General features: G+C 37.8%; 3 protein-coding genes across 17 annotated transcripts; 1 reads left to right on the top strand and 2 right to left on the bottom strand.

The window, feature by feature from the left end:
* Window positions 1–89,206: 89,206 nt before the first annotated feature.
* Window positions 89,207–151,905, bottom strand: PTH2R (parathyroid hormone 2 receptor). 2 transcript variants are annotated; one of them, XM_037523948.2, is made up of 13 exons: window positions 151,695–151,905; window positions 121,245–121,347; window positions 113,436–113,546; window positions 113,205–113,326; window positions 108,902–108,999; window positions 107,231–107,420; window positions 105,955–106,108; window positions 100,400–100,460; window positions 97,812–97,878; window positions 95,346–95,440; window positions 93,305–93,443; window positions 91,922–91,963; window positions 89,207–90,682 (listed from the first exon to the last, which is right to left on the bottom strand). In XM_037523948.2, the coding sequence occupies exons 1-13, from the start codon at window positions 151,767–151,769 to the stop codon at window positions 90,317–90,319; spliced, it is 1,623 nt and encodes a 540-aa protein (XP_037379845.1). In that variant the 5' UTR covers window positions 151,770–151,905; the 3' UTR covers window positions 89,207–90,316. The 2 variants fall into 2 exon arrangements, with proteins under 2 accessions (XP_037379845.1, XP_037379844.1); XM_037523947.2 differs by having other exon boundaries at window positions 108,875–108,999; window positions 151,695–151,803.
* A 3,639-nt stretch (window positions 151,906–155,544) lies between these two features.
* PIKFYVE (phosphoinositide kinase, FYVE-type zinc finger containing) lies at window positions 155,545–262,245 on the bottom strand. 13 transcript variants are annotated; one of them, XR_008553644.1, is made up of 45 exons: window positions 262,087–262,208; window positions 257,949–258,129; window positions 255,443–255,595; window positions 252,414–252,532; window positions 251,594–251,765; window positions 246,499–246,706; window positions 244,060–244,149; window positions 239,118–239,256; window positions 237,516–237,673; window positions 235,894–236,005; window positions 234,794–234,941; window positions 234,097–234,264; window positions 227,769–227,828; window positions 226,056–226,185; window positions 225,483–225,663; window positions 224,401–224,475; window positions 222,240–222,347; window positions 216,934–217,074; window positions 216,180–216,306; window positions 214,780–215,936; window positions 213,092–213,192; window positions 211,873–211,944; window positions 210,845–211,016; window positions 210,402–210,580; window positions 208,447–208,560; window positions 207,460–207,568; window positions 207,201–207,355; window positions 205,854–205,944; window positions 203,339–203,399; window positions 202,360–202,497; window positions 201,402–201,522; window positions 200,024–200,119; window positions 195,776–195,859; window positions 194,805–194,908; window positions 194,327–194,491; window positions 192,799–192,858; window positions 191,849–192,025; window positions 190,634–190,737; window positions 189,897–190,025; window positions 188,421–188,682; window positions 187,610–187,684; window positions 187,088–187,183; window positions 183,893–184,021; window positions 181,150–181,265; window positions 155,591–155,626 (listed from the first exon to the last, which is right to left on the bottom strand). XR_008553644.1 is itself a non-coding variant. In XM_054700029.1 (44 exons), exons 2-44 carry the CDS (start codon window positions 258,118–258,120, stop codon window positions 181,236–181,238), a joined length of 6,360 nt encoding a protein of 2,119 aa, XP_054556004.1. In that variant the 5' UTR covers window positions 258,121–258,129; window positions 262,087–262,208; the 3' UTR covers window positions 181,211–181,235. The 13 variants fall into 13 exon arrangements, 8 of the variants coding, with proteins under 8 accessions (XP_054556007.1, XP_054556004.1, XP_054556003.1 ...); XR_008553643.1 differs by lacking the exon at window positions 155,591–155,626 and adding an exon at window positions 173,092–173,281 and having other exon boundaries at window positions 262,087–262,245; XR_008553645.1 differs by lacking the exon at window positions 155,591–155,626 and adding an exon at window positions 173,092–173,281 and having other exon boundaries at window positions 234,812–234,941; window positions 262,087–262,209.
* Window positions 262,246–267,342: 5,097 nt separating this feature from the next.
* IDH1 (isocitrate dehydrogenase (NADP(+)) 1) lies at window positions 267,343–285,050 on the top strand. Of its 2 annotated transcripts, XM_037523944.2 has the most exons (11): window positions 267,343–267,480; window positions 268,549–268,622; window positions 269,563–269,667; window positions 270,776–270,913; window positions 273,652–273,943; window positions 275,764–275,869; window positions 277,181–277,358; window positions 278,246–278,397; window positions 280,626–280,766; window positions 281,458–281,620; window positions 282,909–285,050. In XM_037523944.2, the coding sequence occupies exons 4-11, from the start codon at window positions 270,792–270,794 to the stop codon at window positions 282,997–282,999; spliced, it is 1,245 nt and encodes a 414-aa protein (XP_037379841.1). In that variant the 5' UTR covers window positions 267,343–267,480; window positions 268,549–268,622; window positions 269,563–269,667; window positions 270,776–270,791; the 3' UTR covers window positions 283,000–285,050. The 2 variants fall into 2 exon arrangements, with proteins under 2 accessions (XP_037379841.1, XP_037379840.1); XM_037523943.2 differs by lacking the exon at window positions 269,563–269,667 and having other exon boundaries at window positions 282,909–285,049.
* The last annotated feature ends 3,308 nt before the right edge of the window (window positions 285,051–288,358 follow it).

Below are 288,358 nucleotides of genomic sequence, written 5' to 3'. Positions count from 1 at the left end.
GAGGGGACCAAAGTTTAGAGAGGACCAAAGTTTTAGAAGAACAAAGTCTATGAAAATAACTTATTCACTCTACATAACAAGCATATTTTACAATTACGCCGACCACATTAGAAAAGGGACCTGAGAAATTCTAACTATATTGAAAAAATAAATTACCAAACATAATTCAGAATTTAAAATATCTTAGTCATCAGCCTATTCACGAAACAAACCTCCATCAGTCATTTAAAAAAGCAAAGACTCTTATTTTACCAGTAAATGCACATTTTTCTGCCAAGTATTTCCATTATAAATTTAAAAAGTAGAATTCAAAAATGAAACATATAAAAAATAGCTAAGTCATGGAGGAAAAGCATCCGTAGAATACACAACATTCAGATCAAAAGTTTATATTTTCCCCTGAGTGTGGTTGTCCCAAGAACTTTAGCAGAAAAAAAAAAAAATGTGTGAAACTTATTTAGTAAGCACATCTCAAAAAATATCTCCTAACTGCTCAGTTATAATAATTTATTTTAAGTACTGAAATGAACATGGCAACAAAAAACTATGAACCAGAGACACTTTTTGGGGGGTGGGGGGCGGGAGGGGAAGGGTTGGGGTCAGAATGGGGCGTTTGCAATTGTATGGGGGAATATAAAAATAAAATTTAATATTTAAAAAAAAAAATAAAAAAATAAAACTGAAAAAAAAAATAAATAAATCTCATTCTAAAATTACACAAAAAAAAAAAAAAATGAACATGGAAAAAACTGACTGCTACTCTTTGAAAGGGGTCTCTGAAATTATGGGTACCATCAAGTGATGAAGGAGTGGGGTATTTCCATTCCACCACTCACAAAATACTTTACTTTTTTAGTTCATGACCTGAGACAAGACCCTAATAGGTAAAGATTGTGAATTTTTTTTTTTAAGATTTATTTTTATTTATTTATACAAGCACTGGGTACAGTCAGAAGCGCGGGAGGGTGAGAGAATTCACCAGAGCCAGAGCGGGGAGCAGAGCAGGCAGAAGGACCGAAGTACACTGCTGAGGGGAGCTGCGGGCTGAGGAGAGGTCTGCGCGCCATGTGGGACCCTCCTCCGGTGGCCGGGAGCAGCCGGGAATCGAACCAGTGCTGCAGAGGCCGCGGGCAGCTTCGCAACCCAGCGCTCAACCACTGCGCCACCGGGGAGGCCCGGATTGTGAATTTTCTTCTACTTTGTATTTGAATGCATTCTTGTTTAAAGGAGCAACTGGAAAACACTTGCTATAGACTGAATTTTGTCCTCCACTCCCGACCCCTTGCCTTCATTCATGCGTTAAAGTATTAAAGTACTCACCCCAAAGTGGTGGCATTTGTAGATGGCACTTTTGGGAGATAATTAGGTTTAGGTGAGGTCTTAAGAGTAAGGCCCTCATGACAGGATTGTGCTTACAAGAAGAGACATCACTGAGCTTGCTCATTCCCTGCCACATGGGGACACAGCAGAAGGGAGCTTTCTGCAAGAGTCCGCCACCAGAACCAAGCATCCTATCATCCTGATTTGGACTGCACACACTTAAACAGCGAGTTAATATATTTCCATCGTTTAAGTCATTCAATCTGTGTAGGAAACTTGAGATAAGTCAACTTTAAAACAAAGTGTTTAGCCATGTTAATTTAGTCTGGTGGTAGATAACCTCTGCTCTCTATTTTATAGTCCAGACATTCTGTCTATATCCAGTCTCCCTGGGTTTTCCTCTCTGTCTGCTATGGTATTATCAAACAGTGCTGAATTTCTTCTCCTGTCCAACTTCTTTCACTTTTCAAAAATCATTTGATGGTTCCTGTTAAGATTGCAGCCAATGACAGATTGATCCCCGTACACTAGGGAGTTCCTTTATGCTACAAAGAAATCGGCCAAAATCACTCAGTAGGTGAAGTGAGAGGGTAGAAAGAAGTAAGGATGAGTATAAGTAATGAGAGAGAGAGAGAGAGAGAGAGAGAGAGAGAGAGAGAATAGAAGAAAACTAACAAGAATATGGATAATTGTCATTCTTTTCATTCCAAGAACCAAGGCACCCATGAATTTGATCAGTCCCAGGTAAGACTGAATGTCTCAGTCGAAAGGTCTTGTGTATACACTATTTCCAGCTAACCTATTGCTGGATGAATTTATAGAAAGAAAAATTACATGCACAGGAATACACGGTGATTAGAGAAAGGACCAGCACTCAAGTCTGGGGAAATATTTGAGGAATTTGGGAACTCTCTGTTTCTATAAACAAAATGACATAAAAAGGGAAACATTATGACTAATGCATGCAAAGCATAACTTGATTTTGGTGCATAAACAGGGCCTTTGGGTATCCTTCCCTGGACTTTATTTGGAGTCAGTACTAAATAAGTTAGGAGTCACAGAGCCTCCTCTCTTCACTTAGTCCTCTCGAGCATCATTCCTGGGGAGAAAGCCCCAGAAAGCAGAATGTTTACATCAGCAAGAGACTTGCAAGACAAGTCACCTTAGATACAGTTTCATTATCCAGACACTCTAGGACTTATTACTCCATTCTTCTCTTTGATATTTTTAATACCTGGAAGAACAGAGTTTGCAGGCTACTTTGTTCTTCTACTATGTTACTTAAAAGTTTATATCATCTGTAAGGCTATTAGGAAACTTTATTCAGAAGCACTGAGCACTTTATTGAACTGTTGAATTACACATGTACCAAGCTTCAATTGCTTACCCATAAAGGACAAAGCAGTTTCTAACAGGAGTGACAGTAGCATGGGGAGTTCATCTACTACCTGTCCAGATTATCCACAGTATTGCATTTTTATCACTTAGAAATGAGAGTATTCTATATGTTAATGAACAATCATTCAACCTGAAGTGGTCTGGGCCCAAGGCATACCTTTCTTCCTTTTTCCTTTAATAGTTTCTTGATATGGAGCTGGGGTTCAACCCAACCTTATTGACTTACAACCCCTTATTGAAAATGGCAACTAGTGCAAAGGGCAAAATTCTTTTTTTTTTTTAAAGATTTATTTATTTATGCATGCAAGAACTGGGGTGTAAGCCAGAAGTGTAGGGGGTGAGAGGATTCACCAGAGAGAGAGTGGGGAACAGAACAGGCAGATTGAATGAAATACACTGCTGAGGGGAGCAGCAGGCAAGATAGGAGAGGTCTGCTGCTCCATGTGGGTTGCATCCTGGCAGGCCAGAATTTGAATTCATACTGCAGACGCTGGTGATAGCGTGATAGCGCTATCTTTAACCCCTGGGCCATCAGGGAGGCCCCAAAGGGCAAAATTCTTTTTTTTTTAAAGATTTATTAATTTATGCATACAAGAACTGGGGTACAGGGGGTGAGAGGATTCACTAGAGACAGAGCGGGGAACAGAACAGGCAGACTGACTAAAATACACTGCTGAGGGGAGCAGCGGGCAAGTCAGAAGAGGTCTGCCGTGCCCTGTGGGTAGCTCCCTGGACAGCTGGGGATTGAACTAGTGTTGCAGAGGCTGTGGATAACTTCATAGTGCTGTGCTTAACCCCTTGCACCACCAGGGAGGCCCCCCAAATTCTTAAGAATTCCTATAGTTATTTGTTTTTCCTTCCTCACTCATTTCATTGTCAACTTTCACATATACAGCACTATTAGCTGAGTCAACTTTAGAATGTTTTCTTCCAAGTTTTCCTTTCTGAGAAGGATCTGAAGATCGGTGATTGAAACTGTTGCTCACCTTCCTGCACTCCTAAAGCGCTATGTCCTTGCCTGAGCACAAGCTGGTCAGACAGTCTGCTTTCTGCCTGGACTTGATGTGCATCTGCAATGAAGCCAAAACATCTTTTAATCATATAACATCCAGCTGTCTCAAACCTCACTAAATTCTTACTATTTTTCATTGAAATTCAAATGTTTTCACCCTGCATGTAACATGCCTGCATTTTTAATACATTATTGCAAAGTAATAAATAATGAAATGCCAAAACAACCATCAGGATGCAAAATTTTTCATAAATTTCAAATTTCCCAAATGGCTATTACTCAGCTCCCTTATGTGGAGAGTGCTAATTTATTTAATCATAGATTAGTGGAACACTGATATAGAAATAGTTGCTTAGAAAAACGAATGCTGTGATGGGGCATCTTGAGCCATTTTATTGAACTACTGCTGAACTGTAACCACTGAGCACAAATGGCTGAACGGTTAAGAATAAGGCAATTTTTTTTTAAAGATTTATTTATTTATTTATACAAGCACTGGGTACAGTCAGAAGTGCGGGAGGGTGAGAGAATTCACCAGGGCCAGAGGGAAGAGCAAAGCAGGCAGACTGACAAGATACACTGCTGAGGGGAGCAGCAGGCGGCAGGAGAGGTCTGTGCACCATGTGGGACCCTCGCCCCGCGGCCGGGGATTGAACCGGCGCTGCAGAGGCTGTGGGCAGCTTCACAACCCAGTGCTCAACCGCTGCACCACTGGGGAGGCCCAAGAATAAGGCAATTTTCATCAGTGGCTACAGTGCATGGGGAGGTCACCGAAAATACAACAATATCTTCCTACATTATTCATAGTGTGACATTATCAACCCATAGAGATGGGAGCAGTCTGTGTGCTAACCAAGAATTATTTGGCCACCTGGACCCACTCTTTTCTACCTTTTGTTTCCCTACTCTGTTGCTATTGGTAATTTTTCATATAATATTTACTCAAGATACAGAAGTGCATACGTTACACAAGAAGGATAACCGCTGCCTGGGTGTCATACCTAAGCCAAGGATGTGCTACAGGAGCTGTCCATTTGTCATTTAGAATGCAACAATTTTAGTGCAAAAAATACCCACCACTGATTTTCAAGGGTTCATTAACTGCTGCTTTCTAGGGAATTAGGGGCACCATCCAGCAACAGTTGATGTGTGCTTTGGAAAATGACTTCTGTGTCTTTGCCTCCTCTCCTCTTTCCAGATGGGAATGTCTCACACATAACCTATTCTATCACCACAAGCATTTCAGAGGTCCATAATCTGACTCTCAGTTAGAGCATATAACTTCACCTTTTGCTGGAATTAAGCTCCATGATGGCAGGGACATCTGTCATTTTTTCAAGTTTTTCTAATATACCTTGAGGACCTAGAACAGTGCTTAACACATAGTAGGTGTTCAACAAACACTTGCTAAATAAATTAATAAATGTTGAAAAAGACTAAAACTCACCAAGAGATTTAGGACTTCAAGGTAGATGCAGCACCCACATTAGACTTTGAGGGGGCCTCTCTAATGGAAGATACTTACAGGTCTAGAAGATGAATAGATATTAAGTTGTCTTCTCATTTCTAATCCCCACTCCTCTTTGCTAAGTACCTACCTTAACGCCACACCATCCCAGACTCCCTTGGAGGGGGGAGTCAGTTAAATTGCTGAGCTATGGACTATGTATATTTTAGCTTTAATAAATATTGTCAAACAGTTTTCCAAAACGGTTAAACAATTTATAGTTTTTCCAAACAAGTATGAGTTTTAGTTGTTCCATATTCCTACTAGCAGTTGATATTTTTGGCTTCTCGTTTACAAAAAATTCTAGCCAATCTGGTGGATAGGCAATGCTATACAGTATAATGATTTTAATTTGTATTTTCTTGGTCACTAAAGAGATTGATAGGACTGCAATGTTGAGTATCACCTTTTTTTCATTACTTCCATAAATATTTTGTTTTTTTTTTCCTATGGGGTTTTCTGAATCCATATTGGTACAAATACCCCAATGCTTAGATAAATGAATAAGGACAAAGGGACAAATCTTATAGAAGAATTCTAAATATTGGTGATCCACTCATATTTGCCTTGTTACATTTTTAATGGAATGCTAATAATTGGCTTCATAGTAATTAATGATACTAATATTATTAACACAACTTGAAGAACAATTAAAAGAGCCTTATAAAAATTATATCTTAGTAACATGTCCCAGTTTTTGGATTGCTTTTGACAAACAAAAGTAATATCTTTCCATTAATGGGTATGCCATAACTCCTTAGAAACTGTCATAAAAACTAGTTGATTATCTGGAATGTAAATTAGATATGTTTCAAAAAATGAATGTTACCCACAACAGCAAATAATGTCTTGATTTTAAAAACAAATACCACAAAGGTGAGATCTTCTTCTCACATATTCTTATCTTCTTATCACATCTTAAGGAGGCACAAGCTATCAACATGACTAATGACTACTAATGTTTACCTTTTATCTCCTGACCAAGCTAATGTTTGCATTTTTTTTTTTTAAAGATTTACTTATTTATTTACACAAGCACTGGGTACAGTCAGAAGCACAGGAGGGTGAGAGAATTTACCAGAGCCCGAGTGGGGAACAGAACAGGCAGAGTGACAAAATACACTGCTGAAGGGAGGAGCGGGCGCGGCAGGAGAGGTCTGCGCACCATGTGGGACCCTCGTGGGTGGCCGGGGATCGAACCGGTGCTACAGAGGCTGCGGACAGCTTCACAGCCCAGTGCTCAGCTGCTGTGCCACCAGGGGAGGCCCTGTTTGTCATTTTTCCACTGTAAAATTATTTTTTTTCTCTTCCTGTACTGTAGCTTTTTGGAAACAAGTCACAAGGTCTAGCCTGCACTCAAGATGTTCAGAGGACTAAATTCTACCTCCATAAATAAATATTGTCAATGTAAATTATTTGGAATTCTTCTGAAAAGAAGATGTCTATTTTCTCCCATTTATTTAGGTAGTCATTTATGTATTTATGCCAATATGGCTTATGCATGTCTATTTTATACTTTGAGTTATGATCCAGTATTATTTATTTGTTACAAATTGTTCCATTTTAGTCATTGGATGCTCTGATGTCCCTTTGACATGGCCTTATCTTTTTGGGTTTTATCAACTCCCTTATTTTATGGCCCTACTAGAATTTCATTTATGCTGCTTTTAGTGACTTTTTCATTTGTAACTAGTTATTATAGAAGATCCAAATCTATGATAGAAATTTTCATTGGCATAACATTTTCATTTGTAGTTAGTTATTATAAAAAATCAAAGTCTATGACAGCAATTTTCATTGGACTTTAATTTTCACATGCTAGACACAGAGAATAATCTCATCAATACTTTCACTTATCTTTCTTATAATATTATAAGTAATAAGTAAGTGTAACAAGATTCTAAAATGGCTTATTATGTAAGGTTATTAAGTGTTTCTATAGGTCTTTAAACAAAAAACTGAGGATTTTTAGTAACTATATATAGGTTGCTTTACTAATGGAATGGTGACACCTACAGGTTCTATTTTACATTAACTGAAAGGTCTTGAAGAGTGCTCACATAATTTTGAAGTGACATGTATCCCAGCTCAGATTCTCTGATGAAGAAGGAGCACAGAGAAAGAAACCCTAACTTATCAATCATTTGAAGACATGAATCTCATATTGTGAAGAATCAGCATTCTCCACAATGAGAGGAAATCATAAAAAAAAAAAAACCAGAGGTAAAGTAATTCAGTGATCACATAAAAATATTACATTCACTAAAAACCAATGTGAGACAGTAGTAACTGATATTAACCCAAGGAACAAATTTAAAGTGTGCACATAATCTCATCTTTTAAAAAGTAAGAACATGTAAGACTATATAATTGGCACTTAAAGACACTGAAGTAGAATATGCTCAAGATATCAATAGCTTGGAAACCAAGAAATCACAGAAGCAATTGTACTGCTACAATGTTCAGATACATTAAAGATCTTTACTCAATAGCCAGTAGCTATGACAAGAGGAAACCATCAGCCCAAAGAACTAATAGAGAAAAATAACATGGATATCCAAAGGCAATGAAAAATGCATTAAAATAAATATAATACATGGAGATGTAACTCATGGAGACAATAACACCTTTAAAAAACACAAATGCTTTTATAGATTTGTGAAACCATGTATCTTATAAAATGGTGAAGGTGGATTTATATAAACTTATCAATTGTTCGATATTTCCACTTCTGTATTTATAAATTGTCATACATATTAACAACCTGAGATGATACCAAAGTTCCATTCAAGACTTTGATAAAGTGACTAGAGTAAACCATCCTTAGAGGACAACTAGAAAAAGGTTTGAAAGAGGGCCTCCCCGGTGGCGCAGCAGTTGAGCGCTGGGTTGCGAAGCTGCCCGCAGCCTCTGCAGCGCCGGTTCGATCCCCGGCTGCTCCCCGGCCACAGGAGGAGGGTCCCACATGGCAAGCAGATCTCTCCTGCCGCCTGCTGCTCCTCTGAGCAGTGTACTTCTTCACTCTGCCTGTTCTACTCTCCACTCTGGCTCTGGTGAATTCTCTTACCCTCCTGTGCTTCTGACTGTACCCAGTGCTTAAATAAATAAATAAAATCTTTAAAAAAAAAAAAGGGTTTGAAAGAGTTGCTGAGGTAACAACTTTGAATGACAAAAATCACACAGATAAAGGTACCTGCATGAAGAGGTTGAGCTGACATTTTGAGGTGACAATACACCTTTTGTTAATTTATGATGGTTTCAGATCAAGAGGCACAGGATATAGTAAATGATTCAGGTAATTTCTACTCTAAGTCTTACTATCCTTCATACTCCAATTTCTCTCTTTTCAGATAGACACTTCTGTATTATCTACTAGTTTTTGTGAGGAGCAATATTAGAGAATCACTCTGCTGTCACTTGATTGTGACAATTTGGTGATTTCTAAATCTGGGCAAGGTCAGCAGATTAAATGGAAGCCAAGAAAAAAGTTCAGGTAAGCAGGATAAATTTTCAAGCAACCTCATAGTCCTCAGGAGACAAGAACAAGAATTCAGAAACAGGGCCTCCCCGGTGGCGCAGCGGTTGAGCGCTGGGTTGTGAAGCTGCCCGCAGCCTCTGTAGCGCCGGTTCGATCCCCAGCTGCTCCCCCGCCACCGGAGGAGGGTCCCACATGGCGCGCAGACCTCTCCTGCCGCCCGCTGCTCCCCTCAGCAGTGTACTTCGGTCCTTCTGCCTACTCTGCTCCCCGCTCTGGCTCTGGTGAATTCTCTCACCCTCCCGGGCTTCTGACTGTACCCAGTGCTTGTATAAACAAACAAACAAACAAATAAATAAATAAAACATGCCTCTATTAAAAATAAATTAAAAAAAAATCAGAAACATGGGAGAGTACGGGCGAGTAACCCTATGATACCCCTAGAACCTGGAATCCTTAGAGAGAAGGAGATGAGCAACAAACTCTTATGTGGAAAAATCCCTGTCAAAACTCTCACTCAAGTTGGAGTCTGATGTGCCCTTGATTAGATTAAAGGGACATCCACCTTCATTTTATCTCCCTAGTGCAGAAGAAAGTTAATATTATCCATCATTTCTAAAATACTTACTAAACAATATGTGATTTTTAATTCATAATTATGCCAGTGGGTCATAGAAATAAATGTGAGGAAATAATACAGAAAATACAAATAATAAAGAATATAAATGATTTTGATATTGGGGAAAGCATAATAAAATTTGCATAAAACTGATTTCCATGTTAAAAATCACAGAAAATTATGGGGAAATAAGAATTAAATTTGTAAGTATTTAACCAAGATAAGGTTCAGCAAAATAAAAATAAAATGGAAATTAGATCATTAAAAGATACCTTTATTAAAAACTTTATAGATGTAAAGGAAAATTAAACATAATAGGAAAGAAGCAAAGTTAACTGGAATACAGGTTGGTAGAAAAATATTTAGATGAAGATTAGAAAAAACTAAAAAAAAGAAAGAAATAGCATGCTTTCCTGAAAATGGGAAACAGTGAAAATGTCGATCACCCATGTAATTGTAGTTCCAGAAGGAAAGGAGTTAGAGAGGGTTGAGAAGAAATAATATTAGAAGACATAATGGTTAAAAAATATTTTAATCAAGTTATATAGGTTCAAGAGCCTTATGAACTTCAGTGGTTGAATGTATACATATTTAAGCACATGCTATTTAAACTGAGGATAATATAAGGTAATATATAAGAGTAGAAAATAAAACACATCACTTTCAAGGAAGCACTAACATTTAGAGTTGACTTCTTTTTTTTTTAAGATTTATTTATTTATTTAGACAAGCACTCAACCCAGCGCTCAACTGCTGCACCACCAGGGAGGCCCTAGAGTTGACTTCTTAATGAAAAAGATGTAACTCAAAGGACAACGGTATGATGTCTGTTAATGCTAAACTAAAATAAATCATCACCTCTATTTCAATCTTCAGTGACAATGAGCTGAAAATTACAGGAAAATTGGTAAGATTTCAGACAAATAAAATTTGAGGAAATTACTAGTAATACTAGAGGGAAAGTTTCAAGAGAAAGGAAGAAAGTCCTATACTGATCCTATAAAAAGATAGAAGAATGAAAAGAGAAAATATGAAGATATATATAAAAATATAAAATAACTGAATCAATGAAAATTGATACATTATTGCATAATGTAAAATATAGGAGAGATTAAGTGTGCAAAATAATATAACAAGAACTAAGTGGTGATGATTAAAGTATTATGTATTCTACATATTCTTCCTAGTGCAGATGAATATTTATATCCAGGTCTATAATTTTATATGTATACTGAAGACTGAGGCTGACACTTTATCCTTTCAAAACATTGCTTCTGAGTGACAATTCAACTATCCTTGTAAGAGAGCAGTCTGGCAGGTCCTACATACAACAAGAGTGAATACACCATTGTTATGGGCTTTCTCCCATATCTACTTCATTAAGAACTGGATCCCTAGATCATGTCTATGTTATATAGTAGATTTGATACCCTATGCTCCTGGATAGTCATTTAGATAGGCCTGTGGGAAAAAAAAGGTAAACTCACACCTAGAATAGGTACCTATTTTTGTGAAAATTAACCCACTGGCCCTTCTAGGAAGAAAGGCAAAATGCTTTCAACTAACTCTCAAGTGGCCAGCTTGCTGTCTTCAGAAAGAAAGCTATATTAGGGACTTGGTGTTGGCCTCTGAGATTGGCAAACTGGATATTTCAGAAGTAGCAATAATTAGATTGATTTGGTAAATGATAGTACATGCTTTGGAGCACATGCCAATGTCTTTTGCTGTTGTATCTTAGTATATGCACCTATCATGTGAGTTCTGAAGAACCTGAAGAAAAAGCCTGGCAAGAATTCCTTGCTTTTAATCATTCAGTCCCTCTCTTTTCAGAACTTCAGCCAGTTCATTCACCACTATCATAAATCCATTTGTAATCTCACCCTGTGCCCCTTCTCCTTATAAAATAAATGTCCGGGTGCATCACTCGAACCTTTAACCATCAGGAAGATTTTCACTCAATTGTGTTTCAATGTCATGTTTGAATGGGATTGTCACATTCATTTTTAAACTAATTCATGTTTTCCATTTTCCTACAGGTGTGCATATGGAACACCACTCCATGCAATTGTAGGCATGAGCTAAAAGAGTACTATTACACAATTGGAGACATCCGGGTCAGTACTGCCTGCAGGAGAGTAATGTAATATGTCTTCCCCAAGATTAAATTATTATTTTGCTAGGGCCTCCCTGGTGACGCAAGGGGTTAAGACGCAACTTATGAAACTAACCGCAGCCACAGTAAACACGAGTTCGATCCCTGGCCAGGCAGCAACCCACATGGTGCAGCAGACCTCTCCTGACTTGCCTGCTGCTCCCCTCAGCAGTGTATTTCAGTGGATCTGCCTGTTCTGTTCCCCACTCTGTCTCTGGTGAATCCTCTCACCACCACACCCACACCTCTGGCCTGTACCCCAGTTCTTATATTCATAAAAATAAAATAAATCTTTAAAAAATTATTTTGCTGTAGTTAATGGCATTTCTACTGCATAACAAAGCAATTTGCAGTCTCATGGTTCAATTTTAAATTATATAGAATTATTTTAAATTATATAGAAATTTAAAATTTTATATTATATAGAATTTTAAATTATATAGAATTATCAAAGTTGTATTTTTTATTGAAAAATCTAAATGGGCCTCTGTAGTCTAATTATGTATATATACTCATATCACTAATTTTGTTGCTTAAGATCCAGGCAAGTCTCCAGAAATAAGTGTAATTATTAAATTTATGTTTCCATTTGATGTCATCATTTTAAATCCTGCAATTAATTGTCTTTTGTTAATTAAGTTCCCCTCATTTTCACTTCAAAGATATTTTCATGAGTTTTTGAAGCTACAATACCAGAAATGTTTTTTGTAACATTTACCTGCAAAGAATTTTTATGTAGCAATTTCTTTGAAAGTTCTTTTTTAAATGGTAGCATAAGATCACTAAAGCTGATTCAAATTTCAAGTTCAGCATTATAACTTTGAAATATAAAAATGTAATTGAAAATGGATGAAATATCATCAATGTTCTACTATTAGCAATCATGAGGAAAAATATCAGTTTTACTAATGAGTTAATGGTGATAACCAAGTAACAATGTTAAACAAAATGTCACATGGAAACATTTCAATTAAATGATTGAAAAATTCAAAATGAAATTTTTCCAGAGGTGTTATCCAAATAAGGGAAGAAAGACAAAATTGGAAGCAAAACTTTTGAAGTGCCCACTTGGTGTCAGATAGGGATATGTCTTTCACATTTTATTTATTAACCTTCACAATAATAAAATTAATTATTACAACTCTACTTTACAGATGAATAAATAAGGGCTCAGGTAATTTTAGCAACTTATGTAAATCACAGAAATAAACAAATATATCTAGGTCTTTTTTCTTTTATTGTATTATTCTTCTATTGAGGTAACATTGATTTACAACACTGTTTGATTCAAAGCTAAAAGTTCACACCTCTTCAGATGTATGTTTTCACACCACACCAGTCACCAAGGCACCCATAATCCTCCCATAGTCCACAGGGCCTCATCTCTCCTCTGGTACTCACCCCCATCCTCCCTTTCTGGTAGCTTCAACTCTATAGTCATATTTCTAGAATTTGTTTTGGTTTACTTTTATCTTCTCTGTTGTTGTATTTCTCTATACCCCAGATATGAGTGAAATCATCCAGTATTATCTTTCTCCTTCTGATTTATTTTGCCTAGAATCACCCCTTCCAGTTCCAACCATGTTCTCACAAATGTAAGATTTCACCTGTTATGAATACAGTAGATTAAGAAAAGTAACTTCAACAAATAGTGGTGGGAAACCTGGAGAGCCATTTGCAAAGAATGAAACTAGACTACTATCTCACACCACATAAAAGAATTAACTCAAAATATATTTAAGACTTAGATGTAAGACGTAAAATCATACAAAAGCAAAACAAAACATAGAAGCAAACGTAGGCAAAATACAATATTAGTTTCAGTGATGTGTCTGGGCACTCAACTCCAACAGCAAGGGAAACAAAAGAAAAAATAAACAAATGAGACCACATCAAACTAAAAAGTTTCTGTACAACAAAAGAAACTGCCGCGGACCAGCACAGCAGTAGACGATGAGGCCATCTCAGGGTTGAGAGACTGCGCAGGGTGGTCAGGGATTCGGCTAAAGAAATGACAAACAGACACACTTCAAGAGAGAGTGTAAATCTGAGTGCGCTTTATTTTTGTTAGTGGCCAGTATATATGTTTTTTCTAAAGGCATAGGATCGGTGAACATCAAAGAAATCAGCTTGCTCATAGGTTTAGCTTATTATTGACAGGGCAATGATTTATGTCCAAAATACATCTGGACCTAGCCACATTCCTAAGTAGACAGGCTATTAACTCTTTCTTATATTTTTGTTGTACTAATTACTACTACTACTACTTACTCATGTTTATTCATAATTAATTGTCATGGGTGAATTTATATTATAATGCAGTTAATATCAAAGGTACTAAAGTCAAGCATATAATAGAAAGATTATTAAACTAACAATTCTATTATAACACAGTGTTTAGTAATGTTTCATTTGCATTAGCCTAATTATTAAATTACGTATGTTTTTTAATTAGCAATCAATGACCAGAAAAAGGAAAGATTTTAGAAAGATAGTTGTAGCAGAATAAAGTTTGTGGGCCTTGAGAAAGCGAGATAAGGTTCCAGGTGGTCAGCATTTCTTTTAGCTTCTGGTGGTCATTATCTCTTGGCAGGCATTCGGCTTCTCTGCATCTTAGGGAGTTTGCTGTTCTCCCCCTGCGCGCATGGTTCCTTGCCCACGCCGGACCTCAGGGACCATGGCAACAGCCATTAGCCCTGAAGGTCACTGCAGGGGGGGCGTGCAGCAAGAAACCATCATCAAAATGAAGACACCTTACCAAGTAGAAGAAATATTTACACATCATACATCTGATAAGGGACTAATATCCAAGACCTACAAAGAACTCAGATAAATCAATAATAAGAAATAAATAATCCAATCAAAAATGGGCAAAGGAGCTAAATATACACTTCTCCAAAGAAGATATACAGATAGCCAGCAGGCACATGAAAAAATGTTCAACATCACTTATTTTCAGGGAAATGCAAATCAAAACCACAATGAGTTACCACCTCACACCTGTGAGAATTACTCTATCAAAAAGTTCTGAACCATCAAGCATTGGCAAAGATGTGGAGAAAAGGAAACCCTACTACAGTTAATGGAAATGTAGATTGATCCAGAGGTTTATGGAAAACTGTGTGAGGTTACTTAAAATATTGAAATCTGATCTACCATATTATCCAGCAATTCTACTCCTAGGAATCTACCCAAAGAATGCAAAAATACTAACTCAAAGGATATATGCATTCCTATGTTCATTACAGCACTATTTACAGTAGCCATCTTTAAGTGCCCAAGGACAGATGATTGTATTAAATTAAGATGATATACTTACACAAACACTTGAATTTGTCCTTTTGCTTTGTTAATGATTTTCAGTGTAACAATTATCTTCCCAGTGGGTAATGCTATTTTTCCCCCCTCAGGTTTATTATCTAGAGAAAGGCATGGGCTGAAGACTGATTAAATCACTATTTATCTTACTCCAAGATGTCTTAGATTATTTGAAACCTGCCAATGAATCTTTGAATCTCTACAGTGTACATTTGTTTTGTTTTTCCTTTGACTCCTTACAATATGGCAATCATTTCAAGGGAAAAAGATGCATGCAAATTCTCTACTTGTTTTCATATGAGTTGCATTGCCATTAAAGTCCTCAGAAACGATGTCACTTACAAAATGTTGTGTGGTAATGATGTTTTTGAATTACAATGATCACACTTGGGAATGTTAGGAGAAATTTTATAATATGTAGCTTTCTTTTTTTTTTTTCCTAGTGTCTGTAGTTATATTACTTGAATCACTATGTATTAATGGACCAAGAACTTGGTTTGCTTGCATACCTAATCTCTTATCCTAGCAAAACCACAATGAAAGATGAGTTATTCTCCCTTCTTTATCTTCAAGTAAACTGAGGTACCAAGAATTTTCAAGAACTGTGAATTAGAGAGCTGAGATTCTTACTCAAATGTTGGTGAACCCAATCCTGTGGTTGTACTAACTCATCATAACTCTCTTAAAAAAAGATATTCCAGAGTCTTAAAAATAAAACAAAAATCACTTATAAGCCACCTCAGTATGAAATAAATGGCACTATTCAGAATATATTTTCTTTTGGAATGATTACTACTGTGTATATTTAGCTTATTCTATTGAAATATTTTGTTGTTGAATGTGCCTTCCCATTTCCTAGTGTGCTTAAATCATGAAACAAAGCCTTTGCTTTTTTAACAAAAATCTTTTACTAGGTTTCTGTGAGTGAAAAATACTCATTTCTAAGGGAATTCTTACAAGAAAATGATAAAAAATGATAAAAGCATGATAGGCTATATTATATAAGGCGAACATAAGTTGCTTTTCAGAAAAAAAAATGTATTTTTCTAATTTAGCTAACAGAATATTGTAATTGGTTATCCTACTGAACATATACTTGGAATCTCACCTATGGGGAATTTTTATTTTTCATAAAGATATAGTGAATACACATAAAAGGAAGTGTATGCTTTGACTAATATCAATAGAAAGTGTAGGATTTTATTACTTATTGAAGAGAAATCTACAACACTTGAGAGCTGACAAATTATGAGAATAAATATACTGGTGGTCCTGAAAGATTTTTTCACCAGTTCATCAATAAATGGTATTTCAGTATAGAATGGCTCATGAATTTGACTGTTTTTCTTTTTTATTTCAAGCTCCAACTTCCCCATAATAGCTGGATAAAATCCCAGCAGAATAACTGAGAACCAATGACCCTGGAATGTAGAGTGGGTGTTACTTCTATTTGACAAGACACTTATGTTGTTAGGGTACTGAAACAGAAATAACTTTCTGAAAAAAAAAAAAATCTTCTTAATATAGAAATAGTATTTTGAAGAAATGAACATCTGTCAACTGCATGAATCAAAAAAGGAAATTCACCAAACTCTAAATAGTCAAGGTCCTTTAATAAAACTATCATATAAATTAGAAAGTAAGTCCACAACTTGGAAATTATAAATATTACAATGACAATCTATAAAAATCCTAAAATTAATTGATCATGACTTCCAACATTTTTCATATATTCTAATGTTCCAATAATTTGTGAACTGATAATGAAACTGTCAGAAATATTTCTAACATATACACTCATGGTTTTGGGGTTGTTGAAGTCATATTTGCTAAAGATTTTGAAATGCACCAATGGTGAAAATCAGAAAAAGAGTTTACATCTCATCTAATGTGCAGGAGGAAAAATCAGTTCTACCAAGGAACAATAAAAATCAAACACTCCTGAGCCACGTTAATAGTTAAATGCAATTAATCTAAAATAATAATATTGGATATCTACTGACAGAGCTCCAGTCAATCTTTAAAACCAGAAATGGATATCTGCTCTATAAAATCAGTTTTACCTGAGTGATTGAATTTTTTCCATTTTACTTTGAGTTTTTGACTTTACAGATGATGATTGTCCCAATAACTGGGACTCCATTAGTCGTTGAAAGCAAAAATCTACAAACATGTACATTACCAAAATGAAAGGTGCATTTTTTCCATTAAAGGATCTGGCAAAGACTGATGGTGGTTGTAGGAACACATCACATATGGAAATTGGAAGATAGTTTAAAATAATTCAAAGAGCAGTGCTCCTATTTATTAGAAACTAACATGATAAAGGTACTGTGCTAAATAATGTGAGATGCCAAAAATCGCAAGCTCTGCCACCAAGTGGAACACTGATCTGAAGAGAGAATTCAGATACATGTTTCTCTTTTATATTCCTACTGCCTGATTGTCTTTGTGGGTTGGGGAGCAAATACAAAAATGATGGTTAAAATTTCCCTCAAAATAAATTTACATATTGTAAATTTGCTTTTCCTGATTCATGTAAAAACATAAAATATTAAATGCACAAAAACAAGCTTTGCAAAAAAATTTGCTTCCTAATTACTTAGACCTCTCCAATGACAATCATCCTTATCTCCCTAATTTTATTTAAATTATAAAAAATTCATTAAAATAACAACAGCTGTTTCTATTAAGATTATAACTATTGTGAGAGAATATGTGCTATAAAAATCCTTCCTCCCTTGCTCAGGATGGCATATAAACACTAATTATCTATCTGTCAGGGAGTATCAGTTTTTTTTATATATATGTATATACATATATGAAATTTAATTTCTGATTCCTATGATAGCTTTCCTTACCTAATTGTTCTAGCTAGGACTTTTGGTGTATGTTGACTAGTTGAGGTAAAAGTGGACAGCCTTTTCCTGTACTTGATCTCAGAGGAAAAGCTCTCATTTTTTTTACCACTGAGTATGTTAGCGGTGGTTTTGTCATATATAGTTTTTATCTTGTTATGTCCCTTCCATCCTATATTTTGACTATTTATTATAAATGGATGTTGACTCTTACTAAATGCTTGCTCTATGCAATAGTTTTGCTTAAAAGTAGAAAAATTGCTCATAAAAGAATTTTCTTTGCATGTGTAGGAGGGTAAAATAAAATTGAACCAGCTTTATTTTGATTCATGTACGTCTGAATGTGCTGAATCAGTTGGTAAAGCAAGCTAGGTGATTATGTATTTATAGCAAGAGCTAAAGACTTCCTGGAAAAGAACTCATCCCTAAGGGGGAAGTAGCTAGCCCAGGAGGAAGACTGACTTTATTTGTCAGAGATGAGCAAGATGGATTGAACTGTTATCAGATTCATGTATCCTAACAGTGGAGAAAACAAGGCATCTGCGCAGTCTGGGAAAAATCTCTTCTGCTCACTTCCATTTCCTTGGGAAAGTAGGAAGTGAAGGCATCATCTGAGATGGGGTTGAGATGCAGGAGAAACGAAAAGAGAGGGGAAGGTAAGAAATAGTCATTGAGGGGAGAGAGGGAATGGATATAAATTGGAAACATGTAGTTTGATTCACTAAGGACTTAACTTGAGGTTAGTGATGATAATGAGAAGTGACCCTGCAGGGAGCTTCCTCCTTCGAACTCCAAGTTCCGCTGTAGCCCTGTTAATGGAGGAGGGGAAGAAGAAGGAAGGGCTCTGTCAAGGCGCAGGGGAAAATTCTCCCACTTCTCTGGATTCTTCTTGAGCGGTTTGAATAATCAAAGCAACATCAGATGTGTTGGCAGAAAGACAAAATCAATTTAGTAGCATGTACATGGGGAACAAGAGAGATTATGAGGATTCGCCTTCAGCTGGCGAGAAAAGGATTTAAAATGATTTTAAGGAATAGAGTAGAGGCCTGGAACACCCTGGAGAAAGGTGTACTTCAAGTTCCTTTCCAGAGGAGGAAGTGACTTCTCAGATGGAGTATTTCTACAATATCCTGCACCTGTATTAAACCCCCAATCTTCAGTCTTCTACATAGTTAAGGGAGTGGTGATTACTTCTTCTGTTAGAGGAAGTTTCAAGGAAGGTCCTTAATTGATTGTATTGATAGCTCAAAATAATCTGCAAGCCAGAGTGGGATGTTCTGAGGCCAGTTCTGAGGATCTTAGGGATCCCTGTTCTGATAACCTTGGTGTGGCCCTGTCGAGCACCTTCAAGGTGATCCAGAAGCATTTGGAAAAGGTGCCCCTCTTCACACCCATTTGGATCCCATGGCAGGGAATTCCATTTGCAGACACTGATTCAACTCCTACAGATGTCGTGACCAAAGTAGTTACTGGTTGGTCTTGATATGGTTATCATTTCTCCAGCCCTCACATCTGGATTCTAGGTAAGAAGAAAGAAAAAGGAACAGAGCATAAATGTCAAGAAGTAAAGGAAATAAGGTAATTGGCAAAAAAGAAAAATCTTAAGGGTCCTTCAATGAAGTAAATGGACTTTTCAAAAAATATCTCCTAACATCCTGAGTTAGATTTTTACCGAGACAGGAAATTTTTCCGGATTGACCATCTTATAATAACCTGCTTCTAAGAGATAGGGGAGAGAGAGTGGTGACATAGGGTTGATGGTCTCCAAAAATGGAGAGTTGCTGTGGTTTATCAGGCTAGAAAGAGCAATAGCCAACCAAAGAATAGCAGCCTGGGGAGGACACTGGGGACACTGACCTCCCCTCTTCCTAGCAGATTCTAATGTTGTGGACACAGAGCATCAGATTTTCCCTTCTGTACCTGGGAACAAGGCGAACATGACTTCTGAAAACAGGCTGGGAAAGTGTGTGGTCAAGGGGCCATAAACACTAAATGCTTTTTGTGTTTGTCACCAGGTTGTAGGATAGGCCTCCCCAAAATTGTTCAAATAGGCTTTTCCCCAGATGTTCAGAGCAGATTTTCTTCATTATGGCACCTTGGCATGTGAAGTGAACATCATGTGAGGCCCTATGGGCTTCTAGAGAAACTATAACCATTACCTAGAAAAATGAAAATTGTGTTATTATTTAGGGGTAGGATTATCTATAGAAATGTTGTCTTTATCTGAAAAAGCCATCTTTATTTGCTGAGCAGACATGAAGTCATCCTCTCGTTATCATATATAGCCCCCTCTTCTCTCCTTGATGTCCCAGGTCTCTATCCCAATCCTTAGCTCGGAAAATAAACCCTCAATATGTCCTATTTACTCTAGTACTTGCAGCCATGCCAATTTTCCAAACACATGCAAATAAATTTGTTCTTTTTCTCCCAGTAATTTTCGATGTTAACTTTCTTGTTAGATTAGTCCAGGAAGATCAGAGGGGTGGGAGGATTCTCCCAGTGTCCCTATAAAGTAAAAGCTCATCCAAATGTGAGGGTTTGTGTCACTTGAAAACCTATGAGCAATCCCATGGATTAGGAGAGATCCCAGAACAGAAAAAATGAACTCCGATAAATAACTTTAAACACAATTAGGTGGGAAAATACAACAAGAGCAAACCTATCAATTATGACTCTATACAACCACAGGATAATTTTGAGGAGTGACAGGACTATAATACAATAAACACATACAGAATCCACTTCAAAAGAAGCAGCCTCTATGCAATGAGGGAAATTTGCCATAAATATGCCAGATGGAGAAAACTTAAGAGAACATGAAAACTATAACAAAAGAGATCAGGTAATTAAACAACAGAATGAGATGGAGTGAAATTGTAGACACAAAAGAAAAAAAGCAAATTTGTGTATTTTTAAAAGGACTGAGTCAAAAGGTAGAACTTATCGAAGGCTGCATACAAGTGCTGCATTTAAAGCCCTGGAAGAATGGAAGTTAAAGAATGCAAGAATATGCCAGGAAATGCTAAGGAAACAAAGCCCAGTCATCATAGGAATGTCAGGCAAGGCTGAACTCAAGGGGGAAAATTGTTGAATGAGTAAAAGGGAAAAGTCATTGAAAATGATAAAAAGAATTATTCATAACAACAATACACCAGTCAGAGATATTAGTGGATAAAAGAAGAATTTGCCATAGTAAATGTCAAAATAAATCTCAGAAATAATAAGGAACCAGAACTCTCCTTTACGAAGCTCTAACAGAGGAAGTGGAAAAGATTTATGAAAGAAATAGAAAATCTGCATTAATATGATCATTCTGGCTAATCTAACCTGAACACACAGAATATACCCTCTTTTGAAGGATTCATGGAAAAAAAAAATGATGATCTGCAAGGTTAAAAGAAAATGAAGTAACTGAATTCAAATGTAGAAATATGACATATTACATCCTCAGGTATCAATGCAATAAAATGATTAAAATATTTTAAGAATCACTAGAAACAAATTCAAATTTTAAAAAGTAATCTCTGAACATTAGAATCAATAAGAAACAAAATGTGTAGAGTTTCTATGACCTATACTAGAAACTACTTATAACTGATAGTCTTAAACCTTTGATTGATAAATAATAAATACATGAATTAACTATTAATCTCCAATACTTAGAAAATGAAACTATGAAAGTGGTCATTTACAATCATTTGAATAATTTTAGCACCCATTCATAATCAAAGCTCTCAGCAAACTTGAATAAAAGGGAACATTTTTAGCTTGATCATGACTATCTTTTTAAAATCTACAGCTCATATCATATAAACAAGGATCAAGGCAAGCATTTCCATTGTAAGCTTCCTATTCAATATCATAGTTGTTATTAGTGCAAAGGAGCAAGAAAAAAAAGCATCAAAATGAAAAAAAATTGTCTTTTTTCCAAATTGTCTTTTTTCCAAAGGTGCAATGAAAATCCCATGGAATTTGTAAAACTGTCTCTAGAATTACTAAGTGAGTTTAACAAGGTCATAGATTATAAGGTTGATGTACAAAAATCAAATGTATGTCAATATATTTGCAAGGCATACTTGAAAACAGAATTTTGTTAACTACCATTTACAATAGTCCAATAAGTCCATTTAGTACTAATGAGATGCATAAGACCTGTAAGTTAAAAACTACAAAACACAGATTCAAGAAATTGAAAAGCTAAAGCTTATTGTAGAGATAGACGTCAAATTAGCATCAAATAAGGAAAAAAGTACATAAAATTATGAATTGAAAAGATAAATAAAACTACCATTGCTTACAGATATTTGGATGAAACAGAAAAATCTAAAAAAATGTAAAACATTATCTCTGTGAAAGGAAACAAGAGAGATCAAGATAAACCATACAGTGGTAATAACATATTTTTAATATATTCTACCAAGAAAATATTTATGCATGGAATTTATATTACATCCCTTCAAATCATTAAGAGACAATCAGATAAAATAAGCAAAACACATGAAGCAGTCTTTCACCACAGAAGAGATAAATGGCCAAGAATTATATGAAAATGTATTCAAACTCATTTACTAGTAAGGATAATGCATATGAAAACCTACAAAGCTACCACTATGTACTAACTAGAACAGTTGAAGTTGAAAAGAATGACAACACCAGGTATGTACAACAATACGCTGTACAAACCATACAGTGGTAATAACATATTTTTAATATATTCTACCAAGGGGGTTGCACTTAGTTTGGTCAGAATGTAAATTGTTTCAAATGTTGGCAAAAATGTTTAGCAATATCTACTAAATCTGAATATATGTAATTATAATTTGTACTCCTAGGTATGTATTCAAAAGAAATGCCTATTTATGTTCACAAAAAAAATGTACAAAAAATATTCATAGCAGCATAATTTGTAATAGTCAAAATCTGGAGAATGAATTCTCTAGAAGCAGAGAAAGCAAAGGATGATACCGTTTTGGTTGCATATCATTTGCGCAAAAAAATGTTCTTTGGGATAAAAATCTATAAAGGAAACATGATAAAGAAGCACAAGAGGTTAAGCTTGTTACCCACATTAAGTTTATTCCATCCAGGCTAGCTTCTCAGGACTTTGTTAGTCATGGTATCTTGGGAAACTTAAAAGGAGAGGGGATATGGGTAACTATAGCTCTCACTAATGCAGTTGGTCCAGAAAACAGTAACATTCTTCTCCTCCCTTGTTACTACCCACTCCAGATTCCTCTCCTGTAAGTTAGCTCTTCTGCTGATCCCAGGACCTTGCTTACAAGGTGGTCACACTTTGCTCCTTGATTAATCTGATCCCTCAATTACTATGCTCTTACCAGGTTATGGGGATTGTATTTGCATGTTTATGGTTAAAATAACATAGATTATAAAAAACACTCCAGTGGGTCACCTGTATGCCAACATGTTCCTTCCTGTCCCATCAAATATAAAGAGGCACTAAAGGATCCAGAAAGCAAAATAAGTAATTGTAATGCAAAAATCTCTCCTCTGTCATCAGCACTTCACCCCATCCCAGGTCTGTTGGCTGAGCAAATAACAGGGATGTTGGAATACAAGAGGAGTTTCTGCAGAGGTGGAGTTTGAAGGTGTCGAAGATGGTGCTGAAATCTGGCTTGAAGGTGCTGTCCAGCTGCTATTGGTTCTCTAGAAAATTAGAGGGACCCCATCAAGGTTCAGTCCTCCAAAGATGGATGATACCTAGCAGATGATAGTATCTCTGGAGGAGCATTAATGAGATTTCTCTGGTAATATGTGTGGGGTGGGCAATCTTAGACTAGAGACAGGAGCCAATTGGAGTTGTCAGGTTGTAAAAACTTTCCTGGGAGTGACAGCAACAAGAAGCAAAATGGTAAAAAAAATAGTGTCTCTTCCCCCTTCTCATGTCTTCGAATCCCTTTTAATAATTCTAATTAGTAGATTCAAGCTGGGAACCATCTGGCAAAATAAAAATGTGGGTTTTAGTGTCCCAGATGCAACATCACACAGCAAAGTTTAGAGAGCGATAGGTTGAGATGGAGAGTCATAAATTTAATGACAAACACCGGGTTTGGCTGTGTGTGGATTTGATCAATGGATCGTGGGTGGAAGCAACAGTGGCACAGTAACCTGCAGAGATGTAGCATTTTTCTGCTTATTCTCATGTACTTCTACCATCTGTCACAAGAAGTTGCCCTGGGTTGGAAGAGAATGAGGAGACACACGAAGCAGACATGGTCTAACGCACATTCTGGAGCCAAGCCTGGCCAAATCAATCCAACAACTCCTTTGGATCCACAAACCTATCAGTAAGAAGAATAAATCTCCTGTGCATATAAAACACTGACATTTTGTGTTGAGTCAGGCAGCACTACACTGATAAAGAAACAGGAGTCGTGAAGCAGGCTGCATAATGCAGGATGCTGCTGAAGAGCAAGATTTTGGCTGTTTTTATTGATAGAATAATCATACAGCCTCAGTTACACGGGGTAGGAGGACAAGGAGAAAAAGATGGATGAAGCTAACAAATGTCATCTAGGGCTTGGGGCGACATAAGTCTGCTGACCAGATAATTGTTATCAGCTTGATGACCAAGTGTTGTAATCAAAACCACATCCCAGACCACACCCACCATGGTTCTAATCTTACCAACAATTCTTTGCACTGATCAGCTTCTGGGGTCCTTTGTTATACATTGGTCCTCGGCACCCGAGGCATTCCCAGTCATACCTCTTGATGCATACCCTTCCCAGGGGGATCAAGCTTTCTGCTGATGATTGATTTGAAAGGCCCCTTGTAAGGTTTGGCTCATATGGCTGACTGACCAGTTCTGAAGGGCAATTCTAACCTTATATAGGAATGCAGAACTGCAGGTAACCATAATGGTGGCCAAACAGGCCGCATAAGTTTAGCAGACCCACAATTTTGTGATCTGTTACACTTCAAAATTCAACTAATATGTTGACTTTCATGCCTATAAAATGGTTTTAGATACCACTTATTTGTAGGCTAAGATAGACATTCGCTGAAATAATGTGATATAAGGGGGGGGCAGACATTATAGATATAGAGTGAGTGGCTCACAATATTCTAGTAAGCCTTATTCAATTTATATGAGTGGGGTGTTGGGCCAGCTCACTGTTTCTATTTTTAATTGTGAAAAAATACACAAAACATGTCATTTATCACTATCATTTTAAATGTACAATTCAGTAGTGTTAAAACACATTCACAAGGCCATGAAACCATCACCACAACCCACCTTCAGAAACATTTTTATCTTGAAACATTAAAACTACATACACTGAGTGATGACCCTCCTTTTCCCTCATCCCTAGTGCCTAGACTTTTCCCTCACCCCTAATGCCTAGAAATCACTGTTCTGTTTGTCCCTATGATATTGATTTCTCTACATATCTTTATATAAGTGGAATCAGTCTTTGTCTTTCTGTGACTGACTTATTTCACTTAGTATAATGCCCTAAAGTTTCATTCGTTTTTTGAAAAAGATTTATTTATTTATGCATATAAGAGCTGGGGTACAGGCCAGAGATGCGGGGGCTGGGGGTGAAAGGATTCACCAGAGATAGAGTTGGGAGCAAAACAGACAGATCCACTGAAATACACTGCTGAGGGGAGAAGCGGACTGGCCAGGGATTGAACTTGTGCTGCAATGGCTGCTGATAGCTTCATTGTGCTGCATCTTAACCCCTTGCACCACCAGGGAGGCCCCTCAAGTTTCATTCATGTCGTGGCATATGTCAGAATTTCCTTTAATTTCATGGCTAAATTATATATATGTGTGTACACGTATATGTATATTAATTACTTAATATATATGATTAATATATAAAATTCTTTTAGGTATGTACACAGAATTGTAACTCTATTTTTAATTTTTTGAGGAAATGCCGAAGTGATTTCCACAGCAGTTGCATCATTTTACATTCCCACCAATAACACCCAAGATTTGAATGGCCCCACATCCTCACCGATGCTTGTTAGTTTGCTTTTTGATAATAGTGCTGAGTAGGGGAAATTTCCCCCTTCCTTTGTTGGTTCTTCTGTATGGTCTAATAATGAGATTAACACAAGACAGAGTAACAGGACCCCCAAAATGTTAATTTCATGCATATGGAGGTGCTATTAATATGGGACCAGTAGAAATGAGCAGGGCATTTATATCCTTTTCAGACAAAGAATAAGTGAGAGGAAAAGAAAGTTTATAGATTAGCAAAAATGAAACAAAGTTTCTCATACATCCTTCTTTGGTATAAATTCCCTTTCTCTAGTGATAAGAATGACTTCAATCCACAGGAAGAATACTTTTTCACCTGGGGAATTCATTTGCTTTTAAGGACAGAACAGCTTTACAGTGTTCATTTTGCACTGGCTGTTTCTTAATTAACTTTAGCTCATAATGATGTGTATGTGGAGGTGGCATATTTTGGGGCAGTCTGCTCTGAACCTTATATGTAGTCATTGATCAGTTCATCCTAGTCGTTACAGTTCTAATTTGCATTTCCCTAACAATCAGTCCCCTTGCACATCATTTCATAAGCTTATTCACCATTTGTATATCTTCTTTGGAGAAATGTCTATTCAAATCCTTTGCCCATTATTCACCGCTTCCTTCTGAGAGGGAAACATGAAAGATTCTAAAAGCAGTTTAAAGTAAATAGGAAATCCACTTACATGAAGTTGGATGTTTTATCCTTGTACTTTAAGTTACTTAACCTTTCTCGACCTCACCATCTCTTTTCTCAGAAGCAGTTTTCCTATTTGCAATTAGTATGCAGTTACACAAAGTGTTACAAACTCTAAAACATGGCATATAGAAGGATTTATTCTACTACACACAGCTCCAAAATGTAGACTTCATAACAAGAAGAAAATATTTGAAGAAAGATCTGTGCTCACTTTTAGCCAATGTACCTGTGGTTGTCACTAATTTATCAAACCATTACTTCCCAAAGTAGTTTTCTACTCAGATGGTCTTTTCTTCTTCAGGGCAGAGATATTTAATACCTTTTTGTTAGCAGTTGCCTCTTCATTTCCAACACTGACCCCACAGCTGTATTATTTTACCAGGTTCAGCATGGATAGTAATTTTCTAAAGTGTTCCCTTTTCTTGCATTTGACATGGAGCTAACCTGCCACATCTCTGTTCAGTTGTTAATATTTAAAAAACAAACCTCTGGAGTAGGAAAAAGAAAACTTTATATTATGGGATTAAAAACACTTTCTATCTTTCACCTTTTGTTCAAAACTGACACTAAATAATATTATCCATAAATAAAATGAGGGCTTTCTGATGCTTAAATGATGTTTCATGAATATGAAACACATTCTTCCATTGCTATCATAGACTAGTGATTAGGGACAAATAAACAACTAATCCTTGCATAATCATCCCAATATTTGGTGCTTATATTTTGCATAAAAGAGTTGACCAGGTTTTACAAAATCATGTGCAGTTTTGTTCTGTATCAGCTTAAGCATGAATCTGTCAATAACTTTATGAGAGGTCAAGACATTGCATGTTATATAAAAAGACCAAAAAGGGAATTATGTGTAAAGGGTTTAATGTGTGGCAAAGACAAAGAAAATCTACACATACACTCTTTATACCTCACTTCTCTCATCAGTAAAAGAACTAATGTTAACTAATCAGCAATGGCACCTTCCATGTAACAGGCATGGCTCTCAGCGTTTCGTCCATGAGGGTTCATATGGACCAGAGCACAGCTTCACCTCATGCTGCTGCCCTCTCTGACATGGGCAGTCTCCCATCTGGGCTTCAAGTATGACAGGTCATATCCTGTTGATTGTTTCTATCAAAAATATCTGTTTGGACCAAGCTCTTCTCACTGCTACATCTGTAATATGGAATCATAACCCCTTAACTCAAGACCCTGAAATGTCATTAGAGAATCTCAGCTCCATACGCAGGTAAGAACAATGAAGAAGATAGTCTAAAAGCAGTGCCAAGGTTTTTCATTGATATGACAGGAAGAAGGGATGACAATAGGATACCCAAAGGGAAGAAATAGGGAGTCTAGCATAGATGAATTATTTCCAAAAGGATTCTTATGGTGAGATTAAAGAAGAAAGCTAATTCAAATTATAGCTAGTCAAGACCTATCAGCCAATTGGAAGAAAAAGAAAAATCAAAGTACAAGTTCTTGAGTCTAGGGCCTTGGAAATGCAATTTTGAGGAAGGGAGACAGTTTAAGCAAATAAATTTTGCTGTTGGCAGGTATGGATATTTCTGTATCCATATATATATATAGATATATCTATATCGTTATATTTAGTGGCATATAAATAGCTATAGATATAAATGAGTGATATGATATCACTTTCTATAAACATTTGATAATTCAAAGTATCTTATTCCCCAAACACACTAAATAGGAAACCAAACCCAAACAAAGAGGATTCAGTTTTCAGGCACAGATTCTTGATACTTGATAGAGAGATAGGAAATTATTTCAATTTTATAAAATGTAGATATACAATTGTATGTGTGTGAATTTAATTAATCTTGCAATACTATTGATCAAAAAAATACTATTTCAGGTAAGATTTTCATCAGAAGAATATGGATGGCAGAATAAGTTAGATTTAGTCTCTAATGAGTAATCTCTGTAGGAAAACTCTGCTAGCTTTCTTAAAGGAATAATTCAAAAAAATTTCCCATTTCCTTAGGACACAATCTGACAAAAGTTAAATATAAGAATTTCTCTTGGTCCTCCCTTGGTGGCACAGGTGGTTGAGCGCAGCGCTGTGAAGTTGTCCGCAGCCTCTGCAGCGCTGGTTCGATCCCAGCCGGCCAGTGAGGGTCCCACATGGCATGATAGACCTCTCCTGTCTTGCCTGCTGCTCCCCTCATCAGTGTATTTCATCAGTCTGCCTGTTCTGTTCCCTGCTCTGTCTCTGGTGAATCCTCTCACCCTCCCATGCATCTGGCCTGCATCCTGGTTCTTGTATAAATAAAAATCTTAAAAAAAAAAAAAAAAGAATTTCTCTTAATTCAATTGAAAATAAATTAAAATTTATATCTAACTTTACTTTTGTCAAAATTTTCCCAAGTAGATTGACTTAATATGTTTTTTCTCCCTCCTGACAAAGTCAAATGGTATAATCATAAACTAGACATATGGAATTATAACCCCCTTGAAAAAATACCTTTAGTTAAGATACATAAGTGACATTTGGGAATTCATTAATACTTATTGATGTTTATTTTTTTAAAGCATTTTCTTTTTAGGTTCAAAGTGCAAAGATGAAAATTTGATGCAGACACAATAAAAAGTCAAGCAAGTCAAATAAATAAAATGATAGATTTTTACATCGAGAAATATATATATTATATAATATATATATATATATATAGCGATCTTTCTATTTCATTTATTTTATCTTAGTGGTAATGATAAAATGTAAGGCACAACTCTGGATAATACTTGTTAATTTATCCTATGCTAAATGAAGGTGACAGCTGTTTCCAACTCAGGTGGTAAATGAACAGCAAAGACTTTCTGAGCTCATTCCCACCTCAGAGTCTTTGCTATTCTGCAGAATAATTGGATTGAGTTATGGTTTAGATGCATCTATTGAATAACTGCCACAAGAAAAAAGTTTAGAACATCAAATGCATCAAAGTAAAGTATATTTTATGGCTGCTTTCTAATCAAATGGAGAAATGAATGAAAAAAAGCCCACATACTTTAATAAATAAGCTTACTTTAGTTTCCAACAGTATAGATGGGCACTTGAGGGAAATTCCTAGGTAGTGATGCATGGAGAGAGTACAGATTGTTGGTCCTCTTCCCATTCATTTCCCAAAACTGTAGTTGGGAGAACAAAAAAAAAAATTAACTTTCACCAAAAAAACTAGACCTGGGAAAAATATAATATATATATTTTAATATGATATATAAAAATAATATATATATAAATAATTGCGGTGTCTGTTCAGAATGAGTCACAAATCATGACTTTTTACCCACTTTTGAAATTTGTCTAAACACATGTTAGAGACTCAATTGTGTTCCTTTAAAAATTCATACATTGAAGTTCTAAGTTTCATTATCTCAATTTCATGTTGGGACAAAGGGTTTTCAAAGAAGTAACTAAGTTAAAACTTTATCATTTGCATGAGTACTAATCCAATATGATTACCACAATGGTCATTATAGGAAGAGAAAATCTGGACATAAACACAGAGAAAATATAAAGACAATGTAAATATCCAAGAAGAAAGTTGTAATCTATACACCAAGGAAAAAGAGCAGATCCTTCCTTCATGACTCTCAGAAGGAACCACCCTGTAGACACTTTGATCTTGAACTTCTAATCCCCTAACTGACAAATTTCTTTTCAGTTTTTTAAACCACCTGGTCCTGTGGTACTTGCTATGAGAAGATCTAATAAACTATATAGTATATAGTATATAACTACTAAAATTCATTAAACTGTACACTTTAAATGTGCAAATTTGACTGTATATAGATTATACCAAATAAAGCTGTGGGGAAACAATCTTACAACCATTAAAAAAAGAATAATGATAAACACAGCTGTATTCTTGAAGGTTTTGGTATGAGCTCAACCTCTCACATCCAACTGTCCAGAACAAAGTGACCACTGTGTTTCTACCTCTCTCAGGGAGGAAAGAATGTGAAGAAATAATACAGATGATAAGGTAAGAGCTGGACTTGCTGGAGAAGCTGGACATGCAGGCCCTCTATTCTATGAGTTCCAAGTATTATCAATTCAAGGGACCAAATCAGTGATTCACCTAAAAAACCTAATAAATCGTGACTTTTCATGAATATAAAGGTAGTTTGTTTTCTAAATCTGAAAAAAAAATTCCAGGAGACATAACAAGCAATTTCTTTAGGATAAGCTGAGGGCATTAAAATGAGCCATTTTCTGATACAAGTCAGGCAATGTCATTTTAGCTCAAATTGCTGCAGTTTATGCCTACATTTAAGTGGAAAAAAATCCATTGATCCCTAATGAATAGCTTTTCTGTGAAGGGCAAAGCAGTACCAAGAAGATCCTGGGGAGCTTTCTCCAAACAACATATCAAATGCACAAAACAATAGTAATGGAGCAACTACCACATGGATTTGTAATTTGATTTGCTTTCTGAAAGATTTCTGTATGATTATGCTCTTTCTTTTAGGAAGTAAAAGTCATGTCATTTTTAGTAGACAGCAGCTGGAAAACATATCATTGATTTAGCATAGTATTTCCTGTTATATGTCCTATACTAAAACAAGAACATGGTCAAATTTGTGGGTCTTAGTGGCTAGAAGTTCAAATGAGGGTCAATGTAAGGTATTCTCCTCGGTCCATGAGGATGCAATTATTAGCATTGCAAGCATAACGGAGGACCACAGTCGTGGTTGTTTTACTTTGTTTTTTCCCCCCTCTTAATTCTTTTGAAAAGAACAAAAGATCTCCAAGAGTATAAACCACACCAGCTTCTCAAACCCAGGAGAACAAATCACCCCCGTGATGAGAAAAAGGGATAATGTTTTGTACAAAGCTCAGTGAGAAAGCTCTTAAACAAATGACTGCAACCTTACATAGATATTGACGAAAAACAACCAAAGAAACTGAGAAGAATCTAGAAAACTTTGCTCTGAAAGTTGCAGAAGCAGAGGCAGGGCAGTGCACATAAGCCTATCAGGTCAGAGGGTGAGCAAGAGGAGAAGCATCCAAAAAGATGAGAAAAAGGCCTGGAAGCGACATTTTCCAGGTCAGAGAACTCTAGGCTAGGTTCACGAACCCAACCTTTTGGCCAGAAGCATCCAGGCAGTTAACGAAATGCAAAATCAGAAATGTCAAATGTCAAAAGTGTTTCCCCAAATGCTTTTCTGATTTTTATAATTGATGTGTAAGGAGACAAGAATCAATAAAGTGATTTTGAAGAGGGCAGGACACAATCTTGGGAAAACTTGCCATATGGTAGACAGGTTGTTAGAGTTAATTTAAGACATGGGCACACTGACATTTGAGATGTTTCTGCAGATCTGAAAAGACAGAAAGCCAGTGTTACCAGTTCCTGGTGTTTGAGGCAGAAAATTTCTGTATAGTTTTCGCTTCATTGATAGTTCAGAAAATGTTATCATCTGTATCAGTAGGAACTATTGAAAATCATTAAGTAAAATTACTCTTCGGAGACTACTACTCTCACACCAGTGGATCCCAAAGTGTTTCAAAGGAGTTACCAGGTTTAGTGAAAAATTTGTAGGGCTTACCAACAAAAAAAATGTGATTGTCATAAATATATTTCATTTCTCTTGGAGCCCCAAACCTCCAGATGCTGACCACCCCCCCACAAGGAAGTACCCATACAACAATTTTGGAAACTTTCAACAGTTCAAATAATTTCTGAAATTTTCTTTTCATTATTTGGCTCTTTATGAAAGAAAGTGGAGATGCTAGTCCTTATAAGACTGTTTTCACTGTGCTCTTGAAGTCATAGTGGAATCAGTGTGAGAACAGGAGGGAGGGGGATGAAAGAATGAATGAGGAAAAAGAGACTAAAATTTGGTGAGTAAAATGGAAAAGTTGTCTCGTATTTTCATCACATGGAAGTTTTCCTTTATTTCCTCTTCTGATTTTTCTCTATCTTATAAATCAAGCACAGGCATTTCGTACAGCCTGATGGGTTCAACAGAGCCTGGGAGACCAATTTAACTTGCCAAGTGAGTGCGTCTATGAGTCACCTGAACTGCATAGTAAAAACTGCTGATAAGGCACAAAAACATTTATTTTCAGGGTCTTACTTTTTAGACTTTTCAGGAAAAAAAATGTATGTTCATCTCCAGTTTTGCTTCTTTTTCCAGGAAAGAAATACTGAATGTTTTATAAAATATGGATGAATCACAAGTAGATTTTCTCTGAACACTGACAGCAGACCTCTGTGGATGTCTTCCTGACAGGTGAGATAGTCTTTGTCATACCCTCCAACAGGAAACAGCTTGGGTCTATGACTGTGGTTGCCACTGTGTGGTCTCTGGAACAGCCCCATTGACATCACCGGGGATTTTGTTAGAAATGCACATTCTCAGTTCTACCCACAGACCTAGTGAGTCAGAAATTCCAGGCGTGAGGTTCATTGGTATGTGTTTTAACAAGCTCCCTCAAGTTTAAGAACCCCTGGTCTCTACTAAAGAGAATATATTGCTATCCTATACAATTCAAACAGAAGCCATTAATTTTTTATAATCAGTGTGTTTAGAGTTTGCTTTAAACTGTACATTTGGTGTCACAGGCTACACTTGCTCTTCTGAAATATTTCATTAATAAGACTTGAGAGGACCTCCCTGGTGGCGCAAGGGGTTAAGATGCAAACTATGAAGCTATCCAAAACCACTGCAGCACGAGTTCAATGCCCAGTCAGCCAGGGAGCCACCCACATGGAGCAGCAGACCTCTCCTGACTCGCCCGCTGTTCCCCTCAGCAGTGTATTTCATTCAGTCTACCTGTTCTGTTCCCCTCTCTGTCTCTGGTGAATTCTTTCACTGCCCACACCTCAGTTTTGTATGCATAAATAAATAAATCTTTAAAAAAAAGAAAAAAGACTTGAGAATTTTTCAGAGTTAAAAAGCATCAAGTACCAGGCTGTTTTCTGTGGCATGTTCAAACTTATTTGGAGGAGGAGAGAATTGTTCTCTCAAAGGCAGCTTTGACTGAGAAAAGATTTTGGACACAGTTACAGTTTCACTAATCTTCTTCTTCTTCTTCTTTTACTAATCTTCTTCAGATGAAAGAAACTTTCTCAAGAAGAGCCTAAACATTTCTTTGCTCTTAGTGTCCTGCTTTTGAAGGTGCTCAAATCAGACCACCCCAACATTCTCAGAGTTGGTCTCCTCAAGATGCCCAGCTCTGCTGCTCTTGTGTGCAGATTACTTTGAAATGAGGACAATGAAGACTCTAGAAGATTACAGACTAGGCCTCGCCTTTCCTTTTGCTCTTTCTCTAATCCAGGACAAGGTGGTCTCCATTCCCTGAGCTGCTGCCTTTCTCCTAATCAAGGAGGAAGTGATTGCCACTCCCTAGATCCCTCTCTTAGTATTAGCTCCCTGGCCCCCTCCTTGACATCCTGGCCCTTCCTTAGTTCAGGACTTTAATCCTTCTCTCCCCAAAGGATGGCGGGATGTGCATAATCACTGTCACCTCCCTTATATGCATGTCATTAAGTTGATTTTTTTTTCTTTGCTGCCCAACCTGATGCTGTTTTGATTACTCCTCCAGTCTGAAGGGTGGGGGATTTTCCTACATGATACTTTAAATGGCTTTTAAACACAAAGACCTGCTGAGTCAGAGACTTTGTTGTAAGGGCTTCAAGAAAGGAATCGTCAGAAACATCCACAGATGATTCTGTTGAACACACATTTCATGAACTATATATGTACTTGAAAAATTCCATCTTTGCCATCCTTTGGGAGGTGAGTATTTATAACAGAAGCCATCTGGTCTACCATAGCCTCTTAAGAGCGTATCTAACCATCTTTAAATAAATAAACCCCTGCTGTTACAGTGCCTGGAGAATAGCACTTGGATGAGGCAGCCCAGCCAAAGATGCAGCGAAGGAACCTAATCTTGAGGAAAAGATGCAGCATCTGGACGAGCTAAGCATATCTTGAGAGCAAATATTTCCCATTTATTGAGCACCTACCATATGCCAGGGGCAGGATTTATACCATCTTAATATATATTATCTTCAATATTTCAACATCCCTAAAAGATAGCTACCATTAGCCCCATTTTTAGGCAAGGAAAGAGATACTGAAAAGGAAAGCAATCTGCCTAGCACTGCAAAATTAGTAATTAGAAGAGCTGGAGTGAAGTCACATCTCTCTTTAGTTCCTCTGCTCTTTCTGTGCCACTGCACTCAAGGGCAGGCGGGCAGGCATTGGGCATTTGAAACAGTTTCACAGTGCTCCAGCAAAACAGCCCCACAAGCAGAAAATGAAATTCAGAGACAACTGGCATGGAGGACAGAAGACAGCACAAGTTGGATGCAACTAAAACAGAAGGAAAATGAAAACTAAGATTATTTTAAAGTAAGTTAGTATTCATTGAAACTTGTACTACACGGTAGGCTCTATTCCTTTTTCTTTTTTTTTTTTTAAGATTTATTTATTTATTTATACAAGCGCTTGGTACAGTCAGAAGTGCGGGAGGGTGACAGAATTCACCAGAACCAGAGCGGGGAACAGAACAGGCAGACTGACAAAATACACTGCTGAGGGGAGCAGCGGGCAGCAGAAGAGGTCTGTGTGCCATGTGGGACCATTGCCTGCGGCCGAGGATCGAACCGGCGCTACAGAGGCTGCGGGCAGCACTCAACTGCTGCGCCACCAGCGGAGGCCCTATTCCATTTTTAAAGACAGGTTAAATAACTCATGCCAGGTCACTGGGATTTGACTCTGGAGTCTGAGTCCAGGGAATGTATTCTCAATCATCACAGAAATTAGCATACATGATAATGATGATATTCCCATATAGTCAGCCAGTAAAATTATAAACATGTAGTCTCTACTGACTAATGTGTATAGAAAATACATACCAATTCAAAAATATTAAATAATTAGCTTATCCCACTGTATGCTATTTAATTACAAATTATTTAACATGCTTGGGTAGTTTTACAAGTGGCTATATTAGCTATCTCTTTCTGGGAACCAAATTAACCAAAACTCAGTGTCTTTTAAGAACAAACATTTATCCTCTCATAGTTTCAGTGGATCAGGAAACTGGACTTGGTTCATTGGGGTGTCTGACTCAGGGCCTCTCAGGAGGCTGCAATCACCATGTTGGCCAGGGGTTGGGTCACCTCAGGCTTGAGATTCAAGGAGAATCTGCTGTCAGGCTCACTCACGTGACTGTTACCCAGAGATATTCGTTTCTTGTTATTTGTGCCTCTTCATAGGAATGCTCAAACAGGGCTGCTTTCCCTGAAGGGGCTCGCGAGGAGGGGAGGGGTTAAGGAAAGGGGGCAGGAGGATTCTTTTTATAATATAATTTTTTATTGAATCACATTGCATCATAAGATTATGTAAGTTTCAGGTGTGCATCATTATAAATCAACTGTGTAAATACTACATTAAGTTCCCCGCTTAAGGTTCAGTTCTATCCTTTACCATGAAATTGACCCCTTTTACTATTTTACTATCCCCTTCCTCTTCAAGACCATGATCTTTTTGTGATCTGGTCACAGAAGTGCCAGAGACAATACTTTTGCCATTTTCTATTTGTTAGAAGAACATCCTTAGGTCCAGCCCACCCTCAAAGGGAGGACACTACCCCACAAAGCCTGACCGCCGGTGGGCGTGGGGCTGGGGGAGTCATTGGGGGTCATGTTAGAGACTGCCTGTCATAAGCATAGATAGGTTTTATTATTTCTAGCCCCTTTTGAACATCTTTCTTTAAATTGTATTAGGGCATTTCCCAAAATGAAATAATATAAGCAAAGTAAATTATAAACATGTAGGCCATGCCAACAAATATGTGTGGAAAACATTACACACCAATTCAATAATATTAACTAATTAGTTTATTCAATTGATGCTACATAAGCATAAAACATTTAACATACTATCATGTATTATGTTTAAAGGCTATATTAGTTTTGAAAGGTTTGAAACTTTGAAAAGTTTCAAAAATCTTGGAAATAAAAGTTAAAATACATCAATAAATGATATAAAGCTCTCTATAGTTGAGATGTAGTTCACATGTGTTATTTCATTTGAGACTTGGAAAAGTTTAATTCCAAGTCTGGCACCAATATTTTTTTTTTTGAAAGTCATGACGCTTCTCTTGTTACTTATTATGGGGACACATACAAAGAAGGAAAATATAAAATTTCCCAGATTGTCCCAGCACTGAGCCCAGGATCTATCATAATAGAGAGAAATAAAAGATAAAGAGAGGGGCCTCCCCTGGTGGCGCAGCGGTTGAGTGCTGGGCTGCCAAGCTGCCTGCAGCCTCTGCAGCGCCTGTTCATCCCGGTCGCTGTGCAAGGGTCCCACATGGCGCGCAGACCTCTCCTGCCACCCGCTACTCCCCTCAGCAGTGTATTTCGTCAGTCTGCCTGTTCTGCTCTCAGCTCTGTCTCTGGTGAATTCTCTCACCCTCCCGCGCTTCTGACTGTACCCAGTGCTTGTATAAATAAATAAATAAATCTTTAAAAAAAAAAAAAAAGATAAGAAGAGGCTTAATGGAGTAGGTGGGAAAGAAAGCTAATTTGGGAGAATAGGCCTATTTATGAACGTTGATCAGCCTAGTGGAGACTTCTTAGTTCTTGGAATCACAGAACTAAAGGTAAGTTGAGAGATGAGACTGGAGAGCTTGTTCTTACCTTCATTTTTTACTATAAAAGTAATATGCATTCATTGCAAAACATTCAATTTTTAAATATATAAAAAACATAAAAATTGCATAGTTACATAGGCTAGAGATAGAAGTTATTAATATTTTCTAAGGCTCTTCATAGAAATATTTATGCGTGTATCTAAAAAGGAAAAGTATGCGAAGTATTTGATATTTAGGTGAAGGCAACAGTCGAGGTAGAAGGGTATTTCAATAGAAGACTATACCAAAAAAAAGTCTCTAATGATGAAAAGCTTATCATTTTTAATTACTCAGAACTGGGCATGAAATAAGACAAACTTTCATTTAATAATGTATGTAATTTTTGAAACAAGTATTTAGGATTATTTCTGGGAATAAATACATCAAAACTGAAGTGTATATTTATATTCACCTGAACATCTAATTCTTTATAAAAAGAAATGTTGAATGTGTTTTGAAAAAATTATTCATAGCCCCATAATAAAGAAAATCATGTGCCTGCTAAGTTCTGTTCTTAATGAACAGGGATGCAGGGCCACTAAGAAGAAGATGAAATGGAGAAAACAGTTACTATACTTCTTTGAACATTATCCCAAATGTTCTACTCTAATATGAAGGATAGCTTTAAATTTCAAAATTAAAATTACTTTTCCTCACTTTTCTGCCAAGTTTGAAAACGAGGAAAACTACTAGCTTTGAACATTTCTTTCTTTTTTTCTTCCTAAGTTTTATTTATTTATGCATACAAGAGCTGGGGTGCAGGCCAGGGGTGCGGGGAGTGAGAGGATTCACCAGAGACAAAGTGGGGAACAGAACAGGCAAACTGAAATACACTGCTGGGGGAGCAGTGGATGAGACAGGAAAGGTCTGCTGAGCCATGTGGGTAGCTCCCTGGCCAGGGATCGAACTAATGCAGCAGAGGCTGCAGATAGCTTCATAGTGCTGCGTTTAACCTCTTGAGCCACTAGGGAGGCCCTTTCTTTCTTTTTTTTTTTTTTAAGATTTATTATTTTATTTATGCATACAAGAACTGGGATGTAGGCCAGAGGTGCAGGGGGTGAGAGGATCCACCAGAGACAGTGGGGAGTAGAACAGGCAGATATACTGAAATACACTGCTGAGAGGAACACCAGGTGAGACAGGAGAGGTCTGCTGCACCATGGGGGATAGCTCCCTGGCTGGGGATCCAATTCATGCTGCAGTGGCTGACAATAGCTTGATAGTGCTGAGACTTAACCCCTGTGCCACCTTAGCCCCTGAGGCCCCTTTCATTCTTTTATAGGTTTTATTTTTATTTTTTTTTTAATTTTTTTTTTTTTAAATAGAGGCATGTTTTATTTATTTATTTATTTATTTATTTGTGTGTTTGTTTATACATGCACTGGGTACAGTCAGAAGCGCGGGAGGGTGAGAGAATTCACCAGAGCCAGAGCAGGGAGCAGAGCAGGCAGAAGGACCGAAGTACACTGCTGAGGGGAGCAGCGGGCGGCAGGAGAGGTCTGCGCGCCATGTGGGACCCTCCTCCGGTGGCCGGGGAGCAGCCGGGGATCGAACCGGCGCTGCAGAGGCCGCGGGCAGCTTCGCAACCCAGCGCTCAACCGCTGCGCCACCGGGGAAGCCCTCTTTTATAGGTTTTAATTCCTAGAGCACTTCCCAGAAATCTTCCTGAACACAAATCTTCATCTCAGAGTCTGCTTCCAAAGGAACCCACTCTGTTACAATGATGAAAAACAAAACTGACTTTTCACTTTCTCTATCTTTAGGTTGACTTTTTAAATAGATTTCACTGGAGACCTTAGAAGGTGGAAAAGCTGAATGACAAGTTCTTGGTTCCTGAAGGATGCCCTGAAGCCTGGACCTGCCCATCAATTAATATTGGACCAAGATACAGCCAGATTTGCCTTGTTTTTGTGAAGCAACTGAGAATAGTGATTATGTGTTAAAATAGCTAGTCCACAGAGATTAATAAAGAAAATGGACTGTGGATTCTATGATGATTAAATACTAAGTAGGTATTTTTATTCTACCTCAAAACTGGAGTGTTTCCCTCCATTCTTCATGGGAAAAAACAAGTATTTGGCTTTGTCAGGTGGTCTTGCCTCTCCATCCTTGCTTTTAGTTTTTTAGTTGCATACTGATAATCCTTAAAGATGCTATCCAAGTTTATTTAAAGAAATACATGCAGGTAACAAGACAACCCTTTCCTTTGGAAATCTGAAGTGATCAAATAAATTTTTAATGGACCACTGATACACAAATCATGTGCAAAAGTGGAACCCATTGTCTCAACCTTAGATTTGGAAGTAACTCTAAATGTATTACAGTCTGGATAGGTAAGATAAGTTGAAATACAAGTAAACTGTGCTAATACCACAAGCTAATGTTTTTCCGTTAAAATGATGACTTGGATAAATGACTCTGTCACTAAGAAGATGTCAAAAATACAATTCAGTGTAAATCATACAAGACAAATTAGAACACACTGTGATTTTTTTTAAAGGGGAAGTCAAACGGTTTAGCTAAAGAGTAAAGAGTTACACACGGGATGTGCCTTTTGTTAATGCATTCAAAGAAGGTGCTCAGATATACTTTAAAGAGTAATTAAACTCTATTAAGATCTCTAAGTTGTTGGAGATTTACAAATTTATTGGTATTAATAGATGACATGAGACTTCTGGGCCTGAGTCAAAGAACGGTTTATTGTTCATAGCAATAATAGAAGCCAAATTATCAGCATTTTTTTTGCACTCATTCCTTTAGCCTAATTCCCTCACAGCAAAATGAAAAGGGCCAGACAGCAGCTGCATGTACAATGGTTTGAATTGTGGAAGAGGAGCCTAGAGCATAGCAACCAGACTGTTGAAAATGGGCAGAAAATTTGCCTGTTCTATGCTCCAAAGGGGGATACTCTCCTTATTTTCCAAGGCTGTAATCAAATCTTCTCTTGGCTCCAGGGGGAGAAACTACATCATCCAAGCTGTTCACTCTACAAACAACCTTGAAACATCCTTTGCAACAAAAGACCATCAGCGCAACTGTTCAAAAGTCACACAGAAACCCAAAAAATCTGTGCAGAATTGTCTCTCAAAACCCCTGAGAAAACCTTTTCCATGTTTGCAAATTATACAACATATGGACAGAAAACTTACATTTTTTTTTAAATAGAGGCATGTTTTTATTTATTTATTTGTTTGTTTGTTTTGTTTATACATGCACTGGGTACAGTCAGAAGCGCAGGAGGGTGAGAGAATTCACTAGAACCAGAGTGGGGAGCAGAGCAGGCAGAAGGACCGAAGTACACTGCTGAGGGGAGCAGCGGGCGGCAGGAGAGGTCTGCGCGCCATGTGGGACCCTCCTCCGGTGGCCGGGGAGCAGCCGGGGATCGAACTGGCGCCGCAGAGGCCACGGGCAGCTTCACAACCCAGCACTCAACCACCACACCACCGGGGAGGCCCAGAAAACTTACATTTTATGTAATCTGTATTTTCACATGCTTACAAATAGAGAAATGTATAAAGAATAAAGTATCAGTGTTTTATTTTTTATATTATGTTTAACATCAACTAGAATTACCCTTTGATTTTATAATATCTTGAGCCTTTTTAGAGAACAGAACGTATTCCTGGAGAGCTATAAAGATGAACAATATCTTAAAATTTCCTTATTTTTTTCTTTAATTTCCTTTTTGCTAATCCAGTCTCCTTTGCAAGTCTACACTCATATCCTACCTCTATGCAGAGCATTTACCTTTCTGTTTTCTCTCCCTTTATTACTGACTGATTCAACCATGTATGTGTGTTGTGCCTGGATAAGAATTTCACCTGTCATGGTGAATACACAATTAGGCCCTTTCAGTGTCTTTCCTCTATTACTTTCCCCCTTTATTCACCCCTGAAGTCACAGTTACAGTTTAATGGACCAGAAAACATCTGATGATAGCATAGGACCTCTGGACTCCTGGATTCCTGTGACTATTTCTGAAGTTTCTTTCATTTGTCTTCCTCTGGGGAACTGACACTCTAAGATTAATGGGCTGACCTAATTGAGGCCACTAATGAGCTACTCTTCTCTCTTGAAAGAACATTGTGTACAATTCCTATATTTATAAAGTATAGCATTTGGGAGGTTTATTTTTCTAGATTCTTTGCTAGCATTGAGACTCCTGAGAATTATTAAAGGATGACACAGATGTCATCTTCCTAACCTCTATACGCATTTGAATTTGAAACTCACTATTTAAAAGACAATAATACTGGTTTTAAATCGGTTATACCCAGTAGTTCCAGACTGAACTGGTTTTATATGGACAAAATCGGTTTGAACCAGTCAGAACCAGCTTGCAATGGTTGTATCTGTCAGAATCAGTTTGTACTGATTTTATATGGTCAGAATCAGTTTGATCCAATTTTCTCCAGGCACAGCTGGTTTTCTCCAGTTAGAAACAGGTTGAAGCAGTTTTCTCTATGCAGAATTGGTTTGAACAGGTTTTATCTGGACAGAATTGATTTTATCCAATCAAAACCTGTCTGAGTCAGTTTTATAGGATAAGAACAGGTTTGAACTGGTTTAAACCAGTTTCCTGTGGTCAGATCTGTTTTAAACCAGTTTTATCTGGTCAGAATTGGCTGGAATGGTTTTTAATTGTTAGAACCAATTTGAATCAGTTTTATCCAATTGAGATACATCATTAATGAAAATATATATCAAATAAAAAAACCAAATACGTGGATACAAAGATTTTATGGCTTGAGAATCTTATATGTTTTACTTGATAAATCAAATATAGACAATTGCCTGGTAGCCATAACATTAGGAATTGGGAAAGATACAAGCCAGGGTGAGTTATGATTCTGTCATTTTAATAGTGTGTAACCTAAGAGGAGACAAAAGATACAGAAAGGAGTAAAAATTTATGCTGCAAATAAGACAAAATGAAATAGATGCTAGAGAAAGAAAATATGTATCAAAGGTAATAGCTAAAGTGCTTAGTTACCAACAGTGAAGGAATTAAAAGTATCTCTATGCTCGAGAGAGGGCTTGGGCTGGGGGTGATTAGAGAAAGCTCTTAACTCAATTATGTATGGTAGCTGCTTATCCATCAATGTTGAGAAGGTATTTATATCAGGTGAGAAGATATTGATGGAAATAAAACTACTTCATTATTTTGGAAGACTATAAAAATGATGGTCTTCATTTAGTCTTTTTTTCCAGTCATTAAAAAATGTCCAGTATTTAAATAGGAACCTGAGTATCTTTAGCAGTTATTGCCACTTTTTCATTAAAAAAAAGAAACTAGAAATTATTCAAATATAATATACATCAGAATATATATATATATATATATATGCTAACTCATACAGATAGAATAGTTTTAGAAATTCAATATTTGATAAAATTAACATGTGTAAAGGCAGGAACTGGATACAGTGCAGGTTTTCTGATCCCATGCAGACCGGGTAAAGGAGGAATCAGAGTCCTCAGTGGTTTTTTGCAGGTCTTTTATTGGGGTTCACCAGGCATATGGCAGGCAGGGGTGCCTGCCAGCCTCCCAGCCCCCAGCAAGTCTTTACTCTATCTGGGCTCTCTGGCGTTCTCTGCTGCTTCTCGGCTTCTCTTTCGGCTTCTGCTTCGGCTTCTACTGCTGCTGCTGGCGTCCCCGTGACACCACCCTTAAAAGCAGTCTTAGCTGAATCCCATCTACCTATGCCCACACCCTATTCCAGGTGCCCGCCATCAGGCATGCATTCAGGACAAGGATCCATCATCTGTCCTGATGGCGGGAGGGCAGAAAAGCCTGATACTTTCTTTACCCTACACATTGTTAATTTTAAAAAAATTAATTAAAAAAAATTAACATTGTTAATTTTTTAAAAATTAACATTGTTAATTTTTTAAAAATTAACATTGTTAATTTTTTAAAAATTAACATTAAAAATTAACATTACATTTCTCCAATGCTTGCTAGACCCAGCATTGGAGAAATGGGAGAGCTCATGATTAATATTCTTAGATTTTTAAGTTTTTTAAATGTATGAAACAGTAATTTTGATCCAAGAAATGTTTTAGTGAGACAGTCAATGTGACTCAACACTTGCAGGTGTTAACTCTTTCTTTGCCAAAGATGTCTTTGATATTCTAAAGAAAATGTTGCTTTCTTTCTCTTTTTCAATATCTCTAAGTTCATGTACACAATATTTTCATAAATTTGGTATGTCCATTTTTTTCCCCTATGAAGCCACTGTCATAGATGCATATTGACTATTTTGTCAGCAGTCCTCTCGTCTGCTTCACAATGTGAAGGATAGTGTGTGTTCAAGGTCCCAGACACCTTGGTTAGATTGGTTAGAGACATTTGTGCTGTGAAACTAAATAGCAACATATAAGCCTCTGTGCAAAGTTAAACACTGATGTGACAGTGTGATTCCTACATGCATGCACTGCCCTCTACAGTGGTCTCTGGGAAATTCCCTTAGAATCAGGGCTGCTACTTTTGGGGTAATATGCCTATCACCATACCCATTCTGTAGTTTTGCAAGGACTGTGACTTCTTTCCATCAAGAGGTCCTTGCAAGCAGTGGATACAATTTCTAATTCCATTTGGATTTTGTTTCTAATATCCTGGAGTCTAGTGGTTCACAATTGGCCATTCAAAATGAAATATATATATATATATATATATATATATATATATATATATATATATATATATCTGCACCAAACTTTCTTCAGGTCTGTCTAGTTTCCTTCATAATGCATTTATATTTAAAAATTATGTTTTATAAACAAAATTTTGCACAGCAAATAGATTTCACTTAATTTCCAATTGCAGGATTGAGTCCCAATATGGTTGGAGAGCACTGCTGGGAGAGCTCCTGCATATCTTTGAACTCTTAAATGTAATTTAAAAGAAGCCAAACTTTTACATCTCATTATAGCAGATCTCTAAACAGTTGGTAGGAGTGACCTACAAACAAGTGTCTATGCTCGTCTCACAGTTTAAGAGATGCTTAGGGGGAGAAATAAAGTAGTATCTGCCATGGATTAATTGAAAGTCTTTGCCAACCTGAATTTTTCTAAAAGTGTTTTTGTTTTTAAAAATGACTCATTCATAGTCACTTTGTGAGACTGAACTTATTATTCTGTACTTGAAAGAAATTAAATGTCTGTGAGAACTTCCTGCCACTAGGGGGGCTTCAGTGATCTTCAGGAATGGTTTCTTTACACCCACTTCCACTTAGTGAAATCCTCACAGCATTGCCAACAAACACAAGCAAAGAAACAAAAATAATATGTTTTACATTAATTGAAAAGGACACCTGAACCCCTATGTTTATAATAGCACTATTTACAATAGGTAAGCTATGGAAATAACCCAAATGCTCAAAAATAGATGACTGGATCAAGAAGATTTGGTACATATACACCATGGAATATTACTCAGTGATCAAAAAAAGATAAGCTCATGCCATTTGCAGCAACATGGATGAAGCTGGAAGGGATCAGGCTCAGTGAAATAAGTCAGAAAGAAAAAGAAAAATACTGGATGGTCTCACTCACAGCAGGAATTTAGAAAACCTAAATAAGGGATCAGGAAAAAGACTAATAAAGTAAAAATCAAAATCAATAGGCAACTATAAACCAGAGACACACTGAAGCGGGGGGAGGAGAAGGGCGTAGGATCAAAACAGGGGTGGTAGGAATTTTACAGGACTATAATCAAGATGAAAATGCATACATTGTACAAAAATGAAAAATGCTGTAAAAATATATAAAATAAAATTTAAAAAATAGTATGTTTTAGCTTTAAATAGCTGGTAAAAGTAATAGAGACATATAAAGGATATTTCACTAATAAAGAATAAATTATTTTGAATTATAAATGGATATTTTCTAATCTACCTTTATTTTCTATGAGAAAAGAGTCCTAACAGATCATCGTAGTTATTTTCAAAGAAAAGTAATAATTAGTATTTAGGCATAAACCTCATCTTTCTTTCAAGATTATCTTTTCAAATACTACATTACATCACATCTCTTTAAACAAGTCATCCAGGTAGGATAATTGAGATAGAATACTGCAGAGGATGTTGACAAGTAAGCTGACATTCTAAAGGAGTTTTCCTAATGAATTTATTAGTGTGTAGGCATTTTAGTCATCAAAAATATTTTAACTTCTTAACATATGAAATATATAAGGAGATAGACAGATAGGCATATGAAGTAGCAATCATCAATGGAATTCCCTCACATCACTACCTAGGTTTAAAACTTGCATTAGCATGAGGATGAATATTTAAATATTATAGAATAATATTACAGAATAAAACATGTCATAGACTAAAACATTTTCTTTCACCTACAAAAAGAAGGAAAACATCACCAGTATTTTAGAGATTTTTACTGCTTGGTGTGCATGTACAAAGTTTTATTTGATTGCTATTTCTGGATCATAGATTATTCATATTTTCAACTTTTCTAGAGAAGCCAAACTTATGCTATGGTTGTACCAGGAACTAATTTGCATCTATGCTGCGGAAGAACGTTTTGGTGCCTGTCTGCACATCAGAATTTAAAATTTTTGTAAAATGGTGGGTGATTTTTTTCTGCATTTCTCTAATCATTAGAAAAGTTAAGCAATCTTTCCATATGTTTATTATTCATTTGGATTTCTTTTTCTCTGAATGACTTGTTCAAGTCTTAGTCTATATTTCTTATCTTTATCTTTTTATTGTCACTTTGAATTGATTTTATCATGGATATTTTTGGTCTTGTACATCTACTGTTATCTTTATTCCCCGCACCATTTTAAATGTTATCTTTTTGAAAATGTATTTTCTAACTCTTCATTGCTGGTTATAGAAATATGCCATGTGCAACAAATTTTCAGATATGGCTTTTGTGTCCAACTGCTTTTTAAAACTCTTTTGATTTCCAATATTATATCTTCAAATTCTTTGAATTCTGTTTTATGTATAGAATCATCTTATCTGAAAATGATAATTTTGTTATTTTCTTTTTAATCTTTATGCTTTTTTTTAACCTTCACCTATGGCTGAGATTACCAGTACATTGTTGAGAAGAAGTGGAATTTCACGAAAGGAAAGCTTTCAATGTTTCACCATTGAATTTTGTTCTTTTTTTTGGTAGATCTCTTCATATTTGTGAATTTCTTTTCTTCTTCTAGTTTTTTAAGTGTTTTTACCATGAAGGAATGTTAGTTTAATTAAATGTTTTTTGCAGGGCCTCCCTGGTGGCGCAGCAGTTGAGCACTGGGTTGTGAGGCTGCCCGCAGCCTCTGCAGCGCTGGTTCAATCTCAGGCCACCGGGCGAGGGTCCCACATGGCACGCAGACCTCTCCTGCCGCCCGCTGCTCCCCTCAGCAGTGTACTTCGGTCCTTCTGCCTGTTCTGCTCCCCGCTCTGGCTGTGGTGAATTCTCTCACCCTCCCACACTTCTGACTGTACCCAGTGCTTGTATAAATACATAAATAAATCTTTTAAAAAAAAAGTTTTTTGCATCTAGTAAAATGGTCATGTCCATTTATCTGTTTCAACAGAAAGTGTACTAGCTGTGCAATATAAACCTACTTTGAATTTCTAGAATAAACCCTCTTCATGATGGCATATATCACTCAGTGCTGGATCCTGTTTTAAATTGTTTGTTTAGAGTGTTTGTATCTTTATTCTTAAATGATAGCAAATTCTAGTATCCCTTCCTCATTCTTATGTGTCAAATTTGGATGTCAAGGTTTTGTAGGCTAATAATTTAGACAGTAAATCCTCCTTTTTCTATTCTTTGGAAGAGATTATATAAAAATAATTTCTTTCTTGAATGTTTGGTAACATAATTGATTCCCATCATGGGTGGGGTAAAATTATTCCAAGGATTTGGATTTTTACCTAGCATTCAACAGATTTCTTGTGAATTTGTCAACTCACTTAAAATGACAGTTTTAAGTTTTTAACTTTAAACACTGAATATTTTTTAATGTTAAGTAGCAGGAGTTCATAATATTAACTGTGCCATATTTGCAACAACAGAAATTTCTAAATTTAGTTTAAAGTGTGTTTTGGACATTGTAGTATCTCTACTGGAACACCCATAAGTAGCTGGAGATTGTTGGGTTCTACAGAACAGGTTGTCATTGACTCGGAAATCATTTTTGCAGAGAAACTAATTGATATCATGTACAGTAACCAGATTTTTTTTTTTTTTTTGCGTTCAACATAATGCAAAGAAGAATAGAAAGTTTTTACTATCTTACTATGTGAGAAATTAGCTGAGGATCTAATGAAGACTTTGGAGGATTAATGAGAGATATTCAAAGACAGTCATAGCAATATAACATGACATTGCACTCACCCTGTGTCAGTCCTGGCACGGTATAGGTCATGGCAGGCAAGAAGGCTTCTGCCCTGCAGAGGGAGAGAGTTGGTGAAAAGACGTGCCTGCATAGGCACAGGTGGGCAGACGGAGTGCTACTCACATATACATATGTAGTGCTTATCCTTATGTAGAAAATGTTTTAAGTTCTTTACATATGCAAATTCATGTAAGACTCACAACCCCACTTTACTAACCATATAGAATTAGTAGTTAGAAACCCCATAGAGTTAGTAAGGTAATGTAGACTAATAAAATAGACTCCCTGGGATTTCTCACTGGCAAGTCTAACACTAAAAGTCATGCCATTAACTCCTGATCTACACTGCCTCTAAAGGCTTCATTGAACAAACTTTGGAAGTTATGTTTGGAGAACTACAAATATACTGAAGGAACTTTCGGCTTCATGTCAATATAAACATATTTTTTTTATTTCAATAAAAGAGCACCCATCAAAAGTTACCAGGAGTAAATTAATCCATTACTAATGAGGGGCAAAAATGACTCTATACCAGACTAAGAATGTGACTTCCTTGGCCTTCTACCTTCATCATTAGAAAATGGGAGGAGGTCCAAGCACTAAGTTTCAATATCATCAACAGAATTCAATTCACAACTAAGACACTTGGCATAAGCTCAACTTTCTCCTGGAAGTCAATACAGTCATTTTTGGTTCCTCTTTCAAAGCATGTTTAAACTCTGGCCATCTCTTGACACTTATGCCACGAGGTCTGAGACATATCATCTCTTGGATGATTGCAGTTGTTTCTAGCTGGTCTCCTTGGTTCTGCTCATTCAGTCCATTATCAGTACAACCAATAGCATAATCTGATCCTTCTAAAATAGAAGTCAAATCATATCACCTCTCTGCCTAAATTTGTCCATTTCACTCAGAACAAAAAGTTCTTACAATTGCCTTTAAAGCCCCTTGTTCCCTATTAGCTACCTGACTCTTTCTCTTACCACTTTCTACCTTATATACTCCAGCCTCAATGTTCTCTTTGCTGTACCTCCAACAAAACAGGCACATGTTACTTTAGGGCCTTTTTTTTTTTGAAGGATTATTGTGGTTTTATTCACAACAGGCAAAAGTTAGAAATATTCCAAAGACTGAAAACTTAAACTGTAGTATGTATACAATGAAATACTACTCAGCAAGAAAAAAGGAGTGAGCTATTGTCATGTACAGCATCTGAAAAATCTTCAGAGATTGTACTGCATAAAGAAAGCCAATTATATCAATATAAACTGTTGTATACTACTGACTTCATTTATATAATGTTCTTGGAATAACAAAAATTATAGACTGTTCTCCCCTCCAGACTCTTCCCTCAAGTAAAGTCCTGGTGACCAACACTTTGCCCTCATAAGGGTTTGATCAGATGTCCCCTCAGTGAAGCCTGCCCTGACTACTCCATTCAAATCTGCAGTTGACTCCCTCCATTCTATCCCTGAGGACTTCAGATCACTTTCTCCTACTGTTTACTTTCATTTTTTTCTATAGCATTAATTGTAACCAGAAGACCAGCATCACCACCAAATGCCAATCAAGTAGAGACAGGAATTGAACCTTTAAGGAGCACTTTATTCAGACAGCTGGCAAGCTGGAAGATGGGGTGAGGAGTTAACACCCTAAAGAAACTGCCTTAACATTTCATTTCCAGCTGGCTTTTTAAAATGAGTTGAACAAAGATAGTTCAACAGTAAGCTGGCCTTCACTGTTCTAGGAGCTTGTGATGTCTAGCCCAGGAGCTCCTATTTGCCCTCCTGGACACCTGGCCTCAGGCACATCCCAGTGTGCTGAGGCTGGTCTTCAGATAGCAGTGGCTCCCTGAAATCCCAGATGTATCCTTGGGCTGGAAAATTAACTCTGAGCAGACAGACCATAAGCAATGTATGTGTATAGATTTCCCACTATACCATGCATAGTGTCTTACCCAATCTCCTCCCCCTTCCTAGCCCCTATCACAATCACCTTTAATATTCTATGTAATAAGCCCGTTTGTTTTGCTTTGTATTGCCTATTTTCTATCAGAAAGTGATTATCAAGCATAAGAAGATTGTCTTTGTTCCAAATAAATGGGTCAGTGCCCTGCTTATTGCAGGCCACTCAAAATAAAATATTGTGGTTGACAATTGACTGAATTGGTGGAGAAAGTAGCTATTATACTATTTATTTCCATTACTTCATATTGCTTGTGGACACTTCACTTTTTAGAATTTCTCGTAACCAAGAACAATGTTCTAACTCATTAAGGAATTTATAATCATTGTTTTATCTCTTGTGTAGAGAAATCAGTCACATGTTTCAGGTGGAAGCTATTTAAGAGCAAGGCAATGTTATTAGAGAAGCATTTCAGATACTAGAGAACTATAGTGGAACTTGAAAAATAGATATTCACAAAGGGTTATATATTAGCAATGAGTTGTTTCATTTCTTTAGTAGATTAGATAGGTTAATCACTTTGAGACCCATCAAAATGATGGAAGGCTTTTCAAACACATTTCTACCCCCAAACCCCAAACCTCCAGGAACAATACTTTCTGTTAATGTGATTTTCAATTGAGGGAACAGTTAATTTGTTTGTTAAAATGAGAGGTAATCTGGAAATTATCAGCAAAGCTAACAGATTTGCTTTTTAGTGCTATTCCATATATAAACACAAGACAATACAACTGCTCCAGTTGTGTATTCTTATTGATACCTGATTTTACATCTTCCTTTGTGGTGAAATATTTTTTTTTTAATCTTGAAGGTAATTTCTAAGCTTAAATGGCTCAAATGTCTCATTCTGTAGGGAGGAAACCAGGGTGTTTATATGAATTACCTGGGGTCATTGAGTTAATTAACAGCAGAACTCCTACTCATTTTCTTCCCCAATATGCTTGGCAAAATAACACTAATTTTGTTCTCAGCATTTTATATGATAAAATTTTTGTATTTAATTTGGATGCTAATTTAACTTTATCCTAAATTAAGTAATTTTATTTTCCTTTTTCAATCATATAGGCTCCTATTTTTGAGGAGTTTGCTTTCCATAAATACAACTATTTAGCATATAAGAGAATCAAGGGTTAATTAATTGGCACACATTTTCCTTCAGCTTCAGAAATACTTTGATGTTCTTGATGATGTCTGTGCCACAGGATGTTTCCTCTCGAGATATGAATGCAGAGAATTCAAAGAGGTGTTCTGAGGGATAAGATTTCACTTCCACTGAAATTCTTGTTTACTTATTCCTCTTGGGACTGATAAACTTAAGGACCAATTTTGTTCAAATGAGTATGATGATATCAAAATAACAATAACAAGCACCCTCAAAATCTATAACCACTAATCCTTTTCCCTGGAGTTGTTTTTATTTTTTTTATTTCTATTGATATAAAATGAAGTAATATAATGGAAATGTGTTACACTTTAGTCCTTTGGTTAAAATACTTCAACAATTACAAAATAAAAGGAAAACTCAAATCCTTTAAATTTTTCTTCTTTCTCTCCCCTTTCTCCCCTCAGCCTTAATAGCAGAAATTTTTTAGTGAATTTATGCTCATAACAGATGCAATATGTTTTCAAAGATGAGAAATCCATATGATCAAATGCTCTGATTCTGACACGTGCTTTGCAGTATCTTGCAAATAGAGACTTTGTTTTTATTTTCATCTCTTTCAATATGCTGACAGAAGGGCAAGACATTTTTTGATATGATATATTTTAAAATAGTTATGATAAACTCAAGCATGAGTTTAATGGCTAATCCACTGATAGGTCTTAGTTTCCCAAAGAGATTCAGGGGTAAATGCTAGAGATGGGTGGAGTTTATAGACAGAGGCTCCTGGTGATCTACAGACAATAAATTGACTTAAAAATAATTAAGTGGAAAATCTGTTGAAATAAACATGGAAAAGATGCTATACAATCCAGTAATAGTTAAGCATCTCAATAGCCAGAAAGTCATATATTCAACTGCAAATGTTAAGAAAGCTCAATGTTGCTTTCATACCTACCATTGCTTTGGCAGTCTGCTCATTGGACTCATTCACCTCCCCAAACAAGTCAGATAACATAATGTCCTGTTAGAGACTCCTCAGATCTGCTAGAATATTTAATGTTTTGGGACCAGAAGGATGCTTAACAAACTGGGAACACAAATGTTTCCAGTGCTATTGGTTGTATAACATGTTATAGACCTTTGCCCAGTTCTCAGAAAAAAACATTTCCATTCCAAATATGTGATGACAACCGGACACTGCTCCTCAACCCCAACAATAAGGGACTCAAAGGGAGAGGTATTTTCCCCTTAAATATATGACACTTATGATATTTTCCAGCAATGTGTATGGTTGGATATAGTCATCAAGTTGTTGGATGAGAGTAACTTTATGAAACTCAAGATAAGAGAAATAGGGTTATTTCAGGAAATCTATGTGCAACTTATTTGCATCTTAAGGACATTCAGGATAAAATCTGAACTTCTGAATGTGTGGGGTCTTAATAAAGAGTAGCTATTTATATATGTTTTAAGCAAAATGGTGATATAGCAAAGGCAAAGGAAAAAGGCTAGTCAAAAAGGCAACTATTTTTTTCATCAGCTGCTGATTTCTAAAATTCAGTTCAAGTAGTTTATTTGACAAGATCCAAGCATAGAAAGTTGGAGAATGTTTACTCTGAATACACAATTATTTTCTTCCTGTAACATGTGCCCTTAGGGACTTCTTGTTAGATTTGCTGATTGAAGGCACTCTCCCTCATCCAAGTAAACTGGAATTTTGATCAGAATTTTTTGAATGCTGCTGAATTGTTTACAACACTTGAGATGTAAATAGCTTACCTCTCAGAGACTTGACATTACCTTCTGACAAAACTAGACAGTAGAGTATATGTTCTATTTCTATTCATTCATTTTCATTTTTTAGTTTTGTCATTAAAAAATAGTCTATTTTTTCTCTTTATAGTGAAAAATTTGAAACAAGTAAAAAAAAAAAAATTCATGATGAACTAAAACCAAGCTGAAACAATTTTCAACACCTAGGCATTTTGTTTCACATAACAGGGTGTCTTGAGGCCCATACTCAACATGCCATTGTGTGGATGCACTATATTCTATCAACAATGAACTGTCGAGGGTCTCCCTGGTGGCCCAGGGGTTAAAGTCTCAGTGCTATCAAGCTATCCCTGGCCACTGTAGCACAAGTTTGATCCCCAGCCAGGTTGCTAACCCATAAGGCACAGGAGACCTCTCCTGTCTCGCCCGCTGCTCCCCTCAGCAGTGTATTTCAGTCAACCTGCCTGTTCTGCTCCCCACTCTGTCTCTGGTGAATCCTCTCACCCCCCCACACCTCTGGCCTACATCCCAGTTCTTGTATGCATAAATAAAAATAAATCTTTTAAAAAATTGACTATCAATGAACTATGATAGTAAACTAAAAATTGACTATCAATGTTTCCTATGTTTTGCTAGAAAACAATAGTGTGCCAATGAATAGTTTTACATACATGACTTTTTCATGTTTTCTTTTTTTTTAAGATTTTTTTGTTTGTTTGTTTATTTATTTATTTATTTATTTATACAAGCACTGGGCACAGTCAGAAGCGAGGGAAGGTGAGAGAATTCACCAGAGCCAGAGCAGGTAGCAGAACAGGCAGACTGACGAAGTGCACTGCTGAGGGGAGCAGCAGGCAGCAGGAGAGGTCTGCGCGCCATGTGGGACCCTCGCTGGCGGCAGAGGATGGAACCAGTGCTGCAGAGGCTGCGAGCAGCTTCACAACCCAGAGCTCAACTGCTGAGCCACCAGGGAGGCCCTTTTTCATGTTTTCTTTGGAACAGATGCTGAGATTTGGGATTTCTTCGCCAAAGGGTAGAAGCAGCAATTGTTTTACTAGGTGTGGTCCATTATTTGCAAATATAACCTCAACTATTGTCTTATCTATAGTTACACACCCTTGCCTTGTGACTCTGCAATTCTTCCCATTAACAAAATGTGTTTATTTCCCTACTTGTTGAATCCATACTAGCCTTGAAACTTGCTTTGACAGTGGAATGTGGGGGAGGCGTTCTTGGGCAACTCTCATCCCCAGCCTTGAAACACTGTCCACACTTCTGCTCACACTCATGGAATTATTACCTACACCAAGTGAGCTATTCATTCAAGACTGCTGAAGGATGAATGACCTCCTAGGGAAGAGCCCACTCCCTGCTCTTCTCAGCCTGTGCCCCAGCTGCATGAGGTGGCCCGGTCATGACGAACAAAGCTGATCTCAGCTGACCAGATGAATGAGCCCGACCAAGATTAGAAATGCTGAGTGCAGCCCAAATTCCTAACCCACAGACTAAGCTGTTGAAAAATCTTCTATCACCACCTTGGTAACATTATTCCTCCATCACAGTGGATTTCTATTTTAAATTCATCTATCATAGGGCAGGAAATGTTCCCAAGGTACAATAACCTCGGGGCTTATCATCCACTTTTAAAATTTCCCTATGCTAGCCCTGTTCTTTTTTTTTTTTAACCCCAGAGACATGATATGCTGATCACGGGGAAAAGGGAAGTAAATAAGCAAATAAGTCAAATCTGCAGGGAGAGAATGAGAACATATCATCTGACTGAAATATAGTCTGATCTGAGAAATAAAATTCTGGGTTATTTTATCTTTTTAGCTACAGCTACCACTGCCAGACAGTATTCTGCAAAATGAAACAAGTGCTGATGTGAAATATGAACATCCGTTTTAGGGTTCAGGAATAAGCAGTGAAGAAATGACTGTGTGTCAAGCAAAAAGCAATGACCTCTTTCAAGATAAAAAGGGTGAACACCAAGGAGCTGGTGATCATTCAATATTCATCCTAAAAATATCATCTCATCAGGGACTGTCAAATTCTGTCCCAGTGACTTATCTTGGAATTATTAAGGTGATGGGGAAGAAATGGCAAGTTGAAGAGTTTGGGAATGGGGCACCTTCGATGCAAGAAGCAGACTTTCTGTCTGATGTGTTTCTGCTCACTTCATCCAAGGATCCAAGTGAGAAAAGACAATCAATTGTGAGAAAATGGTTTAGCCATCATAAAATCAGATTTTAATGACAATAAATACAGTAGTTTTTATCTTTCTTAGTCTTTCTTCATTAAGTAACATTGCAAGATTATTTAAGCTCTAGTTTGCATTAAAAATGAACGTCTGTATAATACTACATCAAGCTCACCACTGAAAGTCCAATTCTATCTTCACCATACAATGAACCATTTTTAGCTGACTTACCCACCCCACCTCTTTCCCTTTAGCTCTGCTAACCACTTATTTGGTCTTGCAGTCCAAAAGTTTACTTTTATCTAGTTCATTTGTTTCTATGCAATAATTTTTAAAACATACATAGTTTATTGTGTATGTAGTTTAATTTGTTCAAATCATATTTTCCGTCTTTTCCAGGAAAAATAGTGCCTGTGTATAATCCAGTCTTTGCATGTTCTAAGACTTAAATCACAGCTAAATAAGTTGGTAATTTCTTTTATAACGTATTTGAAATTGAAATTCAGGTTTTTTCATGAGTGCTTAGCCCTGACACTTTATGCATGTTATCAAATAAAACCTTGATGTGAAAAAACATGCCATTGTAGGACCAGTTGTTGTCAGTCTTTCCATTATTCACTCTACCTCCCTCTCTGACTCTGCGATTACTGTGTGTTAAGAAATACATGATAGAGGGGCTCCGCTGGTGGCACAGTGGTTGAGCGGTGGACTGCGAAGCTGCCCGCAGCCTCTGCAGCGCAGGTTCAATCCCCAGCCCCGGGGCGAGAGTCTCACATGGCGTGACAGACCTCTCTTGCCGCACCCGCTGCTCCCCTCAGCAGTGTGTTTCATCAGTCTGCCTGTTCTGTTCCCCACTCTGTCTCTGGTGAATCCTCTCACCTTCCTGTGGATCTGGACTGTATCCCATTTCTTGTATAAATAAATAAATAAATCTTAAAAAAGGAAATACATGCTAGAGAAATGGATAGGTAGGTAGGTAGGTAGGTAGGTAGGTAGATAGATAGATAGATAGATAGATAGATAGGAGAGACAAAAAGGTTTTAAATAATCAATTCATAGCATTGTGGATGTCTGGCATATTCAAAATCTATAGGGTAAGCATGCAAGCTTTAAATTCAGACAAGAGTTGATATAGTCTTGAACAGGAAATCTGAAAGGCAGGCCAGAAGACTGAAAATTCAATCAGGATTTCTATTTTGCAGTCTTGAGGCAGAATTCCTTATTTGGGAAAATGCATTCATTGCACTTAAGTCTAACTGATTGGATGAGGTCATACACATTACAGGAGGTAATTTACTTTTTGTAATGTTGATTGATTGAAATTTTTAATCACACATAAAAGCTATCTTCACAACATCTGGACTGGTATCCAAACACTAGGTACACCATAGCCTAGTCAAATCAACCCATAAAATGAACCATCACAGTACCTACATGGCTCAAGGAAATTGATCTCATCACCAACTCAAGGTTGGATCCTGATTTTTCCAACCCAATTTTAGTTATTCCATCTGATTTTCCTTTGGCTGCCTGAGAAGCCAGTTATAAACACACAAACACAGAAAATGTGAAATTTTCCTGTTAGGGCTTATTTGCTCAGAAATAGTATATATAATGGGCATGTTGCCCAACTGAGCTAAAGTGAACTCCTAGGGAATTTTAAAGAGATGAGGCCAATATTTCATTGAACTATACCAGAACCACCTTATCTCTGACTTTCTGTTATATAATGAATATCTTCATTATTTAAGATTGAGTTGTATCTTTCACATGCAGTCAAAAGCAACCTAACATAGGAAAACACTAATATCTCTCTCAGTTGCAAGGGAGACCTTCTTGGGTTTAGGTCAATAATTATATCCAGGGCCTCCCCGGTGGCGCAGCGGTTGAGCGCTGGGTTGCGAAGCTGCCCGCGGCCTCTGCGGCGCCGGTTCGATCCCCGGCTGCTCCCCGGCCACCGGAGGAGGATCCCACATGGTGCGCAGACCTCTCCTGCCACCCGCTGCTCCCCTCAGCAGTGTACTTCAGCCCTTCTGCCTGCTCTGCTCCCCGCTCTGGCTCTGGTGAATTCTCTCACCCTCCCGCGCTTCTGACTGTACCCAGTGCATGTATAAACAAAACAAACAAATATAATAAATAAATAAATAAAAACATGCCTCTATTAAAAAAAAATAATAATAATAATTATATCCAAACTTTGGCTACAGTGAGAAGGTCAGAGTTGAATATATGACCAGGTGCAGACATCATGGTTAACAGCAATCTCATCTAAATTTTAAACTTTGGGGAATGTGTAATTTCTGTTTATTTCCCAGTGGGTATAAATGAAGAATCACATGATTCTAGGTTCTGCTGACAGCTGTCTTGGGACTGTGATGGAGAACTAACCCCTAGCAGTTGTGCGATATCCATGCAGACCTCCTGCCACAGGAGCGTGACAGGTGGACAGAGGCCTCATGTGCTGCATTTTGAAATTCATCACTGGACTTGTGTCAAGGTCTGCTTACCAAGGTCCTGCTCCCTGTCAAGGACTGAGCTGCCAGGGGACATAACTCCTTTGTTGGCTTACTTTACCTCAAAGATGCCCCTAAAACTTTATTGAGTCTGTCCTACACTGCACAGATGTCTACTTCATTTCTACTAATTCTGCTTCTCCCTTCCTTCCTCCCCACTCCCTGCCCTCCCCCTTCCTCTCTCTGCCTCTTTGTCTCTTTCCCTCCTTCACTGCATTGAGGTCTGATGGCTCTTCAGAGGTGCTCAGCTTCCTTCCTTTTATCATTCATGCAGCCACTGCCCCCTACAATGTCCTTGCACATCTAATCACATCTTAGCATCAGCTTCCAAGAAAATCCAGATTCTGCCAGAACAGAGCCAAGAAATTGAGAGAAAGAAACTAAAAATCTTGGGTAAAGACTTAACTAAAGTTATCTCTAACCTTGGACTGTTGAGTTACATAAGCCAGTAAATCCCACTTTTTCCCTCTTAAGCTAATTTAGATTAAATGTCCTGTATCTTGCAAGTGAAAAGCCTTTTATATGACAATTTCTCTTAACTACTGTATTTCCATGTGATCTCCATGGTATGTATGATCAAGATCTTGATGGCTACTAGGTTTTGAATGAAGTCAAACACATTTCAAGACTTATAAAGACATGATTTAAAACCAAGTTCCATCAGGATGTTGCTGAGTCCTTGCATTATCTGCAAATTTCACCAACAGACTGTTAGACAACAACTTTGTTTTCGTAGTCCTATGAGGAAGGAAGGTGAAACAGTCACTTAAAGAATATTAACATGGGACAGTAGCCTGGGGAGGTATCTTGACAGACAGGAACCAAAAACTGAATTAGAAAGAGAAATTCAAAACAACAAGCATTGGAAAACCACCAGGAAGAGACAAGTGGCACCCTTACAAGCCTGAAAAACACAAAGGGCTTGTGCTTCCCATTTGTACATGACATGAATCTTGGGTTTTTTAATTTGAATATTAAGGGAAAAGGAGAACCAGAATTCTGGAAGGTTTGGAGACTATTGGACTATATAAGTAAATACTTACTTATGGCTGATAAAAAGATAATAGATCCCAACAAAAGTGGCTGATGATGTACAGACTATTTCTTATGCTTCCTTTCCTGTTATTAATTTGTATAGAAGAGAAAGAGTACATAATCAATATTCAAGTAATATTTACATTATTGACGATTTAGACATGAAAAGCACCAGATTTATTAAAAGAGATTTTAAACTTGTTCTATGAGGTATTCCAGATTAGTATAGATCAACAGGTGCTTTGGTGAAGGGAGCCCTATGGTACTAAAGTATGGAGTGGGGAGACCCTCTACTCCTCAGATACAAACAATGATGATTTAGACTAACACTACCTCAGCTTAAAAAAATTGATCCATGAAATATATAATATATATATATATATGAGTTATAGTACAGAGCCTCTGTGTTTTAGAGTATTGCCTTAAACTTACCTCATTTGATGTTTTCTTTAAAGTCCAATTTTCTCAGACAACATTTAAACTGGAAAAGGTAGACTATATAAAACTTCAGATCTTCAGCAACTAAAAAAATGCAGTTTTGTATAGTGAACAAGTGGAAGAATAAAGGACTTTTTTAGCCTTTGTTTAAAGATAGGAAGTATAGCAAGAGGGGTGTGCTATTAAGAACAATAACATGTATATTTTGACCCCAGATCTTTGGATAATACACTATAAAGATGACAGCTCATTCAACCCAGAGAAAATAGAATGATTCTTCATGCCAGTTTTTAATTTAAAAATGTCTTTCTTGCTCTTTTCTGAAAGAATGATTTCTTGGAAATAGATAAAGCAGTTGGATAACAGCCAGTTTTTCCCTGGCTTCACTCATTGATATTAAAATTATTTTTGGGTTTTTGAATTCAAGAAATACTGATCAGAACTAAAAGGACAAAAAGCCAGAGTGTGCTCAAAACAGACAATAGAAGCTCAAGATAGAAGGAATCTTTCTGGAGCGATTCCTTGTTCATTTACAGTCATTTCAACCTGTCCTTATAGTTTTTAATAGCTCAATTCCAAACAAGTTCTTTAGTGTCCTCTCTTTTCTGCAGAGGAAATGAAACATTTTAGGTAAAATAAAGAAAAATGCTTTGTGTGGTCTTCATCTAAGAGCTAGACCACATTGATTTCTCATCTTAGACATTCTCATTTTCTTATATTTCCATTTTCTCACCCCTTAAGGCACAGAGTTCTCTAAGTTTTCTGCCTCTTGCTGGTATATGGTAGGGATTTTATTTTATTTTTTTAAAATAAATTTTATTTTTATATTCCCCATACAATTGCAACCCCCTTATTTTGACCTCAATCCCTCCCCTGCCCGCCCCCCACCCTCCATAGAGTATCTCTGGTTCATAGTATTTTGTTGATTTTGATTTTCACTTTCTTATAGTTATTCATTTTCCTGGTCTCTTATTTAAGTTTTCTAGATTCCTGCTATGAGTGAGACCATCCGGCATTTTTCTTTTTCTTTCTGGCTTATTTCGCTGAGCATGATCCCTTCCAGTGCCATCCATGTTGCTGCAGATTGCATGTGTTTATCTTTTTTGAATGCTGAGTAATATTCCATGGTGTATATGTACCACATCTTCTTGATCCAGTCATCTATTTTTGGGCATTTGGGTTGTTTCCAAGGCTTAGCTATTGTAAACAGTGCTGCTATAAACATAGGGGTGCAGGTGCTCTTGGGAATTACTGTTTCTGTGTCTTTTGGGTAAATACCTAGGAGTGGAATTGCTGGATCATATGGAAGCTCTATGTTTAGTAGGTCTAGAAATCTCCACACAGCTCTCCATAGTGGTTGGAGCAGTTTGTACTCCCATATGGTAGGGATTTAAAAAAAAAAAAAACACAACTGCTATTCAAGATGACAATCTTTGCCCCATTATATCATGACTTCCTCTGTCTCTTCCTCTTCTCATCCTACTACAAATTGAAAATTATCCAAGTCTGATATTTTGATGTCCTTTATTTCTCCTATTAGATCCTAGGGGAAATTGGGGTTGAGGGGGAGGAAGAGAGCACAATGGATTCTGGTGGAGGACTATGGGTGCTTTGGTGTTGGAAAAACTATGGTGACCACACCTGAGAAGAGAAATCCTATATTGTGAAAAAACAAACAGGGACATAAAATAATGATGTCATTTATAAAAAAAAATAGATCTTAGCACATCTGTGCTAAATAAGGTGCAGTGATATTTCAGGACCATAGTTAATTTTTATTAAAACGTGCTAAAAAGAAGTATATGATATAATTTATTTTGCAATTTATCTTACTAGTGTGTAATTATGGGAGAAGGCATAGAAATTAGGTCATCAAAAAAAAGGCTAGACACTCAGGTTTTAGAAAACAATGCTGCAAGTAGTTTTTTAATTTTTTTTAAAGATTATCTTGACTATCTGCTATACATATATCTCAGCCAATTTGACGCTAATATTAAGTCCTTTTGGTAACTGAAGAAAGAATAATACATGTTCTCCTTCCTCAATAATCTTTCTGCCATATTTTAATAAAAGTAAGTGTCAGAGCAAAGTCTGGCAGATTTATGAGCATTTATCAGCAGAAGACACAAAACAGTTGCACAATCTATTATTTTATGCTCAGACACAAAGAAATCTCCATCCATACCATTCAACAAGCCCACCACTGGAGAATCTCATTCTAAGTCATATGCAATAATTCCTTGATGGATCATCCAACTTTCTCTTTCTCTCCCTTTCCCTTTCCCTCTCCCTCTGTCTATCTCTCTCTCTTCCATAGGAGAACTGGGCATAGGCCAGAGGTGCATGTTGAGGGGGGGCATGAAAGGATTCACCAGAGACAGAGTAGGGAACAGAAGAACAGGCAGATTGACTGATATACACTGCTCAGAGGAGCAGCAGGTGAGACAGGAGATGTCTGCTGTACCATGTGGATTAGCTCCCTGGCTGGGGATCGAACTCAGGCTGCAGCAGTGATAGTGCTGAGACTTAACCCTTAGGCCACCATGGAGGCTCCAAATTCTTACGGAACAGGCAATAAGCAAAACACAGGCTATACATACCCAATAAATCTCTAAGATCTACAACACTATGCTGCAAGAGGTAAGCAGTATCAGTGGACTCTGGTACCACATCATGAAAGGTGATGGTGTCTGTACGACTGTTTTTAGTTCACCACATATCAAAACTTCACTCATTTCACCAGTGAAGAATTATTTCTAATATTCTTTATCTTAATTAGTAAATCCTTTGTAGTTGATCAGTATGATACTTATGGAACAAATGAAAGCACAGTTAGCATTTAAGAATTACTAATTACAGGTCTTTCAAAGACTACTATCAAGCTATCCAGTATATGCATATACATATATACAAGATTACATATTAAAGTTAAAATACTTAACCAATTCCATTACACCATTCAAATGCAGTATTTTAAAGTAAATTATCACATAAACGATATAACAGTCTCAAGCTATAATCTGATTACCTTGAAGATAGCAACTGCTTTATGAATGATTTACTGTCCTCTCTGTGATTAAGCACTGTGCTAACAAATGAATTACAAACTACTACTGATTCAACATTTACTTGACAGTGGAAAAAGAATGAGGTAGAAGCACATGAAAAACATGAATATAGTGATTTGACTGGAGAAAGATTCAGAGCACTCGAGACCCACAACACAGTTTCTCATTGGAGCATTTTCTCATGTGTTCACTAAGTCTCTTTTGCTATGGTGGTGGACTAGGGTGAGTTAGTGGTGGGTAGACTAGCTGATCTTGGAATTTAAATACCTGATGGGAATATCCAAATAGTATCTCAATTAAAAATAAATAAATTTTTTAAAAGTCTCTCTTGGCAGTAAACATAGCCCAAGTGAGTCTCCTTTTAATTTTATATTATTTTATTTATATGTTGCTTTAAATGTCTGCTTTTTTTTTTTTACCATTCACTGCTTTAAATAATTTTTGAAATAAAGAATGAAATTAAAACTGATTTTGTGTGAGGTATCCTACAGTCAGAAACAATATATTTGTTTCCCCTAATTGAAAGAGCTGAGCTAGTTCAACTGCTATCATTACCATTTAGAATGTTCTTCCCCCTTTATTTTGGCAAACTGTGTACTTCTCTCAACTTAGAGTCTCCATGAACTTTTTTCAAATTAATACTTCTCAAATATTTTGCTCTTCTACTCTTGAGTCCTTACTGCTGTGTTCCATACTGTTATCTTCTGACTTCTTCAATAAATAAATTCCTCAATAAGATGCAAATGTATGACCCTGGTTTTTCATTTTATTAAAACAACTATCCATGCAAAAAAAAAAAAAATGGGATTGAATGGTACTATCTAAATGTTGCTTTTGGGATTTTCACCAAAATATTTAAAACCACCCTCATATTCATCAAAGCTCACATTATGCATACTGATTGAGTGTTACACGGGTTGCATAATTTTACCATCAAAATATAAGGAATACTTTGGCCTTATTCTCTTTGGAGAAGCTTAAGTTTGTAAGTGTTGAATGATTTTCCTAAATCATTGTAAATGATGGGCCTTGATTCTAAGTAGTTTTATTGCAAAATCCATACTCAGCAACACTGGACACAACATCCCTAAGCAAACAGAGTTTGGTCCTTGGAAACTATGATTTGTTTCTTAAATGAAGAAAATATCCAAAGGCACCAAATATACCTCAAGGAATACTTAGAAAGCACGATATTAAATGCACTGGAGAGAATGCCCATGATGAGCCCTCTCTAAAGTGTTATGTAACTATCGTTAAATTGCTTAACATTTAAGTTACATTAAATTTATCTGTTAAATGAAGTAGCTGACCTAGAGCAATTATAAACCTTTCTATAACTGAAAGTCTACAGATGTTTTAAAGATCCAACTTAAATATAAGAAGTGAAAACAATTCCTCAATGATTATCAATAACTACATAGATTTAACAAACTTGTAAGTCAAGCTATTTCAGAAATTTAATATATATTTTTTGCATGATATCAAACTCTGATGTGATTTTTCAATCATATTTGTGATTTTTATTGCTTAGTTTCTCACATTTTCTCCTGCATCACTAAAATAATCTTTTCTTTCTCCTTGCTTTCATTTTAGTTGAAGGACAAATAAAATAAAGCTCAAATTGAAAGCGCATAAATATTTGTCTTTTAGAACGCTGGTGTCTGAAAATAAGATAATTCTTCCCTTGAATTTCTCTCACTTGGTAAGCTGTCAAAAATATGGTTTCCCTCAGAATTCTTTGTCACACTGATAAAGGCTTTGATAAATTTAAATATACATACATCATGTATTAGAAAAGACAGAAACAACACCATATCTCAATCTATAGAATAACGGATTCCCATTCTGAAAAGAAGCATTTCAGTTTTCATCAAAAGATTAATATTTTAGTTATAAACTACAAATAAGTACATTATTCTTTCTATCTAAATTGTTTTTTTCTATTTGAAATGATTGTAACTATAGCCATAATAAATTAGCTTCATATAAAATCAACCTAAGTTTTAACCAATAATATGTCCAGAAAAACCTATATTTGGGGTAAATTCCTATTTAAACTTTTACCAGACATTCCTGATTAAAGAAATTTTCCCCAACAAAGATGTAGTGATTGTATTTTTTAAATAGTGCTAAATTTTTTCTTGTATTAATTCTAGATGTGTGTAAGACTTTATTTCAGGAATCATATTCAAAGACCTGATACATATTGTCTAAATGATGATACTATTTGAAATGCAACTGAGTAGTTAGTACCCGAGCTCAGCAGACAGTTGACATGCTCTATTTCACTGATATCATCAAGGAATGGTTTTTATCAAATACTTAGATGGTGGTATTCTGAGAGTTGACTGAATGTTTGTTTCCTTGAAACTTTTGTGTTGAAATCCTAACCTCCAATGTCATGGTATTAGGATAAGGGGTCTTTAGAAAGTAATTAGGTCATGAAGTTAGAACCCTCATAAATAGGCATAGCACCCTAATACAATGAAACAGAAGAGAGAGAATTCCCTCCCTTCCTCTCTCCCCTCTCCTTCTGTCCCACCAGGGAGACTACCCTATGCAGTACCAGATGTGCTGGCACCTTGATCTTGGATTTCCCAGCCTCTCAAACTATGAGAAATAGATGTTTTGAAGATATGGTATTTTGTTATAGCACCCAAACAGAGAGGGGTCTGATACACTTATTACATCTTCACAGTAGTGACAAACTAGCAAGAGGGTTAAAAATAAAAAAGACAAGCATTTTGAAGATATGATCAAGAAGACAAAAGGTTCCTGCTCAACTAAAGAAAGCAAAACACACATATGAATCTGGTTTCAAAGAGCTAAAGGTAATAAATGGCAAGTAATGCATAATTGAAACTTCCTATTGAAATAATAATACATTATAAGTTCATATTATATATGAAATACTCTTGTATTTCATTCCTGACACTGGTTGATTCTTATTTGAAGGTGAGATTCTGCAGGTGTTACATTAAGGTCATCAATGAAGGTCCAAATCTATTCTTCATCCTATCACTGTCCCTTTCTGCCTAATTTACCCACTTGACTTTCCCCTTTCCTTCTGGTATCCACTAATTACTCTTAAGGTTCAAGTTTAGTTCATCTGTTTACTTTCTCTATAGACCACATGTGAGTACAATCATATAGTGTTTGTCCTTTTCTGTCAGGCTTATTTCACGAAGTATGATTCCCTCTAGGTTCATCTGCAAATGGCAGGATTTCATCTTTTTTGTGGGTGAATAGTATTCCTGTGTGTGTCTGTGTCTCTGTGTCTCTGTGTCTCTGTGTGTGTGGGAGGGTTGGTGGGTGAAAGAGAGAGAGAGAGAGAGATTCATATTTTCCTCAATCAATGGGAACTTAGGTTATTTTCAGTTCATAGCTATTGTAAATAATGCTGCAACAAACTTGGGGATGCATGTATCGCTTTAAATTAATGTTTTTTGCCTTTTTTGGGTAAATACCCAAAAGTGAGATAACTAGGTGATATGGGATTTCTATTTTCAGAAATTTTTGAGGAAAGTCCACCCTGCTTCCCAAAATGTCTTTCCATAATAGCCAGTTTCCATTCCCATAATAATATATCCGAGTTTCCTTCTGTCCACATTCTCTCCAACATTTTATCTATTGACTAATAACCATCCTCACAGGTACAAGATGGTATCTCATTGCTGCTTTAATTTGTATTTCTCTAATAAGAGGTTATAAACACCTTTTCATGTACCTATTACCCATCATTATGGCTTCCTTCAGAGAAATTCCTACTCAGATCCCCTACCCATTTGTAATCAGGTTAATAATCAAGGTTGTGATAATCAGGGGACTTTAGGAATGTCTTTTTCCTTGTGCTGGCATCCTCTGGCCCTTGTCTTCAGCCAGGGAAGTCTGTGAAAAACATACCTTCAGGGAAATAGTAAAATTTGCCCTACAACATAGTTATCTCATCTAGGTTTTATTTATGGTCAAGAAGCTTGTACACAAGGTGGCCTATGACTGGAGAACTGGGCCAACAGGGGAAATTTATACCATGTTCTCATATAAGCAGGAGATGTGGAAATTGAACCCCAGCAGTTTAAGCAACATAGCTACTATGACCAAGAGTGAAAACCTGCTTGTGACCTTTTTTTTCATTTGCTGTATAACTTTAGTGCAAAAAATATAAAAATTAGTATTCAAATCATAAAAATATTGCAAATATACAAAGACACAAAAAGAACAGAGGTTTCAATGTGTGTTTTTTCTAAGATTCTTTAAACAGTGACACATTTCATCCAAATTAAGATAATTAAACCATGGAAGCACATTCATTTGCTCTTACCTGTTTATATTTCAGTTACCAGTAATTATTCTTTTGAAAGGTGTTGCATTGTCAAAAAAAGAAGGAATTTGGGGAAGAATGGGAGAAATAATAACAGTCAGGTCTGATATTTACATTCTGAAATCATATCATGTGGAAAATTAATACTTTGTGGTAAATACAAACCTTCCTGCGATCATGAAACTACAGGCAGTGACCAGGGGCTCAGCAGATTTGTAGAGTTCACAGCTAATTTATTCCATTTAACTTTTGATTATAGCATTTACCTAGTTAAGTGGGATCCAATTAAGGAATGAATCATAATGCCTCTAGGGACAGTTGTCTAAGTGCCAGAGTTCCCTGCGACCAAGTGGGACTTCACTGGCACTCCAGGGCGCTGACAAGAGAGGAGCCAACAAAAGCCTCACAACAGCACACGACTCACGAGCATTTCAGAATTCTTTCCCTAATGACCAAAGACTTATTTGGGCACTGCTGTTTTACTCATTAACTATTAGCAGCTGTCAAGAGTTCTTCCTACCAAACTAATAATACCTTGAGGTCTAGAGGTTCTGTGTGGGATGCCAGGGAAAAGAAAGCCTTCAAATTTTGCTCTTATAGAGTCCTCTGGAGATACTCTTGTATTTCATTCCTGACACTGGTTGATTCTTATTTGAAGGGGAGATTCTGCATTAGAGTTGATGCCTGGCAATTATCTCTGCAAAGCAGTGACAACTGTGAGAATTCTGTCTGTTCAGTTTCTAACACGCCTCATCCTGTAAGGAGAGTCCTATGCTGCCCTTGTCGCAGGCTTTTGAAATGCAAAGTATGGGAAAGATAGAAAAAGACAGGCTGTGGAGCGCAGAGAACAGAAAGGGAGAAAAATGCAGGGCAGTTCCCAGGCATGGAGAAGGAAGGAGTTTGACTAAGTTCATACTCAGCAATAATATACTGGTTGTTGCCAGAGGCAGCGGGGAGGAAAGAGCAAAATGGGTAAGTTGTGATAAAAAGGTTATAACCTTTTTTCTATAAAATAAATATGCAATAGAGGTATAATGTATAGCATGGTAACTATACTTAATTGTGTATTTGAAAATTGCTAAGAGATTAGCTTCTAGATGTTACCACAAAAAAAAATTTTATAACCACATAGGGTGATAGATGTTAACCAGACTTATTGTAGGGCTCATTCCACAATAAATACAAATATTAAACCATCATATTGTATAATTAAAACTAATATGTGTAAATAAATATATATAATTATATAGGCCAATTGCCCTTCATTCAAAATGTTTTAAGATTTTTTTTAGTAAAATAAGTTTAATAGAATAAAATAAGAAGCGGTTTTGAAAAATTGAAGTGTGCATCATTAATCAACTTCTGAATATACCACATCAAGGTCACCATGAAAAGTCCAATTCCTTCACCATACAATTGACATCTTCTACCATTTACCCACCTCTCCCCACCCCCCACCCTCTGATAACCACTACTTTGGTCTTAGAGTCTAAAAGTCTATTTTCTTATTTAGCTCATTCATTCATATTGTTTCATTACATACAACATAAGCAAAATCATGCAGTATTTTTCTTTATCTAATTAAGCATCATACCCTCTACGTTCACCTGTGCTATTGCATATGGCACAATCTCATTGTTTTATAGCACATTAGTGTTCCACTGTGTCTATATACCACATCTTCTTTATTTGATCATCTGATGATGGGCACTTAGGTTGTTTCCAAATCTTGGCTATTGGAAATAGTGCTGCAATGAATGTGAGCGTTCATCTATCTTTTTGAATTAGTGTTTTTGTATTGCACCCAGAAGTGGAATAAGTGGGTTGTATGGATTTTCCATTTTTAATTATTGAATGTGGGTCCATACACATTTTCTAATATTTTGGCTTTTCTAGTATTGACCAGACAATTCAGCTTTGCCTGAAAAGTTCCCAGGGCAGAGACAGGATGCTACTTTTTCCTGCCCAGGAGCAAATATCTTTTCTTTGCTTTCTTCATCTACAGTAATATAAATATGGATGAGCCAAATTTCTACAAAATAAAATGGATGTATCCTGTTTTGAAATTGTCTTTTTTTTATTTTCAGTCAGTAAGTACCCTAAACATCTTTCATGTTAACACACAGAATCAACCCATTCTGGTTAATGACTAAATAGAATTTCATTCAAATTTAGGTGGCCAGTCTCCTATTGTTGAACATTTTGCTCCTCTGCATGTTCTTATTAGGGAGATAATGTTCCAGCAAACAGCTCTGCACCAATATTCTATGCATAGGCGCCTATAAATTCTCGGTGTTCAAATACCAAGATCGGTTAGCTGTGATACTTTCAGTCACAAATAAGTGTCACATACAAAACTATATTAATTACTCACCTGTCTAATAAAAGAAATCTGGAGGTGGTTCTGGATTATTTTAGTGGCTCCGCTATAGCAAGGTCCTGGATGTATGTTTCGACAGTTGCCCTTTCTTCTCAGGATGCACGCTGGCTGCAGCTAAAATGTCTCCTGCATGCATGGCACTCTCCCGAGCCATGCATTTCCTTTTTTCAGTAAAGAAAGTTGGTTTCTGAAAGTTCCCAGCAGGCATGCTCTCAAGTTTCTTTGGGGAGAACTAGTTCTCCTGGCCAACAGCACCTGTCAGAGAAGCTCGGAAACGCGTTGGGAAGCAGACTTGACTTGGGAGTGCTGGCGGGCGCCGCCATCACATAGGGGCACGCCTGTGGCATTCACCACGAGGCCCTGGGAGCGTCACTCACCTCCTGGGCATCACAAATTTCCAGTCAAGGCCATGGATACTGTCTAAGAGGGCTACTGTAGGGTAAAGAAAATATCAGGCTTTTCTGCCCTTCCGCCATCAGGATAGATGATGGATCCTTGTCCTGAATGCATGCCTGATGGCGGGCACCTGGAATAGGGTGTGGGCATAGGTAGATGGGATTCAGCTGAGCTAAGACTGTGCTTTTAAGGGCGGCGTCACGGGGGGACGCGAGCAGCCCCAGCCAGCAGCAGCAGAACCTGAAGGAGAAGCCGAAGCAGAAGCAGAGAACGCCAGAGAGCCCGGATAGAGTGAAGACTTGCTGGGGGCTGGGAGGCTGGCAGGCCTCCCAGCCCCCCAGCCAGCACCCCTGCCTGCCATATGCCTGGTGAACCCCAAATAAAAAACCTGCAAAACTACTGAGGACACTGACTCCTCCTTTACCCGATCTGCATGGGATCAGAAAACCTGCACTGTGCCCAGTCCTGCCCTTACAATTGGCGTATGTCGGCAAGATCCATGCAGACGGGTATTGGAGCCCTCCGAAGACCTGGAGGGACTAAGGAGAACAGACTTTGCCTGTGACGACGCTGGAGGCACCATGGCGGTATAGAAGATGGATACGTCCACGAGCTACAGGATGAGACCTGGCGTGAAGGAGACGCCCGAAAGGACCAGCCAACGACACCGGAAAGGACCAGCCAACGACACCGGATAGGACCAGCCAACGACACCGGAAAGGACCAGCCAATGACCCCTGAGGCAGCAGGCCATTGCTGAAGCAGGGAGAGGCCAATGGACTGATAGACTGATGAACTGATGATTTTGGACTGACAATCCCGCCAGAAGGCGGAGGACCTTAGCAGGTTGTTTATTTTTTGAGAATCTGGGGGTGGCCAGTGGGCCTAGATGGCCAAAAGCAGCCTGTGTATGCCCAGTGGCCAGGTGGAGGAGAAAAGCCAACTGAGAAAGCAAAAGCTGGTACTGATGATAAGTTGAGAAGCCCTGAGCGGCTGTTAAGCAGCCTGGGTATGCTGAAGAACTGTGAGTCTCGTAAAATCACCTGTGGGTGATGCCCTGCTCATTCTTGAGCGAGGGTGAGGAGCTGAGGAACCTGTCCTTGGGGGACGGGTGGGGAATGTGGCTTGGGGTGGAGCCCAAGCCGAATGCAGAGTTTGGATCCCCTACCCATGTGATTGTGCAGTGGATTGGCTTGAGTGCAGGGGTCTGTGAGTCGCATGGGTGGCCATGAAGGCCGAGTGTTGGAGCGACTGCAGACAGAAACCCTGAGGGTTGGCGATTACCCCCAACAGAATAAAATTGTCAATCCCAGAGCTAGTGCATCCTGGGGGTGGATGCTGTGTGTGCCTTGTAGCCGAGACTACAGCCAGAGAAGGCCAGGAAGCCTGACGGCTCCTGGTGTGTTATAGCAGATGCCGTGTGTGATTTCCCCTCCCTCGTATGAGCAGTGCCTTCGGCAGCAGATTTGGTGGCTCATCTGCTGGTACCAATAATTGTCTTTTGCACTTGGTTGGTGCCCTGCCTGGACTTATTTGTGTTCTGTTGTATTTTGTTATGTTGTATTTTGTTATTTGATGTATTTGCTTTTGTGGGCCATGGCTGCATTGTTTGTTTGCTTAGAAAATTGTGTATATATGTATAGACTGTATGGCAGAAAACCCTGAGGGGGTGGACTGTAGGGTAAAGAAAATATCAGGCTTTTCTGCCCTTCCGCCATCAGGATAGATGATGGATCCTTGTCCTGAATGCATGCCTGATGGCGGGCACCTGGAATAGGGTGTGGGCATAGGTAGATGGGATTCAGCTGAGCTAAGACTGTGCTTTTAAGGGCGGCGTCACGGGGGGACGCGAGCAGCCCCAGCCAGCAGCAGCAGAACCTGAAGGAGAAGCCGAAGCAGAAGCAGAGAACGCCAGAGAGCCCGGATAGAGTGAAGACTTGCTGGGGGCTGGGAGGCTGGCAGGCCTCCCAGCCCCCCAGCCAGCACCCCTGCCTGCCATATGCCTGGTGAACCCCAAATAAAAAACCTGCAAAACTACTGAGGACACTGACTCCTCCTTTACCCGATCTGCATGGGATCAGAAAACCTGCACTGTGCCCAGTCCTGCCCTTACAGCTACCTTTTCCATCTTCATAAAGTCTTCATATGAGTTAGTAGTAGTCTCAAGGCAGTTTCTGCTGTAAAGGGATCATTCCCAACTTCCATCCAAAAATATTATAAACCTACTGTAGAGGCAGGAAGGGATGGAGCAGGGTCTCTATGATCCTATGCAGACAGGTAAAGGATAGTCCTGGAGCCCTCCGTGGCCTTTTTAGGCTTTTATTGCCATTTTACCAGATACAAGGCAGGAAGGGGTGCCTGGGGGCTGGGAGGCTGTCTCCCAGCCCCGGAGGAAATCTTCGCTCTTCCGGGGTGCTCTGGCTTTCTCTCCCCAGAGCTAATTGTCTCTCTCTCTCTTCTGCTTCCCTTACGTTCTGCTCTCTCGCTGGTTTTCCCTCCTCATAGTTCCTTTCCTCTGGCGTCTAGTGATGCCACCCTTATAGGCCCAGTCTCAGCCCAGGTGTACCCACCTATGCATGCCCACACCCTACTCCAGGTGCCCGCCATCAGGCATGCATTCAGGACCGCAGGGATCCATCATCTATCCCAATGGCGGGAGGGCAGAAAATCCTGACAATTATTTCCCCTACACCTACCCACTAGACGAAAAGCTGGGAGAATGCTACTTTCCACTCAGCATTAGCAAGCTAATATATGAAAAAAAGTTATTGCTTTAATTCTCATACTTTATTATTCCTGAGATGTGTGTTTTCTTCCATTAATTGGATCTGTGTAGTTCTGCTGTGGTTTGCCAGTTTACATATTCTGATCCTCTGCTCTTTTGATTTTGATTTCAGAGTTTCTGACCCGCCAGGGACCTCATTTATCCTGATTCCTGTCTCCAGCTACTTTGCTCAAGATTCCATGACATTTATGTTTTTTAAAGTGCAAGTTGCCTTGAAAAATAAACTTTATCTTACTCAGAAAGAGGAAACTACTTGGTCATTGGTGGAATGAAACAGAGTTTCTAGTAAAGAAGTGAAGTTAGGAGGAAAGTGGAACTATGCAAGGGAAGCAGCTTGATGTCTTTGGACAAGTCACAGAACACTATAGAGCTGGTGGCTTATGAACAACAGGATTCTATTTCTCAAATTTTGGAGACTGTGAAGTCCAAGATTAAGGTGCCTGCAGATTCTGTGTCTGATTGAGATCCCATAGATCTTAGTTTCCTTTTGTGGTTGGCAGAATTTTAAGATGGCCCCTGTCTTTGTCCATTCAACTGCTATATTACTGCTGCAGACTGAGTAGCTTATAAACAACAAAATGCATTGCTTACCGTCCTGGGGTCCTGAAGTCCAAGATAAGGGTGTCAGCAGGGTTGGATGGTGGCCCTGTTCTAGGTCTAGATTTATCCCTGCGTCCTCACAACATGGAAGAGCTAAGGAATCTCCCTGGATTTTCCTTATACAGGCCCAGATTCCATTCAGAAGAGTTCCAATCTCCAGACCTAAGCACCTCCCAATGGCCCACCTCCCACAAATCTCACCTTTGGGGCTTCGGATTTCAGGATATGAGTTTGGAGGAGGAATGCACTCATTCCATAGCAGCCTCTCGGTTCCCACCCAGCTCTGTACTCACTCTGCATAATCCTCTCCCTCAGCTCTGCACAGAACCTAAGAACATGATGGGATTTCTCTGCTATGACTAGGTGACTAATCGGCTAACTTCCTGTGAATCAACTGGGAAATTATCCTGCTGAGTAGGCCTGGTCTAATGAGAGGGGCCTTTCACAAAAGGTGAAGTGATGGAATTTGCTCCTGTTTATCTCGAAAAGGAAATATATTTGACTGAATTCTATAGCTGTAAGAAATATATTCTGCCATTTGAGCATGGCAGAGACAGCACAACCTCCAGGTAAAAACCCAACCCCAGGCAGTACCTTGACTGAAGCCTTGTGGGGACACCTGAAGCAGATGATGCAGCTAAACCATGACTGTATTCCTGATCCTCTAAAATCATATCACTCATGGGTGAGGCTCGAAGGCGCTAAATTTGTGGTAATGTTATGCAGCTGTAGGAATCTAACACACATGTCAAATTTAAATGGTAAACCTGGTAAGTGAAGCAGCCTAAAATAGTTGAAATTTTTTAAAGGTTATGGCTTCATGAAGAAAAACAATTATAATTGTAACAAAACTAAGCTTAGATCAACTATTAGATAGCAGTCAATACTTTTTTTTTTAAAGATTTATTTATACAAGCACTGGGTACAGTCAGAAACACGGGAGGTGAGAGAATTCACCAGAGCCAGAGCGGGGAGCAGAGCAGAGCAGGCAAAAGGACCAAGGTACACTGCTGAGGGGAGCAGCGGGCGGCAGGAGAGGTCTGTGCGCCATGTGGGACCATTGCCCGGCAGCTGGGGATCAAACCGGCGCTGCAGAGGCTGCGGGCAGCTTCGCAACCCAGCGTTCAACTGCTGCGACACCGGGAAGGCCCCCTCAATACATTTTCCAATCATTGATTAGGCAAAATGAAAATATTGGTGACTTTGAGTTAAAGTGTTTAGTCTTTTCATTCCTATAGCAGAAAAATAATTAAACAATTAGAAAGTTATACTTAATGCCTGTAAGGGCAGGAAGGGCCACTGAGCAGATTTTCTGATCTAGCAGACCAGGTAAATGAGGAGTCCTGGAGTCCTCAGTGGCTTTTGTAGGCTTCTGTTGGGATTACCAGGTACACGGAAGGCAGGGGCACTGGGGGGCCGGGAGGCTGGCAGGCCTCCTAGCCCGCAGCAAGTCTTCACTCTATCTGGGCTCTCCAGCCTTCTCTTTGTTCTCTCTGCTTCTTTTCTCTCTCTGTTCTGCTTCTCCGCTTCTCTGCTTCTGCTGGCATCCCCATGATGCCGCCCTTAAAAGCCCAGTCTTAGGCCAGGTGAAACCCATCTTCATATGCCCGCACCCTATTCCTGGTGCCCGCCATCAGGCATGCATTCAGGACCGCAGGGTTCCGTCATCTATCCTAATGGCGGGAGGGCAGAAGAGCCTGATACTTTTACCTTACCCTACAATGCCTCTAATAAATCAGGTAGTAATAAACTCATTTCTAATGAATTTGAAACATTATAGATTTGATTGAATATTAAGTAACTAGATAAATGTCTTCCATTAACTTGTGAAACAGGTTGGCAGGGGAGATGCTTTATTCCAGGACAAAAACACTAGCCAATTTTGTTGTTAGTAATTCTCTTTGAGTAGAATTTGTTTGGATTCTTACCCAGTGGAAAGCCATTACTAAATGACAGACTTGCCAGATTGAATGAATTATAATCCTACCTCTGATTTAAAGATTGTAATTTGACCAGTCCACTTCTTAAACAGTCTATTTTGAATCACGTATAATTATGCACAATGTGGTTCACATGACAGAGATTACGCTATGTAAAAGCTTTCACTAAAGACAAGGCTTCAGTTACATCAACAAGGAAATTTAATCTGACAGACCGCAGACTCTAGCTCATGACATAGTCAAAGGTGTTATTAATGGCCCAGGGCTCACATTTCTTAAAACGGTTCTACGAAATGACTCTTGATGAATCTCTTCAATTTAAGACAAAGTAGGAATGACAAAAACATTAGGGGAAATACTAGTTATATAATAAATCTAGGACTCTAACTTTTTTATTTAAAGTTTCCCTTTTTGATCTCCTCTATGCTATTGATGGGAATATAATTTGGTGCTCACATTATGGAAAACATTATGCAGATTCCTCAAAAAAATAAAAATAGAAATTCTATACAATCCAGTTACTCTACTGCTGGCCATTTACCAAAACAAAAAAGCAAAAGCACTCATTCACAGGGACTCACTGCACACTAACAATAGTGTCACTTCCATCAGCCACATCCATGACATTGATGGTGACTGTAGGATAACTGAAGATGATCAGGTTTTTACATCATTGGCCTCTGTGACTATCACCTGCAGCCTTGATCTTGTTAACATAGAAAGTGCATGGGTCCAGGGCATGAGTGCCAGAGTATGAACAACTGAGCACAGGTATGTGCACACGTGCAAGTGTGCACCCCATCCTCTTTGTAGTCCTTCTACCAGTGTCCCCCCTTTGTCAAGTTTGTCTTTGAACTCTTCAGAAGATGTATCATTTGAAAGGTGTAGTCTCAAAACAAATGCCCCACTGTCCTGACTCTGCCACGCTGGCAACACAGGCCAACTCTGTATAGTGAAGGGGCAGGCAATGACAACACTGGAACAACAGCAGAGAGAGAGACAGCAGAATCCAGCATCTTGCCTCCAACCTGTCTACTGATTACTGTTCTGGAAGCCTTGGCCCCCTGCTGCAGTCATCTCTCTTCCATTCATTTCTATCACCTCAAGGATTCCTTAGTGATTCTCGTCTTTGCTGATATCTAGAATATATGTCTCTTTTACTGCTACAGCTTCTTTGGTATTGGTTTTAGGATAGAGGAGACAGAAGCCATGTGAGGCAGAAGAACCATCTTGTGGCTCTGTTTTGTGAAGAACCTGCTTCTTCAGACTATCCATGGCCTAACAAGCCTTATGAGTTTGGCTGTGGGTTTGCCCACTGGCCTCAGGTTACATGACTTTGCCTGCACTGACATGATTTGGGGAAATTAAGTTCTGACTTCTAACTTTAGATGGTAATTCTAGTTAGTGCTATATAAGGTAATCACAAAATGGTCATTGGGCATAAAGTCAGTGATTGACAGAAGTCTATCACTCTGATAAAATATCCTAAGGCAAAGCTAACTGTTGTTTTAGCTCAAAACCAAAAAATTTTTCCCAAAGAACTTTAAAAAACATTTTTGTAGGGAGAAAAGGATACAAATAATATATTTTCTATCTAGAATGAAATACTTTTTATAAGGAAACTCTACTCATCCCTACAATGGACTACCATTTAGACAGCATTTTGAAAATGCTAAAAGATGTCTCTCTTTTTTTTTTTTTTGCATAGAAGAACTGGGGTATAGACCAGAGGTGCAGTGCCTGCGTGGATTCACCAGAGACAGAATGGAGAGCAGAACAGGCAGACCTACTGAAATATGCTGCTGAAGGGAACAGCAGGCGAGACGGGAAAGGTCTGCTGCACCTGTAGGTTAGCTCTCTGATCACTTGACCAGGGATTGAACTCATGCCGCAGTGGCTGGGGATAGCTTGATAGCACCGAGACTTTAATCCTTAGGCCACCAGGGAGGCTTCAAAGATGTCACATCTATTGAAGGAAGAATCAACACACCCAATTAAAAATTAAAACATTAGTGTTATTAATCACAAATTCTTTTGTGATTTATTTTAATTTATTTTACCCTTCTGTTGTCACTCGTCCATTTCTCAATTATTTCCCAAATTACTTATTCTTTAAAAATAAGGTATAATGCCAACAGATAAGTGGTAAGAACTAAATAAAGCAGAGAATTCTGTAATCATTTTTGTCTCCTGGTGTTTCCTTTAATCCCTCATTAACACAACTAAGTGTTTGGAGAATGTTAATATTTTCCAGCATTACTATGCCTTACAGTTTATGTGGTCTGCCATAAAAATAAGTCATTGCATTGTCTTTCCTATATGGGGCAACCCACTTTCCATCCCTTTAATCTCCAGTTTCCTGCTTCTGTTCAGTTTAAACCACCTGTTTTTCATCTTTACAGACTCACAAATGTTTTCTAAAATATTCTTTACTGAGGTAAGCACTCTCAGAAGAAGGACTCGCTGAATGATTCCATTTATCCATTCTCAAGTAAAAAGAGTCCTCTCTAGAGTCAGTATTTTAGAAAAGCCAGTGCATCTCAGTTCCTCTCATCATCAATTTATGAGCTTAAAGACATTCTATTTTTTAAATGTGAGTCTAAAGGGCATCTTGACTTATATAGGTCTCATATCTACTTACCCACTTGTCACTTATTTGGGGCAGGTCTGCTGAACATTTTCCACAATTTCCTGATTCAGCTGTCAGAAACTGTAATATTTGATCACTGCACATCTGGAAATTTAGTTACTTTCCATATGTCAAAGAATAAAAAATTGTAGATGACAGTTTAAAAAAGCAAGAGACAACGTGGCCAGGAGAGGAAAAGTTTGTACAATTTGTTCAGGATGAGTGTACAAGTGTGAACTCCTACCACAGCAGTCTTTGCTTGCCTGGTCTGGAGAACCCCAACCAAGAAGCAGCTGGTGGACTGTACCGGAGATGGTAATCCTTCAAAGGGACACAGTGATTTAGAGTATTTGGCTGATGGTCATCCAGGGAGAAAACAGTGATTGCCCCTTCTTGGTCATAGAAGAGGAGATTGGGAGAGAAAGAAGATCATTGTGAGGACAGTCTATGTATATAGATTTACTTTGGCCTAGAATTATGGCTGAGTTTCAGGATAATGTAACAATTTCAAGTTATTCAAATTGTGATCTAGAATAGCCCCTAATAAACATTTCTCAAGATCCTGAAGGAGAATATAGGTAGAGAAAATGTGGGGAGGAAAAGTGATAATGGATTAGATCCCTCAGTTACTGCAGAAAGCAACATCATAAGAAATATTCACAAGAAACTGAGAACCTTGTTTTGGGCCATGGAACCAGGCGTTTTATACAGGCAGGGGGTAAGGAAAGTCATTCTCTTCCACTCAATATATTGACTGTAGGAGCATAGCATAAGGAGGTCAATAACCTTAGCAATGAGAGGAAGCTAGTGCGGCAGTTATCAGGAAACACACATGAGCCATTCAGTGTTTATTGGGAAAAAAGGACAGCTCTAGGTGGTCACGAAGCAGGTGCCATTCGATAGCACAAGACAGACCTTCCAAGGTCTCTCAATGGCAAAGGGTAGTGTTAAGGAGCAGGGCAGAAGTCAAATGACTAACGTTCTGATGATATTGTCAGTTTCTGCTGGGCTGAGCACTGATTTATGTTTAATCATTCCTTCTACTTTCCTTATTTGTACCCTCTGCTTGAGATGGAATCACTGGGTAACTTTTGAAATGTGACATTGAGGATGGGTTTTGTTCTAAAATCCAAGGACATTAGTGTAGAGAACTTACCCCTGGCCTGGAATCTGTGCTTTACACAGCACAATAATGAGAGTCTTACCAAACTCAGAGACATCCACCATGAGAAAAATGTAATATGCCACAAAATATGCAACTTCAGGGCCTCCCCGGTGGCGCAGCGGTTGAGCGCAGGCTTGCAAAGCTGCCCGCAGCTTCTGCAGCGCAGGTTTGATCCCCGGCTGCTCCCCGGCCACCGGAGGAGGGTCTCACATGGCGCGCAGACCTCTCCTGCCGCCCGCTGCTCCCCTCAGCAGTGTACTTCAGTCCTTCTGCCTGCTCTGCTCCCCTCTCTGGCTCTGGTGAATTCTCTCACCCTCCCGTGCTTCTGACTGTACCCAGTGCTTGTATAAATAAATAAATCTTTAAAAAACAAACAAACAAAAAAACTACATTTAAAAAAATAAATAAATAAATCCCTGAATTTTAAAAAAAAAATATGCAACTTCAGAGATGCTGAAATAGAATAATATTTTAATGATGTGATGCTACAATTATATTTAATAAGAATTCCATTATTTTCCGTTGGGAAAGGGAAAAGAAAAAAATAAAAAAGTGACCTACTTTATCCATTGCGAAGATAATCTATTAAGTAGGGAAAAATAGGTAGTTGCAACATCACTCCAAAGAAACTGAGAATAACATTGTAATTAAGTGCAGTAAGGAAGAGATCCTTTTGAACTTAGTCACAGACTCTCCCTCTGACATGTTAACCTCTCCATATTGACATAACATTTGGTTAAGAACTGCTTATAATGAAGTAAGCCATCAGATTGAAGTCCATTCCAATTAATCTTGCTTGAGAATATTTCAAATAGCATTAGGTACAGAGATTATAGTATACTCGATAACAATGACAAGAAAAGAGAAAAAGAAAGGTGCCAATCAGTAGTTATTAGCCAGGTCTCTAATTCTCTATTCATACAGAAATATAGAAAATCCCCCAATTCAGGCAAAATAAGTTAAGGATGTAGGAAGTCAGATGGTGTCTAAGAGCACTAAAATCAGTAGTCCAGTTCTCCTGCCATAAGCCCTAAGATGTCCTCAGCCCTTTTTTTCTTGGATCTGAGACACCAAATACATGAGTTAAATGTTACTGCTCATTTGGAGGGACAACATGGCAAGATGAAGACATGACACATTCAATAAATTATTCCTGATGTGGACTATTTTGTTAGTGAAAACCATAAAGATTCCAGGACTGTTACCTCAAAAAACATATTGCATAGTGTGAAACTTTCTCTGCACTCTTAGAGTGATTCATTTCCCTTTCCTTTTTATTCTTGCCTGAATAAAAAAAAAACCCACAGAGGACTTTGAATCAAATTACAAATGAAATAATTGAATCATTTAATGAGAAATTACTTTTGTGGCATGAAAACACACTGGTCTTGAGGGTATCGTGTGCTCAAGAGGTAAATTTCATGAGCTATATTGTCTGGCTTACATTTTTAGAGAATAAAAAATAGCTGCATCTTGTCTTTATTAAAAAATATATTAAAAATATATAGAATAAAAGGAAAACAAAGATACTATAAAAAGTCATTTCTAAAAATTCGCTGATGGAGATGATAGTTTTAATTTAATTTCCAAATTGGCCCACTGACTGGCCATAATTTGCCCTACTTAACTGCACTGCAGTGTGGATGAATGAACTTCAATAATTCCCTTTATAAAAAGCTAAAACTACTTACTAGGGGAAAGCCCTCATCTATAAAACATCCTTCAAACATGGCATTGCTGTAATAAACCTGAAATTCATGGAGTCTTTTGAAGAATGTGATAGTCATATAAAATTTTGGTTAGTGAAGCAGAGAATGGAAACACTCCAAAATCAGAGTGGCTGCTTTTAGGAACAATGTTTTTACATACATTGCTCTAAAATTCTGAAACCAAAACAGATTTTCGTGCAAAGAAAAGGGACATTTTCTGGGCACTAAGTCTGATGATTCCACGTTCCTCAAAGAAAAGAACATTTCTTCTCTGCTTGCCTGTATCCAGTCAATCATTCCAAAGTTTAATGTTGCTAAATTCAAGTTTCAAAAGAATCTACTTTGACAAGTCAATATGTCATGCTAACACAAAATGTAATTTAAGAAATATAAAATAGGTAAATATAAGTTTCAGCCCTACTCAAGGTATCTGTAAACATGCCATAATTATTCAAATTCTTTTAATGGTCACCAGAAAAGGCCACACTTTTCTTGTTTCTTTTGGGGATGAATCCAATTAAAACTTTACCTTTCCAGTTTTATATAATTTTAACTTCATTATAATGAAAATAATTAGTAATAAAAACAGCAATGAAAATCAAGAGAAGCATTCCACAATGTCACATTTGCTCGTATAGTGACATAGATTATCTTTGATCAACACAAAGTAAGACATTAAGTAATGGGGTCTTTTAATTATTGTAGTTGTAGAGCAAATAATTAATGTCTGTGTATATTTGCAATTTTATCCAACGCAAATAACATCTGAAAAATTCAGGTGCTTTTTAATAAGAAAGGTCAATGGAAGAAAGAAAAATTTTTATTTCAATGTCTTTGAGAGCAAAACATAGAATATCTTCTACTAATGAAATATCAATATCTTTGGGGCATTTTAATTACAGACAAAAAAACTTCTTTTTGTAAAAAGTTATAGTGTCTCACATACTGCAGGGAAAGAGGAGGGAGAGGGACCAGAGGGAGGGAGGGAGGAGCACAGGGGACTGTGGTGATGGTGCACAGGTGCCTTGGGGAAGGAGATTCTATGGGGACTCAATCTGAGGGGGTAGGGGGAAGCAAATATTGTTTAAAAAATTTAAAAATCATAAATGTTAAAATAAAAAGAATAATTTTTTTTTTAAAAAGTTAGAGTGTCTCAATTCTTCAAAATATATTTTACTGGGGGAAAGACTAAGGGTAACCCAGAACAATCTCTAGATTGGTAAACAAGAGACAGATTTTATTCCTGTCTTGGCTGCATACAAAATGTGTTTTTGAATAAGTTGTGTCTTAAGTTGGGCTACCCCAGAAGCAAAGCCTGAGAAAAGAATCTGAGAGTGAATAGCTTATTAGAGATGATTTTGTTAGGGGGAAAGGATGTTCTGAGCTAATCCCATACAGGCTTTGTGGACCCTGCCCCCACTCCAGACCAAAGTCATCAAGACACTGGGAAAGACAAATCCCGTCACCACCAAAGGGAAGGTGGCTGGGACCTGAGGGTGGAGTTAAGCAGCCAGGTTGGGTATAAAAAACCAAACATGTGGGCCTTGGGGTCTCTCACTCTGTCACTCGCCTCCTGGCTTCACGACTACTTTCCTCAATGTTACTATCCCCGCCCCACTAGCTCTTATATCCAGATGTTCATTCTATTGATCCCCCTGAGCATTGTTTCTGGGGCAATTCTGTCTCCATGTTGATACCGGAATTGTCAGGCCTAGTCTCCCAGCCAGGAACAGATCCCAGGCTGCAGGGGCAGCGCTGAGTCCCAGCCACTAGACCCCCACGGGTTCGTGTCTCATGAAGCCACAGCAGAAACTTCACAGACACTCAGGCAAGCAAGCGAGAAGAGGCAGGTTTGTTCAGAGAAAGAAAAAGTTTATTGAGGAGAAAAAGAACAGAAATAAAGTGGGACTTCCAGGCCATGAAGCCAGGCCTGGGAGGGACAAGGAAGCCAAAGTGGAGTCCTGTCTCAGGGAATATATACCTTCTTTCCCTCATTATTCTAAAGCTCCACCAGTCTCTTTATGATTGGTTAGTTCTCGGCTGTTTCACTTAATTTGCTACTGAGTAGGGGATCTTCACATTCCTTATCTAACGGGTTTGTCTTTCCCCATTTGTTGCATCTTTATCTTTATGGCCCAGTCCTCTAGATGGGCATCCCTGCATAGAAGTTAAACAGCTGCCCTTTTAAGTTGTCCATAAATTAAACCACTCTCTATTTCTCCAATCTCTGCCTCCCTTTACCACCTGAAGGAAACCAAGGCCAGCGATAACAATGTTGTCCTTGGTCCTGGGATGTTTGTTTTTCCAGGTGGAATTAGTTACATTCCTCTTGCTGTCCTTATCTCTGAAGCCTTCCTTAATTCTCCGAGGTCCCCTCCTGCAGTGTCCCTAACACTGCCTAATTCCTAGCTTGCCCTGTGTCTCCATGTGAAGTGCAGGTTTTGAAATTCTGGGATGAGTTATGCATCTTTCCTTCCACTTTGAAACCAACTTTGCCATTTCTCCTCTCACCCTGTAGAAGATGACTCAGGAAATTAAGCCAAGACAGGTAATAATGCCAATTAAATCCCTAAATAGTCTTGTCACACCAGAGAAAGAGTAAGTGAAAGAGGCAGGGAGGGGAGATAGAGACAGAGAAAGACAGAAATAGAGATGGGGAAGGGAGGAAAAGGGAAAGAAGAGTAAGGGCGAGAGCCTACGGCCTCCTTGATTTCATCTTCCTATCAAAACTAAAATCAGGGTTTCCCTACTGAGATCCTCACATTGGTTTTATTTTCTCTAGAGAATTCTTTTTCCAAGTTCTTTTTTCTGAACAACCATCTCCCATGGAATTTAATCAACAAGTTTGAATTAAATCATATATATTTTTTTAAATGTTCTCGTGTACTTATAATCCTATATGGCCATGTTGGAAGAGACAACCTATGAAGATACGTGATGTCCTCTTTGCAAAAAATTATTCAAAAAGGAAGAGTCACAGAAATTCAAATTTCTAAGACACAATATATTTTTTAAATCTGATCTTTAGTAATCCAGAAATTATTGATATATTTTAGACATTCACTCTAGAGATATAAGCTGTCCAAAGTCTTTTTCATCAAAAGCAAAAATTCAGCTAACACACCAGAAAATTTCCCTCTGCTTCTTACGTGAGGGGATTAAGTCTATTTAGAATTAGTGTAGCAACAGTTTGTTCTTTGGTGATAACAGCATTATTTCAACTACTTTTATTTTCTCTGACATAAGATGTTGATGAGTTTGATAAGAAATAACTCTCGTGGGGAAGAATTAAATTTTCTGTTGCTAAGGAGATAGCAACCACATCTCAGATGGCAGAGAACATTTAGAAACTCAGTAAATGCTTCCCAAGCATAGCTTTTGACAGTTTTGAGGATTACATCCTCCAGAGCAGATTTTACAGTGGATCAGCAACACTCTCAAACTCTTTACACTAGCCTTGAAGAAAACAAGGAATGCAGCAATTGAGAAGAGTTCTAACATCTGTTTCCAAAAATGAGCAGGATCAAAAATATGATTCAATCTCAGGCTTCCAGAAGCTACAAGACCTGAAAGAGAGGCTAATCATAACTGTGTGTTAAAATATGTGGTGTGTTGAGAATTGAAGGACTTCCAGTATTCCTTGTCGTTTAATGTTTCCAGAATGAGTGAGGATTTGCTGTACTGGGCTTCCCATTTTAAACAATCCCCTTGGATTTCATCTGGTTTTTATAGTGTTTCCCAACCATCAATATTTCTCTCCTGGAATGTACTGGTTGGCTCCCCCCAACCCACCCCATCACATCCATAGGAAGAGGTCCATCTCTCCTTTCTTGGGTTGCTTTCAGCTTTGTTTCCCTATGTTCAGCTCCTGTCTAGAAAAGAGCAAATTCAAGCAATTAACCCCATTTTATAAATGACAAAATAAGCTTGAAAAGGGCAAGTCATTTTTCTAGTGATTTTCTTATTTTTCCCTTTGTAACTGCAGATAATTTTTAAATAATCAACATACTGAATCCACAGATAATATGTCTTCCCACTGGAGCAATATTAGCCTCAAGCAAATGAAAACTGACTCCTAGGAAGCTTCTGTTTTGCACCTATTATGCATTATTGATGGAGACTAAGAGTAGAAAATTTAGAAATACGTTTTCACTCTGTTTTAATTTGTAGAAAGCATTTCTAAAACATCAGTTTTCAAACTGTTTAGTGTCAGGGCTCATTTACACTCATATATTGAAAGCCCAAAAGAGCTTAGGTTTGTATTAGTAATATCCATCAATATTTGCCATGTTAGAAATTAATAGTGTAGCCTTTAAAAATATTTACAAATCTATTGTAGAATAGCAATAGAATATACGTTACAGATAGTAACATAATAGTAAACATTTTATAAAAATGACTATATTTTTTAAAAAATAGTGAGAATATATCACATTTTCTTAAAATCTAATGTCCAGTTTAATAGAACACAGTTGGATTTTCACATCTGCTTTTGCATCCGCTGTTATGATGTGTCATTTTGAAGTGAATGAAGAAAATACAGCCTCACTCAAATACACAATTAGAAAAAGAACCTCATGCACTCTGAAAAAGGGGTGTGGAACATTCCAATAGTCCTGAGGATGCAACTTGAAAACAGCTGCCCTGAGGCAGACAACCTGAAATGGTTTTTAAACTTTAGGTATACAAATGTTACTTCATGTAACAAAATAAAAACGTTTTCTGTACCTGTGGTTCTGACTACCCATTTAAAATCCTTGCTTTTGGAGCAAATTGCTTTATTGACAGGAAAATTAGAGGGCTCTATATTGTCCATGTTGTAGTGTTAATTGTGTAATTCTTGCTCTTTTAGTAAAATGCCTGTTGAGAGTAGCATGGCCACAACATATGCTTTCCAGTTCATTAACTCTCACAAAAATGGAAGCAACTTTGTTGCATCCTCTTGAAGAGAAATTGAAGAGGAGAAAAGTGTACAGAAATACAACAACCCGCAGGAGAAAGAAATACAATCTTACATTGAGTTAATGTACTTGTTAGGGAAAGTGGGTTTGGGAATATACTAAAATATTGTAGTAGGTTGTTGCTGCAATATGAATATTCCCAATCCTCATGATATGATAATTTCTTGTTTATAATGTTATTTTTGCTAGATATGTCATTCCTAAGCATTTTCTAGTTGATTTGCAGTGAGGAAAAAAATCAAAATATGGACATATGCTTTAAAAAATGAGCATTAAAGGCCTGAATTCATGTACCTTAATTTCATGCAAGACTTTCCATTTTCCCTCAGACATTAAAATCACTTTCTGTCAAGAAATAGAAAAATACCGGATGGTCTCACTCATAGCAGGAATCTAGAAAACTTAAATAAGGGACCAGGAAAATGAATAACTATAAGAAAGTGAAAATCAAAATCAACAAAAAACTATGAACCAGAGACACTCTATGGAGGGTGTGGGGCGGCGAGGGGAGGGATTGGGGTCAAAATAAGGGGGTTGCAATTGTATGGGGAATATAAATATAAAATTTATTTTAAAAAATCACTTTCTGTCTTGATTCATCAAACATTTTACATATGTACATCATTTTAAAATGTAGGCTTTGAAAAGATGAAAAATACATTAGTCTTTCTTCTTTTTTACAATAAAATATTACTAAGAAGAGTAACACCATAATACAAACAGCTTTATTTATACATGTGATGATATATACACATAAAACTTGGTCTTATTAATCCACCTGCAAAACACTAAGCTTTTATTTACCAAGGACCACACGAAGTGCTGATTGAGGTGTTATTCAAAGTGAAAACAAAGATAAAGAAAGCCGAGCTTCTTTTCACCCATTGAACCCGATGTTAAATATACCACTTGACTTCAAAATCCATCTTGATGGCCCCATGTTCTAGAAAGTCATATCAGAGGTTTTCTCAGTGAACTTTCTAAAGGAAATAATTTTTTCTATATATTGGCACAAAAGAATAGATGTGCTGTGAAACCACACAAACCTGGGAAATCTCACAGTTCTTGTGTCCTCACAGACTCACAGAGCAACAACGGGGTTTACTTACAAAGCAGAAATAAGGAAATTGGGAGAAAGGAGAGGGCTACTAAGACCACAGATGGTCATGTGTCCTACTCCAGATAAAGTCCAGTGGTCCAAAGCGAAAGCTGCTCATAGGAGATGCTCTTCCTTTGATGAGATTTGGGAGCTGCTTTCACGTTGATAAGCTGTGGACAAGAGTCCAACTTTCTGGCAGCTGGAGGTAATCATGGGTGGCACTGCTGAGGCTGTATTGCAGCAGCCAGTGGCACCTATCCAGAGGTCTAGCTGACAGCACCAGAGGCTACAGCAATCGGAAGAGATGCTGGTTGTACCAGAGGATCAGAAGCGGTGGGCAGCCCTTAGAGTTGGCGGGGCATAGGTTAGCAGTGCCAGTCAGCGCTGGTCAAAAGGCAGAAATATGGAGAATGGAGCAGCATTAGACAGCAGAGGAGGTGCCAGAGGATCAGGCACCATTGCACAGGCCAGTGGCATCAACCAGCAGATGCTATGGAAGCAGAGCCAGAGGCAGGAAGTGTACTCAAGCAGTCAGGCAGCAGCAACTGAAGAGTCAAAGCAACAGGTTGGAGAAGGCAGGAACAGAAAATCTTGACGATCTGAAGCAAAGGTCTTGATGAGTCAGGGAGGTCTGAGTGTGAATCTACTGCCCCAGTTCATGTCCCTTTCAGGGTGCCCAGATCTCATACCTGACTGATTCATTTTCAAAACTGATACCATTTCAACAACTTGATTGGAGCCATTGCAAGCTCAAACCTGACTGGCACGTTTTCAAAACTGCTCTGGTTTCCAAACCCAAATCCCAGAGGTGCGTGAAAACCTGCCCTGTGCTGACATTGGCTGCCAAACCCAGCTGGTACCTGACGTGGTGGTGGGCACTGAGGCCCCACAGCAGAACAAGGCACACCCTGCTGCACCCCCAGTGCAGGAGCTATGGGACTCCTGTTTCAACTGTTTCAGTAGAAAAGGCATTAATTATGTATACTAGTATCACATACATTAAAATTATTACTTATTTTTATCAATATTGTAATTAAGCTTTATTAATTTTTTATTTAAGGCAAACAACTATTCCTGATAAAGCATTTATTATTCATCTATGGTACACTTGGGTAATCTGAAAACTAGACAAATCGAGTACATGGAATCAAGGCAAATACTTGAAATGTCAAGCGCACCTGTGTGCTCGCCCACTGGCCAATACAGCCACGTGTCCTTGGTTCCCCAGACTTCTGCCCAGGAATCCTTGCTCTGAGCTACTGGAAGACACTTTATTCCACCCATACTTCCTTACCAGTAACAAAAGTTGGGGCAGGATGTGGAAATACTTTCCTTGGAGTCATGCTATAACCTAGAACAAAGCTTAACATTAAAATATACTGCCAAATTTGGTATGTTCTCAAATTGTTTTCTGAATATTTTTACACAGATTTCAGATGGAAACGTTGAATCCTGGCCCACCTGTTTGAAAACAAGACTACTTTGCAAGTGCATGTGGGGCATTGGCCAGCTTTCTCGAAGGCTGAATTAGAACAAGTCCTATGATTCTCAGGCCTTTATAACAGCCACTAAAATGAAGGGAGCCCCTTTATTTTCGGGTTTAATTCCTGTTAAACAAAGGATCAGCAATTATGGCAAATCAGTTATCAATATGGTCATTACTTACCAGTAACATATGGATAATATAATAAACTTTAAATCCTGTGAGGTCACAATGTGGACATCCATTTAATTACGTTTCGTTAAGGATATGGTGAGGACTAATATGTGTAAAAGCATTAAGCAGGTGCTTTCATAAGAGCTATTATTGTTTACAAATCAAAAATATTTGATTTGAGCTATGGATATGATCCAGTGGTACTTGTATAAACACTGATGTGAAAGAAGGAAATATTTTGCCTCAGTGGCAACTCATTTAAGTCTTGAGTTTTTATGTCTAGTGTGGAACTCTAAACCCACTGGGATCCAGTAAGGACTAATTAAAGCAAGACAAAAAATATTGCTTTCCCTTTCAATAAAGACAAGCTTTCTAAGATTTTCTGCATTCTTCTCATTGGTCACATCTCTTACATTTAAATACATTTCATATTTTACCTTTATTCAGGCCTCTATTTCACCAAGGTCTCATTACTGTCTGGAATGGACAACATGAAAAGAAGTAACTGACCAGTTCTCATTATATCCTCATCATTCTGAAATCTTAATCAAATTCCATCTCTCTTATTTAGGGATAATGACTCATTTTTATGGATTCTTAATGCCACTGTGTATAAAAGTGCATATATATTAAGTATTTGGCTTTAATAACCTTTCTATAGTTTAATAGCATTTCTCAACAAGCCATTAATTTAACATTAGGCACATTATCCTATGGGGACATTTCATTTCCCAATATAGTGTTATTCTAAGATGTTCTAGATGTTTCAGAGTCTTAAATCTATGCAGAAATTTTAAATCTAATCACAGTTAATATGGAAATAGTCTTCTAGATGTGACCAGCTCTTAAATTTAGTTTGAATGCCTGTCTAAGTTAAGTAACCTTTCTTTGGTTAGTTTTCAATTTTTAATTTTTAATAAAAATCACTTATACTTACTGTATTTATGCAATTGACACTGAATTTGGTAAATTATAATTTCATTACTATGCCCATAACTTTTCTACCAATTTCATTCAATAGCATACAAATATACATACAACTATACCTACACACAACAATAAAGTAAAAATGAGGAAAAGGGAAATGATTTCTATGTTTCTTTTGTATCTGAGTTTATTTCTTCCTAATTTAAAGTCATAGCTTCTACTCATTCCTATAGCAATTATGTGTTCTTTTATATTACTCATGAACAAGTACATGGACTTTGAATATGAGCCATCATTAGATATGAAGAGTAAAGTGATGTTCTTTAAGATATCCTAGAACTTCTTAAACACCCAGGTTCTGAACTAATATTACAGTAATACTCAAATTTAATGCATGATGTACTTATTCTAACATAAACTATACATCACTGACATATCAATAAAAAGTTCTATATTTACTGAAGCATCCTTTCCATGTTATACCAGTTTGAAAATGTGAGATGTTCTGGTAACCAATTGCAATGGAATTGGAGTAATTGCTTCTTGTGCCCCTCAAACTAAGCTGAACAGGGGGGTGCCTGCCTTTTGCCAGCTTAAGTTGGCACTTTCCTGAGGTAAAGATATCTACTGTTATACTCTGAGGAGGTCAGGGTAAGCACACTTTGGTCTTTGATCAGGATTTGCTGCATGTCTGGAGGGAAAAAAGGCTAAATAATATAGCTTCGTGCATGAATTTGTCCTTTATTTAGCCATTGAAATCAATAACCCAAATTGCTACAGAACACCCAAAATAAAATGTGGTTTTGGAAGAGATTAGGAGTCTAAGTAGAGCTGAATGTTAAATGTTAACAGCATTAAACAAAAAATCAGTGAACAGTAAGAATGTTTGCCATTTTGCATTCTGCAACGTTTATAGATACTGCCATTGCTTTAAGTGGCTTTAATAATAGTGAATAAATGAAAACCTGTACAAAAGCTATTTTTAAATGCCATAGAGATGAGTAAAGTTGTTGAAAGTCATATTTGCAACAACTCTTGGACAAATTTTCCATGGTCTCATGGGGCAGCTTAAGAACAGGATGTAGATGTTTATATTTCTAGTTAGATTTTTTTTTTTTGGTGAAATTAAAAGAAGAATTTAGATTCAAGTTATTTTTATACTGATAGCCATGAAATATTGGGAGATAAAAATGCTTTTATAAAAGGTTATAATCATGTTTTTTTTTTCATCCCTGTAATTATTGTTAATTCTTTCATCAAAATGGTTGATAAAATTTCAAGTTTAGTAAAGTACCAGAGCTCTATGCTGATCTCTGTGGGTTTGGAGAAGGGTCATTTGGTTGGTGCCCAAAGGATAAAGTGAGATGTTGAGTGAAAATTGTAAAAAGTGACCAAGTGTGTTTTCAAAACAAACATTTAATTTAGCCCACATGCAATCTAAAATACAACAATAGAACAAAGAAGGGGAGAAGCTAAGATGTAATGAGATCTACTAGTGATATAATCACAATCAAATGTTTGCAAATTCAAGGTCATTGGTTGAGAAACGCTGTGACAGGTCAAGCTTTACAAAGAAGAAGAGTGAAGGAAGACCTGTCATTTAGCTGGTTACAGAGGTGATATTCAAAAGGTGGAATATGGGCAATCTTGAGTAATTTTCTTTGTTCCCAGAAAGAAACAAGCTTAACTCTCACTAATTTATTATTATATCAAAAATCCAGCCAACTTACTTTGCAGTGCATACTCGTTCTTATATCTTTAGTCTTTCAACATTTTCAGGCCCTAATTGCTCCTATGCAAAAGGAAAACACAATGCTAGAAGCCATTCAAATGAAAAAAAGGAGTATGTTCATTGATTAAAAGGAAAAATGGCATATACTAAATGATCTCTATCATACTTAGTGATATTTATGAATGCCAGAATCAAACAATTTTAAAACATTTTGTACCCAAAAGCAGCAAAAAAAAAACAAAACCGCAACAGCAACAACAACAAAAAAAAAAAAACCCAGCAAGTAGCACACATGGTTTAGGAGAGAAATTGATGCCCAAATAAGGTAACAAACTACTCATTGACACCTCTTTTTTGTCTATCTAGTATGTATTTATAGCCATCAATTCAGGGAGCCTGAAAACTTTTGTGAAGTAAAATTTAGCCCTGAATTTTCAGCTCTGGGACTCAATAGAGGAATACCACCAGCTTCTTCCATGCAACCATATGCACCAGCTCTTCAAAACCGCAGATGCTGATTCAGAGAACATCTTCTATTTCTCCTTTGTTTCCTTCAGGGTATGAATGAAAGTCCAACGACTTGGAACACTCCTCCATTGGAATACCCTCCCCCTGCTGCCCGGTACTTTCCTTGGTCTCCTCGTGGATCGAGTGTGGCAGGCAGTCCTGCTCCGAGTTACTCCAGACGTAGCCGGGCAGAGTCACATGGCTGTCGGGCTGGCGGCTGGCGGTCTTGGTCGCCTTGCTGGAGATGAGCACCACGCTGGTGCTATGGGTCACGGTGGTGAGCACTGAGCCGTACCTGTGGCCGCCGCACGGGGGTGCATTTTTCCAGTCAATGGAGAGATTCAACCGACTCCACAACTTCTTCATCTCAGACTGAACCTAAGTCGAAAGAACCAGAATGTGGATCAGAAACTGGCAGGGAGATCCTGCAGCCTAGTTAGACAATGTTTGCCCTGGTTTCAATGATAGTCCTAATTACTGAGGCTCAGTTTGGTTGCCGGGAACTAACTCTATATATACTCTCTCTACCCCTCAAAGGTGTTATTACTGGAGATGAGCAGACTGAGACTTGAAATAAAGGGGCTTGTCCAGGTTAGTATTTTAGTAGAAGTTGAAATGCAATCAATAGAAATATCTGATTGTGCAAGAGGAAAAAGAGGACTCCACTGGAAGGAGAAAGAGATATAGTGCCATTGTGGATGAGAAGTGGCTGGAAGACACTCAACTTGAAATGTAACCACCAGGCTATCCGTGTGCAGACACACTGAAGCAGTAAAGGCAGGAAAGGACTGTGGAGTGAGAAGCAAGCACTGCAAATGCATCCCTAATTGGGGGGGGGGGCGGGGGCGGGAGGGAACTCTTGTTTCCAGTCTACTGCTATTGCCACTTTCCCTAAGGGGGCTTCTTTGCAAGCTCAATGGGAAGCAGCAGAAACCTGTTAAGCTGATGCCACCCAAGGAACAGTAGAGTTATTTCTTTCCAGCCAACTCTTCAATGAACTGACATTGTCCCATTACCCTTTTATGGTTTAAAACATGTCCAAATGTTCAAGTGGAAGGGGGATATGGGGTTAGTGGAATGGGTGGAGGGGATCAGTTGAATGGTGGTAGGTGGCAATTAGAGCTTTGGTGGTGGACATGTGTGGTGTATACAGATGTTGAGGTGTGACGCTGTATACCTGAAATGGATACAGTATGGTAAATCAATGTTACCTCAATTTTTTTTAATGTATGCTGATAGATTTGTCCCAGGGAAACATATTTAAGCTCCTTTTAGAACTTGAAATTGAATATACATTTAAGCATTCAATGGAATACAAAGTCCACTGTATTAACAACCTCCATTATCAACCTGCACGCCAACCAGGCGTATTTTGATATCAGGGTTTGCACCAGGATTGACATTGAAAAGGGTGAGAGGAAGAAGACCTTTGCTTATTTACATTAATTAATCTTGCTTTGTCAAAATTACTTGTGATTAAAATACCTCCCTTCACCTTGCCCATTCTGCCATATAACTCCTGATGATTCTAAAGAGATTAAGATCACATCATGAGGGCCATTTACTAGCTTATTCAGAGCTAGACCTGCTGTAAGTCTGAGGTTCCTTCAAACCCACCTCTCCATTGCAGTAGCAGTAGATGATAGACACAAAGAAACCCTGGGGAACGACAACAAAAATTGTTAGTGGCTTGACAAAGCATGAAGATCACAACACTAAAGTCTCTTGTGTCAAGTCAAGATGTACAAGTTGAAAACTTATGTGAAAATATTCCAAATATCCTCTCTTGCTGTTTCTAAATCCATAAGTTTATATTAACAATTGTCTGAGATCTATCCTGATGTCAGTTTAACCAAACAAGTAATTCCAAAATATATAAAGAATGATTTCTATTATATTAGATTCATTTATGTTGTCACTCAAAGATCAAGGAATATCTCCTAGTTGGTAAGTGATATTTATACACAGTGAATGTTGGAAACTCTACACATAGAATATTATACAGTGAAAACACAAAGAAATTTTTTCTTCATTCAAAAATATTGCAAGCTGCTCAGCATGACAGGGATATAAGATGTAAACAATTCAGACAAGGTCCCTGTTCTCTTGGAGATTACAGTCTGGAAGAAAAGACAGATGGATAAATATAAACAATAGCCACAAGAAAAAAATGTCAGATAATAAGGTGTATGCTGGTAATATACGTGAAGTAAAAGAAAATAAAGGAGGAAATAGACTAGATGGGAAATTCAATGAAGACTCTGAAAAGGTGGTATTTAAGCCGATCTGAGTGACAAGAAGCCAGTCATCTAAGCAATAGCAGGGGAAGTGTTCCAAGCATGGGAATAGCAAGTACGAAGCCCTGGAGCAGCAGTGAGCAGCATGATGTGAGGCCAGAAGCAGGTGGGACCCCTGCCCTGTAGGGTTTTATACTGAGGGTGACAGGAAGCCTCTGGATACTTTTAGCAGAGAAGTGAAATGATTATATCTGTTTTTATGATTCTTCAGACTATGTATAGAGACTAGATTTAAGGTGACAGGAGATGACAGTAAATGAGTAAACAGTAAGGAGAATAAGGGGGTGTCCACACTAACCTATGTGAGGGATGATGGTTATTGCACTTTCAGACAAGAAAAGTGTAGAAGCAGTTCTTCCCTTTTTTTGTATACCTTTCCCTTTGTTTCATCTTCTTGCCTTCTCCTTTTTTTGCTTTCATTTATTTTTCTAAGTGTGCGGGTGCATGCACAGGCACACAGCCCTTCTCGGCAGGTGTTACATTACAACAATATGCACTCCTGTCCCCCACATAGGAAATTGTCTGTGAGAAATAGCTCCTCCTGTGGTCAAAGTTACCTGGCCTTGCTGGATGGAAAAGCACAGGCACCTGAGCAGACTGCTTCTTCGTGGCTATTGGAAGCCAGAGAGGACAGAGAAAGAGGTAGCAAAGAAGGAAAAAGGAAAAATACAAGAACCACAAAATTCTAGCTGCTGCTACCTACCTGAAAAGAATTGAAAAAGAGCTCACAGTGCATCCGGATTTCCCATCCAAGCCCAGAGAAGGAGTGGGGCAGGCACACAAACACAATATAATGCACCCCAAAGACCAGCACCAACACCAGTGTTGATTTGGCAAGTTTCCTGAAAGAGAAGAGCAAGCCTTTCACCAATCCACTTAGAGAGCATTTTGAGAGCTATTTTGCTGCAAATTGCATGAGTTTATCTTTTTTGATTGCTGAATAATATTCCATTGTGTATATGTACCACATCTTCCAGATCCAGTCATCTATTTTTGAGCATTTGGGTTGTTTCCATAGTTTAGCTATTGTAAACAGTGCTGCTATAAACATAGGGGTGCAGGAGCTGGAAGGGCTCATGCTCAGCAAAATAAGCCAGAAAGAAAAAGAAAAATACCAGATAGTCTCACTCATAGCAGGAATTTAGAAAATCTGAATAAGGGACCAGGAAAAAGACTAATTATAACAAAGAAAAAATCAAAATCAAAAAGCAACAATAATCTAGAAACACACTACGGGTGGCAGAGGAGGGATTAGGGTCAAAATAAGGGGGGTGGGAATTGTATGGGGACTATAACCAAAATGAAGATGCATACTTTGTGCAAAAATGAAAAATGATGTAAGAATTATATAAAATTAAATTAAATTAAATTAAAAAGATATTTTGCTGGGAAAAAATTAAACTTAGCAGAGCTAACAGGGGCTCTTACTGAACTCTTTGGATCCCACAGTTTCTCTAAATCAGTTTCTCTCTCTCTCTCTCTCTCCCTCTACTTCTCCCTCTTCCCCTCTTCTTTTTCTCCCCCTTCCTCCCTTCCATCCATCCTTCCTTCATACTTTCTTTCTATTTAACTGAGGTAATATTGGGGCACCCCATCAGGTATCACCACCTTAGTGCATCCACCACTGACTCGCCCACACTCCACCACCATGGACCACTGTGCTCCTCCCCCTTTGTCCCCGCCTCCCCACCTGCAAATTTCTTTTCTTTGCTTCCACTTCCTATCATTTTTATACTAAATCAGATAGCTTGTTCTCACTTCCCATGAATATTTTCCCCTAAATCTCTAGTCTCACTTCTACTCTCTTGCTTAAAGGACACATTTTTTCAAAAAATTGTGATATGCCCTTTTTTGCCCCTGACCTAAGTCTTCTTTAACATCTTTGTTTGAGGCTTAAAGAAGCATCAGTTAACAGCTGGCTGATCCCCTGATAATGATCCTGATAATCATCAACAATTTGCCCTTTTCTTCAGGAAAAACTGAATAATGGACATCCCTCAATCAGTACATTTGTAAGTTCTAACAAATTTATATTTGGAAGGTGCAATTTGATTAAAAAATGGAAACAGGGGCCTCCCCGGTGGCGCAGCAGTTGAGTGCTGGGTTGCAAAGCTGCCCGCAGCTTCTGCAGTGCTGGTTCGATTCCTGGCTGTTCCCCGGCCGCAGGGGGAGGGTCCCACATGGCGAGCAGACCTCTCCTGCTGCCCGCTGCTCCCCTCAGCAGTGTGCTTCAGTCCTTCTGCCTGCTCTGCTCCCCGCTCTGGCTCTGGTGAATTCTCTCACCCTCCCGCGCTTCTGACTGTGCCCAGTGCTTGTATAAATAAATAAATAAATGAATCTTTGGGGAAATAAAATAAAATAAAATGAAAATTAAAAATGGAAACAATACAGAAAACCCATTTTATTCATTTTTTTTCAATTATGACATATTTTAAGAATGTAGATAAAATTGTCTTCCACAATCATCAGCATGAGCCCTTATGGTAGATCACAAAGTTTATGGGAAAATCCCAATTTGCTGAGGACAAATTAAAAAAATGCTTATGCACATTCTGAAGGTTTTGACTACTATATATTTCAAATATGTGTGTATATATGTTTTTCCAATAAATCATGCAATTTAAACAACAATATACATTTATACATTTAATCTTAGAGACATTTCAGATAATTGATATCTAATATTTACTCTAAACAGTAATCACCAAAATAGTTTAGCATATGGCTAGCTGTTCTGAAATTACCTGTATTGCTTTCTTGTGTCATGTCCAACTGCATTGGTCTCCCAAATTTTGGTAGCCAAAACCCTAACTGTATTCAGAAACAGAATAAAATTCAGCTGAAAGAGAAGGTAATATTACAAAGAATTAGTTAATCATTAAGATGTTTACAAAAATTTACATAAATTAAATGTCTTTGTAATCAAATAATAAATGTTACACATTCCATAAATATTAATGAAAGAATCTGAGGTAAAATATTAGATAGTAATCCTTGATTTTGTCTCATGAGAACACAAAGATATAAAATATTTCAACAGTACTAAAAACTAAAAATATCAGAGGATGATCTGCCAGAATACACAGGGAATTCCCAAACAAAATTTAAATGAACTTCTATGGCGGACTGGAAAGATAAAAGGTAATCATTATTATATAAATGTAACCAAGTGCTTTTTTTGAAATTAATTCTCAGTTTCTGTCTCTATTTTAGGAAGAAAAATAATAGTGTTGGTGTATGACATGAAAAATATCAAATGAAGTATGTAAGAAATTTTTCAAAGGCAAGTAAGATTTTGTGTAAGAAAAAGCCCTTAGAATGTAAACTGGTGCAGTCACTTTAGAAAACAGTGTAAAGAGTCCTCAAAAAATTAAGAAAGAAAGACTATATAACCCATCTATTTCACTTCTGGATATATACCCAAAGAATATGAAAACACTAATTTAAAAAGATGTACGTACCCTAGGTCATTCAGTATTATTTACGATAGCCAAGATTTGGAAAGAATCTAAATACCCATAGACAGAATAGTAGATAAAGAAGGTTATGGTACATATATACAATGAAATACTATTCACCTAAAAAACAAAATGAAGGGCCTCCCCGCTGGCGCAATGGTTGAGCGCTGGGTTGTGAGGCTGCCCGCAGCCTCTGCAGCGCCGGTTCGATTCCCAGCTGGTTCGATTCCCAGCCGGTTCGATTGCTGGCCAACGGCTGAGGGTCCCACATGGTGCGCAGACCTCTCCTGCCGCCCGCTGCTCCCCTCAGCAGTGTACTTCGTCAGTCTGCCTGTTCTGCTCCCCGCTCTGGCTCTGGTAAATTCTCTCACCCTCCCGCGCTTCTGACTGTACCCAGTGCTTGTATAAATAAATAAATAAATCTTAAAAAAAAAAAAATTTGAAAAAAAAAAAAAAAAAAAAAACAAAATGAAATCTTGCCATTTGCAACAACATGGTTGGAATTCGTGGGGATTACACTAGGTTGAAATAAGTCAAATTGAGAAAGACAAAAACCATATGATTTCACACATATGTGAAATATAAAGAAACAAAACAAAATAACAAAGCCAAAAATACCAAACTCTTACATACAGAGAACAGATTGGTGGTTGCCAGAAAAGGGGGTTCACTGGATGGTAGGTGAAACAGGTAAAGGGGATTAGTTACATGGTGGTAGAAGAAAACTAAAATGTTGATGGCTATCATGATGTAGTATATATAGATATTATGCTATACACCTAAAACCCATATAATGCTATAAACCAACGTTATTTCAACAAAAATGTTAGGGAAAGGATGGGGGGAGGGGAGGGCAGGAGAGCGAGGGAGAAAGGCCCTTAGCATAGGCAATTATATTGAATTTGAAATATGATAGATGTGGGTACCACTGGAGACAAGTTCTGGCTTTAATGGGCATTGGGAGGGAAGATCAAGAAAAGGCATAAGCCTTTGTATGTCTGAGGGGCTCAAGAATCAGCAAAGTGACCCACAATAAAGAAAAAGAAAAGGTCTCCAGGTCTGGGATCATAGGAGTAAAAGCCTGAACCCCTTCATTCAGGGACCCAATCTGGGTTCCATTTGCAGTCAGGAAATGGTAGTGTTTAGGATCAATGCAAATAGGTATTGCTAAAGGTGAGCTTGTGTCAACGTCATAGCAACAACTTGAGAGAATCTATCAAGTGCTTCGAAATTCACCTTGTTACATAAAATAGATTCCTTTATTGTTCTCATTTTTTAACTCCTTGTGGAAAGTGCCAAATAAATGCCTTAGGCATTGCTTCATAATGAATCTACTCTCGGTTCTTCTCAGTAATTTCTCTGTTCTGCTCATGCCCTCCTTCCTCCTCCGTCTGACCTACAAGGTGATCAGAATGTTAAAGGGGAAATATAAAGAGTAAAAGGGGGCAGAGAACTTCTAGGAGCTTCCAACTGCTTAAACATATAAGTATTTGTAAACATTTAGAAGCCCCAGAGTTGTCCCCAGCGCTGGCTGATGAAGGGGAAGTTATGTGTTTTCTGCTTGGGACTCGGTGTCCGCCATGACTAAGGGTCTGATTCCCGTCCCAGACGCTCACATAATTCTTGCTGTAATGTAAGGCTTTCCTAAACCTTTGTAGAACAAAGTGACACACAAACCTTCTGTAGGTTGTAGCAGCAGTTTAATTATTATCCTTAAAAAAAAAAAAAACCCTATACAGGCTTTCAACTCACCCCTATAGCTGCCAAGATGGGGGCTTGATAAATCCATTTGATGTCTCCAGCACTAAGTTCCCAGCATCTTAGACAAGAAAAACAACTTTCATGAATAAATTGGCAAAAGAAACAGGCAGTGAGACAAAGCAGCATTTTAAGTTTTATGAAAAACTCCAGCCCCAAGCTTTTAAGAAACAAATACATCCCCCCAAAAAAATTTTCATAAAATGCCCAAACCAGTGGGAAAAAAAAAGTATAATTGGTCCTAGTATCCATAATATCAGCTAACATTTGAGGATAAGCCCAGAATTATGAATATTAGTGAATACATTTTATAGTAACGTGAAACAAAACAATTATTTCCAGAACCACACAAAAAAATTATACTCTTCTAAATGTGGTATGATGGATGCCTTATTTTTATTAACTCTGGAATGAATCATAATAATTAAAACTTGTTGATAAAGAAAAAGTCCTGTCACTGCATAAATTACAGCAATCTATTTTATAACTTCAGTTCTAGTATACTGACAATAATGCAAATCATTTCATTTTGCAAATCATTCCTTTTTGCAAATCATTCTTATCCACAGAAATGTGGTAAAAATTTGACAATAATGCAAATGTTTTTTGTTGATAGAAATGCAACAGAATACAGACAGCAAATGATTCTTATTCATAGAAATGAAAATTAGGTGTGTTTGGTGGAATGTTACTGTTAGTACCCCATAAATATTGACCAGTTTTTGCATGTATTTTTAAATTTCTTTTAATGTTCATTTTACTAAATATAAACATGGAATTCATTTATTTATTCTTTGAACCAGTTATAACATTTTACTAGTTTCTTCATCAATTAATGAGCTAAAAAATCTTTGACAGGCAATCATTTCGTATTTGCATAAGACTCATAAATCGTATCCTTAACTTTAAAAAAATAGTCTTCAGTACCACAATAAACACATTATATAATTTACCTGTTTGTTGTATATTTTCTACTTCCTTCCCATCCCTAAAGAATTTAAGTACTACATGGGCAGTAATATTGTTCTTTCTCAAAAAGATTCAGAGAAAATCAGATTTCTAATTTTAAAAGGCCAGATCAGAAAAAATTATATCTCCATTCTTCCTTGACTAAGGAGTTTATCTGTCTTTGAGATGCTCCAGGTCTGCCCCCTTCACCTGCCTTTGGACATGGCACTAAACATAAATCAGATTACACTCACATTATTTACATTAATTCAATTGTTTTAGAGCACAATTTAATGTCAGATGTAGTTTTCAAAATATATGAGTTATGGATTCTTTGCCTCAAAAACAATAAATGTATTTCTTAATTTTTCAGTGAAAGGACTTATGACTAGTAATGGTTTATGACTTCATTTATGATTATTAAGAAAGAAAGCATGATAATTAATTATCTAATTTGTATAAAATATATTGTAAATATGTTTGCTTTCTTTCTTCATTCAGGGCCTGGAATAGCTGTTGAATGGATGAATGAGTCAAAACCAAAATTTTCCTCCAGGCCAACAGAAAGATTTTGAAGAATGTAAACTTATCTCTCTGGATCTCATTTTCATTCCTCTCAAAAATGAAGGCACTGGACCAGAAAATACCTTAGGCCCCACCAAATCTAAATTATACAGTTACACATCTCAGGACATCATTCTTATAGCATTATATAGAATCACTTTACTGACACAACAACTTCTTCCCAAAGAAATCAAGTAGCAGACATAGCAAGTTTTCCAGCATCACATAGAAACACAGCAATAATGATAGCCATGTAGATAACACTGGCCCTCAACTGCTAACAAATTCTGAGCATAGAGATAAAGCCAAGTAAAAATGCAAAGCCAATAAGTTCTAGAACTGAGAGAAGGTAATAAATGATCAGAAGCCAGTAGTAGGAAAGCAGACCTAAAAATGATCTGTGGAATTCAGAATTTGGAGAACAGTGAAAGTTTCCTTATAGAGTGCAGGTGTTCCCCAAATCCCCAAAGTGCTTTTTTTTTTTTTTTTTAATTTCATAGCACTCAAAATGATGTCTGAAGAAAATAACTAGCAGGTCAAGCAAACGTGTAGGCGCAAGTTAAAGAAAGGCTCCCAGGAGCTAACAAAGGGGAACTGGTGTCATGAAATACACACAATCTGTGCATAATACAGTGTGTTCTCTTAACATAAAATAAAACCCCTGCAACTCCCTGAGACAGCAAGTTATGTGGCTTTGGCACAGACCATAAAAAGGGCTGGGGGTGGGAACAGGGTAATGTGGTCCTTACACCTGCTTGCATCATACCCTGAGTGTGTTAACTTACCCAACTCTTTCCTCTTGCTTCTTATGTTTGAAATTCATTTCATAAACCATGGAGTTCAAGCACCATATTCTGATGCATGAGATTTTCTGTTCTATGACCTGTGGGATGGCGACTATCTTGCCAGATAGAGCTTTTTTTAAGTGACATTACATCAAGGTAATTTCCCATATGACATCCCTAAAAGGCAGTGTCATTGAGAACAGCAGCAACGGTGAAAATACACAGGAAATCTGAACCATGAAAAAAAATCTTGGGCTCTCTCTCAACCTCTGCTTTCTCACCCACCTTGCGTCAGCCAGAGTTGCGCGTGCCACAGCCCAGCCTGCAACAAACACTGCTGGGAACCCTGCAATCAGAAAAGGATTCAGAGGCCATCTTTCTTTTAAGGTAAAGGGATTTTTTTCCCTATACTAACCACACACAAATATATACTAAAAAAGTTGAGAAAGAAAAACAGACATGAAGAATGTTGATATGTAAATATAAGAAAAGTCCGTTTAATTTTCATCGTGTCCATTGGAGAAATGTACCAGGTATACACACGTTATTTGTTGCCCAAAGTCTGAAGATGCAGGTTGGCCTGATTTCCATTTGAGGGATGGAAGCTCAGGCCATATTCGAGGGGACTGAAGCTTGTGGGGCCAGAAGCAGCAATGGCTGTTACATTCCACTGTGACTCTTGCACACCAACAGCCAACATGCTCTCAAAAAGGAGTGAAGCAACAAGAGGACTCATGCGGATGTACGGGGGAGCTATCGTTTTTAAAAAACAGAACATTTTTTTATTTTAAAGTGAAGGGAGAGTGAGGCTATACTGCAACTTATAAAATCTGGAAATTTTGATCAATTTTGGTTTGATATTTTTTGTTCATATTGACTTAAGACAGACATACTTGCATGCATTAACATGTTAGCAAAGGATAGCCACTGTGTTAGTTTGATGGTTTAAATGTGATATTTGTCCTTCTTAAATGTTAAACACCTGTGATCTTCCAATAGCCAATCTATTACACTAACATTCCGCTAGTCCTTGGTCCCCAATAAAGGCTAACTGTTCAGATCATGCGATAGTTAATAGGCTGTGAAATTACTCACACATAAAAATCACAGACCATAACTTTTATGAAACATTACAATTGAAGACAAAAGGACTTAACAGATAACTTTTCATTATGTGGATTTATGAAAGAGACTTAAGAAAAGGGAAGAGAAATCACAATGAAAGTGCTACAGAGGTTAGAAAATACCTAACAAAGGAGGAAAAAACATTTTAGAACTTTTTTATTAAATACAATATTAAATTCTGTACCTTTAAAATAATACATTTTTAATATATTCTTTCTTAGCAAAAAATGAATAAGATTCAGATGATTGAAACTTCAGGGAAAAAATTGAAAATAAAATGATATCCGGCAATAATTTCTTTGGTCTCCTTATTGATCATCTAACTGAATTTAACCTAATCCTGACAGTGTGACTATTTAATTATTATATTCTGATTTTATTTAATGTTTGTATATAACTTCTTTAAATTTGTTTGAATTCTACATTCCAGGAAATTCTTGTCAAAATAGATCAACCCAATTCTGGTTATTTCATAGCTTCAGTTTGCATATTGTATTCATTTATCTCTCTCTTTCTACCTATCCATCCACCCAAACATACATCAATTAAACATCAACTAAGTATCTATTTATCTATCAAGGGTTGTTCTACTCTCAGAAGATAAAAAAAAAAAAAAAAAAGGAACAGCTAAAAAATATCCATGTTTTCCTGAAATATATTCTGGTGAGGGAAGCAAAATTAATTGCAAAACTTCAGTTATCAATTAGCACTATGAAGAAAACACAAAATTACTAGAAATGGAGAGAATCCGGCTCCTTCTGGCAGGACAGTTCAGAGAGGTCTGGCATAGAGCCCTTTGCTCTTGTGCTGTCTCGGCCATCTTTAAAGAGTGTCTGTTTGCCTTTGATAAAAATGTTCACATTTTCTCATTTACAGATCTTTATCTTCTGCTTCCTTTATAATCTCCTGATCAGACAATTTCCTGAATGATGTTCTACACACATTGATTAATGGCACTTGAGTTGAAATTATGTTTTTGATGATAATTGTAACAAATACATCAGTCACCATGTCTTACTGAAATTGCTTTTCTCATTTTCTTGGAAAGATGACAAGACTAACATAGATTCAACTGTGGAAGAATGAAGAATAGAAATATTTTGGGGGGTTCTTTAAGGATTGTTGATCACCAATCATAGTATTATTACTATGATTGTATTTAATTGAGAACTCACAAGGACATGAGAAAAGTTTGCAATTTAGATGTTATTTTAAATTTAAATTTAAGTAAATTTGAATTTTACTTAATATATGCATTTACCTTGAGGGTTGAGCACTTTTCATAAAATATATCAGTACTGATAAGTGACTTAGAAAATTTCTGGTCTCAGCATAAGTAAGTTTGGGTTCTCTTTTGGCTCCATTACCACTCTCTCTTGAAATAAGAGTTTGAATTAGCTAACAGTGGCAAAAAAATTTTTTAACAATTAAACCCATTCTTGAATTAAAAACTAATGCAGTAGCCCATGCATTAAACAGAGATGTTCCAAAGAAAGGGGATAGGGTCTCCTTGTCTTAGTCTGTGTAGTTTTTATCTTGTTTTGGACATCCCAAAGTCTTCAGAGAACATTTACCCCTGCCTTACCCTCTTCTTGCCTTACCCTCCTCGTACTATAAAGTCATAGCTCAATTATAAAGTGACAACTGATACTAAAAAATAGAGACCATGATGACATGGATCCCCGGATTTGCTGCAGACATACAAAATCTTACTGACCAGAAATAGTATTTCCTTTGAAATGCAATCTCTGTGACTGTTCAGACATGAAGCTCCAGGCTATGCCTCCAGTTCCTAGTCTGTTGGTGTCAGGTTGCTAGAATTCAGTATCTATCAGCTGCCATTTCATTATTTAAGGAGGCTTAAAGAATGGAGGCTTTAAGCCTCCTTTACCTATATGATTTTCACAGAATCTTCTCAACTCTCTTAGGATCCTAAAGTCAATACTAAATGAGTACACCTCTCTTTCAGGAAAACTGCAGACCCTTTGAATGTCTTCTGTTGTTACAAAGGGGAGTGTCTATTTATGAAACTTTAGAATAGCTACCTTCTCCTGAGATAGAATTACTAGAGGATGCTAACAGAAAACTTTAAAAAAAATCTAATTGAATTATTCCAGAATTACACTAGAACAGAGTAAGGCACTATAAAACTGGATAAGTCTGAAGCAGAAGAGCTACAATGGAAAAGAAAATATCTTTACTGAATTAAATATTGTCAAATATAGAAGCTGTAGAAAATCAAATTGATGTAGAGGCGGTGGAATCTTGAAGCCAAGTGAGCCCATAGAGTTAAATATGTAAAATTATTTTAGAGGTAAATGTAAAGTTAACTATAACTTATTTTATTTTAAACAAGTAATAATCTATATAGTTTTAAATGATTAGAAGTAAAATCCCAAATTAAATTTTTAAAATCTGGAAAAGTCATAAGCAGAGAGAACCAAGTTCCTTATTTTTTATAAAATAGAGTCAATATACACAGGGGTTTTTTAATGACTCTAGTGGCTTAAATAAATTTTAATCTTAAGAGAATTAATAATGGTATTAAATCAAGGGAAGGGAGAAATAATTTTTCTAGATTTTTAAATTTTGCTTTAAGTCAATAATAAAGATTTCTCATTATATAAAGATTATTGACTATCATAATTCCAACAACAAATTTTATAAATTACATATTTTGAATATAAGACACATGATCAAAAAAAGCAAACAAAATAATCTCTAGGGGGAGACTTGTGTGGGAGGACTTTAACCCATACCTCTATATTTCAATTCTATTTACTGCTAAATGGATAACCAAAAATGTTTGCTGGACTGAGATCATTTTATGCAGAAATAACAAAGCTGGAAGTATTGTGTCTTCTCCTGGTTATTTTTTTAGAGAACACAGGATGTGAAAGTTTGGTAAAAGGGATATGGTCAGATAGTATAATCCAAATAGGTGTTTTTATATAATAATTTGTATATATGACATCTCATGTTGAAAATTAAGGATGGTTGCTAATACAGAGGTAAATTCAATAAGGATAAAGAAATACAACTGATATCTTTTAAGTGCATAATTAAATATGTAGAAAAAAATGTGTAGATGAAGGTACAGAATGGAACAAAATATAAAGTGAGAAGACAATTTATGAAAAAATTGAGGCAGGTATAGGAAACCTAATCAACTTTAATCAACTAGTTGATTAAAAAATAAGAACCATAGTCATCATAAGTATTTGTCTTTCTTCCTCTGTATATTCTGTTTTACAATCAAGATGTGTAAAAGGTCTTTTTTAAATATTTGCCTTCAATTTAGTAAAGGTCAGATGCAGTTTCTTATCCTCTTTATATTAAAATTCCTTTCCCTTCCAGTTTATTGTTAAGAATCAGCAACATCAATGTAAACAATATCACTACAAATAATTATCACTACAATGTGAACAATATAGTTCTTGGAATTTCCCCAGCTGCAGAGAGCTTCTTCAAGTTATAATGATTGGGTCTAATTGAATAACAAAGTATCCAAGTAACTTCTCTTTTCTAATGAAGACAGTGACATCATTGAAAGAATGAAATTAGATTCACCATGAATTATTCTAGCAAAGGATGCTGCTAAGTAGTTGTATGGTTTAGAAAAACTGCTGAGGAAATTTCCAAAACACCCTAAAAAATGTATCTTTTATTTTCAGTAAACTACTGGTCAACAATAAGGGAGTGACTTAAAGCAGAAAAGCTGTATTTAGAAATAAAACTTTATTCATGACAATTAGTATTTCATAATAAATGAAGTGTTATAGTAAATTGACTCTTAGTCTTCTTATAGGTTAACAACTAGCTGCAGGAAATTTAATATTTCTTTGCCTTTTCAAATAGTAAAACAATATTAAAGCAAAGCAAGCAAAGGACTATTCTTACTTTAGAGGGGGGAAAATCCTTCCAATTTAATCTTGAGTCACACAATTTCTTGCCTATGCTGAGCACCTTATAATTTGGATATTGAAAAAGCAATTGAGATCTGCAACTAATTGTGAGACTTCTTAATTTTAACTACATATGAATTCCAGTTACCTTTAAATTAACAACAAACAGCATTCTGTTTTTACGTCATGTCAAGTTAGTGTGTAGTTCAGTTACCCTCTTAGTACTGATAAGGCATTTTTGTATTGTGAGCTGAATATTCCCTTTTTTTAATTACTTATGTTCAAAATAATTTGGATTGCTTCCTTCCAAAATAAGTCTGCACAATGAGTGTAATTTGCATTGCTAAATGCAGTCAAGATGGTGCTATGAATTTCTTCCTGGCATTCTATCACACAACCTAGAAATACAAATCAAAGATACATCTTTATAGCTCAGAAATTAAAAAATCAAAATTTTTAGGGTGAAATAATTGCTAAATCTAGACATTGACATACGACATGAACTGAGCAGTTTTAAATGTTTAGAGCTACATTGTTAGCTTAAATTTCCACTAAAAAAAAACTCTCAAGAATCTGGCTTGGGAATACTAGCTGTGATTTTTGTCATAGAAAGTTTGTTGCTGCTGGGAGGATTATAGACTTGGCTCTTAATAGTTTTTCTCAGTGAACAATGAAAGAGAAAGAAGGGAGGATAATGATAAGATGGGAAAGGATTATTTCTGGAAAATGGCTGAAAGCGTGCTAATGATAGACATGACAGAAAGCCCTAAAATTCAAAATCCAGTTGAAAAGGAGACATAAGTGCCTTACCCCAGCCTATCAAGGTGAAGCCCCACAGGTATTTGGTGTCAGAAAAGAAAGCCACAAAGATTAGACTATGGAGGTAGAGTCCTTCCACCAAGATCCAATAGTAGTTTGTAGCCAAGAAGTAAATAAACATCACAACTGCAATCTTGCACCCAATCTGTTGCAAATCAACCAGAATTGCATATTAGAACTCTTGATTGTACTAGACGCCACCATTAGACCACCAAAAAGCAGTTTTCTACTTCTTTTTTTATTATCAATATAATAATATTGATATTATATTGCAAAGAGGAAGGCCAAGGTGATTGAAACAGACCAGAACAAAGTTAAAGTAAGATTTTTTTCCCTAAAAAAATCACTTTTCCTTAAATGTACTGTTTATGAAAATAATACATAATCACCAGAGAAAATTAAAAAAGTACAGAAAAACATAAAGAAGAAACATCCACCATTCTACCATGAATTTATTTGATTCTGGCCTTTCTTATGAGCTAAAATTCAATGGCCTCAAACAACAAATATTTAATGCATCTTATAAATTCATAGATTTTTTAAGTGAGTCTACTGATCTGGATCAGTCTCAGATAATCTTGGCTAGGGCTCACTCCTAGAGGTCTACTCTCAACCAGTACATTATTACTCCTACTTCATTCCATTGAGTAAAACAAGTCACAAAGCCAGTCTAGAATCAGAATTCAGCAGGGACGACAAAGTCACACAGAGCAAAGATACAGATAAGACATTAATTCACACCATCAAGACAATCTATTGCATCTATTTCCAGATATGTTGTTTCAATAATGCTAACATTTCTAATTAAGCATCTGGTAATTGTATTCACAAAATAACTCCAGGACATTTAAGAGCAGAGTCAAGTACCATGGAATATTATATTGGAACAAGTCTTTAAGTATACAATGAAAGAATTAAATACCATGGACTCATAAAGCCATGCTCCTGGTTTTGCAGGTGGCAAGCCATGACAGCTGCTATAGTCTATACATGAGATACCATGCTAATCATATGAAGTTTCCATTCCAAAATATTGTTCAGGAAAAAACCAAGCACTTTAACAACCTAAGATCCTGAGTGATTAAACATGACAATTGAAGACAGAAAATTGAGGTAGTAAACATTACTTTACAAATTCATTACCTATTTCAACTAGTTCAGTGAAATAAGTCAAAACAAGATAGTACATAATTAGGGAACTATAAAAATGTGCTTATTTGTAATCTCATACAAATCAGTGAAGAGAGAAAACGGTGAAAATACTCACATATTGTGATTTATCCACAGAAGGCACTTCTATGGTGTTCTGCAGCTCATCCTGTATGACCAGAGACTGCAGCTCCTTCACTCCAATGTGAGCATGGGTCACTCTGTCCTTGACAAAGATGCTTACAGCTCTCAGCATGAAAGACACAAATAAATGCATGTGGATATAATTCCTAGTGCAATGCAATCGCCTGTGGAATGAAAATATTTGCTATTTCAATTTGGAAAGAAATTAGAAATGAGGAAATACATAAATGAGCCCAAATTCCTCCCCCACAAAAAAAAAAGGAAATAAAGTACACTTAATTAAGCAAAGACAGAAACTCGCTATTATATATTTCCAACAGAAAACAACAGGGAGAATTAAATATTAAAAATGTAGGTGAAGTGACGGCAGTATCATGGTGACATTAAGATGCTTTCTTCAACTCTTCCTTTAAATCTACAACTAATAGATCAATTTTAAATCAACAAGGACTTGTTCATCCAGAGAAATCCAGGTATCCCACCAGCTCACACTCCACTCTACAATGCATGTGATCTTGCACTGATTTCTCCATTTAAACATCCTTCAAAGACTCTTTATTGTTCTTAGGCTAAAGTTCAAATTCCATATATAACCTTCTGAACCACTGACCTCCAGCCTCATACCCATCACTTATCTCACCAAAATTCTGAATCCTGAAACAGTCTCTCCTTTTTTTAGTCTAAACTTTGATTTGGAACGCTCTTTCTCCAGTCTCTCCTTTTGCTTAAATCTTATTTATAATCATACAGCATTTGAGATTTTTTAGTTCATTTAAGAGATTTCCCCTCATAGCTCTCCTGTGTATTTTGCCCCCCCACACCAAATCACTACACACAACCTGAATCCTAGCACTTTTCAAGTTGTATTTCAATTGTTTTCTCAGCTATTAGTATCACAAACCAGTTGCATCATGAGCATGAATATCCTATACATGTTGTACAGGAGTTTGTCCCCAATTATATTTTGTGTGGTGTTGATTGAGATTAAATTGAATTGAACTGGACAAAAGTTTAACCGGATTAAAAAAAAAAAACAACAAAAGCAATAAGTACTATTCCTTTATATATGATTTCAGATCATTTGAGAGTTACTTAAAATTTATTTCTGTCCAATGGCACCAAAATAATTTGAGAAAGGTGAAATAAGCCACTGCATCATAAAAATGTTTATAACTCATATAACTTGACTCACTATCACTTTGGAAACAAATGCATTGCTCTATTACCTCATGGCTTCATACTGCTTCAATGTTTTAAATAACAAAAGTAATCCTCAATTTCTGATGAAAAATAAATTGCTGAAGTCAGATGACATAACAAGAGGCTAAATTCAAAAACTTGTGTTTAGGAAAAGATAAACATTTGGGGCACAGATCTTGGGACTCAAGGTCTTCAATGGATAGGAAACAGAACATGTTCCTTAATGGAAATAGTCACCTGAAGTAACCAATGATGAGACTCAGCCACCTGAGGTGACCAATGATGAGACTCACCCACTGTGGTAAGCAGTGATACGACTTTACCCACATGAGGTAACCAATGATGAGACTTCACCCACCTGAAGTAACCAATGATGAGACTCACCAACCTGAGGTAACCAGTGATAAGACTCACTCACCTGAGGTAAGTGATGAGACTCACCCACCTGAAGTAACCAATGATGAGAATAGCCACAGCCAGGGAACCAAAAGAGATGGAGTACCCAATAGTGTACATGACATAGAGGCGTTCAAAGAATTGTTGCTGAAAGGAGAAGCAATTTAATCAGAAAAGCACATTTGAATAAATAAGTTGAGGCAGATAAACTTAGAAAATCATGCTTTTACCTGTTTAAAAATAGGCAATGTGTAATTACATTCATATGATATAGATTATTCATTCTGGCCTTCCTTTTATTTCCTAAATTAAGTCAGGGTTAAGATGGAATGAAAATATTTGGTTTTTCTGTTGTTTAAGTGAAGCCAAACTTAAATGTTGCAATATTTGCTTCATGTACTTTCATCTTAAATAACTGGAATTATATGTCTAACATGATATTTGGAGTAAAAAATAAAACATGTGCTACAGGACTATTTTAAGAGGAAACTTGTAAAAAGGATATGTTATTTCGGGAATATTGTTTCTAGTTCTCTTTAACTCTCTTACTGAACTGTAATTTACATAAAAGAAAATGTGCAGGTCTTAAAAGTTTAGTTTGATAAGATGTGACAAACTAGTTCATTGTGTCCCTTACTACTCAAAAAAACACCCACCATCCACCCCCAAGTAACTACTGTTCCGATTTCTGTCATCACAATAGCTTTTCTGTTCATCTATTTCACGCACTTCTGGATTGTTTTTAGACTTCTTAGCTTATATAGAATATATTCTTCTCCTCAACAGTTTTTTGATATTCACCAGTAGTGTTATGTGAAATGCAAAGATAGTGAGGTCCCCTGTACCCTTCATCCAGAATCCTCCAATGATTATTACAGCTTTCTTAATTTACTAAAATGTCAAAACCAGTAATTGGATATTGGTACAAGTTGTGTGTTTATAGTTCATGTCACCTTGGCCCATATGTAGATTTTTGCAGTCAAGATACAGAACTATTTCATGCCACAAAAATCCCCCTTGTGCTGCCCCTTTATAGTCACATCAACTTTCCTCATCCCACATCCCTAAAACATGGCAACCATTAATCTATTTCCCATTTCTATTATTTAATTATTTCATAAATATTTTATGAATGGAATAATACAGTATAGAACCTTTAACATTAGGTTTTTTTCATTTGGAGTAAACCATTCAAGATGTTACACCTAACAAGTTTGTTCTTTTTTATTGCTGAATAGTATTTCACCATATGGATGTAACTTCTGTATGTCATTCTATTTTAAGTGAGTTTCAAACTATGTAGATAATTTAATTAGGTAATTTTTTAAAGTAACTTTCTAATCTCTGCTACTACTTGGTATATGTAAACGATTGCTTTTAATATAATATTGATATGTTAAGGTGAAGCCCATCATATAATATTTTATTTTTTGTTATTCTATGTTGTCCGAGCCCGCGGACTGTTCAACGAGGTTCTCGAGGGGAGAGCAGCGACCTGAAGAACAGGGGTACACCACGGAGGGAGACACGTGCACTCTTCGTTCAGCTATCGCAGGTCTCGTTTACTTTCGGTTTTGGCGGGGCTTTATAGCTGGGGACCGGAAGCGGAAGAAGCAGGCCAAAGCCGTCATGCGCACTGGGCCAAAAGAAGCTAATCCCGGAAGGGCACATGCCCTTATTTGGTGCGCCGGAGGTCGTCATGCGCACTGGGCCGAAAGAAGCACAGCCAATCACAGAAAGGGGGAGTATCCTGATGCCACGAGGTAAGGCGCCAACACTATGTCTCATTTGTTTTGTCTCTTTTGCCATTTGGTGAGTTACTTGAACATTTTCAGGATTTCAATTTGATGTATCTTTTTGTATAGTGCTGGGATTATAGGGATTATATAGTTTAATGTGGAAACTTTCATTATTGAATTTTCACATTTTTTCATTTCTAATTAAGCACTGAAAGCTATAAATCTCTCCCCAAACTTGCTTTACCTATTTCTCAGAATTTTTGATATATTGGGCTTTCAGACTTATTTAGACTGAACTTCCATTATAGTTCATGTAATTTTTCTGTTTATAAAGTATTAAAACTTTTTATAGAAGATATTTGGATAATGTGTAATATACAAAAGAGAGGAGAAAAAAATTCTCAAGTTCCCACAAACCAAAAAAAAAACACTGCGTTCATTTTATGCATTTCTTTTCATTCAATGTCTGTACATCATTTCCTATTGTTTTGAGCATCTGAGCTTCTAATTGACATGTACATTTAAACCTGATTTATTATCAATTAACTCTCTTCAAAAATATATATGTATCTATGAGCTTATTTGAAAAATTCTTCCTTGAAAATGTAGGATTATTCACTATAATAACTAATGGTAAATGAACATTTTCCCCTTTCAGATCCCCCCTTCTGAATCCTTATGCTTGAATCATAGAAGTAAAATTCCAAGATCAAAGGCTATGACCCCTTTGAATTTTTTAATACATATTGCTAAATTGCTTAACAAAAGCACAAATAGCCTTTAGATATGAGATATATTGTAATTCCTACTACTGTTTAAATATCATACTCTAAAAATTTAATAACCTTGTGACCTGTCATAAGAGTTTTTTCTTTTCATTAAAATTGTCTCATTTTGTCAAGCCAATAATATAAAAAGTATTTAAAGAGTAAAATAATAGATGATTTAAAAAATCTTTCTTATTTTTTATAAAGATATGATATTTATTCCAAATATACACTATTGTTTTTATATTTGTGTTTCTTATATAAAATCTCATAACCATTAATAATTAATATCTCATAAATAAGTAATATCATTTTGCCCTACAGGAGATACCCAGTTTTCTTATTAGAGGATATTTACTTTTCACAAGTTTTCCCAAATTATTGCTTAAGGGCTAAAAATAACAGAAAATACTTTTTATATTTTTGATTAAAATGTATTTATGCTGACAAAATCTTCAAATTGTTCAGATAACTTGTAAATCATTTTCACATAAGATATCTTAGTTATCTTAGCACCCTTAGCTATTTTTATTTTTTGAAAACACAGTAATCACAAAGAATGGGTATGATGTTAGAGTTCAGTGTAAATGAAACTATGATTAAATTTAAGAGCTATTAAAAACTGTGAAAGACTTGCATCACTTAATGTGCAAATAAATTCAACAGAGATTACATTAAATTTGGTTAGTGTTTATTTCTGTCAATGGAATTGAAATTATTTTGAAGCGTTTTATATTAATTCATTATTAGCTTTAATTCTGTTGCACAATTCACAACAATCTCCTCACATTGGCTAATTTTATCTAAGATGCTTGTCACCAAAATATAAAGTTGAAAGGTTTTCAGCAACAACTAAAGAGCTCACTAAGTGCTTTGTGGCTGAAAAGAAGAAAATTTTTAAAAGGAAATAATGACTAGTAATGTAAAATCAAACAAAGAAATCAACAAACCACTTCTCCCCCCAATGTTCTCCCTCACCCTGTCAAAAAAATCGTAAGCATAAAGAAAACTGTCTAATGTTTACATGAGTTTATATATGATTAATTGTTATCAGGGTCCTCATAAGAATCATGTATGTATCCATTTATCCTGTTTATTCCTAGCATCATATGCTTAGATTATCATGCCATTCCCTCACCAGATCTGAGTAATAATGTAAGTTTAAGCATGACTATTAAACCACCATGTATTAATGAAAAGTGACTTTCTAGAAGTTTTCAAAGTTTACATATGATTACTGGAAACAGCTCTGATAAGGAATTTGGAGGTCAGAGCTCTGCTTTCAACCCTGCCATCAGCAAGCTTTATCACTTTAATCTCAGATTCTGAGCTAACTCACATGTATAAGATTAGGTAATACTCTGAAAGACCTACACAATGTCCTTTACTCTTCTTTAATTCTACAATGTTAATTTTTCATATACTGATGAATTCACTGGCAAATCCTATGGGATGGAAAATACAACTCTAAAACATAAAGCTCCTCTAGGGATAGAGTAAGATGTAGACATCCACAGGTAACCAAGGAGAAACCACGAGTCATGTTGCTGATACCTCTTTAGATGTCTCTACATAATATAGCATAACATATCATAATATACACACATTTATAAGTTTATGAGCATATATCTCAGCCAGTTCACGAGGACTTAAAGAAAATACCAGAATTTTTCAGGTCCTATATGTTTCCTTAACCAAAAATCAGAAAATATTCCAAACTTGTTTTTATATTTTATGATATTTGTGTCATAATATACAAGAGTTTTTTATATATAATGGTTGACAATTGTGAATTTCATAAAAACATTATGCTATTTTTCCCAAAGGTCTCACAAATACAAAATACCTTTCCTATGTTGATATCTGGCTGCAGAAAGCGAAGGCAGTCTGAATAATTAGCCCATGTTTTATTTAAACTGTGCATAAAATCCCACGTTCCATTGGGATTACAGTGTCGAAAAGCAACTCCTGTAACAACATGAAGAAAACACTGAGATTGCTCAGTTTTCGTAGAGTCCATTACAAAATAAACAGTAAATGTTTGACCCAAATTAATCATTTCAGAAAAATTCAATACCTTTATGATTGAAGTCATAGATATAAGGAGGGCATGGGACAGCTGATATTTTCCCAACTGTTCCTCTGGGCCAACAAATGAGTCCATCCCATTCTGGGAAACAATTTCCCTCTGAGAAGAACAAATTTTAAATGCAAATAAACAAAAATACAAGTGGAGCCAGAGAGTCAATGTATTAAAAAATACAAATTTTCAGGTCACTACCCATGGTAATATAAAACAAATTTTAGATATCAGAAGTTAATTTTAAAATTACTTTTAGAAATAAGAGTTGGATGGATAAGATACAAATGTCCCAAAATTCACTCACTTAATCTCATCAAACACTCAGCAATAGGAATATTTGATTTGCATAAATTAAAAATAATTTAGTGATTCCAATATATTTGAATTAGAGCAATTATTATATAAGAAACATTGGAATTCACTGTGAACAGCTTGTCTAGTAAAATTTTTCCAACTATCACAATTTTTTTTCATTTCTTACTCTAGAATTTTTTTAATTGCTGCAAAAAAAACATGGCACATGACATAGGATTTCATAGGTAAGTTCCGAGGTTTGGATTTACCTTTTTATTTTTTTTAATTAATTTTTTTTAAGATTTATTTACTTTTATATAAGAACCGGGGTGCAGGCCAGATGCATGGGAGGATGAGAGGATTCACCGAAGACAGAGCCAGGAACAGAACAGGCAGACAGACTGCTGAGGGGAACAGCGGGCAAGACAGGAGAGATCTGCTCACTATGTGGATTGCTCCAAGGCCAGCAGGGATTGAACCCGAGCTGCGGACACCTGTCTGCGCTGTGGAGGCTGCGGACACCTCCACAGTGCGGTGCTCAACCGCCTGCACCACCAGGGAGGCCCCTGGGTTTGCTTTTTTACCAACAGTTTTAATAATTTCTTTGAGTCCAACATTCATCTCAAACAAAATTCTCATAAATTCTATTGTCCTTAAGATGTATCCAGAACTCTCACTTCTCACAACCACGATGGTCCAAGTCACTCATCTCCAGCCTAAATTACTGCAGTTGTCTCCAGCTGAACTTCCTGATTCCAGTCTTGCTCCCCCTTCAGTAATTCCTCTCACAATGGGCCAGAATCTTGCCAAAACTTGCCATCTGCCTCTGAGCAAAAGCCAAGTCTTTACAAAGACGGAAGGCCCTACAAAATCTTCCCTCTCCCTGACCTCAGCTCCTGCTAAGGTCTTCCTTATTCTTCCTTGAATTCAATGCCATTCCCCCGGATAGTTCAAGGCTTAGTTACTGGTCTCCTATAGACTTTTACTCAAATATCAACTTTTGAGTTAAACTTTCTCTAATTAAAATTATACCCCCACAATTCTCTCTAATCCTATTCCCTTTCCTGCTATATTTTTAACCTAAGCTCTCGTCACCTTTCAGTGCAGTGCTATTCTATCATTATTTTCTTAAGCCACAGGGCTTAAGGACACTAAGGATGGGGAATTATGTCTGTTTATTTTCATTCCTTATCCATGTCCATGGACGAGAACCCAACACTTGACAGTGATTTAACAAAAATTCAGTCAACATCTGTGCTCTTCAAGACTTCTTTCCCTTAACTACTTCCTGAACTTTCAAGAAAAGAGACTATCAGCCATGTCATACTCCAACTTCCCAAAAGGAAACTTTTTCTTTAATTTAGTCTATGTATTGGTATTGGAACAAGAACAGACATACAGACCAATGGAATCGAATAGAAAATCCAGAAATAAACCCACAGATTTATGGTCAACTAATCTTTGACAAAGGAGCAAAGACTATGCATTGGAGCAAAGAAAGTTTGTTCAATAAATGGTGCTGGGAAAACTGGGTCGCTACATGCAAAAGAATGAAGCTTGACCACTACCTCACACCATACACAAAAATCAACTCAAAATGGATTAAAGAACTAGACATAAGACCTGAAACCATAACATACATAGAAGGAAATATAGGCGAAACACTACGGGATTTGCACATCAAAGACATCTTTACAGACACATCACCCAAAGCAGTGATAGTGAAGACAAAGATAAACAGCTGGGACTACATCAAATTAAAGAGCTTCTGCACAGCAAAAGAGACAATAACAAAAACAAAGAGAAACCCCACCAACTGGGAGAACATTTTTGCACCCAACACTAATGATAAAGGACTGATCACAAAAATCTGCAAAGAGCTGATGAGACTCAGCAACAACAAGGAAAATAATCCAGTCAAAAAATGGGCAGAAGAGCTAAAAAGAAACTTCTCTGAAGAGGAAATGCAAATGGCCAACAGACATATGAAAAAATGTTCAACATCACTTGTAATCAGGGAAATGCAAATCAAAACTACCATGAGATACCATCTCACACCAGTGAGAATGGCACATATTAAAAAAACTAGCAACAACAAATGTTGGCGAGGATGAGGAGAAAAAGGAACTCTTCTGCACTGTTGGTGGGAGTGCAAACTGGTCCAACCACTATGGAGAGCTGTGTGGAGATTTCTGGACCTACTAAACATAGAGCTTCCATATGATCCAGCAATTCCACTCCTAGGTATTTACCCAAAGGACACAGAAACATCCATTCCAAAGAGCACCTGCACCCCTATGTTTATAGCAGCACTGTTTACAATAGCTAAGCTTTGGAAACAACCCAAATGCCCAAAAATAGATGACTGGATCAAGAAGATGTGGTACATATATACCATGGAATATTACTCAGCATTCAAAAAAGATAAACACATGCAATTTGCAGCAACATGGATGGCGCTGGAAGGGATCATGCTCAGCGAAATAAGCCAAAAAGAAAAAGAAAAATACCGGATGGTCTCACTCATAGCAGGAATCTAGAAAACTTAAATAAGGGACCAGGAAAATGAATATAAGAAAGTGAAAATCAAAATCAACAAAAAACTATGAACCAGAGACACTTTTTGGGGGGTGGGGGGCGGGAGGGGAAGGATTGGGGTCAGAATGGGGCGTTTGCAATTGTATGGGGGAATATAAAAATAAAATTTAATATTAAAAAAATAAATAAAAATAAAAAAAAAATTATAAAAACAGAAAAAAAAAAAGAAAAACAGGCAGCACATGGATTTGGCCCTCAGGTCATTTATTTAATGTAGGTCACTTATCTCACAGATTTGCTAAACCTAATTATAAGCCAGTAAGCTTTGGATGGCTTGTTATGCAGCACAAGCTAACTAACACCTTGATCAACAGAAATTCATTAATATTAAGGAAGATCAACTCTGTAATTAGAATTTCATCATAAGTGAAATCAGCAATATATTATTCCAATTAAAATCTTCCACAAAAATACCAAGTGTTCATTACTGAATAGAATAGGAAATGCTTGAATTTCTACAATTCAAATTTATTTCTGATGCAAGTGATTGCTTGGAATTTTGGATATATTACTGAAATTACATAATATACAAATTATGCTATACATAAATATAATGTTATCTTTCATAACTTAATAAATATAACTGAAATTTTATTCCTCTACCTCTCACTTGGTCCTCTGTCTCCTAGACAGGTATGCACACATATGCACACACACACAGCTAAAATAAAATTACTACTGAAGTAGGCTTTAAAAAGCACAGCTGCTATGCAAAATTATAAATCCATTGATCAAAGGAATGTTAAGGGAATTTAAAATAAGGCACACAAAAGTTACAGATATTTTATTCTGTATGTTATATGTATTATTTAATACAAAGTGTCAATAGGATCCTTCATGTGATATGTCAGTTGGAAAAAAAAAAAATTTAGTCTATGTATAACATTATTAGTTTCAGGTGTAAAACATTATAATTCAATTTATATATATTACAAAATGATCACTGCAAGTCTAGTTAACATGCATCACCGTGAAGTTACAAATTTTTTTCTTGTGATGTAAACTGTTATGATCTACTCTCTTGGCAACTTTCAAGCATTTACAATACAAAATTACTAACTCTAGTAGCCATGCTAAGCACTATAGCTCCATGATTTATTTATTTGGAAGCTGAGAATTGGTACTTTTCAACACCCATCTTCCATTTCACCCACTCACCAGCCTCCCACCTCTGGCAACCACCAATCTGTCCGTTGTATCCATGAGCTCAAGGTTTTTGTTTATTTAAATTCCATATGTAAAGGACATTATATGGTATTTGTTATTGTCTGACTTAGCACAATGCCCTGAAGGTCTGTCCATATTGTCAGAAAAGGCATGATTTCCTTTTTTATGACTGAATAATATTCCACTAATAATATTCCATATATGTGAAGAAAATATATATGTACATATACATGTACACATATATTCTCTTTATACATCCATCAATAGATTCTTAGGTTGCTTCCATGTCTTGGCTATTATAAATGACTGCAATGAATATGGGGGTACATATATCTTTTCAAGTTAGTGTTTTTATTTTCTTCAGATACTCATACATGGAGTTGATGGAGCAAATGGCAGTTATACTTTTAGTTTTGAGAAACCCCCCATACTGTTTTCCATGTGACAGCACCAATTTACATTCCCACAAGCAGTACACAAGTGTTCCTTCATCTTCACATCCTCACCCACTTGTTATTTTTTTTTGTCTTTTTAAAAAGACGTTACTTTTTTCTCCAGTCCCCCAGTTTTGTTTTGTTTTGTTTTTGAGGTAGTATTGGTTCATAACACTGCATGATTCATGATTCAGATATAGTTTCACGCCTCTTTGGATCTAAGTAACCACACCCCACCCACAATCAAGGCACCCATAGTCTGAGACCATTAACCACTGGGCATCCTACTCTTTGCTCTCTACTTGCCTCCTCTCCTATCTGGTAGCCTCCAGTGCTACAATCAAATTTCTAGAATTTTTCATTTGGTTTGTTTGATCATTTGTTTATCTAAATCCCACATATGAGTGAAACCATCAGCAATTATTTTTCTTCTTCTGACATCACTTATCTTAATCCCTTTCAATACCATTCATGTTGCTGCATATGGCAAAAGTTCATTTTTTATAGCTGCATAGCATTCCACTGTGTATCTGTACCACATCTTCTTAACCCACTCCTCTATGATTAGGCACTAAGGTTGTTTCCAAAACTTAGCTATTGTAACTACAACTGCAATGAATATAGGAGTGCTTATATCCCAGGTTTCTTTCTGGGCTCTGTGCAAGAATCCATTTTCTTACTCATTCTAGCTGTTCACAGAATTCAGTTCCTTGCAGTTGTAAGACCAAGATCCTCATTTCCTTGCTGGCTGGCAGTTGGGGGTTATTCCCAACTTCTAGAAACCACTTGCATTCCTTAGCAGGTGGTTCCCTTTGTCCATTTTCTTTTTTTTTTTTTTAAAGATTTATTTATTTATTTATACAAGCACTGGGTACAGTCAGAAGCATGGGAGGGTGAGAGAATTCACCAGAGCCAGAGCGGGGAGCAGAACAGGCAGAAGGACCGAAGTACACTGCTGAGGGGAGCAGCGGGCGGCAGGAGAGGTCTGCGTGCCCTGTGGGACCCTCCTCTGGTGGCCAGGGAGCAGCTGGGGATCAAACTGGTGCCACGGAGGCTGCGGGCAGCTTCACAACCCAGCGCTCAACCACTGCGCCACCGGGGAGGCCCTCCCTTTGTCCATTTTCAAGATCAACAAGACAGATCAAGTCCTTCTCAAATTTCAAGTCTCTCCTTTTCTCTAAGTGACTCTTCTGCCTTTCTCTCCTATTTTTAAGTGCCCATTTGATTGTCCAGGATAATATCCTTATGTCAAGGCTCATAGCTTGAATGCGCATAGCATCAGCATTGTTCCTTTGCAATGTAATATATCAAACACAGCATAACTCCAGATATTAGGTTGTGGACATCTTTGTGGAGTCAATTACTCTGTTACCACAGTACTATCCAATAGAACTCACTCACATTTCTAGTTACCAATTACAGTAACTGTACTGAAGGTTTTGTTCTAACTAATGTTCATGACATCAAGTTGTTTGTTCCGTTTTAAACAGAATCAGCAAACAGGACCTCATACAAACACTAAATTCTACAGAAAAGAATTCAGCATAAACCTGAAATTGGCTTCCAAGTACCCACCTTATCACATGGAAACAAATAATTGATACGCTTCAAGGGTTACGCATGCAATAAGAAAAGAAAATGTCTTCCCTCACCCACACTGTTTTATAAAAGAGAACATTTTCTTGGAAATGCATTCACTTTATTCATATAATGAAAGCCTGAATTTACATACCACAAGCTACCCAGGAACTCATCCCACTGGCTTCAGCTGCTGGTACACAATTTCACCCGCTTCTTTCCACCATTCCCTACCTTTTGTTTGTTTTCTTTTTAATTTAAACTGAATAAGATTAATCAATCTCTCCCATCAACTTGGCCCTCCGCATCCTTCTTTATCTTGATATTGTTCCATAGGAATTCCTATGTAGTCACTATCTTGAACTAGCAAGGCATCCTTTTCATCTGGATGACCTAATCCTTTACCAGATATCTACTGCACAATCTATGTAATTTGAACCTGGCCACACATTTTTGTTTTCCTGTGACTAGCTGTTACTCTAATATAAAAGCTGTCATGTCATCTGGAATTTTTCCTACGAGTCACATGACAGAACGTGGTCTTCATACCAGTTTTTATATGATCAGCTTGTTCTATAATTACATAGTTTAAAAACTGCTTTGGAGAAAAATCTGCTGATTTTTTTCCTCATGCTATAAAAAGAACAAGTTTTTTTAATAACTTAAAAGATACCACCTCACATACATGAATACACACAGATACACCCCCAAATTTTCAGAAAACCAATACTCCCTCCAAAAATGTTTCTACAGATCATATTTATCTCTCTGGTAACTCTTTGTTAAAGACAACAATAAATAGCCACAAAAGGTTGAAAATGTTAGGGAAGCCATGACCGCACACAGATTGTAATTAACATCCTATCTTTGATCATCATTTCACATTCTGTGTGAGTAAATACTTTCATTATTTTGCAAAAAATTAATTGCTAATGACTCATCTATCTCCCTTCATAAATTAACACCATGCATTACATTCCTTGTAATCTTTTGTGTGTAACAGGACAAACTAATTATTAGCAAGCTTGTCAAAGCATGGATACAACAATATAAAATTTGGAGAAAATAACTTTGTCTCTTTTAGGTTCTACAGTGACTCCTAATACAGTGTAACCTGACGTTTGTGAAGTAAAATCAGCATAGATTAAGGCAAACCAGCATGCATGTGAAGTCTCTACAAGCAAAACAGATCCCAGCCTCCCCAGTTGCACAAAGGAGTGAGACTCAGCACTATCAAGCTATAGGCAGCCACTGTGGCATGAGTTCGATCCCCAGCCAGGGAGCTAGCCCACATGACACAGCAGACTTCTTTTGTTTCACCTGCTGCTCCCTCAGCAGTGTATTTCAGTCAATCCACCTGTTCTGCTCCCCACTCTGCCACTGATGAATCCTCTCACCCCCCACACCTCTTGCCTTCACCCCAGTTCTTGTATGCATAAATAAATAAAAATAAATCTTTTTTTAAAAAGTAAGACGGATCCCAAAGAGAGGCCTGAAGAAGAGGCTGATGGACACACGCCAAACACACAAATCAGGCAAGTCACTCCTACAGGAAATGAAAAGTCAGCAGGTTAAGGAAATAAAAAGAGCGATTTGCTATGTGCCCATTCATATGGAAACATGGTATGACTGATGAGCAAATCCTTAGCACTTAATGAGAAGGGATATGCGCAGTCTTTGTGAAGGCTGGGGTGGGAGCACCAAGGAGACACAATATTTGTAGTATCTCTACCTCCTTCCTGGAGCTGAGCTGTGATGTTGAGTTCACACTGCACTTTAGCTTTCAGCACAAGGACGATCTGCTCCTCTATAGTAATGATGCCATCAGAATCCATCTGCAGAAATGAACAAAATAGAAAGAGAGGAAAACATTCCCATTGTCTTTATTTAAATTTCATCATTCTACCTACTAATGTCATTGAAAATTAGTTTTGATATCGAGTTATCCAAAATAGTCCTTTATCTGAAAACATTTCAAAATCCACCAATGTATAAGATTTTAGAATAATCATAACTTTTCTATAGTCTAAAGGAAAAAACCCATACCATAAAGTTTTAATATGTTAGGTAATTATATTAACTATAACATAATTAGAAAAAATAATTAAAAAATGAAATTCTCCTGAAATGATAGGAAGATGCAATATTTGATTATGTTATAATACATCAGTTATACACATAAAAAGATAATATATTGAAAGACTAAATTGAACTCTACTGGAAAATTACCAGTGAAACCTTGGACAAATCACTGGACACCTTTGAGTTTTTATTTACTCATTTATGAAACGAAAGCATTACCTCAAATGGTCTCTATTTATCTTTTTGCCCTTTTTTTACATATTTATTGAGATATTGACATATAAATGTGTGCACATTTGTAAGTTTAAAGTGTACAAGTTGATGCTTGCATCTATCATCTATGATATGCATATGTATTATGAAATGACTACCCTAATAAGGTTTCTTAACATTTCTATACCCTCACCTATCATTCTTTGACACAGTGATGGTTTTTATCCAACTAGTAATGCAAAAAAAATTTCATTATTGGAAAACTTTAATTTCAATGAGATATATTTTAGATATGATTAAATATTCATAAGTGTTTGTTCAAAGTATAGTGTTTTGACCATCTAGATGATACCTATGTAAAATGTAGATTCTTAGGCTGTGCACTAGACCTAGCTAATTAGAATGCAGATTCAGCTAATTAAGAGAAAAGTGGTAATCTTCATGTATCACAGGAGCCTCTGTGATCTTACATTTACTTTAATGGGTTTGAGAACCAACATATTTAAAGGTACAAGATAATGTAAAAATCATTCCATTAGTCCAGGGTCGATCAAAAAAGCAGAACTACTAAGAGATTAAGAGACATTTTAGAGAAGAGACAGAGATGATAGAAGTAAAAGAAAGTATTTGTTAGAGAGATTTGACCTTAAACAATTGTGGTAACACTGTCCCTGGAAGATTTTTTTTCTTCTCTTTCTTTCTATCTTTTTTTGGGGGGAGGAGGGACTGGTGATATAACTGGAAATACACAGGTCAGATAGCGAAAAAAAGAATATGAGTATAAAGTCAGGAAGAGTAAAAACAAGCTAGAATAATGTGCAAGAGTAGAAACCATAAGAACACACTGGAATCCATGCTAATTCTCAGTACCTCTAATCTTGATAATGTGAATATCCAGCAGAAAGAAGATACCCTTCATCATGGACCTAACTACATTTGACCCAGGAATTAGAGAAATTTCAAAAAGACCCAGGGGTAGTTTACTGGCCTGTGCTGGTCTCCACAGTGAGAGGAGATAGGAGATAGATCTGCAATAACATGTATGAAATACAAAGATACCTACCCTGATCTTCTGAGGGTAAAAAAAAAAATGGCTGCTACCTCACATAAGCCCTTCAATGCTCACGAAAAAATTGTCTCTTGTGGCCCACACTATCTAGAAACATAAAGGGAAGGGAGTCTGGGAAATAAGGTTTAACATAGTGAAGTTGACACATTACAAAGTTACCGAAAATCCACTTCCTTTAACATGGAACCTAAATACATCTCTTTAACTACTCTAAATTTCAAAAAATAAATCAACAACAAAACCATCCATTCAATATGACACAATGCATTTAGAAGAGTCATCCCAGAAAAACAGAATTTTAAGGAAGAAAAAAATTGTATTTGTCATCTCCAGTTATATAAGCCAAACTCTGTGGCTTAAAACAATAGACATTACTAGTCTCATAGCTTGAGATGGACATAGCTGAGTGGTTCTGGCTCAGTGTTTCCAATGATGTTATAATCAAGACTTCAGTCTTACTGCGGTCACTGAAAGATTTTACTGGAACTAGAGGATCCACTTCCATAATGGCCCATACACATGCCTGGAATCCAGTACCTAGACTGGTCTCAGTACCTTGGTGGATGATGGGAGGAAGCCTCAGTTCCTCACCACATGGTTCTCTGTATATGGGTGTTTGATGTCTTTACAACATGGTAACTGGCCTTCACTGAGTGAGCAAGAGAGGAAGCAAGGAAGAAGCCCTGATGCCTTTTATGATCTAGTCTCAGATGTTATTCATGATCATGCTAAAAGCAAGTCACCAACTTTCACTGCAGGGAATAGAAATTAATCTCTACCTCTAAAAGAAGGTATCAAAATATTGTAAATATATTTTTAAAGAACCACAGTTTTTTGCCTGTGGTCATCTATTTACTAGAAAGAAAATACTTGGCGTTGTGTTTTCAGTACATTTATTAACAATTTTAGTGCTTAGGACTTTGTTTTTCTATTTTCTGTTTGGAATTCAAAGATTCTTAAATCAAATGAAAAGATAAAACCTATCAGTTTACCTAAGTGACAGACCCCCAACAATACAATAGTTTGCAAATCCCAAATCTTTCATTTCAGACTGCAAGTACCTTATTCCCTAGAATCATGCTTTTAAGGTGAGTCTTTTTACTGTGTGCATATGACATTATGGACCAAACATTATAAATAGAAAGATGTTTATGATTTTGATGATAGGAAGTGTACTTAGAGATTATTGTAATATGATTGATTATAGATGATGCCTAATATAATAGACTGGCATATTAAACCAAAGTAGAAAATGCAGAAAGAATAGCTATCATGAGTTTTAATATCAAATAATTGCTATTCCTGAAAAATTATTAATCATTTCCTCAATACATTTATATGTAACATACTTATATATAGTTTGGATATTTCTGGATAATGTACGGAACTTAATGTCCACACTTACTTTAATGATTCTTATAAAATGCAAGAATAATCAAAAACTAATTTGGGAGAGTTGAAATATACACCATAATTTAGCTATTAAGCAAACACAAATCAGATTCTGAGTACTACCTAATTACAGTAAAATTGAGCTATAAAAATCTCACATATAAAGTGGGAGCAGATGAGTCATCCAAGTGGGCAAGGCAGGAGGATTTTACTTCTTCCCATTTCTTCTCTAGAAATGGTCAGGCACCTTTCAAGTTTCCTCACCCCTGGCTTGTTTTTTCAATTGAATAGTTACTTATTTTTTACTTCAGTCCTGGAAAACAGTGGGTACCTGTGACCAAGCTTCAGAACTATAAATTTGATTCAGAAAAATTTCACTTAAAATTGTTAAACATGAATACTTCATTCTTGTTTCCTTTTGTGAAGATGTAAGCTTTTTACTGGGATAAACTTTTGGGAAACAGTTATATAAACAACAGCATCTAAAGATATTTTGTTCTAGAATATATGAACAGTTTAAATTTCTGACATTCCGGGGATCCAGTTGATCCCAGTGGTGTGAATTGTAACCCCCTCATTGGTATGTTGAATCTTTAATCCCCAATGTGATTACATCTGGAGGAAAAAAGTCCCTAAGGAGGTTAATTAAGGTTGAATGAGGTCATCAGGGTGGACCCTCATTGAACTGATGTCTTCTTATCATAAGAGGAAGTGATATCAGGAGTGTTTGTGCTCAGCGGAAGTGGCATTTTTCCTCAGAGGCCCTGTTTTCACAGAGAAGATAGCTGTCAGCAAACCACAGAGAGAGCCTCAGAAGAAATGTGCTAATTCATGATCTATTAAATTGATCTGAAGTCATTTCTGTGACAGTAAGAAAGTATTTAACGACTTCTAACATGCTTTCTCTTTCCTCCTTTGCTATCGATACAATTGTTCTACCATACAAGACCATTAAAAGCATCATGTAATTAAAACAGAAGAGAGGTTCTCCTACTCAGAGTCTATCACCCCAAAGGCAATAACTGCATCCAAAATAACCGGTACATTTAGAAAAATAGATGTTAGTAATTTTTCCTGGGCAAACGATCATTTACCATTTCAGATAAAATGTTTTATTTCTATCTGTCATTTATCTTATGACTAAGAGAAGCCCTAATTTGACAATGTCTATTTTATTGAAAATATCTAAAAATTCCTATCAATAAAATTGTTAGTGCCATAATATGGCAAATCTTCATAATTATAATATTCACATTTATTCCACTTTCAAGTGAAAAATAATCCATATATTAGATGTATGTTTAAAAACATGCATTCCATTCTGATGGAGTAGATGTACTTTCTTCTAGTCCTCCCAGTAAGTAATATAAAAAACTCATAACATTATACATAAAATGAATATATGATGATCCTGCAAGGTAGAGAGCAGAAAGCAGACCAGTTAGAGATGTCAGCTCCCAGAGAATACAGTGGTATATTCTGTGGGTTCGTTTCTTTCTTTGTTTACCTTTTCATATTCTCAACTTAGAATGAGCCAGCAGATGTGAAATGAGTTTCCAAACTACCCAATATTAAGCATCTGAGAAGTCTGCTGTGAGGAGAGGAAAGCTGAGAATTTGATTTGAATAGGGTCTTGCCGTTATGGGAGAAGATGTGATTTCAAATATTACTGAGATAACGAAGGAGGTTGATGTGGCTTCCATTCTATAAGAGTGGTTCCCTACATGATTGATACTGTGAGATTCATTTTATCTTTTTTTTTAAGTTATACAGGAAGAAGCTGAAGCCCAGCCTCTAGATGCTATGGAAGAGACAGATTTGTTTTTCCAGATTTTGAAAAATAGAATGGCATTGTAACTAAAAACATGGGCATTGATATCAAGTAGACCTGGATGTGAATATGTGATTTTTTTTTATGTATTCTTAGTAAACAATAACTTTAGGAGACTTTCTTCACTTCTCACAAGCTGAGTCATGTCATCTGTAAAACTGGAAAATATTTGTTTCAAATTTAATTTATGCATTAAGTCAATGAGATAATGTATATGAAATATGTATAAACATACTTTGTTGGAATTCTCTTTGGAAAATATGCAAATAAAATTACAGGTGAATAGTGGAAATTTATACTTAACTTTGTAGGGATCTGTCAATACAGTTGTTCAATGGTTCTAGAAATGTATGAAACGTCAAATTACTCTGCATCCTCTCTAGACTACATCCTGCTAGACTTTTTAACATAGTCATTTTAGAAAATACAAGCTTGTATTATTGTGGTTTTAATGGACAATTTGTGTGTTTAATGGACATTCTTATCTGTCATAATTGTTCAGTCTTTTGCCAGTATTTTAATTAGCTTTGTCGTTTACTTGTCTTTACATATTAGTACTATGTACTGGTCACACAAAATTATAACTCAGTTTCATATTTGTTGTAGATTATACCTTTCTCTTTGATATTTTTTAAATATTGGATTTAACACTGTACAATTATAACATTTAACATTCTTTCTGATTACATTCAAGGGTATGTTCTTAATTAGTCCTTTAATGTTAACTTTTCTAAAGAATGAGGAAATTACATGTTTACCTTCTCAAGTTTTACCATTACCCAAATCATCTGAGCTAATATGTATATGTTCACAAATTTTCCATGCTTATCAAATACATGCTTCAATTTATTAATTTAAAATTCACAATGTTACATTCTTTTGCATATCTTGCAAGAATAGGTCTTTTTAATTTATATTTTGCATTGAAATGTTAAGATTTATGTTTGAATTATTTCATTGCCAGTTCTTAACCTTTTTTCCAAAAATTTTCCATTTCTGTTGCCTTCATGCATTCTGCGCATAGACATTTATTCATAATGTCTCTGCCTGAAAACACTAAAGGTATTTCTCCATGGTTTTCAACCTTTTTGGAATAAAGCAGAAGACTAAGACTAACATAAAGGGGTATTTTGCTCTTTCAAATAAACTTTTTATTCTCTCTGGGGGGATTACAATTCTGCTATTTTACAATTCTCTACAAGGAACTGATTGGCTTATTTAAATTATTTTTCCCCCAAGATATGGTTAGACCTCCTGGTCTCTGGAGATATCTACATGTGTTTCTATATATTTGTACTTATTTCTGCTGTACATACCTTTTATAGCTAGTTGAGCAAGTGTCCCTCAATTTTGAAATTTTTCCATGTTTATTATTACAGATGAAGTTTTAGTCAAATTAGAAAAAAATACTGTTGGTATATTGATTGAAACTACACTAAGTGATGAACAATTATATGCCAACCAATTCGAGAACTTGAAAGAAGTGGATGAATTCCTAGAAATATATAACCTACCAAGTCTGAATCAGGAAGAAAAAGAAAATCTGAATAGGCCAATTACTCATAAAGAAACTGAATCTATAATAATTAAAAAAAAAGTCTCAACAAGCAAATGATCAAGATCATATTACCTCACTGGTGAATTCTATCATGTAAAGAAATATTAATACAAATCATTCTCAAAGTCTTCCCAAAAACAGAAGAGGAGGGAACACTTAAAAATTCATTTTTCAGGTCAGAATTACTTTTATAACAAAACTAGACAAGGCCAATACAAGAAAAGAAAATTACAGGCCAATATCCCTGATGAATATCCATGTAAAAATCCTCAATAAAGTATTAGCAAACAGAATTCAACAACACATTAAAAGAATCATTTTCCAGGGATGCAAGAATTGTTGAAAATATGCAAATCAATAAATGTGAAGCATTACATTAACAAGATTAAGGATAAAAGTCATATGATCATCTCAATAGATGCAGAAAAAGCATTTGACAAAATTCAACATACATTATTCATGATAAAAATTCTAAACAAAATGATTTGGGTAAACCCCATAAAAAAGACTACTTATAGCAAACCCACAGCTAGCAATATACCCAATGGTGAAAACAGAAAAGTTTTTCCTCTAAGATCAAAAACAGAAGAATGCACACTATTGCCACTTTTATTCAACACAGTACTGGAAGTCCTAGACAGAGGAATTAAGTCCAAAAAAAAAGAAATAAAAGACATCTAAATCAGAAAGGAAGAAGTAAATCTGTCATTATTTAAAGATAACACACTATGTGTAGAAAACTCTAAAACCAGAAAACTGAATTAATAAATTCAATAAAGTTACAGGATTATATAATCAATATATGAAAATCTGTTATTTTTCTTTTTTTTTAATTTTTTTTTAAGATTTATTTATTTATACAAACACCAGGTACAGTCAGAAGTGCGGGAGAGCGAGAGAATTCACCAGAGCCAGAGCGGGGAGCAGAACAGGCAGAAGGACCAAAGTGCACTGCTGAGAGGAGCAGCAGGTGGCAGGAGAGGTCTACGTGCCATATGGGACCCTCGCCTGGTGGCCTGAGATCGAACCGGCGCTACAGAGGCTGCGGGCAGCTTCGCAACCCAGCACTCAACTGCTGCGCCACCCGGGAGGCCCTGTTATTTTTCTATATACAAACAAGAAAATAATATCCTTTATAATTTTATCAAAAAGCATAAAATACCCAGCAATAAATTTAACCATGGGGATTACGATCTTTACACTGAAAATTAGAAGACATTTGATGAAAGAAATTGAAGAAGACACAAAGGCACAATAGTCTATACTCATGGATTGAAAAAAACAGTATTGTTAAACTACCACCCAAAGCAATCTAAAGATTCAATATAATGCCTATCAAAATTCCAGTGACATTATTCACAGAAATAGAATAAACAATCCTAAAATTTGTATGAAACCACAAAAGACCCTGAAAGCCAAAGCAATTATTCAAAAGAATAAAGCAGGAGGCGTCATACTTTCTGATTCAAACTATATTACAAAGCTATAGTAAGCAAAACAACATGGCATTGACATAAAAAACAGACATATTAATCAATGGAGCAGAAGAAAAAGCTCAGGAGTAAACTCACATACATATGGTCTATTAATTTATGACAAGGGTGTCCTGAATATGCAGTGAGGAAAGGATAGACTCTTCAATAAATGGTGCTGGGAAAACTGGTGCTGGGAAACTGGAAACTAGACCACTATCTTCCACCATACACAAGATTTACTCAAAATGGATTACAGTTTTGAATGAAAGATTTGAAATAATATAACTACTAGAACAAAAGATAGGGAAGTAGGTCCTTGACATCAATCATGACAATGATTTTTTTGGACATGATATAAAAAGCAAAGGTAACAAAAGAGTGTGACTCCCTCAAACTAAAAAAGTTTTGTACAGTGAAAGAAACTACCAAAAAAATGCTATGTTATCTGTATATATGTGTTTATATTTTATATGAGCAAATGAGCTATACAGAAAGGAATAAGGGCATATACTACCTAAATGAGATTAGGGATGATTAGTGGTGAAAAGGAAAAACACATGTAAAATTTTTTTAAAAAGATAGAAAAATGGGAAAAATTGCATTGCATGTTGAATGAAAATGTAATATATAAAATTAGATTTATACCTTAACTAAAAGTATGAAATATAGGCATCTTTTGTCTTGGACTCCTATTAGGTTTACATACATATATCAAAAATGTTCTTTCTAAAAGCCAAAGCTATGTTGATAGTCTGAAGAGGTCTAAACTCCTAGTATATTAGAGATCTAATATATCTTCTACATTGATTTCTAATATATCTTCCAAGGTAGAAGTGCTCTTTGATCTCTAATATATCTTCTACTTCTTACAGAGGAAGAAATGAGACTCAGAGTTTTGCCACTTATCTACAGCAACCCAGCTCAAGAGAGCAAGGCATGCACAAAAGCCAGTACAATGTTCTCACACATGATTGCCTCTGCCAGTCAAGCTCCTTCTGCAGAAGTGCTGCTGTATGGTGGAGCTCATTTCATGTGGAAATGAAAGCAGACAACAATCAGCACTAGCAAAACACTGGTGACCTAAAAACAAATACTGTAATCACCTCACTTATATGTGGAAACAACAAAAGTACAACTCACAGAAGCAGAGAATGGTTGCCAGGGTTTTGGGGGGTAGAGAAAATGGGAAAATGTTGGTCAAAATTACAAAGTTTCAGTAACAGAATGAATAAGTTCTAAGAATTTAATATACAGTACAGTGAGTAAAGTTAACAAAACTCTATAGACACTTTTTTGGGGGGGGTGTATATTTGATATTTGTTTAGCGAGTAGACCTTAAGTGTTCTCACACACACAAATAGCAGCCATGAGAGGTGATGGATGTGTTAGCTTGATTGTCATAGTTACCTCATAATGCATACATATATTAAGTCATCACATTGCATGCACTTAAAAAAAAACCATGTTGCACAAAAGCAATAGATAGATAGATAGATAGATAGATAGATAGATAGATAGATAGATAAATAGATAAAACTTTTACCAATTCACTCCCTTTAAAAAAAAATGCACTGACTGTTATGGGACATAACAAATCATGAAGAAGATCATTTCTTTCAGGCAACTGGTAACAAAAACTGGAAAATACAAGAAATTCGGCTCCAGGCCAAACTGCTAACATTCCATCCATTTGTAACCAGTGTCACCACCCCAGGCAATACATCTGTCATGAAGCACAGCTGTGAGATCCCGGGAAAGTGTAGTGACTGAGAAAAATAATGTGGTTGATATCTATCAGCAATGAGAAGGCTGATTTAGGGCAAACACCATGAAGTACAATCACCATTAAAAACAAGGTCAACCAGGGCCTCCCCGGTGGCGCAGTGGTTGAGCGCTGGGTTGCGAAGCTGCCCGCAGCCTCTGCAGCGCCGGTTCAATCCCAGGCTGCTCCCCGGCCACCAGAGGAGGGTCCCACAAGGCGCGCAGACCTCTCCTGCCGCCCGCTGCTCCCCTCACTCTGGTGAATTCCCTCACCCTCCCGCGCTTCTGACTGTACCGAGTGCTTGTATGTATGTACGTATGTATAAATAAATAAATAAATAAAATATAAAAAAAAAAAGGTCAACCCAAACGACATCAAAATAAAACCCTAGAAATCTGGCTGCACAACTGGGGCTACCAGAAGAGAGGATGGGGGGGCAGCAGTAGGGGGAGGGGACCAGTGGACTGTGGTAGAGGATTATGGGTAGTTTGGTGGCATGGGGTGGTAACATACATCTGACAAGGCATGAATGTATCCCCCTAAATCACATATATTGGCGTAAACCAATGCCTTGACAATTAAAAAAAAAAAAAGAAAAAAAAATAAGATAAAAAAAACTATAAGGTAAAATTTCACATAGTAGAAACTCACTAGTTATAGCAATTATGCCTGTATACTAAGAAAATTAAGGGGAATTACTGCAAAAATTTGTAAAATAACAATTTTCTATGGTCTCTCAAAGAACAGCAAAAACTACCCTCATTTCTGATTTAAAGATATGGCCATCTAACAGACAAGGGCCAGCTTTCCAGTGAGAGAGGTGGCCAAGGTAGAAGTGCTCTTAAATAGTTGAGTGAGTAACGGGGAAAAAGGTCAGCAAAATGTAAGATATAAGGAGCACACCAGTCATCGATTTGAGAGTAATAAAGTTGCCCTAAATGAATAAAGTGTACAGCCTACACGGTCTTAATGGAGGTAGAGCAAAATATAACCCAGTGAGAGCCAAAATAAAAAAAATTAAAAGGAAAAGGGAGGGCGGAGCAACATGGCGGCGAGGAGACGCTGCGAGTAAGATCTCCCATTAAAAAAAGTTAATAGGGAGGAAAAGCGGCAGGTCCCAGTGAGAACTGGGACACGGAATATAAACGGACGACTCCAGCAAACTGCCCGAAGAAGAAAGTTGCCATAAAAGAGGACGAGAAGGGAGGGAAGCGCAGAACCCTGCTCCCCTCCCCCGCCCACAAAGTCGGCACTCTCCGACCCGCAGAGAGGAGGGAAACAACAAACCAAAACGGCCAACAAGAAAAACGGACACAGCAAGCGGGACTGTGAGTGGAAAGGAACTATTGCAGCCACCACACCCCGTGAACGGGAGCTGAGGCGAACCCTGCAGGATCCGCCGCGGAGGTGAGCTCCAGGCGCCATTAAAGAGAGCCCCGCCCCCCAGGAGGAGACCAGCACCAGCACACAGCCCCGGCCGCCCGGTAAGCTTGCGCGGAAAGTGGCGCGGATCCAGACCGGATCGCAGCTGCCCAGGTCCCCGCGCCTGCGACCTAGGCTTGCGGGGAGACGGCGGAGGCCCTCCCTGAGTGAGCAGGAACAAGGCGCCCAGGCAGGGGAGCGGGATTCAAAAGGCGCCATTCCCGCGCCACTGATCTGGGCTACAGCCCGCGTCCTGGAACTGAGGGCTTTGGAACTGAGACCCGGGGCACGAAATTAGGGGCGTGGGTTCCCCACGACGGTGGGGCACAAGGCAGACACAGCACCCCAAAGCCGTTGAGGTGTACCCTACCATCCCCGCTCTGCTCCCTGTCCCACGGGGTGGAAAATCAGCTCCCCAAGGGCTCCAGGAGAGATCTCTGGCGCCACCTAGCGACTTGACTCCAGCACAGGCTACTGAAGGAGCTAGTGGCCAGCTGGGGAGTTAGCCCACACCTGGCTCCTTCCGAACAAGTAGTCTGAGCCCACAGGGAGAGCGAGCACCCACAGCCGGGGCAGACCAGGCGCGCAGAAGAGTGTGCCTGAGACCAGACGCGCAGGGAGTGTGTCCCACATCACCATTTTAGAACAGGGACATTTCTTCAGTAAAGACTACCTGCAGAAGGCTTCCTCAGGAGCCAGAGGTGAGCGGGGGAAGTTCGCCCACACCAGACCCCCTCTGGCCTGCAGTCCAAGCCCAGAGGGGAGCAGGAACCCACCGCCGGGGCAGACCAGGCGCACAGGGGAGTGTGTCCCCACATCGGCATTTTAGAACAGGGACCTTTCTCCATTAAAGGCTGCTTGAAACTGACAGATGACTCCTGGAAGAACCAGAGGGGAACAGAGAAGCCCACCCAAGATGCCGGCCAGTCCCAACAACACAGTGTCCCAACGCATACGGCAAATTAGAAAACAGACAGTAGGGAGGAGAAGAACCACACGCAACCTAGCAACTCTCCAGAGAAAAAGCACACCACAAAAAGAAAGCCAGCCCCCAGATTGCAAAGACAATAACTTGGAAGAATTTCTGAGCCTTCCAGAAAGAGAATTTAAAATTGCCGTGATTAAAAAACTGACAGAAGTCATAAAGGAAAACAATGATAAGGGAAAAATAATCAACGATCAGAAGAATGCAATTGAGTCCCTAGAGAGGGAAAACAATGGTCAGAAGAAAGAAATTGAGTCCCTAAAGAGGGAAGTAAAAGAAATGCAGGAGATCAAAGAATTAATGGAAGAACTAAAGAATTCTGGGAAAAGCAATGAAAGCAGAATAGATGAAATGGAAGAACGAATAAGTAATCTTGAAGACACAGAAATAAAAAGAACCAAAACAGAAAAGGAAAGAGAAGTACGAAGGAAAAAGAACGAAGAAAGACTTCGGGAACTATCTGACTCCATGAGGAAAGGAAATATAAGAGTTATAGGAATACCAGAAGGAGAGGAGAGAGATGTAGGAACAGAGAAAATATTCAAAGAGATAATTGAAGAGAACTTCCCAAATGTGAAGAAGGAGCTGAAAATTGATATACAAGAAGCAAGAAGAACACCAAACTTCCACGACGAAAGGAAAAATACAGCAAGACACATAATAGTAAAGCTCCCAAGAATCCAGGACAAGGAAAAAATAATGAAGCTGGCAAGAGGGAAGAAACAGATAACATTCAAAGGAAAACCAATCAGGCTGACATCAGACTTCTCCGAAGAAACACTACGGGCAAGGAGAGAGTGGAGGGACATAGTCAACAGACTCCAAGAAAACAGATGCCAACCAAGAATACTCTATCCCGCAAAGCTCTCCTTCCTCTTTGAAGAAAGAATATGGACCTTCCCAGACAAACAGAAACTCCGGAATTTCATTGCAACTAAACCCCCACTCCAAAAAATACTACAAGGAGTCCTAAAGCCAGAACCTGAGAGGGACGAATAACAATGAAAGAAGGCCAAAAAAAAAAAAAGTTATTAAAAGAATAAATAAATAAAATCAAAGGAAAGACAAACACAATGGCAAATACAGATGTTAACATATCAATATTAACTCTAAATGTAAATGGACTAAACTCTTCAATAAAAAGACACAGAGTGGCAGCCTGGATTAAGAAACAAAACCCAACCTTTTGCTGTCTCCAGGAAACACATTTAGCTACAAAAGATAAAAATAGGCTCAAAGTTAAAGGATGGAAAACAATCCTACAAGCAAATGGACCAAAAAAGAAAGCAGGAACAGCTATACTTATATCAGATAAAACAGACTTCAAACTCAAAAAGATAAAAAGAGACCCCAATGGTCACTACATTATGATCAAGGGGACAATACTTCAAGAAGAAATAACACTCATTAACATATACTCACCAAACGAAGGAGCACCAAAATATATCAGACAACTGTTGTCCTCTCTGAAAACAGACATCAGAGAAAACACATACGTAGTGGGAGACTTCAACACACCACTATCAACAATGGATAGATCAACAAGACAAAAAATAAGTAAAGAAACCAAAGCTCTAAATAAGGACCTAGAGCAATTAGGCTTAACAGACATCTATAGAACACTAAACCCCAAAAAAACGGAGTACACATTTTTCTCAAGCGCACACGGATCATTCTCCAGGATCGATCACATACTGGGGCACAAGACAAACATCAACAGATACACCAAGATTGAAATCATATCAACCATCTTTTCTGACCATGAAGGCATCAAACTAGAAATAAACCATAAAAAGAAGGCAAGGAACTTTCCTACCTCATGGAGATTAAAACCACACTACTGGAAGACCATTGGACTAATGAGGAGATCAAAGAAGAAATTAAAAAATTTTTTGAATTGAACGACAAGGAGGACACTAAAATCCTAAATGTATGGGATGCAGCAAAAGCAGTAATAAGAGGAAAATATATAGCAATAGAAGCTCACATCAAGAAACAAGAAAGAACGCAAAGAAACAACCTCATCTCGAAGCTCAAAGATCTAGAAAAAGAACAACAAAAAAACCCCAAAACCAGTAGAAGAAAAGAAATAATAAAAACCAAAGCAGAAATAAATGAAATTGAAACTAAAAAAACAATCCAAAAGATCAATGAAACCAAGAGCTGGTTTTTTGAAAAAATCAATAAAATAGACAAACCCCTAGCCAGGCTCACAAAGGAAAAAAGGGAGAAAGCACAAATAAACAGGATCATCAATGAAAGAGGAGAAATCACAACGGACACAGCAGAAATCAAAAGAATAATCAGTAACTACTATGAACAGTTATATGGAAACAAGTTTAACAATCTAGAGGAGATGGACAAATTCCTACAACTCTACAATCACCCAAAGCTAGATAAAGAAGAAATAGAACACCTAAACAGACCAATTACAATTAGCGAAATTGAAATGGTAATAAAAAACCTCCCCAAAAACAAAAGCCCAGGACCTGATGGATTTACAAATGAATTCTACCAAACATTCAGAGACGAATTAGTGCCTATCCTTCACAAACTCTTCCAAAAAATTGAGAAGGAAGGGACAATACCAAACACGTTTTATGAAGCCAACATTACACTAATACCAAAACCGAACAAGGACAACACAAAAAAGGAAAACTACAGGCCAATCTCCCTAATGAACACTGATGCAAAAATCCTCAATAAAATTTTAGCTATCAGAATCCAACAATGTATCCATAAGATAATTCACCACGACCAAGTTGGATTCATTCCAGGGGCACAAGGATGGTTTAACATCCGAAAATCAATCAACGTTATCCAACACATCAACAAAAAGAAATATAAAAACCATATGATAATATCAATAGATGCTGAGAAAGCTTTCGACAAAGTGCAACACCCATTCATGATAAAAGCCCTTGAAATTCTTGGGATACAAGGAACATACCTCAACATCATAAAGGCCATCTATGACAAGCCAACAGCCAGTATCATTCTCAATGGTGAAAAGCTGAAAGCAATTCCATTAAGATCTGGAACAAGACAAGGATGTCCACTCTCACCATTGCTTTTCAATATAATACTGGAAGTCCTAGCCAGGACAATAAGACAAGAGAAAGACATCCAAGGAATCCAAATAGGAAAAGAAGAAGTCAAACTATCACTATTTGCAGACGATATGATATTATACATAGAGAACCCCAAAAACTCCACAGAAAAGCTAATTCAACTCATCAATCAGTTCAGTAAAGTGGCAGGATACAAAATCAACACGCAAAAGTCAGTAGCCTTCCTATACACAAACAATAAATCTGAAGAAGAAGAAATCAAAAAGACCATCCCTTTTGTTATTGAAACAAAAAAAATCAAATATTTGGGAATAAATCTAACAAAAGAGGTAAAGGACCTATACAAAGAAAACTATAAAACACTGTTAAAAGAAATAGAAGAAGACACAAAGAAATGGAGAGACGTCCCCTGCTCATGGAGTGGAAGAATAAACATTATTAAAATGGCCATCCTACCAAAAGCAATATACAGATTCAATGCTATTCCAATCAAAATTTCAATGTCATTCTTCAAAGAAATAGAACAATTATTGATGAAATTCATATGGAATCACCAAAAACCCCGAATAGCCAAAGCTCTCCTGAAAAAAAAAGAAGGGAATGGAGGCATCAGACTCCCAGACTTCAAACTATACTACAAAGCCATAATCATCAAAACTGCATGGTATTGGAACAAGAACAGACATACAGACCAATGGAATCGAATAGAAAATCCAGAAATAAACCCACAGATTTATGGTCAACTAATCTTTGACAAAGGAGCAAAGAATATGCATTGGAGCAAAGAAAGTTTGTTCAATAAATGGTGCTGGGAAAACTGGGTCGCTACATGCAAAAGAATGAAGCTTGACCACCACCTCACACCATACACAAAAATCAACTCAAAATGGATTAAAGAACTAGACATAAGACCTGAAACCATAAAATATATAGAAGGAAATATAGGCGAAACACTACGTGATTTGCACATCAAAGACATCTTTACAGACACATCACCCAAAGCAGTGATAGTGAAGGCAAAGATAAACAGCTGGGACTACATCAAATTAAAGAGCTTTTGCACAGCAAAAGAGACAATAACAAAAACAAAGAGAAACCCCACCAACTGGGAGAACATTTTTGCACCCAACACTAATGATAAAGGACTGATCACAAAAATCTGCAAAGAGCTGATGAGACTCAACAACAACAAAGAAAATAATCCAGTCAAAAAATGGGCAGAAGAGCTTAAAAGAAACTTCTCTGAAGAGGAAATGCAAATGGCCAACAGGCATATGAAAAAATGTTCAACATCACTTGTCATCAGGGAAATGCAAATCAAAACTACCATGAGATACCATCTTACACCAGTGAGAATGGCACATATTAAAAAAACTAGCAACAACAAATGTTGGCGAGGGTGTGGAGAAAAAGGAACTCTTCTGCACTGTTGGTGGGAGTGCAAACTGGTCCAACCACTGTGGAAAGCTGTATGGAGATTTCTGGACCTACTAAACATAGAGCTTCCATATGATCCAGCAATTCCACTCCTAGGTATTTACCCAAAGGACACAGAAACATCCATTCCAAAGAACACCTGCACCCCTATGTTTATAGCAGCACTGTTTACAATAGCTAAGCTTTGGAAACAACCCAAATGCCCAAAAATAGATGACTGGATCAAGAAGATGTGGTACATATATACCATGGAATATTACTCAGCATTCAAAAAAGATAAACACATGCAATTTGCAGCAACATGGATGGCGCTGGAAGGGATCATGCTCAGCGAAATAAGCCAAAAAGAAAAAGAAAAATACCGGATGGTCTCACTCATAGCAGGAATCTAGAAAACTTAAATAAGGGACCAGGAAAATGAATAACTGTAAGAAAGTGAAAATCAAAATCAACAAAAACTATGAACCAGAGACACTTTTAGGGGGGCGGGGGTGGGAGGGGAGGGATTGGGGTCAGAATGGGGGGGCTGCAATTGTATGGGGAATATAACAATAAAATTTATTAAAAAAAAAAAAAAAAAAAAAAAAAATTAAAAGGAGCGGACATCACTGGAGAGAGATCAGTGTAATTTTGGGACACAATCTTCTGGACAGAAGAGTGGGGGTAAGATTAAAGAGGCAACAACTCAGCACGAAGGTGATTTCCCCTCATAAAGGACCCATCATCATTCAAAGGTTGTTTTAAACATTAATTCAAATTTAGAAACCTTTCTAAAAATGATGAACATGGTTTGCTTGAAAACATGGGCATGTGGATCATTATATTTTTATTTCCAGTGATTTTTCACAGAGAGGCCCTTCAAGGACTTGCTGAATTGAATTATCATAAATAGAAGGTTAAGGGTTTGGGGTGGTTGCTGTTGATGATTAGTTAGGCCAGGTATTCTATTTTTTTTTAAAGATTTATTTTTCATTTAAATAAGAGCTGGGTACAGGCCAGATGCGCAGGAGGGTGAGAGGACTCACCAGAGACAGAGCGGGAACAGAACAGGCAGACTGACAAAATACACTGCTGAGGGGAGTAGTGGGCAAGATAGGAGAGGTCTGCTCACCATGTGGGTTGCTCCAAGGCCGGCAGGGATGGAATCGGCACTGCAGAGGCTATGGACATACTCACAGCACTGCACTCAACAGCCTGCGCCACCAGGGAGGCCTGGTATTCTATTTTTTAACAGCTTTATTGAATTATCATTGACATACAAAGGACAACTCAATGAGTATAATGAGCTGGCTTGGACTTATGCAAACACTTATGATACCATCACCACAATCAAGAGAATGGATGTTTCCAACATCTCCCAAAGTTACTAAGATTTTTTTTTTTTAAGCACACACTAGCACATGGTTAATTACAAGCTTGAGCCCTATAGCAGCCTTTAGAACTTAGTCTTCCAGCATAGCTGGAACTTGAATGGGAAAATGTTGTTCAATAGATAAGATCTTCGTTTTCCCTTATCTGTGTAAGTAAATTGTGAACCATATTTTATTTCCAAGGTAAAATTTTGCCAACTGCACATTTAACTAACAGAAGGGAATTTCTTGGCATATGTATCTGTATATGTGTAGGGTAAAGAAAATATCAGGCTTTTCTGCCCTTCCGCCATTAGGATAGATGATGGATCCTTGTCCTGAATGCATGCCTGATGGCGGGCACCTGGAATAGGGTGTGGGCATAGGTAGATGGGATTCAGCTGAGCTAAGACTGTGCTTTTAAGGGCGGCGTCACGGGGGGACGCCAGCAGCCCCAGCCAGCAGCAGCAGAACCTGAAGGAGAAGCCGACGCAGAAGCAGAGAACGCCAGAGAGCCCAGATAGAGTAAAGATTTGCTGGGGGCTGGGAGGCCTGCCAGCCTCCCAGCCCCCCAGCCAGCACCCCTGCCTGCCATATGCCTGGTGAACCCCAATAAAGGACCTGCAAAACTACTGAGGACTCTGACTCCTCCTTTACCCGGTCTGCATGGGATCAGAAAACCTGCACCTGTGCCCGTTCCTGCCCTTACAATTGGCGTAAGTCGGCAAGATCCATGCAGACGGGTGTTGGAGCCCTCCGAAGACCTGGAGGGACTAAGGAGAACAGACTGTTTGCCTGTGATGATGCTGGAGGCGCCATAGCGGCACATAAGGTGGACAACGCCCACGAGCTACAGGACGAGACCTGGCGTGAAGGAGACGCCCAAAAGGACCAGCCAATGACACCGGAAAGGACCAGCCACCAACACCGGAAAGGACCAGCCAATGACCCCTGAGGCAGCAGGCCATTGCTGACGCAGGGAGAGGCCAATGGACATGGACTGATAAACCTGGACTGACAATCCTGCCAGAAGGCGGAGGAACTTGGCAGGTTATGTTTTTTTTTGAGAATCTGGGGGTGGCCAGTGGGCCTAGATGGCCAAAAGCAGCCTGTGCATGCCCAGCAGCCAGGTGGAGGAGAAAAGCCAACTAAGAAAGCAAAAGCTGGTACTGATGATAAGTTGAGAAGCCCTGAGTGGCCGTTAAGCAGCCTGGGTATGCTGAAGACCTGTGAGTCTCGTAAAATCACCTGTGGGTGATGCCCTGCTCATTCTTGAGTGAGGGTGAGGAGCTGAGGAACCTGTCCTTGGGGGACGGGTGGGGAACGTGGCTTGGGGTGGAGCCCAAGCCGCATGTAGATTTTTGATCCCCGACCCATGTGCTTGTGCAGTGGGTTGGCCTGAGTGCAGGGGTCTGTGAGTTGCATGGGTGGCCATGAAGGCCGAGTGTTGGAGCGACTGCAGACAGAAACCCTGAGGGTTGGCGATTACCCCCAACAGAATAAAATTGCCAATCCCAGAGCGAGTGCATCCTGGGGGTGGATGCGGTGTGTGCCTTGTAGCCGAGACTACAGCCAGAGAAGGCCAGGAAGCCTGACGGCTCCTGGTGTGATATAGTAGATGCCGTGAGTGATTCCCCTCCCTCGTAGGAGCAGTGCCTTCGGCAGCAGATTTGGTGGCTCGTCTGCTGGTACCAATAATTGTCTTTTGCACTAGGTTGGTGCCCTGCCTGGACTTAATTGTGTTCTGTTGTATTTTGTTATATTGTATTTTGTTATATTTGATGTATTTGCTTTTATGGGCCATGGCTGCATTGTTTGTTTGCTTAGAAAATTGTGTATATATGTATAGACTGTATGGCAGAAAACCCTGAGGGGGTGGACTGTAGGGTAAAGAAAATATCAGGCTTTTCTGCCCTTCCGCCATTAGGATAGATGATGGATCCTTGTCCTGAATGCATGCCTGATGGCGGGCACCTGGAATAGGGTGTGGGCATAGGTAGATGGGATTCAGCTGAGCTAAGACTGTGCTTTTAAGGGCGGCGTCACGGGGGGACGCCAGCAGCCCCAGCCAGCAGCAGCAGAACCTGAAGGAGAAGCCGACGCAGAAGCAGAGAACGCCAGAGAGCCCAGATAGAGTAAAGATTTGCTGGGGGCTGGGAGGCCTGCCAGCCTCCCAGCCCCCCAGCCAGCACCCCTGCCTGCCATATGCCTGGTGAACCCCAATAAAGGACCTGCAAAACTACTGAGGACTCTGACTCCTCCTTTACCCGGTCTGCATGGGATCAGAAAACCTGCACTGTGGTCCAGTCCTGCCCCTTACAATATGTAACCCACCTGATGAGAACTCAAGAGAATGTAAGATATAAAATTCACAAGAGCAGGGATTTTTGGTTTTTCCCTACAATGTATCTTTATTCCATCACTTGTCCTTACTCGCCATACAATTGATGCAGAATGAAATGGATCTCAGAGAGACAACAAAAATGTCCCTATAAGCTTGTTGTGAGGATTAAACAAAATAATGCAGAGTCCTTGATAAGAGCCTTATATAGTGGACACTGAATAAAGGTTAAACCTTGTTACTGCTAATAGCACCAAGCCTATACTTTAATCTTCTAATCATATGACCAAAATAAACTTGGTGAAGCAAAAACAGAAAAAGTTGACCATAAGAAAACACTGGCAGATATCAGGCAGGCTTCTCCCATCTCTACTTAAGGCTCTGTCATGGACACTTACAACAGGGACATAAAAAAGACAGATTGACTTGCAACCATCCCAGGCCAGGTAAGTTCACCGTTGGTTCTAGCAATTTGAAAGAGAATTTTGGAGACCTTGGCATTATTTTCACAGGTTTTAATGGAAAGCCAGCAAGGAACAGAAACCTGAGCCCCTTCCCAAGGGTGACACCACCCCTTTATCCCCTCCCTCCCAGGCACAGGTGTGCACACTTGCACACCACATGCGCACACACCCATGCTCAGGTGTCCATAATTAGGTAAGCATGCCCGGCACCCAGGCACCTTCTACTTTAACAAGATCAAGGCTGAAGGTGATAACCACAGAAGCCAATGGCATAAAAAGCCTGATCAACTTCATTTACCCTACACAGATCAGTTAGGGAAAAGACACTGCACCAAGGGAGACAAAGTCCAGAGCAGAGGCAAAGCACTCATCTTTGCATTATTTGGCACTCTCTCCTCCTCTAGAGTAGAAGCTTCCTTGAACTCAGATCCATGTCTTAATCACTATAACATCCTGCACAATAAACATAATTAGTAGCCCAATGCAATTTCATGGAATTGAAAATGAGAAAACCTAGAGAAGAATTTTTGTTGGAAGGTACCTCCTCATGTTCATAAAAGCCTTTAGCCATTCATCTACTCACTCTGTATGCATTGTTAACCTAGCAGTGAAGCGTTGGGCATATTTAACCTGTTGAGATATACCAAGAAGGAGACACTGTCAACAGACACTGTGGCAGAAGAGAGAAAAGAAAGCTGAGCCATAATCTAGCCCGCAGGTAGGTACAACATGGTTCTCAGGAACTTGGCACGCAATTCCCATGAGTGGTAAAACTGCAACAGAATCACAAACAAAATGGCATTACTAATTATTACCAATCTGGTATGAATCAGAAGTATGGTGTGTCTCTCAAAGGAATTTTAAAATGCTTGTTTGCGGCTACAAGAAAGCCCCAAGAGTCTATTCAAGGTTTCTTCTAGCTTTTAGGTATCTTTAAGCTCAATCAATCAACATGAAAATTGTGCTTAAGTTTTGCCTTAATGACTACAAAAAGCTTCTGGCTGCTGTGTCTTACAGACTTTATTCATTTAGGAAATAAGATCCCAGAACATGTGCTGAGAGAAGTTCCGCTTTAGGACTCCATATACACATGAGTGTTTTTCTCAAGGCAGAATCTCTTGTGGTGTAGGCAGAAGGATATGCAAGTTTAAACATATCTTGTGCCCACAAAACTGGCTTATAAATGTATTGTTTTCTCTGCTCTCAGAAAAATGTATTTTTGAAAAAACTAAAAAACTTTTTCTCATAGAAAATAGAATTAGCCTTATTATATAAGTAAGGAAAGTGACAACTAGTATAAATTATTCTGTTAGGAAACTTCAGCCATTTTGTAAGTCAATATAAATGGTTTCATAAAGAAGAGGCAGAAGTTTACATTTAGAAACTTTAATTATACATATAAATCCATTCTAATTTTATCACATAAATATTTGACTAAATATTAAGCAATATTTTTGTTTGTTTGCTAGGTAGTTTAATTTTTATCAATCTGTACCTTATTGTTAAGAAAATAATTTTACTTATTTGCTAATTCAAGTAGCAATGTATAATAATAGCCCTTTTACCTAGGTCCTCAAACACTTACCAAAATTTAATGAGCATTTACTGGATACCACATATGGCAGAATAAAGATTAAGAATCAGTTCTTGCCCTCAGATATCCAATATCTGTGGCAGGACTTCAATACAACTACTCTGGCATATTTTTAAAAGACATAACATATTTGTTATGACTTTTAAAACAATCATACATGTTATCATTCAAAACTTCTATACTAGCTTTGAATAAATGACTTAAAATAATTAGCATCATTTATAAACATCAATTATAACATTATATTTATAAATCATTTATAAACTGGGAGTTCTAGTTAATGTGGTTATAAAAAAGCTAAAACAAGCAATAGTTACAGACTTTGGGAAAAGGTTTTAATGTTAAGAAATAAGCTTAGGGCCTCCCCGGTGGCGCAGCAGCGGTTGAGCGTTGGGTTGCGAAGCTGCCCACAGCCTCTGCAGCGCCAGTTCGATCCCTGGCTGCTACCCGGCCACCAGAGGAGGGTCCCACATGGCCCACATGGCGCACAGACCTCTCCTGCCGCCCGCTGCTCCCCTCAGCAGTGTACTTCGGTCCTTCTGCCTGCTCTGCTCCCTGCTCTGGCTCTGGTGAATTCTCTCACCCTCCTGCGCTTCTGACTGTACCCAGTGCTTGTATAAATAAATCTTTAAAAAAAAAAATACTCTCTTAAAAAAAAAAAGAAATAAGCTTAGAGGTATGACTTAATTAATAAAAATAATAGATTCTCAGTATTGACCCCTGAGGGGTTCATATACTTCCATAAACCAACATAATGAACTTGGCATTAGATCATTCCCATTTTTCAACTGAAGAAACTAAGTTGAGATGGTAAGTAATAGTTTTAGGGTAGGAAACATAGATTCCCAATTCACTTCTGGTGTCAAAGCCCATAAATATTAGCATTTTGTACAGTTTCCTCCTCCTTCCAAAAGCTCTGACTTACTTTCCTTGGGAGGTTATAAAATTCTTTCAGTGGGATAACTGCCAAGCTCACCAATTCACCTGTTTGGCATCTACTAAAACAAGCGAGCTCTGCAAACAGGGGACCCTCTTAGAGACATGGTTGACCAGCGGTGCTCTCCTCCATTCCTCTTAGTGCACAGAGGCAGGTTTTATTGCTGCATTGGTACCCTGGGCAGCCTCCTCTGCCCCTTGGAATAGAATGACCTTTCAAAATTAAACTGGAGTAAGAGATTAGAGACTTGAGTTCCACATGGGATCAAAGGGGCAGAATTTTCTTGATGAAACACAAATGAACTTATTCAAATATTTATGAAAAATCTACTACCCAAAGGCACCATGCTAATTATCACAGGGGGTTCCACATTGTCCCTTTCCCCTTGTGAATTTACAATTCGGGGATAATCTTACAGAAAACCAGTCTGCATACCTTTTTGCAAATAATGTAGCCAGTCCTTTTAATTCTATATAAGCTCATTGAGAGTATTATTCACACATGTGGATTCAAGTTCTTCCTATAAAGTGATGCTGCTAAATCCAGAACTTTCCTTTAGCTCCAAACGCAATAGCCAGAGGCTCAGCTTATCTAAAAATTTACCTCATCATACCTGCACATATCACTTTCCTTCAGCTGAATGTACCTTCTGTCTCATGAATCTGCCTCTTTGCAGCTCCACTGCTACAAGACATGCCTGTGATAATCAGCACTGCTGCACCTGTCTTCTTATTAGCTGCCTTCAGAATGACTTCTTTAAAGGAGAAGATAGTAATCAAGTACTTAAATTAATGCAAATTTATAACACCCATCAGTACTAGAAACAAAATGTCCAACTACTATCAGAATGGAGTTGGGTTCTGAATGACAAACTATCTGCATCAGAAGTAACTTGTTTCAGGCAAAGGACCAGGCTCGAGGGGTGAGCAAGTATGCGCGCGCGTGTGCATGCACACGCACACACACACCCCCCATTGGAAAGCATTCAGTGGTTCCCAATCATATTTCAGAATACGATAGTCCCCCCTTATCATCAGAGGACAGAATCCAAGACCCCCAATGGATGCCTGAATCAATGCATAGCACCAAGCCCTATTGTTTTTGCCAATATATAAAACACAATTTAATTTATAAATTGTACACAGTAAGATATTAACAAGAACAAAACATAGAATAATTATAAAAATACACCATGATAAAAGTTATGGAAATACAGTCTCTCATTCTCTCTCAAAATGTCTTATTGTCCATAATATTTTCAGGCCACAGCTGACCACAGGAGACTAAAGCCACAGACAGTGAACCTCCAGGTGAGGGAGACCTACTAGAATCGCAACCTAATAATCAGTCCATTTAAAACCTTTTACTAATTGCTAATAGAAGACAAAAGAGCTGACATTTTCACTATCAGACATCATAAGACTTTATTTGCTCACGCACTTTTATACTCTCACACTCTATGAGGTTAATGCCATATTGCCCCATTTGAGCAGAGGAAAAAGATTCACAGAGGTGAAATGAACTGCCTAAAATCACAGTGCAGTTAAAAGATTTAAAAAATAACTTGGAGAAAAGGCAAAAATCAAAATAGAGGGGAAGGAAAAACTTGGATTTGAAAAGATGACAAAAACAATTAGGGCTCAAGACAGGAAAATAAATGGAACATGTGAATATTAGTTGAAAATATTTTACTCACAATGAATTGAAGTTCTGGGGAAATGCAACTTTCTCTCTTTCTCACACCCGGCTCCCTTCCATCTTGCTGCTTCTGACCCACCCCCAACACCCCCCCACCCCTCCACCCCCCCACCCCCGGTGAAGAAACAATCCACAATTACTACAATAACCAAAAAGTTCACCCCCTTAGGGATTCAAGGCTTCCTTATCATTTTTAAAAAAGATTTATTTATTGGGCCTCCCCTGGTGGTGCAGCGGTTGAGCGCTGGGTTACAAAGCTGCCCGCAGCCCCTGCAGCGCCGGTTTGGTCCCTGGTGGCTAGGCGAGGGTCCCACATGGCGCGCAGACCTCTCCTGCCGCCCGCTGCTCCCCTCAGCAGTGTACTTCGGTCCTTCTGCCTGCTCTGCTCCCCGCTCTGGCTCTGGTGAATTCTCTCACCCTCCCGCGCTTCTGACTGTACCCAGTGCTTGTATAAATAAATAAATAAATCTTTTTTTAAAAAAAGGATTTATCTATTTATGCACACAAGAGCTGGGGTACAGGCCAGAGATGTCTGGGGGGTGAGAAGATTCACCAGAGACAAAGTGGGGAGCAGAACAGGCAGACTGACTGAAATACACTGCTAAGGGGAGCAGCAGGCGAGACAGGAGAGGTCTGGTGCACCATGTGGGTTGCTCCCTGGCCGGCCTGGGATCGAACTCTTGCTGCAGAGGCTGCTGATTGCTTCTTAGTGCGGTGCTTAACCCCTTGCGCCACCAGGGAGGTCCCCCTATCATTTTTTTTAAGATTTATTTTTACTTATTTTTGCAAATAAGAACTGGGGTATAGACCAGAGGTGCAGGGGGTAAGAGGATTCACCAGAGACAAGGGATCGAACTCAGGCTACAGCGGTGATAGCATGATAGCAATGAGACTTACCTCTGGGTCTCCAGAGAGACCCTCAAGGCTTCCCTATAACTAGAGGACAAATGGAAACCATCCTGGCTGACTAAAGACAAGGAGGAGAACAAACCAACCATGGGGTCCTTAACTACAAGAATGCTTGTGGACATAAGCACATTGCAGGCGATAACCAACAGTCAAGTCAGTTTGATATTGCTAAGGGCAGTGTCCTAACTTACCATCTGGAGAAGCTGTGTCCTAGTTATATACCCTTGTTCTTAAAGCTACCAATGACTTCTGGGAGTTCCATCTATTATCACCAAAATTTGCAATAAACTGGAGAATGAGACACAGAGTGCAGGCTTACCTGCTCTATTTATGATTATATCTCCCCCCTTATCACTATACCCACTGCTACTTCTCCTTACTCCAAAATGCAACCATTCATGTGAAATATATATATGCACATACATCTTTTATCTGAATATGTTTATACAATATGTTGATGTTTTATGAGTATATATTTCAAGGTATATAAATGGCATTACATCTTGTTGTTTCTGTGCCATATCTTATACTGTTTTAAAGATTTTTTTTTATTTATTAAAAACTTTCCTCTTTATTTATTTATTTTTTAAAGATTTATTTATTCATTTATACAAGCACTGGGTACAGGCAGAAGCGCGGGAGGGTGAGAGAATTCACCAGAGCCAGAGCGGGGAGCAGAACAGGCAGAGTGACGAACTACACTGTTGAGGGGAGCAGCGGGCGGCAGGAGAGGTCCATGCACCATGTGGGACCCTCGCCCGGTGGCTGGGGATGGAACGGCTGCGGGCAGCTTCCCAACCCAGCGCTCAACCACTGCGCCACCGGGGAGGCCCTGTTTTAAAGATTTTAATTCATGTTGCTTAGTGTTCTCTAAGTCCCTTGTTTTTTAACATTGCATAGTACCCCATTATGAACACCCAGATTGTCCTCAACTCTCAAACACATCACAGAATTAACTGTAATAATCATGTGGATGTGTGTGGGAAATTCCTGGGGATATACCCAGGAGTGGATATTGCTGAGACCGAGGGTGGATGGACACATAATTTAGCTAATCAGTGCCCACTTGATCTCTAGAATGAGAGCACCAGTCTAGGGGGCAGTTTTCAGGCATCGAAGCCAGAGTATGAACCAGGGCTGCCCGGCTTGTCAGCTGGGTGACTTGAGTATATTACATAACATCTCTTTTCATTCTCATTTGTAAAGTGTGAACAATTCCAGCAAATATCTCATAAAGTTACTATGAGACTAATGAGGCAAAAATAAATGAAACTAGTAATGTACTTTGCACAGTATTTGGTACTCAGTAAGTAAATATATAATCACTGATTATCATTTTTCCCCACCCAGGAAGAGGTTTCTGATTTCTCAGTAGACTCTGAAACTTCACACCGGCAGGTCTGTCGAGCTCATCTTCCTTCCACATGGAGCCTGAGCACGGAGATTTAGTCAAGTCATGCCCAGAAGGCCTCGTGCTATAAGAGGCAGAAAGTGAATGCAGCCACCTGCTGGTATCTGCTCACACCCCGCACTGTGTGGCACTTCTGTACTTATACTCGCTGTGTCATGAGCTTCTGGGATGCCACGCGATAGATTTACACTCACTTCCCTGCACACACTGTCTCAGAGTCACACTGAGCATAAAGGGGAGTGACTCACATGCCAGCCAATTCTCAAGTCCAGCAAAACCAACACTATTTCTTGATAACTGTAAGCAGCCATGGAAGGAGCAGTACTGAGCTAGAGCTTCCAGAAAGGACCAACCTTTCATAATGTTTGAAGTTGGCTAATGGCCTTTAGCTGCAGGACTTTCAAACACTGGTCTCAGCTTTGGGGCCAAGTCTATGATCTTACAAACAACCCCTGGGCCCACGACTGAGCTCAGCAGGAGTACAAGGACCTGGTCATTTCATCATCACCTGGACATTTCATCCTCTGATGGGCAACCTTTGCCCCAGAGCTCTTCATGGGTTGGCCAAGACTTTGTCAGATTTGCATCCTGGTCTGAAGATCTCCCTGTCCAATCCTGCTTCCTCACACTTTTTTTTTTATCTTTCATAGACATTATCCCTCAATAAACCTTTTGCACTTCTAACTCCATCTCGGAATCTGTTTCCAAAAGAACCCACTGACAGAGCAAAGAAAACATTACACATATTTACACAGTGGTCTTCATTACCATGTGAAACTGGTAATAAAGATGCATTTTGAAGATGCATTGCTGGACTCAACCTTGATGCATGAGCACATGGGATTTGAACTGTGCATTGAGACCAAAACTTGCTGAGAACTTTAAAATAATTGGTGAGTACAAGCCTACGCTATCTCTTTTGTGATATTGTCTTTAATGTGTCCTACCCAATCCGCCAACCTGGAAACCCAAAGGCACTCTCAGAGCTGGCGGCGCGCTGCAAGCTGGCGGAGAGCCAAAAAGGGAATCCCCCCAAAGCCCATGTGTCTGGTTTTATACCAAACCTGGCTGCTTAACCCCACCCTCAGGTTCCAGCAACCTTCCCTTTGGTGGTGATGGGATTTGTAGTTCCCAGTGTCTTTTGGCTTTGGTCTGGAGTGGGGGTGGAGTCCACAAAGCCTGTATGGAACTAGCTTTAGGACATCCTTTCCCCCTAACAATATGATCCACTGTTTGCTGAATATTAAACATTTATTCTACACAAACTAATTCTGCTTGGATGCATTCCCCCTGTTCTATCAATATGCCCTTAGGTTTTTTTAATATATGTATTAACTGGGAATGAAGATGAAACTGAAGGTGTGTCAGTGTGTGAATAGAACCTTCAGATTTTGTTAAAAATGCTAAAAATTATAATCTATTATTATAAACTATCATTTTTACAATTCTTAATTTATAAACGTAAATGGAAATCAGTTTAAAGCAACCAGAGGTGATTTTGCCTCCCAATGGACTTTTGGCAATATCTGGAAACATTTTTGTTTGTCTCAGGGGGTACTACCGGCATCTAGTGGAAGGAGAACCGGAATGTTGCTAAATATTCCTCAATGTACAAGAGAGTCCCCCAAACAAAGAATTATCTGGCCCAAAATATCAATAGTACTGATATTGATAAACCTTGGTTTGAAATAGAAAAGTGGGCATTGTCCTGATTGTTTTATTGAAAGCTAAAAGTAAAAGAAATAGTCTGCCCATAATCCCATAGTGATTATTTTTTCTTAATTGTACTAAACAGAATCTCCTCATTTTCTTAGATAAAGTCATCGAAAACAATGACTAAAATAAATAGCTAGCATGCATTTGTCCCTTTCAGATGGAAACTATGTTTCTAAGCTTATTATCCAAATATCTTAGGAGAGAGAAATGTTGGTATTTCTGAGATGGCAGAGTCCTATTAATGCCATGAAATGTAGCAACAAATTCTTGAGTTAGTTTTATTCATTCTTGTTCTTTTTGTTAACTTGGTGAAAATTTTCAGGTTTGAGCATACCCTACTTTTAAGCATCCATTGCTAATCTTCTTAGTCAATGTTTAGTACACCTATTGTTTGACTTTTTTAACAGAACAAATTTACATAAAATATCCTAGTCCTCTTTCTTTTCTATTAACATGGTTATGTGGTTAAAAAACAAATACACTTTCAGGACAACTGAAATTTAAAATGGCCATCTAAAAGCTAAGAACACGGCATTAAGTTTAGCTAGAAGTACATTAATCAACGCCTTCATTTTCTCAAGGTGAAAGAAATTAAAACAAAACAAAACTTGGGTTTCATTTGGCAGTCCTGGTGCGCCCCCTACCGAAAAAGCGGATTAACATAGATTCGGTTTAAATTCACAGGGCTCTTCAGCTGCATTAAACCCATCACTACATGCATCTCTTTCTAGCACATTTGAAAAGCTAAATGTCATCAGAACATTTTATTTGACTAAAAAAAAGTCCAGATGAATTGTAACTACACATGAGAGGTACTCCATTGTGAAAGATCTCCCAGAAAATCACTAAACGATATCAAAAATACAAAGGGACAACTATTATTCTTAACATTAACAACTGAGCTTGATTTAACATAATATTTTTTTCCACCTAGTCGTTTTGCTTTAATGATACATGGTTCTGTACCTGGCAGAGGCAACTAACCTTTCAGACCATGTTCACATCACCACCAATCCCGTAAGCTGAAGTTCTCAAAAGTGACAGTTAATTGTTGGCAGATAAACATAATTTGGATTGATTAAACGGGGACCAAAGAGTCTAAGCATAAGAAAAGTTCCCTCACCTCCCAGTCTTGTCCTCCTGATCCTGAACCTGTTGTTAATAAATATCCCCTTACTTTGCAGTTGCTAAGCTGCTGATCTGAACAGTGCCAGCCCAGGACATCACTCACCTAAAAATCAGATCTTTGCAGCCCAATTAGTGACTGTCAAACCCTGCTGGGGGTGTGTGCGTGTGCGTGCGTGTTTGTGAGGTTGCGTGTGTGTGTGTGTGAGTGTGTGTGTGAGCGTGAGAGAGAGAGAGAGAATGTATCAGCATGAGAGCCCGCGTGAGCCTCACTCTCCTCCCCAACGCAGAGTCCGAGCCCGCGGTCCGGGAAGCAGGTGCCGCGGGACGCAGGATCTTACCTGGGCTCCAGCGAGGAGGCAGCAGCCGAGCAGCAGCCACCCCCAGACCTGGAGCGGCGCCCCCAGCGCGACCATGCCCGGCGGACCAGCCTGAGTGAGAAGCAGGGACTTTTCCAGGAGCGCAGGAGAAGCTCCGGTCTCGCAACTTGGCCGGCGCGGCACAAACTTGTGCCCCGGAGCGCGGCGCAGGTGGGGTGGCCAGGCCTGGGGCCGCCGGGCGGGAGACTCAGAGCTGAGTCCTGCAGCGCCGCGACTCGCGGTCTGCTCCGGTGTCGCGTCCCGCCCTTGACTCACCGCCCCTTTCCGCGTGCGGCGGGGCGGGGCGGCCCCCGCGCCCCGCGATCTCCGCGCGCCCCACCTGGAGGCAGGAGCGACCGGTCTCCCGAGGCGCGCGCTGCCGTCCTCACCGGCGCTCGGCCCCGCGCCGAGGAATCCAGACGGCTACTGCCGGAGCCAGAGTCACATCGGCTCCGCGTCCCTGCACTGTGTCCTTGTTCCAACGTCCAGTCTTCACGCCCTGGTCCTTGGGGAGGGCCCCAAATTTCCCTCCTGCCCCGTCGTACCCGGTCACCAGCCACGGGAGGCAGTGGGCGGGGGTCAGTGTGGCCGGAGGCTTCCGAAGCCAGGCGCGTGCTGCACCTGTGGCTGCGCGAAAGTTCTGGTTTTCACCCAACCACTAGAAGAGGCAGGGATGTTTTCGACTCCAGGAGAATGCGCCGGTCAAATATTTTGGGTATCATTTTGTGGGGCCAGGCATTAAAGAAAGACAACTAATATTCTTTAACGCGTTTGTGTGTGTGTGTGTGTGTGTGTGTGTGTGTGTGTGTGTGTGTGTGTGTGTCTAGACACCTTCGTTTGGGGCGCAGTCGGCTCCTTTATTTTTCTTAGAAGCATCATCATCAGGATGCCAGAGGCCTTACTTTATAGATACTGAGTTCAAGAATATTCAGTCTCCTAGGGTGTAATACAGCTGGGGAGGAATTATGCCCACAGATGAAGCATGATAATTCCCTCATGTCTTGACCATAAGGGTCCTCTGACATTTGGCACAATTAGCTTTCATTTCAGTGCCAAAAGAAAACTGGATTTGCTTTTAAAATGTACACATTGTTGATGACTGGCCAGCTCTGTAACTACAGAAAGGGATGTCTTTTTATTTCTACATCTACATGTCTGAAAATGTTCATGCCTATCTCTATTTTAATAGCATTGTTTATATCATATATAGATTTTGTAAAGTTGCATGTGATTTTTAGAAGTAGCAAGATCTAAGTTATACAACATATGCAGAGGTGCGCTTCTGTGAAGTTACCAAGTAAATTCATTTTCTACTTATTCTATCAGAGATTTAAGATTTTGTGGGGTGTTGTTGCTATTTGTGCTCTTTTTCAAAATATAACTGTTTAGTCACTATTATCTAATATCTTCAATTAATTAAATTATTTAGATATTACTTCTTATATTACCTTACTCATACAAGAAAATAATAGTTAAGTAGTTAATAATAATGGTAATACTAATAGTAATAGCAATAATACTGATAAATAGTATTTATTAAGCAATTTATTACATTGTGGTTACCTTTCTAAGTACTGTACAAAAAAATTAATCCTTACTTTAACCCTGTGAGATAGACATCATTATTTTCTATATTCATACATCAGGAAATAAACACTTGTACATTTGGCCCAGGCCTAGACAATCAATTATTGAAGTACTGCTGGTTGATGATTTGTCCTCCTATTTGTGCAATAAGAGTATTATAATATTTTCATGCTCCTTAGGCCCCACAAACACCAGACTCACTTTTCTAGCCAGTTTTTCATTTCTTTGTTGCTTCTCCCAAAACTTGAGAAAAAATTGCTGTGCATCACAGCAATCATTCTGAACCGGGAGCAATTTTGTGCCCCACAGGACATCTGGCAGTATCTGCAGACATCTTGATTGTGTCACCTTCGTGCCTCAGATTCATGATAGTGACAGGCTAGCAGTGCTGCGAAGCCTCATCAAGTCACAGGACAGTTTCTCCCAACAGAGACATATCCGTCCCCAAAGGTCAACAGTAAGGAACCCTGCAGTAGAGCTAAAAGGATACTGTAATTGTTTGCTGCTTCTTAACTAGATATTCAACAAAATAAGAGATGCCCATATGCCAGAATTTTTGTAAAACTTACACGATTTTGTAGACTTAGACTGTTCAAGTCACATAAATAGGTGTAAATCTGCAGGCTCTAGATTTATATATTCAAAGACAGGAAGATATTCAACTATTGAAAATGAAAACTATTACAAATAACTGTAACTTGGGACACCTGCCATAAGATATACAATATATAATTGCTTATATTACAGGTAAACTTGGAATCATTATTTACTTAAAAAAAAAACCTTCGTGCAAAATTGATGGAATGACTTGCCCACCAAAGCTCTTTGCAAATGATATCTTGTCAGTCCTTAAAATCTATGAAAAGGGACTCCCTGGTGGCGCAAGTGATTAAGACGAAAACTATGAAGCCATCTGCAGCCACTGCAGCACGAGTTCGACCCCCAGCCAGAGAGCTACACACATGGTGCAGCAGACCTCTTCTGACTCACCCGCTGCTCTTCTCAGCAGTGTATTTCAGTCAATCTGCTTGTTCTGTTCCCCACTCTGGTGAATCCTCTCACCCCCACACACACACCTCTGGCCTGTACCCCAGTTCTTGTATGCATAAATAAATCTTTAAAAAAAATCTATGAAAGACAGGTGACAGTTCTGCTCAAATTTATTCACAAATGAACAGAAACTTGAAGAGAAAGGAATTCAAAACCAAATAAATGCTAGCCCCAAGGAAATTCAGTAGTTGTTTCTGGCAACATTTTGTTTGTGCTATTATTGTTCATCAGTCTTTTGTCTTTTATAGATCCACTATGTTACAGACTGTTCACCTGCATCAGAATTAGTCCATGCTTGTTAAAACTCACACTATTAGGCTTTGCCACCGACCTACTTAGTCCCATTCTCTAGGGAGTTCAGCAGTGCTCATCTTTAATAAGCTCCTGGGTAACGCTTATACAAGAAAAAGATTGAGTTTTAAACTTTTACCTGATCATACACATAGCTGGCGTGGGCTTCACAGGCCCTTGTAAGGTCTAATAGACCAATTTTTCTCTTCCTTGGAAAGTGCATTATCCTGTGGAACAAAGGGGCAGAGATGGCAGGACAACAGTCACCTCGTTTATAGGGAAGAGACATGGGAACTCGAATGAACACACCACTAGCCTGACTTCCTCACTCCTGCAAATAGCTCAATTTTATTACAACAGTTCTTCCCACTCTGAGTAGAGATATCATTCCTTTTTTTAATTGTGTGTTTCTTTCTTTGCATCTGTTGGGGAAGAATGCAGGATCTGAAGTTCCACTTTGCTCTGGCTCCCGACTCCTGGTTGAACTCTTGAACAGCCTTCTGTCTCTAGAGGCTAATTTGGAGGACTTTATTCTGGAAGCAAAGATTTTTGCACCAGCTGCTCTGAGTTTGAGCATAAAGCAGTTAAACTGCTAAAATCAATTAAATAATTTGATTAATTAATCATCGAGGTAATCTCGATGATTTTCTCTAAATCCATCCAAGCTTTTTGACCCCAAGCTTGGGGATGGTGGTTGCTGCGAATGCCTGTGTGTGTGTGTGTGTGTGTGTGTGTGTGTGTGTGTGTGCCTGTCAGTATGTGTGTCTGCGTGTTTGTTTAGTTGTATCTACTTTAACATTTCAGAAATATCTCAAAAATTTCAGTCGTTCAATCTCATTCTTTGATGTTTTCCAGTATGAGAGAGTTTGATTCTTTAAAGAAATGAAGTATACATTTTCTCTCACTTCGGTGGGATCAAAATGGGAGGGAGAGTCTGGTGATGGTTCAGGGGTGTCTTAGTGGTGATAATTTTATGGGGACAACACCTGAGAAGAGAAATCAAACATTGGAAAAAAATGAACAATGATGTAAAAATAAATAAATAAATAGATAGATAGATAGATAAAAGAATCTTATCCGTGTAGCAGAGATGACAGACCTCACTATTGTTTTAATTTTAATTTTTGGTTTATTAATAAGGGTGGCTATTTTGTGTCTTTATAGGCCAACTTTTTCACTTTTTAAATCTCCTCTTCTTGCCTTTTGAGGGAAGAAACGAAATGACACAGAGCCTAAAGCCAAACAGTAGGGGTTGACTTCTGATAGCCGCTTCCTAGCATGTAGCTCTGGGCAAGTTATGTGAGGACTTTTCTTTCTTACAATTTTCTCAACTTAAAAATGAAGAAAATAAGAGCGCTCCCTTTAAAAGTTGGTTGGTAAAGTTAAAAAAATCAGGCATAAAACATTAAGAACAATGTCTTATTGTTCCAGTAAAAATGCTCAGTGTTAGCTAGTATGATCTGTTTTGCTTATTATCATTAATGATGTAAGTCTGTGAACCTAGTCTTTGAGTGGGCAAAAGACAGTGGTGAGTTTGAATATTTCCTGTTTATGTAGAAAAGCACCACCTGTATTTATATTATTAAATTTTTCTCTGGTATAAATTCCAAAATAATTTTCCAACTTCATTTTTGGCCTAATTTGCACATTTAAATACTTTTAATGTTTAATCAATACAGGTGTTTTTTAAAACTTTTATATATGTAAATCTATCCATCTTTTCTTTTATAGTTTCTACTTCTCTTTTAGACCAAGAAAAAAAATGCATTCTAAAATTAGAATTTCTTTTCACCAGATCTTTTTCTAGTTCTTTTCATTTTATATTTAACATTTTAAAGTTTCAACTTTTTTTCAAATGGCCACTTAACAGTTCACCTATGTACCTAACCAGTTAATACACATCATTTATTAAAGAACCCAATTTTTTAAATAATGGGGCAGATATTTTGAAGGTAGGTAGAAGATGTAAGTTTGCAGCTGTTTTATTTTTTTTAAAGATTTATTTATTTATGGGGTACAAGCCAGAAGTGTGGGGGGTGAGAGGATTCACCAGAGACAGAGTGAGGAACAGAACAGGCAGACTGACTGAAATACACTGCTGAGGGGAGCAGCAGGAGAGTCAGAAGAGGTCTGCTACACCATGTGGGTCACCTCTCTGGCCAGGAATTGAACTCATACTGCAGTGGTTGAAGATAGCTTCATAGATTGCGTCTTAACCTCTTCACCACCAGGGAGGCCCCATGTTTTCAGATGTTTTAACAGAGCATCTCTCCATTTTACCCAAGTTTGAATTCCATTCATCAAACCCAGATAGCAAAAGCCCTTAAACAGTTGGCAATGATTCCCTGAGTATGGAATTGTTAGATTTTGAAAGTTACAAGAAATTGGGCCTCCAAAGCTGTCTCATGGGCTTTCAGCCGGAACTCAGGAAGAAAGCAGACAGCATTAGGAAAAAGCCTGGCCACTTAATCACTAGTATCTGCCAGAGTCTCTAAGAAGGAAAAGTCTCACCACTAGCAGAGAGCTTCTGTCTCCACTGGCGTTTAGTGCCTCACATGCCACTTTCTCACTGCTTAATCTGGGAAGGTTGTTAATAACCTTCCCAGAAGGTTATTGTGGAAATTGTGAGGTGAGTTGTTATCCTATAGTGGGGGTAGGTAAATTGGGTAAAAGAGTCAACTGTAATAGTGAAGGATGGAATGTTACTTTTTGAGGCGAATTTAATGTACTGGATAAAGGTGTTGATTTATAATGATGTGTACCTGTAACCTATATCATTTTATAAACCAGAGTTAGTTCAATAAATAATGATGGAACTATTTAAAAATAAATAGGATAACAACTCACCTCACAATTTCCATTTGAGAATTAAATGAGATGAGACCCTCAAAGAAATTTTGATCAGCTGTTGCACATAATTATATGATGTCAGTGAATTTGGTATTACAGAATACTTTGATATACTCTATTACATTCCATTTATAAGTATTAATATGGAAAGCCTTGTTAAATATTCAAGTTTTTTTCTTCCTTGAATAATGAGAACTTTTCCCCCAAGAGCTAGCCAACACCCCAACTCATCCTTGCAAGGTAGGAGTCTGCCCTCTCTACCCTTTTCACATTATCTGTAGCAGTTTTAAAACACGCCCCTCCATTGTACGTTCATGGCCCCTTTATTAATAAATTAACTGTCCATATAGTTTTCTAGGCTCCCAATTTTATTCCATTGATCTGTGAGTCTATTTTTTATCCAATACCATACTGTTTTGATTACTATTTCTTCGTAATATTTGAAGTTGAAGTGTGTGAACATAATACTTCCATTCTTTTTTGTCAGAATTGCTGTGATTATTTGAGTTCTTTTGTGATTCCATACAAATTTCAGTAATGTTTGCTGTATTTCCATTAAGAATACCATTAAAATTTTGGTAGGGATTGCATTGAATCTGTATATTGCTTTGGGTAAAATGACCATTTAAATAATGTTAATTCTGGGCCTCCCCGGTGGCGCAGCGGTTGAGCGCTGGATTGCAAAGCTGCCCCCAGCCTCTGCAGCGCCGGTTCAATCCCCGGCTGCTCCCTGGCCACCTGAGGAGGGTCCCATGTGGTGCGCAGACCTCTCCTGCCGCCCGCTGCTCCCCTCAGCAGTGTACTTCGGTCTTTCTGCCTGCTCTGCTCCCCGCTCTGGCTCTGTGAATTCTCTCACCCTCCCACGCTTCTGACTGTACCCAGTACTTGTATAAATAAATAAAAAAAAAATTAAAAAAAAAAAATAAATAAATAAATAAATAATGTTAATTCTTCTGACCTATGAGTATAGAGTATCTTTCCATTTCTTGTGTTTGTCTCTATTTCTTTTGACAGTGTCTTATAATTTTTGTTGTATAGGTCCTTCACTCTCTTTTTTAAGTTTATTCCTAGGTACATAACTTTTTTCTATACAGTTGTAAATAGGATTGTTTTTCTCAATTTCTTTCTCTTCTAGTTTATTATTTGCATATAGGAGCACAATAGACTATTGGATATTGATTGATATTGTAGTCTGACACATTACTGTACAGATATATTTTTTCTAATATTTTTTCAGTGGCGTCTTTAGGGATTTCTGTCCAGATGTTCACTGGACAGGTAATCCTTTCTGCACTTAAAACTCAATTTTGGCTTTTCAAAATCTTATGGCTTTCTCAGAATTAACTTGCTCTTCTGTCAAGAAATTCTGGGAACAGTCATTTATCTCTAGAAATACTACAGATATTTTATTTGAAAAAAATTTCAACTTCTTCCCAATACTTAAATCTAACTTATAAACCTTTATTGCCTTAATAAAAATAAATTTATGCATGAAAATCTCAACTACTCTTTAGATAGAGATTCATGTGGAAAACATTTGATTGGACTAGCCAATACCATGGATTAAATAACTACAGTAAATTGACCACAGTAACACTTATTTTACTCTGCAAAAGCCTATCCTATAAAATTTGTAAAAATTTTGTAAGTCCCCTATACAAATTCATGTCATGCAAAATATCTTGGTGCCCCAAACCACCTTATGAAATACATAAGGCATCCATTTAAGATGAGGAAACTCAGAAAAAAAGCTAAGTGACTTGCAGAAGATACAGCAGCAAGTGAAGACTTCAGTTTGGGTCTTCTGCTTCCACATCTATGTCCTTGCCTGTTATCTATCCTATCCCATCCCTATAGCCTATACTTTAGTATTCATATAGAAATTCACACATCTACTAAGTGCCTTCTCGTTCATTCTTCCACAAATAGAACTTCTTGGTAAAATCACATTTTTAAAAGAGATTCTTATTAAAGAATTAGTCACAATTCAGGCAGTATGACATATCCATGAAGGATTTATTTTAAGTCTTTCAGTGCAGGAAGCCATATGCTCTGAAAAATGCATCAAATAACATTAAAAAGAAAAATTTAACCTAGATAAGGAAAGGAATGACCCTTTAACTTGGGAACAGATTAAGAAAGAACATTTAAAATTTTGACATAGTTTTTTTTGTACAATTTTAAGAAATTGGAAGAACTTTGAAGATAATTTGATGAAGACTTTTAAGACTTAGAGAGAGGGCCTCCCCGGTGGCACAGCGGTTGAACGCTGGGTTGCGAAGCTGCCCACAGCCTCTGCAGTGCCGGTTCGATCCCCGGCTGCTCCCCGGCCACCGGAGGAGGGTCCCACATGGCACACAGACCTCTCCTGCCGCCCGCTGCTCCCTCAGCAGTGTACTTCGGTCCTTCTGCCTGCTCTGCTCCCTGCTCTGGCTCTGGTGAATTCTCTCACCCTCCCTCACTTCTGACTGTACCCAGTGCTTATAAAATAAAATAAAATAAATCTTTAAAAAAAAAAAAGACTTAGAGAGATATGACTATATGTTATTAGTTTCTGTACTTTCTAGACAGCAAAACTCACTGTTGGAAATAAATATTAATAAAAACAAAGAAACAGAATATATATATGTATATACATACATATGTATGTCATTTAGAGTCATTTGTATCACAGAATTGATACAGAATTTGTATCACAAGAAAAATATCAGCATAGACAAAATGATGTATGATAAAAATAACTACCAGCTGCAGAGTGAGGGAGTTTGATTAGTGATTAGTTTGGGGCTGTTGCTTGAAAAATGTTTTCAGGAGCTGGGGAGATTTGCAAAGCTTCCTAAATGATATGACAAAGGGAGAGGGCATTTTACTTGTGTTGCAACATGAACTCACCAAGAAGTTGGGTGTATTAAATAAAATGTATATAAATAAACTTGAAGAAAACTGCCTTATTGATGAGTCAGATGAGGGGAAGTAGCAGGAGCTGGGGGTCCCTCATTACCTGGCTAAGATAGGGATTTGGAATGTCGTGGTTGCCAGTCTCACACCAACTGCAAAGTTAAGATGTGAAAATGTTTAATCGGAAAAAGCATTCTGTTGATTCTGTGTAGGACGGAGGGAGTGAGAAGGAGCCAGGGAGCTGGTAAGAGGAAAACTTTGAAGCAAGCTGTAAAGAAAACAATCCTGTCCTGTCTCCAGAGTGTTCCCACGAGGGAGCAGTAGGAACAGTGGAGGTCCACTTAGCCCTGGTTGGGAGAGAGGGTTTCTCGAGGAAACATCAGAACAAGTGTGCAATGTGGGTATTGTGAGGCAGTGGGCACTGAAGAGGGCATTCAAGGCAGAGAGGAGGGAGGTTGGGAGAGCATGATGTGCTCTGGCGTATCTGTTAGAAGGAGGAAGGTGATGTGGGGCTGAAAACCCTGAAGAGGAAAATGATAAACAGGAAAATTCACAGCAAGGGAGCTCAGGAAAATGTGAAAGAAAATATTAACAAGGTGTGGCCACTAAGTGGCATTGGAAGATAAAAGGGATGATGGTTTCAGGGTTTTTTGTTTTTTCTGGGTTTTGTTTTTAAAAAACTTTTTTAAGTCTCTGAAACCAAAAGCCATGATGAGAAGACAGCAAAGTGTATTATTGGCGGGGGTCGGGTGGGGGGCAGCAGGGAGATGTTAATCTTAACTCTTTTTTTTTCCAGAAATTAACATATCTTTATTAATGAACTCATCTATATAATACCATGTTCTTTGGGGTTTTTTTTGGAAAGATAGTTTTTATTCATACATTTGAGCTATTTTCTTGGGTTTTTTTAATTAATATTTTATTTTATATAATTCTTACATCATCAAAACTGCATGGTATTGGAACAAGAACAGACACATGGACCAATGGAACCGAATAGAAAATCCAGAAATAAACCCACAGATTTACAGTCAACTAATCTTTGACAAACGAGCGAAGAATATGCACTGGAACAAAGAAAGTTTGTTCAATAAATGGTGCTGGGAAAACTGGGTCACTACATGCAAAAGAATGAAGCTTGACTACCACCTCACACCATGCACAAAAAACAACTCAAAATGGATTAAAGAACTAGACATAAGACCTGAAACCATAAAATCTTAACTCTTTATAATGCATTTCAGTAACATTAGAACATACAGGTGGCAGGTAGGGAGAATTAGAGAACAAAAATGAATGTAAAAGTGGAGAGTGGAGTTGACAGGAATTCTAACAACAGATTTAGGAATAGTTCAGCTATAAGTGGAATTGAGGCCATGAGTGGATGAGTTAGTTAAAGAAATTCAATGTACAATATATGAACTTGTAAATTGTTTTCTCATAGAATTTGAATATGACAAAGGGAAAGGATATTTTATTTGTTTTGTAGTATGAACTCACCAAGCAGTTGGGTGTATTACATAAAATATATATTTTTTAAAAAACAGGAAAAATTGCCTTATGGGTAAAAGTGAAAATGTGAGGGGAAGTAGCAGGAACTGGGAGTCCAATGTATCTAATCATGGCGTAACTCTACTGCATGGCCTCTGTCAGATGTTTGGAGCACAATCAATGAATGAGCATATATTAATAAACTAAATCTACTCACTCTCCCATATCCAGTCAGCTTCTATTATGGAACTATGAAGTCAATATTTGTAAAATATTTATTAAGACCTACTATGAAAACTGCTTTTGTTTCCTCCACAAACTTATTTACTTGTACAGAAAAGCTCAAGAGAAAGTAGTACATCTGGTTAAATATTTGTCTAGTCATCAAATATCTTTCTATAAAAGAATATCTGGATTAGTTGAATGTAATACACATATATTCCAATAAAATATTAATGAGCTTTAGAAATTAAGAGACTATTCTTGGCAATTTGTATATTGAACTATTACTGACCTAACTTGAAAAACACTTAGGTAAAATTAAATTACTGTCTGATTTTTTTATGTCTAAAATGATCATCCCTAAATTAAAATCAATGGGATCTGTTATAAAAAGTTATAGATAGGGCCTCCCCGGTGGCGCAGCGGTTGAGCGCTGGGTTGCGAAGCTGCCCGCAGCCTCTGCAGCGCCGGTTCGATCCCCGGCTGCTCCCCGGCCACCAGAGGAGGGTCCCACATGGCGCGCAGACCTCTCCTGCCGCCCGCTGCTCCCCTCAGCAGTGTACTTCAGTCCTTCTGCCTGTTCTGCTCCCCGCTCTGGCTCTGGTGAATTCTCTCACCCTCCCGCGCTTCTGACTGTACCCAGTGCTTGTATGCATGTATGTATAAATCAATCAATCAATAAAAAAAATAAAAAAAAAAAAAAAAAAAAAAAGTTATAGATAAAAAATGACACCAAAGTAACACTAATGTAATTTATTCTGAAGCATCCCTTAGTGATCTGGGCAATGTTACTATTATCAGGTTAAACTAGACATCCTTTTAAAAAGAGGTTATAATTTTTTCATTAGAAATAAAACTTCTCATTCGAATAGCTCTTGCTATTTCTAAAAATATAAGAATATTTTGTTGCAGGAAAAATAGACATATCCTTTCATTTTAGGTGGCCCCAAAGATAGGTATTGATGACTAATACTTGAACAGATTTTTCAGGAATACTTCTCAAGATATTATAATATTACAAAAGATAAGTCTATGAAAGTCATTCTACTATATACATTTTATGAAATTTAGACATTACTACTTAGAATTCATATATTAGTTTGTTTGCAATAAACAAGTACCCTACTAGCCTCTGGATACATAACCACAATACTATTCTATTTATTTTAGTAAGCTAAAAATAGCAGAATTATCTGAAAAAACAAAATAGATCAAATAGCTAAAGGAAGTACCTTGAGTTTAAGGAAGAATATAACTTTCCAGGTGATTTAACTGGACATCTATTGAAATAATTTTTTTTTTAGATTTATTTATTTATTTATGTATTTATTTATGCAAGCACTGGGTACAGTCAGAAGTGCGGGAGGGTGAGAGAATTCATCAGAGCCAGAGCAGGGAGCAGAGCAGGCAGACTGATGAAACACACTGCTGAGGGGAGCAGCGGGTGGCAGAAGAGGTCTGCGCGCCATGTGGGACCCTCGCCCGGCAGCCGGGGATAGAACCGGCGCTGCAGAGGCTGCGGGCAGCTTTGCAACCCAGTGCTCAACCGCTGCGCCACCGGGGAGGCCCTGAAATAAAATTTTAACAGATTTTTAAATGAAGGCTTAAGTCTCCAGAGACAGAGTATAAACAAAAAGGATTAGAGGGATAGCAACATAGAGGTTTGTAGCTCTACTCTATATGGTAGGAAGAGAAATTTCTCTCCCTTTATCATAAAGAAAAGAAAATCCTCCAGTCCCTCTGTAAACTTGTGGTATTGGGGTTCCCCAAACCCACCATCTTCATCCTGGTTGATTTGCTAGTACTCAGAACTGTTATGTTGATGTTTCAGTTTCGCTAAAGTGAAAGGATACAGGTTAAATGCACAAAGGGAAAGCACACAGGGCAAAGTTCAGGAGAAATCAAGCATGAGCTTCCGGTCTTGTTGCCATAGAGTGGCAGAGACACACCCCATTCCCCCAGCAATGATGACCAGCTCAAGTGGGGCACCCCCAACCAGAGCAAGTTTTGGTGTCCAGAATTTTTAATTGATATTGCCTCCTCCAACCTCCCCCTCCTCAAAAAAAACAGGCATTCACCATAGATGACACTGTTAGCATAATCTATCTGGACAAACAAGCCAGCAAGGCCCAGCATACAAAAAAGTTCATATCCCACAGGATATCCAGAAGATTCAGAGCTCATCTCCCAGGAGCCAGTCAAGAATCAGTTCTGAATGGCCTTTCTTTGGGGTGTGCAAGAGATTTACTAGGAGTGGAAAGATAAGGTAAAGTCTATAGTTATAGAATGTTTGGGGGAAGACCTATCTTGCTCTGTGTATAACTAAATTATATTTTAGTTATTTATTGTAACTAAATTTATTGTAAGTATATTATAATCTAGAAATTTATGGGTGCTGTGATTTGCTACAAAATGTAGAATGATCAATATAAACAGTTAGCCCATGATGTGAAGAACAGATGTTCCATCCAAAATTACTCTTTATTTGAACTATGTCTCCACATATATTGCTAAATAGAAGCCAAAGCTCACCCTACAACATGAGCATTAGGGCCATTTTAGGCCATTGTAGTCTCAGGCTTCTCTAAGAACAGGTAATTTTATTTGTGACCTGTTTGCCTGATCTTTTGAATCATTGTCAAGTTTGGTGCTGGTTAAGAGGCAGAATTCAAGAGAGTGGCATTCGATCATCCCAGCCATTGTTGTGTTATCACAAGGGACATAGGTAGATGAGACAACTCTTCTCTACCTTAAACTCAAATTGTTCTAGATGTGTATCAAATGGTACAAAATCAAATAAATAGGTTAATTAGCAATGCAACTTTGATGAAGAAAGAAGTTCCTTTAAATGTTTTTAACAGAACAGTCTAATTACATTCCCAAACCACATCCATGTACCCTACATACAGACTTTAAAATGACAAATAATGATATAATGTTCCTAAGGAAGGTTTTCATTTTGAATGCGAACAAGTGTAATTATCTTTTTTCTCTCCCTTTGCAAGTTCCGTGTCTAAGGAAACGCATATCCACTAAATTTCCATAGTAATTGTAAGTGGGCAGACACAGATCTCAGCTGCTAAAAATATTAAACACTTTCAACCAACCATTACTAGTAACCCACAGTGATTTTGTTACTTCCTCTCTTGCATGAACTATGTGTTTGACTTCCTTGGCCATACTGGCATCAGATCATTGAAAAGAATATGTGACATGAACTCCATATATTGAAAAATAAGTGTACAATTTTATTAAGAATAATGAAAACATATGTGTTCTGGGACTAGAATACATCATTCTGAGAGAAAAAGAAACTAATATTTTTGATGGAAATATTTTGGTAATAAATTCAATTTTGTTCCATGATTGCTGTGATTTAAAAGAATATTAAGAATCAAAGAACAAAATATTAATTTCCTATTATTTAGTTTTATTTTTGGCCGAGTAAATATTATTATTGTTGTTGTTGTTACTATTATTATTCATTTGATAATTAATACTTACTTTCAATAAATAGCTCCTTATATGGGATATTTGGAGACCCTAAAAAAATATGAGTATCCTCTCAAAGACAATACTAAAAGCAATTTGAATTTGTTCATTGTTCCAATAAATATTTATTGAACAGCTACTATGTGCCAGATGCTTTTCTTAGTTATGGCAAAAGAGTAGTTAAAAAATTCTTCCCTCAGGATCTTAAAATTTTGCTCTTGAATGGTTTACAAAGAAACAACAATGTTTGAAATACTGTGTCAGAGGCAATGTAAGAGTCAGCCTCACTGTGATTCATGACTTCCCCTCATGGGTCACACACAACCTGGACTTGGGTCGGGAGGAAGGTGCTGTTCCAGAGGTTACATATTGACAGCGACCTGCAACTAACGTGAGCTAAATTCCATTTATAGGTTGAAATTAAAAGATGCATTTAATTATCAGTCCTCGGGTGCTTCTGTTATATTTTGGCATTTGTGAGAGCTAATAACTACCATGGTTTCTGCAAACATAACTGGCAGTAATCCACAATTGATTGAGTTAATTAAGCAGAACAATTGTCAAGAGCTAAAAATAATGAGAAGGAAGAATTTTAATGAAAAGGCATATAATGCCCTAGAGCTGTACCAAGGAGGGTAGATAATGTGTTTGAGATTTTTCCCTAATAAATTGTATGTGTGTCCTTATTTTCATTGTATCATTCTATGAAGTATGGCATATTCCTAGCATTCATAGTAATGGAAAATAAATTACTAGAAATCTAGTCTTTTCCAATGTATTAAATGTGTAACATTCTCTAATGTTTACATTCAGATGTAATGAAAAAAATCTTCCTATTATGAACACCTATTATTATTAATCAGAATCTCTTGATTCTAAGAATGAGGCAAAATGTTGATGCTAAGGTTATTTTATTCAATTCAACATATAATCAAATAATCTTCAAATAATCTTCCATTTCTTTCTTAGGTAGTTGCTGTGCTCTAAGAAGTACGAGCAGCACGATATTTGCTGCTTATTTGTGAGTGCTGGGTAGCTAACCTTGGGTTAGCACTCTCTCCCCTGACATAGGTGTCAACTAGAACTTGTGTTTGGAGTTCCTGAGGATAGAGTTGTAAATAAACATCAGGAGAAGCAGAATTCAGAAAGATAGTGAATTGCTATGTCTCATATCCCGAGTTTGGCCATGGTCTTTTGACAGTTTCTTTCAAAGTCATGCTTATTTTACCACTTCTACTTTACCTGCGATATGCGTCTTACCGCCTGTCTATTATACAACAATTACTATTGGTTGGTATTTCAAACCACATAGTTTATTAAGATGTAAAGGCACAGGACTTCAGGAATTACAATGTTTATGTAGCAGCACAGAGCACTAGATCGTGAGATAAATGTGACCTAACAGGTTCCCATGGACTGGAGCTCAGGAGTGGACACAGCAGAAGAAAGAGACCCCATAGCCGTGTTGAGGGATGACATGGAATGTCACCCAAGGTGGGCCCTTCCTGACAGTGTGTGGATTCCACAGCTTACATGGTGAGGAGCCATTGGTTGGAGGGTGAAGTCTTAAGTCTTTGCAAGCCCATTCATGACTCCAAACACGCCTATGCCGCCTTTCTCCCAGGAAGCCTGATTGCATGTTTGTGGACTGACTTAAGGAAAGCCTGACTCAAACCCAGGTCTCGTCATTGCAGAATTATCTGTGACCCTGGAATAAGTTATTTCACCATTGAGCACCAGTTTCCTGCTCTTTGTACAACAGAGGAAAGAGGGATGCCTCTATTAAAAGTCACTGCAATGATGCGAGCAAGGGTTGAGACAGATGTGGCCAGTGCTCTTCAGAGTACAACCAGATAAAAAATCACAATGCTATGACATCATATTGGCATAATAGTGTGCTGTAAAGAAACACAATCACCCAAATGTTATTTCCCTCTGTCATTTTCATTATGGAAAATGATCATCTAATTGCAAAGAACAGAGCCACTCTTTTAAAGGGGAAGGAGACATTAAATTCTAATGTAACTAAGTGGTTCTTTATTCCTGCAGCCCCAGTAATTTTTCCTCAAGGAATCAAAGCAGCAAGGTAAAAACAAAGACACTGTAGGGCAGAGATTTGCAGAAGAGTATGCCAGTTGTGAGTGATGCATTCATAGTAATAGTGATGCATGCTAAGTCAGGAAGTGCCTGTTGATTGATCTGTTGTGATTTGATGTGGATAGCTAAAGTGCAATTGGAAATCTAGGGTACTTCATTTAGGATTTAGCTCCACCCCGTTCTAGCTATATAACTTAAGATACTCTGAACTCTCCCAGAAGCTTATCTGTAAAATAAGAATATATGTCCTTTCTCCCTCAAAGATTGTTTAATCTTAGTTGCAAATCTATTCTGATGCTGCATATAAAACTATTTATAATATAACGTGCAATCTCTGCAAACATAAGATTTAGAAGGATCATGATAGGAATGCAAATAACAATCCTGATCCAAAAATCACTGAAACTTTCAGTCAAATTTGTGTCCCTTTGTATATGGGAGTTCAAGAAATGAAAAGTAAAAATAAAGTGTTTTTTAAAAAGACCATAGGCTACAAATTGCCATTTAATCTTAAAATTCTGTCAATTATAAATGATATTTTCTTCCATGGGATATAAACTCTTGGTATTTTATAACTTATCTGTTTATGGGCTGAATGGGTCATCCCAAAATTCATATGTTGAAGCCCTAACCTCCAATGTATTTGGAGGGGGAACCTTTGAGAGGTGATCACATTGTGAAGGCAAACAGTCATGAACAGGACTAGTGTCCCTTTAAAGAAGAAACAGAAAAGAGATGATTTCTCAGCTATGTCAGAAACACACAAACCAGGAAGAGTGCCCTCATGAGACACCAGATCCCACAGCACCTTGACCTTGGACTTCCTAGCTTCTAGAACCATGAGAAATAAATGTCTGTTGTGTAAGCAGTCCCTCCTATGGGAGTTTTGTTCTAATAGTCCAAACTGACCAAGACATCTTCCAAATAAATGATGCTTTTTAGCAGGTTCCCTCTCTGTGTCTGGCTCATTCTCCTTGTATCTCTCTTTCTCCAACTAATTCTTATTGATTGTTATGTGTCTAGTGCTGTTCTAAGAGTTTCACATGTATCGACTTATTTACACTCTACAGCTCAATAAGGTATTGATAGAGAGAGCCCAGATGTACATGAAATACAGGTGCACTTGTAAAGTTGTAGAATATCTATGTCAATACCTTATCTACAGCCGCCTGTGTCATCATTTGTATCTACACCTGGATCTATTGATCACACACAAACAGCCATGTGAGAATGACTCATCAGGGTTTAATCTATGATGTCCAGAAGATGGATATTATGGTGAGCATAAGTCTATCTGACTTTCTCTGGAATAAAGTAATTGGGACAATTTCTTGTGCCAGTTACTATTTGGAACAAATTAAAGATTTGATGATTCAAAGTTTTCTGGGACTCTCTGTATCTGAAAAGACAGGAAAGTGAAGAGTGGGAAATAGTAATCTAGCTGCTCAAAGTAATTACTCACACAACACGGTGAAGCTCTGACAGCCTAGATGTCTGGTCTCTGAATCAGCATGGTGCTAGGCAGCTCCTTCAAATGTGCTTCAACTGGGGAGGGTTGTTTTGTTCAATAAGAAACACCTTCTTTTAAGTTTTTTCTTGGTTTAGCGCAACAGACCTAGTAGTTAGTAGTCTTGGTGATTAGGTATCTGTCAAACTTGGTTTGTGTCCAAATCTTCATAGGTCTTTTACTACGAAGTTGGGAGAAGCCATATCATGGCTGAAAATCTGATTCAATATCAGATCCAGAGGTACAATCGAGTTACAATCACTGCATGTTAGTGTTGATTCTTTTGTTTAATATTTTTCTTTAAAAATTACAGAAACTGTGTCCTTTAATTTCATTTTGTGATTAACAAATTTGACTTAGAAGATCGATTGATAATATGTGGTTGAAATTTAGAAAATGACTTCAGTCCAGAGAGAACTCAGTGTTTCCTTGACTTCATATTGCTCTGATACCTCTGGGCCTTGTCAAACTTTCTACCTGAAGACCACAGAGTTTTAGGGAGCAAAATCTAAAAGTGAAAATGCGGGGTCAAGTAGAACATTCTTCAAGTTTCTACTCTGTACATCAATTGCCAAAAAAGGAATATTGATTTGCAATACTAACCATATAATTTACATAACAATTTAAAAAGTATTAGTTTGAGAAGTAAAGTGGTACCTTATTATTTTAATTTGCATGTCTTTGAATATTAGTAAGGAAACGATTTTTTTATTAGCCCCTTTTACTGCTCTTTTTTTTTTTCCAATGACCTGTTCATGTCCTCTATTTAAAAGGCCATTTTAAAAATAATCACAGCACACGTAAAATGAAATTAAAGGACACAATTTCTGGGAACAGACTGTTTTTCCTGTGATTTTTAAGAAAAGTACTAAACAAAAGAATTAACACTATCAAGTAATGATTGTAACTCAGAGAATGACCAGTACAAATAAAATTGTTCTGCCAATATTTTAAAGCACAGGCTTTTGTTTCTGTTCTAAGAAGGAAACGGTACAAAGGAGATGAGTATTTTTTTTTTCAAATATTCATGCTATTTTTTTATACTCTTATTTTCATCCAAAACAGAGTGACTATGCTATATATACATAACAATAATCTCCCCTTTTGGGGTTATCGCCTAAATATTTCATTGTTATGGCACTATATATTTTTTAGTTTAAAATAACAATTCATGTATCTCATAGAGAGATTCTCAAATGGAGGATGTCTGTAAAGAAACTAGCATTTAAGCACCACGGATGGAGCTGGAAGGGTTAATGCTCAGTGAAATAAGTCAGAAGGAGAAAAGAAAAATATTGGATGGTTTCACTTATAGGAGGAAAACAGGGGATCCAAAGAAGGTGTCAGAGAAAAAAAAAGACAAAACTAGCAGGCGGACTATAAATCTGAGACGTACAGAAGGGGAGGCGGAGGGAAAGAGCTCAAAATGGTGGGGAGGGGGAAGCACAAGAGATTATCGTGATGGTGCACAGGTGATTTGGTGGTGGGAAATTTATGGGGTAAATACACCTGAGGGGAGATATCAAATTGTACAAAAATGAACAAAATGTAAATATAATAATACAATAAAAAAAAGAAGAAGAAACTAGCATTCAACATGAACCAACAATCTTCTACACTAAATTCTTATCAGGGATACTATTCCTTGTGGGAGAGCTAATAGAAGGCAAGATGTTTGGGGTTTGCCCATCCTGCTTAGCAAGTTAGATTAAAGAGCTTTCATTGTCTGTCCCTAATTCTCGAGGTTCCCTAGTCAACAACACTCTTCAAACTGAATAGCTCATCTCCACACTTTCATGGATTTCTCTATTATTATCATGTCCTACTTTGCCTATGTTTCAGATATAAACACTCAAATATCAAAACCATTGTTACAGTCTCTTTTCAGCAGCAGATTTTACTCTCTTTCCACCAATCCAGGTGGTTAAGGGTCTGGTCAAGCCCCACCTTCCCCAAGAAGCCTGCTCTAACCAATCTCTCCTACACTGGCTGGCCTCCCACTTTGCTAGCCCACTGCTACACTTGCTTTCTGGGACACACACATCCTGCTGGCCATATGCCTTCTTGCTTTAGCTCTCTGTATGTGGATAGCTTCTCTTCCAGATAAAATATTAGGTGGAAACCTGTGTCCTCTACTCCCCACATAGAAGGACCTAACTATAGGAGGTCTGATCTCCCCCTTCCTTTACTGTGCCGAGACTAATCTTCATCCTGGCAAGTCGACTCTTGGCTTAGAGATTGGTGTTGACCAGAGCATGCAAAGCCCCACTGGCATACAACTGTGGCATTGGGATTGTGCCCAAGTCCCAGCAGGGAAATGATAGTAAACTGTTTTCATTGTGTTTCATCAGTGCCAGCTCTCACATTCATTATTCATTAATTTTAAGTGCTGGAACTCAGTAAGCCTCCCATTCATTACTTCAATGAAAAGCTCTATCTCTAAATTGTTTACAGGCCAGAAGAAAGAGGCTAAAAATGACCATGTTTTCTATGCAGTGTAAGGCTAGAATAAACCAAACTGTAGAGTTGTTAGAATTCTCAGTGAATGCTGCATAAGTTTCCCAAGAATCTTATTTAAATGTGTAAGCATTTCTACCTTTTTAGAATGATACAAGAAAAATTAAAGAATCCTTTACATCTTGTAAAGTGCCTTGGGATCCTTGACAATGTTCCCGTTTCTCCTCGGCTGTGTATGCCTCTCCTCTAAATTTCTGCCTTGTAGCTACTTGTGAGCTGTTGAAGAGGGATATCAGATACACCCTTATGTCCCCCACATGCTGCTTAACAAATTTCTTCCCAGGGTGTAAGAATCAATTATCCTGTGCAAATAATAAAAGGAAAATCATCCTTGCTTTAGATCTAAATTACAAAGAAAGAAAGCTTATAGTGTCTAATATCTTCCCTTGGAACGATTTTCTCACTGCTGAATTTCTAGACAAATAATAGCTTTACTGTAATAAGGCTTGGTTTGCCCATTAGAGTGAAACAGAAAGTGTGAACTGGTTAGTGCATAGGTGCAGCTCTTAGGCAGAATAGACTAATAACAACGGTAAGTCAGAACTAGAGGTCCAAAGGGAACAAGAGAGGGAAGAGAGCAAGAAACATGGAGTGGAATCAATGCTGAAGGTCCAGCTTCATGATCCAGGGCACACAAACAGCAGGAAACAAACTTCAGAGAAGAGCATGGTACACTGGTCAGCAGTGAGCTAAGAAATCCCTGGTGGAACTGGCAGCTGGAGTGACCTGTCCAGTCACCCAGGGATCCATAAATACCAAGTAATATCAAAATTTCCCTGAAACACTAAGTTCTTCCTGCCTCTGTCTGATGGCTTGTTAATTAGGGCAGAAAGGGGCCTAAACCCAGAGGGACTCATCTGTTTGTAAGAGGTAGGAAAGAGAGACTGAGGAAGGCGGTGGAATGGCAAGCTAAATTTCCAACCCAAGTGTCCTGTATACCAACTCCACCCACACTCTTCAGGCATTACCTAGACAATTCCTACTTTGATTAGGAAGCTATTCCATGTTCCACAGTTGCAGATATGCAGCATCAATATAGCTAGCCTATTTCTTATTTTAAAAGTCAAGTGTGATTAAAAACCATTCTGGAGACAGTTTTACAATTTCTCATTTTAAACACATTATTTACCACATCACCACCAACTTCATGACTATGTATTTACCCCAAGGGGGAAAAAAGGCCTGTTTTCATAAAGACCTGTATGTGAATACTTATGGCAGTTTTATTCAACAGCTAGAAGTGGAAACAACCCAATTATGCATCAATACATGTGCAGATAAACATACAGTAGTGTAACTATACAAGGAATAGCACTCATCCATGAAAAAAACAGACTACAGATGCATGCCACAGCCTGGGTTGACTTCAAAGACTTTATAATGAGTGAAAAAAGCCAGGCTCAAAAGGCCTCAGATCCTTTCTCCTTGATTGTGTCACCGCTCCAACCATCCTGCCGTGTAAGTTACATGTTAGTGGTTGAGCAGAAATCACAGACACACCTTTATTTCTCATCAAGCTTTTTAGCATATTCCTGCCACAGGCCTAAGGAGCAAGTGGCGTGACTTTCTGGAAAAAAAAAAGAAAAAATTATAGGAACCAGAGAGCAAATCAGTGGTTGCCAGGGCCAGGAGATTTGACTACACAGGGGCACACAGGAACAGTTTGAAGTACTGGAAACATTCCGTATCTTGATTTTTAATGTGGTTACACAACTATACACATTTGCCAAAACTCATAAAACTGTATAACTAAAGTTCCAATTTTACTGTATATAAATTAGACACTAGGTCTTTCTTAAAAAAGGAAAGGCTACTATTACAATCATCATAATGATCATTTCCTTTGACTAAAATTCTATCGACAAAAAAGAATCAATTGTTAACCACTCCCCTAAAACTTTTTCATGGTAGATTAGAATATTTGAACAACTCTTGTTTAGATTTCAATCTTTTTTGAGATTCAGATCTTTCCTTTTCTTCTTTCTGGGCAATATACTTAAATAATTGGAGAAAAATCAAGTCAACCTTATATATAGGAACAAGTAATTTCTTTATGTCCCTGAAGTTTATTACCTTATCACTCCATTCACTGAACTAGGGTGGGAGAGCACTTTACATGTCTTAACAACACATTGTGTCTGCTATGAAATCTTTTTTGTTATTTTATGGGGATCCCTTCAAATTCTGCAAAAATGCCAGTTTCTAGTATTTTTTTCTTTTTTCTTCAATAATCTTCATCCTCTACAGCTACCAATTTTTATGTTAATTCTGCTCTCCTGTTTCACTGCAAAGTTATCTCCGTGCTTATGGAAGTTTTTTATTTTTTTTCTTTTATTTTTTTCTTTTTTTTTTTGTTTTAAAGATTTATTTATTTATTCATACAAGCACGGGTACAGTCAGAAGCGCAGGAGGGTGAGAGAATTCACCAGAGCCAGAGCGGGGAGCAGAGCAGGCAGAAGGACCGAAGTACACTGCTGAGGGGAGCAGTGGGCGGCAGGAGAGGTCTGCGCGCCATGTGGGACCCTCCTCTGGTGGCCGGGGAGCAGCTGGGGATCGAACCGGTGCTGCAGAGGCTGCGGGCAGCTTCGCAACCCAGCGCTCAGCCGCTGCGCCACCGGGGAGGCCCGTATGGAAGCTTTTTAATGGAAGTACATTTTGTGACATTTCTTTGCCAAGTTACCATTGATTTTATATATAATAATTAATTTTTATTGCTGCATAGCAAGCTTTCACAAATAGGGTAGCTTAAATCAATGCCCATTTTTTATCTCACCTCTTATGTGGGCTGGGAACTTGGGTCCGGGTTAGCTGGGTTTTCTACTCAGGTTTTCCACAGGCTGAAATCAAGGTATTAGTGTGTCTGTGATTTTCCTGTCTGGAGCTCAGGATCTTTCCAAGACTCAGGTTGTTGGCAGAATTCAGTTTCTTATGGCTAGGGGACTAAAGCCTCTGTTTTCTGTTAGTCACTCAAGGGTCACTCTCAGCTCTGCAGGTTGCCTTCAGGTTCTAATCATATGGTCCTTGTGCAACACGGCAGCTTACATCAAGACCAAGAGGGAATTTTCAACTGCAGACTTCCATCCCTCTTAAGGGCTTAGCTGATTAGGACAGGCCTACCTAGAATAATGTCCCTTTTGATTAACTCAAAATCAAATGATTGGGGATGTTGAGTAAATCTGCACAATCACTCCTCCTTTGCCATATTAGATTGGTTCGCAGCAAATCACACAGAAGATATTGATTGTACAAGGGCATGGATCATTGGAAGTTATCGCCAAATTCTGCCAACAACCAGTAATTACTACCAAAGACATCTAGGGTTCTACTGCTCTTTTAGATGTGGCAGCATATTGATTGCTAAGTGTGATTTATTAAACATTTAAGTGCAGAATACAATTATTGTGTACTCAAGAAATTCTAAAACTTTGATAAAAAATTATGTATTTTATTTCTATTAATTATAATGTGATGCTAATTTCCCTAAATATTTAAAAGGGTAAAGAAAGAAACACTATCTGCAAGTTCCAAACAGATTTTTAAAAATGTGACCTAGCACATTTAGGGACAAGATGACAAGAAAATCAGGAACACAAAGAGTTGTTTTACATCTATTCTATAAATTCTCTCAATAACTCAGTGAGATAGGCATTATTAACTGAGATGGTTTGGGATTTGAAAGGTTGAGTAACTTCCCCAAATCACAGAACTAGCAAGTGATGGTACAACAAATGAAGGTTCTATGATAATGTATATATGAAAGTGAGATAATAAATGCAGCATGTGATTAATTGCAAGGGGTGATAAATCACAAAGAGCTCAGGATTTTGTGCTTGAATATTCAGGTTTACTAAGTGAACCAATTAGTACCTCAACCTCTTTGATCTTCATTTTTTGTTGTGTTGGGGTTTGAGTGGGAAAAAGAGCATCTCTTTTCTGACCAATGTGTAGATTCAATAAAAGTACATACACAATGGTTTAACAAATGGTGACAGAATTTCATTTTTATTACTGACAGAGCCAATACTGGAGAATGTGGCTTAGGTCTACCAGTCAACAGTTCCTACCTGATGAAGATAGGCTTTGAGATAATCTACAAAAGAGAACGCGAACTCTACAGAAATGACACTTTTCCCCAGATTAGTACCACCATAGGACTCGGATGAAGATAGTGGAAAAAGAACTGCATTTTTTGATTATTAGATGAGTTTCAACAATGTGTGAAACTTAAACCATGAGCTGTATTCAAGAACCAGATAACCCACTGAGTGTCAGGGAAGCTCAGAGCAAGAGGCCAGCAATATTTAGGGAGAAGTCCTTCTTCAAGAAGGAAGATAGCAAGACAATTTATGATATACAGAGAATCTATGATCCTAATTCTAATAAAATATAAAGTATTTCCTTCATAATCATAAATACATTGTCTTATGTGACAAGATAAAATCCTTATCATAGATAACTCAGTTTTATAAAGACAAGAAAATTCATGGCTAAATTGTAAATTCTATTAAACCAGGCACTATCATAACTCACATAAAAGCATCTTATGAATTTAAGGTTTATATCTTATGACTTTAGGCTGCTTCCTCTGTCACATAACTCCCTGGGGCTTCTTAAATTTCATATAAATCATCACACTGAATGGGAACTTGCTAAGGAAAGTAGCACTTACTGGAAGCTATTCTGTGTCAGGGAACATGCAGATTCTCTCTTTTTTTTTTTTTCCTTTTTGCAGAAATGATTATTCAGGTTTATTTTTTATATTAATTTTTTTTATATTTTTACATCATTGTTCATTTTTAAACAATATTTGCTTCCTCCCACCCCTCAGGTGCAGTCCCCATAGTTTCCTTCACCAATGCACCCGTGCACCATCATCTCAGTCCCCTGTGCTCCTCCCTCCCTCCCTCTGATCCCTCTCCCTCCTCCTCCCCTGCAGGATGTCTCTGATTTATAATTGTCCATTTTTGCTTTGTTGTGTTGTATACTGTTATTACTGTTATTACTGTTATCATTTTTTTTACACTGATGTCTTATTTGGTTCCCCTATATTCCTGCTATAAGTGAAACCATCCGATATTTTTCTCTTTCTTTCTGGCGTATTTCACTGAGCATAATTCCTTCTAGTTCCATCCACATTGCTGCAAATGGCATGAGTTTATCTTTTCTGATTGCTGAATAATATTTCATTGTGTATATATATATATGCCACATCTTGATCCAGTCATCTATTTTTGGGCATTTGGGTTGTTTCCAGGTTTTAAAGTCAAGAAAAAGATAAACAGCTGGGATTACATCAAACTGAAAAGCTTCTGCTCAGCAAAATTGACATTAACCAAAACAGAGAGACACCCCACTGATTGGGAAAAAAATCTTTGCACTCCAGTCAACTGATAAGGGACTGATCACAAAGATATACAAAGAACTCACGGGACTCAACAAAAACAAAATAAACAATCCAGTCAAGAAATAGGCAGAAGAACTGAAAAGACATTTCTCCAAAGAGGAAATGCAAATGGTCAACAGGCATATGAAAAAATGTTCAACATCCCTTATAATCAGGGAAATGCAAATTAAAACCACATTGAGATACCACCTTACACCAGTAAGAATGGCACATATCAAAAAAATAAGCAACAACAAATGTTGGCGAGGATATGGTGAAAAAGGAGCTCTCCTACATTGCTGGTGGGAGTGCAAACTGGTCCAACAACTATGGAAAGCTGTGTGGAGGTTCCTCAGTCTACTAAAAATGGAGCTACCATACAACCTGGCAATTATACTACTAGGGATCTACCCAAAGAACCCATGCAGATTCTTGACTCCTCAGGGCATCTGTAAATTAGCTGTTAAGAGAATGTGTGGCTCCTAAAGGTCATATAACTTGCCCACATTCCCCAAGTGTGGATGAAATCAAGAAATGCCCATGGCATGGAAAATTAGTCTGGAGTAATTCTATGCCCTTGGAATATTTCCAGTGCTGGAGATTATAGGTGAGGAATGCTCTGTGTGGAACACCCGTTACCAAAGGCCTCTGAATTCATGTGGAATGTAGTTCTAATTTTAATCGTTATAATCTAACGTGTTTAACATTTTGCCTCTTTGCTGACTTTAAATGTAGCAAATATTTTTCCAAGAAGCAGAAGATAATTCCATTTTTACATTACTAAAGTTGATTGCCTACAGAAGAACGCAGGTTGAATTAATTACTAAATATTTCACCTCCTCCAAGAAAGCCTTCCCTGAATCATTAAAAAAGCAACTATAAAACTAGGACTTTGAATTGTACAAATGTACATTTACCATGATTATGCCACTGTGTCCCAAAATATACAACATTTCAACAAAGAACATTATTTCTGTGTATAAATCATACAGTATTAGCATTTTCCGTTGTATTATAATGTTCTGACTACTTAAAAAACCTTTGCACCTACGAAGAGACTGCCCTTCCCAGGGATAGTCAATGAACGAACCAGAGAGATGTATGCCTTTTATATGCACACTAACCAGCTCAAATCCAAGTCTCGTCCATCTGGCTGGTACCCCATCAAGGGCAGTTCCTCTATCTTAATCTTTCCAGGGTTAGGTGCAAACAGGGACCCCTCTTATAGCTAAAGCCTGTCAACATTCTTCAAACTCACCAATCCTAAATTGTCCATTCTGCCCTGCCCTTACTTTCCCACAGAAACTCCAATAATAGCTCTAGACTGGGCTCTCCCTCCAATCCTGTTTCTGGCTCCTGACCAAAACTCGTTCCCTTAGTGCCCTACAGAGGGAGCCAGGCCTCTTGTTTCAAAGGCAAGTGTAACAAACTTCTTTCAATGGCATGGACCTCTCTGCGGTCACTCAGAATCTTTTATAAACTTATGACCTGGGCACAAAAAACACTACACTTCATTAACATACACGTCCTTCGCATGAACAATCCCCAAAACTTAAAAAGCTTATGATTTTTAAGTACCTGGCCTGTTGTTAACTATGATTAATTGCTGGAGATTTAGCAACTGTGGTGGAGAGAACTGCAGTCCCACTGTGGACAATTTCTGAGGAACTATATGATGTGCAGAAAAGAACAGGTGTTTCTCTCAGTATCTTTGGTTTTCAACTTGGTCTTCAACTGGAAGTCGTGTGTGTGGGTTGGCCAGCACCATGGTGGCCAGAGTAGACATCTTACCATTAATCTTTAAAACCACCCTGCAGAGGGCTATTATTGCCCCCACTTTATCAACCAGTAAACTGAGGCTCCATGAGGGTTAAGTGACTTGACCAAGGTCTCACTTAAATATTTGGTAGTAGCAGAAATTGCACTGTCCCTCCTTACCCTCCAAACCTACCTCTCCTTTAGGTTATGGCACCTCCTTAAAAAAAAAAAATTCATTTCCAGCTTAGTTTTGAAAAGAAGTAGTTAGAAAAATTAAATGAAACATCTCGTTTAATATATCACTAATAAGTAAAACATATTTTTCTGGATATTTTCATCATAGTGATTGTAATGTCATTTGTGTATTTCTTAATTTATTGAAGTATTTAAATACTTAATATGCCTCATCAATTTATATAACAGTGACTTTATGAAAATGGATATTGCACAACTATTGCTGAAAATATTTTGCCAGAATTTTATGGAGACCAAATTCTCATTTCAAGACCATTTCGGAAAAGGAAGACACAGTCACTTGGTTAAATAATTTAAGTGAAACAAGACATTAGTTTTTCTCAGAAAACAATTTTACATTCATTTTTAATTGGTTTGCTGGTGTAATATTATAGGTAGAACCTATATTTAGTAATTTCTTTATTCTCTAGACATAAACATAATCCTGAGAATAGGTTAAGATAGGTTCTAAGGATCTATAACATTATTCCAGCAAACAAATTGGAAATGAATGCAAAATTGTATTCTGGGCAAAACCCCAAACTATTATACACTTTGATTCATACAGGATTTTCTCCCTAACTTCAGACAGAAACCACACATGGCTTGTGAGGGCTGACAGTCTGTCAGAGTAAAAACCTTGACTGCACCAAAAGAACTTCTCACATCCTTTGTAGTAACAACTGGTTAGAATTCAAAGAGAATAGCTGAGAACAGGTATCCCTATAAGGTACTCCTGACATCAGTCCTGTTTGAGAGGAAATGCTCTTATTGTTGTATTGAAACAGAATAACTTTTCCCTGGAGAAGAGCATCTTCTTTCTATGTCATTATTTTCAGTAAGTGAAGAGCCACCAACAACCCAGGTTAAAAAAGAAAACAAAAGGAAAAACTAGCAAAATTTTTACAATCACAGATAAGACTCTATTTAGAACTTTTATAATCTAAACTCAATAATCAATCTTTGCCTGTAAATTCAGGACCTGAATTAAATTAGTAGCAACCTAGTACAAATCCTAAGCAATCCTTAAATAATTGGGCTACTTTTTGCCTGCCTGTATTTTTCTACATCCTTCCGGAATTCTTGAACTCTCATGAAAAGGCCATTATATTTCCAAAACACATATTTACTTTTTGCTCATTATAATATTTGTATGAATGGCCTGGGTTGATTACTTATAAAGAATATTTGCTAAAATCTTTTAAATTCACAGTGCAGTAGGAACTAGGAAAAACATACACACTGTCAGACCCTCTGTCAAGTCAGTTTGTTTGGAAACCCTGGAATGACATGGCCACTGAGCTGCCTTTGTAATTTATTTAAACGAGCATATTCCATGAGAGTTCAAGTCAGTCTTAGGGACTAAGGAAGGATGCTAGCTCTATCTCTGCAGCCAAACACACCTGAATGAGTTTCCCCCCATATTAATTTGAATTCCTGGTTTTATACACTTAGACAACACATTAAAACAAACGGGAGAAGTACCTGTTTTCTAATCCCTAGAGACATGGAAGGCATTAGGTTCCGAGGCTTAGATACCTGAAAGGGGTAAAGTGGGAACACATAGTAGGGCAGATGGACTGGAGTGCTGCAGACAATAGAGTCCTTATAGCTGAACATGACCAAGGCAAGTGCCAAGTATTATAAGCTCAAGAGATGAAACAACTTGTCACTGAGTGGAACCTGGGTTTTAATAGATGACTCAGAGGAGTATTTCTTTTTCTTACTCTTACTTAATTGCTTATGTGGATTGGGGAGAAAGTCCAAAAATAATACTAAAGCCCTGTGGGTACTCGTACAAATCAGTTTCAAGATTGTACATGAGCTTCTGCAGATCAATTGTTGTGGTGGTGACATGAAATTTTAACTTCAAACAAGGACAAATTTTACAAAAACTTTGCAACTTCAACCAAACAAAGCCTATCTGATGAAAATCACCTGTTTGCCAGCCCTGATTTTATTATATGTATGAAATATATTAAAATACAACAGTAGGCATTTCCATTTAAATAAGAACATTATAAAGTAATATGAGTAATAAAATTTCCTTTCAAATTTACCTGGTTGGTGTTCTTTGTAATACTTTATAAACTGTTGGTTTATACTGAAAAACACTGGATTTCCAACAATACCATTTATTACTATATTATCTTGGCACAAATGCAATTATTGCTGACTGGAAAACACAGAAACAACATAAGGCTAAATGTTAATAATATGGTGAGATTGGCATGTTATTATAATGTATGATATGGCAATGGAGAATTAAAAACTCCATGTAGGGTGATTATGCTCTGAGAAATTAAGTCAGAAAGAGAAAGACAAATACTGGGTGATTTCACTCATATGGGGAATATGAAGAAACAAAGAAACAGACAGATAAACCAAAACAAACCCTAGAAATCTGACTGTAGAACTGAGGTTACTAGAGGGAAAGTTTAGGGACTGGGGAGCAGAGTGGGGATGAGGCTCAATGGACTATGGTGGAGGATTACGGATGCTTTGGTAGTAGGGGTGGGATTCCTCACCTCAGCTAGGTGAGAGGAAGATGCCAGGAAGAGATGGAGGTGTAGACATTGACAAATGCAAAGAGAAAACCCCATGCTCCCACACACACACACACAGACTTGTGATAGCTGAGCCAGCTTGGGCCTCTTTTCACTGCAGAGCCCCATGGAAACACCAAGTATATCTGACGAGGTGTTCCTGCACACTGCTGTAGAGCAAAATTATCCCAGTAAAAATCATACAATCTAAAATAAATAAAAGATAACAAACCACCACCAACAAAAAAGCCTTTTGGCATTATTAGCACCTGAATATTACCAGATTCTCACAGACTGTAAGGAGAAGGCTATGCCCAGGTCATCTATAGGTATTAATTTCTATATGCCAGAAAGAAAGGAAATCCTGCTTGGTTTCATGGAAAACTAGAAAAGTCATTTTTATTGCTGACAGAGTGGCAACTCAGCAACTGAATGCTCAGTGCTGGAGACATGAGCATAGCCATGCTAAGCTGTCACCTGCTATTCTATTGAGCCCACTACACTTAAGTTCAGCCTCATTTTTACCTCTGCTACCTCAGTTTATCCACACCATGCCTGCTTTTTCTGCCTACTCTGGAAATCAAAGCTACCGAGACCATTTGATGGGATCCAAAAGGCACCACCCAACATGGAGCCTTTATACTGGACAGAGTTCACAAACCAAAACACCTCATAGGCTGGTGGGCTCCGTACATCTAGCCTTTGTGGAGAGTTGGCTTGGGCCTAAAAAGGCTGGAATCAATAGTAATGGTCATGATAACCATGTGACATTATAAGCCATGGGGACTTATACAGAAGGACTGCTTGTGGCTACTTAACAGTAATAGCACTCAGTCCCCAGAGTGCCAGGCCTTCAGCTACACAGAAAAAAAACTGTCATTGGAAGAAATAAAAATGAACAAGGAAAAGTTACTGACTTCATAGAGCAGTTTCAAACTATTAATAGGTTTTTAGCTAAGATTTTATGTAGGTGTCTTCACTAGGGTTCTGAGTTATCTTCTACCTTAACTTATAAAACCTCCCTTCCTGAGCTATTTAGAATGTTCCAAAGAGATACTTGAATTAGATGCTCAAATTAAACTTTTCCTTGAAATTCTTAGGGAGAGGGATGAGAGGAGAAGGATCACTTTACAAAGACTGCATTAAGTTTGCATCTTGGGAAATAAAAAAGAAATTGTAACTAATGTAGGTCTCTAAACACTAAACACCCAAAACAACTCTCTTTTCCAAATTCACTCAAACATAGCATTTTTCAAGTCAGCAAATTTGCCATGTTGCTAATTGAATAAACACTCTCAATAAGATAATGGTGTTTTACCTCCTCCAACAAAATAAAGCATTATCAATCTTTATCTTACATCATACGGCTATTTACTGTATTATCCATAGCCCTCACTAAACTGTAAGCTTATTAAGGAACAGAAAAGGTGCACACACACACACACACACACACACAGAGGAATATTATTCAGCCTTTTAAAAGGGAATCCTGTTGTGTGCTATGTGGTTTAACCTGGAGGGCAATATGCTAAATGAAATAAACTAGTCACAAAAAGACAAATGCAGTATCATTCCACTTATAAGAAAGAATCGAAAGTAGTCAAATTCATTGAAACAAAATAGAATGGGACTGGGGGAAAAGGACAAAAGAAGAGTGGAATAATGGGTATAATTTTAGTATTGCAAGGTGAAAAAGTTCTAGAGAGGTATTTTGCAATGTAAATATAGCTAATACTACTTAACTACACCCTCAAAAATGGTTAAAATAAAAAATCTTACTTTTCAATCAGAATTTTTAAAATTAGGATTAAAAACTTAGGTTTCATTAAGCAAAGAAATTCCTACACAAAAGACTTCCAGGTGGATGGGGGACAGGAACTCAATGTCCAGTACCTACTACGTATCAGCTTTTTCTGCCACTGCAGGGGAAAAGCAAACAGTGCCCCAGGACATCCCTGGGCACAGGCGTCATCCCCACTTTGCCCAGCAACTCCCTTCACCCTGCAGAAAAGGATGCTATGGTGGACACCATGTGGGTGGGTGCCTACAGCTGCAGAGGCAGAGACATTTTAATTAGCACAAGGAAAGGGTCACTCTCAACAAGAATCAAGTAATAGAGAGTCACTCCCAGGGGAATTCAACCATTTCAGGCTAGGAAAGGGCAGGGTTCTTGTGTGCTTTATTGGGAGAGCACAAATACTGGAAGGAAGTGGGAGTAAGACTCCCTTTCTGGGACTTAAAGAGAAGGGTTACTTACAAGAAGAAAGACTCAAGTTGTCCAGTTGGAAAACAGAGGGAAGAGAATACGCACAGAGGGCAACACTGCTAGGCTTGCTCACCAAACTCCCTCTCTCCTTGTTGCAAATTTCCTCAAGCAGAATCAAATCTAAGTGAAGTAGAGTCTCAGTTTATTGTAAGTCTTCTTTATTTACAGTATAAGTTTCCAAAATGTCAAGGCAGTTATCTCTTAAATAACATGTCGGTCATATAAAATGGCTAGAACCAAAGTAAAGAAATATATACAATATAATACATTCTTTTCAATATTGTTAATTGAATTTTTCATATTAAATTAAAAGAGGCTATTATGATTTACAATGGCATTTCTCTAGTTAAAATTAAACCTGTCCAAAGACATAATGTACATGTTTTACAAAACCAACACAGCATTAATAAAACTTCTCATGATAGTAATTCTTATTTTTCTATAATACACTGCATCTGTGTTACAAAAAAAAAAAAACACATTGCACAAGATGGTCTGAATACTGCATACATCAGTATGTTAACACTTGAAGAAATATGAATGGCCTGATCTGTTTCCCATCAGGCTCTTTCACAGGAGTTTTCACTCTGTAACCTAAACCCACATTCTCTGGGTAGATTACTTTCCTTGGAAGTTATGCAAGCTCATTACAACGGATGGGTAAAAAGCCAAGGAGAAGCTGATGCCACAAAAAACATATAACCCCATTTACAATACCCAATAAAAGTTTAAGTAGGATATTTTGTAGGAAAGTTTGAATATCTATAAATTTAAAATATTAAATAGACTACAAAAGAGCTTACAACAGCTTATTTCCCTATTTCCTTAGGCTTGGGTAAGAAAAATTAACTCCTTTTTATTTCTTAATAAAGTTTTCATGGCATCAAAAAACTGCACATTTAGAAGTAAGATTTTTACACAATGCAACATGTTCACATTGTTTTATTACACTATTACAAATTATTCTCAGGATTCACGTTTTACTATAAATTACTAATTAAGATTTCCTCATTCCTAACTTCAATATTAATGTTCTCCAGGCCTCAAAACGGAATTTAAGAGAGATCCATAATCATTCAATGCTTAGCACAGAGTAGGAGAATATTTGAAACACCTTGTAAATATGTGAGTGGTCAAAACAAGAGCAAGGTGCTGTGGCTAATGTTCTATCACTCCCACAAAAAATTAAATTTCATATGTCCCCTTCATTAAGACAGTTTTAAAAGGACAGATTACCTTTGCAAGGCAGCAAATACTGCTGCAGACTGCACCATATTGGAATTTTTTAACCAGAATATTACTTAAGAGGCAGAAATAGCTACTTCAAGCCACGGGCAAGGAGAACAAGATTAACATGACACCTTCTTGTCGGGAGCTACTCCAATGAAACATTCAAGCTATAGACCTGGTGATGAGACTAAAAGAAACAGCCTAATTACAGTAGAGGAAGAAACCCTTCTACTGGAAGTGGCAATGACTAGGACTGCAGGAAATCGACAGGAACATAACCCTACATGTGCTGACAGAAATAAACAGACACAACGATGTTCACCTTCAAGATGAGATGTAAAACCCACTATTCCTGAAGATATTGAAAAGTTAATAATGTTTCAACTACCTTCCAGCCTTGTGTAGCTCCTTTACTTCGATATGAAACCTAAAAACTGGTATTTTGTATATTTTCAAACGGTACACATTTTCTTAAAAAACGGGGGGCTGAGGGAGGGAGAAAGTGAGAGACACTTATCATCAGATAACTTAAACCGCCATTCTAATCAACACCAATACTAAACTAAACTAATGCTTTCATTCCCTAAAGCAGGCTTTCCAAAATGTTCCCACTTCACATACTTATATTCTCTAACTGGAGTGTACCCAGATTTATTTTTTTTATTCTATGAAAGTTACAATAGAAATGTGCTATTACAGGAAAGCTGAAAAGAGTGACTGAAATTCAGAAGGTTGAAAGAGAAAAACGCCTATGGATCTCCCTTCAAACTTGATAAATTGCCAAATTACCCTTGTTATAGAAAGAAGCCAAGAGGAAATGTGTGGGGCTATATTATATCATCAAAGGACTGTTTAGTACTTCTGGTTATTTTTTAAATAAATGAAAACTATTAAACAAGAAGTTCCTATTTCATCTCTTAATACTGCTCAATAGTCAGAACTGGCCTAGAACCTGGCACAGAAGTCAGAAAACAGGAATGGCTACACTGGAAACATCTTAATTTTATAGATGTCACTTAAATTGCTGCCTATATTTAAGAAGACACTTTATGTCTACAAAAAAAACAAGCAAGTGCTTCCCTTTCATCCTATTTCAGGGATGGGATCTAGCTTATTTTTACATTAAAAAGTCCTCCATTAATAATTTTCTATGTAGTCACTGTAGACTCATTTACTAAAGTTTCCCTAAAGGTGAGGGAAAAACCTAGAATATGAACATGTGCAGATAAATGCAGCTTACCATATTCATTGCACAAATGGCGTAAACAAATTTTAAAAAGAGAGCAAGACAAAAGCTTAAGGTTAATGGCTACAGCTTCCCGTCATCCAGAGAAGCAAAGACAGAACTTGAAAAATATCGAACACACTGAAAACAGGGCAAATTATAGAACATGACAGGATTCTCAAGTCAAATTCCTCAATAAATTGAGAACAGATTGTGTCAATCTGTTTAACTGTCGATTAACAATATAATTCAGAATTGTTTTAAGGTTTCAGAAATTCTAATAATAAGCAACACTAAATTGTTATGTAAGAAACACAAAACAAATTCACCAGTTGTACCAATGGTGTGTAAGCAATGAATGTGCCAAATGCGATGCCAGGAGAATCTTAACCTGTGAGACACTGTTTTCTTAACTGGATTGTTAACAGATATGATTGCCCATTTTTCACTCTTTTAAATGTGTCAATATTTCAGTTTAAGTGCAACTTCCCAGCTATGGTTAGCTAGTTCACAGATATATCAAAAACTTAAGTGCAAATCTATGGAGTTTTAACTCGTCAGTTATAGACAATCTATATAGTTGCAAAACTGAAAGGCCTTTGCATAAAGTGGTGAATGCGATAAAGAAATAAAACATGTAGCTTATTTTTGGTCCCTTGTTCTAGTCCCCTTTCCTTCATGGTCCATTTCAAAATATGTGCTTCGTTCACTTCAACAATTCAGACCCAAACCTGTCCAGTGGTCTGGTACCATCAGGAAATACTTGTCCATGGCTTCACAAAATCTAGTCCTGTACAATTCTGGAGAGACCACAGTTGGCATTTTACCTAAGATTATGAAAGAGAAAAAGGAAGAGAAAGCCGTTATATAACTGATTGGGCAACTGTCTTCAACAACTACGTTCTTTTCTAAAAACTACCACAGAGACACCCACACCACAAAGGGCTCACAAAGGAGGCAGGCATGCGCTGCCCTATGTGAAAGCTCCAGGCCCATCCTGGCAGAAGGTCTATTTTAAAAGACTAACTTTTGCTTAGAGATGAGAAGTCTGAAAGCACAAGTGAGGACTTCTCAATCAGAACCTCTGGCCATTTTTTCCTTAAACTTTAATTGTGAGAACCTTTGGCATTTTAACACATAGAAACCCAAAATTTCCACATGTAAGCAAGTCCCTTTACATTTTAAATGTTAACATATAAGAAAGACATGAGTGCAGTTTAAAGAGTAATAAACCAAAGGAAAATTCCACTCACCTTGTCCTCCTAAAATCCCTGTTGATTTCACAACCATCTCAAGCTTTTTGTCCCATGTGAATGTTCGAATATAATCTGTTTCAGGAGGCAAAATTAGCAGTAGACCTTCCATTAATAAATACAAGCAAATGACAGCAATACTTTACTATTACTTCACAATAGTTTCCTATATGGAAAGCTGACAATATGCCAGGTGCTGTCCTACTAAGGGTTTTCCCCTATTAAACAGTTTAATATTGGGGCCTCCCCGGTGGCGGAGCGGTTGAGCGCTGGGCAGCAAAGCTGCCCGCAGCCTCTGCAGCGCTGGTTCGATCCCCGGCTGCTCCCCGGCCACCGGAGGAGGGTCCAGGAGGGTCCCGCATGGCGCGCAGACCTCTCCTGCCACCCGCTGCTCCCCTCAGCAGTGCACTTCGGTCCTTCTGCCTGCTCTGCTCCCCGCTCTGTCTCTGGTGAATTCTCTCACTCTCCCGCGCTTCTGACTGTACCCAGTGCTTGTATAAATAAATAATCTTTTTAAAAAAATAAATAAATAAACAGTTTAATCTTCATAGCAACTTCACCAGGCTTCATTTACAAGTGACTTTTTGAATACAGAAATTTTTGGTAAAGATAATGAAAATGGAAATGAAGAATCTGAATATAAGATACTAGAATTTAAAAAGGATTATTTTTAATATTCCAAGTGGAAATTTATTTATTTATTTTTTCCAAGTGGAAGTTTATAAAAAATTTCAATACGCTCATACGAGACCAGGTTCAGTAGAGTCATCAAATTTTCCTGTGGATGCCTACTAGATGCTCACCGACTTACCTATTATTCCAACTACCAGCTCGTTACTGGTGTCATCTCGCCCAACCAGCAAGGAATAATCTATAATGAGATGACTGGAAAGGAAATGGGAGTCACTGCGGATTGAGGCTTTCAGCACAGCTTTCGAATGAGAACGGATATACAGAGGGTTATCTCGGACCATCTTTAAGAGATTTTCATCCAGCAGGACTACATCACAACTCTCTTTTCCAGTATCAGTTTTTACATTTCGATTCCTAAGTGAACCCTTCAGATCAAAAACCTAGCAGAAAGAAAATGTCTATCATTTATGTGCAATTTGCTACAAATGGTTCATTAATGCAATCAAATTAAAAAGGCAGAAAGATTCTGTGTAGCATTACATATAATATACTTTTAAATGTAAAACTGTAACCATAACTTGTGTCACTAACTGAATGTAATATAATTGTATAACACATGAAATTTGTGGTGATACAAGTATCATGTGAAATTCATACCTAGGTACCCAATTAACAAAACATTCAGAAATACAGACCCTTTTTATCAACTTTGAGAATATTAGCAAGTAACTCCAAAAGCATACAAAGTCAGGTGAAAAGGGACAATTATATGGTGAAGGGTAAAACCAGACTTTTAGTGGTGAGCTTAATGCAGGATATGCACGTGTTGATTTTCAGTGATGCACACCTGAAATTTATGTAATGTTATGATGCAATGTGACTTCAACTTTAAAATATATATTTATTGTTGAATCATAAACCAGTTTAAAAAACAGGTATAAGTAGTCTTAAGAAACTTAAAATTGTTTAACTACTTATGGCAATGCAGAAATAACAGTGTAACTCAAAAAAAAGCAACACACTCAAAGGTCAGAGGACGTGGGTACTAGACCAGTGTGAACTGGTGAGTATGCTAGAAACCAGTGCTAGTCAGTCATCTGGCTCAGGATGACATAAGATCTAGTGGCAGAATATATGATCAATCATATCATCAAGTGCAAAGTTTTACTCAGCTGACATTTTTCTAAAACAAGACATTCTCAATGAAGAAAGCAGTGCACTGAATTACATTCTAGTACAAACTATCTTACCATACACCAGAAACAGTACAAGGAATAATACTATCAAGAGTACTGTTCTAAAATCTAGACGAACCTGGACTCTAGGAAAAGCTATGTAACTATCATTAAGTACTTAATTTCCTTGGAATTCAAGCTTTTTCATCTTTAAAATGGAGATGATAGAAGTAGATCTGTCTTTTGATCTATATCTCCGTGTTTCTAGGATAATGGACATGTTAAATTTCAGAATAAGTCCACAATATTCCTCTTAATTCTTTCCCACAATACTCAACAAGTCAAAAGTTAAACTTGGCCTGGTATCCATGGTTCAATATTTATTATCAAATAAGTTGCTAGTCTGATTTATTATATTCAGGAAACAGTAGTACAAAGGTGTCTAATAGCTAATGCTTTGTATAGTCTAATATCCTTACCTGTGCCATCTTTCTGCCATAGAAAAGATTTTCCATAACAAGGAGATCTAACTTCTTCTCAGTGTTGTTTTGAGAATTTTTATAACCAATTCGGTAGACTCCAAGGATTTTTGCCAATGCAGTTGGCCTCTAATTGAGAAAAGTAGACTCTTATCAAAAGGGATTATTTATAATTCATTAGAGATATATGGATAACCCATGTAATCTCCAAACAATCTTTCTAGTAATATGGTCAGTGAAAGGACTTTGAAAGAAATTCAAACCCTTGAATCTCAAGAGCAAGTAAAGCAGTGATGCCAATAAAAATATTAGATTCTTAACATTCTCCCAAAAGATATGCCTCACAGTTACACAAATTCACAAAATTTACTATGACCTGTAATTTCTGCAGTAACATGCATTACACTTTAAATGAAAACAAAACCCATGTGACTTCTTCATGGAAGAGTCACAGCCAAATGATGACTGGGTAAATGGGCTACTGGCTTCCTGTCTTTCTCACTAAGGGATCTATGCTCTTTTCTCAATATATATTTCAAGTTACTGTCTTAGCAAAAATACAAAGTACTAAATGTGTAGATATTTCCATCTAATCTTAATGTTTTTAATTGACTTTACAGATAACATAAACTATAACTTGCTCAAGGGCTCTTGTCCCTCATTGACCAGGGTAGGAAAGAGATTTTGAAATCACTGCATTCTATAGTACATCAGTAGCAAAGGTTTGGAGTTTCTACCTTTTGTTGAACAGCATTTGTAATATAATTGAAGTAGTGTGGTGCAAAGTCAAGGAAAGACTGGACTTCCAGACGAGGCATTTGCTTCAAAATGAATCTATCATCTAAAAGGCAGAAATTTCAGGGGTTTATTCAATCATAATATATACTGAGATAATCTATAATAATCATTACAAAGACCCAAAATGATTTGTTTGCTTCATGTTTTTAAGGAACCAATTTGACATCACAGAAAACTACTGATCAGAACAAAGTTAGCAAATAATTGAAGGATTTCTGGAGATGGATATAGTCAAGAAACCTCTACTTTTCAAAGTACCACACCTAAACTCATAGCTAGATGATCTACAATTTTAAGCTACTATAAACTTTGTTATAAACTTTGTTAATAATCCAGCAAGTCACAGTTATGAAAAGTTCTTATCAAGCAAAGACTTTCCTGTGGCATTTTCTCAAGTAATTTTCACTTTCAGTGCATGTGAAGAATGGAATGTGAAGTACAAATGGTCACAATCTTTTGTAAAAATCTGTAGGTTAAGAACTTGGCCTTTTGGGACTCCCTGGTGGCATAGGTGGTTAAGTCTCAGAGCTATCACGGCTGCAGCCTAAATTCAATCACTGGCAAGGAAGCTAACCCATATATGGTGCAGTAGACCTCTCCTGTCTGGCCTGCTGCTCCCCTTAGCAGTGTATTTCAGTCAATCTGCCTGTTGCACTCCCCACTGTCTCTAGTGAATCCTCTCACCCCCCTCCCACACCTCTGGTCTACACCCCAGTTCTTCTACGCAAAAATAAATAACTTAAAAAAAAAGAACTTGGCCTTTCTACTTACATGTTAAATATTCTATTTTTATCTTTCTTTTATCACTCTGTACCTTTTTGAATTTTCTGAAAGTTCTCTGTTACTATTTACACTTGGAGAATTTAGGACAAGAGAGCTTAATAGGATTTGATCAGTATCTGTCTCTCAGTACATACCATACACATGCATATTCTTTTAAATATTTTAATTACATCCTCTCAAACAGCTTTGGCCAAAACCTCTAATGCTAAAGTTAAACACAAGTGGTGACAATGGGCACCCTTGTCTTGTTCCTGATCTTCAAAACATACAAAGTAAAACAGAAAACTTTGCCAACTGACAACACCAAACTACCCCAGCTCAAGATATTGATAAATTATCTGAAGGAAAGGGATGGATAATATTTAACTCACCTTCAGTGGCATAGAAGGCCGCTCCTGATTTGCCTCCTCGGGCCTGCCAAGGAGATGAGTGGGAAAGGGATCGGATGAAATCTTCCTCATTGCTGCCCAGAATCACCTCACGCATCTTATGAAACTCTCCAGCATAGTAGAGTCGACAGTAAAACTTGGCATTAGCATCAGAAAATTCTATAGACAGAAGTGTTTAAAAACAAAAACAAAAGGCTTTTATGAATCAGAAGTATCTATTCCTTTTTACCCTCTCCTACCTTCATGGTATCATTTTTTCATGGTAAGTCTACAATTCTGTTAAGATAACATTCAGGATGATGAGAAAGCACCTGAGGATACCCTTACATATTGTCCAAAAAGTCAAAGTAAGGTCCATTTTAAATGTTACTCTGGTTTCTATATATTCATCATTGTACTTTTACATCTAAATTTTGCTACATGTATATTTTTGGATGGCACATTTTTGGCACCTACATACACACACCCTAGACTCTGTGACTCTAGATCATATAATAATTATTGAAACAAAACAACAAAACTAGTAGGCAACTATAAGTAAGAGGCATTATGTGAGGGAGAGGAGGAAAAGGGATCAAAACAGGGGAGGGAAGAGCATAAGGGATTATGGTGATGGTTCATGGATGAACTGGTAGTGAGAATTTTACAGGAAATACACAATGATGTAAAAGACATAATAAAAAAATTTTAAAAAAGAAACAGAAATTAAATCAAGTCATAAGCTCTCAATTTAAAAATTGAATAGTTTTGATAAAATTTATAAAATTTCTTTATGATGAATATTTAATAAACTAAATTACTGATGAAATAAACCTCAAATCAGCACAGACTATTCATTTCAAGAAATACAGTATTATGAGGTTAGAACTCTCATATAATAGTTTGCTCAATTACAGGCCCTGCCCAAAACCCCACGGTGTTTTCATACTTACGAAGTTCCACATGAGGATTTGTGAGTTGCTTCTTTTGTGTATCTCCTCCATCTACCTCATCTAAAAGGTTTAATATTATTAGTAAAGTCAAAATTTTAAATAGTTATCAGTTCACTGTATCTATTTTTCCCCCTGAAATATAACAATACAAACTAACAGGTCAACTCTTACCCGAATCAAGTCACAAGCATTAGATATACAATTAACCTGTGTAGACTATTACAATAAAAATTATGTACCCTTGGAAAGATCAAATTTTAGCTTTAAAAAAAACAGAATTCAGAGTAAAGAAAATTTTTTCTCACATTTACATGATTCCTATGATAGCAATATACTAAATCAGCTCTTTACGCATAGTTTCTAATTTTTTTTTATTTTGTAAATTTTTGATGTAATATTGGTTTACAACATTACATAAGCTTCAGCTATTCAATTTGACATCTTTACACACCACATCATGATAACTACCAAATGGCTAGTTTTCAATGGCTTCTTTATCATAATTTATGGCCACTTTTTCCAGCATGCACATTAATTCTCCCCCAATAGTCTGTGATGTTTTCTTTATCATATATTAAGATACACATATAATATACAGAATATACTGGTGTCTACTTTTATTTTTTGTATTTGACCATCTGTTTGGCACATCTACTACCAGACCCACTCTGTTGAAGTATTATAGGTTTACAATTCATTGAGTATCTAGAACAAGTCCCCCTCTAAGTTCCACTTTTCAAAATCTATTTTTTTTGAAAGACCAACACCTTCCAAGGACCATATTATAAGAACTTAAGGCCAATCACAGTCCACAGAATACTAAGCACATATATTAACTAGTAATGAAAATTATTAGGCACTTGCTATTTTTTTAACCTATTAATTCATGATCTAACCTAGGGATCTCCAAACTATTTCTGTAAAGGACTAGATGGTATTTAACTTAGATGCAACTAGATAACTTACCAATATAACACAGAAGCAGTCAGATAAAAAGTAAATGAAAGGTTGTTCCTTATATTCCAACACAACTTGATTTACAAAAACAGGTAAGTATAATTAGGGTAGATGTATTTTTTTTAAACATTAAAATAAAGGTGGACAACCACCTTCATCTCACCTAAGGTTGAAGCTATAAAACTTACAGAGACTTAAATTAAAGAAATAGCTAAGGAGGTAAAGGAAATGAAAACTGAATATATACCATGAGTTACATAGCGAGACACACGCTTCACAGGTGTAATGTCACTCTATCTTTATTAAACCAAAGAGGACATTGCTTTTGTCAATTTAAAGGTATGGAACTAAGGATTTCTGAGACAACCACACAGTAAGTGATGGCAATGACACCTAAAACCAGTTAGACTCTCCAGGCACCAGGCTGTTTTTACTCTACCACAGTGTGAGAAGAAAGGGAATGCCCTCCCTGGTCTCAGCAGTAAGAATTGTCTACTTAAGGCTTAAAAACAGAAGCAACTAAAATAAATAAATAAATGCCTATAATACACATTGGTCTCCTTTAACACACCTTGAGGCTCAATGCCTTGATTCTCCGTGCCCTCCTTGCCCGTCTGCCCAACCTGGTAGTAAGCACTATCTGCTCCACGTAAGGTCTCTCTTTTCTGGGAAGAGAGATCGGGGCTTTTCCCTGCTGTCCCCCGGAAGAAGGACAACATTCCAGAAGCCTTTTTGGCTAAAAATAAGAGGTAACATATTAATTTTATGTTCAGGTCACTGCAGGTGGAAAAATAAAAATTTTCAACTCATTCCTTGGTTAGCAGTAACCGTTTTATCAGGGCAATAAACATGAGTAACACTGATACTTGTTATGTGTGCAGAACAGGTACAAAAGAGGATATGCAAAACTTTTTAAGTGCGTATTATATTTCAACAACCAGGAATAGTAAATCCTTGTCAGACGGCATTTCTTATTTAATGCGTTTTCCTCTTCAAACCACAATTATGAACAACATTGACAAAAGTGACTTCTCCATTTGTAATCTTACTTGGTTGTGGTTGTGGTTCTGCTTCTGCTACACGGTTTGTCTGTCCTCCACCCATGTCAGGTATTCTAATAGGGCTGCTACTCTTTGGTCTGCTGTCTAAAGCACTAAAACGAAAAACAAAGGAAACGCTGGTTTGATACTATTCAGACAGAAAATACAAAGTACTCTGATTGCTACACTACTCCCAAGCTAGCCCAACCCACAATATCAGAAATTTGATTCATAATGTATATAAATAGATTAGAATGTGGGGGGAAAAAAAAGCCTTGGGATGTCTACTGGACTTAAGAAAAAGAATACAAAATGTTATAAAAATGTATTGAAAAATATATGAAAGCATAGGCTTTTATAATATTTTTATCAAGTCCATTAGAGCAATATCAGCACCTTTAAGTCAAACAATTATAGCAAATGCCAATCTCACATTTCTCACGCTAGCCACCATGATAATACATCATTTAGACCAAATTTTATGTTAGTAATGTCGGAAAATCTATTTCAGTAGAATCATAATCAGCCTATGACAATTTCTGTCTAAATGTCTAAGACACTGAACACACTAAAAGAGCTAGTTTGGGGTTTGTTTTTTTTTATTTAACTATGAGGATCTTTAATTATTACAAAGAATTCACAAACACTTTAAATTACAAAGCCAATCAGTAGTTTACTGATTTTACAAGTTGCTATTTCTAAAAGGAAAGTAATAAAGAAAATTATAAATGTTGAGTTTAAATCTTCAATATACACTGAACGTCTGTGAAAATTACCAGAAACTGTATTTCAGGGGCTGTTTAAGGTCTTTGGTAAGTTTAAAATGTTATCTTATCAATTACTGGCTAAAACATTCTTGCTACTGTCTGTATCCTATAAACATTCATACTAATACTATGCTATAATAAAACTGAAGCATAAGTATTTAGAAAATGATGACATAGCTGAATTAAAATAGATTCTACTCAATCAAGGATCACCTATTTGTTGGAAGCCCTTCTTCAGCACTGTTCCGCAGAGTCGCTTTGGACAATTCCTCTAAGGCATTTCGGTATTCTTTACAACTTAGGGTAGAAATAGTTTGAAAAATGTTAAACATTAAGCTATTCTTTTCAGATCAAGCATATGCTTTAGAATAATCTTTGCATTATAGAGTGTCCATAAATAAACATATACATTTGAGTTAACTATAAAAGTTATCAAGTAGAAGTTTCATGAAGAAGGTCAATGTCTTCACAGACAATACAATAGAAACATGACCCAACATAGAAATCAGTATCAATATCCTAAACAATGATTGTGAAAGCCTATATACTAACATTTAGATCAAATGCCTTCAGGGGCAGAACAGGTAATTAAAAAGGATAAAACTTAAGAGTTTAACATAATAGGGAGGAAAGGAGCTTGAAATTGCTTTTCTACTTAATGGCATTGAATTTTAAAGAAAAAATTGTTTTTAATGTTGCACTGGCAAAAAAAAAAAAATCCAACTCATGGCCTAGCACTCTGGGACAGCCCTGACTTATATATAGCAAATGTCAGGAATAAAAGCACCTCAGGGTGTACAGGCATATTTCACTTTATTGCACTTCACAGATATTGTATTTTTTTATAACTTGAAGGTTTGTGGCAACCCTGTGTTGAGCAAGCTGATGGACACCATTTTCCCTCAGCATGTGCTCACTTCATCCTTTGTGTCACATTTCGCTAATTCCCACAATGTTACAGTTTCATTGCTATTATGCCTGTTATGCTAATTTGTGATCAGTAATCTTTGATGTTACTATTGCAATTGTTTTGGGATGCTATGAACCACACCATACAGGACTACGAACTTAATAAAGGTTTGTTCTGACTGCTCCATCAACTGGCCATTGCCCCAGCAGACTCCTTATTCCCTGAGTCAGAACAATATTGAAATTAAGGCAAATTAATAATCCTACAAAGGCCTCTAAGTGTCGACATGTAAGAATCACATCTTTCAAGTTATCTAAAAGCAGAAATAATTAAGATTAGTGAGGAAAGCATGTTGAAAGGCAAGACAGGTTGAAAGTTAGGCCTCTTTTGCCAAAGAGCCAAATTGTGAATGTGAAGGAAAAGTTTTATTGCTATTGTTTTAGCAGTAAGTCAAAAAGCATTTATTTGGGAATACTGGAGAATTGTAACTCAGGTTCAGGTTAGAAATCCAATATGTGTTGTGCGAAGTTTAAGGGTTTTACACAGGGAAAAAGAAGGATGAGGTATTGAATAAGATAAAGGCTAGCAGAAAAAGAAGTCACAGAGTAAAAATGGTAAAATGAAAAGGGTCGCAAGGTAGAGGTAAGCTCTCTTTATCACTCGAAAAGGAAAAGATCTTGAAGAAAATTAGCAGAGCTATCCCAGGGAACATACAAATGATAAAAAAGCAAAAGCCTTATTGCTGAGATGGAGGAAATTTTAGTGATCTGGACAGAGGGTCAAACCAGTCACCAACATTTCTTAAGCCAAAGCCTAATCCAGAACAAGATTCTACCTTTTTTCAATTCTATGAATACAGAGATGAGGAAGCTGCAGGAGAAAAGACTGAGGTTTGCAGAGATCAAGACTTATGTGAAAAAAACTGTCTCTGTAACATAAAAGTGCAAGCAAAGCAAGAGGTGCTAATGAAGAAATTGCAGCAAGTTATCCAGAAGATCTAGTTCAGATAACTGATGAAAGGTGGCTAAAATAAACAGATTTTCAATGTAGACAAGACAGCTTTCTACTGGAAGATTCCATCTAGGACTCTCATAGCTAGAGAGGAGAATCAATGCTTGGCTTCAAAGGACCAGCTGACTTTCCTGTTAGGGGCTAATGCATCTGGTGACTAGAAGCTGAAACCGATGCTGTTTTACCATTCTAAAAACACTAGAGTCCATAAATACTACGCTTAGTCTGCCTCTGCTCCATAAAAAGAACAACAAAGCCAGGATGATGACAGCATACCTGTTTACAACATGGTTCACTAAATATCTTAAGTGTACTTTCAAGACCTATTGCTCAGAACAAAATATTCCTTTAAAACATTACTGCTCCTTGACAGTGCACCTGGTCATCCAGAGTCTGATGGAGATGTACAGGGAGACGAATGTTGTTTTCATGCCTGCTAACACAACATCCATTCTGCAGTCCTTGGACCAAGGAGTGACTTTGTCTTTCAAGTTTTTTTTAAGAAATGTATTTAGCAAGGTTATAGGTGCCATAGATAATTCTTCTGAAGGATCCGAACAAAGAAAAAAAAAAACTTTCTATAAAGGAGTTACTATACTAGATGTTCCTGAAAACATTTGTGATTCACAGGAATAGTTTAAGGAATCAACAATAGCAGGAGTTTGGAAGAAGTTGATCCAAACCTTATAGATGACATGAGGGTGGAGTTCAAGATTTCAGCGGAGGAAGAAACTTCATATGTGATGGAAATAGAATAGAACCAGAATTGAAAGTGGAGCCTTTGAAAAGGCATGATCCTATACCTCTAAATCATAGACAGGGCTGCAAACCAACACTACTTCAATAATTAAAAAAAAAGTAGAATCTAAGGATATGACTGAATCGTTGCAATTTCACAAAATTTGAAATAAGGAGTTGTTTCTTATGGATAAGCAAAGTAAGTAGTTTCTTGAGATGGACTTGATTGCTGAAGATACAGTAATGTTGAAATGACAACAAAGGACCTAGCCCTTTAGAATATTACATAAATTTAGTTGATAAATCAGCAGTAGGGTTTGAGAAACTGGCTCCAACTTGGAAAGAAGTTCTAGAGTGGGTAAATTATTATCAAATAGCATCGTGCACTACAGAGAAACCTTTCATTAAAGAAAGAGTCAGTCGAGGAAGTAAATTTCATTGATGTCTTATTTTAAGAAACCTCCATAGCCACCTTAAACTTCAGCTATCACCATCCTGAACCATCAGCAGTGATCACATGAAGGCAAGACCCTTCACCAGCAAAGCTATTATAAGCCACCAAAGGTTCAGATGACAGTAAGCATTTTCTAGCAATGAAGTATTATTATATTGAGCACATTTTCTTTAAAATATAATGCTATTAAATACTTAACAGACCATAGTATAATGTAAACGTAATTTTTATGTGCCCTGAGAAACCAAAATTCATGTGTCTTTCATGACTATAATAGCCCTTTTCTTGCAGTTGTCTGGAACCAACCCCACAGCATTTCTAAGAAATGCTTGTGTTATTTTTTCTAAGACATTAGAAATAGGTGATCTCAACTAGAATACTTGCTTCCTCATAGTACAAAAGGTATTTTAAATTTTGTTGATTTTCCTACCTTTCTTTAACTCTTAAAGCAGTAAGACTAAGCAATAAAGTAAAGAACAAACATTAAAAAGGCCCAAAAGCACAGTAAAAAATTTATCATGTGGAATTGAAAAGAAAAATTTCTCAGTATTCAAACAGTAACTTCTGAACTCCATAAATGCTGAGGCATATAAACCTATATCATTCACTCTTTATATATACAATATCTGGTATGCCACATGGTACAGACATTCAAATATTTGCTGGTTAGGTAGACTCTTCATCCCCAATATATAAAAAGGAAAATTAAAATTTTAATACTTGCAACAGAAAAAAAAATTTTTTTTAAACACCTTCGATTCTACTTAAACTAAAAGGTCAATACCTCCCAAGATGTCAGTATTAAAAAGCTATGTTCTTTTAGACATAATATATATTTTTAAAGAGAAATGCTCCTTTAAGACACATAATAGCTACAGTCATATACACTGAACATCAAAAAAGTCTATGCATTAAAACACAGGAACAGCATTACTCAAGTAAGGAAATTTTACCTGGTGTGGGAAGCAGGAAAAAAATAAATGAAGAATACAAAAAGATATTTAGAAGATATAAGGCAGATATATTCCAAGTATTATGTCAATAAATAAATCGAAAAATAGGATAATTATGATAGAACATGGTTATAGGACATATGGACAGTAAATAACTTGCCTAATTAATTTAGCTTTAGGAGCTTGCTTATAACTCATCCTGCACCCCATCATTTGGGTAAAGAATCCATTTTCAGACATAAAGAGAACAAGTTATCATGCCCAAAGATAGACTTTTGCTTTTATTTAATCATTTTGTTCTACTGTATGCAAAAGATCTCAACAATAAGGTAATTAGCAAATATACATAAATTACAAACATATAATTACAGGTGAGAAAGTCCCATGAATAATACCTGAGAGCAAAGGCAATGATGGAGCTGGGTTCCTTCTCACAGACAGCAATGGGTACCCGTTCGTGTTCGTACATTAAGTAGTGTTTATCTGGATCACTGTTCAAAAATTTTAAATTCAGAATAAATGAGAAAATAATTGGCAGAAACTACATACAAGTAAATGCCAGGGCAACTTTCAGCTAACAAAATACTACATAATTATAAAAATGTAAGTAAGCCAAAATTTTGCAAAACTTGCACCAAAAAAGTCACATAAAAGTAATAAACAGAAAGTTATTGAACACTATTGAGAAAATTATCAGAATTGGTTTTCAAATCAGAGTTGATTTGGGAGCACCTAGTAGTATAGAATACACTACTACTATATACAGATGGACATGGTAGAGCTTATAATATAGTATAGTGAGGTAAAGAAACAAATAACCCTACAAATAAATATAATCATCTTTTGTGTTTAGTGCCATGAGGGAATCATGGGAGTTAAGGTGAGGAAGGATGCATGGGAGTTAATGACTAAAAGGAAAGTAAGGTCATTGGCAAAGGCCATAAAATCGGAGGAGCCATAACTCAGTCAAGAAACTAAGTTATTTAACTCTGAAGCAGCAAAACCAGGGACCTTCATATTACTAGCATAGAATGTACAGAAAACTACAGTGTGAGATGTGCTTCTTGTCTCTTCCCAGATTCAACTCCTGAGATCAGCAATTTTTCCTTATTAATCTTTTTGTACATCCTGAGGGACTAGGCACTCATTGAGAACTTAAATATTAACTGAATAAATAAATAATAAGTCACCTAAAAACAAAGGTTCTTATTAACAAATGTTCACCTTTTAGATACAGTAATGCTACTGCAAAGAGCAACATCTTACAGCCACAAAGGCCAACAAATGGAATAAAGACAAATTCTCATAGTCTATATTCTTTCCTACAGTGAGTAAGTCCCGTACAAAGAAGATCACATGAAAACTTGTACAGGTCACTGGAATTCATCACTACCAGCAAATTACTGGGTCAGTAATATCACTCTCAAATGCCATTAGCAATATGACATTCAGATTATGAGATCAATAGATGTAGCAGTGTATCATATATATATATAAACAATTACTTTCTGTCCAGTAATATTAAGAATTAAGTAATATTAGTAATATTAGTTAATGTTTTCTCTTTCACTTATCTACTATATAAGGATTACATTTTACAAACTACATTACACTGAAGGTTACCTCTTCTACTATGATCAAGTGTAATTCAGAACTGAAAAATACATATATACACTCAAATAATAATATTTAAATATGTAGAGTAAATCTATAGAGTTTTTTTAACTAAGTTAAAAAAAAACCTCAACAACCACCAGCTTTTATAATACTTACAAAGGAAACGGAATAGGGTTATAGCTGTTTCCTGGAAGCAAATTTGCAAAGATAGCTTTCATAGTTGATTTTTCCTTCACCTGACTGTCTGTGGATCCCAACAAATGTCCATCAAACACATCTAGGATGAAAAATGTTCTGATTAAATTTTAATGTTCAAGAAGAGAAAAAAAAGGATAAAATATGAACTTTCTTTTCTTTTTGGGAACACACACACATGCAAACCACAACTGTCAATTATGGTGTAACATTTCTGATCTAGGAATAATGGTTTTGCGGGCTAAAGCAGAAAGCAATAGTCAAGGGTAACAGCATTTACTCCAAGGGGAACTTTTTTTTAACACCTTAACATCTCTGAAAATGAGATCATCCTACAATCGATTGTTTATAAACATCACAGGGACTGGTCAGGCAGGAGTCACAATGGAACTACTGCCTGAGTATGCAGGAACTCAAGACACACCTATTCTACACTGCCACATCAATTGAATAAAATGCACTGTGGCCATTACATCTGAGTTTAATTGTTTAATTAAAAACTTAAGTTTTTAATCTTACACTAAAATTAAGTAGTTTCTACTTAACATAAAAGCAAAAATAATAAATAAATAAAGACAGCATACATTTGCTAACAGTAAAACAAGTATCTATTGGTGGGGAAATGGTTGTAAATTGCTGTTATTTTTGTACAAGGCAAAAACCATGAGCTTAATGGGACTGAAGGAAAAGAAAATAATATGTCCAAAAAGTAAATGAAGCTGAATAATACTTTGTTAGTGAGATACTTTCTTGTCAAGTAGTGTGACGGAAGAAGTGATATGGTGAAATGCTCTACCTAAAAGAACACTTTCAGTAAGTACAGAACTGTAAAAAGCCAAGGGCTAAAAGAGCATTCTGTCAAAGCATTAGTAGCATTTCTCTTAATGGGATGTCGTACAGTGCAGATGACTCACTGTACCTTCGGAATTGCTGGCTGTATCAAGTTCGGGGGGTACCCCTGCTGACTGCTCAGGCATGACTTCAGGGGGAGTAGGCAGTTGGAGATGGGTGGAGCTGGTGGAGCTCTGACTGGACAGGGTAGTTAAGAAGCGGTCCTCTAAAGAAAAGCACACACTGAAATGAGATCTTTTAAAACATTAAGTCCATTCCTACCTAATAGAGTTTTAAAAATGCTAATTCTAAAGAAATAAAAATGTCAGCTCATATTTCTACTTCCTAAGCCAAAGAACTTTAGCATCCTAAACATTATTTATGCCATTTTAGCACATATTTCAGAAATGGACAGGGTAACTACAATCAATTTTTAGCGACAATGACAGCTCTGTGACTGAGACCCAAGTCTGACTCCTAGTCAATATATTCTTTCCACCAGACCATAACACTTATCTAAATATTAGTTCTTTCAACTTAAGAGGGAGTAAAAGACAGTAGAGAAAAATCACATGTTCATTTTCAGGGGAAAAATTCATTTAATTATAATAGAATTATGAGTTGAGCTCTTGTTCTACAACAAGTCTAGCCAAACATTCCTACAAATTTTCTAGGATGGTGCCAAGTTACCCAAAGAAATCCCATGGAAGACAGTTTAAGTTTGGAAAAGGTTTTAGTGACATGAAAACATAAATTAAACATAAATTAAACATAAATGTTCTAAGATTTTAGTAAAATTGATCATTTGACTTTGTAATGATCAATATCCTTTTTCCTGTTCTTCCTCTAACAGAAGCCTCCTCTATCATGTACTTCTACATCTTATCTTTTTGCAATATACTTGAGCATAATCTTAAGCTAACAGTATTACAAATGCTCTACAAGAAGGAGGGAAAAAGGCAGCTATGAACAAATGCATCAGGAAAAAGTCTCAAAATAAGCGGTTTAAAAAAATTATACATTAAGTTATTTCTTTAAGTTCAACATGTAGGCACTCAAGGACCAACCTTTTTCTCCATTTTGAAGTCCTGGAGAAACATTGCGTGGAGATGCATCCATTGCACTTATCTGTAGAATAGTAAATATTTTGCTTTTAAGAAGAAAATAAAATCACATTTTCAAAATTTTCTGAATTAGCAAATCTTAAACTTCTTAGTCTCAGGAATCTTCAACCTTAAGAATTATTAAGACATTGAGGTAGCTTTTGCTTATGTGGATTATATTTTCCAATTTTTGCCTTTTTAGAAATTAAAACTGAGAAAGTTTTAGAATGTTTATTCATTTAAAATAGCAATAAACCTACTATGTGTTAAAAATACTTTCTAAATTAAAAAACAGCTATTTTCCTCAAAAATTATTGAAACTGTGGTATTGATTTACACTTTTACAAATACTTTATGTCTAGCTTAACAGAAGACATCTAGATTTTTGTCTGGCTTCTGCATTTAATCTATTGAGATATATAACTATGATTGAAGTATATAAAGAAATTCTAGCCTCACATAGTTGAAAAAAGGGAAATCTTTCTTTTTAATTAATTTCTTTTTTAATCAATGTAAAGCTGTCACTAAAAGGGTCTTAACCCCTTGAGTCATGCTTGGAGAACATTGCTGTGAACAAAAGCTCACTTCTTAGCATTAAAGTATCTAGGAAATACTTAATGATTAAACATTAAGCCAAGTAATCTTTAACTAACCACTGGATTTTATCAAATTCTATTATCCATAGTTATGATACAATTAGAATGGCTATAAGCTGGGCATACAATTTGATTATAAATCACTTCCTACTACTTAGAACGTTCTTATATTTGCTCACCATCTCAGGGATATCTCCTGGCCATTCTACATCAACCTACCACCACCCACTCCCTCGACAGTACTCTCTGTCACCCTTATTTTTCTCTTATATCTTTTCCCCCCATGCATTTGTCAGTCTACTTCTCATTAGACAAATGTTCCATGGGGATAGAAACTATAGTTTTTGTTCACAACTATATGCCTTGTCCCGAGAACAGAGCCAAAGGCAATCAACAATTGTTTATCAAATGAATATAAAAGCAATACTGTAGCTTCCAGTCAATTTTCAACCTTCGAAATGAATGACTTTGTATTTTCAATGTCTAAACATTATAAAAGTCTTACACCATTAGCTCTTCAGTTTCTTAAGTGGGCAAATGGAAAAAACACTAGCAATAAAGGCTAGTTATTATCAGATCTATTGATAGACTACTTGGCAAATACTAATGTAAAAGTCATCTTCAGTAATCCTTATTCTTACTCTCATCTAAACTTTAAGGAAAAGTAATTACTACACAGTTGTTTGAGACAAAAAGGAAAAATTCATTTATACTAAATAACACAAAGACCTAAGGCACTTAAGACATACATTCCATGCATACACTCCTCAACAAACATTACACATTTGTAGACAGAGAAAATATTCTCTCAAAGCCCTCATATCAGAATATCATATACTGACATTAACTCATCTGAAAGATGATCAGTGTGACAGGCGGAATTCTAAGATCCTCCCCAAGATCCCCAACCCCTGCTATCAATACACACGCCTCCCAGCTATTCAACCAAACACTAATGTGGATGTTGCATGAAGGCATTTTCCAGATATACTTAAGGTTCCAATCAGTTTACCTTAAAATAAAGAGATCAGATAGGTCTGGCTTAACTACATGAGGCCTTCAATCTGTATCTAAAGGTCAGAGACAGAGGAAATCTGAATTTGAAGCATGAAAAGTATTTGATGGATTTCTACGGTGTCTGAAATGGGAGGGGCCACGTGGCAAGCAGCCTCAATGAGATAAAAATCATTTCTGCCAGCAACCGAACAGGGACTTCAGCCCTATGAGCACTACAAGTAAAATTCTATCACAACAACCTGAGTGAGAGTGGAAGATGATCCTGAGCCTCAAATAACAGACAGCCCTCACTGAAATCTTGATTTTAGTGATGTGAGACTGAGTAGAGGACCCAGTCACACCATGATAGAATGCTGACCCACTGTAACATGATAAATTTGTGCTTTAGGCCACTAAGCTTTGGTAATTTGCTATGCAGCCAAGAAGCTAATCCCACTAAGGATGATTAATTAAACCAATGTGTAGAACTAACCCAGTGTAAATTCCTTAAGAAAAGCTTCTCACTTAAATAAAATTAAAAAACACCCAAAATCACATAGTAAAGTGAATTAGGACTCTATTATACATTCAGAGCATCCACAAAGATTCCTTGATAGTACCTTCTGTGACTATAATATCCCCAATGATGCCTGTAACAGTAGCTTCTGATAAATGTTTCAAATAGATGAATTCTAATATATTTTATTTAAGGCCAAGACAAAAAATTAATCCAGGTGATGTCTCCTTGAAACCTCACAACTTCAAAATGAAAAATCCTATTCAGTATTATTAATATCTATGTATTAAACTACTACTTTGAAGTGTCATAAATGAAATTACAATATTTGTAACAAAAAAAGACCAAAGACAAGACTACATTTTACTACCTTGCTTTCTTCCCCTTGTCTTAGTCTTCCAGGACTTGGAGGAACTGACAGTCGCTTTCTACCTTTTTCCTGCTGGAAAAGGTCCTGCAGCCTACAGTTAAAGCGGAAGAATATGAATTGGTTTCTAATATCCTGAATAATATTCACAAATTTTCTATTCACCGCTTTGAAACAATAATAACTGATTTTCCTATTTAGATTACAATAGATTTTAAAGTTATATGTAACTAAGTTTTGTCATTTCTAATCAGCTAATCAAGAGTTGCTACTGATATGAGCATAGTTAAAGGGAACAGCAAGTTATTATAAGAGACAGCAATACATAATGTAAATAACATGGGCTCATCTGATAATAGCCTATACCTTAATAAATTTCTTAGTTTCTAAGAGTAACAGTTTCTCCCTAGTAAAATGGAAATAGTATGTATACTGTAGACTCATAAGACCAAATATCCACTTAGTGCCTAGCATAATCCAAGTGCTTAATAAATAAATGCTGTAGGGGCCTCCCCAGTGGCGCAGCAGTTGAGCGCTGGGTTGCGAAGCTGCCCACAGCCTCTGCAGTGCCAGTTCGATTCCCGGCCTCCAGGCAAGGGTCCCACGTGGCGCACAGACCTCTCCTGCCACCCGCTGCTCCCCTCAGCAATGTATTTCATCACTCTGCCTATTCTACTCTCCGCTCTGGCTCCGGTGAATTCTCTCACCCTACTGCGCCTCTGACTGTACCCAGTGTTTGTATAAATAAATAAATAAATATTCAAATAAATAAATAAATAAATGCTGTGAACCAACTGAAGAGTTAAATAAGTATTAAAAGGAAATATAACCTAAAATAAATATTTAAATAATGGTATGAGAACTCATAATAATATATTTGAAATCCTTGGCCTAAAAGTCAATAATATTTTTTTTTTCAAAATTTTTTAAGATATTTGCTTCCCCCCACCCCCTCAGGTTGAGTCCCCATAGAATTTCCTTCCCCAAGGCACCCGTGCACCATCACCATAGTCTCCTGTTCTCCCTCCCTCCCTCCCTTCCTCCCTCCCTCCCTCTAAAAGTCAATAATCTTTTATGGTTAATACTAGTTCAGTTCTATGAAATTCAACAGACACACACTCTTAAGTATCTGAAGCAACATTAAAGGCTGTTCTCATCTTTGTCTTTTTATTTTCATAAAAACTACCTAAAGATCAGTATATATATGTTAAAGGAAATGTGGTGACAGAAAATAAAAACTTCCACAACTTGAGAGTAAAATAAATACATAATTAATAAGGATATTTAAATTGAAAATATCTTGGCAGATTTGCAGTAATAGTAAAGAAACACCAGACTTCAAAGTCATACCTGTTATTCCAGGCTTGCAGCACTTCACAAAGACTTTGTTTCTTGGCAATGAGGGACTCAAAGATTGACTGTAGCTGCTGAGGGGTATCTACAGAGGAAGACATTAGCCTTGCCTGCATCTTCTCAATCCAGTTCTTGAACTCACCTTCTTCCATCTACAAGGAACAGAAACTACTTCAGCAAACTAAGACACAACGCAGAAGCAATTTCTAAAAAGTTAATAGTCACCTTGTGGGTTTCTGTCAAAGAAATGAGTTACCTCTTTTTGAGCAAAAATATCTTCCATTTTTTCTTCCCTTGTTTTGCTAAATGTATCAGTTTTTAATGATGCAAGTCTCTCATCAACAGCAAGATATACCTGTGAAACTCTAACAATAAGAACATAAATATGAAACACTTCAGAAAACTTGGAACCAAATTTTCTAACCTCACGTAAACAGAAAACATGTCACAAACACAAAACTTTGTTTTAGCTATTTAATAATCATATACCCATGTTCACTGTTGCATTATTTACAATAGCTAAGAATTGGAAACAACCTAAGTGCCCTCAACATATGACTAGGTAAAAAAAATATATGGTCCATACACAATATGGCACTTCTAAATTATTAAGAATAAAAATGAAGTCCTGCCATTTGCAACAACATGGAGAGACCTAAAAGTATTACGTTTCGTGAAATAAGTCAGATGGAGAAAGACAAAAACATAGAATTTGACCCATATGTGGTATATGAAGAAACAAAAAAAACGAACTAAATATAATGAAAATAAACTTTTAGATTATAAGTTCAAATTACTGGTTGCCAGAAAGGAGGGAAAGGGGAGGTGAGTAATTCAGGTAAAAGAGGTCAATTGCATGGAGTAAGCAAGAATTGGACTGTTAATGGTAAATTTAATGTACTATATATAGACAAAGATTTATAATGATGCACAACTGATACTATATAATGCTAAAAAGCAAAGTTACTTCAATAAAATATTTTACAAAAAGAATCACATATGATTTTGTAGAACAAAAAAAAAAACCCTGAAATTATATACATCAAAATTTCAACAACTGTCATATCTGAGTTTGGCCTCTAATGCTTTTATATAGTGTCACTATATGTGTAGTGTCTATTTATAAGATATAAATACAAAAAGTTATTTTACATTTTCAAAGAAAACTGAATGAACACATTTGATATTTTAGATTACAGACAGTACTAAAGAAAACAAAATGATCAAAGAAGGTAAAACTTACTTTTGAAAGAAGTCTTTCAGATCCTGAAGAAGGGACACTTTTAATGGGGCTTGACGTTTAATGAATATTTTGGGAAGTGGAACACATACTTCAAGAAGCCGAATAGGAGAATAACTAAGAGGAGAAAATACAATAGAACAAAAGTGAAAAATGTTTTAATATAAAATCAGAGATGTATCAAGATGGTCAGAGCTAAATCCAATGAGGCATAAGAGAATATAAACTTTCTACAAAATGGCATTTTAAAACAATCATAAAAATATCGGACACAACTTTCAGCCATTATAAAAATCCTCCTGAATTTTAGAAAGATTTTGTTTTGTTTTGTTGACTGTACTATGTCATCATTTACCCCTTCGTGTGCTTTAAAAACAAAAATGAACTGGACAAAAAGCCATGGGTGAGGAAAGGGACTTTTTCCTTCATACAATTATAGCTTAAAGTGAGGTATTCATCACCTTCCCAGCTGACTTAAGTTGTCTAATAAATGTTATATATGTATAAAACTTGCTTTTAAAAAAGAAAATAGGGCCTCCCCAGTGGCACAGCAGTTGAGCGCTGGGCTGCGAAGCTACCCGCAGCCTCTGTAGCGCCGGTTCAATCCCCAGCTGCTCCCCGGCCACCGGAGGAGGGTCCCACATGGCGCGCAGACCTCTCCTGCCGCCCACTGCTCCCCTCAGCAGTGTACTTCGGTCCTTCTGCCTGCTCTGCTCCCTGCTCTGGCTCTGGTGAATTCTCTCACCCTCCCGTGCTTCTGACTGTACCCAGTGCTTGTATAAATAAATAAATAAATAAATAAATAAATAAATAAATAAATAAATAAATAAATCTTTAAAAAAGAAAATAGGATCCAATACAAATATTTCCTGGGTGTCTATTATGTGTCAGATATGGTTTTCTGTGATGAGGATATAGCACTCAACAAGGGGGCAAATTCCTGTCCTCGTGATTCAGGAATGAGATTTCGGCAATAAACAAAACAAACACTTAAAATATATGTCAGATGATATATATTAAAATAAAGCTGGAAAGGGAACCAGAGAGTGGTAGGGGTAAGATGGAGTCAGGGCAGAATAAACGTGAGCAAAGGCCTCCAGGAAGTAAGAAAAAGCAGGCAGATACCTGGCAGTTGATAGGCGGACAAGAAAGGGCTCCCAGGTAGTGAGGATAATAATACCTCACCTAACTGAGACCCAGCAAGGAAGCCAGCAAGGCTGGAAAGGGCCAAGATGGGAAAGTAGGAGGAAGAGGGAAGAGAGAGATCTTAGGAAGCCTGAGGATGGAGTTTAAAGGCCAGTAAGATTGTATCACTCAGGGTGAAACAGACACCCAGTGAGAAATCTAGGGCAAAGGAGCTGATTTTCATTTAACAAGATCTTTCTAGCTGCAGTGCTGAGGACAGGCAAAGGGTAGGGCCAAAGGGAAACTGGCTTTGAGACGCCTGTAAAAATTTAGTAAAAGATAAATAGGCTCTGCCCAGAATAGTAATAGTGAGAAATATTTAGACCCTGGATATATTTTGAACGCAGATCTTGAAACTTTCTCAAATCATTTAATACCACAGTGATAACTACCCATCCTTTGCACTAGTAATCTTAGCTCTATCTGGAATACCCAATTAACCTTATGCTAGTTAATATCTTAATAAAATTTCTGACAACTCCCAAATAGTGGTTAAAAGTGACTATAGTTGCAGATCTACCAGAGTTGAGCATGATTCCATCACTTGCTAGCTCTGGAAGTGAGGATAATAATAATAATAATACCTATTTCTCATGTTAAGAATTAAATAAAATAGTAACATTAAATAGCTTAGCACAAACTATGGTCTTCTGCATTTGCAGTGAAGGAGGAACACCACTCTTCCACTCATTAATTCAATTTAGTAGCAGTGGAATGTTATAAAGCCTTCCTGGGAGAATGTGATTGTGCACAAGGTCACTCTGGCTTCTCACCTGAAAGATGCCACCATCTGGTTATAGGAGAAATACTGGTGATAGTCATGATGGATGGAGTGACCGCATGGCTCAGCATTGGCTCGACGAGTGTACTGATGCCCATAAAACCTAAGTTCAAGGTATTTTGCAAATGACATGGACCAGGACTCATTGGAAAGCGCAACAACTGGTGTTACCTGAAATTCAGCACAAATCACTTGTTATCTAATTACATATTGAGAATCTCTTCTCAAAAAAAAAAAAAAGTATTTTCTTTTCTAGAGTCTTAAAAAAAAAAACATTAAATACATATACTGGAAGGTAAAATACACAGCATTGGTAGGTAAAATAAATAAGAGCCCAATCAAATAACAAAATATTATAGACCACTCCGGTGAAAAGAACCACATGAATAAAGAAATGATATTAATATGCAATATTATAGTAATAGGTACATTTACCTGCTTGCAGATTCTGCACCATGAGTAGGTGAGAATTGTATGTTGATACCCAGGTACTGGAGAATCCAGCTCCTTCAGGATTATCTGCACACAACCTTGGCCATGGACAAAGCGCCGAATGTGATGTACCATGGGGGTATCACAGAACATGCTAGGGCACTGATAAGAGGGTCTTTGACAAAAAGAAAATCCTCACATTAACCATAAAATCAAGAGCAATGTACAGTGGTCAACCAGAAACAATGTTGAGAAAGCAGAGCATCCTCTCTCGAGTAACAACTGGGAGTCTATGTGTGCAGGGTCATGTACCACTCACGTCACTCAGTCTGAACCTGAATACCTGTCTCCAACTAAAGCACAGCATTTAAGGTGTTAAGCACCTTCTATTTGCTGAACATTTTTAAAACATTTTATTTTACCTATTAAAATCCCTGACGTTTCTGGAATCTGCTATTTCCCACTAAAGGGGCCCCCGCAAAGAAGATTAAATTACTTGCTATTCCATATAAGTGGCAGGTGATAGCATGAGACTTGAGGTCGAGCTGATTCCTAAGCTCCTCCTGCCTCTCACTTGAATTACTGTAAAAACAAATGTTCTCCCCTTTTTTCTCCCCCCAGCCCAGAAAACATCTTAGGGATCACAATCACAGGGTAATCAGGAGGCCAGAGATTTGAACTAGGTAAGATCTCCCCAGGTTGAATGTGAAATAGATTACTTCTTTAGATAGTATACTCTGACTAATGGTATAAAAGTGAAGGCCAGACAGCAATACCTGACACTCAACTTATGTATCTGTTTGAATCTGAAATCCTGGGTATCAAAAAAGCAAAATTAAGTGTACTTCGGTCCTTCTGCCCGCTCTGCTCCCCGCTCTGGCTCTGGTGAATTCTCTCACCCTCCCGCGCTTCTGACTGTACCCAGTGCTTGTATAAATGAATAAATAAATAATCTTTAAAAAAAAAGAAATTATCAATTGTGTTACATTTAAAAAAAAAAACAAAAACATAAGTTGAAAATGTGTTCTCACCTGAAACAGTATCTCTCTAAAAAGATTCCTAATGTAAGGTCATTCTTCCCGTAAAATTCCATTGTTACAATCCTGAAAGAAGAGATCATATCTTAGAAATGTATTGTAAGAATTAGCACACAGCAAAAACAGCTCATGAAACGATAAACTGATTTGCTGTTGTACATGCTGATCACACAACATTAAAGCAAGCAACGTTCTTTGTTGTTATGGAACAGGTTTTCCTTCATCTGGTAAAATGGATTTGAACTAGTCACACTACAGCAGTTTAGCTTAATCCACTCCTAATCCATTAACTATCTTATGAAACTATTTAATGAGGATGCATAAACCATAGTATTACATGAAAAACTAGTTTGAGTTAGGAAGAGATACAAGTTTCCTTTACAAAGCTGAAGCTCTCTCTGCCAACATAAAATGGAACTCCTGTTACTTTAGGAGAACAAAGTTGTAACTTTATACTTAATTTAAATGTCCACAAATAAGAAAAGTTGGCTGCACCTCTGTTGAAACCTACATCATTTTCAAGCCTTGACCTAAGGGGTCCATAAATTCCCAGAATTTATGGGGGCTCCCAGCTCCAAGTCTGCCCTCTAGGACTATATCACTACCAGAAAAAAATAAAAATAAAAAACAAGCTGATCTCGGTAGAAATAAGTGTTTCTGGTGTTCAAAATTAAAATACAGAACACATTTTACCGTGGAAACAATGCTCCAAAAACAAGCAATTATATTCCACAGTATTTTTAAAACTACAGGTAAACTATGTAGTAACTAGGCTTTTGTGACTATAATTTAAAACAAATAATTTTTAACATTTCAGTCCATAGTCTACTTAGACTTAAGCTTTAGAACAAAACCCATTAGTAAGGCAAAAGACCAAATGCTTTTATAAAAATTATGCCTAATGGAAAATTTGCCTAATAAACACTATCAAAATGCTTAAAAACTAGCTTTTATGTTATCAAATTTTTTGCTTTTAGTCGCACAAATTTATCTTCCATCACTCATACCTCTTATTTGAGGTACTCTCTTTTATTTCTATCCATAACCAAATACAAGCTTTACACTTAATTCATAGATTTAAAAGTTCCATTAATTCATACATGATCAGCAGCATGTTATATACCTAAAAAAAAAAATTCTAATGGCTGAATTTTAAGTTCCCTTAGTTTGTTCTTAAGCGAAATGCAAGAGCACAAGGGGGAACGAATCCTACCAAGGACTAACACAGGCGCTGGGAGCATTGTTGGATTGGGCAGAAGAGCTGCTGAAGAGCACACACAGTCTCTGGTGGTTAACAGGATTCAGACAATCCACCTGCAAGAGAAGGAATGATGAGCACTTGAAGGTCACAACACTCTCCACGCCCAATGCAAGCTTCTAACATCCACCCCAGTCTTCAATTAAAACTACAAGAAACTAAACTTAAAGAAGAGAAGAAGTTAGTTTTGGGGGTGAAACAATCAAAAAAGTTTAAGGTAACCTTGAAAATACAAACAGATGTCTAAATGTCTAGTTTTCTAAATTACTCTTTATTTTTACAAAACTATTAATTTATTTTGGAAGTAAATAGTTAACTAAATAGATGCATATACAAATGATGACTGGCTATGACATCAATCTGCAACAACCAAAAATTTAAATTCTAAGGTACTTACTACTTGCACTTTATATCTGTTTTTCACTCTAAGAAAGGTAACCCCTGCTTTTTGCTGAAATTCAAATAGTCCAGAAGTACATGAAATTCAGGAAGTACATCAAGTCTTTTAAAGTCACTGTATGATTGAAAACCACACATTCTTTTTGCCAGCTCACACACAACACACAAGAACATCCACCCCAAGTATTTATAGGTGATTCTGTTTTTATGAAAAATGAGTTGATCATCTATTAAAACAAAATTTGCTTTTTTAACACTTGAAAATATATAATGGGCTCTATTGAGATTATTAATGAGATGCAGCTCATTTTTTTTTTACTGCAAACAAGAAACAATGATTCAGCAAACAACTTTGTATATATATATATATTCTTACAAAATGTAAGCAACCTTATGAAGAAGATTTGCTTATTTTTACAGGAATAGATTATAAAAGATAAGTATCCCAGATCAAAGAACATGTATGTACATAAAAACTAATTCACTTTCTGTATAAATGTATACAATAAATTTGTATACATTTATGTAAGTTTACATAAAATTTATTACATAAACTTAAATATTACAGGTATAGCCTCATTAACCATGGTTCTTTTCACTTTGCTTTTCACCAATCTCACAAAAACAGTGGACCATTATTATCAGCACCTCCCTGACTACCAATAAAACTGAACATCTTTTTGTTTTATTAAACAATTTTATCTCCTCATTCAGAGATGGGATTTGTTTGTGAGTTTCATTACCACTGCCATTAATAAGTCCATGAACAAATCTCCCTTTATTTGCCCTCAATTTCTACTTAAAAAGAAAAAAAGGACACTGTTACAGCTAAATAATAATGCAAAGTGTTTTATGTTAATAAACAAATCTAAGATCCATTTCCTATAATAAACTTCCCGCTCCTCCTAATTACCTTGAAAGGATCAAGGATACATCACCCATGGCCAAGTCAACCTCCTAGAAATTTTAAGCAGCCCCGCCTACTTCAGTGCTTTTCCTAGTTAACCATGAACTCAGCTACAAAGTCTCAAAACCCAGCTTCATGACATTATATTGCTATTTCATGCATTCTGAAGCAAAACATAAGTCAACAAACTCAAGACAAAATATATATATGTATACATGTATAAAAAAATATTTAACAATTTTGAATGTGATTTTTATATTTGATTTTTTTTTTTCAGGCTGCCAGAGAAGGGCTTTCAACATATTCTAAATTTACACAAGTACCCAAGTGGTCTCACCTTTGTCGACCAAACAGCATCATTAGGAATCAATCCTTTCTCTTCATCACCTTCAGTTTTGCTTCCTGACTTGCCACTTGAGGTGCAAGATGCATCCTTTGAATGGGCAAATGGGTCTGAATTTCTCTGCTGAATTCTTCCTCCTCTGGCCCGATAATCAGCCAGCATTCTACCCAAGCTCTGGCTATCACCCAGATGTTCGGCGATTCTTGTGTTCACTAGCTCATGCGAGGGTAAGACTTGAATAGACTTGGCCTGAATACTCCCATTCATGCCCTGCAGGCCAGGGAGATCCCTGAGCAGCTGTTTCTTCCTTCTGCCCTCCATTTCCTTGAACTCCTTATTGAGGAGAGGAGACCAGTAAACCTGTTCTGCAAAATAATCTCGGGTAGAGCATCTCATCCCCTTTTCAGTTAAAAGGAAGGGTTCCCGGAAGGTGATTACTGGGGAAATACAGAGGATCACATCTTTTAATTCCTGTTTAAATGTCAAAGAATAAGTCTTTCGTTTATCTTCAGAAGTAACTTCCTCAGTAATATACAATCCAGTGTCATCCTGTAAAGGGTCTCTGAAGGCTCTCATCTGGCTTTTGGGATCCTGGAGCTCATCTGCTTGCTGCAAAGTCTCTGGCTGCTCACCGCCTAAGGCATCCTGCTGGTCATCCACGGGGAGGGGCAACAATGACTCTGGGACTGATGGAAAGAGAGCACAGGGGACACCTGCCGCGCAAGCTGTTGGGGCACACTCCTGATGTTTCAAAGAAGAAGCCTCCTGTGGAATGCTTTTATTTTCTTGGTCACCCTTCTCAAGCACAATCTTTGATTCCAACAAACTGCTATCATCAGAAGGTAGACATTCTGGAGGGAAGTCAGGCTCCAAGGGAAGGGGACTTCCGCTGAACTGCTCTTGGGCAGGCCCTTCATCCTCCCGTCCCTCAATCAGAGAATGGAAGGAAGGGTTCTGTGCTAACGTAGGAGGCATAGCAAATTCATCCATGAGGAAAGAGATTTCTAGTTGAGAATGATAAGCTACACAGATCATAAATATTAGGATCTCCTTAACTCGAGCCAACTCATAATCAGAACCTCCTCTAAGCTTAATGGTACAGCCAAGATGTTGTGGACAGCCTTCAAAAAACATCAGTGTTTTGACTTGATCTATAAAGATACAAACAAAAATTAAAAGAAGGTTATTGGCAATTCAGATGATCAGACAGAATGAATCAACATCTAAACATCTATAAAAGAAAAACCCTTAATAAAAAAGGCAACAGTTGCTTATCCTCTCATTGAATCACTACTAACAGAGACTTCCTATTAAGTAAACCTTGTAGTGCTGATAAGTTTATTCATTTCCTCAAGTGCCCACTCTCAGGTGACTCTATGCCAAAGATCACTCACCATTAGGTAACTGAAACATCTGCATATAAAATTTATGACAGGTGCCCAGGTGTGGTTTTGTAAGCAGCTGGTCCATTGACATTACTAAGTCACCTTGAGTCATTCGACTGATTCGGTCTAAAACTTGCTAAAAACAGAAAAACATTATATTATAAAATTAGAAAGGTGGGAATAAAAGTCTTAGTAGATTTAATCTGAATGAGGAATAGTAAAAAATTTTAAATAACCCTCATATTATGAAAAATTACTACATTCTAGATTACATCGTTGTTGTTTTGAAATCAATATGTGCCCAGTAACAAACTATACTCATGTTAATAACATTCTCAGAAGGCAATTATGCATATGCATTGGCAGGGGATAAGGAATGGGGGTGAGGGTTGGGGGAGAGGAATTAATTGGCCTCTACTTTCAAGAGGCTAACTTTTCTTGGGAGAGAACATTGTCTGCTTGTACAACTCTCCAAGCAAAATGAAGGCTCAACAAATATTTCTTAATAACTAATGTCTATTACACCTCTGGTTTTGAAGACACCTATAATGAGTGCTAACAATACAGTAATATAATAAATCACTTTCTGAGTGATTCTCCACTCTTTAAATAATAAAATAGCTGTCTTGCCTTCTGTCCTACTTTCTATATGTATGGCACAGCAAAGAAATAAACAAAGATCCATGAATATCAAATGCACATGCATATAAACACTGTAACTTTTTTAAAATAATGTGAAAGTAGAAAAAATAAGAAAACTCACTGATTTTACATTAATAACCAATGTAATGCCATGTTCCAGTAACATATCCTGGGCAATCCGAGACACTGTTTTCTCAACTAAAACCAATGTTGGTCGAACATCAACTATTCGCTGAACATAATTCTTTAAGAATTCCCTTTCCTAAGGAAGAAAAATCAGAACTATTATAGTTGGTACAATTCAACTTCTAGACATATTAAAATATCGGGATACTTTATCTATTAATATTAACCTCAGTCTAAGTTTTTTATCCACATATAAGTATACATGCAAATTAATACAAATACAAGTAGGAATATTATTCATAATTCTAAACTGTTGATTATACTTGTAGGGTAAATGAAGTTAAAAATCAGGCTTTTTATGCTCTCCCGCTGCCAGTGTGGATGCCCGAGGCTGCGAGGCGTGGGCACGGGCACGCCTGCCATGATTATGGACACCTGGGTCCAGGGAACATGGGTGTGAGCAATGTAGGCACCTATGACGAGATCAGGGATAAAAGAGCAGTGTCACCTCGAAGACCACTCTGAAGAGGACCACACTGAGGCAAGACCACGAGACAACACAAGACTGAGAACACCAGGGTGAACACCAGAGAGGCCAGAGATTTGTGCCGTCCTGCCGAGCCTGTCTGCCTGGCCTGGCTTGGCACTGGAATACTGAAAGACTTTTAGGAGAAATTCCATTCTCTGACTCTGACTCACTAACTTTACTTTGAAGATTTTCAGTTCTTACTGACCTATAATATAAAACCCAATGATCTTATTAGTTAGTTCTGAGAGGTTAAAATAAAACAAGAACAAAAAAACCTAATCTTGCAACTCCGCAAATGAGAGCAATTCCTAATTTTCTAATACAATAAGGGACTCCCCCTTTAACATTCTGAAACTAGCCAGACTGTCTCTTCCATTGAATATCTGATAAAGAACTCTTTAATACATGCTATTTCATTTACTTCCTAATTTCAACCTCCCAATAGATCATAATCTATCCAGAACAGCTGTAAAGATCTAAAACAGAAGGTTTAGTACAATTTCATGACAAAGGTTTATTGTCAAAGCAAATGAATATTGTAAATAATAATCAGAGTTAAAACAATACAATTAATTGTTTCATAAAATTCTTGGGTTGCAGTCAGGAGACAATTGAATCTATGAGTATGTTGTCACTTAATACTCCATATGTGGCAAGAGTTTGGGATCATGCTCAGAGAAATAAGCCAGAAAGAAAAATACCGGATGGTCTCACTGATAGCAGGAATCTAGAAAACTTAAATAAGGGACCAGGAAAATGAATAACTATAAGAAAGTGAAAATCAAAATCAACAAAAAACTATGAACCAGAGACACTCTGGTTCCGGGAGGGGAGGGATTGGGGTCAAAATAAGGGAGTTGCAATCGTATGGGGAATATAAAAATAAAATTTATTAAAAAAAAACAACAATGACAGCAAAAAAAAAAAAAAAAAGACTGTACTGACAGTCACTGCCACCAATAATGGATGCACTTAATCTCTGCAATTAAACTATCCTTTTATGGAGTATATTTCTTATCTTTCTCTGTTGATGACAGAAATTGTAAATTTTCAAATTTCCCCATTATTAGCAAAATGGAATTTTTTTTTCCCTGAAATGTGTCCATTTCCTACTCTGCTTACTAAGTCATAACTTACTGCCATTAACATGATTTTATCTATGCAGTGCCAATAAAGTTTAACTAATAAATTGGTTTTTAAAAAGTTTCTGGCCTCCAGTGCAAGGATGGCAAATGCATTTCCTCTCATTTTCAACTCCAGTCATCACTCCTGTGATTGAACATGAAGCAGCCTGGTAAAAAGGAGGCCTGGAAACAGTACCAGGAAGTAGGCCTTGAGCACAGACTGAAGCAGCAGCATTCCCACTAGGGCCTTGTTAAGACAATATGGAGCCGTATGCTAATTATTTCCTTGCCCTTTTTTTTTAGCCTCCTTTTTCTGACTAACCTATCAGCTTCTCCTTTAATCAGTTATTCCACATTAGATGGACCAAAGAGAAAAGGGGGAAAAAATCAGCTGATAATTCTATCATTTCAAACTGAAAAGTGTGAATGGCAGAAGTTAAAGGTGTGCTAAAACTATGTTTTAGAGCACTGACGAACACTTTGGGTTATATGAATTAAGACTTGCTTTCTTAAGTACGTATCTGCCCAGAGCATATATCTACTATGAAATGACTTTAGTCTGTTAACCTGATTGTAAGAATGGCGATAAAGTGAGTAAACTCAACAAAAACAAAGTAGCCAACCCAGTCAAAAACTGGGCAGAAGAGCTAAACAGACACTTCTCCAAAGAGGAAATGCAAATAGCCGACAGGTATATGAAAAAATGTTCAACATCACTTATAATAAGGGAAGTGCAAATCGAATGGTCCACATTCAAAGAAACACTGGCAGGGCCTCCCCAGTGGCGCAGCGGTTGAGCATTGGGTTGCGAAGCTACCCGCAGCCTCTGCAGCGCCAGTTCGATCCCCGGCTGTTCCCCGGCCACCGGAGGAGGGTCCCGCATGGCGCGCAGACCTCTCCTGCCGCCCGCTGCTTCCCTCAGGAGTGTGCCTCGGTCCTTCTGCCTGCTCTGCTCCCCGCTCTGACTCTGGTGAATTCTCTCACCCTCCCGTGCTTCTGACTGTACCCAGTGCTTGTATAAATAAATAAAAATAAATCTTAAAAAAAAAAAAATTGGCAACAACAAATGTTGGTAAGGATATGAAGGAAAAGGAACCTTCTTACATTTCTGGTGGGAATGCAAACTGGTCCAACCACTATGGAAAGCTGTGTGGAGGATGCTCAAATAACTAAAAATGGATCCACCTTATGACCCAGCAATTCCAATCCTAGGAATCTACCCAAAGGACACAAAAACATTAATTTGAAAAGAAACCTGCACTCCTAGGTTTACTGCAGCACTATTTAAAATTGCTAAGATATGGAAACAACCTAAATGTCCAAAAACAGATGACTGGATCAAGAAGATGTGGTATATACACCATGGAATACTACTCCGCCATCAAAAAAAGATAAACTCGGGCCTCCCCTGGTGGCGCAGCAGTTGAGCACTGGGCTGCGAGGCTGCCCGCAGCCTCTGCAGCACTGGTTCGTTCCCCGGCCACCGGCGAGAGTCCCACCAAAAAAAAAAAAAAAAAAAGATAAACTCATGCCATTTGCAGCAACATGGATGGAGCTGGAAGGGATTATGTTCAGTAAAATAAATCAGAAGGAAAAAGAAAAATATCAAATGATATCACTTTAGGAGAAATGTAGGAAAACCAAGCAAAAGGTTAAAAAAAAAAAAGAAAAAGATAAAACTTGTAGGCAACTATAGATCCAAGGCATACAGCAGGGGAGGGGAAGGGAAAGGGATCAAAATAGGGTTGGAACAAGCACAAGGGACCATGGTAATGGTTAACAGTTGATGTGGTAGTGGGTTATTTACAAGGACTACACCTGATGGGAGAAATTAAATACTGCACAAAAATGAGCATCAAAGTAAGAAAATGAAAAAATTAATAAAAGAAAAAATATAGGGGGGAAAGTAAGTTTACTATAACTTGTTTATTAAAAAGTCTGGATTCCAGCTACCTAGCTGATCAATTCAAGACATATAGTCTTACACATTTTAACCTCTGTGCAATCAGGGTGCATCTTACAATCAACATGGTTATGATCTAATCCCCTGAAAGTTTTCCACTGACACCTCTGTGAGATCCAGAACACCTTCAGGATCAAATCTCTTAGATTCCATGGATGATAACTGTTTTCCCTTATCCCTTATTTGAGTTCTTCACTGAAAAGGCATAGTAAATTAAACTGGAAGGGTTGATAAATACCTGATCGAAACTCCTCGTATTTACTGGTACACAGCTGAATTCCAAAGAGGAAATATGGCCCCACATAACACAGTTCATTAAACAATACAGCAAAATTTCATGGGGCATTGTGTCTTTCACTACCTCAGTTTCTTCTGTTGTTGTCTATGAATTCAGTACAAAGTAACTACCCCTATCACTCCAGGGAAAATGTGCCTATCACCTATGAATTTTTAAGTAATGTTTTGGCCAAATGTTTCTGGAACCCAGTATAAAGTGCTTTTGTATGACATACACATTCCTGAAAACCTCTCATTTTGACCAACTAGAAATTAAAATTTAGTGTTTATGGAAAAAGGGGCTGGGGCAGAAAACTTAAAACCTATGCAACTTCATATCCAGAGCACTAACAAACTAACTGGTACTTTGAGAGAGAATTTGAACAGCCCAGACAGGCAACTCAGCACAGCTGGAGACTGCCTCTAGGGTAATCTAAAATGTGCAAAAGCAACAGTACAATTGGCAATTGAGCTCTGAGCAGTGGGGCTCTTAAGGGACATCCAAGGCTGTGGGTGTGCCTCTCTTAGGAGAAAGTTCTTGGGCCAGGCGCTGACTTTTAATGCCTTGACGTAGGAGCCAAAAGGTTTCCTGCATGAGTAGCAGCTGAGTTAGACTGCTGAGGGTTACACCCCTACTGCAGCTATTTTAGGCGCTCTTAAGGAAAGCCACATAGAAACCAACACAACTTCCACCAGACATTATTTCTACTAAACTATTTTTAAGGGGCTCCCTGGTGGCACAGGGGGTTGAAACGCAACCTATGAAGCCATCTGCAGTCCCTGCAAGCACACGTTCAATCTCCGGCCGGCCGGGGAGGCAACTCACATGGCGCAGCAGACCTCTCTTGTCTTGCCCGCTGCTCCCCTCAGCAGTCAATCTGCCTGTTCTGTTCCCCACTCTGTCTCTGGTGAATCCTCTTGCCCCCACACACACACCTCTGGCCTGTACCCCAGTTTTTGTATGCATAAATGAATAAATCTTTTTTAAAAATTAAAAAATAAACTATTTATAAGCTAATTGTTATTCTAGAAACATTAGTTTTAGTAGAATAAACTGTCTTAAAAACTAGATATTATCACTGGGAACCTGGCAAGTTAGAGAAATTCTTGAAGTAAATCAATGTATACAAGTAGGAAGAGATAAAAGAATTGGATTTTCACTTTTCTTCCATATATTCCCAAAATGTCAAATGTTCATTTGGACACTAAAACAAGGAGTAAATGAGGTTATAGTAAACTTCTCAAGTGTAACACATAAAAATGTCTTATGAGAAATTGTTTAAATGAAACAAGCAATCACGTTTCCCTGCCTGTCAAATCAACTGGAATGAGTGGTAATAAGTAAGAGTTTGCAAGCATCACAGCACACAATATCCCTCTAAATTACTGGTCGAACAAAAAGTTCTTACCTGAAGCACAATCGGATCAATGCAAGTAAATTTAGTCTCTTCTCTGTAGAGATACTCAATGGAACACCTCAACAGAAGGATTTTAGGATTTTTAATACATGAATTCATCTATAAAAAACAATTTGTTAAAGCTTTTAAAGGCTGCTATTTAGAGATTTCCTTTCACCATAATTTTAAATTCACACTGTTCATAATCCCTCTTAAATTAAGGATGACTTCATTTTATTAATATTAATATTATACTCTCATTTAATTATTTCATGGTATTCACATATTCAAAGCAAATAAATTAGTTCAAAACAATGCAAAATCCTTCAAAAATTGGCTTTATTTCTAATGTTATTTTAATCTCATTCTGTATAGTCTTAACTATTTTTTATTTTTGCAGTTGCAAGAAGAGATAATTAAGTTCTGGATTGGGGGAAGGGAAGGAATTTAAAGATGGGCTATTTGGCAGCCCCTGTGCCTGCTGTGTCTATGCAAGTGGTATCTTCTCCTTTCCTTTTCCTAATAAACCTATCCTTTTAAAAAGTAAAAAATAAAAAAAAAAATAGGGTATTCACAAACTCCAAGAGATCAGCAAATTAATCTTTCTGCAACTCAAGAAGGATAGAGGAGGGAGGAAAGAAGTAAAATGCCTCAAGAATGTATTTCTAATAGAATAAATTTCCAAGCAGTCATATATTAGCAAGCGGATTGGGAACAAGAAGTTACAAGAGAAGACTGCAAGCAACTCCAGAAGCAGAGACAATCTACCCTAACCACGCAAGGCAAGCACAGACAGAACAGCCTTAGTCCTGCACTCGAGGTTTCAGACTGACCAAGCTTCTACAATCCACACTAGCAAACGGCACTGAAAACAGTGACTCACCAATTGGGAAACTACATTCAGGATGCTTTCAGCAAGTATAAATTAAAGACTCTCTAAATATGGTCAGACAGTCATTCATGCATGTAGTTACACTAGGCCCACATACAATTTCTAATTCTGGAGAAGAGCACAATTCATTTTGCTTAAAGTACTACTTCAGTGGATAATGTGCTATTTTAGTAAGACTATGAAGACACTAACTTTGAGTCACTGCAAAGAAATAATACCAAATCCAAGCATACTTTCATTTCCCTACAGTTACTAACAATGTTCAGGACACACAATGAATACAAAAAGTAAATTACTAGTCTTTGCTTAGAAAAGAGTTAAAACGGGATTATAGTTCATCCAACTAGACACTTAGGCTAGAAATCAGTCAGAGCACTCACTGTAAGCAAATAAGTATCCCCAGAGGTAGAATATGGTATCTCATTTTGAATAAGTTCCCTTAGTGATTCTGAAGCTCAGCAAGGTTTGAGAACAGTGTCATATAGGCCAATCGATGCTTGAAATGCAAGGACATACAAATGACAGTGGAAATACCTACAGTGTCTATTTTAAAAGGAATCCCAAATTTCCCCTCTCTACCTCCACTCTCTCACTCTCCTAAGCCTACTGAATGAGAACATCAAGAAGGCAGTTTTAGGACACTCCACTTTTAACAAGAATCCTGATATATACTTTGAAAAATCGGAGAACTACAGAATACAGTTCAAGACCCTTGGTGGGATACAAAGCCCTTGCCTACCTCCTCCAACCTCTTCTCCTGCCATTCCCCCTCTTGTATGTTACAATCAAGGAATTTCCTATTTCACCTCACTCATGGTGCTAGTGCTAGAAAGAGACCTCAAGGCTGAAGGTAGAGGTACATAGTGAGAAAGATAACAGAGTACTAGTGACAGTTCTGCAGCTTAGCTCTGGAAGAAAGAACAGAGTTTTAAAATGGTATGCCTATGGAATGAGTCCAGTCTGTTACAGAAGCCTTGTCTTCCTGAGATGTGTCAGGGTCAGGGGACAAATGATACCAGTATCATTATTCAATTGGTGTGAAAGTCTGACCCATTCTCCTCCCCACTTCCTTCTGTCTAATGATCTCCCATTACCCATGTCCCAGTGGTCAGCAGCTCTGGAAGACCTTCCAGGAACCTCCAAAATTTCACCCCTATTGCAGACATTGCTATTGCTTCTCAATGGCCATTCTCCTTTTCGTCCATGATTATGGTTACCCAACTTGTTAGCTTTGCTCTGTCATAGTTTATTGAACATTACTGATGAACGGAATCACATTACCTTTTTATGGGCAATATTCTTGGTACAAACAAATCCATTGACAACCACAGAGTCAAACTTCTTCCCACCTGGGATCTAATAAAAGAATGAAAGAAACAAAAAAAATTCAATGATAGTCTTAGTTATATACCCTTAGATGAACCGGTCAGATAGATACTCTTACTCATTTCCATTTCTCATTTTAACTATACTGTCATCAAATAAGCACAGAAAGTTTCAAGGTATAGTTCTTCCTTTCTTTTTTTTTTTTTTATATATTTTTAAAGATTTATTTATTTATTTATTTATTTATACAAGCACTGTGTACAGTCAGAAGCGCAGAGGGGTGAGAGAATTCACCAGAGCCAGAGCGGGGAACAGAACAGGCAGACTGACAAAATACACTGCTGAAGGGAGCAGCGGGCAGCAGGAGAGGTCTGCGTGCCATGTGGGACCCTCCTCCGGTGGCCGGGGAGCAGCCGGGGATCGAACCGGCGCTGCAGAGGCTGTGGGCAGCTTCGCAACCCAGCGCTCAACCGCTGTGCCACCGGGGAGGCCCTATAGTTCTTCCTTTCAAGCAATAATTAATTAATGGCATCCTAGCACAACTGTCTATTTTCCCTCCTCTCACTCTCTAACATATAATGAGATACTCTAAAAACCAGTTGGACCAATCAAATTTGTACCATATGTCAATTAAAGTCACTGTAAAATTAAATATCATAGGCAAAAAAATACACAGAGGAGCCCATTACAGCCTAAATAAAGCAATTACCCATCGTTTTTCTTCAGAAAAAGTGACAGTGTGGTGTGGGAATAGGACTTCTTACAGATAATATGTTGAGAAGAAGTAAAAAAGAAGCAATTATTTGTTTCAACTCCTATAAGCAACTCATCCCTTCTGACCACCTCTCACTTTCCACAAGTGGCTTCCATGACCACTAAAGTGCACTGCTGACAAACACAGCAGACAGGAAAAACTTCCTCCTCCCACCTACCACTCCCCAAGGCAATGATCCTCTTAAATTGCCATTAAGAGATACATAACAACCAGACCCACCTCACCAGTTGCCTAGCATTAGGAAAATGTTCACAGAGCTCACTTTTTTGATGTGGACAAACTGACGGATATCCATGTCATCATCACGGTTCTTGACATCAGGCCGGACCGTCTGAACGACCTGGCAGACTAGTGACACAATGATGTCCCTCCAAGATGGTGACAATGACTCACTATGGAGCAACTGTTGGAGTAGTGCCATCATGTGATTATGATTCGCTGAACTATAAAAATATCACAAGAAAGAAGACCATATAGTGAATACTGCCAGAAACAAGAACATTGAAAATGAAACAAGCATATTATGTCCATAGATAAATCAGCTAGGTCAACTTTATTTTTTCAATGTAGCTGCACCTTCATGATTCTGCATATAAATGCAATCTGTGATTAAATCTTCAATTAAGATGATCCCTTTAATTCAATAAAAGTTTACACTTAAATTACAATGGGGACAGACAAACACACTTTGGGGATTCTTGCTCATTAAAATTTCATCAGAACAGATTTTATTCGTAAGTAATCTTAGGACTTTATAAGGAAAAAAGAACTGTGCATATGCCTTTAAAGTGGTTGAAATTATTAAAAATGGAAAACTAAAATTTAAAAGCCTTACAGCAGTCTCTCCATGGCTTGTTTCTCTCCATTCTCCTCCCTCAGCAGCTCCAGGTTGTTATGATGCCAGCCCAAAGGTGTGAAAGGAAGCTCTTTGGATTTTTCCTCTACTCGACGATTAAATAAGGATTCTAAGTGTAAAATAAGAAATTACATTTCACTGTGGTGGTTCATATCATCTACTCAGATTTAGAAATTCCCAATTTCTCTTTTTAAATGTCTTAACTTGGCCAACTGGCATGAAAGGGAAAGTATATGTATAAATACATAAATAAAATTAAGCCTGAGTTCGATCATCCATATTCATGAGAGTCAAAATCAGAGATAGATCTGTGAAAAATAAATTTACATAAGCAAGTAGGGCTCTCAAACCAGTAATTATAAATACAGTTTCTGAAAACAAATAACATGAAATTTTTACACTGTTCTTTATTCAAGTACATTAAAAAAGGAAGGGGGTCAATTTTTCCCATAAAAATCACAAATTGAAAACTACATTCAACAGAATCTGAATGCTAGCAGAACAATGTGTGATCAAGCAGGTGCCAAATTTTAAGGAGAGAAGCTCAGTTCTGATGTGTCTGAAACAGCACAGCATAGTGTAGAAAGGCTGTCCAAACAATGTTTAGGTTGTTTCTCAATATTGCAACAAAGGCTTTTTTAGCAAAGTTTTACAAGTTGAATCCAAAAATAAACTATAAAGAAATATGCCGAACTGACAAGTAACAATTTAGGTGAAATTGTGTAAATTTCACAAATCCTTAAGAATCAAGATAAAAAATTAATAGATATTAGATTCTTTGCAAAAAAAGATGCTTACTAAGCTGTTGAATAATATAAATTGAATAAATGTAAAGACAGAGGTGAGGAATGCTTTCCAAACTCTCTAACCCCCCCCCTTTTAAAGCAAACCAAACAAGAAAACTTAAGTCCAGCAGACCACACTATACAGCATGTGTCCATGAAAGGTGAGGTACAAAAACTGTACATTTGAATTATGTACGGCTGGTTACAAACTTCTAGTTGAACCAGATGCTCAGAGGAAATTTAGAAAAGGCTGGTATGTGATGAGGCCAGCTGCAAGTGGCCTCCCTAGTACCTCCCTTGCCCTACCTTCTCTCTTTCACTTGACACCCTCCCATTATCTACAGCATAACCTGTGGTGTGTTAAGGACCAATTAAGTATGTCTTTACTCCACAGTAAACTATATTGGAATGGGATTAGAGGAGGTTTGTATTTTACACTTTGTTTTGTCTCCACAAAAGTCATCAACAGAGGAAGTTCTCTATCGCTTGCCATTTCTCTACCCAGCTCCTTAAGGGAAGCAGTATGCTCAACTGGATGAGATCTGCCTGTGGACTTTTTTGATGAGTTTGACAATCTTTAATGATATGTATGGTAATATTCTATATTATATTCATGGTAATGGAAAGTATAAACTATGCCTAAAAAAATTCAAATTTTATTTATAAGCTTTTAAACAATAAATTTTCAGGTGAAAGATCTCTCAAACCAAGTTGAAGTTTATATTTTTAGTTTCATCATTCTCAAAGTCATTGTACAAACTAAAAATAATCAAACATATTTTCTATGACACTAAAATAATCAAACATATTTTCATTATCTACTCTGTACCAATCAATGGGCTAGGCCTTACAGATATCCCCATGAACAAAAGAGACACCATCCCATGTACATATTTGATAAAATTACCTTTGATGAAGGCATCACTTATGGAGAGTTGTTGTCCTCCACTGTCAGACATCAAATATTCTGCATACCAGGGAGAGAGCAGAGAGAGGAGGAAGGAGAGACTATGACTACAACATGCCAGCATAATTATACAGAGAACACACCCACACACAAAGTATTACTCATACTAAACCCATCCCTGTGGGGCCAATTCTAGAAAGCTTCAGGTTAAAATGCATCTTTACACTGGTTCTGCATATTTCATACTAAAAAACAGTTATGGCTTGAATTAATAATTCAAGAGAACCTTGAAATAGTAATGACAGACAACCTCTAAAAGATCGTTTTTCCCTTTTCAAATCTGAACCACTTTATGAAAATTAAGATCGATAATTTGTAAGACAAGCCTAAAAAGCTACACTACTTTTCTCATATCTGTATTATTTAACAAAGACTTTAAAAACAAAAAAGTTCACAAATAGAGGCTACCTGACAAACACAATATATGGTATTTTTTAAATTTCAGAATTAAGCTAGAAAACAAATCAATAGTGATGCTGACAGGGAATAAAGACATAACTGATACCTTTTTATTAGTATCATAACTAAAATTTCAGTTTTTAAAAAATTCCAACCAAACACAGGCAAATGGTTGCCAAAATTGCTGGGCAACTCTCAATGTGTTCTTTTAGAACTTTCTGAATACTGAATATTTTTCTTACAAGTGAAACTTAGCCTTTACTTCCCCATGAAATTTTCTCTAGATCTGTAACCAAGCATAGCTCAAATAGGGTTCCTTCCACCATGCAAATTAAACCACAGTGTATTTCAAGTCTTCAGGGTAGTAATTCTCCACAAAATTCTTTCCAAGTAGCTCTCAGTTATTAAAAATGGGCTTCAAAAGGCAATGTCTATAAGCCAATATGCTCATCCTTCTAACAAGTAGAGGAAAAAAATGATTTTAAAAAATCAAATATGTCAAATATAATAAAATTGAGTAAAAACAGCTGTTATATTTTTATATCTCCTTCACAGAAGTGAAAAATGTGAACCCCCGTTGATCATAGGAGTGAAAAATGCTAACGCCTGTTCAGTCCATTAAGTTATTGCTTTACAAGTTTTACTTTTCAAACTAAAGCTTAAACATATTTACATATACAAAATTCACAAAGGGCTGGACTGCTCCATTTTATATGAAAAAATGTCAAATACATATAAACCTGTATATCCTCCACCTACATCTAGATTAATCAACTGTTAACAACTTGCCATAACTGATCTCTTTCTATACATAGGCTCACCTTTTGCCCTGACCATCTGAAGTTACACGCATCAGAGCACTTCACCACCAATACTTCAACCTGCATCTTTTAAAAATAAAGACACTCTTCTCTGTGATCATGATGGCCTTTACAGACTTAAGGAAAGTGACAATGTCTTAATATCTCTGAATTACAGTCTACATTCAAATTTATCTGTTGCCAAAATGTTTTAATAAATGGTTTTTTCTCTTCAACCCTGCATCCAATAAGGCTCATACAGTGCACTTTCTTCACTCTCTTTTCATTTTTTTTCTTTTCCATGATACTGATTTTTGAAAGAGCTCAGGACAAATATCCTACGGAATGCCCCACATTCTGGATTTGATGGATTGACCCCTCATGGTGCTGTTTAACTTGCACCCATATCCCACGTTTTCCTAAATTGTGAAGTGAGGTCTAAGGGCTTATGAAAGTCATGATTTTCATGTTCTTCCTGCTAACTCTCCAAGAATGGCTCACAATCCTGCTTGTATACATAGCAATAAACATTCCCACTGTACGACTCTCCACAACCAACAGGAAAAATTAATCAAAAAGGCTTGATTATCAATCGCAGTCTTACAAATTTTAGAAATGAGAGGTTCGCATAAGATTATAAAAATATGAACAATTTTTTTAATTACAGATAATGTATCAACCAATTTATACCCCAGATTTCCTCAGATGATATAGGATAATCCCTTAAAATACAGTAGTATTAACTTTAATTCAATGGAAAAATTTTAAAAAACCTACTTGCATTTATTTGTATATAAGAAGAATAAAAACCAAGGGACAGAGAAGTTTCTTATTCTTTCACTTTACTACTAAATCATTCTGACGATCTTTAATTTCTGATAATTAGTATTCATCTTACTACAAAGCAGAAAAAATAATTCACTACATTTCAACTTCACAAGAAAAATGGGAAAAGAATCATTTTTTAATATGATAAAAATTAATAATTGTGAATACAAGAAATGTTTCTTAAGGGAATTATAAAGCCCTCAAATTAGAGATTCTCAAGGTTGCAAATGACCTAAGAGGTCAGTCTTATAATTACCTTCTTTCCAGTGCTGGAACCTCCTCTATTTTGCCCTTACTGAGTAGGCCAAAGGCTTCCTTACACTCCTTATATTTCTATTTCCTTAAGAATTCTACACCTAGGTTTTTCATTTGAGATTCAGAATTAAAGGGAAGTAAGTCACCAATTTCTATCTAACCTCTACCTAACCTCTACCACCAAGTCTACCTAAACAAGTAAGTCACCAAATCTACCTAACCTCTTACACAAAGTAGGCCTCGATCCTCAATAACACTGAAAGGTGGACATTTGCCATCTGGACACTCCCAGTACACAGTTCACTATTCCAAACTACTAAACATTTTTTCCTTCAGTAAAATACAAAATAAATGTAATTTCTTTCAGATACCAAAAGGCAACACCATGAGCTAGTAAGAATGGCTTTCTCCAGAGTATTAGTAGTAAACTTTTTTTTTTTTTTTAAGATTTTATTTATTTATTTATACAAGCACTGGGTACAGTCAGAAGCGTGGAAGGGTGAGAGAATTCACCAGAGCCAGAGCGGGATGCAGAACAGGCAGAAGGACTGAAGTACACTGCTGAGGGGAGCAGCGGGAGGCAGGAGAGGTCTGCGCGCCATATGGGACCCTCGCCCGGCGGCCGGGGATCAAACCGGCACTGCAGAGGCTGCGGGCAGCTTTGCAACCCAGTGCTCAACTGCTGCGCCACGAGGGAGGCCCTAGTAGTAAACTTTTAAAGGCTTATTACATTATGTTTGTGTCACATTCCATATTGTTAGTTTGTCTATTGCTTAAGAAAATAAAGATTTTTAAATTCCAATTGTGCTATCCAACATACTAGATATTTTTTCCAGATTGTAATGATTTGTGAATCTTTTGAAAAACATGGAAGACTGCTGACCAAAAGTTGTTGATACATAACTAAAAACAGAGAAAGCCTTAAAGCATAATCTAGAAGTATCTCCTTCCTAATGACATCAAGATGTTACTTTCAGTATCTGACACAACCATTAAAATAAACTACAAATCCACATGTTATATTAACAGTGGCATTACTGTGTTCTTACATTTGCCAAACACACTGAGCTTTTTATGTGTATTTTTTAATATAAAGGTAATAGAGACTTCAGAACTTATGATTTTAAGACATATGACCACTGCCTGTAACTACTTCTTTAACAGATGTAAAGTGCAAAATTGTCCTTTGTCAACAGAGCTGTTAACAGACCATTAATGCTTTATCAACATCAAAGGCGACAGAATCATCTCACATATGCTCCAATTTACCAATCTCACATCACTATAAAAGATGGATATGAGGTTGTCTAGGAATAACTTACTTTAGTTAACTAGTACCCCTGCCCTACCCTCACCTCCCCCACCACCAAGAATTCCTTTTCTAAATACCACTGTACATACTGTTCATTAAATCCTTCTACAATTTTGCCAACTTCCACTATCATATCAAAAAATAAAAGAATTTAATGTGTCAATCACTACATCATCTAGACCCTCTTTATTCTCCATAGTCCTTCAAAGATAATAAACGATGTTGCATGATTATAGCTTCAAATTATCTCAGTAACCTGGTATGTTGTTTGCCTGTACTTGGCAACATACTTTTTTTAATATAACCAGGCATTCTCTATTTCTTCATTCTTTTGAACTTGCCCTTCCTCTTAACCATGAGTGGGTTTTCCTAAGAAGATTATCTTGACAGCAGGGAAAAATGGTTCAATTAATATGACATCAACTTTCTCCAATAACTGATTTTCCTTTCTTTGCATCACAATTTCAAGATACCTTTTTCAAACTATCTTTGGCATTTACTTCAATCTTCGATGGAATCCGAACTTCACCCTCATATGAAGGCTACCTTTCACAAATTTTAGATACTCTCTTTAAAGGGTTAAGTTCAGAGAAGGTCCACAGTAGTATTGATGGTTTTTTCAACTACAGGTGCTTCCTTTTAATTTCCTTAGAGATACAACTTGAGGTTGTACTATAAAAATGCCACTATTGAAATTCTTGATTACATTCCTCTCACAACACTATGAAGTCAGATGTCCTAAAGTAAACATCTGCGCGTGCTCAATTGGTCCACCTTTTGCTACTATGAATTCTATGACAGGGCACTTTCTTCATGATTTTCAGAATTCCCTTGACTTTCCAAGAGGTTAAATCATTGGCAAGTCAAAAATTATTTAGCACTTTAATTTCAGCAAAATGAAATTGCCAACAAATGTGTCTAGAAAGCAGACACCCTCCATGAGTTCCACCTCTGAACCACAACTCTCACTTATATCACAAAAGTATCATCCAAACCCTCCATGTGACTCTGTCTACAGCTAATTCTCAAAGTACTGTCTGCCTCACCATCCTGTCACACTTACCCAAATGTTCTCCACCATTTTTTTCAATTTCAGTTTTCAGTATTTCCATATACACATGTATTTTACTTATATTCATGCTAGTCAAGTCTCCTCTTTCCATGCCCTCTCTAAACTCCATTTTGAAGAAAGATACACCTTTTTATTACTGTAAGTTTCAAGTGCCATTTTAGCATATCTTGATGGCAATAGCTAATATTGCCAATTATGAAACCTGTAGAAATTTGAATGTTTCCAATTATTTTAATATTGATGTTTAAGTTCAAAAGCTTCTCTTTTCTGATATTTTAGGCACAAAATAGGGAGTCACAAATAATTGGGTAAGCATTTGAGTGAGGAGAACAATTCAACTTTAGAGAGCTAAATGTTAAAAATTCAACTCCAGGTAAAAACACAGAATTACTTAATTTTTCTAGTAATAATAATTTTTCAGTGATTATAACATATCAAAATCCCAGAGTTATTTTTCACTTACATGTTCTTTATTTTTACATTATGCCATTTTAGGGCCAAAATTTATACTGGCTTTCAATTACATCCAGCAGAGTAAATTTCATCATTAATTTTTAAAAAGCATTTTACTTCTTATGTTTTGCTATGTTAGGTTTATTAATGGTTTGCCTTACTTTTTCTTTTATACCAAATGTCCTTTCTTTGTTTGTTTTTTGTTTTTTTTTTTAAGTTTTTTTTTTTTATATAGAGGCATGTTTTATTTATTTGTTTGTTTGTTTGTTTGTTTTGTTTATATATGCACTGGGTACAGTCAGAAGTGCGGGAGGGTGAGAGAATTCACCAGAGCCAGAGCGGGGAGCAGAACAGGCAGAAGGACCGAAGTACACTGCTGAGGGGAGCAGCGGGTGGCAGGAGAGGTCTGCGCGCCATGTGGGACCCTCCTCCAGTGGCCGGGGAGCAGCCGGGAATCGAACCAGCGCCGCAGACGCCGCGGGCAGCTTCGCAACCCAACGCTCAACCGCTGCACCACTGGGGAGGCCCACCAAATGTCCTTTGAATATGACTATTATCATTTTTGAATCAGCAGGCTAAGCCGCAAATAAGATACCTAAAAATAATGAATGTTTTCTGTTTATTACAGAAAACTATGATAAATACAGCAAACACACAAATAAGCATTTTAAATCACAGTGGAAAGATGTTTTGGAATGTGTGAACATTTTGCCTCAATTTAGTTCAAGCATCAAAAGGTTTAGTGAAATACTTTGCTACTTGGTAACCGCATGAGCAAATAGGCTTTAAAATGTTAAATGAAGAAAGAAAGATGAATAGAGCAGAACATCCATGTTATAAAAGCAAAGAAACGCCACCTTGGAAGTTGCACATTATGCCAAGGGAAGAGCAGTCTGATGTAGTTCTGTTTAAAGACTGCAATCATAAAACTGGGTGGGGTGGTACTAAGGGAGAAAACAAGAAATAAAAAGAACCAACCAAAAAAAGGTGTGGCAAGGAGGTGTGGGAGAATGAGAAAGGGTGCAACAAACCCACACCCAGTCCCCTCGGCCATATGGGACAGAGGAAGCCAGAAGGACAGGCTGGCATGAGACCCTGTGCCCAGCTCTCCAGCCTGTATCTGGATTTCAGAGGGTGACTACCTCCTACCTTTTTGGTCGGCAGGGTGAGGGGGCACATGTGGGTACTTGGAGGGCTTCTTGATATGGAAGTTCACGTTGTCCAGCTCCACGTTCAGGCTGATAGAAGCAGCTGAGTCACTGTCCACTGTGGACTGGAAACTGCTGACTGACGTGCGCTTGCTAGGACTGGCAGAATCTTTTAGTGTGAGGGAGGGGGGAGAAATACAGGGAGAGGAGGGGAGTAAAAATGGGTTTCATCGGGGTATTGGAGGAAAGGAGAAAAATGTTTTTTTAATATACAAGCCCAATGTGCAATACCAAAATGGATACAGTATTTTCATGTACTTCTGTGTAGACTTAAAAAGTTTGAACAAGTTAAACATAAAATGAAATTTTAAAAAGAAGAAATATATTGGAGGTTCTGCAGAGAGGAAGTCTGATATCACAGTGAAGAGGTGAGAAAGTTGTATGCTGCGATATTATTAGCTCAAGAGTTATTTTTAAGCTGCTGCAAACTAGAGACTACAGCAAAATCTGCAAACACCATTAGCCTAACAAGTTGGCTTAAGAAAATACTGTATCTAGGGCAGGGATTGCTATCAGATGTTTACTTTTACTTGGAGCCATAAATCTTAAAGTGTGATTGTTTCAACTAGATGAACAAAACACTCATTTTATCATACATACAGATTCATAAAAACTAAAATGTTAGAAAGTTAACTCACTAGTCAAATTATCGTCACCTTCTTCAGCTATCTGTTCTGTGTCGCTGTCATCAAACTTTATGTCCTTAAACCAAGATGGCTCAGAGTGTCCCTCCACAGAGTTCACCGAGTCACTGTCTGGAGAAGGAGTCTCAGAAAATTCTGTACTCTGAAAGAATAAGACAAGATCCAAGCAATTGGCCCCCAACAGCAACAAACCTGAGGCTACCACATGACAAATAAATTCGAACCTGGTATTTCCATATAGCTAATCACTGGATAAATTTACATAATAAGCAAATTAATAGAAACTACACTGTAAAGCAACATCATGCTCACAATTCTACTCTTAAAATTATAATTTTTGTTAATCAGTAGGCTTAGGCCGCATATTATTAACAAAATACAATAAACAGATTTCACAGCGTTTCAATTTACTCTCATGCCTAATTCATGAGAGCGAAGATGATGTAGAATATATTGTAACCCCGTGCCAACACTAAAACACATCCTGGAAAACAATGGTTAGATTTTAACAAAAACACCACACCAATCTTTTGGGTCATTAATCTTTCCAACCATTGAGCTTCCAGTTTTAGGTCACAAAGTGTTATTAAACATTGTATCAAATTATCATAAACCAAAAGTGAAAGTATTTCTTTGTTAAAAGTTCTATCTTTAAAAAATTTCCACTTCCCTAAATAAAAAAGAAAACAGACTAATCAGTGTTTTACTACTGATTATACAATTTAATACTGCTAAGGAGTCAAAATTCATGTCAATAATGACATGACGTTACATCACAATCATTTTATTATGCATATTCCCTCTGAGGAGTAAGAACACAAACATAGTAAAACTGAATACCATTAAAGTTAAATGACAGGCAAAACAACAAGATCAAGCTGAAGAAAAACCACACCAACTTAGTAGTGTTTGATACTGATAGAGTTTTCATCTGCTATTTACCATTTAAACACGTTTTAACTTTTCTCAAACAGCAAGCATAACATGATATAAAAGTGTATCCTTGGGCAACTCAATTACATTTTACTCAGACTACTGAAGAAAGACTTCACAGCAGCCTTGCCATATTGTCATTAACGACAACACGAAACTACCTGCAGGGGCCTGTACAGAGCATATTCATCCCTGAACAGCTGGTCGTGATGACTGACACAGTCCAGCCAACGTCCATCAACCATTGCTTGGCCAATTGCTATAGCTTGAGCCCTGAATCAAAAATAACAAAAATGAAAACTTTTAAAAATCAGTCAGAAGAATTTTATAGGTACAAGAAAAGACACAAACCGAATCTTCTACTCTGCTCTAAACAGAATTGGAAAGTCAAAATTTTTTTTTGAATAGGGGAAGGATAAAACAAGAAAGACTTGAAGTCAAATTTCAAGATTTTCCCTGGCACTATGGTAAAAGAAAAACCACTGATAAAGCAGTCCTAACAAAACCAAAACTTCACTTACAACAAGGGTTTATCAGGCATCCAAAGCATATATACTCCTATACTTACTAGAGGAGTGAAAAAGTGCTGACACTAGCATGGCTCCTACCATCAAGGAGCTTACAGTCTTTTTTTTTTTTTATTTTATTTGTTTGTTTGTTTTTTTTTTTTTTTTTTTTTTTTTTTTTGTTTATACATGCACTGGGTACAGTCAGAAGCACGGGAGGGTGAGAGAATTCACCAGAGCCAGAGCGGGGAGCAGAGCAGGCAGAAGGACCGAAGCACACTGCTGAGGGGAGCAGCGGGCGGCAGGAGAGGTCTGCGCACCATGTGGGACCCTCCTCCGGTGGCTGGGGAGCAGCCGGGGATCGAACCGGCGCCGCAGAGGCCGCGGGCAGCTTCGCAACCCAGCGCTCAACCGCTGCGCCACCGGGGAGGCCCAAGGAGCTTACAGTCTTAATGGGAAGACAATAGCAAGTATTATAAACATAGGTATAAAAATGCATATACATATATATGAAATAGTTATTAACATATTGCATTTACATGGCATTTCACAGTTTATAAAGCACTTTAGTCCATAATATTTCATTTGATCTTCCTGGCTTCCTTACAAAACCATGTTTTCCTTGAACTTTGGAGGTTCAAGTCTCAAAGAGATTGAATAACTTGACTGAAACTATAAAGTTAACAGGAGACAGAGTATAGTCAAAACTAGAACCCAGGGTTTCACTGTATAAAACTGTTTTTCATTCTCCCTGAAAGAGTAATAGCTAATCTAAGCAAGGAGAAAAGCTAAGGGACATGTGAACTTATAAGGTAACAGGAATTCTCTGTCTCATTTTAACAAGTGATTTATGAGGCAGGCCCAGGCACTCCAGATCTAGCTTACGGACCCAATTCTCAAGACAGGTTGTAGTGTCAGATTACAGGACAGTGACAGGAGAATCCACTGTGGCATTCACTCTAGCTACATTCTCCAATCTTGCTTAACTAGAGAGCTGTGTTTGGACAATTACTGCACACATCTGCTTTTAATAAATATGGTAAAGTGTGACCCCATTTGGCTCCCTACATTTGTATTCCACTGATTAAAATCCAGTTGGGAGGAAGGTCAAATAAGCACACCCCAACACCAAATACATAAAACAAATAGCAACCCACTCACAAAGAAAATTTGTTCCTTTTATAATTACAGCTATTAAAAATACACAGACAAAATAGAATTCATTAAACATTAATTAATAAAATAACATCAACAAGTCTTCCATACAATCACATTACCTTGTAGCAATGTGTCCATTTCGGATTAACCAGTTGACCAATTCCTTTCCCACAATGCAGTTGGGATGTGTTCTCAGCCAGTAGCGGTGATCCTGAAACTCCATTCCACTACTGTGATGGCAGATTTTTTTCCACAGGTCCTTTAACTGAGCGCTGTCCTGCAATCACATTACAAACAAGAATTACTCCTGTAAAGGATGCCATATATTTCTCAGATTCTTTCCTGTGATTTTCAGATTCATAAAAGGAAATTCAATTCAGATATGTCAGAGTTAAACAATTTTATAGAAACGGTATGTGCATGTAGAACAGTGAATTCCAAACATAACTTTTTCTCTTGAAAACCAACAATCTCAAATAATTCTTTTTTTAGGTAACTGGGGACATAGTATTGAGTCTGCTATTATCTAAGTTCCAGTGTTGCTCAGTACCAGGAGGTTTAACTCCATGCTTACGAAGACTGAATCTACACCTTCCACAAGGTAGTCCCAAATAACTCTCCAATCCCATTGCCATAGACTCCAAATTAAACTTCTCCCGGTTTAATAATGCTTCAGTCCATGGAAAATGTCATGCTAATTCTCACCTATATACCCTTCTTCACACCTTAAAATAAGATTTGCTTTCTCACTGCCTATGCAAATCCATTCCATTCTTCAAGGTCTAGTACAAAGTCCTACTAAGGACCTGCTCACAGACTATACTTCTACCTTTTAAAATGTAAGCTTTAGTACAAAAGTCATTCTTTTCTATTTTACTGAATCACTCTTAGGATTGCACATAGTATTTCACACACAGATAAATTCAACAAACAGCTGATTACCACTTCATATAAATATATAATATTAAATGTCTGAAGAGTATTACATGTGTATGAAAAGCATGTTTCAAAGTTTAAATAGCAAACAGGATCTAATAAAAGTTAAGCTCTCTAGTAGGCAGCTATATTCTGATCTTGCCAGATGAAAGGGGCCAAGAAAATGTTAATGCCATATATGAGTACTGAATGTGTGAACAATCTTTCAAATGAACCTAATAAAAAGTTATGCTATTTCCTCTCTTTAATTATAGACTGGCTATTTCATTTGTATGTTTCCTTTTTAAAAATTCAGTGAGGGGGCCTCCCCTGGTGGCGCAGCGGTTGAGCGCTGGGCTGTGAAGCTGCCAGTAGCCTCTGCAGCGCTGGTTCGATCCCTGGCCACCAGCGAGGGTCCCACATGGCACGCAGACCTCTCCTGCTGCCCGCTGCTCCCCTCAGCAGTGTATTTCATCACTCTACCTATTCTGTTCCCCGCTCTGGCTCTGGTGAATTCTCTCACCCTCCTGCGCTTCTGACTGTACCCAGTGCTTGTATAAATAAATCTTTAAAAAAAAAAAAAAAAAGAAAAAAATTTAAAAAAAAAAATTTCAGTGAGGGCCTCCCCTGGTGGCGCAGCAGTTGAGTGCTGGGCTGCGAGGCTGCCCGCAGCCTCTGCAGCACAGGTTCATTCCCTGGCCGCCGGCGAGGGTCCCACAAAAAAAAAAAAAAAAAAAAAAATTCAGTGAAATAAACATTTCACATGCTCAAAACAAGCAATGTGGTCAAAGACACTAGACTCGTACCAGAAGAATTTTGCGTTCATCCTCAGTAGTCTCTGTCCTAACATATGTTCGGTTAGCTTGGGGACTGACAGATGTCTCATATGAAGGTACCATGGGAGAAGCAGATCGATCCAGTGACAGGTTAGTAATGCTGGCTGACCTGAAAATAAAAATAAAAACAAAAGTGAAAACACAGACATAAACTTCATCAATACACAGAAGTACAGTAAGTATTTATGTTTAAATAAATGCTTACTTGCCAATGTTAAGGATTATTTTAAAGGTAGTTATAATGGTTATATATGAGGTGTCACTGGGAGGAGCTAGCATGTTTCTGCACTGTATTTGCAACTTCTACTTTAGTTCTAAAATTATTTCAAAATAATTTTAAAGAAACATCATTATGGGAAGGCCACAGGAATACAATCACATATTAGTAATTTTTCAAAGGAAATAAGAGATAAAAATCTTCTTGTTAAAATGTTAAATTTACAAATATTAAAAATCAGTCTAAATGCAGGAGCAATCTTGCAGATAAGGAGCAGCAAACGATGATCCCTAAGCCAAATAGTTTTTGCATAATCAATAAACCAAGAATGAATTGTACAGTTGAATATCTATGATGTAGTGACAACAGTGAATACTTAGAACTCCAAGTAAGCAACATACTATCCTCCAAAAAAGAATTTCCTTCTTTTTGTTAGACCTATTTAAAATATTATCCTCAATTATTATATTTTGAGTTTGCTCAATAAAAAAAAAAATCAGTGAAAAGGCAAAAACATCTACTATATGTTAAACACTACATAACTCATTCATTTTATTGTTAGAGCTATATCCTTGTCTAATCCTTATAGTAACCTTTGGAGTAGGTACTTCCATTTTCATTTTACAGATGAATCAAGAATCAGATTAAGTGATTTATTTATGTAACTCAACTGAAAAATAACAGGGCTACCAGTCAAAGCCAGGTCTCAAATGAAAAACCATGATTTCTCCAGCATGAAGATATAGACGCTTTAAAAATAACATTATTTCAGGTTTTTAAGGTTAGCAAAAAGTCATTCTTAATAAGAAGCCACTACTATCAAATAAATATAGTCCATAAGCAAAATTTTTTATTTTTTTTTTTTAAAGATTTATTTATTTATTTATACAAGCACTGGGTACAGTCAGAGGCACGGGAGGGTGAGAGAATTCACCAGAGCCAGAGCAGGGAACAAAACAGGCAGAAGGACCAAAGTACACTGCTAAGGGCGGCAGGAGAGGTCTGCGCGCCATGTGGGACCCTCGCCGGCGGCCAGGGATCAAACTGGCACTGCAGAGGCTGCGAGCAGCTTCACAGCCCAGCGCTCAACTGCTATGCCCCCAGGGGAGGCCCCATAAGCAAAATTTTTTAAATGACAAGATATTTATTTCTTGGCATATACTTTTAATGAAAAGTATACACTACTTATTCAACTAATTAAAATCTATTTTCCAGTGTGTGCATTACATATGCATTCTACTTCCCTGTCTAATATTCTAATTATCCCCGCATATATTCTAAGAGTGGTAACAAGAATAAATGAAAATGAGTCAATTTTGTTGCAAATGTTGAGATGAGTTGGCTAGGGTAAGAATGCTGACTAAAATCTTATTTAGAAAGATAGCACTCACGGACAAAAAAGTTATATATTTCCTAAAGACTTACATCACTCTCAGTAGCATTAATTCAAAAACAAGATCTTCTATAAATTAGCGAGTTATCTCTGCATCTCATGACAACAGGAATACCATAATTTGTTACATGTTTTTAAAAATTATCTCTTGACTCCACATCCTCTGAGTCTTTTCCCTCCTCCACTCGATAGCAAAACTCTTATCTCCGACTCTTCTTCCATTCTTTCTTGAACCCCAAACAACCCACTGAACTTGTTTATCAAGGTTACCAGTATTGCTATATACAACGGTCAGTTATCCCTTTTCTTCTTACTTGAAATATCAGCAGGATAACTCCCCAGCCTTGAAAATCTCTCTTCTATTGGCTACTAAGGAAACATACTCTCCTGTTTTTCTTCTCCCTTCTCATTGGTTTCTCCTCCGTTGTCTTTCTAGTTCCTCTCCATCTTCCCCGCCCCGGACCATCGTCCTCATTTCCTCACTTTTCACATTCATTCTTTTGATGATCTCCATCCAGGTTCATGGCTTTAAATACCAGTCACTTGATGACCCAATTTTGCATCTCCTGCTTGTACCTCTCTCCCAAATTCACTCATATTAGCAACTATGTGATAGCTCACTTGAGTGTCTAGAAAGATATTTCAAATCCAACATGTCTAAAACCCATTTTGCCCATCTCAGCAACAGTTCCATCCTTTTGAGTCATCTCTGATATCCAATTGCTTAGCAAATCCTGTTAGCTTTATAATCCAAATATGCCTAGAATTTGACCATTTTCCTCATTCGCTACATTTTTCTTTCTGTGATCTAAGTTTATTCTCTTGTCTGGATTAACGTACCAGCTTTTTAAGTGGCCCTCCTGTTTCTCCTTTTCTCCCTTGCAGTCTATTTAGCAGATCTAAATGTAAAATATAAAAATATAAAATTCCCAGATGACATAAGAGAAAATCGATATGATCTTAGGTATGACAGTGACTTTTTAGTTATAACACCAAATCATGACCATAAACCATTCATGAAAGTGTAAGTTGGACTTCACTAAAATTAAAAACTGCTCAGAGAAAGATAACATAAAGAGAATTAGAAGACTAATTACAGACCGGACTGGGAGAAAATATTTGCAAAAGATACCTCTGATAAAGAATTTGATCGAAATTTAAACAATGAGATACCATTAAACAGCTATCAGAATGGCCAAAATCCAGAGTATCAACATCATCAAATCCTGGCGTGGATGTGTAACAACAGAACTGCCATTCATTTGGGGGAAGTGAAACAATAGAACTCTTATTCATTGTTTGGTGGGGATGCAAAATGCAGCTTTGGAAGACAATTTGGCAATTGCTTAAAAAACTAAAAAGTACTCTTAACAATATGATCTAGTAAATAGAATCCCTGGTATTTACCCAAATGAACTGAAAATATCTATGTGAAAACCTGCACACAGATATTTACGTATTCATAACAGCCAAATCTAGAAGCAATCAAAAATGTCCTTCAGTAGGTGAGTAGATAAACTGAATTATATCCAGACACTGGAATATTACTTAGTTCTAAAAAGCAGTAGGTTATCAAGTTGTGGAAAGCCAAAGAAAAATTAAAGTGTATATTATAAGTGGAAGAAACGAATCTAAAGAAACTATATGACTCCAACTATATGATATTCTGAAAAAGACCGAACAGTGGAAACAGTAAAAAGATCAGTAGTTGCCAAGGGTTAGAGAGAGGAAGAGATGAAGAAACAGAACACAGAGGATTTTTAAACAGTGAAACTATACTGCACTACGATGGTAAATATGTCGTTGCGTATTCAAACCCATAGACTGTACAACACCAAGAGTGCATCCTGATATATACTATGGACTTTGGGTAATAATGATTTGTTAGTGTAGGTTCATCAATTGTAAAAAATATACCACTATGGTGTAGACTATTGGTTGTGGGGGCTATGTAGGAACTCTGTACTTTTCAGTCAATTTTGCTGAGAACTTAAAAATGCTCTATTAAATGAAATTTATTATTTTTGAAAAACACTGAAGGATGATATCTATAGCTCTCAAATGATTAAGAACAAAAAACCAGTATTATAAAAATAGTAACAAAGCAAATGGGTAAAACGTAAGCGCACATTTCTTTCAATTTTTCTGCAAGTACAAAAACTTTAAAATACCAAGTAAAACTCTCCCATAACTTCCCATTTCAATCAGGGCAAATGACAAAGGTCTTGTAATTAATTGTGAGAACACTCTACTCTGGATGTAGAGGACAATTTGCTACTTTTTGTCAAGCTTGTTTTGCGCGTTCCTGTTTTGCGGGTAATCTCTATGATATCCATGTGGCTCATTCCTTCACATCCTCAGATCTTTGCTTAAATGTCACTTTCTCAGTAAAATTTTCAATGACCACACTATTTCAAACTCCAATCTCCACTCCTACTCCCTAAGCTTTTTTGTGCTTTAAATTTTTGTCTGTTTGATTAACTGCTATATTCTGAGTATCTTGCTTGTGGATACATTAATTATTTAACGAAAAAAAAAATTGAAAGTATGTTAAATCATGGTGATTCAGATGTCTGAATATAGCCACCTATTCACCACTAGATAATAATGAAAACATCTTCTGTTGGGGAGGTATGAATGCTATCAAGATTCTATTGATAGTAAGTTGAAAAAAAGAAGGAAGTATCCAATGATTATAGGCAACTATCTCAAAGAATTTGGCCAAAAAGAAAATAACTGAGGATATGGGTAACTAGAGGTGAAAACATAAATAAGGAGTTTTTGTTTGCTTATTTTTAGTAAAGGTAAAATCAAGTTTGTTTAAAACTGATGGTAAGAGGCTGACAGGTAGAAGACATGAAATATCAACTGGGTGACTAGAGAAAAATGGAAAGGGATTAGATGCAGAATGCAAATGGAAAATCAGCCCTGGTTATGAAATGGAAAAGAGAAAAAAGATGAACTCCAAATACAAGCAAGTTGGCAAGTGATGATAAGAATTGAGAAGTCCCCATCTGTTATCTCCACTTCACTTTGTAATAGAAAGTGTGGTCATCTACTAAACTAGAAGAAAGTTTTGAAGATTCACAAGTTTGAAGCCAGTGGAATATACTGGAAAAAAGCCACTGAGAGAATGCAAGTGAGAGAAAACTAATAAAAAGGGAGTAACAGTTTAGCTTTTAGAAATAAGAAAGTATATAACAATCAATTCTATCCACTTTTGTCAGTTTGCTCTTCTCATTACTATGGAAAGGAAATCAGACACAGAATACAGTATTTTCATTTCACATTTCACAGTTTACCTATTCCGAGCAGGAGATTTTCCAGCATCCTCTTGAACAGATACAAGTCTTGTTGAAATAGCTGTATTTGAGGAGTCTGGATGAATCAAACTACAAAAAAAACAGGAAAATACTGAGATAATTTGGGACAGTAATAGGCAAATCCAATTTCAGTGAAGTACTTTTAACATTTAAGAGTAAACTGTTTATCCCTGCAGTTACAACAGTGTGGTTCATTTTTGTTTTCTTCCTTTAAGGTGGAAACAGGATGGTATTTGTCTTAAGTATATCAAATAGCAAAAAACTAATAATATATAGAATGCCAATAAAATAAAAAAAATTGGTTTAATGGTTGGTTTACAAAAATCCACGAATCAAGGCTACAGTGACCTGGGAGAAAGGAAGGATCCTAAGTTCAAATATTTTATTATCAGTTCCCATAATTCACTAATAGCACCACAGAGGCAGGCCCAAGCATAGGCGCTACCTCCTACTATGAGATTGAGAGTACATTAGTTAATCTCTCGAACTTCAGCATCCTTATCTGTCAAAAGGAGACAATAGTGCCTACAGCAGAAATATGACTTTTGAAGAGATTAAATATTAAACAATTAGCATAGAACCTAATATTATTCTACCTTTGACATCTAACCTACATCTCCTTCAAGGAGCTTTCAAATCTCATTTGTTTTATTAAATCATACTTGCTAATTCTGAACTCATACAACAGGGCCTGGTACAACTAAAAGACACTGCGTAGTAAAGTAAGCAAAAATGTACACAGCTGACCTTTGGAAAACACAGATCCTCCCCAAAGAGACAAAAATCTGCATGTAATTTCTGGCTCCCCAAAAAAACTTAACTACTTAACAACAGCCGCTGTTGACTAGCTTTATCAATAACATAAACAGTCAACACATAATGTGTATGTTATGCATATTATAATTAGTTAGAGAACAGAAAATGTTATTAAAATCTTAGGTGCATCAAGGTTTTTGTCCTCATTGTCGTCACCTTGAGTAGACTAAGGAAGAGGAGGGAGAAGGGTTAAAAACAATCTGTATGTTAAGAGGATCCCAACAGTTCAAACATATCTTGTCCATGGGTCATCTGTACTTTTTGTTTTATTTAAGTAGAAATGATCTTTAAAATATACGTAAGGTAAAAAGAATGAAGATGCCACATACATCAATGAACCCAGCAAGCAATTTAAGAAAAATATTACCAGTGACTCTGAAGTGCCTGTGTTTCCCCACCCAAATCCATTCTTGCCCTGCCCTCAATGAAACCGTTTTGTTATATTATTCTCTTCATTAAGTTTACCATGTTTGTATCCCTAAACAGTATATTCAATTGGTATATTTTTCAATTTTATATAAATAACACTAACTCTATATGTGACTTTCTTTTCTACTCCATACTACATCCTTAAGAGTAATAATATGTCTAATATACTGGCAATTCATTCATTTTTTACTTCTGTCTAAATTCACTGGTTCCATACTAACTCTTCACTCCCTTAAGGGGTAACTGAGAAACAACTTAACCAGGAAGAGGTTAGTTAAAACTCTAAGCACTTTGACATAGCCAGATTCACTATTACTCATAAAAAAATCATTTAGCTAAAGAAAATATTCAGAAACTGAGGAACCTAGGATTTTAATTCAAACAATTGCAAGTAACTTCCAAGAAAGATAGTAACATACTCCACTAGTGGGCAGTGTGGCATATTTAGACATACCGGAAACCACGAAAGGCTCCTTAGGAAGGAAAAAATTCTAGATTTGTTTATACATAAAATCTTAGAAGCAGCCTGCTTCTCAAAGGAGATAACATCAGAAATTATTAATCTCAATAACTTTTCCTGCCTATTCAAAAATATTCATAAGATCCTGGTGCCAGAAATATAACAGTGAGCAAGAAAGAGCTAAAGGGCCTCCTCGGGTGGCGCAGGCAGTTGAGCGCCGCACTGTGAAGCTGTCCACAGCCTCTGCAGCACCAGTTCGATCCTGGCCAGCCAGCGAGGGTCCCACATGGCACGATAGACCTCTCCTGCCGGGTCCACTGCTCCCCTCAGCAGTGTACTTTGGTCCTTCTGCCTGTTCTGTTCCCCACTCTGTCTCTGGTGAATCCTCTCACCCTCCCGCGAATCTGGCCTGTACCCCAGTTCTTATATATATAAATAAATCTTTAAAAAAAAAAAAAAGAACTAGTATAAAAAAAAAAAAAGAAAGAGCTAAAGTCCTTCCTTTATTGGAGTTAACATTCTCATCAGTCAATATCACCACAATCCATAAAGATCTTTGGTGATCCTACTGGAGACAAACCAAGGAAAAGGAGAAAATAACCAATGTGCAGGAAACAATGGAAAGAGGGTAAATGTTAATTAAAAGCACTCAAAGGTCACAAGACTATCAATATTTCTCAAATATAAGTAAGATTATATTTAAGCAACAGTACCTTTGCCAGGCAAAATCATCCTCTAAAAAAATGTTGCGGCTGGCTTTTCTGCTCCCCACAGGTGTTCGGGGTTCACTTGGATCAAGTACAGACACAGAGGAAGCAGAATCTGAAAGAGCATTCAAGTCTTCCCCAATGGAATTACTATCTGTCGAATGAGCATAACTTAAGGCTATTTTTCTGCAATATGTACAAGCTCGGAGGTCACCTAGAAGGAGGAGGGAAAAAATTAACTACATTAAAGGTAATAGTAATAGATTACTTAACAGAACATCTTTCAATCATTAGGTTGAGTTAATCTAATAACAAGGAAATATCTGCAAGTAAACACTGCCAAAAAAGACAGTTTTTTAAATGTGAAATAATTTTGTTATTTCTGTTACATACTTAAAGAATATCATTATAATAAATTCACCCAGGCATCCAAATTACTTCCAATATTTATGAGTTAGGAAAATAGGACTCATGATACTGGGAAATTTCTGCTTAAAAGAGTATTTTTCGGGGCCTCCCTGGTGGTGCAGCGGTTGAGCGCTGGGTTGCGAAGCTGACCGCAGCCTCTGAAGGGCCGGTTCGATCCCCGGCTGCTCCCGGCCACCAGAGGAGGGTCCCACATGGCGCGCAGACCTCTCCTGCCGCCCACTGCTCCCCTCAGCAGTGTGCTTCGGTCCTTCTGCCTGCTCTGCTCCCCCCTTTGGCTCTGGTGAATTCTCTCACCCTCCCACGCTTCTGACTGTACCCAGTGCTTGTATAAACAAAACAAACAAACAAACAAATAAATAAATAAAACATGCCTCTATTAAAAAAAAAAAAATTTTAAAAAATTAAAAAGTATTTTTCAAGATTCTAAAAGTGAAATAAGGGATCTATCTAAGAGAGTAGGTGCAAGAAGAAAAATTTTAATAAGGAAACCAAAACAAATGGAAACATTTTCCATAGGTAACATGGAAGAAAAATGCTATTTTGGTCCCCTGAAGAGTGGCCGCCACAAGAGGGCAGTTTTTAAAAACAAACATAGAAAATGAGCTGACAGACGATAGATAACATGGATGAATTAAAAATTCTTAGTGAAAGATAGACTGGAAATCAAATAATCTTGGAAGGACAAATAATAACATTTTTTAATACTTTTAAATGTTGTATTTATCCTGTTTTGGAGTAGCACTTTCTACCATTTTTTGATTAACATTTAAGTGTACCACATGCAATTTGCAGCAACATGGATGGCCCTGGAAGGGATCATGCTCAGTGAAATAAGCCAAAAAGAAAAAGAAAAATACCGGATGGTCTCACTCATAGCAGGAATCTAGAAAACTTAAATAAGGGACCAGGAAAATGAATAACTATAAGAAAGTGAAAATCAAAATCAACAAAAAACTATGAACCAGAGACACTTATTGGGGGGTGAGGGGTGGGAGGGGAGGGATTGGGGTCAGAATGGGGGGATTGCAATTGTATGGGGAATATAAAAATAAAATTAATTAATTAATTAATTAATTAATTAATTAAATAACATTTAAGTGTACCAAAAAAGGAGGTAAGATAACTAAACATTACTAGTGAAAGCTATTTAACAATTCTACCTTAATTTTTTTACCCATTAACATTAGAAAACTGAATAACATGAAACAGACTTCTAAAACTCAACTATACTATGTTTTAATTATGATTACTACCAAGTATAATAAATGACACTTTATTTTTTTCATATCAAGAATACTATTAATAGTATTCAATTTTATTAAACTATGCATGTATTTTAAGCAAAATTACATATAGCTCTTTGCATTTCTCATTCCTCACAGCACAAATCAACAGATGAAGTCAATTCAAACTCTAGAGAAAACTAATCCAGTCAAAAAAAAGGGAACTCCAGTCCAGGATCAATGAGAGTGCTAGGACATACCAATACCAGCTAGCCAAAGTAGAAAGACAGTAAGGACGTGAAATTACTTCCTGCAGAAAGATCTTTAAGTTGCCACAACAAAAGCTTGAGTTGTTTCTTATACTGTAAAGAAAATCTCCTTAACCAGGCAGCTATTATAAAGAAGATGAGTAGATCAGATCAATAAAAAGACTGAGCCATGCGTGCCAGCCCAGGAAAGTTTTCATTCTATAAAGAACCCTCATCAGTTGGACTACTGAGCACATGCCAGTGTTACGTGAAAGGGTGCAAACTGATGAGATACAGCTCTGCCATCAGAGAACTCGGTCCACTGGAGGTAACAGACACATATAAAATTAAAAAGCTGCATGATAGATTCCAAGAACCATTTTCCCCTATAGTTGAAGAGCTGAGTTGCTGAAAATCAAACCAAGAATTTTATCCTGCAAGTGACTGGCACTGATTAGAAAGGAACAGGATCCTGAATACTGGAACAAGGATTTATGAAAAGAGCCTGATGAAAGCTGGGGCTACTGAATCCCAAAATTCTACTGAGTCTCTTTGCCAGTAGAAATATCCATTCCACCCTATCCCAAAACTCTGCTTTGTCTGAGAAATCCATAACGGCCTCTCCTGAGTTAGCTGCCTTGGAAGACACAGCTCATTCTTCCCAAGACCCATTTCCACTACCCTCTTTATTGCCAGCCCTCTAATAAAACTCAAGTCCCAGTAGGTCCTAAATAGAGATTCATAAAGTATGAACCATGAAGAGGTGTACTACACTCCCAAAAAACTACATGATTTCTTTAAATTTATATAGACTACGGAATATAAATTTTTAAAATTTATATAGACTAGAAATCTAGGGAATATGTGTGGGAATGGAAGGCTGTGGGATTACAGTGAAAAGAACATATAGTTGAATTAAACTGAATTTATTGATATAGGCCAACTAAGCAGAGCTCCTGGATTTAATGCAGCAACTCATGAGATTAAAAAAAGCTCTAGCAGTCTAACTAGTTGACTGGCTGGCTGAAACATGGACCCAAGGTGGCCTATACTAATGAAGCTGAAATGCAGAGTTGCCCTAGTATATGATAAAGAAAGAGATCCAAAAGGCTTAGGGAGACTGTAACAACAAAAGCAGATTTACCAAGCAAGACCTGCTCACTCAGCCTGGGAGAATTTAGAGGGACTATCTTTCACCACTACAATGAGAAACAAATTTGTTAGGGATGTCTCAGCATCCTTGTAGAGCTTTGTAGTCACTCTTCTCTATAGGTCAGAAATCACAACAGGAACTTCTGCCACTGCAGTGGAAATAATTGGGACCTAGCAAGCACAAAGTGGTGAAACTTAATCACCATTGACAAGAGGTGCCCCTCTTGTCATAATACACATAATACACAGTTGCCATAATACACAGCAAAGCAAAGCAGTAATCAGAGGAGTCTGACTCATACAGGCCTAGCACATTGATCATGGTGTTCACAGAAGTGAAACAAATAGGCAACCTACTAAATTTTTTGACTGAGAGGAAAATGTCTATTACAAAACAGAATCACGGTGTGTGTTGGTGGTATGGTGGTGAGCACAGCCGCCTTCCAAAACAAAATCATTACCTCTCAATCAATTCTCCAACTTGAATCATTAATAGACCCAAAATTTCTTGAACAAAGGGGAGGCTGAGTTCCTTGCGGAAGAGCCCCATTACACTGCCAAAAACTTATACTGTTAATCTTCACAATACCCTTTGCCAAAGGGTGTTCACCAGGGTGATGACATTAGAAAAAGGAAATAGTCAAACTTTTGGGGAATTGTTGACATGAACTGTCACTAATTCCAGGAGACCCAATACCCAAAATGTCACTGTGGTCTATCAATCAGAGTAGGGGCTTACAGAGTTCAAGTTATCAATAGAGTTTTAGTCCAAGGTTCAGTGGGTCCCCAAAGCCATTCTATTGTTATTTCCACTTCTAAAATCACTGAAATAGACACACTCAAGAAATGGCAGAATCCCAATATTAGTTCCCTGACCTGTGCAGTGAGGACTACTGTGGTAGTTGTGGCCTGTAGAAGTATGAGACAATAAATTTTTGCTATTCTAAACCACTAGTTCATATTATTTTGCTATGACAGCCTTAGGAAGCTAAAACTAACAAGACAGGATTTCATCTGAAGAGTAATAGAAATTCTGGGCCCCCCCTGGTGGCACAGGCAGTTGAGAGCCATGCTTTGAAGCTGTCCGCAGCCTTTGCAGCGCCGGTTCGATCCCGGCCAGCGGCAAGGGTCCCACATGGTGCTGCAGACCTCTCCTGTCCCACCTGCTACTTCCCTCAGCAGTGTATTTCGACAGTCTGCCTGTTCTGTTCCCCGCTCTGTCTCTGGTGAATCCTCTCACCCTCGTGCACATCTAGCCTGTAACCAAGTTCTTGTATAAATAAGTAAACAAATCTTTAAAAAAAAAAAAAAGGTAATAGAAGTTCTGAAAAGGGGTCAGGAGGGGAATATATCTGCTTTATGCAGATAAGTCAAATTATCATTTAACAAAGAATACTCACTAGAGTATGAACAATGAATTAGAAGTAGGAAAAAAACAAAGATAAAGCATAATATAGGTAATAGATAATCTGGATCTGAACTCTGTAACAGTTATAATGAAAAAGAAAAAAAAAAGTGAATAAAGCCAAGAGGAAGACCCACATGATAATACAAATAACATCAAAGAGATAAGAAGACTTTTTGGTAACCTCTTTCCACCTTCCATTTCCAATTTACTGCATAAATCCACACACCAACTAGTTTTTTCTGATTCAAGAATAAGTTAAAACATCTGCATTACTAAAATTTATGGAAGAATATCAGTAAGATGCAATCTACCAAAGCACAGTGTATTATAAAATGCAAATTCACTAAGTAATATTAACTGATAATCAATTCTAACCTTCTTGTTAGTAAATTTTAATTCTCTTATGTTTTTTTGCTAACATGTATGATAAGCCATCTTTTCCTCTAGTTATTAATAAACCTCCCCATTTACTTTATTACTTGACTCTGAAGTCCTTAAAAGCAAAACTGTTGCTCCCTCACCTTTCTGTCCCCATGTCTCACAAGTAAAGCCCAAAATGAAAACTAACATTGGTCCAGTATTATAACTGTTTTATAATTATAGTCTGTAAAATTGTAAAGCTGTCAATAAAATGCATTTACCTGTATAGCCCATAAATTTCCCAGGGATTTCTTGATTACAGCAACGACTGCAGAAAATCTGCCCACACAGCCGACAATGGTGTCTGCGCCTAAAGGTGGTAAATTTCTCACTACAGTCATAGCACTCTTTGCACTGGCTATCTGGCATCCAATATTGCTTCAGGTCACTATCCTGTAATAATAAAAATGTGTGAAGACTTCTTGAAAATTCTGATTACTAAGATGCAATGGCAAATGCAATGCTAATCAAAATCCTAGGTTTCTTTTGCAGAAAGTGACAAACTATTTCTAAAATTCATGTGGGAATGAAAAGGGTCAAAATAGCTAAGAAAATCTTGAAGAACAAAGTTAAAGGATTAACATTACCAGCCATCAAGACCTATTCTAAAGATACAACAATTTTAGACAGTGTATTAGAGAGAAAACTATATATATAGCTTATATATATACTATATACTATATATTATAGTTTATATATACTGGTCTGGGTCCAACTAGAGATCCATTAAAAAAAAAAAAAAAAATGAAGCTTGACCCCATATTTCACACAAATAATAAAGCTTCTTCCTGAAACCATGGGGGAATATTTAAGGGTGATGGGCTCGATAAACACTTCTCAAACAGAACAAGATGTACTAACCATAAAGGAGGGAAAATGACAAATTAAAAGTAAGAACATACTTGTAAAACGATTAAGGTCCTAGCTGGAGTTAGTACTGACTGAACTTTCGTTCAAGGGGCAGGATGCCATTTCCAGTGAGTACAGCATGAACCCCATATAAAGACTTAATAAGTAATCTCCTAACCCTCTAAACAGTACCTGGCTTTTCCCCTCCATGATTTCCTTGAGACGTTTTAATACTGTGCTGAGGCTTCGAAGCTGAACAGCTGTACGAGGATCATGACCTCCAAAAGTAGGTTCTGCTTTCCTTCTTGTGTCTGAGGCGGATTTACAAATAAACAAATAAATAAATGACAAATTAATAAACCATGTTAATAGTCTCCAGGATCTATGCACAAAGAATATATGTGGTACAAGTTGCCTAATTACTATTAGCATATACGTTTGTTCTCCCAGTCAGTGATACAGATGAAGATTAAAAACAGTCTTTATGAAGATAGATACTGTAGAAAGTGCTTGTTATTATTATGTAATACACTCCTTCACTGGCATGTAAGGGCTACATAAGAACAAGTGTTGTCTGAGACCATAAGTAGTTTTGACGCCTGAGATGATGAAATGGCCCAAGTCATTCATGATTTTTTGGGCCTTTGGGTCCCAAGCTATAAAAAGTCCTTGCTAGAAATTTAGTAGAAAAAGCAACCCAGTCAGTTAACGGAGCTCAGTCTCTAGAGTTGAACAGTAAGTTCAGTCTACAGACCATGTACATAAAGTCCTATGAAGCAGATCATGAGAACGGAATATAACAGCCCAGAACTCAGAGCCTGACAAACTTCAGAACATGCATGATGGTGATTTTTTCAGTGACTTTCTTCCACCCAATGTCTAAGGGATTAAAATTGCCAAAAATAGCTAGAATCCCACCTCCCAGCCCTAACCCCTGCAGTTCCAAACTTACACTTAAAATAGCAATACAGAAGCCAGCCCACATTCCAACTTTGGGGGCCAGAATGAGGTGTGCCCACCAAAGCTGTCATATAATTTCCTTACTTTACAACTGAAGTTTCTACCTATTCCTGGCTTTAGCAATAGGTGGCTTAATAAAAGGATAAACATTCCTAAATAAACTCACGACCTAATATTCTGTGGCAAAGCAGGATAGAAAACACCCCACCTACATATTTCTCAATTTGCTTGTTTGCTAGATTTGTTTTAGGTGTTTTTTATTTTGGTTAGATGGAAAAGAATGGGTTACAAAGAAACGACTGGTTGATATCTAAACTAAGTAAGAACTTCCCAAGATAGCCACAGAAATAGTTACCTAAACTGCACTTGATAGAAAACTGGAAACTTTATCTATCAATAGTAAAATCTTAATTTCAGCAGATATCTGATATATATTCCTAGAATAAAACATAAGTACTAGAAGAACTAAATTTTCTTGAGTCTCACAACATAAAGTAACTCCCCTGATGTATGAGTTGAAGAAGGAGGTAGACAAAGCTGTTAGGATCATAATGGCTACATTCCCATGCATGAGCAACAATTAATTGTGACCCCTCCAAATTTAGTCACTTAGGATCATGAATTCTAACAGATCCATTCATTAGAAATGCAAGAGTGAGACTTTCTAGAACAACACAATCACAGATCCTGGATGAAAATGGAAGAGACTTGAGAAAATCTGGTGTAGCACTCTACCCTTAGGTAAATAACCTTAGCTGCTTTTTGAAAGTGGATATTAGACAATTTAAAGGATTTTTCCAAAGGTCACAGAGCTAGTAAAATGGTAAAATTTATACTGCCTTTTAGTAGAAAAAGAAATTGATGGGTCAAATAGTCTCAAGCTTCTGAAGCTCAAATGTCCATAGGAGCTAAGTTAGAATCAAAGAATCACGTGGATGTGATTGAAAAAAAGAAAAGGCAACAGGAATGGTGGGCACTGCAGCAAACTAGACATTACAAGCTCCCTCTAGTGATAGAAATTCCAAGTTTATCCATATACTAGGCAAATGGGTTTGGCAGGGTGACAGTTTACAATCCCTAAAAGATTCAACAACTCAGTTTTACAAATGAAAAATCTTATGCTTATTCAACATAAGATCTAGTCAGAAGAGCTCCCTCAAGAGGAACAGGAGTGTTGCCACAGGTCAGGTTCAAGAGCTAAGTGTTTATTAAGGTTAAAGGCTAAAGTGGGGATGGTCTTGTCCTTCCACACATTGTAGTAAAAACAGACCTTCTCTCTCCTTCTCCCCACCTTCTGATTGTTCTAAACAGCTGAGGCTCACTGCTCTAGAAGGCCTGCAGGGGAGATATAGCCAGCTCTGCTCTAGTCCACAAGGAGAAATTTTTCTGCTTAGTTTCTCCTCCTCCTTCTGACCGTTAAGTCAAGTTCCAAGTAGCAATGAAATATCCTTCTACCAACCACCATCACCCGTGCCTGTCTATTTTTCACTTAAGGATCTCATGGGGAATACTGACCAGACAAATGGGACCTGAAGCTCAAGAGAAACACCTGATTTCCAGTACTGCACCCCTTCCCCTCTAGGATGCCACTGCTCACTGCCTTCCTTCTATCACCTCGAGATGGGCAAGGCACTGCGGAGCTTCTTAATGTAATAAATAAAACATAAAATAACTCATTTTCTCTAATCTCTCAATTCAGGCACTGATCCCCAGTCTAACTCATCAAAAAAAGCATGAAAATGAAGGGAATGGCTGTGTAGTCAATCAGGATGGAGAACAAACAGGCAAGAGGAGCTCAGCTTACCCAGCCACGGTGACAGTTTGTATCTCAACAAGGACAGAAGGCAAAGAGCAACTGGCAGCCCACTAATGGAGTTGAGAGTGCTCAGCCAGACCTGGGCATGCACATGACATTACACTAGCCATAGCAAGAATAGCAGCAGAATCCATTCACAGAGCTGGAACTAACCTGTGTTCTCCTGGGGATGTTGCAAACTGCTCTCTGTTGAAACCCAAGTAAGTAATTAATCAAAAAAACAGTCAAGATGTATCTGCCTGGCCTAAAGTAAAGCTTAACATGAAATGTTTGAGTATTTTTATTAGGTATCCACACATTCTTTCACTACCTAAAGGTAACAGCTGAATTCTGAAGGGTAACTTAACCATTACAAATAGCATAAAAGTTAATAAACAACCTGGGAAACAATTACTGTGGAAAAATCTACTACACAGAGAAGACTGAAACAACAACATTCTTTTACCTAATACTGCTGAAGATCGCCGTTGGAGTTCCTCATTAAGCTGTTTTTTATAAGGTATAGGCGACCTCACAGACTGTGTCCGTGAAGGGAGCTGCGGGCTGGTCCAACTTCCACTCACAGACTGCTGTTCTCCCTGGCCCCCTTCTGCTCTCTCTGCAGCAAAAGAAAGCTTGGTAATGTTTGAAATACTAATACTCAGAGTTTAGCAAAGAGAAGGAAATAGATGAAATTTATCAGAAAAGCATGCATATATGTATCTCATGCATAATTTAAAATGTTTTTGCCACAAAGAAAGTGGCAAAATTACAGGTCAATAACCACATCCTTGGTACATGTGATATTCGGTTTGCTTTACTGTTCATCAGAAATATCTTGAGCATATAAAAAGAAATAGAATGTAAACTTAACATGAAGGCAGAATGGAGAGTTTTGTTTGGTTTTTTTTTTTTTTAAGATTTATTTATTTATACAAGCACTGGGTACAGTCAGAAGCGCGGGAGGGTGAGAGAATTCACCAGAGCGGGGAGCAGAGCAGGCAGAAGGACTGAAGCATACTGCTGAGGGTAGCAGTGGGCAGCAGGAGAGGTCTGCGCGCCATGTGGGACCCTCGCCGACGGCCGGGGATCGAACTGGCGCTACAGAGGCTGCGGGCAGCTTCGCAGCCAGCGCTCAACTGCTGCACCACCAGGGGAGGCCCAGATTGGAGAGTTTTTTAATTTGTTTTGGTTATGGGGTCAATCTCTTGCAGTGAGTATCCCAGTCGACAGTAAGTGCTCAATAAACATTTGCTAAACAAACATTTGCTATTTAAACTTCTGTCTATGACAACTAAACATAAAGTGGCATCCTAGAACAGAAAAAAAAACATTAGGTGAAAACCTGAAGAAATATGAATAAATTACATACTAAAAAATAATGTATCAATAATGGTTTCCTATTTACAATATATGTACCATACTAATTAAAGGTGTTAATAATAGGGGCAAGTGGATGTGGGAGTCTATGAGAACTCTGTATTATTTTTCCAATTTTCCTATAAATCTAAAATTATTCAAAACAATAAGGTTCTTTAAGAAAATGAATCACTGCCCTAAAAAAATCAATAGGAGTTTTTATACAGTTTTAAACATGACCACTAATAAAAGTCAGTCAATGCTATTAAATTTTCTACTAAGTTAATTAAAACTAATAGCCCATCCAGGATACCACATTATATTTAGTTATCATAAGATAGTAGTTTATATAGCAAATGTTTATTAAGTACTTATTATCTACTGGGATATCCACTGCAAAAGATAGACCCTATAACTTAACATATTAAAATAAACCTCAACAAGAGAGATTAGTTTCTAATGCAGTTTGAATAATATGACCAAATAAAATGCAAAAGATATAGATTATGTTTTTAAATATTTTTTTAGGTAAAAGGGTAAAAAAAATGATTACTTTAAAAGAACTCATTTAAACACTCTTTCCATTTTATGTCATTACATGTACACCTTAATCTAATGGGTTTAAGTCAACAAGTCCACTGGCAGCTTTCCATTTTTTAAAAATATGAATCTTTTCTCCTACATGCTCATCCTTTTAGTTTTATTGCTTTAATTAAAATCTTTTGACTATCAACCCCTAAAAGAAAAAAGTCCATACCACCAACTTAATAAAATTGAAACACTAAGGAGAGGGAAAAAGAATGCTAATTCCCTTTTTTTTTTTTTTTAAAAGATGTATTTAGGGCCTCCCCTGGTGGCGCTGGGAGTTGAGCACCACGCTGTAAAGCTGTCAGCGCTGGTTGAATCCTGGCCGGCCAGCGAGGGTCCCACAGGGCACCGCAGACCTCTCCTGTCATGCCCACTGCTCCCCTCAGCAGTGTATTTCGTCAGTCTGCCTTTCTGTTCCCCTCTCGGTCTCCGGTGAATCCTCTCACCCTCCTGTGCATCTGGCCTATACCCCAGTTCTTGTATAAATAAATAAATAAATCTTAAAAAATAAAATAAAATAAATATTTATTTATTTACGCATACAAGAGCTGGGTACAGGCCAGAAATGCAGGGGATGAGGGGATTCACCAGAGACAGAATAGAGAACAGAACAGGCAGACTGACCGAAGTACACTGCTGAGGGAAGCAGTGGGCGAGCCAGGAGAGGTCTGCTGCACCATGTGGGTTGCTCCCTGGCAGCAGGGGATCAAACTCATGCTGCAGAGGCTGTGGATTGCTTCATAATGCAATACTTAAGCCCTTGCACCACTAGGAAGGCCCCTAATTCCCTTTTAAAAGGAAACTTAACATTTAGTTTTCAATTCAGATCTTTAATTACCAATAATGAATAAGATTACAGTGAAAATTCTAGCTTTCTCTTAAGCAGTAAACTCTAGTGATGTATGATTGAAGCTATCTCTTTGTTAATATTTTACTTTCCTACAGAGACATGGCATGAAAGTTGAACAAAAGAATTTCAGAGAATCAAAATTGTGGGTTCTCTGATCTTTAAGAGTAAGTCTTACCTTTGTTAAATCGAAAGAGATTTACAAAAGAACTATAGGCTGATTTAAAAGGAGGTTCGTCCTGATCAGGAGTCAAAGGCTTAAAGTGTGTGAGATGAGAAGGACTAGTAGGAGATCGAGGCAAATCATTAGCAGAGTCCAGTGTTGGGGAAGTCTTATCATCTGTGGCCATTTCATGAGTCTTAAAAAAAAAAAAAGAAGAAAGGAAAAAATTAAGCCAAAATTATAGTTTCTCGGTGTCCCAAAAAGTAATTCCAAACAGAATCCAAATATCTAAAAATAAAACTAAAAATTCATATGTATGAAAACCAAAAAGTAATCCAGTTCATATAAACTCCATATTAAGGCTTACAATTACTGTGATACAGATTACAAGAGTTTCAGTTACCTGCGTATGACTATGCAGTAATTCTCTATGTTATTCAAGTTACAAAAAAATACCAAAATTATTAAAAATCTGGAGGTAAGGCAAAAATGTGAAGAAAAAGCAAAAACAAGCATTTTCATATCATCTATATCTTTCTCATTTTAAGATCTTTTTTGAAAAAAATGATTTTTTTTAAGTTATGGAGGAAAACTGGTTTTACACAAACATAAATTCTTCAAAATTTTATTTCACTTATTTCAACTTTATGTTTTAAAAAATATTTTTACAAGAAGGAAAAGAAATAGTCATCCTTTAATGACATTTCTATATAGCCTCAAAAATTACCTCAATGTTTCATCACCTATGAGAATTACTCAAATCAACAAGCTGCTCCCCCACCATCTTTCCTCATAAGTGCAAGAATCTGGTTTTTCTCCCTTTAACCTAAATTCATATACATTAAAATTGAGATCTTAAAGGACATTTTTAAAAAAGAAAACCAAAAATTATAATTTTACCAAAGCAATAAGGCTAACCACATCACCAGATGGAGGTTATAGAAAAGCATTAATATCTATTTTCTGCTGTACTAATATTTCATATAAAAGAATAATGAACTATGCATAATTCCAGCGACTAAAATGCTGTCTTTTATAATTCAATTGACACTTTACAAAGAGGATATTACACTCTTATAAAATACTTTTCACTTTCAAAATCATATCTACCATCTCATTTTATTATTATTCTTACAAAAATCCTGAAAGGTGCACAGAGCTGGCCTTATTTTACCTTTGAGAAAAATCAACATTCATTGAACCTAACAGAACTTTCTTAAGATCACATAGTAGTCAGTAGTGGAGTTCTAACTAAACCTTGAATTTCACTCCAGAATTCTCCATTATATCAAGATTATCTTTGTACCTTTTCAAGTCTTCCTATTTCAGCCTACCTAAATTCTTTATCCTCACAAGATGTTATCTGATTAATAATTTAAGTGGTTAATAGAAAATTAAGCAAAGCAAAAATGAAACCACTCACTTGAAAAGAATTTTGGCAAATAATGTTATTTGGAATAGAAGAGGGAGAAGAAAGGAGGAGGGAAAAAGAGAAGTAGGGGAAGAGGAAGTAGAAGCAGAGAAGGAAGGAAGGTCTCTATCATTTCCTACAGAGGAAGCTAAACAACAAGTTTAAAGTTTCAAATATCATGACACCCCTCAATACCACAGCATATAGGGTTAGGAAATAAGGTGGTAAATCCAAAAGAGGGCAAAGAGTAAGGACTGAAGAGAAAAGCATCATGTGATGGCATCAACCATCTTCAGTTCTCAGAAAAGAACCTGTTCTACTTTGACACAAGTAACATCAGAAGCAGTAAGCAATCTGCCTTAAGAATTTTAGTTTTTACTTCTGTCACACACACACAACTTTTATTAGACTTTGGAGGTGAGAAGATAAAAACTACCATGAAAACTCAAGCAAAAGTAATCTCTGAAATACAAATATAATCACACAGAATAAAACAAAAATAAAATTTTAGACTGTAAGACCAATATTCACCAGAAGGGAAGGGAGAAGGAGATGGGTAAATCAGGTAAAAGGGGCCAATTGTATAGCAAAGGACAGAATTGGACCTTTAGTGGTGAACTTAATTGACATATATATAGATGTTGATTTTTTTTTTAAGATTTATTTATTTTTATACGAGAACCGGGGTACAGGCCAGAGGCGCAGGAGTATGAGAGGATTCACCAGAGACAGAGAGGGGAGCAGAACAGGCAGACTGACTGAAATACACTGCTGAGGGGAGCAGCCGGCAAGACAGGAGAGGTCTGCTGCGCCATGTGGGATTCTTGCTGGCCAGCTGGGATCGAACCCACGCTGCAGAGGCTTCACAGCGCTGCGCTCTTGCGCCACCAGGGAGGCCCTAGATGTTGATTTTGTTTTTTTTTTTTTTTTTTTTTTTTTTTTTTTGGGTACCGTGTCCTATAGACATCTGTTAAGCCCATGAGGTCTAGGTCTTTATTTAGGGCTCTAGTGTCTTTGTCTATCTTTTGTCTTGTTGATCTGTGCATTTGTGAGATTGGGGTGTTGAAGTCTCCTACTGCATATGTATTTTCTCTAATTTCTGTTTTCAGAGTTGATAATTGTCTTATACCTAGATGTTGATTTTGAATGTGCATACCTGATATTTATACATTATTATGTTACTTCCATAAAAATACACAATGTATTTTGCTTCCATAAAAATACATAATCTTAAACATTACATGACATTAGGATCCTGAAAACACAACCTTACAATTCATTCTCTGGTAGCCGAATAATTGTCGTATAATCTATGACAGCTTGATAACTAGCATATAAACTAAAATTCTTTCCTAACCAATATGTAATCAAATAGTAAGCAACTCATTCAAAGACTTCTGATGTATCTATCACCAGTACTGTCTCATTTGAAGGCCATAATATATAAACCCACTGCCTATTAATTTGTTGACCAAGCCAGTCAGAGAGCTAATCAGGTTTTAAAACTTAGAAAACAAGCCTGATCTGCCACTAAAAAAAAAAAAAAAAACAAAAAACAAATTTAGCAGATGAAAAAATCCAGTGAGTCCAATCAATTCTAAGTATAGCGTTTTTAAAAATATGCAGACCATGCTAATAATGCCGGATAGATGAATACTAGAAATGTTTCGATCAACAAAGATTTTTTTGTTCAATTTTTGATTGACATGCCAACAGATACACTAAAGGAAAAACACAATGATTCATGTTACGCTTCCCAGAAAGAAGAAAATGGGAGGAGACGGGGAAGGAGTCCTGCTCCACAGAAAGGACTAACCTGACCAATCTGTCACAAACCCAAACCCAACTAATAGAAACCAATCACATATTCTGCATGAAACCAAATAGAGTGGGAGATCTGGAGAGCCAAAAATGAAGTTCAAGTTCAAATAAATCATAAATACCTGGCGCAACATACCAAACGACTTTTGCACAAGTCAACCATATCACTAATTTTACAACAGGATGGCTCGATACATCATTTAACAAAACCACACATTCTAACATTTCTCCTATTTCTTCAGGGCCTGAAGAATCATAACCTCTACACTGGGCAGAAGAAGACCCTTCATTCCTAAAAATATCCATCACATTGCACTCTCGTCCTATTTGCTGGGCACCTTCCAAGCAAATGTAAGATAATAATTGTGAAATCCGGTCTCCTCTTCGTGAAACTTTGGAGCACAGGTACAAATGCAATTGTCTCCCAGAGCAGAAGCAAGAATTGAAAGGGGGGTGTGCAGATTTCAAACGCCACTGCCAGTGCTGATTCTGCAGCTCATGAACTTTCTTTTCCAGCCTACGTGTGCACCTCTGACGCTCAGGCTTGGGACCTTATCCCTCGGAGGGAACAGAAACTGGACTGTGCACTTCGAAACAAGTTCAGGTACCAGGCACGAGAGAGAAGCAAGGGAACTTCAAAGGTTTCCCACAAAACCTCTCCCAGAACCTTCCGCCCGACCCCTTCCCCAATCGCCACACAGGGAGCAATCGGGGGGTTCCGGGGGGCCGGCTGACCGTGGGCACAGGTGCCCTGCCCTGCCTGGCCAGCCTCGGCCGCAGCCCGGCCTTCAGCCGCGGTTGTGAAGTCCGGGCGCCCGTCCTCTCCACAGCCGTCCCCCCGCTCCAGCGTCGGGGCTCCCCAAACCGATCTTCTTCCCGCTCCGAGCCCTGGTCCGCGGCGCACCGGGCGCCCACCTTTACCTGCGCCTCCCGCCCGGCCCCGCCGGCCTGGGTCCAGCCCAGTCGCCGCTTCACCGGTGCAGGCGCAGGGAGCCGACCTCGGAGCGCAGCACCGGGCTGCTCGGGCCACCGGCGGTTGAGGCAGGAAGCAAAGCTGCTTACATGGTTGATACGACTTCTTGCTTCCCCCCAAGGCCCCGCCCCCTGTTGATCCTCCCCTCCAATCCTCAACTTTCCTGAGCGAGGCTCCGCCCTCCCCTCCCCGCCCCCCGGACGTTCGGATCAGATGCTCAGACAGAAAGAGTCCAGCCCAGATCGAGTCGACCTGGACTATATGGCCGAGATGAGGCCGCCTCAATCTTCCTGAAGCAACTAAAGCGACTGCGCTCGTGAGCATCACGCGTGCGTGGTCGCTGGGTGGGTGCTGGCTGGACAGCGGTTACCGTAAGTGTTCGATGGTGTGGGCACTCGGAATTTGTTACCGCGCTCAGCGTTCTCACGGACTGGCAGTGACAGGAGCTGGAACACCTGCTAGAAGAGTGAAGACTTATGCAGACGGGTGACTCCACCAATAACCAGACAAATGACCTCAAACCAGTTACTGACTTATTGAGGTCCCAGACACCTATAATATGGGGCTAATAATATGGGGCTAATAGTCCCCACTTCACAGATCATCTTCTGAAGATGAAGTGAAACATTACACTAAGGCATTTGCACGGTGTCTCACCCAGATGGAGTGATGTTAGCTCTACAGCTAGTCTTCTCATCTCCGTTTTGTGTTGCAAAGACTGATGTATATAGAGTTACCAAGTCCCATCTGGTTGGAGCATCAACCATCAACTGTTCCCCCCCTTGTGAGCCTGGTGCTGTTAACTGAAGAAAATATGTCAAGACCTGCCCACAGCAATTGTGCGACTTGACAGGAGCAGTTGGAAGGAGACAAACCCTAAAGTGAGATGTTCTTTTAATTAAATTCTGCACATTGTCTTCATTAAATTCTGCATCCCCTTTTGCTGGAGCGTTTTGAGGAAATCCCTATGGTTCTTCTTGAGCTGCTCCTTTCCGCAGTTGCAGTGGAATAGCAATTCCTGCAGGTTGGTACCCGTACAAATCCCTGACACCACCCAGTTCGGTCGGTTTCTCTCCCATTCCTCACCACAGCTCCCGCGCAGACACCATTCCCCACTGTCATTCTTGTGGGAGCTCATCTACCTGAGTGAAGAGGTGCTGAGCAACATTTCGTTTCATCCACATCTACCCTTGACCTCCCTCCTACTCTCAACTAGGGAGAAAGCAGCCTCTTCTTCACAGCTCAACCCTCCCAGGCCCCTGCCCACCCTCCCCTGTTTCCCCTGGATGCTTATGCCTGATCCTCAACTCTCCTTTTCTATTGACTCTTCCCTCTGTCTCCTTATCTTCCCCCTCAGCCTAAAACCTTGCTCAAGTACCTGCTCTTCCTTTAAAAAAAAAAAAAAAGCAATCACAAAATGTTCCTGCCTGTAATTAGCCCAACATGGTTTCATCAACCTACAACAAAGTACTGTAAAGTACAAATTAGACCTGGAGATCATAGGAACAGGATAGCTCAGCCAAAACCCTAGTGTATGTAGAAACTCCATAGATGGTCTTAAAAGATCATCTGCGATATGCTAAAAATCTTAAGACTCTATTTGAGGTAACATTTGTTTACAAAATTATACATGATGTAGGGGACTAGAGTCACATACATCGCTCCTGGAATGTATGTTACCAAACCACCCGTAGGTCAAAGTACCCAGAGTGCTTTACCCAAGGCCCTTAAGCCCTCTCCTCCCTTTGTTCCCATTCCCAGCTTCCTGCCCCCTCAAGCAGCATAACTTACAACTTATGTAGTCATATTGACAGTTTCTTTTTATTTAGCTTTATCAGTACCTTTTGGTGTTTTTTTTTTCTATATATGATTGAAAGAACCCAGATTTTGTCTTTCTCCTTCTGACTTATTCACTTATTCACTTATTCACTCTAATTCCATCCATGTTGTCACAAATGGCAAGAGTTTTTTTTTTTGTTTGTTTGTTTGTTTTTTAGCTGAGTAGTATTCCATTAACGGATTTAGGGCACATCTATGTACCATATCTTCTTAATCCACTGTTCTGTCCATGGGCATTTGGTTTCCATAATTTGGCTATTGTAAATGGTGCTGCAATGAACATAAGAGTGCATATTTCCTTTTGAATTAGTGATTTTTTATTCTTTAGTAGAGACACCTGGGCGTGGAATTGCTGGATCATGTGGTATATCTACTTTTAATATTTCAAGGAAATTCCATACTATTTCCTATAGGGACTAAATCAGTCTACATTCCCACCAACAGTATGTGAGAGTTCGTTTTTCTCCACTTTCTCATCAGCATTTGTTGCTTCTGGGTTTTCTTTGTTTTTGACATGGGCCATTCTCACCAGGGTGGGATGGTATCTCATTGTGGTAATAGTTTGTACTTCCCTGATAGGTGATATTGAGCATTTTTTCATGTGTCTGTTGGCTGATTGTCTTTTTTTTTTTTTTTTGAGAAGTGTCGATTTAGCTCTTCTATGCAGTTTTTTCATTTTGTTCTTTGCTTTCTTTTTGTTGAGTTATTATAAGTTCTTTGTAGATCTTAGACATTAGCCTCTTGTCAGATGTTATGTTTTGTGTTCACTATGGTCTCTTTTCCTTTTAATGATAGTTTCTTTCACTGCATAAAAGCTTTTTAACTTGCTGGCGTACCCTTCATTTATTTTTGCTTTTGTTTTCCTTATAGTTGGTGTTGGGTCACCAAACACATCCCTGAAGTCAAGATCGTGGCATTAATGTTTTGCCTATGTTTTTGTCTATGTACTTTATGGTTTCTGGTCTTTTTATTTTATTTATTTTTTTTTAAGATTTATTTATGCATACAAGAGCTGGGCACAGGCCATTTGTGCAGGAGGGTGAGAGTATTCACCAGAGACAGAGCAGGGAACAGAACAGGCAGACTGACTGAAATACACTGCTGAGGGGAGCAGCGGGCCAGGCAGGAGAGGTCTGCGGCGCCATGCCGATATCTGCGATGGCCGGGATGGAACCCGTGCTGCAGAGGCTGCGGACAGCTTCACCGGGCTGCACTCAACCGCCTGTGCCACCAGGGAGGGCCTGTTTCTGGTCTTACATCCAAATTTTTAATTCATTTTGAGTTAATTTTTATCTGTGGTGTGAGTGGTTGTTTCATTTTTCTGCATGTGGCTGTCAGTTCTCCCAGCACCATTTGTTGAAGAGATTTTCCTTTCTCCACTGTATACTCCTGGCTCCTTTGTTGTAGATTAACTGTCCATATACCTGTGTGTTTATTTCTGGGTTCTCAGTTCTATTCCATTGCTGTTACAGGATCTGGCAGGGTGCAGCAAGGTCTGCTGCTTCTGGATCCAGGGCCAGTGGCACTCAGGGCACAAAATCTTACCAAGTCCTGCCACCACCCACCACTGGGGGGCATTGTGCAGTGCAAGCCTCCCACAGTGTGCAGTCTGGCCTCCGGGATAATTGCGGTCCACAGCTCAAAGGAGAAGTTGTGGACTCCAAGTGCCCAAGTCCCTATTCAAGCCTCCTACAAAACTAGTCAGTCTGCTCCACCCTTCGCTCAGGACTTCCCAGGTGGAGTTCAGACCAAGGCACTGTGCAAAGTAGGGCCCTCTGTAATGTTGTTAGGACGTCTGGGGGCAGAGTTTGCTCATCCTGGCAGGCTTACTTTATGTCCAATCTGGGAGGCCCAGCCAGGCACTCCCAGGGCTGGGGAATGCAGGGCTTAGGTGCATTGGGCCACTTCAAAAGTAATAGTACATCAATTCTAGGAATACCCTTTTTTTTTTTTTTTTTTTTTTGATGAAAAGGGTATACCTATGTTACTGACTCAGGAAACCTTGTTTTCGATACTGAGACTTCCATAAACATCTTTTCTCCCACATCAGCCTTCAGGCAGATTTGTAGCCCATCTCTAGTGGTCTTGAGGACTTGATGGAATACATTTTGTGGCTAAATGCATATTATTCCTGTATGTATATTTTACTGTATTTATTCTTTTTCCTCACCTATATTTAACATCTTTTATCATGATAGGCTGCCCTAAATCCTTACTGGAACAAGAATGAGTATAACTACATCTAGTAGTGGAAGGGGTAATAAGCAATGTGAGCCCAATTTTACCATCTCAGCTGACTTTGAGTCTCAGATTACAGAAGAAAATAAAAGCTCACGGACCTCTATTATCATTTCTACAGAAATAATAGAGGTGACTGCTACTTTCCGTTATTCCACCTCAAAAAATCAACAAGTCTCTCCAGCAAAATACTAGTGCCCCCTAGAGTCCAACATGCACCTTGCTTTTATCGTTAAAAAGCAATTGTAGTGACCCGAAGCTACGGATAAATTTTAAAAATAAATTTGGGGGCAGTGAATCCTGAACAGCAATATAAAAGCATGCCACTATCCTACAAATCACAAACGAAAATCCTCGCCGTTCCCCGCACCAAGAGCAAGGAATATACAAAAAAAAAAAAATCCGGCAGGTGTCTTATCTTTTTAAATCGCTGTTTTATAAGACTCCATCTCTTAAGTGCAGCTTCCCAGGAACCCAGATAATTATTTCCTCATTATATTTATCTTTTAATGCAAGGGCCGATGGTGTTTTATAGAATGCAGCAGTGATTGCAATGAAAGGTACAGAAGCTTTCAAAACCTAGTCATTAAAGGTGGTGGAATTTATTCACTGCAGCTCGCCTGTTCTGACACCGCCACCCCGAGCTCGGAGCTGCAGGGGGCAGTCCCGGGGGGGCGGCCTCTCTAGCCCCGAGCCCTCGTCCACCCGCGGGAAGCGCGCCCCAGTCTACCCCACATTCGGGGCACGCCCTGGAGGGGAGAGTCCGGGGCGTTCGACTCCCGTTTGCCTTTGCTGCGACCTGGAACCTTATATCCCGCAGGGTCCCGGGTTGTTTCGAGGCCCCCGGCGCCCCCGCAGGGCGTGTCCCAGGCCCGGCCTGCAGGGGGCATCCGCGTCCCTCCGCCGCGGACCCGGGGCAGAGACAGGCAGCGCCCAGCCCCTTCCCCCTGCGCCTGCGCACGGACTCCGCCCCTGTTCGGGACACGCCCCTCAACCAGGCCACGCCCACCTCGAAGAGCGCGATTGGCGGCGCGGCGGGGGCGGGGCCCTGGGAGGTGGGCTGAGGGGGCTGGGCCCGGGAGGGGACAAAAGCTGGGAGGCCGCGAGGCCCCGCCCCGCGCCGGCCCCTGGATTCCGGGAGCGGCGTAGTCAGAGCCGCAGCAACCGCTCGGGCCCCGCTGCGACTGCGGGCGACGGCTCTGGGGAGCCTGAGCGTGTGTGCGGCTGCGGCGCGCGGGTCTTCACCGGCGCACCTTCCCCTGCAGGTAGCTGCGGCTCCACACGGCGTCTCCGGCTCCTGGCTTTTAGGGGGGCCCTCAGGGGGCTAGGCGGGGCTGGGGAAGAGGAGGGACGCCCGGTCTCGGGTGTGCAGAGGGGAACTTAGGGGCTATTGGGGCGTCTGGGAAGAGGGGCGTGGGAAGGCGAAAGGAGGGGGCCAGAGCATGGGGGTGGACGGCCCGCGCCGGACTCGCGGGGTGACCCCGGGCGGCGGGGAGCTGCAGGCAGCGAGCCCTGGAAGCCCCGTCCGCGCAGAGAGAGGAGCTGCGGGCGCTGCGGGGCTCGCAGCAGACGGGCCTGCGTGGACGGGACGGGGACCTGTGGCAGTGGGCGCTGGAGGCAGGGAAAGGTGGACGCCCAGGACTTGGGCGAATGCAGCTCACGAGCTCGGCCTGCAGGGGGACGCGGCCGCCGGGGCGGGGGGCCTGCAGGGGCGGGCCTCGGGGCTGGCCTGAGGGTGCGGACCCGGCCTCCGGGTGGCCGGCGCGAGGGGCGGGCGGTGGAGGAGCGCCTCCGCCCACTATCTCTCCGCCATCGGGATCTCCAGTTCTGGGGGAGGCGTTCCCGTGCCGCCTGTGGGAGTCGGGGTTTAAAGGTCCCGGCATGCGACATCATGGGGCGGGCCTGCAGACCTGGAAGGAGGGTCTGCATTAGGTCTTGCATTAGGTTTTGCATTAGGTTTTGCATTAGGACTGGACGGGGGCCAGCTTGGGTTGCAGCCCTCTTGCAACCCAAGGACGGCTGCGGGCCAGCAGCCTGCTGGTCACTGCGACCTAAGGGCGTGCAAACCCCAAGACCAGCTAACGGACGACCAACTGGGAATGCGCCCACAGACGCACCCTCCTGTGTGTGCAAGCAGAGGTATTTGTGCTCCCGTGACCTTTATTTGGAACTTGACTTCGGACCTAATACTGCACTTTGACCCTCTGGGCACGCTCACCGCTGTATTTTAAACCAGATAAATCGGGCTGTCTGGCCGGTCTTAAAAACATGTGCATTCTCCTGACAGGTGTTTTATGTGTTATCTTTCTGTTCCTCGTTTGTTTTGTCTTTAGGCGATAAACTGCACTCAGCTGAGTCTGCAAGATTAAGAGGAGTTGGAGTGATTAGAAGTTGATTCTCTGCAAAAGTGAGAATTAGCAATTTCTCCCTTTCTGTTCTTTCTTTGATGTGGCAATACTGCTTTTAGTTGGCCTTGGAAGTCTTAGAGGAAGGGAGTAGGTCAAATATATTTTCAGAATAATTTGCAACTGGTGCCTTGTTTCTTTCAGTTCATTGTCTTACTGGCTGGAGACAATTTTTTGCCCAGAAATTATTGTAGTTCGGGAACTCAGTAACAACAACAACAACAAAAGTGGCTTAAAATTTGGTTGATAAAAATTAACTAGGATCAGCGGCTTCATTTTCTTAGTCCAGATTTGTTTTCTGGAATTGCACGAGTGTGTCAGGAGATTGGAATTCAGCTGATTTCAGACTAAATGAACGGCCCTGTTGGTAAAGTCCTTCTTTCTGAAGTTAGGGTTGGGGTGGAAACAAAAAATCAGAGGGACAAAGTTACAGAAGTGAATCCACTGGGGCCTAAAGCCCATCCCACAGAATTCAAATCTAGAAGAACTTAGCAAGGGTAGTCAATGAAACTTCGTTTTGTTTAAAAGGTGGTAAAATGTTAATGGATAAGTTGTGAGGAAAACCTGAAATATTTCATTTATCTTACTGCAGGTAATATGTTTGCTCCAACTGAGAAGGAAATAACCAAAAAAATATAGTCATTCAGTATTGAAATTTCAAGTATGGCACGTGACCCCCAATTGAGTATATTTGCTATCAAGAAAAAATAGCCAAGTCATAATTCTTGCATAACACTATGTAGGAATATGGGCCTCGGAAATGTAGTATCGAGACCAAGTTAAGTTTGCTGCTGCTTTATTTGTTTTAAATACATAAGATGTGGCAATGGCATCTGCACAACTGAGTCATATGCTTTCAGCTGTACTGTAAATTTTATTTGAAATTACGAATGGGAAGTAATTGACTCATTCACACCAGTTTATTTACTTCTTTCTTTCTAGTTTAGTTCCAGATGGTTCCCCAGTAATGGTCTAGAGAACTTCCTAATGCAAGATTCTAGAATTAGGGGATTAGGAATATATCCTGGTTTGTCACAAGGAACTGAGGTTCGTAGTTTACTAATCATTTTTTTCATATCAAGGCCAAATTACTGTAGCTCAAATTTTTTCAAAAGGGATAGTTTACAGGATTCTTACATAATAATTTTTTCAGCCTCAGCTTTTCCAGGCCTCAGCTATGATTTAAGGGAATGAAGGCAGTTTGTAGTTGTGTTGCTGAAAAAGTTTGCATTAGAGAGAACGGAAACTTTAGCCGTCTCAGGGCCTCCTCTACCTCTCAGGGAGCAAACATAGAACATGGGTTTCCTTTCAGCCTCATAGTTTTGCTTCTTCCAAAGGATCAACCCCTCCCCTTTCTGGGAATCAGACTGATTTCTGTTTGCTGCCCTGTACACCACTCCTCAAAATGACAACCTGTCCCACCCACCGACAGCTTTTCTTTGCCAAACCAACAGCCAGAAGAACAATCTAGGAATTGGGATACTGAGGAAGAGGACAGGGACATGCTTGGGGCTTGGAAAGTGACCCGTCTATATACAGATTTCTGTAGTTAAGAAATCACTTTTGTATTTAGCTTTACATCCCTGATATACATTATTGTCTCTAGGAAATTCACCATGATTTCTTTATCTTTCACTGTAGCCTTAAGTTCCCTTAAACGTGGGTCATAAGAACTTGTTGAATCTCCTAAGGATAGTTATTTTAACCAAAACAACCTCTTCAAAGAGAAAAAATACTAGTTTTTGACATTCTGTTTCTCTTCCAGTTAAGTAGAAGTATTCAAATAAAATGATATTGTAGAAATATCTCATTTTGTGAGACAGACCAGCAGTCAAGAATAGTAATTATGTTATTAAGGACATTTTAACCCCATACTTTAGCAGAATGGCCTTAAGAAAGTTATCTTTTTAATCAAATGAAATGGAAAAATGATTTCCATTTTTCAAGACTGTTATGAACACTGACTCAGAAACCACATACAAAGCATGTACAATGCTGTATATAAAGAACATGCTCAATTCTAATGGTAAATGTAATTGTTATGATTAGCTTTTTATGTAGTCATGTTACATGAATTATTTCACAGAATAGTTTGTATTTTGTTTTTACACTATAATGAAATAAAACTTGTGTCTTATCTTTTTTCTTTTTAAAGGTTTATTGAAGTCAAAATGTCTCAAAAAATCCGTGGTGGTTCTGTGGTAGAGATGCAAGGAGATGAAATGACAAGAATCATTTGGGAATTAATTAAGGAAAAACTCATTTTCCCCTATGTGGAATTGGACCTGCACAGGTGAATGAACTACTCCTTCAAGTAGCCAAATCAAAAATTATAGTCTTAACGGATTTTAGGGTAATACGCTGGATTTTTTTTTTTTTTAAGATTTTATTTATTTATTTATTTATACAAGCACTGGGTACAGTCAGAAGCGCAGGAGGGTGAGAGAATTCACCAGAGCGGGGAACAGAACAGGCAGACTGACGAAATACACTGCTGAGGGGAGCAGCGGGCCAGGCAGGAGAAGTCTGTCGCACCATGTGGGACCCTCGCTGGCAGCCGGAGATGGAACCGGTGCTGCAGAGGCTGCGAGCAGCTTCATAGCCCAGCACTCAACCGCTGTGCCACTAGGGAAGGCCCTACACTGGATTTTTATATAGACATTGCTGTATTTTATGAATAGAGCTTTTGTGGAGGGATGCCTAAATAAATGGTCTATTTTAATTTTGTTAGGAAAACTGGACTTTTTGTTGTTCAGAAGAGAATTATGATGAAAACAAAGTGATTCTCACTTCTTTCCAAGCCTCTATTTCCTGTGAAGGTTTTCATGTGATAAATCAGTAGCCAGGAGTAACACAAAGTATTTGTTGAAGTGAAAATAGTAGAGGTACATCCTCTATTAAATCAGTGAAGTAAATATATAAACATAATTCGTCTTTTCAAGGTCTACTTTCTAGCACTCTGCTTAACTAATCAATGGACCTTACCCCCTTTTCATTCCTTGCCTTTGCCTTTTTTCTCCAATCATAACAGAAAAAAACCTTAGAGTTATTTAATCCAATGCGCACGTTTCAGTAGAAGTTCCTTTAAACCATTTTTATCCTAGAGACTTGAACGATTGCCTCATATTTAAAGTGTTTGGAGACAGATACAAACTTCCAATGGAATTCTTTCATCTTTCAGTCCTGTGTTTTTCATAAATTTGCTCATGATTTTTATATATTTGAACTAGATAGGGACAGGATTTTTGCAAGGGTGAAGTGGCTGAAGACTGGCATGGTAAAATGTTGAACAACATACTCCAGGCAAATTATTGGCAATTCTAAGTGTGTTTGCCTTAACCCAGAATTATTGGTCAGGCTGTGTGCTGAGGACTTAGCATTTACTTGGGTGTAGACTTTTAATTCACATAGTCTCATTAGACACTGTAATTATTCTAAACTGAAGCTATTAATAATAACTATTACAACCATGAGAAGCAAATACCTACAGAGATTAACCAGACATATAGGAAACAAAGCATCAGAACATCATTCAGGTGAGTTAAAGGTGCATTTTACAAATATCCTCCTGTGTCATTTGTCTACAGGACAATAATGAGTTTACGGCATTCTTGACAGTTTAATAGCAGCAGAGATGCTTTGGGAGTCCTTCACCTACAAGTCTAGGGAATTCTAAAGGACAGTCATCAGGCCAGAAGGAAAAGTACTGGGTACAGCCCAAAGACTGTTTGGAGGCTCAAACAAGCTTTAAATTGTTATTATATGACTGATTCTTTTTGAGGGATGTGAAGTGAGTCCTTTGTTTTGTTCCTGTAGATAGTACCCCAAGCTATTTATCTGTTCTATTTTCTTAGAAATGTTAAAAAGAGAAGTAAAAAATCCACTCTTTTGCTGATAGGTTCTTCTGATAAAAATTGATTTCTATGAAGTGAAAATTGATCACACTGCTTACTGGATTGGGCAGTTGTCGGTATTCAACATTTCCTATGCCAGAAGAAAAGAGAGTCAGTGGCTTTATTTAATTGATAGGAATTAGCTAGGTTGAAGCAGTATGGAATTATTTATTTGGAAAATCATCAAGATTGTTATCCTTATATTTGCATCCTGATTTAGGATATCTAAAGAAAGGAATATACAAGAACTAAAAAGTAAATGTAGAGACTTAATAGCTTAGCAGATTTTGATGGCGAAAAACTTTTTAACAAATCAAAGTAGTATATTACTGGTTTGTTTTTCCTGCTTTTTTACTTAAAGTATTATATTCTTTTATATATTATGTACTTTAAATAAAAACCTCACAGTCATTTTCTGTGCTCCATGGGCAAACAATACTCACTTTAGCTTTGAATACCCTGCAGAGTAGATGTTAGTATATATTAAGCCATAACCTTCTGGGGTATATAAAACCATTGGTGGATTTCCTTACAAATCCAAGTAAACTATGGGCTTCATTCCAGGACAAATAGACTTGCCCAAGAATGAAGAAAAGATTCATCAGATGGCTAACTAGCATTCATGGAGGAGTCATTAGCATTTCTGGCGCTTCAAACTGACACGTCTGTCCCATCTATAACTCCCACCACTTTAATGCCAAAATACAAAGTCCTTTAAATCCTCTGATCCTTTTATTTTTAGAGCACAATATTTACTAAGGGAAAAATATATTGGTGTTTAGTCTTACATTCTACACTAATTATATGGAAGGAAGTTTGCAGGGGAGTTGTTCATGTGCTGTTAGGCCTCTGTGATGAAGAATCAGTAAAGGGGCAGTGCACAATGGTTGCCTTTCAGTGACCTTCCCGATAGCTTCCCACGGCACTGCAGCCTCTCTTTGGCAGTTTTTAATTGGCAGCCACCTTCCTTGTCCATAGTGCACCAAGGCTAGATTTAGGCATATGGAGCTTTTACTTTTGCAGTGCACACTCTGCATGCCATCACCATTCACGGGATGATACATGGTGATAGAATGCAGCACCCTCAGTCATCTATCAGCTTGCCTGGAGAGTCATGCTTACAATGTTTCCCTCCCAGCTATGATTTAGGAATAGAGAATCGTGATGCCACCAATGACCAGGTCACCAAGGATGCTGCAGAAGCTATAAAGAAGTATAATGTTGGTGTCAAGTGTGCTACCATCACCCCCGATGAGAAGAGAGTTGAGGAGTTCAAATTGAAGCAAATGTGGAAATCACCAAATGGCACCATCCGAAATATTCTGGGTGGCACTGTCTTCAGGGAGGCCATTATCTGCAAAAATATCCCCCGGCTTGTGAGCGGATGGGTAAAACCCATTATCATAGGCCGACATGCTTATGGGGACCAAGTAAGTTGTGTTAGCAAAATTTGATGTGCCATATTCTTTTTCATTGTCTTGGCTGCCCAGCAGATCTGATTTATATGGGTTTTCTTCTTCTGGTATCTACTCTGATTAAGCAAGGTGCAAAATGGAGAAATGCATGTTTGTATGTTGGTATATTTGCATAAATTTTGATAAAAGTAAATATAGATAAGCTCACAAATAAGCCCCTGTCTCAACACCAAGGAATTTTTTCAGGCATATTTTTTTCTTCCTTCATCATCTTATTAGTGTAAGTCAGCTGCTATTGCTTTTTTTGTATAGGTAATTTCAGGTGGTTTATTCAGCCAAATCAGTGGTTCTCAGCCCCAGCTGTACAATAGGATTCCATTATGGGTTTGTGTGTGTGTGTGTGTGTGTGTGTGTTTGATTGGCTTTAAAAAAAAAAAAAAATGTTTCTTTGTTTTAATTCCATTGCCTAACTCCCTCCTACACTAATTGAATCTGAATTCCATGATGTGTAGGCATTTTAAATCTCCCCAGGTGATCCTAGTGTGCAGACAGCACTGAGAACCACCAAAGATTATATTAAGCATCATAACTTCATGCATAAAAAAAGAAAAATTGACTCAATAGTTGAAAGTAGTTCATTTAAAACATTCCTTTTCTGCTTGAAAAACTAAAAAGTATAGTTTTGTGTTTCTGTCTAAGTACTCTCGTTGTCAAATTAAGCATCAAGTTGGCAACTAAACAAAAAATTCCATATTGTAACTGAGAAGCATTTATGGTGCTTTGCTGCCTTCTTTCTTCTCTTGAGATATGGGAATAAATTGCCACCCATTGTGAAGGAGTTCATATGTCAGATATGAGCTGCATAGAATATTTAATCTTCCCATTCTCTGACAATGCTTGCCAGCTGTCATTAATACTACTTCACACAAATATAAAGAAATGATGTGGCTGGCATTTACTAGTACCTGACTCTGAAACCATTCTAATCTAAGTCATTGAAGAAGTACAATGCAGCAAAGATTTACAGATGCCCTGTTGTGGGCCAGGCACACATTTCCACTAGAGTAGCCCATGCCCATGGGATAAGTGGCTGTCCTTGGATGACCCTATCTTCAAGGTCATCAACCTGTCATAGCTGTTTGAGAACGAACGATTGCTTATGTTGACGCATCCTGAGCCTGAAGTTAATAGTGATGATAACCAAGAAGACACTGAACCCTGAAGATCCAAGGACCAGATCCCAGATCTTCTAACATTGATGCATGATTTCCTCTACATCACGGTCCTTCCCTTTTAAGATTTACCTAAGAGTCGAGTGAGATAATGAGATGATGCAAGTGAATTGCTTATAGCATGTGTCTTGTATAACAAAGACAAAGCCTTAGTTCTCTCATCATCATCTGCAATGCTGCAACTACTATATTATCATCCCTCTATACGAAGACTTCTTGACCTCCAAAGTCACTCCTCTTTCCCTGGAATCCTAGAGCATTTTTAACCTATGCTCCCTTTACGGTTGAAAGATTTTATATTGCTGCTTCTCACTTATGTATGTCTTTTTCAGGTTGTAAACTTCCTAAGGGAAGATATGTTACTGCTTCTCCCTATCAGTGCTCATAATACTGTCCTGTACGTGGTAGACACCCAGTAAACTGATTTTTTAATTTCCAGTTTTGGAAACTGTCAGTCTCTTCATTCCCATCTTGAAGATCAAACCATACTGCCCTGTTTGTCTATGTGTCTTTCATCTCTATATTCTGTGATCTTCTCTACATCCTTGTAATTCCTGTTAGGATAGCTTTGTTTCATTGTTTTTCCCCTCCCCCCCACCTCAGTACAGAGCAACCGATTTTGTTGTTCCTGGGCCTGGTAAAGTGGAGATAACCTACACACCAAGTGATGGATCCCCAAAACAGACATACATAGTACATAACTTTGAAGGTATGTATAAGTCCATCGTGTGCTACGTCTTTGATTTTTTCCCCCACAGGTCAATTAAATAACATTATTAATGACTTTAAAATTAGTTGTGTGATTGCCGAAAAGTATGACGTGAATCTACAACATTTCTGAGGGACCCAAAATCTAACATAAGAAGATAGTTGGTTTTCATGTCTCCCTATAGCATGGATAAAACACAAATGGGACAGAACACTTCACTGGCAATGAATATAGACCAAAAAAGTAGATAATTATATACTTCTCTCAAAACATGAGGGAAGGTTGGCAGGAATCTGTGGTGCAGAATTATATAAATTATATAATTATATGACATATAAATTCAACATTAATAGCTACAAGTCACCTGTCTTGTAATCTTGCTTTTTGCTCTAGTAAGGTGTGTATTTGAAATGCTTGTGTTGTCTATTTGCTGACATTTTCTTCTGCCCTTCTGAGTATTTATTTTGTGACAGTGTAATGTTTGTTCTTTGCCTTTTCTTTCCCACTGTCCTGCTGCTTCAAAGGCCTGTTATGGCAAATCCCACCCAAACATTGTTGAAAGAACAGAGGACCCTCTGTTCTCTGCCGAAGTTGTTTAAAGTAATGACCCAAACAAACTCTTGAAACTTACCTGGCTTTTGTTTTCTTTGCTTCTTCTATATCACATCATTTTAATAAAATCTAGTTCTGCCGGTTTCAGCTTTATTCACTGGCTAAGCTCACATTGGCCCTGGGCCATGGCATGAATTCAAGATCTGACTCTGAGTAATAACAGAGTTCAACTAATAGAGTTATGAAATGCCAGTGATTTCATGTAATGTAATTATTTCTAATAATGGCAGTAGGAACTTTCCATATCCTCCAGAAAATTATAAGAATTTCCATTCAGTAACCAAAATGCAAATTTTTCACAGTAGCTGAGGATGGAATACACATTTAGGATAGAAAATACATGTCTGAAATTTTAAAAGTATGAAAAGACAGTTTAAAAATGATTCACTCCAGTGTCGTTCTGGTCATATTGGTACTTATAGGTGTTGCACTATCTTCAGGACCCATCAGACCCTGTTTTTCCATTTCTCTGGCCCTTTCAAAACAAGCAAGAATGTCCTTATTTAGAGCTGACTTGCCTCCTGTTTTGTGCCTCAGGAACTCATGGGATTTTCCAGGTGGAAAGATTGGCTGGATCTTTTGGAAACCTGGGCTCAGATGTGGGAGCTGGGGTTGGGTTTTGGTGCCATGTGGATATAGACTTGTTGCAGCTAAACCCCACTTGCCTTTTCTCCTTTTTCTGTCATTGGTGCTGTCCAGATGGTGGTGGTGTTGCCATGGGGATGTACAATCAAGATAAGTCAATTGAAGATTTTGCACACAGTTCTTTCCAGATGGCTCTGTCTAAGAGTTGGCCATTGTATCTGAGCACCAAGAACACTATTCTGAAGAAATATGATGGACGTTTTAAAGATATCTTTCAAGACATATATGACAAGTAACTATAGTTCTTTTTTTCTTAAGTAAGCTAGTATTTATAGTGTAGAATTTATTTCCTTACCCATGTGTGAGACACATTAAGTGAAAATTGTCGCTGGCTTTTTAAAGATGAAGGCATACTGAGATTTAGCAAGAGTGGAACAAAATCACTCGAATTTTTTTTAGAGTAAATGTGTTCTCAAGGAGGATCCCACTTTTATTTATTTCAGAGCCAGAATTGTTTGTTTGAATCAAGGTTCCTGTTAGTGACAGAGAGTTCTAATTTTTGAAGTATATGACTTTTGATTGGATCCATGTCCCTTCTCTCTTAAACCCATGGGTGTGATTTAAAACTCTGCTTTAGTGTAGGCACTTGAACTTCAATCAACATTTGTTATAACTTTGGGTTCCATGACAGTGAGCATGTGTTAACTTTTAAAATGGTGTAACTCCATTTTAGATGTAAGTGTTCAATCTGGGACACAGATTTTAGGTAATTTTTATCAGGTATTTTAATTCCTCTTTCCACTCCCCATCTATAAAAAGTATAGAAGCTGTCCTAGTTTCTTTACCAATACCACACAATACAGTAGTCTTTTCCCCCTTATGACATTGTTAAACTCTCACACATCTGATCAGCAGTAAGTTGACACTATACAGTAGTACGTGGGACACTCTACTGTCTCAATTGTTTCTAGCACTTCTACAAAATGGGTTAAATCACCCTTACAGATAGGGTTTCAGCACTAGAAAATGATTGGGCAGGGATTCAAGCTCTTATCTGTCAGATTCCCAAGTTTGTGCTACATCTAGTAAAAAATGCTATTTCCATTCTCACCCCCTTTGGAGAAGCAGATAAAGTCCCTAACAAAACTAGTTTTCTTTTTTCATTCGCTTGTTTCTTAGGCAGTACAAATCCAAGTTTGAAGCCAAAAACATCTGGTACGAGCACCGGCTCATTGATGACATGGTGGCTCAAGCTATGAAATCAGAGGGAGGCTTCATTTGGGCCTGTAAGAACTACGATGGCGACGTGCAGTCGGACTCCGTGGCCCAAGGTAAGGCACTGAAGGACCGTGGAGCGGTGCACATGGCCCATGGCAGGCAGGGCGAGCCACAGTGGTGCTCCAGTTTGGGAAGGGGGTTATATAGCTCTTTGTAAAATCATGAAATTGCAGCATCACAAGGCACTGAGGTCCCTCTTCTCAGCTGACACAGGAGGAAATTAGGCTCAGTCCAGAGAGGTGACTTCATGCAAGGCCACACAGGACATAACTCATTGGGTTTATATGTTAGCAAGAGTTTCTCTCAACCTTTTTCTCCACTTGAAGTTTTAAAGTCTGCAAGAGATAGCCCAACTGCATGATCTGAAAATCACCTCCTCTCCACTCCCATATTTTCCTCTGATGAGGATATAAAAAAAATGCATGTCCTCAGGAAAGGAGGGGTAAAATGAGGGGATTGGGTTGTCTAGTAATCAAGATTTTCCAGGAGCTCATTCTTATGGCAACAGGTACCTGGGCATCATGCCCCATCTGCCCAGTCTTGATAGTTATTCTGATACTACGTTTAACTGTAAACACAAAAGAATGGAGGCCAAGGCTGTTCACAAAAGTTCCAGGAACCAGGGACTTCATGCCAGAGTAAAGACCAAACCAACAGAAATGTTCCCATTCCCGGTGTCCTCAGCACCAAGTTGCCCTTCCAGTTCAGTGTCATTAACTTGAATTGCTCCTGATGACTATTTGCATTGACTTTAATTATGATGCTTTTTCTCAAGAAACACTGCTTTCCCTTCTTTTATGGAATGTTAATCTATCTCTATCTCCAACTCTATTAGATTGAACCTCCACCCATAGATTCACTGGTTAAAGATCACCTGATGTAACATAGGTAGTTGCACAACTCTCTTTCCCCTCCTCTGCTTCTCTGTATCTGCACAATTGTCTGTTCTGGGTGCAGTAGAGGAAGGAGTATTGCTTTGTGATAACTTCTGGTGGGTAGTGAAAACTCCTCCTTGTCATCGGAGTTCTTGGAAAGTGACCCAAATCATGCCAGTGTTTCTACTAGTCCTCATGGCAATAAGAAGAGTCTGGAGAGAACAAATGTAAATTTCAAGTTATGGAGGTACGAATGACTGTGAAATAGCGCGTAAGTGTGGTGTCCAACAGTGCATAAGATGCCTGGAACCAAGACACTCTCTGGGCCAGGCTGTGGATAAATGTCACCTCAAAGCCACTTAACAGGTTAAAAGGCAGGAGATCAGTCCTTACCTTCCTTCCCTAGAGGCATAAACTGCTTTGGACTCAACACAAATACTTCATTTTTGTCCTCTATTTTGACAGTGCTGCTAACTAGTGTCTCAATATTAATAGACAAACTCACCGTAGGTGTGGTCCCAAAGTTCTCTAGCACAATGAGATGAAAGGAGCTAGTAATCTCACACAGAAATTTTATACTTGGACTTAAAGATGAGTAAAACAAATAATGTTTATTTCTTTACTCTCAGACCAAAAAAAGAAAAATAGCATAGCAGACTAATATAAAGTTGCATTATTAACTCCACAGCTATTATTGGGAGGTAGCAAAACAGAGAAAAGTGTTCTTTCAATTTAGTATAGAAGAATAAATAAAAGAAAAATCAATGAAATGGATGTAAAAGTTGTCATGTGGTTCTCTGAATAGGAAACCACAGAATAGAGTTGTTTTATGGGGGCCATTAAAGAGGGTAAGGAAGGCAAGAGGTATGTTGTTGGGTCCATCCCGTCCTGTTTTAACCAGTCTTTTCTTCCCAGTACGGTGAGTGTGTGCAGCTGGATGACAAGAGACAAATCCCATTGATCTCTTTTCTGCAGCAGCAGAACATCTGCCCATAAGAATAGTAATATACTAAGGAATAGGAGTATATATGCTTTTCACGTATGTTCATGAATATGTGCATATTAATCTAATTCTCACATCCACCAATGAAGTAGGTGCTTTCATTGTGCCCATTTTATGAGTAAGGAAGCTGGGCCACAGAAGCTAAGCAGTGACAGAGCTAGGGTGTAGTTCAGGTGGTTGGACTCTGAGCCCTCCTCACGGATCAAGTGACATAAATGAGGAAAAAGTGCAGCCTGTGCAGACTGTGCCTGAGATCAGAAGGGGGATCGCTGCTTTCTGAAAGGCAGGTGCTCCTGTTTGTTGTGTTCACCAAGAAGATTCAGTCCTTTGCTCTCTTCTCTGAGACCCAGTGCTCTGCGTGCAGTGGAACCAAATACTTCCTGCTCTCATGTGTCTCGTGTAGGTTATGGCTCCCTTGGCATGATGACCAGCGTGCTGATTTGTCCAGATGGCAAGACAGTAGAAGCAGAAGCTGCCCACGGGACCGTGACACGTCACTACCGCATGTACCAGAAAGGGCAGGAGACATCCACCAATCCCATTGGTAAGAAGGGGTTTACTGCTGCACTGACTTCTAACTGACTGGTCAGTGCTGCTCTGCAGAGGCCTCAGGCGCCTTCCTCTGCCATTTAATGCTTTGTGTGTAAAATTATTACCCAGCTGATAACATTCTACTGATAAGAGCTGCTTTAATATGCTTCCTGAAATATACATGATATATGCTTTTCCATTTTGTGGGAGAATATAAATTACTGAGAAGAATGCTGTTGCAAGCATGTTTCTTTTCCTCTAGTGCAGTAAAATGTCACATCTGGCTAAGAATCAAAAAGCCACAGAGATAGAGCCTTCTAACCAGGATTCAAGGACAGCACTTTAAAAAGAGATTGCAACTTGGAAAGAGACCAATATAGACAAGAGGTAGAAGAGACTGTGACCTTTTCCAAATTAGCAAATGCCTTAAGCTTCAGTTTCTAGTGCTACACTGTGAAAATGTGCTTTCTTAAAACTAAAGAAGCCCAAAATATTTCCTCCACAAAAATGCAGATTTTTTTTTTTTTTTGAGTCTCTATTTGGTTAAATATTTATAATTTTCCAAAAAGTCTTGTCCCGTGTGGACAGCATCTAATGAAGTCAGCTACCCAAACAAAAAACTTCTATGTCTAGAAACCGTGACTTGTTTTAGGAATCTTTCTAACTGGTACGATTGAAGAGTGCTTCTTTTTTTTTCTTTTTAGCTTCCATTTTTGCCTGGACAAGAGGGTTAGCTCACAGAGCTCAACTTGATAATAATAAAGAGCTTGGCATATTTGCAAAGGCTTTGGAAGATGTCTGTGTTGAGACCATCGAAGCTGGCTTCATGACCAAGGACTTGGCTGCTTGTATTAAAGGTTTACCCAAGTAAGTCTAAGATGCCCCGAACTCTCTGGTCAGATTACTTATCGTTGCTTAGTCTCAAAATATATCAGTGCTTTTTGAAAATACCCAAATGATTACTCATCTAGTACAGGGGTCAGTAAACACTCTTTGTAAATTGTTAATGAGAAACATTTTAAATTTGATAGAACATAAGATCCTCTGAAACACGCCACTATTTAACTTTGTCTCTGTGGCAGGAAAGCAGTCAAAGGTGACAGAGAAGTGAAAGGATGTGGCTGCTTTCCAGTCAAACTCTGTGTCACAACCAGCTGCTGCCTAGATTGGGCCTGTGGCCCAAGCTACAGCTTGCTGACCCCTGATCTAGTTGACAGTCATGGGTGACAGGGTTCCATTTAATTAGAAAATAGTAGACAGAAACAAAGGGTTCCCTGTATTTTTCCATCCCTTTATTTTCTGCAGTTTACAGATAGGAAAAGTAAGCAGCACCAGGATCAGATGTCCTGTTGGGCACAGTCTGTCCCTTAAGTATCTGTAACCAGCTGTTAGGTATGTAGGGTACGGGAATTGACCAGTTTTCTGAGAACATGGCAACCCATATCCAGCTGAATTAGCTGCTAATCAAGACTCCTCCCTCAAAGTCAGAGTTGGTTACAGTGACTCACCTCAAGAAACACTGCTAAAGTTGAACACCAATCTCATGTCCCATTCGTGTGTCCTCAGAGATCTGGTACATCACCATAGTAGAGGTATACCCCATCACTACATCTGTCTTAGCTTAAACTTTCAGCATGAAGCTATATAGTGTTTGCAATCTTTTTAGCAGTGTGGAATCTTTGTAGCCTATATGAATAGACACCTGTCAGCAGTATCATGTTAGCCAATCCATTGTCTTTTGTTTTTCCTTAAGACATTGATAGAGCTGAGAGCATTAAAACTTTTTCGTAAGCACCTGTGACAGTGTGTGGGAATGTGGGTAAAGCATAACTGTAGTGTAGTGACGTTTGTTTTTGTAAGAATGAGGAATAAGAAGTGGGGTGGTTTCCAGCTCCCAGATATTGGTCTGAACTGAAGCTCTGTGATAGTTTCACCCTCAGAGCTTCATGATGAGAAACCTGCATGAATGTATCTGTGGCCAGGCCGCTGCCACTGCAGCGGAACCTGCCTGGAACCCAGGTCAGCCACTTACCATAAATTTGTAGCTTGTTAACATTAATCAAAGGTAAGTAGCATTTCTAGGATTATGACTCTCTTTGATACCAGATCAGAGACAAACTCAATTTCCTTCTTTCCTTTTTTTCTTTCCCATTAGTGTGCAACGTTCTGACTACTTGAATACATTTGAGTTCATGGACAAACTCGGAGAAAACTTGAAAATAAAACTAGCTCAGGCCAAACTTTAAGATCATTCCTCAGCTAAGGAGGATATATGTTTTCTGGTAACTCGGCTCACTGGTTTACATTTTTCTCTATAACACTCAAGGATAAAGCAAAATCAACTTTGTAATTTGTTTGGAAACCAGAGTTTATCTTTTCTATAAGTTTACAGCCTTTTTCTTATACATAGTTATGCCACCTACTTGAACGTGGCAGCAAGTTTTTAAATTTTTATTTTCTATTAGTAGCCTAGGAGTTACTTTAGTGCTCATTCATACTCACTGTCACTTTTTCTCATGTTCTGATACAAATGACCAAAATGAAGAGTGCTTGAAAGGTTTAACTAGAGTCACAAGATCGCTCCCTAACTATGTGGAAAGCAGAGACCCCCTCCCTCTGCCACCTCCCTGGCCAGGATGCTGGGTGGTTTTGGCAGCAGATGTCCCTTGATGTGAGGTAGAGCTACCCCTTGAACTTGTACATGATTTGAAATGAAGAGTGTGGGTGTAACGGAAACACATTGAAGACACAGCAGTCATTTTGTAAAGAGCTCTCCTTGAATGTTTTGAAAATGTTACATATTTTTGAGGCCACTGAAGTATTTAGAATCCAGAATCAATCTCCAGGGCATCGGGGATGTCCTCTGTATTTGTCTTCTCCTCCTGGACAGGTGTGGCCTAAGTATTGTGCTACCCTAGGCAGAATATTTCACCCAAGTGCAATAATATAGCTATACCTTTTATGGACTTTTGCTGGCCCAGTTTATTTCTTTTATATAAATGTGATTTTTTCAGAAGTTGATTTAATACACTAGAACTGTTCTCATCTAACTGTCGATTAAAATTAAGTACTAATGACTCTTCCCCTGCGTTTTTATTTACCAAGTGTCCTTTTGTTGTCAGGTGCTATCCCAGGACTTAGCCATAGGAATTTGATTTTTAGAAGTCTCTGCCTTCATTGAGTAAGTATACAGGCAGATGTGGATCCTATAGTACAAGAGAGAGGACCAAAGACAAAACAAAAGGGGTAGCCATGGAATATTATGAATATTATGTGCTAAAGACTGCTGAAGAATTTAGGGATTGTGGAAGGTGATAGGGAGTTAGTGAAAACTTTAGAAGGGAGAAATAGGATCATATCTTTATTTAAAAAATAGTGCTCTTGGCAGCTTTTGTAAAGAGTAAATGGTAGTCGGGGAAGAGGGAGTGGTGTGGACAAATGAAGGAAGACCAGTTAGAAAGCTATTCAGCTTCAGGTGGGAAATGATGAAGATCTGAACTCTGAGACAATGGCACAGGGAATGGGGAGATCAGGAGCGACCCTGAGAAAAGAAAATTGGGAATTGATGGGCCCCAGGAGATGTGGAGGGAGGGTTCCAACTTTCTGACTCCACATCTGGCAAAAAGTTGGTCTGCGCCCCAGAGTTATCACTATAGGGGACTGAATTTGAAGCATCAAGCAGAGCTTTGATCAAGTTTCAGAGTACGTTGATGGCCATTTTAGCGTCGCACCCAGGAGTCCTTATAGCTGAGCTAGGACTCTTTCTACTGTGCTGTGCCTGAACATTTTTAATTTTGAATGAAAGAAGAAAGCATCACGTGGAACAAAAGGATGGTGTAGAATTGAAGCGTCTTAAGTAGCCCTTCCTGCACTCACAGGCATCCTGGGAGTTGATCATATGAGCATTCGTGGCGACAAAACCATGAACCAGTTAATGTTCTAAAATAATCAGCAGATCAACAGATGCTGACCAATCCATCCAGAGGCTAATGGTTTATTCTGTTTAACAACATCAGGATCAGAATTGTTGACCTGGAAAATGCCTGCTGTTTAGCACAACAATGAAAGCAGCAGGATTCAGGGACAGAGAAGATGAGAACTTCGTACTGAAAATCTCTAAATTATAAGTAGTTTCTTAGGTGGACTCTTTAACTGAAAACATTTCAAATATAATCTTAATGAGAATCACAGCTCCCCTGTATTCTTGCCTGATAATATAAAATCCTCCCAAGACATGCCTAACAAGTGATTTCCTTTCTCCATTTGAATATTAATACAATAAAATTTCTTCCAAATTAAGGATCTTGTCTCTTCCTGTTAAGAAGATTAGAAGGTAACAAAAAATATTAAGGAAGACTTTGTATAAATTTTGTACTTTTATCCTAGTAGAGATTTTATTTCATAGTTTTTTATTTTTAATATTTTGGAAAATGTATCATTCAAACTCTTAATTTCTCTTAAACAAGAAACTTGATCAACTGAATTTAAATGGTATGTCAGACTCTGAAAGAGGTGTCTTGCAGACATTGTGACGTGCTAATAATTTAATTTTGACAATATTTCAAACTTACAAAAAAATGCAAAGAATAGTACAAGGAAATCCCAGAATCTTTGCCAGTTTACTTTGGTACACTTATACATTCTCTTATTCTTTCATACACACACATGTACTTATATCTCCTAAGCCATTTACGAGTAATTGAAAGACTAAGGTGGGGGACTAAGACTAAGGAAGCAGGGGCACTTGATAGACACAAAAGGATGGAATTTTCCTACTCACAATTATTCCTATTCCAATTCTCCATTTTGGGAAGTGGTTCAAACAAATCTTTCTCAAAATCTCCAGCAATAAGCTCATTATGGCTTTGTATACAATAGTGGTATTTGAACCTTATCACTTGCTTTATATGTGCAATTACCCATTTGGATTCTAGGCTACATCTTTGAAGCTTCCCATAACAAGGACACATGAGCAGATGACACATCAGAATCAAGAAGACGAGCCTTTTCACCTAAAATATTTTGCAAATTTTTTTTAATTATATAGATTACCCGTCACTTTTTTTTAAAGATTTATTTATTTTTATACAAGAGCTAGGGTACAGGCCAGAGGCGCGGGAGGGTGAGAGGATTCACCAGAGGCAGAGCAGAGAGCAGAACAGGCAGATGCAGCAGGCACGACAGGAGAGGTCTGCCGCGCCATGTGGGATTCTCACAGGCCGGCAGGGATTGAACCCGCAATGCAGAGCCTGTAGACAGCTTCACAGTGCGGTGCTCAACCCGCTGTGCCACCGGGGAGGCCCTACCTGTCACTCTTGAAGTATATCAGGCCACTATTTTGCCTATAAATAGTAATATAGCAGGAATCATGTCAATGGATTTATTTTTTATGTAGCTAACACCTTGTGTTTTCTTTGCTATAAACATAGGGTTAAAAATCTTAGATTAAAAAGAAAAAGCCTCGCTCTAACTCTGAGGTAACCTGACCTTAGAATAGGTGTTATCATACTTCATTAAAAAAAAAATCTGCCAATGCTGAGAAAACTTGAGAACAAGAGAGGGGCTACTCAGTATGTCCACAGGCTCCTCAATAAAAGTAAACAGTTGATTTCTCATTATAAGCTATGGGATCCAGAAAACAGTGGGATAATATATTCAAAGTCCTGGGGGAAAAATATGCCAGGTACTCTTAAGTGGTCTAGGGTTGGAATGATTTCTGAAGAGAGTTTGGAAAAAAAAAAAAGAAGAAAAAAAAAAGAGAGTTTGGTCACCTTTGAACCTCCTTTCTTATTACAAGGATCTTTGCAACAATAATGGGTGTGACCCAAGGAAATAACCAGCATGTTACTGCTATCACCCAAACATTTTTTCCTAACCTTCCTTTTTCTTTTGCATTAAAAGTTTGTACTTCTACCAATCTCTAAAAAGTCTTCATAATTTATTATAAATTTATGTAATTTATCACATATGTGTATCTATTATACTTAGTTTATATAAACATCTATTATCTGCTATGTAAACATTATTATCTATTATCTATTATACTTAGTTTATGGTAAACATTTGGAAGAAATACAGTTAAGCGCTGTTCTATTTATTTTGTTTAATTTCATTACCAACTTGGTTTTTAGGATTAACTGATAGAACATTCAGTACATTTTTTTATAGTGGAAATAACTGTTTTATATGTCTTTGGAATTAAAATATTTTAAGTCACATTATCCACTCAATAGTCAGATTTCAATGATAATCTTAAAAACTGAATGAAAAAAATGTATCTTAAAAATCGTTCTTTTCTTGATTCTGAATGACTGAATCACTTAAGGGACCACTGTCAAAAATAGACAAGTCCCTAGAAGATTGTTGGTTCCAAGCCAAAGATGAGTTCAATTATAGGTACAGTGAATCTGAGACAGGCAAAAAACCCAATGGGAGAGTTCCAAGCAGCATCTGAAGGCAAAGAATTGAAATCAGGGCCAGAGATGTAGACAGTAGTTGTAGTCTTAAAAATAGAGATGCTCTAAGAAGAAAAAAAGGCAAGAACAATAAATGGTCACTGATTTGGCCACAGTTAAGAAGCAGGAAGGGACTTCCCTGGTGGCGCTAGGGGTTAAGATGCAGCCTCTGAAGCAATCCGCAGCCGCTGCAGCACAAGTTCAATCCCTGGCTAGGGAGGTGACCCACATGGCACAGCAGACCTCTCCTGACTTGCCCACTGCTCCCCTCAGTGTATTTCAGTCCATCTGCTTGTTCTGTTCCCCACTCTGTCTCTGGTGAATCTTCTCAGCCCCCACACCACTGGCCTGTACTCCAGTTCTTGTATGCATAAGTAAATCTTTTAAAAAAAAAAAAAAAAAAAAAGAAGAAGCAGGAAGAAGAATCAGAGAAAGACAAAGAAGGGCCAGAAAGTACAAAGAAGGATCGATCTCAAAGACTGGGAAAGTCAGTGTCATAGGAAATCAAAGGAGAAGCTAATTATTAGAGAAAGGGTTAGGCATTAAGACTGAGAGAGACACTGGCAACTCTTGACAATCACACTTTTAAAGGCATGCTAATAAAACAATACCTAAAATAGTACTTCAAACAGTGCTAAGGGACAGGCCACTGGCTGTGGGTTCTCACAAATGCATTCAGGGTCCAACAGCAGCGGGGTTTATTTAACAAACAGGAGATTGGGGAAAGAGTTTCTAAGGCCACAGTGGCCAGTTGTCTCACCCCAATAGTGTCCACAAAGTGTCCAAAATAGTGTCCACAGGGTCCAACAAAGGCTGCTAAAGTGAAATGGCTTTGTCTGGTCAATGAGGGCCTAGGCTGTGGCACACCAGTCAGCCATGCACAAGTTGCAGTAAGATTTTTTTTTTTTTGGTGGGACCCTCGCCAGCGGCCGGGGAATGAACTGGCGCTGCAGAGGCTGTGGGCAGCCTTGCAGCACAGCGCTCAACCGCTGCGCCAACAGGGGAGGCCCTGCAGTAAGATTTTTAAATAAATGTTTCTCCTCTATGTGAGGTTTATCTCATTCCCATCTTGTGGACTGATACACTACCATCTATGAGTAGGAATCATTTGAAGAAAGGCAGTAAAAATATAAGTAAGAGAACAAAATAA

Source organism: Talpa occidentalis, unplaced genomic scaffold (genome assembly GCF_014898055.3).
Source record: "Talpa occidentalis isolate TD23 unplaced genomic scaffold, MPIMG_talOcc4v2.1 talOcc4.3, whole genome shotgun sequence".
NCBI classification, from domain to species: domain Eukaryota; kingdom Metazoa; phylum Chordata; class Mammalia; order Eulipotyphla; family Talpidae; genus Talpa; species Talpa occidentalis.
Note: the sequence above shows the minus strand (reverse complement) of the source record. Positions and strands in the feature narration are given on the sequence as shown.

Excerpts from the sequence above, each read along its gene's own strand:
- PIKFYVE (XM_054700028.1), bottom strand. The coding sequence starts at position 258,120 with ATGGCCACAGATGATAAGACTTCCCCAACACTGGACTCTGCTAATGAT. Across the intron at positions 246,707-251,593 it reads GAAATTTATGGGCTATACAG|GTGACCTCCGAGCTTGTACA; the intron begins GTAAATGCATTT and ends TCCTCCTTCTAG. Across the intron at positions 207,356-207,459 it reads ATATTTTTGCTCAAAAAGAG|ATGGAAGAAGGTGAGTTCAA; the intron begins GTAACTCATTTC and ends TGTTCCTTGTAG.
- IDH1 (XM_037523944.2), top strand. The coding sequence starts at position 270,792 with ATGTCTCAAAAAATCCGTGGTGGTTCTGTGGTAGAGATGCAAGGAGAT. Across the intron at positions 277,359-278,245 it reads TTTCAAGACATATATGACAA|GCAGTACAAATCCAAGTTTG; the intron begins GTAACTATAGTT and ends CTTGTTTCTTAG. Across the intron at positions 278,398-280,625 it reads GTCGGACTCCGTGGCCCAAG|GTTATGGCTCCCTTGGCATG; the intron begins GTAAGGCACTGA and ends TGTCTCGTGTAG.
- PTH2R (XM_037523947.2), bottom strand. The coding sequence starts at position 151,769 with ATGGTCGCGCTGGGGGCGCCGCTCCAGGTCTGGGGGTGGCTGCTGCTC. Across the intron at positions 109,000-113,204 it reads CAGATATCAACATAGGAAAG|CAACAATTCTTTGAACGCCT; the intron begins GTATTTTGTATT and ends TTCTCCTTTCAG. Across the intron at positions 91,964-93,304 it reads TCTTTTTCAATTCTTTTCAG|GGTTTCTTTGTGTCTATCAT; the intron begins GTAGGTAGCAGC and ends GTCGTTCCCCAG.